Source organism: Phocoena phocoena, chromosome 11 (genome assembly GCF_963924675.1).
Source record: "Phocoena phocoena chromosome 11, mPhoPho1.1, whole genome shotgun sequence".
Lineage (NCBI taxonomy): Eukaryota > Metazoa > Chordata > Mammalia > Artiodactyla > Phocoenidae > Phocoena > Phocoena phocoena.
Window position 1 is genome coordinate 66,835,906 of NC_089229.1, and position 288,358 is coordinate 67,124,263.

Consider the following 288,358-nt stretch of genomic DNA (forward strand, 5'->3'; position numbering starts at 1 on the left):
CTTGTTTAATGGATCATTTAAAGCTTGTGTTTCCTTATTTTCATTTTGGATGATCTGTCCATTGGTGAAAGTGGGGTGTTAAAGTACCCATAGTAAAACTATGAATGTGTTACTCTTGATTTCCCCTTTTATGGCTGTTAGTATTTGCCTTATGTATGTTAGTATTTGCCTTATGATTTCCCCTTTTATGGCTGTATGTATTTGCTCCTATGTTGGGTGCATAAATATTTACAATTGTTATATCTTCTTCTTGGGTCGATCCCTTGATCATTACGTGGTGTCCTTCTTTGTCTCTTCTAATAGTCTTTATTTTAAAGTCTATTTTGTCTGATATGAGAGTTGCTACTCCAGCTTTCTTTTGGTTTCCATTGGCATGGAATATCTTTTTCCATCTCCTTACTTTCAGTCTGTATGTGTCTCTAGGTCTGAAGTGGGTCTCTTATAGACAGCATATATATGGGTCTTGTTTTTGTATGCATTCAGCCAATCTGTGTCTTTTGGTGGGAGCATTTAGGTCATTTACATTTAAGGTAATTATCGATATGTATGTTCCTATTCCCATTTTCTTAATTGTTTTGGGTTCGTTATTGTAGGTCTTTTCCTTCTCTTGTGTTTCTTGCCTAGAGAAGTTCCTTCAGCATTTGTTGTAAAGCTGGTTTGGTGGTGCTGAACTCTCTCAGCTTTTGCTTGTCTGTAAAGGTTTTAATTTCTCCATCAAATCTGAATGAGATCCTTGCTGGGTAGATTAATCTTGGTTGCAGGTTTTTCTCCTTCATCACTTTAAATATGTCCTGCCACTCCCTTCTGGCTTGCAGTGTTTCTGCTGAAAGATCAGCTATTAACCTTATGGGGATTCACTTGTGTGTTATTTGTTGTTTTTCCCTTGCTGCTTTCAATATGTTTTCTATTTAATTTTTGACAGTTTGATTAATATGTGTCTTGGCATATTTCTCCTTGGATTTATCCTGTATGGGACTCTCTGTGCTTCCTGGACTTGATTAACTGTTTTCTTTCCCATATTAGGGAAGTTTTCAACTATAATCTCTTCAAATATTTTCTCAGTCCCTTTCTTTTTCTCTTCTTCTTCTGGAACCCCTATAATTCGAATGTTGGTGCGTTTAACGTTGTCCCAGAGGTCTGAGACTGTCCTCAGTTCTTTTCATTCTTTTTCCTTTATTCTGCTCTGCAGTAATTATTTCCACTATTTTATCTTCCAGGTCACTTATCTGTTCTTCTGCCTCAGTTATTCTATTGATCCCATCTAGAGTACTTTTAATTTCATTTATTGTGTTGTTCATTGTTGCTTGTTTCATCTTTAGTTCTTCTAGGTCCTTGTTATTTCTTGCATTTTGTCTATTTCCATGATTTCGGATCATCTTTACTATCATTATTCTGAATTCTTTTTCAGGTAGACTGCCTATTTCCTCTTCATTTGTTAGCTCTGGTGGGTTTTTATCTTGCTCCTTCATCTACTGTGTGGTTTTGTCTTCTCATTTTGCTTATCTTACTGTGTTTGGGGTCTCCTTTTTGCAGGCTGCAGGTTCATAGTTCCCATTGTTTTTGGTGTCTGTCCCCACATTTCTCTTTTAATCATGTACTTTCATCATTTTTTAAAACGTTACTAAAAATTTCCTTGCTACAAAATCATGTTGGCAGTGAGATCTGTGTAAGAAAACAACTGGCACTGTACCTGGTGGGGTGAGATAAATACCAGTTGTTTAAGATTTCATCATTTCCCCAAAATGAGAAGGGGGTACTTTGCTAAAGAAGTTCTAGTTGCTCCTTTGCTGGAGTTAAAATGCTTGAAGGGAAGAATAATATCATCGGTACCCGTACCAAGGACATCATTTAAGAATTAGAGAAAATGCTTCTTCCTATTTTTGACTTAGTTTTACTGCAAGCTTAATGAGATTTAAGCTGGTCAAAAAAGGAAAAGAAATCAAAGGATGGAATGAGTTAATATATGGACTTTATGTTGTCCAGGATTAAAAAAAAAAAAAAGGTTGTGTTTTGTAATGAGATTTTCCTTTATATTCTTCTTCATAATTTCCCCTTTCTGTACCCAAGGCCATGGCAGATCCAAACAGAGCCTTCCTGAGCCTTATTAGAGACATGTCCTCTCTGGGAGTCATTGCCCCATGTCAGGTGACATGCCCCATGTGTAGAATGCAGAGGCATCTTTATGCAATTAGTGGGAAGCACCTCTCCCTACTAGTGGATGCATCCCGACACTGGCACACCTGGTCTCCAGGCTTGGTGCCCTGTACAGGCCTCAATCCCAACAACTGTCTGCAGCAGCCCTGGCTGAAACCCCACCCCCAATTTTCCCCAGAAAAAACATGTTTTAAAGTAAGTGCAAATTATGAAAAATACAATTTTAGATATAATCCACATAAAAATGCACGTTTGTTATCTGACACATAATTGGTAAACAGATATACATCTGCTCTCTTAAAAACATTGTGACAATTGCATAGAGTAGATCACAGTATTGTTTTTAAAAATGGATTTATTAAATTGCTCGTAATTATAAAAGATTAAAGTGCACAGAAATTTGCAAAATATTACAAACTTTACATCTTATGCCACAGTGTATGAAAAGCATCATGAATATTTCAGTTTTACTTAAGTTGTTCATACATTTTAACTTTTCAAACATCTTAAAATATAATATGGACACAAGAAAATGGTACAAGTGTTTCAACAACAGAGCGTATTCTGACCCCCTATTGTGAATTAATGTTTTCTGAAATTCAAGATGCACATGCAATTATAAGGGAAGGCTTTTGGTGATAAACAAACAGTTTGCAAAATGGTCTTGTTTAGTTTTCAAACAAAAATGAAAGCTTTCCCTTCCTATTGACATAACTAAAGTATCTGAGGGATATTTAAAGAAAAATCTCCTGAGTATTTAGGTCTAATGCTTTGATTTGTTAAAATTCACAGGCATCACAAAAGGATACAAAGTAAAATTTCTCTAGTGGTTAACACCAGACAGGTCTAGGCCCAGATTTCCCCTTCATAGGTCCACTGCCACACCCATCCATTTTTCCAAGGTGCTGTCTCTGCTCTCATTTACAGATGTAACCCACGAGTGCCTGCAGACACAGCCCCACATTTTCTTCACTACCCACTAGTCAGCACTAGACTTACATGAACACTGTCAGTGTCACAGGTTAACCTGGGTCCCCACTAAAACCTGGCCGTTTGGGGAATATTGGCAGTGTCATACATCACATTCGCTGCCTTAAAAGGGCAGAGGTTTTTTTCCCTCCTGTCCACAGAAGCAAATTTTAAACTGTGAAGACGATTTATGAAAGATGGCTTATGAAAACATAAATGAACGATTCTTTTCAAGTTCTATTTTATATACAAGGAGATAAGGCAAAAACATTTCCTTTTCTATGACTCCATAAGCAGTGAGTAATTGCCAAATCCAACACTAGGAGATACTCCTACACTTCAGAGAAGAGAAGAGGTAATTGAGAAGGATCGGCACCACTTCCAGGAGCAGTGTCCCGGGTGAGCAGGGAAAGGGATGAGAACACTTCCCCACGCGGAAGAAATTTCTTTCTTTCTCCCAGTGTGGCCAGATCTCACATGGCCTGTTGTGAGCACTCTCTGATCACACCATTAACATTATCAAGAAAGCTAGTGAAATGGTCCGGATCCACTGGGACAATTCAAAAGTCCAGAATACTGTTTTGATGAATCCTACAGAAATACTGTTTTGTTTTTAACATTCATGGCAGGCATTTAGAATTGTGACCTGGAGTGAAGCTACTCTATTGTAACAAGCCTGTAAATCTGCTCACTGAATAGTGTTTCCTTTTCCTTTGCTGCTGGGACTCTTGAGTGTCTTGGCTCCTGTGGCACCTGGGCATTTAGCAGCATCCCAGTGGGTGGTGGCCCATCTAGCAAGAATCCAGTGCCAGACACCCTCTCCTGCACCCAGCCCTGCCTTGTCACCAGTCACAGGTGAGAGGTACAGGCCCTGTGTCTTTTCCAGAGCCTACAAGAGGGCCTGGCACCCGAAAAACAGTAAAGCACAGTAGAGACTGTGAAGCTGAATAAATTAAGGTCAAGATGTGCACGGTGGGGCAGAAGTTCAGCAGGAAGTTACCTTCATCTGACGGCAGAGTTTGTGACCTAATTTGTTTTCTGACCCTTAATTGCCTGACTGGCTTGAGGAGAGGCTGGAATTCAAATCAAATCCCGTCTCTTTTCTTTTTTGGGAATAATCTAGGTATTATCCTGTCTCTCCCTCTCCCTCCCTAAAAAATGCTCCCCAGGTGCAAACAAGTTACTGGGCTGGGAGTAAGACAAGGGAGGATGCACTAAGCTACCTTCTCTGTGGCAGATGCTTTGGTAGACTAATCACTTGGACGTGCAGAACCCCTCGCAGGAACACGGTGCGGTCACACTGAGGGCACTTGCTGTTCTCTTGACATGCGCAGCACTGGCCTGTCACAATGGCCATGAGACAATCACAAGGTTGCTTGTAATACTGTACTTCCTGGGATCTCATGGATAAAGGGCAACTGGTGGGAAACTGATGCGCTCATCTTTTACAAACCATTATGTTGATAAATATGTAACTTTAATCACTTGATTTCATTTTTTTTCAAGAAATGACATATCTTCAGAAGAGGTAAATTAATTATCCTGATCAATACGAGTCACAATTCTGTTTCAATCTGTAAGTTTCCCTGCTTTTGCCATCTTATTCCCTTGAGATTTGCAAAGCAGTCAACAACATTGATTAGGCACAGAACATTCTAGGAGTGCTCCTGGAAGATGAAAGGTGTCACTGTGAATTAGCACAAATATGCTCAGAACCTTGCTATCTTCATTGCAATCCATTAAGAGTTATTTCTCTGAGATGGAAAGAAAGGCCAAGATGAAGGCTGAAACTATTTCCTCATTACCTGAGATTTCTTTTTCTGTAGGAATGTGATAATGCACCTAAATATTGTGAAGTCTTGGGTCTATCTGCCACTTAATACAGCATTCAAGCTGAATTCTGCATTAGATATTTTTAATACACAACTGCTAGCATGTCTAATCTCTAATGATGGTATTTGTAAGGGAAAGATAACTCTGGAACAGATCTGGCAAAAAGTGAAGAAATGAAACAGTGCCTAAAAATAAAAAAAGATCATGTGCTTGAGAACAGAAGGAATGAAAATAATCAAATGGAGGGGAAAAATCCACTCTACTTTGGTAGGGGTTGTTTTTAAGCACACAAAGACACCTCTTCTGTGTTACTAAAATTCCAATTTATCAAAAAAAGTAACATTTTTGGTTTTCCTGGTGATTCGTTTTATGCCCTTCTTGATCTCAATTTTACATTTTCCAGTTCCTACGTCGCTAGCTGAAACTGAAAAATAATCTGCATGAAAATGGTCATATAGTTAAGACTCATATTTGCCGAAGTAATTTAACTTATTCTCATTAGTGATTCATAATATATTTTGATAAAGCTAAATTCTTTAAAGTGCTTCTCAGAACATAAAGCTCTTAATCTGATTTTGGTCGTATATTGTTATCTACTACCGCTATCATCCTCTCAGCTATGACTCCCATATTTTTGGTCATGTCTTTGAGGTGATTCTCATGAAGAAGCTTCTGGGTTAGGTATTTTTCTCTCCTGATCTTGCTCTTCGTGCTTTTCGATACGTCTGGAATTGCATATGAAATGAAAAATTTCACAGAATAGATGATATGCTAAGGGAGAGAAGAAAAATGTCAATCACAAAGAGAAGTAGGGGAACACAGAGTTTCTTCCATTTATTTTTGCTAGTCATTATAGCAGTATATCAGGACAAGGTGGTGGGCATTCATCATGTATACCCAATCTCTCCCACCACAGCATGGCTCTGCCAAGGTGCTATATTTTTTTACTTTATACATTTCAAGAATACTATTTGACATGTAGAACAGAATACATCTACTATCTAGAACACTCACCATGACACTGACGATGCTATGATATTTTTATGTGTGTTTCTTTCCTATCTTGTTCCCAGGCCTCCTCCCCAAAGGTAAACACTAAACTATCTGTGTGCGTATATAATTTTCTTTTACTATGAATAGTTTAACAAGGTATGTATATATCCCCAAATAGTATCTTGTTTAGTTTTGCTTGCTTTATGCTTTATAAAAACAGTATGATACTGTCAGTATGGTACAGTCTTTTGAAAATTGCTTTTTTCCATTCAAAGTTTCTAAGACTCATCAATGTTATTGTGCATAACTGTAATCCATGTTCACGTCTATATAATATTCCACTGTGCAAACACACTAATTTATTTGTTCCCCTATCAAAAGGAATTGGGTTTGTGTCTAGTTTTTGGATTAGAAACAATGATGTTGGGAACATTCTTGCACTTGGATTCTGGAGAATACCTGTGAGTTTCTCAAAAGCGTGCACCTAGGGGTGGAACTGCTGAGACCCTCTGTTACATGAATCTTCAATTTTACAAGAGCATACCAACTATACCGGCTGACACTCCCACCAGCAGTGTGTGATGATTTCAGTTGCTCTACATCCTTGTCTGCACTTGTTACCATCACTTTTTTTTTTTTTAAACCAACATGGTGATTATGAAATGGACTTTCACTTTGGTCTTACTTTGCATTTCCCTGGTGACTAATGAGCTTGAAAACCTTTTTATTTATTCACTGTTCAAAAATCCCTAACCTAGCAAGAAGATAGAGATAACAGAATAAACATAATTAAAAACAAATACATTACACATAGTGTTAAAAAGTGATAAGAGCTATGGGGAAAAAAGTGACATGAGCTAAGTGAAGCAGAGTAACAGTTATCATGAGTGTTATGGTGGGAGGTAAAATTTATATAGCTTTTATATAGATCAGTCTGGACATGCCTCATTGAGCAAAGATTTTAAGGAGGTGAGGAAATTAGCCATGCAGACATCAGGAAGAAAGACATTCTAGGCAAAGGGAACAGCCAACACAGTCCATCTGGTAGAAACCTGAAGGGTACATTCCAGGAAGGCTGGAGTGAAGTGACCTCAGGGAGGTAACAGAGCATGGCTAGATTGTGTTTGGCCTTGTATGTCATTATAAGGACTTTGGCTTTTACTTAGAGTGAGATGTGAAGACAATAGGGAGTCCAGTTAGGAGACTGTTGCCCTAATTTGGGCAAGAAATGATGGTGGCTCTAACTTGGGTGGCAGCAGCAGAGCTGGTAAGAAGTGGTCAGATTTGTGATATATTTTCAAAGGAAAACTCAACAGGACTGGATGTGGAATAAGTGGGGGAGAGAAAACAAGGAGGACTCCAAGAATTCTGGCCCAAGCAACTGTTGAGATGGAACTGCCATAATTGAGAGGGGGTAAAACTGTGGACAGAACAGATTTAGTGCATGATAGGGAGAAGAACATTGCAAGTGGACTTAAGAAAATATGGGAATTTAGGGCAGTAGATTTGAGGTATCTGTTAGATATCCAAGCAGAAAGGTCAAGTATGCAGTTGGATTGATGGGCTGAGTTCAGAAGAGGTTTTCTGGGGATATCCATTAGTGAGTCACTGGCATACAGATAGCACTTAAAGTGTCCGGACCGCATGAGATCACCAACGCTTGGGTAGAGAGAAAACACAACCAAGGAATGAGCCGTGGATCATTAAGAAGAGAAGGGATGGGCAAAGAAGTTAAGACAGGACTGCATAGAGAGGTAGGAAGAAAGGCAAAATATGTGTTTCCCTGGGAGCCAAGTGAGGAAGAATTTCAAGGAAGAGTGATCAGCTGTGTCAAATGTTTCTTGTAAGTCAGGTAGTGTGACGGTGGAGAATATTTTGAGCTGAGAGAGATATTGGTGAGTTCAAGTGATAGAATTACATAGTAAAGAGGCAAAAGTTGATGTAGTAAAGAGGTTTTTTTTTTTCCCATCCATTTCTGAGGTAGGTAATATTTACAGATATGAAGATTTTCTGTTATACCACCCTTGCATTTCTGGGATAAAGCGAATGTGGTATGATGTCATCTTTTGAAAACAGATTGCTAGATTCAGTCTGCACATCTTAAAAAGACCTTTGCCTCTATGCATTGAGTAAGACTGACATAATTTCCCCTTCCCTTTCTAATCTTGTCTGATTTTAGGAACTAAAAGGGGTTGGAGAGTATTTCCTTTTCTCTGGATGAGTGTGTATAATATTGAAATGATCTGTTCTAGAAAGTTTGGTATCACTCTCCTAGAAAGCCATATGGCTTGGTGTTTTCAATGGGGACAGATTTTTCAATTACTCAAAGTTTTGCTATAATTTGAGGTTTATAGTTACCTTCTTTAGCATTTTAAAGATATTAGACTCTTCTGGCTTTCAGATTGATGTTAAAAAGTCTACTCTCAAGACACAGACTGGCTGAATAATACAAAAACAGGACCCATATATATGCTGTCTACAAGAGACCTACTTCAGACCTAGGGACACATACAGACTGAAAGTGAGAAAATGGAAAAAGATATTCCATGCAAATGGAAATCAAAAGAAAGCTGGAGTAGCAATACTCATATCAGATAAAACAGACTTTAAATAAAGAATGTTACAAGAGGCAAGGAAGGATACTACATAATGATCAAGGGATCAAATCAAGAAGAAGATGTAACAATTGTAAATATATATGCACCCAACAGAGGAGCACCTCAGTACATAAGGCAAATGCTAACAGCTATAAAAGAGGAAATCGACAGTAACACAGTAACGGTGGGGGACGTTAACACCTTAATGGCACCAATGGACAGATCATCCAGACAGAAAATTAATAAGGAAACACAAGCTTTAAATGACACAACAGACCAGATAGATTTAATTGATATTTATAGGACATTCCACCCGAAAACAGCAGATTACACTTTCTTCTCAAATGGACACGGAACATATTCCAGGATAGATCACATCTTGGGTCACAAATCAAGCCTCGGTAAATTTAAGAAAATTGAAATCATACCAAGCATTTTTTCCAACCACAATTCTATGAGATTAGATATAAATTACAGGGAAAAAAAACACAAACACATGGAGGCTAAACAATACACTACTAAATAACCAAAACTGAAGAAATCAAAGAGGAAATCAAAAAATACCTAGAGACAAATGACAACGAAAACATGATAATCCAAAATGTATGGGATGCAGCAAAATCAGTTCTAAGAGGGAAATTTATAGCAATAAATGCTACGTCAAGAAACAAGAAAACTCTCAAATAAACAAACTAACCTTACACCTAAAGGAACTAGAGAAAGAAAAACAAAACCCAAAGTTAGTAGAAGGAAAGAAATCATAAAGATCAGAGCAGAAATAAATGAAATAGAAACAAAAAACCAACAGCAAATTTCAATAAAACTGAAAGCTGGTTCTTTGAGAAGATAAACAAAAGTGATAAACCTTTAGCCAGACTCATCAAGAGGGAGAGTACTCAAATCAATAAAATTAGAAATGAAAAAGGAGAAGTTACAATGGACACTGGAGAAATACACAGCATCACAAGAGACTACTACAAGCAACTCTATGCCAATCAAACGGAAAACCTGGAAGAAACGGACAAATTCTTAGAAAGGTATAATCTTTTAAGACTGAACCAGAAAGAAATAGAAAACATGAACAGACCAATCACAAGTAATGAAATTGAAACTGTGATTAAAGATCTTCCAACAGAAGTCCAAGACCAGATGGCTTCACAGGTGAATTCTATCAAACATTTAGAGAAGATCTAACAACCATCCTTCTCAAAAAATTTCAGAGGAAGGAACACACGCAAACTCATTCTACGAGACCACCATCACCCTGATACCAAAACCAGACAAAGATACTACAAAAAAAGAAAATTACAGACCAATATCACTGATGAATATAGATGCAAAAATTCTCAACAAAACACTAGCAAACAGAATCCAACAACACATTAAAAGGATCATACACCATGATCAAGTGGGATTTATCCCAGGGATGCAAGGATTCTTCAATATAGGCAAATCAATCAATGTGATACACCATATTAACAAATTAAAGAATAAAAACCATATGACATATCATCTCTATAGATGCAGAAAAAGCTTTTCACAAAATTCAACACTGATTTATGATAAAAACTCTCCAGAAAGTGGGCATAGAGGGAACTTATCTCAACATAATAAAGGCCATATATGACAAACCCACAGCAAACATCATTCTCAATGGTGAAAACCTGAAAGCAGGTCCTCTAAGATCAGGAACAAGACAGGGATGTCCACTCTTGCCACCATTATTCAACACAGTTTTGGAAGTCCTAGCCATGGTAATCAGAGAAGAAAAATAAAAGGAATACAACTTGGAAAAGAAGAAGTAAAACAGTCAGTCACTGTTTGCAGATGACATAATACTATACATAGAAAACCCTAAAGATGCCACCAGAAAACTACTAGAACTAATCAATGAATTTGGTAAGGTTGCAGGATACAAAATTAATGCACAGAAATCTCTTGCATTCCTATACACTAACAATGAAAGATCAGGAAGAGAAATCAAGGAAACAATCCCATTAACCACTGAAACAAAAAGAATAAAATACCTAGGAATAAACCTACCTAAGGAGGTAAAAGACCTGCACTCAGGAAATTATAAGACCCTGATGAAAGAAATCAAAGATGACACAGACGGAGAGATATACCATGTTCTTGGACTGGAAGAATCAATATTGTGAAAATGACTGTACTACCCAAAGCAATCTACAGATTCAATGCAATCCCTATCAAATTACCAATGGCAATTTTTCAGAACTAGAACAAAAAATCTTAAAATTTGTAGAGAGGCACAAAATACCCCAGAGAGCCATAACAATCTTGAGAAAGAAAATGGAGCTGGAGGAATCAGGCTCCCTGACTTCAGACTATACTACAAAGCTACAGTAATCAAGACAATATGGTACTGGCAGAAAAACAGCAACACTGATCAATGGAACAGGATAGAAAGCCCAGAGATAAACGTACGAACCTATGGTCAACTAATCTATGATAAAGGAGGCAAGGATATACAATGGAGAAAAGGCAGTCTTGGTGCTGGGAAAACTGGACATCTACATGGAAAAGAATGAAATTACAACACTCCCTAACACCATACATAAAAATAAACTCAAAATGGATTAAAGACTTAAATGTAAGACTGGACACCATAAAACTCTTAGAGGAAAACATAGGAAGAATACTCTTTGACATAAGTCACAGCAAGATCTTTTATGACCCACCTCCTAGAGTAATGGAAATAAAAACAAAAATAAACACATGGGACCTAATGAAACTTAAAAGCTTTTGCACAGCAAAGGAAACTACAAACAAGACGAAAAGACAACCCTCAGAATGGGAGAAAATATTTGCAAATGAATCAATGGACAAAGGATTAATGTCCAAAATATATAACCAGCACATGCAGCTCAATATCAAAAACAAACAAACAACCTAATCAAAAATTGGGCGGAAGACCTAAACAGAAATTTCTCCAGAGAAGACATGCAGATGGCCAAGAGGCACATGAAAAGCTGCTCAACATCAGTAATTATTAGAGAAATGCAAATCAAAACTACAGTGAGGTATCACCTCACACTGGTTAGAATGGGCATCATCAGAAAATCTACAAACAACAAATGCTGGAGAGGGTGTGGAGAAAAGGGAACCGTCTTGCACTGTTGGTGGCAAAGTTAACTGATAGAGCCACATGGAGAACAGTATGGAGACTCCTTAAAAAACTAAAAATAGAACTACCATATGACCCAGCAATTCCACTACTGGGCATATACCCAGAGAAAGCCATAATTCAAAAAGACACATGCACCCCAATATTCATTGCAGCACTATTTACAATAGCCAGGTCATGGAAGCAACCTAAATGTCCATTGACAGATGAATGGATAAAGACGATGTGGTACATGTATACAATGGAATATTACTCAGCCATAAAAAGGAATGAAATTGGGCCAGTTGCAGAGACATGGATGGACCTAGAGACTGTCATAGAGAGTGAAGTCAGAAAGAGTAAAACAAATATCGTATATTAACGCATATATGTGGAATCCAGAAAAATGGTACAGATGAACCAGTTTGCAAGGCAGAAATAGAGACACACATGTAGAGAACAAACATATGGACACCAAGGGGTAAGCGGGGTGGGGGGGTGCGATGAGCTGGGAGATTGGGATTTACATATATACAGTGATATGTATGAAATAGATAACTAATAAGAACCTGCTGTATAGCACAAGGAACTGTACTTCACTTTGCTGTACAGGAGAAACTAACACAAGATTGTGAAACAACTATACAACAATTAAAAACAAACGTCTAGGGACTTCCTTGGTGGCACAGTGGTTGAGAGTCTGCCTGCCGATGCAGGGGACATGGGTTCAAGCCCTGGCCCAGGAAGCTCCCACGTGCCGCAGAGCAACTGGGCCCGTGCGCCACAACTACTGAGCCTGTGCCCTAGGGTCCGAGAGCCACAGCTACTGAGCCCGCGTGCCACAGCTACTGAGGCCCGCGTGCCTAGAGCCCGTGCTCTGCAGCGGGAGAGGCCACCGCAATGAGAAGCCTGTGCACCGCAATGAGGAGTGGCCCCCGTTTGCCGCAACTAGAGAAAGCCCACGGGCAGCAACGAAGACCCAATGCAGCCAAAACAAAACAAAACAAAAAACAAACGTCTAGGGCTTCCCTGGTGGCGCAGTGGTTGAGAGTCCGCCTGCTGATGCAGGGGACACGGGTTCATGCCCTGGTCCAGGAAGATCCCACATGCCGCGAAACAGCTGTGCCTGTGAGCCATGGCTGCTGAGCCTGCGCGTCCAGAGTGCTCCGCAACGGGAGAGGCCAAAACAGTGAGAGGCCTCCATACCACAAAAAAAACCACAAACGTCTACTCTCATTCTAATCTTAATTTTCTTTGTCATCTGTCTTCTTTCTCAGGTTACTTTTAAGATCTTATATTCAGTGTGCTGCATTTTCCTTACAGTGCATGTAAATATTGACTTCTTTGTTATCTATTCTGCTTGATATTTGTTTTGCTTTCTTCTTTGTGAACAGATGTCTGTCACTTATGCTGCAAAAATTTTATCCACTGACTCTTCAGATTTGCATCTCCTCAGTTATCCATTTTTTTCTTCTATGATTTTTTGGGAAAGTTAGTCCTTCTCATTCTGTCTTCCATATCTAACCTCTTGTTAAAAAATTTTTTCCATTTTCTTCTCTCTTTGTGATGTGCTAGTGGTATTTTTTTTCAGATTTGTCTCCCAGTTCACTAATTCTCTCTTCAGATTTGACTAAACTTCTGTTTTATCCAGATGTTAATGTCTTCATTTCAACAACTATTATTTCAAAACGTTTTCAATTATTTTTCAAAATTGCCTTATAATTTTTTTAGTTTCTTATTGTTTGTTCATTTTTGGCTCTGTCATTTATTTAAATATTCTCATATATGGTTAATTTATATTCCTTATCTGATAATTCAAACTCTTAAAAGTTATTGATGGTCCAAATCAGATTTTTATTTTTTAATTTTTTTTTGGCTAAAGCTCATTCTTGGTTTTTCGTTCTTTTTTTTAAAATTTCCCCTTTGCCATTGTTGATCTTTGATAGTTAGCTCATATTTGCTTATCTCAATCTGGGAAAAAACTGGGGTCTAAATTAAGGATACTTTTATTCAGAGAAGATATGCATTTCCCTCTGCTTGGAGACATGTTTAGCCTTTTGTGGGGTCCCTGGCTGAATCCAAGAGTCTCAAGTTCAGCTCTTCTACTGCACTGCTGACCCAAGGCTTGGTCTCCTTGGGCTTTTAGGTGGAGATACTAATAACAGCACTTGTTCTCAGAGCAGTCCTGAACTTCAGAGGTGCTCACTGATCTATTTCAGGCAATCATGGTGTTTTCCTCTTTGTATATTCTCTTTCCTTCTTTCTAGTAAGTGTAAAACTGCAAAGGAAATTATGTTTTTAACTGATTCTAAATGTTTTGTAGTGAGATGGCCCCTCACAGCATCTAGTCCACCATGATATCAAAAGTAGAAATCAAACCACTTTGGCAACTACATATTTGAATATAAACTAGTGACTCTTGCCGATATATCAGATACTGTACACTTCAGGAATCCACTTATGATGGTGAACTAATGATGAACTATTTTCTTCTGTTAATTTTTGGTAACTACTTAAAAAAATACTAGAAAAATTATCAAAGCCAGGTAGCCTGTCCCACTTTTTTCTTGCTAACAGATTTTGATTCCACTCAGAGCAAACCAAACACCTCCTGTCTCAGCCTACTTAGCTGCTATGAGGAACCATGTGCTGTAGTTATAGCCAATGAGATGTAGGTGACAGTCTGCTCTGGGGGCTTCTGGCAAAGCATTTTCTTTCCTAACAAATAGGAAAAGATTTGGCTAGCATCACCCTTCTCCTTCTTCCTGCCTAGAACATAAATGTGTTATCTGGAGTTGCAGTAGTCATATTACAACCACAGAGTGACATGCAATGAGAGAAAACCTAGAGAATCAGATACAGTGCTTACATCAGTGAGCTGGTGTTGATTCAGGAGCACCCAGCTACTCCTAGTGAAATTTGTTATGTAAGAAAAATCAACCCCTATTTGTTGAAGCCACTATTGATGGGCTTTCTGTTTCTTGCAGCTAAATATAATCCTAACTGACCACACCAATGAAGTAACTTTCAAATCTTTGGAATTAAGTAGCAGTTATTCACTTGGTGTAAGAAGTAAAGTTGGTTAGATCAATTTCAAATTTATAGCTGCCTTAGTCATTTTTCATAGCTGATAAATTTCAGGGATGTAAAAAACTATTGTAAGGGGGCTTCCCTGGTGGCGCAGTGGTTGAGAGTCCGCCTGCCGATGCAGGGGACACGGGTTCGTGCCCCGGTCTGGGAAGATCCCACACGCCGCGGAGCGGCTGGGCCTGTGAGCCATGGCCGCTGAGCCTGCGCGTCTGGAGCCTGTGCTCCACAACGGGAGAGGCCACAACAGTGAGAGGCCCACGTACCACAAAAAAAAAAAAAAAAAAAAAAAGAAAAAAAACTATTGTAAGAAGGATACTGTGAAAATGCAATTAAAATAATACAAATAAAAATATTATAGCATTAAAAGTTTCTCCAGGGAAAATAAAATATCTTATTTGTCTTGAATAAGCCCCTTCATAGCCTAATAGCCAGTGCCCCAAATAAAAGGCCCAGTGCCCCAAATAAAAAGGCCTTCAATTAATACTGAACTGAAAGGAATTGAATTCCCCTAGCACACAACATGCCTTTAACGTTTAAAGGAGTTAACCAACTTTATTTATTTAAAAAAATAATTTATTTATTTACTTTTGGCTGTGCGCAGGCTTTCTCTAGTTGTGATGAGTGGGGGCCACTCTTCGCTGCAGTGCGCAGGCTTCTCATTGGGGTGGCTTCTCCCGTTACAGAGCATGGGCTCTAGACACACGGGCTTCAGTAGTTGTGGCTCGCGGGCTCCAGAGTGCAGGCTCAGTAGTTGTGGCGCACGGGCTTAGCTGCTCCGCGGTATGTGGGATCTTCCCAGACCAGGGATTGAACCCGTGTCCCCTGCATTGGCAGGCGGATTCTTAACCACTGTACCACCAGGGAAGCCCAACCAACTTCATTTAATTACTGTTCTCAGGTCAGATTTTATTAATAAATGTTATAAGATAATTATTAGCAAGAGATAACATATAGTACATTTCAAGTCAGAAGAGGCAACACAAAGCCTGCAAATACACTGCTTCATAAACTATTTCAGAGTATACTTTTCCTACCTCCATGACAATGATAAAAGCCAGCTTAGCTGCAATCACATGCCAATAATAGATGTTGTGTTTATACTCTTGTGGGTGTCCAGGAGGGTACCGGAAATCACGATACCTGGAAATGAGATGGAGACATTTCAGGAGATAATTCTTTTTGATCAAATGCTGTAAACAAGGGCCCATTAAAAAAGGTCATACTTCATGCAACATTCTTTGAAATTGGACATCATATAAATTTTCTCTAAGAGTGTTTGTTTGTTTTTTGGCCACACCACATGGCATGGCTTGCGGCATCTCAGTTCCCTGACCAGGGACTGAACCCGGGACCACGGAAGTGAAAGCCTGGAATCCTGACTACTAGGCCAGCAGGGAACTCCCAAGTTTTCTCCAAGAGTTTAATTTGATGACAAAACCCTGAAATAACTACTCCAGTAATACTTCATTTAACTTACAAGCGGAAGATGATGGTAACGATGGATTCCATCTTTGTAAAAAAGAACAAAAATATCTTAAATTTTGTCCCTGCTTCCTCAAAAGAGTATAACTAAAACAAGTTAGCATATTTTCAGAAACATGCTTATAAATTTATTTATATAATGGTGTCATCAGGGTTCACTCAGCTATGAGGCTATCTCTCTCTACAGAGAATACTAACCTACTTTTTATAATTTTCTTACTTAATTTCCTTGTTGTCAGACATCATATGCTACTGCTGTTAGTGTATTTCCCTCAGGTAGCACATCTCTCATTTTCTGCCTGTAACCTATTAGACCTAGTTTAATTACTCTTTAGAACTATGTAAAGTAAGAGTAACCAGATTCAATGAGGGATTCTGAAGAGGCTTTACTATGTGTAACTTGGAAACATTTATCTGGGGCTTATCTCTGGTTTCTCGGTTGTGTTGTTGAGAATGTGAATCAGAGAAGGCTTTGAGGAGTTGAACTAAATGAATTTTAAAGCCTCCTTTAGGTTTAAGACTTTGATTGAAAAAAAAAACACACACACACAACTCTAGGACATGCAGTCAACAAACTTTTCAGTTAGTAACTTAGTTGACAAAACTAAGTGTACGCTGTCCACAGTTGATTTTACTAGCCATTAATATTAGTGCAGAGAGCTTTGGAACACTTTTAGAGAACACTGCTAGGCCAGGCTGAGGTATTTACATTTTTGTCTTTGCGTTGCTTTGTTAAGTGATACTAGTTTGTCATCATTCAGTACCGTCAGGTTGTCCTTGAATAACACAGTCATAACAACTGAATTATCTTGCTTTTTGGAACTCTTAAGAGTTTCTTCAGTTCTAAGATACAGGACTTTCCCCCTGGATCAGTCTTCCTGTAATCATTTGAAACTCTCATTTAAAAACCTTGCCTTATGGTTTGGCTTGAAAGTTCTAACCCTAGTCTGTATTAACTTTTATATCCCATCCTTTTTAAAGTCTGATTGAAAAGAAAGCTAGGAAAAAAACATCTTTAGCAATTTTATTTAAATGATACCAAATAGAATTATATTACAATAGAAGTCCTTTAAAAGATGAAGTGCATTTTTAAACACTTATAAGCAGAACTTGCCTGCATGTGGTATAGTCACCAAGCTCAGTGTACGGATTTTCCTTGCTTTTGCTTTTAAAGTCGGCAACGTTGAAGTAGGAGAGAGTGTTGTTGATGTATCCCTTCATGGTGTAGTGTGGGTGGTCCCCATAGGGCGGGACGGAGAAGGACCAGTAATACACCAGGCGGGGGATCATGTCTGATGTGAAAGCAATGATCATGGCCTATGTTGGGAAGAAAACAGTAAAGGGGGTATTAATTGAGAGCCTTTATAGCTAAGGTTAACCGACATGCCAGAATTACATTTTCATCAGTTGATTTTTTTTTAAATTAAAGACTCAGAAACCTTAATTCTTCCCTGTCAAATGGATATACGTAGTGAGTATCCTAAAGTCTTTGAGCAGCTGCTTTAAAGTAAAATAGTTCCTTTGCTTTTCGTCTTTAAGGGAATGTCCAGAAGTCTACCTGCAGTTCAAAAGCAAAGGCCTTAAGTACAGTAAGAATAACTGTAGACTGGGGTATTGTGGACAACTCAAGAGCTGCTTGCATATGTTATTTGTAAATTATATTTTTAAAAGTTAGAATATAATGAAATTCAATCAACCTTGGAGCACTATTTGATATAATTTAATCTTTTAGGATTTAGAAGTCCCTTTTGTATGCGTCATACTAAGGTCAATATTATGAAAATAGGTTGGCTGTATATGATTCCTTTGTAGATAAATAATTGAGAAAAAGCTACTTTTTTATCACTTACCTCTTAAAAATAGAATACTAACTGCATAATATCTATTTTCCTCCAACTTCATACTTTTTCCCTATAGTATCTTGACTTGGTTAGACAAGTCAAACCATAGTCTGATTTAAACTCTCAGTATATACTTATGTCTGTTGCTTTATTAGACAGCAAGAACTCTGTTACTTTAATAAAATGTAGTAACAAGAAATTGTATTGGGATTGTTCTATTCATACAGTCAAGCAATGGTATCTATTTTGTTAGACCTAGTGTCTAAGCCTCTAAACTTCCAAAAGGTTAAATAGATAGTTAAAAACACTGTAAATTATCAAATAACATAAAGAGAGTTTAGTGTGTTCCCAGATTAAAGAAATAAATATGGGTCAGTCTTAAAGCAGAGCCTACGCCAGGCAGACATTTATTAGGATCTAAAGCTATTATGAATTACATGAATTTTCTCCAAAATTCTTTAATTTGGGCTTTAATCTCTCAATGTGTAAAACTGGTTTGAAGGAAGGAGAAAGTAAAGAATATTCTTCAATCCAAATTCTATGTGAATAAACAAAGCTAAATGTTTCAGTCATTTACTGAAGCAAAAGAAAAGACATGTTTTTTGCACAACACGATCTTAATAGTATTCATCTCAACATATGGTTTAGACACAGTGAGACCACAGGCCAATAAACAAGGTCTCAGGTAAAGCAAGAAAAACAACTGAGGGGCTTTTCTACTGCAAAACTCCCTCCCCCCCCCCCACTAGAACCAGCTTTGTCATTTCCTCTGACGTGGAGTCTCTCTGGGTGTGTGTAGCCTTGCCTGTCAGTGGTGGTAGCGGTGGTGGTGAAAGACAAGAATATTTTACTCTTCCTAGATTTCAGTAGATTAAAATTTCCTGTTATCATTTAACTCAACTTTAGCTTTTTATAGAATCATCTGCAGATATGCTTCAAGGAGCTACAAAAATTCCAACAAGGAAGATAATTCTATTGACTTCTGACAAGATACTTTTTCCTCCTGAATTGAGCTGCTTTGAGACACACTGCAAGAGTACAAATAAATGCAGTGTGCTTCATTTCCCATGCTGTCCCAAACACAATTTTCCATTTATATCAAAATAAATTAAAATAGGTCTTCAGTAGCAGATGCTCTGGCATGATACAACAATGTCAATTCAGCTTATTTATTGAACCAGCAGCTTTAGAATGAATGATTTTATACCAGACTCCTGCCTGATGCCCTTTCATATCCCTGGTGGCTATTCTCTTCTTCCTGCTTCCTAAAAGTTCTCCTATTATGGGAAGCTAGCTATTGTTTGCACATGAGATTGGCAAGGCACAAATTAGGTATGTGAGGGGATAATATACATGTTTCATTCTTACAGAATTATACGCAAACATGAAGAGGAGCTGCATCTTGGAAGCTGTAACAAATTTTAATATGGAAAAAAGGATTGTCCATAGTTTAATAGATGATCGAATAAGCAATTTTTCTAGGGTATAATAAAACAATGCCCGAGTTATAAGAAAAAACATCTACTGAATGAAAACAGTAGCACCAATTAGTGGGCGTGTGTGTGCCTGTGTGTGCACACGTCTTAGAGACACAGCCAATACTCCATCTGCGCTAACGGTGTGGAGCCATGCTGGGGGCACGAGGAAAAGGTGCCTCATACGATCAGACCAGGACGCTTGAGTAATGGGGAGTAGAAGTCAATTGAATTTTCTGGTTTGCTGAAGGTCAAACAAAAATGCTTTTAGTTTCAAACCTCGTTGCTAGAAATTTCAAGCACACAAGTCCACGTTCCTGCCTGGCTTCGTGTCGTATAGCATATTGAACATGACAGATGCGTACTTTTATGACTGTGGAGCTTGAAAGGCCTCGCTGTCATGTTTCTGAACATCAGCCTACATTTCGCAGCACGGTGGATGCTGAAGGTGGGGACTAGCTGGGTGTGTGGAAACCGACATAATCTAGCGGTTGTTTTGTGTGTGATTTGCCAACTTTCTCCAAAAAGGAGGGACAGCATGCAATCCAGATAAATTGAGGGTTCTTGGGGGGTGACAGCTGGGTTCCAGAGAACTTGTCTTATTGTGTAAAACTGTGACCATGGTCCGCACAGTGACACACTGTAAAATTCTTGTGCCTCTAGTATTGACACCTGGCAAGGTCTACATTGTCACTGTGAATGATGATGTGTAATGAAGGTGATAACAAAGCTGCTAACATTCCATGAGGACCAGGCTCTGTGCATTCCATGCACTGACTCACTGAATTCCCTAAGCCCCCTTTGTGGTATATAATAGTCTGAAAATATGTGATAGGGAATTACTCGATTTACAAACGATAAAATGAAGCTCTGAAGGGTTAAGTCTTGGCCCAAGATCGTGCAGTTGGGAAGCTGCAGCGCTGGGAGGCACAGCTCAGGCACTGCCCAACTCCGTTCTGTTTCTACAAGTGCTCGTGGGAAAAGGTGGCGGATGCAGGGTAAATGTGACTTGATTAAGAAGTTGTTAAAACTGGGATATCGCTTCGATGGGGACTGTAACCTGGGAGTGAAATTGGCAGTGAAATAAGGGAGGAAACAGCCCTGGTTGTACGGGCATTTCTAGGGAAGGCGGTTCCCTGATGGGCTGGCATGGGAATTGCTCTGCTTGCCCGCCCCCTGTTGGCTGGTGAGGGCAGGGGTAGGAAAAGAGAGAGACTGTTCAGACTGGTCCATAATCAGTACAGGTTGTAAACAACTGCATTCTATTCCCTCATCACTCAGACACATGCAGGGCATGAGAATGCTTAGCTTATGACCAACAGCGGGTAGGAAAGACCACGGGTGGTGTGAGGAGAGATGAGACGTGCCCTAAATCTACCTCCTCAAGGAACCTCTGCCCCTGGGCACGAGGAAGGCAAGGAATGGCTGGGAATGCACAAAGCGTTTATACTTCATCATCAAAGAGTTCCTATTTTCAATTCGTCGTCTGGAATATACAGTAAAATATGGTGGCATGATTGTGATTATTTTAGGGTCTTCAAACTCTAAATGGATTGATTTCTATCTCCATTATAAAAGCACTGTTGGGTAACTCCTTTAATAGTCATGTGAGGATTAAAATAGTACACTTACTGTTAATACTATTACCACGTTTCTATTGAATAAAAACTAGCAAATGAGCAACAATGGCTTAATGGTCCCTATTCTTAGCAACTGCCTCTGTAAGAGGTCTTGTAATTCACCAATAATAATAATACATAATGTACAATAAACAAAATACATTAAAAAGTAACCATTACAGTTATAGCAACTATGCTGTTTATATGAATGACAGTATTAGCATCTTCCTCCCATATCATGAAATACCAAACACTGGATTCCTTAGGAAGCAACCCTAATGCATTTTTGGACTTTTCAAGGTCTTTACCCTGTGAAGCCTATTTACTCACATTGGTCACCACAGCCAGGATTGCTATTCCTTGCATGATGGGCTGCCATGCTCCGATGTCCTGGGCTTTTTCTGGCACCATGCGTCTATACTGGGTAGTCAGCTTCCACGCGTCCACTCTTATTTCCAATATATTGTTCACCAGAGCCAAGAGAGGGGCCAGTGGAAAAGAGGCCACAAATAAGGTGACGAACCCAAACTGAATAACTGTCAATGGAATGGACATACATCATGGAGTGGTGGATGGATGGAAGGACAACACATATTCCTTTACTCTTATTAAGAAAGAGAAAGGCAAACAGTGAACTACATCCCAAAGAGAAAAGACATTCGTGGTAATAATAATGTTCAACAGTGAAAGAATCCAAACAAAAGACAAATATAAAACCTCTGGAAAGGAGACTAATGATAGCCTGTTTCTTTCACATATATACACTTCATAGGAATAACATATTTAAGAATCTTTAATCAACCATACTTATTTGCTAGTAATAAACTTGGGATACTCTAAGCATATCCTTCATTCTCAGTGTAGAAATAACAGAATGTTGGAAGAGGATTTGTGATTTAGGGTTAAAAAACAGAAAAGGAGTATTGTGGAAATACCTAACAAGCTAAAAAGAAATAAGAAATGCACCGAATGTAAATTTGGGAAGCCTATGTTTGGAGAATGCTGGAGGAAATATGCTGAAAATAAGCAAATGCACAAGCTCCCCTGAGTCTGTGAATCCAAGTGCAGCACGTTCAGAGAATTTGGTATATTATTACAAATCATGGAAATGTATGCAGTAGGTGTCTTAGTAAGTCAAAATATAATCCTTTCTCAGGAACTTTTATTTTGATATTGTTGCAGTCTATGCGGTCACAGTAACTCAAAATTGGGGTGGTGGCTTAGAAGTTCTTTCCCTTTGTCTGTAATTTACGTGGCTTCGCTATAGATGGGGCAGCAGAGATCTGGGGGAAGCTGTACCACGGGAAGGTAGGGTTAGCTATGATAAGGCCAGAGATCTAAAAAAGTTTCACACCCTTCTCTCCTAACTGGCAGACCTTTCGAGTGAACTAGCATAGGGATGTAACTAAGACAGTGGCTCAGAGGAAAATTTACAGGCCCTTTAGGGCTATTGCTCAGCCAAGCGGCAGGGATCACTCTGGCCAGGAAGGGCAAGACTCTGGAGGCGGTGGCTGGGTAGGAGAAGCTGGCAATCGCTTCTGATATGAGAGGCCAGAAAGTGTCGCAGAAAAGCAGTCAGGGTTGGAAAGATCTGGCCGGTCTACAGGCCGGGCAGGAGCCGCTGTATTCAGGGAAATCACACAGGCAAGGACCAGAGTTCGTGACCTTATAGAGTCAGCAGCATGTCACCGAGCAGTGATGTCAACATCTGTGTCCATGACCCACCCAACCCTAAATGAAGTCCTCCACCTCCAGGGGCCAGGCAGGTAACAGAAATGTGTGGAATGGGTACAGTAACTGGCAAACTGGCAAGTGGATGTCCTAATGGAAGGAACTGCTCAGGGGCACCATATTGGAACGAGGGCCCAGAGCTGCCAGATCTCCTCACTATTGAAGAGAAGCCAGAAATTAGGACTTTATTAGCAGTAAAGCCAGTTAAAAATCCAGAGGAGAAAAGATACCTTTCATAAAGACAACAAAGGCACAGACTGTTTAGAAATAAATTAGTGAGAAATGTTAAGATGGTTATGATAATTGACTTAAAAAAATAAAGAACAACAAATAATGATGAATGAATGGATGCACCATACTGTTAATTGGGAAGACTCAAGTTTGGGGACATGTCAGATTTTTTTCTCCAAAATAAAGCTTAGAATTTGAATGCAAATTTAGTTAATAATCCCAAATGGATTTAAGAAAAAAAAGCTGAAAGGTGATGCTAAAGTTCTTCAAGAAATATATACAAGTATACAAGTGAAATAATGAGGAGGGATGTTTAAAGTGACAGTGTTAGGGATATTTCTGAAAAAGGATAAAATGGGACCAGCTCTAAGACATATTAATGTGTATTATATTGCTATGGTAACAGTTCAGAACTAGTGCATTAACAGATAGTATGAATTAAATAGATTTCAAGAACAGATGCAGATATTCATGGGATTTTAGTATATTATAAAAATGATGTTTCAAATCAGTGGATTCAAGTAATGGAGTAATTAGCTAAACCATCAGAAGAACTGGTATGGAGTCCTCACTTCTGATATCAAAATAAATTCGATGCATTAAACATTTTTAATTAAAGCACCAGAAAAAAACCAGCATGGTATAATCTGCTCTGATATTCAAGTGAGAAGAACTTTCTAAACAACTGTTGAAACCAAGAACAAAAACAAAGGCCTATCAGCTCAGCAAGGCAAAAGACAGCCATCGTGAAAACAAAAACAACCCTTGCCTGAAACTTTCTCATGACCCTGAATTGCTCTCTGATACTTTCTATGCTTTCTTCTTCACTTTAAAGTCAAGTTTCTCAAAGAAGTACCTGCGTTGATGATTTCTCCGTCACTCAAAGCTCTGCATCCTCTGTGGCCCTCACCACTGCACTGAAACTCGTCTTGCTAACTCTGTTGGTGGCTGCACACGCCAAAGCCAAATGTACTTTTCAGTCCTTGTTTATTTGACTACTAGGCAGCTTCCCCCCCCCCCGCCCCCACCCTCCCCGGCAGCTTTTGATATGGCCAAATATTTTCCTCTCTGTGGAATGTTTTTCCCCCTTGATTTCTGTTTACTTAGTTTTAAAAAGCCAAGGTAGAAGTGTGTGTGTACACACACACACAGATATAAATTTTTAAAGATATCTAACTATAGTGCTTCTTGTATTTTTTCCCACAGTCCCGGCCATTAAGGGGACTTTATTAGCTCTTGCTTTTTTGCCTCCCCCTACCCCTTTGCATTATGCTCCTTTAGTCAATATTCGAATCCCTTTCAAGCAAGTTGATAGCCTTCTCTGCTAGTTTTCTCTCAACTGTTCTGCTATTCTCCTTTCTCTTTGGGGATTTTTCTTCTCCCATTTACCCTTTAAACGCCCCTTTCCTCAGGGCTTCATCATCAACTCTCTGCCTAGCATGCCCGAATCACCCACATGGTCTCACCCGCAGCTCCTCTGAGTTTCGGGAGATCCAACTTAATAACAGACATCGCCCCTCAGATGTCTCATGGACACCTCACACTCAAAATATCCAACACAGAACCATTTCTTCAAAACCAACTCCTCTCCTTACATTCCACCCTGCATATTCACTCTCCTAGAAGTTATCTTAACAATTCTATTCCTTACCTGCCATACCAGTCATCTCTTGAACACCTATCAAATCTGTCTCCTTTTCCTCAGCCCACAGCCTCTATATAGGTGCTTACCACTTGTTGTGTGGGTTACCTGGTGTAGCCCCCTGAAATACCCTCTCCCCACCAAATGCAGGCCCCACCCAAAATATTATCTTCATTCTGCTACCAGAATAATCTGATCTTCTTGGACATAAACACTATGCAATTCTCTTGCTTACAAATATTCCAAAGTATCCCTGTTTCTTTAAGGATAAGTTCAAGTCTCCTGGTTAAGCACACAAGACCCATCATGATACAGCCCTTGCTTACCTGATATTCCCCCCTACGGATCCTTTGTTCTAGCCATACTTTGTTTACTTGCCACTCTCTGAACTGGCCAAGCTGTTTCATGCCCTTGTACTTGAAATTGCACCCATCTCTCTGCGTGAAATGTCCACTACCTCTATCACACTTTAGATAGCTACCTTCCATTCACCCTTCAAAATCCAGTTTAAATATCACCTGCTCTAGGAAGTCTGATTTGTGTTCATCTGCTTAGCAATCCACCAAGTACTCACCATCCACTGCTTGGCCCTGGGAGGCCAGATACCAAGTCTTAACTTTTCTTGGTATTCCCAGCAATTGATACAGTGTTTGGCAAAGCAGTTGCTCAATCGTTGTTAGATGGATGAATGAATGAATGAGTAAAGAGATGAGAGGCCTACAAATCCTCGCCAGTCACCTAGTTGCCAGTTTGGAAAGTTCATCCTGCAAAGATGAGGAAATGTCAGTGCAGGTGGTGGGAAGAAACAGAGCAGAGATGGGGGAGTGGGGGAAGAGAGGCCTGGTCCTGGAGAGAGAGTGCGGAGGAGGCCTGGGAGGGTGTAGCACTGGAGAGAGAGGGAAAGAGAGGGGTAGGTGCAAGGAGATGTTGAAGAACAAGTGGTATTAATTACAGTAAATTAAATGGAGAAAATTATATATGAAGGTAAGATCAAGTGAACATGCAAGGGTGAAAGAGGCAGTACCAGAGACAAGCAGGGCCCACTTCATCACTTTACTGCATTTCATCTGTAGCACCCCCCCACTGGGAAGGCATCCTCAAGTTCTCGAGAGACTGGTGTTTGTGCTGTACGGTGCTCTACGTACAAAACGGTATCCTGCGGCTTTTCAGATTTTAAGACTGACAGACTATTTCTCTTAGGTCCCAAGTCTAAGTTCTCAGAAGTCAGGACCATACACCTGGGGAGGCAATTCTGGTTAACAACCCAGGCTTACTCTAATAATCTCAAAGGATGGTGGGGAATTCACTAAACAAAATAAAGAAATTTCACTCAAAACACATAAGCCCCTACAGAACCTGGCAGGGGCCGCTGGGGCAATGCCACTGTAAACTCAACCAACAGTTGTATTTGGGTGTGTTGGGACTCCAAGCTCAAGTCACTTAAATATTTATGAGGGTCCAGGCAGGGGTGTCCCAGCTGAGGACTGAAAGATGTACAGGCCTGAGTGCTAACTTCCAACAGGACCAGTCTAGCCAGGGAGACAGGCATGCACACACATACCATCAAGACAAGAGTCAAGTGCTATTGATGCCTAGAGAAGAGAGCAGAAACTCTGTGTGGAAAGTTGAGGGCTCCTGCTGAGGCTAGGTAGGAACTCTTCCAGGTAGAAAAGAAGGGAAAGGGTTTTCAGGCAGAGGGGAGTTGGAGTTCCCTGCACGGGGCAGAGGGGACCAGAGCTGGTGGCTGGGCGCAAGGCCTAACTATGCAAGGGTGGAAGGCTCCAGTGCTGTCTGTCAGAAGACGTTTCCCTTCAGTAGCCAAGATGCAGAATTAAAAAGGTAGATGGTGCTGTCATTAACGAATACGGGGAAAATCGGAAGGAGGAAACTGTGGGGCTGAGCTCACCCCCAAAGGCACTCTATGTTTATTTTAGAGGAACAAAAATAATTCAAAAGGCATTTGGAAATTCTATCTCCCACAAACCAAAAGAACAAAAACATAGATTTCACTCTGGTGTTGAATACAGAATAACAGACTGCCTACTCTCAGAAACTGACTGATTTTTCTAATTCATTAAGGATTATTTAGATAATAGGAAAACAATTTAATAAATCTAAAAAACTGGGGGAGGGATAAATTAGGAGTTTGGGACTAGCAGATAAAAACTATTATATATAAAATAGATAAACAACAAGGTCCTACTGTATAGCACAGGAACTATATTCAATATCCTGTAATAAACCAGGATGGAAAAGAAAAAAAAATTTTTAATCTCTCTATAACCACTGTTATTCCATCCTTTCTTATAGGGTAGTGTGAGGCTGAATTATTCTATTATTATTATTTTTAAATATAGTCCCCTGTGCTAAAGAGTAGGACCTTGTTGTTTATTTTATATAAAGTATCAATAGTATGGATCTGTTAATCCCAAACTCCTAATTTATCCTTCCCCCCCCTTTCCTCTTTGGTAACAATAATTTTGTTTTCTATGTCTGTGAGTCTATTTCTATGTTGTAAGTAAGTTCATTTGTATCATCTTTCTAGATTCTACATATAAGTGATATTACATGATATTTGTCTTTCTCCGTCTGACTTATTTCACTTAGTCTGATAATCTCTAGGTCCATCCATGTGAGGCCAAATTATTTAGTTGGTAATTATTTTAATGAGACTATGAAATTCTACAAGTCCTATCAATTTCTCCCCAAAGCATGACCATATAACTTTTCCTTTCAATACCATTTATTTGACTAACTACAGAAAAAATAACTTTTCCAAGTTTTTCTGTGTGTGTTGAAATAACAAATGATATTCTGCCATAGAATGCTGTTATTATTAATGCTGATAATAGCTCCAATAAGAAATATTTACAGTTGTGTCTCATTTTGGAATAACAGGTAATTGTCTTGTAGTTCTTTTAAAAATAAACAGAATAAATAAATAAACATAGCTTCTACATTATTTACTACAGCTACACCCTTAATGGAACCTGGTCACGAAACATAACAAAAGCAAAAATGAAATTCAAATCAGACTCCCGGCCGCAAAGCATTGTTGACTGAAGAAGCTACAAAATGAACCTTTCACTCACTGAAGGAAGCAGGTGCATTTCCATGTATAATGTATATTTTTAAAAGCAATTATTTTGTATATAGAATGTGATTTAATAAAAACCTCCCTCTATCTGCAGACTGACAAACAGGAACCACAAAGGGGTGTCTCTACAAATACACAAACCCCCATGCATAAATGCAAAGCCTGTCAAAATCCTTTCCTGTTCTCCTAAGCTTAAAAAACTGTAATTCAACACAGTGGTGAGCTGAAAGGGCACAGATACAAAACATGTCTATTGTTAGCCTTCTATTAGATAAAAGTGTGTCATGCATAATAGAAAAGATGGTGTTTCCTATGGAAATCTATTTTGAGATGCATCCATTTAAAGGCAACTGAGAGCTCAAAATCAAGTTCAACTGAAGAGAAACAGAGCCCAAGTAAATACAGAAATGCACAAAGACATTCGAGAAGGAGGAGACCTGTGCTAAATCTTAATTCCGGGCCAGCAAAATAGTTCCGAATTCAAGCCAGTGATTTGCCCTGAGGTCATTCAAGGAGCCAGGCAGAAACCACTGGCCAGAAGACATAGATATAATGTCAAAGGCAAGTGTGAGATGTGGAGGGCGGGGGGGGACCCTGTGACCCTTGCTCCCACAGGCTTTCTGCACAAGCTCGCTTATACGACTGTTCAGAAGGGTATTGGCCAGCAGCTGTGCTGCATGGACTCCAGCCCAGGCTGAGTCACATCTAATAATAGCTCTGAGTTCATTCTTAGACAACATGGTTAGAATCCTCCAACAATCAATGGTGAAGACATACCTCGATGAATATTCCATTTCATTGCTGGGTAATAAATCTTCAGCTTTGCACAACATAAATGTTGACAAAGATACACACAGTCACCTTATTTGAAAGCCTGATTGTATAATTTTATCTAGTGGAGAAAAACGGACTCCTCTTCATTTCAATAGGCTAGATAATTATCTGGCTCTATAATCGATGCTTTGGGGATCCAAAACATGTTCCAGTATAATTCATATCACCCAAAATCTCATTAGCGACTTACTCATTTCAAGGTATTCATAAAATAATCCCAGTCTGCCCATGGGCTGCAGATGGTAGTCCTGTTCCCATCGTGGGGCTTTCTTTTCTGCTCCCGAAACTGTGCGACACCGTCCAATTAGATTCATGACCCAGCTGCCAAAAAGATCAAATTATCAATCAGAATATTGTCAGACCAAGGGCATAAAAGTATTACTGATGTTTCGAGCTGAACACATCATCTTCCCAAGAATTTAATTTCTTGTTTTCAGGCTCAATTTCTTTTTTTTTCTGCCTCCCTACCCCAAAATATTTTGAAAAATAGTATTGACTACATACCTGGCTTTATCCAAATTGTAACTACTATGATTTTTCCTCCTACCTCCTTTTCATGTGGGCATTTTAATTTTTAAAAGATACTTTCCCTCATTTGATTAACTTTAGTTTTTTTTTTTTCCATTTCCCTGCTATTATCGAAGATGGTCTTTCCAGACTGAAAATCACCAGAGAAAATAAACAAAGCATGGAGGCCAGCGTGGTCCGGGGCTAAGAGGAAAATAAGTCTGTTGGTGGCAGGGGGGTGGAGCCTAAGAGACCACGGTGAGGATTTGGGCCGTTTTTCACTCTGAAGGAAGTGGGGAGCCACTGAGGGGCACGGAGCAGAAAAGGGACATACTTTGACACCAGATAAAACAGGTCCAAGACCCTACTTCCAGCTGAACAAATTAAAGACCAAAGAAGTGACATGCTTCCTCAAAGTCAGTGCAGAGCTTGCAGGAAACACAGCCCCAACTGGCGGCCCAGTGCTCTGCCCCCTACTGGATGCTGCCCCGCAGAGCAGCCTGGTGTCTCCTCTTGGGTTATGCATTTTTCTTTCTCAGAAGCTTGTGAGCCAAATGAACGCGTCCCCACTTTTTTTTTTTTAATGTTTAGAGATACCTCTTTTTTTAAAATTTATTTATTTATGGCTGTGTTGGGTCTTCGTTTCTGTGTGAGGGCTTTTTCTCTAGTTGTGGCAAGTGGGGGCCACTCTTCATTGCGGTGCGCGGGCCTCTCACTATCGCGGCCTCTCCTGTTGCGGAGCACAGGCTCCAGACGCGCAGGCTCAGCGGCCATGGCTCACGGGCCTAGTTGCTCCGCGGCATGTGGGATCCTCCCAGACCAGGGCTCGAACCCGTGTCTCCTGCATTAGAAGGCAGATTCTCAACCACTGCGCCACCAAGGAAGCCCCGTCCCCACTTTTTTAATGGCAATTTGAACTGAAAGGAAATCAGAAACAGTTGGCAGTGAAACAAGGTGTGCACCTGTAGCCTACAGGGCTGTTGTCCCGAAGCACCAGCTGGCTTGTGGTTTACTTGTCGACTTCATCAGAAGACGCACGACAACAAACAACTTAGCATCTGGCTAAGCTCCAGCTGACGACACAGCACGTTTGTGTGGATTTCACTGTGAAGACCATTGTATACGTTGCACGTGAACACGCGTGTGTACACACACACACACACACACACACACACACACAGTGTTCAGAGGGGAATTAAAAATAGGTGACCATGGGCTTCCCTGCTGGCGCAGTGGTTGGGGGTCCGCCTGCCGATGCTGGGGACGCGGGTTCGTGCCCCGGTCCGGGAGGGTCCCGCTGGGCCCGTGAGCCGTGGCCGCTGAGCCTGCGCGTCCGGAGCCTGTGCTCCGTAGCGGGAGAGGCCGCAACGGTGAGGGAGCCGCGTACCACCAAAAACAAAAAAAAAAAAAAGAAAAAACTGACCATGATGGGTTGTGTGTTGCTACTGATCTCAGTGTTAACTGTTCACGGACCACTCCCCCAAGATTTGCTAAGGGGAGATTTCTCTACAGTGAAACATGGTCCTGGCTTCACAATCTTTCCCCACTTCTTTCTTCTATGACATTAGGGGCATAGCAGGAGGCTGTGGAAGTGGAGGGGATATGGACTCAGACACCCCTGAATCGGAATCCACACTTCACTGCTTATTCATTATTTAACTTCAGTCAAAGTTCACATAAAATGGGGTGATAAAACCTACACTGCCCAGGGTTGTTATCAGGATTAAATGATTCAGAACAGGCGAGATATTCAGCAAACTTCCTAACACATCAAAACCCCCTGTGTGGAATCATCTTTTGACCAACACAGCCTAACTGGCTGAGGCCAACAGTAAATGCAGCCTAAGTGACTTGACTCGGATCTCACTCCAGCACTTACAAGAATGACGTGGAACGCTTGTTGCTTGGTGCTCCTACCTAGGCCACAACCCAGAGCTCTGTGATCAGTCAAGTCTGAGGTTTGGCCAGGAATCCGCAGTTTTACAGACATTCCAGGGGCCTTGTCGCGTGCGTGGCACCAAGGACCGCACACATCCGTCACCCATCCTGACACCCAAACTCAAGATCACTGGGTTCTACTGGTTTGCTTTTCACTCTGCCTCATACTTCCAGCCTCAGCCTCTTGCGGAATCCTCTCCATGCCCCAGAGAAGCAGGTCTTTTACTATCGGGGACCCAAACCCATGATGACTTGGATTCAGGATGAAACTTCTGTCCTGGCAGCCACTTGCATGACTAACTCATCTGGTACTTGTTTCTTGTACCGTACTGCCTCCCCCCGCCGCCGCCCCCAATCATATTAGGTCAAATGAGAAGAAATGACTAGCTTGCTTTTCTGATCTTCGACTATGAGCCTCTTGTTCAGTCTGAGTTGAACCACTCATCTGTAGCAGGCAATCTTGGGTTGCAGTCCATTCATCACTGCCCTTGGTCTTTTGGATATTCTATTGGGTTATGACTCTAGTACAGGGATATCAGTCTGACTGCACATGAGAATCACATACAGAACTTTAAAAAAGTACAGACACTGGATACCTCTTCCCCTGGCCAAGGCTGGAAGCTTCCTCCCTCTACCAGGGGTTACAAAATAATTTTCTTAGGAATTGACCACGCGTATTAGTGTAACAGTATCATAACAAATTGCTCTTTACTGAGTACTTATTATGTGTAAAGCATGGTGTGAAGCCCTTTACACCCCATTTTGTCTTTGTCTCCTCATTATCATATTTAATCCACATACTAATCACCATTTCTGTTTAGGACATTGCCACTGGCTAATTCTGAATACAAGCATCCTTCACCATGTGAATCTATTTTGCTCCTGAGTTTACTGTTCCTGAATTTTAAGACCGAGTGTGTAGAGTGAGGGATCCCTGCATTTACGATTCTCTTATTGTATGTCTCTGATTCATTCTCTAGCCAAATCATATCTTGAGAAGAGACATTTCCTCTTGTTAAGAGTTTGCTTTTTCTTATTATCTGAATAGCGAATACTGAATGAGGAAAATATAGAAAACATATAAAGAAGAAAATTACAGCCATCCATTATCTAAACAGCAAAGGACAATGCTAAGGCATTTTGGATATTTAACTCTATTTTTCTTAACATTTTATCATAAAATTTCTCCAGAGCAAGCAGCTTAATACAGGAGTTGTACTAGCCTTTTTGTCAAGTACAGAATAAAATTCCCAGGCATGCCCCAACTATCAAAAAAGTGAGGCTAGGAAGGCCAAAGGGCTCTAAGCTTCTCCTCAGGGTCCAACAAACAATTCTATTAATTTACTGATGTTTGTATTTGAAGCATATGAGTCACTCATTCACTCAGTTGGCTCTTACTGAAGACCTACTAAATGCCAGGTGCTGACCCAGGTGCTGGAGAGACCCCCCCCCACCCCCCACCCCCCCAGATGGAGCCTGGATCACAGTACCACGTGGCCTTCATTTGCTCTGAGAATCCTAGTCAAGGACCCCAAGTGGAGTTGGGGGTGGAGGCAGGTGAATATAGGGTGAAATTCATTTCACTATGTTCCTTTTGACATATTTAAATGGTGTGAAAATAGCTACTAAATTTTATAAGTTTTCCCTTCCTATGTATTACTGGGATGGGTGTAGTTTTGGGTAGCAAAAGTAACTGATACATCTTTAGTATGTTAAAAGTTTGTATGAAAAAGTAGGAAGGAAACTGGCACCTTTACAAAGAGCAGAAGTAGTGATGGGAAGAACCCAACCCACTCTCTAATTTGCCTAACATTTAGCGCAGGTGTCCCCAACCCCCAGGCCATGGACTGGTACTGGAGCGCTGATTTAGTGCTCCGAGTTTTCAAACAAGGCTAGTAGTAGAAACATCTGAAGGCGAAGTTCAGCTCACTGGAACTTGCAACAATGTGCTTACTTGAAGTGAACAGACTACAGATACTATAATACATCCTTTGTTTTTAAATATTTCATGTGAACAAGTTTCATTTTGGATGAGTTTCTCAGTGAGTACCCATTTAGGAAATATACTCTTCCCCTTGATTGTTTAAGTAAGAAAATAGTTCACTGACAACAAATTATTCACAAAAATTTAGTGTTAAATAGTTAACCTATTTCCTTCAGAAAATGCTTTTTTTTTTGGTAATGAGTTAATAAACCTTTCCTCTATTTGATATATTAATTTTCACATAGAAACATAGTATTATTTGCACATGACCTACTTTTACTCATTGGGAAAAACCTAACTGCGAGCCCAAGGTAAGGGCTGTCTACTGCACAGCAGGGCAAAAAAATATTCATTTCCCAGCTAAGGTCACAATCTTTTTTTGAGGGGGACGGTTTGAAGTGGGGAAAAGGGAGATGTCTTTGTTTACAGACAGACACTGATAATTCTCACTGAAGATGGAGGATAAAGCCCTGGTGAAGAAATGTGGAAGGACACACTGAAACCCAGAGGGTTTTTGTTCTACAAAAACAGAAAGAAAAAAAAAAAAAGAATTTAACTGCTCTACAAAGAGAATGAACAGAAACTTGGTAATGAGGGAGAGAGAAGAAAGGTTAGGGGAGGGGAGAGAATGAGAAGGAAGTTGGACGTGACAGGAGGAAGACAGGGCGGAATGGCAGGATTCTGGAGCCTACAAAGAAGGGTGATAAGTAAACAACAACAGCATCAAAATTCCCAGGTGTATAGTGGGATAAGGGACTAAAAAGATGGAGGTTCTGCGTTTCGAAATTTAAGTTGTTTGAGTTTCTCCTCCATGCCCCAAAACATCAGTAAGTCCTGCTCGTGTGAGTGGTTTTGCAGGTCACTGAGAAGGCTGCACTCTGGTTCAGGCTGGCAGGAGCAGAAAGTACAGGAGAGGGTGGCAAGACAGAAGAGAGACCAACAGTTTCGTGAGAACAGAAACTCAGAGCCAGAAATTATCTTGAAAAGGTTAATGTAGTAGGCAGAAAAACGGTCCCCCCAAAGATGTCCATATCCTAATACCCAGAACATACGAATTATGGTTGCAGATGCAGTTAAGGTTGGTAATCAGCTGACTCTAACAGAGACGAGCCTGGATTATCCAGGTGGGCCCAGTGTAATCAAAGGGTCATTAAAAGTGGAAGACGGAGGCAGAAGAGAAGGGAGGAGTGATGGAGGCAGATGTGACCACAGAAAAGAGTCACAGACCTGCAATCTTGCTGGCTGTGAGATGGAGAAAGGAGGTCACGGACCAAGGGATGCGGGTGGCCTCTAGGAGCTAGAAAAGGCAAAGATACAGATTACCACAGAGCCTGAAGGAAACAGCCCTGGCCAGCATCCTGACTTTAGCCCAGTGAGACCTCTGCAGACTTCTGAGTTCCAGAACCACAAGACAGTAAATTCGTAGTTGTTTTGTGGGGCTTCTTCCCCCTGTTTTCTTCCTATTGCCATTGAGTTTGGGGATACTTGTTGAAGCATCAACAGAACACTAATACAATAAGCTCCTTGAAATATGCAGAAATTGCAGATGGCACTGGACTCGTCCACTCTGATATGGGATCGGACTTATGCGAAAAGTAAAAGGACGGGGTGACCTCAGCTAACATCTGTTCTTCTCATTTCTAGGAAAAGAACAGTAAGTCAAAACTTTCGTAGTTATTTTAGACATCCGTCTCTCAACATGCTATGTAACCTGGTGCCTTAGGACCATAAGAGAACCTCTGTTCTTCAAAGCACGTGGGTTTGGAGCCATGGGGTTTTTACATTTGAACCCCACAGTAGCCTCTTATTGGCTACATGAACTTGGGCAAATCACTTAACCTCGTTAAAACACAGATTCTTCATTTGCAAAAGGGAGGTAAAAATAAGGATTGTTTGGATGATTAAATGACAGGGATAAATAAAGCACTTAATACAGTGACTGGCACATACTAGAACTCAACAAGTTACTATTACTGATTTTTAAATGCATGTATAAAAGGAGGAGAGAGTTGTAAGAAGTTGTGGAAAAACTTAGTTCAAAGCTCCAACAAGAGCCATCTCTCAAAGGGCTATGATCCAACAGCCACCAACAATGGGCTAACAGGCAAAAACTACAGCAGATGGGGATTTTTGTTCAATATAAAGAAGGAGGTTTTAAAATATAATTATTAAACACTGGATACATGTACACTGTTGGTTGGATCATCTTATCTGGAGACCTTTAATAAGCAGAGGGTCTACTCCATTTTAGAGGTGGCTGCACGCAGCTAGACATGCAGGGAAATGACTTGGATGGGTGGGCCGTTCTACCCTAAGATCACACAACTCGGTACTCACGGAAGTAACACCTCTTGTATGTTATTCCAGATCGCTTTTCCTCCCATGATGATTATCAGCTGTGTTGTCAGCTCAAGGAGACAGCCACCTGGGTCACACTGAAATATTAAAAAGAAAGTCTTATTTAAATGGGTCTAACATGAAAAAGTCATTCATTTTATTTTTTCTGATATTCTTGTTTAGGCTAAAAAACAAAAAATCTAAGGAATGTACAATGAAGAAACTCTTCATTGAGCAACTGAGAGAAAACACGGAACAGCTTAAAGTGTCAAGAGAACACAATTCTACAGTCACACCTCTTCATTTCTGTATTTTCCGAGCCAATAAACTGGGTCTCCTGGATAACCCACAAATTTGCCCTTAAAGAATGCGATGTAGAAACACGAAGAGTAGTAGTTGACAAACTGGAATAAGAACATCTTCATGGTTAGGCTGTTCTCATAGTCAGTCTGGGTCCTTGGGAGTTCTGTAGTTAAAAGAAACGTTAAGATTTTAAAATTGTGAACAGCTTTGAGACGGTAATCAAAAACACTGATACATGAGTTAACATGATTAAAAAAAATACAATTCACAGTTTCCACTTCAGCTGTTTTGAATTTCTTAATATAGCGACTATGTTAATTCCAAGTTTACACATTGTTGTAAGAGTTTCTCCCCCATGAACACAATATCCCACAAGGCAGAAAACAGTCAACTTTTCCTTAAAATTTATAAGCACAATGATATCAAATAGGCAAGAACTGTCTTCTTTCAACGTAAGACAGAAAATTAAAGTTGAACAGCCTGCTAAATGATATTCTCTTGTCCTCCTGAACTGCAATAAGGTAGGCCTGTTGAAGAAAACAAACAAAACACGGGGCAACTTGCTAGAAGAATCTGGGGAAGACAAAACAGGTCATCCTTCTAGTTTAGAATTTAAATCTGTCTCATCATTTTCAGAAGATGACCACTCCAAAGATGACCATTTGGAGAATGACCCAGCCAAATGCAGCATGTGGGAAGCACTTAACTTTGGCTACTAAGCAGCTGCCTGGGATACAAGCCAGAGAGAAGAAACCTTTATTATAAAAGCCAGAGCTGATGAGAATGAAGCTATATTAATATGAACAGCGTGGGGGGAAGACACGTAACACTGTGATTGCTTGTCCTCTCAGCAATGCAGGAGCAGATCTGCCACTGGAACCATGACCCTCTTCCACTTGTTTGCAATAAAGAGACCATTTACTTTCAACAACAGGGTACATGATCTAATGTAACTGAAAATATTATTCAGCACTGATCTGTTTACATGGAGCTTGGGCTTTATAATGATCGTCTTTGCTTTGTCCCTTTTACTAATGCAAAGCTGGAGATAATTCATTCCTCGTACAGGCTGGAGAAAATATGTTTACACTTGAAATTTTCTAAAAATTGTAACATAGTGGAATTGAAATGCCTAAAACATACAGTCTCTATTTTTACCTGATTCTAAAAATGGCTTAGAAATCACGCTATATATATAGCAGGACCTTACCAAAGTTAGTAATCATGATTGCCACTTTCTCATATATGGTGTTCAGGATCATGATGATGATAAAGCTGATGAGGGAAGCGGTGATGGACGTGGCCATCTGTGGAGTCAGATACTTCTGGATTGGGTCTGTTCCATTAAGGTTTTTGGGAAGTTTTGCAGAAAATACAATGAACACTGACAGCCTGTAGACGATGATCCCGATAACTGAAGCAATGATCAAAAGGATCTGAAAACACAATAAACACAGCAGCATGAGACTCACAAATGATTATACTTTTACACTTAAAAACTGGCCCCATGCTCAAATGGACAACATGCATTGTGAAGTGATGTAAATCTCACATAAATGCCACAAGAGAGGTGAAAATCAAGCACGTTAAGTTTCAGAGAAAAGGAGAAGAAATGATGGCAGTCAAAAGAATTGGTGCGGGCTTCCCTGGTGGCGCAGTGGCTGAGAGTCCGCCTGCCGATGCAGGGGACGCGGGTTCGTGCCCCGGTCCCGGAAGATCCCACATGCCGCGGAGCGGCTGGGCCCGTGAGCCATGGCCACTGAGCCTGCGCTCCACAATGGGAGAGGCCACAACAGTGAGAGGCCCGCGTACCTCAAAAAAAAAAAAAAAAAAAAAGAGTTGGTGCACCCACTAATGGAAGATATTAACAGCAGGAGTAGCTGTGAGCAGGGAATGAGAGGGTCTGTGGGAACTCTGTACTTCCTGTGAATTTTTCTGTAAACCCAAAAGTGCTCTAAAAAAGAAGGCCTAATAAAAAGAGGGTGGGGGGAGAGAGAGAGGGAGAGGGGGAGGGGAGGGAGAGGGGGAGGGGGGAGGGAGAGGGGGAGGGGGGAGGGGGGAGGGGAGGGGGAGGATCTTCAGATGGGGCAAACATGGAGTAACTGGTAGCATGTTCTGGTAGAAGAAAAAAGTCTGTGATAGCAGAACCAGTGAAAACATCCCTTTGTAGAATAATAATTATGGAATTCTTTAGGTTATGAATGAGTGGGGTTTGCTCATTTGTAATCCATTAAGAGGATCTGTTTCCTTCCAACAGAGCACCTATTACTGACTCAGGGGTCGGCACGTGCTGGCTGCTATCTTCGTTCCCGTAGCTGAGGAGATTCTGAACGGGACCAGTGGAGCTGCAGAGATGCCCCAAGGTCACTACTGGAAATGGCAGCAGGCAGGTCTCTGATGATAAACGCTTCATACACTTTTCGTACTCGGATCTTGAGACCGTAGACTGGCAGCTACTTATACCTGCACTTGCACAGGATTCATTTTCCTAGTCTATTGTAGTTTTGACTGCATAGCCCCAAGGTCAGTGGGGGGGTGTGAAACATAATCTGCGTGTGACTGGTAGGGTTTCTCTTCCTTACTAGGCAGGTTTTCTCTGGCCACTGAACAAGGTACATCCAAGGTCCCATTTTTAAACTGCTTTCCTTACATCTGCCTTCTTGGACACACTCCAGAAGCATGTATTCAATGTCTCCGATGGCTCGTGATGACTGCCGTGATAGAGAAAGCTACAAAGAATATGAATTTCAGTACCAAGCAAATCACGTCATGTTGTTTACAGTCACAGAGGGAGGCTGGTTGCCACCTGTGGAGGGCAGTAGAGGGAGTGATCCACAAGCATGGCCCGACTTCTGCGTTCGAATCCCAGCTCCACCGCTAGCTGGGGGGACCTTGTGCAAATTACGTAGCCTTTGGGGGTTTCAATTTCCTCACCCATATAATGAGGGGATAGTAAAAGCAACTGATTTATAGGATTATTGTGAGGCTTCAATGAGTTACTACAGGTAAAAACAATTAGGGCATTAAGCCCTGGCGCATGAAAAGTACTATCTAAATATTAGCTATGATGATGGTGACCAAAGTGTTAAAAAGATGTCTTTCTTACTCTTTAAGCTATCAGTTTGTAGAGAAAGCGTTATATTTGCTCCTTTAATCTCTCTCATTGTCTCCTTTTCTTCACAGTTAGGGCTTCATACTTGTGAAAGGAATGACACTGTGTGTGTGTGATTAGCTGTGAAAATTAATTGAGGCTGAGAAAAATGTATTAGAGAAGGTATAGCAAGTCTTCCTCTCATCATAAAACATACAGGCCATTTAAATATTGATAGTATATATATATTTTTAAACTCTGCTAGTAATTTTTTAAATTACATATTAAGTAATCATAATAGGTAAGATTCTTTAATGCTTACTATTGCTTCAGCACACATATATTTTTTAAATCCTCACAACCATCCTGTGAGGTAGGTAGTATTCTCTTTTTACAGATGAGGAAATAGAGCCACACAGAGATGAAGCTATTTGTCCCAAATTAAGCAACTAGTAAGTGAGAGAACTGAGATTGACTCAGAGTCCAAAGATACACAAACCTTTATATGGCACTGCCCCCTACGTGGCTTATGAAATGAATTCTAATTCATTTCAGAACTTTTACAAACTTGACGTGTTTCCATTTTTCTTCAGAGCACTTAATGGGTTCAATATTTCTTAGGAGACAGGAAAACTTTTCATGCTCCTTCCTCAAGTTGCTTACATATCCTCTTTTCTGACCATAACTTTAATATACGCTCATTAGAGAAAATCTGAAAGTACCTGGTAGTGGACACTGATTACTTTTGCTGCCCTGGATCTGTCCCCTGTCTTAGAAGAGGACCTAGATTTTGCTTTAGGGTAAATAATCTCCCTTCTATTTTTAGTCTAGTGGTTTGGGCTCAACTGCCCCACCCTCCCCAGGGCTCCAGATGTAGATCCCAATTGGTTTGAGACAAACAGGTGTCTCATCCTATTGGCCTCAGCACCTGATTCAAGGATTGGCAAATAACCTATTAAGAACCACCAAGGGGCTTCCCTGGTGGCGCAGTGGTTGAGAGTCCGCCTGCCGATGCAGGGGACACGGGTTCATGCCCCGGTCCGGGAAGATCCCACATGCCTAGCGGAGCGGCTAGGCCCGTGAGCCATGGCAGCTGAGCCTCCGCATCCGGAGCCTGTGCTCTGCAGTGGGAGAGGCCGCAACAGTGAGAGGCCCGCGTACTGCAAAAAAAAAAAGAGCCACCAAGATGTGAGGAGATATGTGCTAGTGCCCATGTGAAAGACAAGCTTCCTCTGTCAACAGGAGATGCTGCCAAAAGAGACCTTTCTTGGCTTGGATGTGATGTGAGATCTGGAAAGCTGCAGCCATCTTGCACCCATGAGGTTTGCCTAGAAGCACCATGCTGGGACACCACTGGACACACAGTGAAGACAGAACAAAACCAGCCTTGACATCATCTGGGCTACAGTATCTATTCTTGACTGAAGTCAGACCTCAGACATGAGATTTTCAGTTACAGGAACCAAGAAATCTCACCCATCCCCATTTTTTGGTTGTTGTTTAAACCAATTGGAGATTGATTTTCTGTCACCTACAATTGAAAGACTCCAACTATCAAAATGAAGAATAAAAAATAAAAATAGGAAAAAAATGCATCTATACATAGGTGTAATTCCTTCAGAACTAGGCATTGTTTTCATATAAAAATATTTCACATATTAATTTTATTCTTAAGCCTATCATAATCATGACATTTTTACATGTCATAAAATATTTTCGTGGCTGCACAATATTCTACTGTATGAAGGGTTGGAAGGAGGACATTTTGGCTGAGGTTTTATATATATAAAAATAATATGTATAATTAATATTTATATAACATTTATATATAAACAAAAAATTATATGTATTATATGTGTGTGTATATATATATATATATATATATGTCTGACTTTTATTTGCCATTTTGAAATACTTCCCGATTAAAAGTTTTTAAAAGCTGAATTAGTGGATTAAAGCATATGAATATTTTTGACTTTTGACATGTACTGCCAAACTGCTTTCTAAGAAGGCTGGAGCAGTATAAAAATCCAATAGCACAGGTATGAGAGTACTATGGCACTTCAGCCTTATAAACACAGAGTCTTATCACTTGACAGGTGAAAAATTGTATTTCACTTTAATGTGCACTGATTTAATTACCATTGAGGTTTGACATCTACCACAATATTTTGTCCCTTTCTGAATGTGTATTCATCTTCTCTGCCTTCTCAGCTCCTGAGATTTTTGGTGTTGTCTTAGAAGTGCTCTGAAGTCTTTCCGTATTGAAGGAATTAGCCCTTTGCCCTTTTTGTTAACAAATATTTCCTCTGGTGTTTTGTTTAAACTTAGGACACTTTTGATGTATGGAAATCTTTAAATATTTTCCTCTGAAACTTCTTCCACATCTAGAGATTGTAGATTCATCAATATTTATTTCTAGGTTTTCATGGTATTACTTTTTAAAATGTTTTTTAATGTCTCTGAAATTTATCACAGTATGCGGTTCATAGCATGATTTCAGTCTCTTCTTTTTTCCCAAATAGCTAACGAGTGTTCCATTACCATTTATTGAATGATCTTTACTTATCTGATTTGTAATGCCTTCCTTTTCATATATTAAATTATTAGTGAGTCCGTATCTGGGCTTCATGTCCTGTTCTCTAAGCTGGCTGTTCTTGAGCTAATAAAACTCTCATTACATTACTTATTATTATATTACTAATATGATTTTATTCATAATAAACCCAAAACTAATTTCATAAGTTCTGATATTTTAGAAACCTTGTCTTTTAATCTAGAATCATTTGTTTAAAGCCTCTTTTATGTCTTTCAGTAGTTTTTATGTTTTTTTTTAATAGTCCCTATTATCTTTTTGTTAAGGCTATTCCTAGACGTTTTATATTAGTTGTTACTCTTGGCAATTTTAGAATTCTTGATGCCTCCCATCTGGTCTCTTCATCAGAAACTTGAAAATCCTGAACCACAGATCTGATTTAAACAAACGAGGTGAAAGGAGCTCGAAGAGCCATGGGCAGAAGATATTGTGAAACCTTGAGAGTTGCTCCATGTGGTGGCTGAGCTGTTCTCTGGAAACAATCTTCTCTATGAAACTACACAGTTTCCAGCTCGACTTTCAGTTTTCTCAACATATAAAATTAGATAGTAGAAAAATCTGTGGCAGATTCTTACCCAGAAAAAGACAGCACTGGCACAGAGGGTTATACGTATACACTTTCCCCAGGTGGTGAAGGGAATACGCTCTTCTTCCTAATTAAAAAAAAAAAAGAAGAAGTTTAGTCAATCAAGGGATTCCCCCAACGAAATGATTTTTCTCCTAATTGGTCACTGAATCCTAGGCTTAATTTTTAAAAACAATTAGTTTTCAGACACAGCCTCCTTACTCATACTTGCATGTTTGCTTGTTAACAATTTCAGACATACATACAGCAAAAAGTGTTCAGTGTTCATTTTCATAATAGTTTTTGAAAATGCAAATGTGAATAATAAACTGTTTATCTGCCATGATCTAAGTTCAGGAGTCTGGGTATCTGACAATACCATTCCTGAGCTTGTCTTAGATTTTAGAAGTGACTGCAGTGAGAACCCAGAGTCTGTGCAGGACAGAAAGTTTCACAGATGTCTGCAAGTACTAGGGAGCCAATGTGTGTTTTCTGGTTGACCTTTCGGTATTAATGAGGTATAACTGTGAATTTTCAGAGTTTCCATTTTATAGTTTATATGAATATATGTAGATCTTTCTAGAAGTGAAATCAACAGTGCGATCATAGCTGCGAACAGGGACATGGCATTTACTCTCTGCCAGGTGCTATTCTAAGTAGGTTCTATCCATTAACTCAATCAATCCTTACCACAATCATATGAGGAAGCAACTTTCTTATTCTTGTGTCATAGCTGGGGAAACTACGGCACAGAGAACCTATCAAGTTGTCCGAGATCACTCAGCTAGTAACTTGCTGTGTTCAGATGTGAATTCAGGCCGTTTTGTTCCCAAGGCCTCACCACCACACCGCTGGCCTCTCTAGACACTGAGGGTGTGTTCTCAATCAAGGTAAGATGAGAAAGTACGATAAGGAGAAATGAACCTTCATCTTCAATTTTTTAACAAGCAATGTTACAAGGGAAATTTAACTTATTAGCTGGCAATTTTAAATTTAAAATGGACAGATTTAAATTTCCAAAATGTCTTTTCTTCAGTATGTTGCCAATAACATAAGCTTTTGTTTTTCGGTATTCAAAAACGTTATGAACATCTGATTTTGTCTAAGTTTCAGCTTTCATTATGTACAATCTTTTACCAACACATGCTTTGACCCCCATCTTTCGTCGTAAACAATGGGAACTATTCATAACGGGGATTATTTAAAACTTGTTACATTGTAAAAGACAAATGTCACTTTCTGTTGGGTAACTGAACCTCATTTTTTTCCATTTATAAAATGAGGAGGTTGAACTGCTCCCTCCAGACCCTTTTACTGCCAACATTCTGTAAATCTGTGAGTCAATTTATAAAGTCTATGGTTGGAGACATTTTCAGATGCTTTTGATAAAAGCATTTTCTTTCCAAGAGTTATTCATATTCAAAACCTACTGTCCTTATGCTGATGACTACAAGTACAATTAGCTCCAGATTTTCTGTGTTGATGGAAAGAGGCAATAATGCAGATGATTTAAAAAAATTGTCTTTCACTGGCTTTGGAATGTTTATACAAAGACATTATATAGTTTTATTTTTTAATTCTGCATCAGCAGTAACAGCAGCAAATTTACCTTTCCAATTAGATAAAATGCCTAGCATGGGGCCTGAATATAGTTTGGCCTCAACAGATGTTTCCCTTCTTCATCCTTTCTCTGATTTTAGGATAAGAGTCACCCTACTCTGTGCACGTACCAACCAGAAGGGGGAGCAGTGACCGAGGCGTTGTGCAAGACAAAGGAGCTAGTCTACGATGAAAAGGTGGCTGTGATAAATGAAGGACCATGTGAAACACTGAGAATCAACTATGAAAACCAATGTCTTTCCTTCTACATCTATGTCATAGAGTCTAATTTTTATTGGTACTATGAAAGGACACAAATCAACGCATCTTTTCTTATACACTTATGTCAGAGGTTTTTAATTTTTTTCATTTTTATTATTATGAAAGAAGGGACATTTTCCGCCTGTGTCTACTGTTCTTAGCAGTGCTCCTTCACTTTGGCTGTACATTAAAAATCACCAGAGCAGCTTAAAAAATTCCTGTGCCAGAATGCACCCCAGGCCACTGAGTACCATCAGAGTATATAGCAAGAGAAGCCGGGCGTCAATAATTTTAAGCGCCCGCCCCTACTCCGTGATTCCGATGTGCAGTCAAAGTTGAGAACCCCTGCAATACATAGACTGAATTGCATCTAGATAACATACTCTTTACCTGAGTGATCTCATTTATCACCACATGCGTACACCGTGCCTCATATTCTGGCCGGGCTTGTTCTTCCTGCTGTAACTCGACAGTGTCCCATTCGTACTCAAGTTCCGCCTGGCGCCGCTTCCAAAACTCCAAAAACAAGGTAACTACCAAAGAGAGAACAGCATCAAGTGGATCTTCAGTGATGACTGATGCTTCAGAAATCTGTACTGAATACTATTAATTATCCACAACACTTGTGTATATGGTCAATAAAATCTAATTTTATTTATTTATAGGCGATACGAGTATTTAAAAGAGAGAAAAATGAGTTAATGCTTTTTTTAAAAGGAAAATGTTGATAATTTATTCAACTTGTGAAAACAGACTATAGGTCATGGGAAGGGTGGTAAGGGGATGGTCAGAAGGCATCTGATTGTGTCTACTGCTAAAGCATCCGCTCCTAGCACATTACTGCCAACAAAAAAACACAAGCAACTACTATAATTCAAAGCAGTTCATGGTCCACCCTTTAGTCCTCTCCTCCTTGCATCCCTCTCCCTCTCTTCCTTCCAAAGGGCTTGGGGGTGCAGGGATGAGAATGCTTCAGTGGTCCCCAAATCTTTGTTTTCCACCACCCGAGCCACCCCAATTAAAACAACATTCTTAAATGTGGAAAACTGGTATTTTTCTCAGTCTTGTGTAAAGTATGCATAAAATAATTTTTAGAAATCATTATTTTTCAAGATTTGTAACTTCAAATACTAGACAAAAACAACATTAAATGTTCATTGAAAATGTGGTTTCAGGGTAAATCCCCTAGGCCCTTCTTCCAATCAGATTGATACCCCTAAGCACTTCCTATATAGAAATTCTGGAATAAACACTGTTCCATCCACAAATATTTTTGAGTCTCTACTATGTGCTGAGAATAAAGAGAAAAAAAAGATATGGTCCCTGCTTCAAGGAGCTCCTAGGTGTATAGGAATTACAGTGAAGTGATAGTTACAGTGGACTTTTAAGACAGCTGTGATCAAAGTAAGCAGGAGGTGCTCTGGGCACACAGAGCCACAATGTAACAAGGCTGTCTCAGAGGAGGGGACCACTGGGGTGAGCTGTGCGATGCCTTAGAGCTGATCAGGTGAAAGTGGAATGTTAAGGCCATTTCCCCTTAGGGAGCCGTGCGTGCAAAGGCAAGAGACCAAAGAGACCCAGGTACTTTCCAAGAGCTGCAAACAGACTGGAAGGGAGCACAGGGTGTGGTGAGGCGGGTGGGACAGCCAGGTGGAGAGATGGCAGGGGCACATCACGAAGGACTCTGTGTGCCTTAAAGGCGGAGGAGACATTGAAGGAAGTCGAGAAAGAGACTAGAGGCAGGGAGACCTACTGGCAGGTCCACGATGAGGCCTGCTTCAGCTGGGAGGCGAGAGAAGACGGTGTTTTAGCAGGTTGACAGATTGCACGCAGGTGTGATGGAAGGGGGCGAAAGAGGTCAAGGATGCCCGCCAGCTTTCTGGCTTTGGCGATGTCCTAAATTCTAGTGCCATTCCCTGAAATAAGAAGGGCAGGGAGAGGAGCAAGCCTGAGAGAGAAGATTACTGATTCGGTTCTGATCAGCTGCCTGTGGGCCACAGGGGAGATACCCGGTAGGCAGGTCAAAGTCTCGAACTCCAGAGAAAGATCTAGGCTGAGCCGAGACTTTTTCCTGTTTCCAGTGGTAACTGGAGCATGAGTGGATGAGCTCACTAAAGGAGCTACGGAGGAGTAGTTCTCACCCCGCCTGCACGTGAAGCACTGAGAGCTTCTGAAAAATACTGAGCCCAGGCACCACCCCCGAGATTCTGATTTTATTGGTCTGGAGTGGGCCTGTGCATTGTTTTTTGTTTTTGGAAAGCTCTACTGAGCAGTCAGGGCTGTGAATCAACCTGTAGAGAACAGGGAGCCTTTGAGTGCGGAGCAAAGACCAGCTGCCCTGAAATCCTGCAGACCCCGCTGCAGGCAGCCGGCGACATGGGGGAAAGCTCGGGATGGGCCCTGAGGAACATGAACGCAATGCTCCCAGACGGCAAGGACAATGGAAATGCTCAAAGCACCCACTTCCCAGAGATGATCTGGACTTTGGAATCAAGTTCGAATTCTGGTTCTGACAATCATTAGATGTACGACTACTGGTTAAAGTGCTTCAACTTCCTGAGCCCCTGTTGCCTGCCCACCCCCCCGCCATGGAAAATGGGGGAAATAGAACCTACCTCATAGGCTGTTGTGAGCTTAATGATACAACATCTGTAAAGGCCCTCATGACCCTCTGAGGTAACTATTATTACTATCCTCGTTTTGGACACCAAGAAACAGAGGCACAGAAAACTTCAAATACTTGCCCGAGATAAGGATTGAGGTATCAAACCAAGGCATCCTTGGCTCCAGAGCCCGAGCCCTTCTTACGATGCGCCACTGCCCAAGCCACCTGCTCCATAACTTGCTTTCCGTTGGCTCTGCCCCGCCCCGTGGCACCCACCCTGCTGAGATGCCATCACCGCGTGCCTGCCCAGCCTCTGATTCCAACACTGCTCCTCCAGGACACAATGCTAGTAACTGACCTCCATCCCACCACTGTCTCTGTGGGTACACTAACCCTCACGATGCCACTGCTGTGACTACCTGCTGTTCAGAAGCAAGTATAGGCGGCAGCTCAGCTTTCTGCCGTAGACGCTGCTGTCAATGGATGCAAAGAGCACACAGTTAGTGGGGGAGGCCACTTCTTGTCTCCTGCTTGCCTGGGGAACTGGAAGGCAGCTAGTCCCCCTGTGGAACTTTGAAACCCAGTGTGGGAGTTATGTGAGGCTTCCTGGCCTCTTTACATAGGAATGATGTCCAGCCCCCAAGAGCCCCCCAAGTTGCAGTTGACACTGTAATCCACTGGCCCCATCAGGGAGCAGAGGTGATGGCCTGTAGTCCACCAAGTTCCATCTCCTTGCATGACAGCTACAGGGGGATGAATTAACACTGGAGAGTGAAAGCTACAAAGCCCTTGGGTATTATTTCCTGACACTCTCACGTCACCCAAATGTTCCAAATCCTCTAAGTAAACAACTTTTAAGAGAAACCGAACTGACTCATCTGTCAGACCTCTGACAGCAGGACTGATTTGGCTTCTCCTGCTTTCAGGACGGGCCTCTTTCCCCTTCTGTGTGGGCTTCCCTAAATGAAAGAGCCTGTTCCTCATTTACGGGTAAGAGAGCGTTTGTGACTCCTGACCAGAACCTTCAAAAATAGACCTCTGGGCTCCCCTGGTGGCGCAGTGGTTGAGAGTCCACCTGCTGATGCAGGGGACATGGGTTCGTGCCCGGTCCAGGAAGATCCCACATGCCGCGGAGCGGCTGGGCCCGTGAGCCATGGCCGCTGAGCCTGCCCGTCTGGAGCCTGTGCTCCTCAACGGGAGAGGCCGCAACAGTGAGAGGCCTGCGTACCGCAAAAAAAAAAAAAAAAAAAGAAAATAGACCTCTTTGTGGGAATGGAAGCATGGTGCCACAGCCCAGCTACCCTATAGCCTCATCTAGACAAGACCAGAGCCAATACAAGGGGCCCCTGCTGGTGAGTGTTCAGTATGGAGAGCGATGCCTGCACCACTGAGAACCTGCCCAGCCATTCATGCCCTTGCCTCTATCCAGGGGGAAATGAAGCATCCATGGAAGGAAAGCCTTGAGGGCAGCAGGTAACTATGGACCAAGCTGCATCTGGCTGTTCTTGCTCCCCACCTGACCCATGCTGGCTGCATGGGCAGATACTCTGAAAAGAGACCCCTGCTTGGGGGAACGAGCCAACTCTCCTTGGGCTACATATGAAGTGGCACAGTATACATAGGAAGCCACCCACTTACCAAAGTCCCCTAGGCTCACGTCTCCTTGATAAATACCATGCATCCCCATCAAAGAGAAGACCCCTACTTTTTAATTTACTTGAGAATTCTACTGCCAACATTGCCTTACCCCTTCCACCCATGAAGTTCTTTCCACTCTGTGTCCCCCTCTGCAACTATGAAATCAGTCCAATGCTAGTGTACATTCTGTCCGCAAGGGCACACTTTATTCCCTATGCTGACCTCAACTTGCGCGCTTCAAAATGTATAGTACTCACGCACCCTGACCTGTATTTGCTTCCGCGTTTATTGTTTATCATGCCCACTAGAATGTCACCTTCTTGAGGGCAGGGATTTGGTATTGTTCCCGGGGGAAACACTAGCACACAGCAGGCACTTGGATAAGTATTAGCTAAATGAATGTGCTGTGGGAAGTCATCCCGGGGACTGCAGGACCTCCATCACCTGGGACGCCTGAAGGATGGAATCATCCACCCGGAGGGCCCAGCTGATTCCCACTGCTCCCTGCTATGCCGCTCCGCCAGTCACGCGGGCCTGGAGGAGCTGAGATGAGAATGTGACTGGTGATGGGTAAGGCTGCGGCAGCTCTAGCCCCGCGACTGCTGGGAGTTACTCAGGATAGACAGACTGCGGAATCACCACGCATACCGTCCTGCCCCACAACTCACTCAAAGCACTAGGACTGCACATCAGAGGAAACCACTGGCCCTTTCCAACCTAAAGAAGTGGGTGTCTTTCCATTAATAGCCTCTTTATGAGCCCAGCCTGGAAAAAGCTTTCTAAAGCCACTTTGGATACCTTCCTTGTGTTTCTGTAATCCCTCTAAATTCTGTCATTTTAATTGAAATATTAGACATACAGATGTTTTTGAAATTTTTATTGATTTTCAATGAAGAAAATCCTCAATCTCCTCCTCTGCTAAGTAAAGAAAATTACTTTTCACTTTATTAAAAAAAGAAACAGCTTACTTTCACGAATTTGTATCTTCAAACGTATCTATTCTTCAAAGAATTTGTGATGCAAGACATGAAAGTCCGTCTGTGTTTTGGCACCTACAGGTAGGCATAGATGAAACAGGACTGATCTCATGAGGCTGGAAGGCTGGGGCTCTCTTATTCCTGTTACAGAAAGAAGAGTCTATACCTGTGTAGGTGAGGTAGGACGAAGGATGTGGAACCATCATTTTCTAACCCATTTTTCAGAACCCCACACAAGGCAGTGCAATTATATGAAATAAATATTTCTGCATCCTTCTAAAAGTTTGCTACAACTTTATTACTATACATTGCATTTTGTCATTGATCTAAACACTGATGACAACCAAATTATTTGCAGAACTCTTATTCTGTGCTTGTCACTTTTTGTCTCTGGGGACCTCAGGTAATTTGCCTAATCTGCCTGTCATTTTCCACATCTTTAAAATGGGAGTGTAACAGCCATTTATATGTTCAGTATCTATCTAGCAACAGTATCAACAGGAGATGATTTATGAAAATCAAACTACTCTTCTCACAAAAAGCAAGAGAAAAAATTCTAATCAGTGCTATAAGGGAGGAACAGCGGTACCCTTTCCCTTCCTCCCTGAACTTGAACATAAAGGGTAAAATGACTGCTCTTACCAAATCCTGAAATTGAGGAGTTCTGAGTGGGAGGTGATATAACTGCCATGCAACGTAGAAATGGCCTGGTGAAAAATAATGATTGGGTAAGCAAATCCTCGAAACCTTGAAGGGCACAAACTCTGGGAGCTGTAGGAATGGGTGGGAGTTGCTCAGTTCCTCATTTCACAGAGCTAAGAACTTTGCAGGGTCCGTGAAAGACCCTGAGAGACTAGTATAACCACCCAATGTTCTGGAGTATTCCTGGGCTACATGGCTGCTGACTCACAGTGCTGTGTGTCCCAGAGTGAAAGCACCGGGACCTGGGGTGACTGTGCATGACGCCGGACAGGAATTTCCTGTTCTGTACCTTTTGCTCTCTCTTCCTGCAATAAAACAACTGGTCGGACTCCAGTGGGGAACTCCGCACTTATATTCTCTGGCAAACCACACACCAGGCAGTTCTAGTTGACTGGTGAGAGACAGGACTCCTTTACGAATATATAATAAGAGAGAAGGCTGCCTAGGACCTTGGAAATCAAAACCAGCTTGTTCTCTTAATCAGGACATTAAACAGCTAAAGAAAATATGCATCAGATGAAGAAGATTCCCAATACACAGCATTGGTGGTTGTATCCAGCAGTGTCTAAGGACAAGGCACACCCTGGTAGATGGGAGCATTCTGGTTGCCTTAAGAGTTTGCTGCTGAAGGGCTGAGACATTTTATTGGGCCTTGAAACTAGTCAGACCTCTTCACTCACAAAGGCAGACAAGGCAGATGAGCTTGCTCAGCCTGTATTCTAACTTCCTAACTGAAAGACTACAAGATTGAAAATACATTTCTCAGGAAAAACAACAAGGTTGTACTGTATAGCACAGGGAACTATATTCAATGTCCTGTGATGAACCATAATGGAAAAGAATATTAAAAAAATGTGGGCTTCCCTGGTGGCACAGTGGTTGAGAGTCCGCCTGCCGATGCAGGGAATGTGGGTTCGTGCCTCGGTCTGGGAAGATCCCACATGCCGCAGAGCGGCTGGGCCCGTGAGCCATGGCTGCTGAGCCTGCGCGTCCGGAGCCTGTGCTCCGCGACGGGAGAGGCCACAACAGTGAGAGGCCCGTGTACTGCAAAAAAAAAAAAAAAAAAAAAAGCATATATATGTATAATTAAATCACTTTGCTGTATAGCAGAAAGTAGCATAACATTGTAAATCAACTATACTTGAATAAATTAAAAGAATTATAATCCTTAAAAAAGAAAATACATTTCTTAAATTCTCTTGCAGTTAGGGTTCCAGATGTGGTTTTAAAAATGCCCATCAGGGGCTTCCTTGGTGGCGCAGTGGTTGAGAGTCCGCCTGCCAATGCAGGGGACACGGGTTCGTGCCCCGGTCTGGCAAGATCCCACATGCCGCAGAGCGGCTGGGCCCGTGAGCCATGGCCACTGAGCCTGCGCGTCCGGAGCCTGTGCTCCGCAACGGAAGAGGCCACAACAGTGAGAGGCCCGTGTACCGCAAAAAGAAAAAAAAAAATGCCCATCATATGCATCTCTGTGTCACTTAAATCAGAAATGCAGCTGAATGGAAGCAAGGGTGGTTATAGACACTGTTATTTTGCTGGTATGGATGCAGCTGGAGAAGCAGAGACCTCAAACTAACAGTCGCAAGAGTCATTTTCTGATCTCCAAGTGTAGCTAGTTAGGGTGAAGGCTTCCTGAAATCCCTCCACTCCTCCTTATGAGCCAGTGGTCTGGTAAATCTCTAGGCCCAGCCTAGAACTCAAAGGTGAAAATTAAAAATTGCAGTCATGCAGCCAAAAGGCTGGCAGGGAGCATTAGACAGAAGTAGGTAAGAAACAACAAGGAATGGGGAGGGAGGATACGTTCAGAACCTTTACTTCAATCGTGGTTAGTTGGTGTTTAGGACTTTAGGAGTCAGTGTGAGTAGATGGAATGCTTTGGCCTACAAGGGGGGATATTTTTCAAGTAAGTCCATGATTTGTGCTATATTTATTATAAAAGGTTTTCTACCCTCAAATTTCTAGGGAGCAGAAGAATACTCTGCCACATACATCTGGGCACAAAGGAGATGCTGCAGGAATATGATGATGGTGATATGAAAAAACTTCAGTTCTGCAGTCTCAGGCTTTCTGTAATGAGGTTCACAGCAGTAGTTCTCATAAGGCAGAGGTAACAAGAAAAGCAGTATCAGGCATTTAAAATAAAGACTTCATCATACATACATATCCTTAAAGATACATATATGGTGCTACCAGCAGGGCCGAAATGTTTTCTGCGTTCTACAATCTGATGAAATAAAAGCAGCAGCTCAATATGCCTGTCAGTTCTATAAACATGGTGTAGTTAATGATCACAGAAAGCAGGGTGGGCTAGGGACCTTGAAGTTCTTCTTTCTAGTGCCAAAGTTAGTATTTTTTTGCTTTATTTTAAAAGTCTCTTTTAATTAGGGCTATCAGCATCCATTAGTATATGGAGTTCAATAGATGTGTTAGAATTTTATAGATTATGAACCAGTGCTGAGACTGAGGTTTAGGCAATAGTTAAAAGTGACCCCACCCAAGTGTTGGGCACCCACCCTCTTACCAGGGATTAAAAAAAAAAAAAGATTATTTTACAGTGGAGGAGTATAGAGAATCTTAATATATGACTTTGATCTTTAGTCTCCCATGTGTCAAATATTAGCTAGTGTTTGGTCTCCAGCCAAAACATGCTAAATGTCTGAATGACAGAATGACTTATTAGGTAAGTTTGGCCTCCTTAGAGTTTATGCAGCAGTGGCAACTAATACCTCTTAAAAGTGTCCAAAATAATTGGCCTGTCTGTTCTGTGATTCATTTGGGGACCCTTCATAGGCACAACCACTGCAAAAGAGAAATACCACCGAGGACACCTGTAAACAGCTGTATCTATACGTGAGTTGCATGTGTTGATGTGTTGTCTTCTCCAAAATAAAAGACTTGGTTCTGTTTCTTCCCCCAACTATCTATACCCTGAACACTATTTCCCCCTTGACTTACACAATGAAATTGGAAATGCATTTATCTTGGAAAGTGTACATCTTTTCTTCTATGGTAGAACAGTTACATCAATTAAACATGTGAAAGTCTGTATTTAAATAAAATGATAATTGCCTCATTACATTAATGAGGCTATTCAAAATAAATAATATATAGTATTAAAGCTTCTATATACAAATTATATTCTTTAGGATCATATCTGTTCTATTTATTAAACAGAATGTTACTATTATAAGAGTAGCAGCACATACCCATATAGAATTGTATAAAGAAGAAAGCTTACCTGTAATCCTTGTGTTGCTGCTTTTCCCGAACCCCAAACCCTTGAAAGTCAGGTTGGATCACAGCTATGAGGGTTATTACAATAATGGCTCCCAGTGAATCATGCCCCTGTGTATCCAGCCCTTAAGCAGTCCTCCCACCTCCTCACATTGTTGTTGGGTTGACCATGACTTGCTTTGGTTGATGGAACATTTGCAAACTTGATGCAAACACAGGCTTAAAAAATGCCTGGAGTGCGCTTCTCCTGTCTTGCTTCTCTTTGGAACCCTAAACTTCCATGTGAAGAATCCTGGGCCAGCCCACTGGAGGATGGGACACCATGTAGACCCAGAGGAGGTAGCCCAGCTGAGCCCCACAGACCAACCCCTCCTGGCGAACTATGCCTGGAGAATCTCCCAGCTGACGCAGAGAATCATGAGAAACAATAAACCTGTGTTTTAAGCCACTACATTTTGAGGTAGTTTTTTTATGCAGTAATTGATACAATGTCCTTAAGAATTATAAATGGAGTCTGGGGGGAGAGGAAGTTTGGGCAATCCAAGGGACTAAAAGTGGGTTACCTTAATCTCCTATATAAAACCATATAATGCTATTTAGTTCGGTACTTGTATGATCTTAAGGTTTTTGTTTGTTTGTTTTTAGTTAAGAGGCAAAAGGAAACTGAAAAAAATGGACATAACTTACCCCATACCCCCATAAATACTGCAAAGACTAGGGTTCCAAAACTGTCAAAGAGGCACAATTTCTGGAAAATACAATAATAACATGTACATGAATTCATGTTCTTCACTTACTAGGATTCAGCAAATATGAACTGCTTTGTATATGCTACACTTTGGGAATTTCTTTTAAAGCTGTTAACTAGTTTGACAATCACTGTATCTACTACATACTTACAGATGAGATTTCTTATTCTCTTGAAAGCAAACAGCCTCTGCTGTATTTACCAGAGTACATTTTCCAATGGAATCTTTCCATATCATGATAAAGAAATAGGTTCAGCTGCTAAGATCCCACGCTGTTGAAAGCTTCTAACATACTTTTGAATAACAGCCTCTTTTTATGGACTGTGATAGTGAATTTGAGGAAACAGAATGGCCCTAAGAATACAATGAACTCCAAACAACTTTTAGATTTATGATTTGCATCTGATTATCCAACCCTCGTCAGAGGGCAAGTTCCTGAATTCCTGCATTTCTTGTTAAGAGAAGCACAAAGCTGGGGTTTACTTTGAGATGGCTCTCCCCCAGGAGACAGCTCTGTTTCCTCAAATCCAATGATGACTTTTCTACCATCGCTGATGGAAGCTTCCTTTAGGATAAGGAGGCACAGATGCTTTTGCTGACGTTACAAAGGGTACAATGATCATGAAGGAATACATGACATACTCGATTTACTAGTTCTGCTAAGTTTCCCCTTTTTGCTAGTATAAAAATAGTCTATCTCCCTCTATGAATTCCTGGAAGATCTTCCAATTAGTTACCAATTTTTCATTAGTGAGCATTGTTATATCTCCTAAAAAAGGTCTATTAAGTTAGTGGGAAAAGTGGCAAACATAATATCAACTTTATAACAGATCTTACGAAAAGTAAAGAAGACATGGTAGAAAAGGAAGCTATAGGCTAAAAATAAATAAATAAATGAATAGCAAACTTTCCAGTGCCAAAGAAAATTCAAATCTGCTTCTCAGAAAAACTCAACTTTTTTAAAGGTTCTTTCTATGTTGCCCTTTATACTGATATAAAATGAGTAAACTTTCATCTACATAAAAATATGTTATGTTATTTTTGTAAAATAATATCCACCCACCCATCTTCTTATATATCCTTTTTCCAAAGCATATAGATGTCCTCAATCATCCATATATACCCTGAGCGGAAAGCATAGTCCCGAACTGTCTTTCAATTACTCCTCTCAAAAATCCAGCTCAAGGAAGACAAAATTAATAAATGAGTGATCCATCTGGGGAACAATGCTCCCCACCTATTTATTCCTCTACTCCTGGGATTCTATGGAACATGATTTCAAGTCTTTTAGCTTTGACTCTTATGGAACCATCTCTTCCAAGCTGTCTTTTAATGTCATACCTTATCCCTTATTGAAAATTATTGCAGGAAAAGCCCTAAGAGAAATATTTCTGCGTGTTATAATGTTATTCTGGAAGATTCTATCCAATGTTACTCTTCTAGGAATCAATGCAAACCTCTCTCTATTATTTGATACCTCCCTATCTGCCCTGACACTTCCACCCTCACTCCAGAAAGAGAAAATCCTATTATGCTGAGAAAAAGCCACTGGAAGCACATCTGTCAATGTTAGAGGGGGAAAAAAAAAGGAGCAGCAAGAAAAAGCAAGTTTACTGCTAATGCCAAGCTCAGCCCAGCTGCCCAGCTCAAGACGAGAGATGTGCCTTGCACTCTTATGAGAGGGAGTTAGGTGGCTTGGAGGAAGTTACCATTTTTGCCACTTGTGTAAGGATCAAGGAACTGAGAGAAAGAAGAATACGGCTGCCTGGCCTCTCCGCTCTCCGTGACCCAGGAGCAACATGGAAGCAGGAAGTAGGGAAGAAGATAAGCAAAGAGCTTTCTTGGTAAGAAGCTTAGCTTAGCTTGCTTGGCGGGATGGCACAGAGAGGGAAAGACGGCTGTGTTAACAGCGGCCCCGAGTCAGCATACTGCTTTAGTCAGGTGGAGCAGGAAATAAGAGAGGGCTGTATACGCAGGCATGATGATTTTAAGCAGAGGAACCAGTTAGAATCTAGAAAAGTGACCATTTGCTATGCTTTCTTCCTGCAAAGGAACAAAATCAAAATTTTATAACAGCGTATTTCACAGAACTAAATATTATACCTTAACCATGTTTCCTCTTTATCTTGCCAGCTAAAAGCTAAGAGCTTTATTTAATCCTCAGTCACAAGAACAGTACTAATCCTGATCACTTCCATAACTGTTTCTTCATTTCCTTGATCCTGATTTTCTATTTTATTTCTAATTTGTTAACAATTCTGGCATACATGTCAATTAGTGAATAAGCCATCTCTTTCCAAAAGGAAAGAAATGAATATAAAAATGTATAATTGAAGAAATGACTGAATTAACCAATAAGCAGAGAAGCATGAAAAGGTGCTTCTCTTTTTCTCCTTTTTTACCTTAGTTTTTCATTTCATTCTTTTACTCATATTCTTTTATATGCTTCCCTCCCTTTGTGAATCACTCTGACAAGACTCAAGGGATTTTTGGGGGAAACTGGAAGAGAATGATTCATTTTTTTCCAAAACAATGGAAAAAAAATGTACACAGGGACATATTTGAAAGTCATGTGCTTAAGGATGGCTAGGTGGGGCAGAAGATATGAGAAAAGGGATGCGGGTTGGGTGTGTGAAAAATAATTTCTTAAGGAAAATGGAATTTCCATTTGTACTCTGTGGAGTGCAGTTTGCCTCTGGTATTATCGTTGGCACTTGCCTTAAATCCAGTGCCTGGGGATATACACTAACTAGTGACCTTTATGAGTCAACATCACTGGAAGGCAGATTCTCTCTCTTACTAGCTCCAAGTCTTTTACTTTGAGTGATCTATGATAGATATTTATAGTCTAGAACTCGTGTTGGTCGGGGGGGGTGGGAAATGAAATGTATTTTAATTCATAAATTAAGTGTAGAAATCCATGTGTTGACAATACCCTGCAATCACCTTAATTAAGGGGTGGAACAATTTTCCAAACACAGAGTTCAGTTTGAGAATGGAGTGCCTGGCACTACAGTCAGCCACTGAAGAACATGGTAATAGCAAGGAAGCCAGATTTGCTATCATTTTCTGGCTTTGTCAGTTACTAGGCGGGTGATCTTGAGCAAATCATTTAATCTCTCAGAGCCTCAGTGTTTAAATCTGTAAAATGGACGTAACACCTGTTCTGCCTGTCTCACAGTGCTGTTTTGTGTGTCAAGTAATGATACAGTTACAAGAACTTTGCAAAGTATAGACTGTAAAGTGGCATCACTATCTTAGCAGTGTATTCAGTTAAAATAAGACTTACACGGAGTAGATCAGAATGTTCTACGGTCATATAAAGATTCCTAAACTTTCACGGCAGAACTAGGGGACAGAGGAAAGATCAAGACAATGGAGACTACTACAAACATCAAAGTTGTCAGGAAAACTCTCTGAAGCAAGCAGACCATCTTTCTTCCTGTCTAGCGTTTCTGGCATGCCTTTCAGTAAGCTCTCTCCAGTCTCAGTGTTCTTCCTAAACCTCCTGGATTTTAAGAAGTCATATAGCTCAAGATCATCTGCATGTATAAGGGGAACCAGATGTGTTTTATGGGAATGTTTTGAGACAAAGTGAATAGCTGTTACCATTTGTAGACAAAACCTTTCTTATGCACTTTTATAAATACAGTCTAAATCTGACCAGCAAGGTCTTTAAAAATCCAAGCAGAGTTTCAGCACACTTTCAAAGTGGGAAAACACAAGTACAGACTTCAGGTTTCCATTCACTCGAATTAAGGCAAATACTTCTAATATTAAACCTATTAACTAGTATTTATGAGATAAGCCAGGTTTGAGATTTCTGCTTTGATTACCTGAAATACTTAAATTAGTTTCAATTCCACAGTTCCTCACTGACACTTCAGGAGATTTTAGATAAGGCTTTTAATTTCAATTTATTATTTGTAAACAAGGAATAAACACATGCATTTTATATCTATCTTTCAAAACGAAGATTTAGTTGACAACTACCTTTCTAAATTCCTCAGAGGGAAAAATTATAATCACGATGTTGTACTAAAATTTTTAGAAGAAAAAACATCTTTCATTGCTTGTAAATGTTTGGGGAAAAAAAATACCTTTGAGGACTCGCAAGTAATATTGAGTTTCCAGAATGGACAAAGCTTATCACACTGAGGGCACATTATGATCTTGCCGCCAATATCAGGATCACAAACTTCTTTGCTAAAGGAAAGAGAAAAATAAAATTTAATTAAAAAAAAATTTAATGAACAGGACTTTCTTTCTACCAGCATGATAAAATCCAACATCCATTCATGATAAGAAAACTAAACTAAATTCTTATGAAACTAGGAATGGAAATGAACTTCATTAACCTGATAAAATCTTGCTATATAAAACCTATAAAAAACCATTCTACTTAATAGTAAAATGGTGAAAGTATTTCCTTTGCATCAGAAACAAGATGATGGGTCCTGCTATCATCCCTTCTTTTCAGTGGAGGTCCTTGCCAGCACAGTAAGTAAAAACAAACAAACAAACAAGAAAAACAAAGATAGGAGGAATGGCAAAGGAAGAAAACTCCTATCACTAACAGATTACATAATTGTTTATATGGACAACTCAATAAAACCTGCAGATAAATTGTGAGAATAAATGAGTTTAGTAAGTTTTCTGGACACAAAATCAGTAATATATAATATTATAGGGCCACCAAAAGAAACTGTGTCTCTAAAGACCTGCAAGAGTTTTTAAAACACCATTTTTCAATAGCTTAAAAAATATGAAGAGTCTAGGTATAAAAATCTAATTCAAAATGTATGAAATTTATATGGAGAAAACGATAAAACTGTTCTGGAAGAGTAAAGAACCTATATAAATTGGGTACATTATCATGTTCACAATTTAGAAGAATCAATACTTGAAGATGTTATTTCTCCTTTATATGAGCTGTAAACTGAATAGAAGAGCAGAGCCTCAGAACACTCAAGACATCTCCTAAAGAGCAAGGTGCTACTGGGATAGGTTAAGAAAAACTGAGCAAGAGAGCAAGATAAAGAGTTCAGAAAGAGACCTCTGTATACACCAAAACTGATGTATAACATGCAGGGTAGGCCCAGCAAATTAGTAAGGTAAGAACTGATGTTCGAATAAATAGGGCTGCTGCAATGGAATATCACAGAAAAAGGTGAAGTTGAACCACAAAATCCTATCATATACAAATCAATTCCAGGTGGAAAATAAAAATGAAATAGTACCAACTTATTTTTAAAAAATGAAAATTAAATTAAAAAGACTATCTAGATAACTTTGGGGTAGGGAAAAATTCTACTAATGAGACAAAAAGCTTAAATCATAAAGGAAAATATTAATACATTCAAAATCTTTTAAAAGTAAGAACTTCATTAAAACACCATAAAGAGAGGGAAAAAAGATTGTCACAGACTGGTAGAAGTTTTGCAACACGTAAAAATGACAAAGGACTACTCGCAGGAGTATTTTTAAAACTACTACAAATTAATAAGAAAAAACCAACAAACTAACAACAGGTTACACACTGCTCACTCTAGGAGAAGCCATGCAGATGGACTCTTACATGAATGGGACCGGAGTTGCAGAATTAGTTGGCCCTGCAAATAACTCAGTAAAAAATAACTGGGCATGAGAAACACTTCTAGAATATCTGAGTAAAGATCTTGGAAAACTTGCTCCTCTATAAAGCAAAGACACTGGCAAAATCTGTCAAAATTAACCTCTGCAGAACTGTGGAAATTAAACAAAGTCTTCCAGCAGTCTGAGTGGTGCTTATTTGAGGAAAAATAGCTGAATCTTTTCCATAAAATTTGGGGCACTTTAACTTGACTTATTGCCATCCCCATAACCTCAGCTTCATGGTGGCCTTTAAAACCAACAGTCTCACAACCAAGGTAGCCTAGCAGCCACTGAAGGGGCAGAAGTGGTTTGAAGTTACCAAAAAACCCATCCCCAGAGAGTTGTCACTATTTGACCTATCTCAAGCTCATGCTGTGCAAATAGCCCTATCCCCAGAGTGTCTGTGGAAAGTAATTAGCAGGAATTATTTAACATTACAATTGCCTGAGGCAGTGACACCAACAGAGACTAACAAGATGCTGATTAGAAAACTTAGAAGGAAAAACTGCGTAATGAGATGTTCTGGGGGTGGGGATAGGGTTAAAAAGCTCCAACAAATTCCTAGAATTGTGGACAGTGCGTGTGACCAGCAAAGTCCTGAGAAAACCTTAATCTCTCAACTCTGGCTGACCTTGAGGTTCTGCATAAGCAAGAAGTAAAGGCTAAGGAAGAGCTGCTAACTGCCTGCTGGAGTGCTGAAGGCATTCCCCAACACACAAACACAGAGCCACTCGGCAAAGGCTCAAAAAAATGATTGGTTCCAAGTATTTAAAGAAATCACTGTCCAATCATTAGCTGACAACTAAGCTTTTGTACACAGATCTCATGGCTATGCACGATAAAGAATACAGACTTTACAGAATTTGCTCAGGAAAATAACTAAATAAATAGCAGCAGCACAGCAATGACAACAGAAGCAACAACAAACCCTGAGGAGGGGAAAAATCTGGTTTCCAGATCTGCCACGATATTTTAAATGCCCAGTTTTCAACAGAAAATTACAAGATACACAAAGAAACAGAAAAGTGTGGCCGTAACACAGGGTAAAAAAGAAGTCAATAGAAACTCCCTGAGGATGTCCAGACACTGAAATTACTAGACAAAGACATAAATAAGCAATTATACATATGCTAAAGAACTAACAGAGGGCTTCCCTGGTGGCGCAGTGGTTGAGAGTCTGCCTGCCGACGCAGGGGATACGGGTTCATACCCTGGTCCGGGAAGACCCCACATGCCGTGGAGCGGCTAGGCCCGTGAGCCATGGCTGCTGAGCCTGCGTGTCCGGAGCCTGTTGCTCTGCAACGGGAGAGGCCACAACAGTGAGAGGCCCGTGTACCACAAAAAAAAAAAACAAAAAAAAAAGAATTAATAGAAACCATGCTTAACGAATTAAAGTATGTGACCATCTCATTGTACAGAGAATATCAATAGATAAAAATTATTTAAAAGACCAATAATGACTAAAATGAAAACTTCACTAGAGAAGTTCCTCTGCAGATATGAACTGGCTGAAGAGAAAGTCAGCTAACTTAAAACTATGTCTATTGAGATTATCCAGTCTGAGAAACACAAAGAAAAAGGAATGACAAAAAATGAACACAGCCTCAAGAGATGGGTGGGACACCATCAACAATACACATAATAGGAGTGCCAGAAGGAAGGAGGGAAAGAAAGGGGCGGAAACAATATGTGAAGAAATAATGGCTGAAAAACTTCCCAAATTTGATGAAAACATTAATTTGTACATCCAAGAAGCTCAACAACCTCCAAGTAGTATAAACTTAGAGATATCCAAACATAGGCACATCAGACTCAGTGTGTCAAAAGACAAGAAGAGAGAATTTTGACAGCAGAAAGAGAAAAGTGACTCAACATATACTAAGACTCCTCAGTAAGATAAGCAGTTGATTTCTAATCAGAAACCATGGAAGCCAGAAGGGAGTGGGATGATATCACCAAAGTGCTAAAGGAAAAGACTGTCAATCAAGAATTCTATATCCAGCAGAACTATTCTTCAAAAAAGGAAGGACAGGGCTTCCCTGGTGGCGCAGTGGTTGGGAGTCCGCCTGCCGATGCAGGGGACGCGGGATCGTGCCCCGGTCCGGGAGGATCCCACATGCCGCGGAGTGGCTGGGCCCGTGAGCCACGGCCGCTGAGCCTGCGCGTCCGGAGCCTGTGCTCCGCAGCGGGAGAGGCCACAGCAGTGAGAGGCCCGCGTACCGCAAAAAAAAAATAAAAATAAAAATAAATTAAAAAAGGAAGGACAGTTTAATTAGGTCCCATTTGTTTATTTTTGTTTTTATTTCCATTATTTTGGGAGACAGATCAAAAAAGATCTTGCTGCGATTTACGTCAGAGAGTGTTCTGCCTATATTTTCCTCTAGGAGTTTTATAGTGTCTTGTCTCACATTTAGGTCTTTAATCCATTTTATGTTTGTGTATGGTGTTAAAGAATGATCTAATTTCATTTTTTTTTAAATATGTAGCTGTCCAGTTTTCCCAGCACCATTTGTTGAAGAGACTGTCTTTCCACCATTATGTAGTCTTGCCTCCTTTGTCATAGATAAATTGACCACAGGTGTGTGGGTTTATTTCTGGGCTTTCCATCCTGTTCCATTGATCTATATTTCTATTTTTGTGCCAGTACCCTACTGGTTTGATGGCTATAGCTTTGTAGTACAGTGTGAAGCCAGGGAGCCTGATTCTTCCAGCTCCATTTTTCTTTCTCAAGATTGCCTTGGCTATTTGGGGTCTTTTGGGCATATATCCAGAGAAAAACATGGTCCAAAAGGATACACGCACCCCAGTGTTCACTGTAGCGCTGTTTACGATAGCCAAGACATGGAAGCAACCTAAATGTCCATTGACAGAGGAATGGATGAAGAAGATGTGGGTGCATACACACAATGGAATATTACTCAGCCATTAAAAAGAATGAAATAATGCCATTTGCAGCAACATGGATGGACCTAGAGATTGTCATACTAAGTAATTCAGAGAAAGAGAAATGTCGTATGATACCCCTTATATATGGAATCTAAAAAGAAATGATACAAATGAACTTATTTACAAAACAGAAACAGACTCACGGACCTAGAGGAGGAACTTCTGGTTACTGGGGAGAAGGGTGAGGGGAAGGGATAGTTAGGGAGTTTGGGGTCGATATATACACACTGCTATATTTAAAATGGATAACCAACAAGGACCTACTGTATAGCACAGGAACTCTGCTCAACGTTATGTGGCAGCCTGGATGGGAGGGGAGGTTGGGGGAGAATGGATACATGTATATGTATATGTATATGTATATGTATATGTATATGTAAGTCTGAGTCACTTTGCTGTGCACCTGAAACTATCACAACATTGTTAAGTGGCTATACTCCAATATAAAATGTTTAAAAAAACATGAAGGAGAAATTATTTGAAAGATTTATATTTATATAATAGATTTTTATAATGAAGGAGAATTATCTGAAAGATTCCACTGCTAGCAGACCTGCTCTACAAGAAATACTAAGGAGAGTCCTTCAGGCTTAAATGAAAGGACACTAGGCAGTAAGTCAAACTCAGCTGAAAAACTAAAGAGCAATGGTAGAGGTAACTACATAGGTTAAAAAAAAAAGAAGAAAATATAAATATATTTTTGCATGTAATTATTTTCTTCTATCTGATGTAAAAGATAACTGCATAAAACAATACTTATGAAACTGTGTTGATGGGCTTATAAATGTATAAAAATGTAATTTGTTTGACAATAATAGCACAAAGGGGGAGGGGGACAGACCGATACCAAAGAAGAGTTTTTATATACTACTGAAATTAGGTTGGGATTAATATGAATTAGATTGCTTTAAAACAAGATGTTAATTATAATCTCCAGGGCAACCACTTAAGAAAATACCAAAAAAAAAAGAAACAACAAATTAAAATAGAATTAAAATGGTATACTAGAAAATATTTTATACAAAAAATGTAGTAATGGAGGAATAAAAAAGACATAAAACATATAGAAAATAAATAGAACAATGGAATAGAAAACAAATAGAAAAATGGATGCAATTCCAAGCTTATCAGAAATTACATTAATGTAAAGGAATTAAATATTCCAATCAAAAGACAAAAGGCAGACATAAATGGAATAGAGAATAGATATGCAACAGAGAAAAATCAACAGTTGGTTCTTTGAAAAGATCAATAGAATTGACAAGTTTTTAGCTAGACTAGTCAAGAAAAGAGAGAGAAGATGAAAATTACTAAACTTAGAAATGAAAGGAGGAACATTACTGTTGACCTTACAGAAATAAAGAAGGAACATAAGGGAATAATGTCAATAATTATATGCCAACAAATGGAATAATCTAGATGAAATAGATAAATTCCTAGAAAAACATAAATGACTGAAGTTGACTCAAGAAGAAATAGAAAACCTGAGTAGACCTACAGTGAGTTAAGAGACTGAATTAGTAATCAAAGAAATGCCTAAGCCCATGTGGCTTCACTGGTGAATTCTATCAGCCATTGAAAGAAAAACTGATGCCAATGCTTCATGAACTCTCCTAAAAATAAAGAGGTAGAAACATTTCCCAATTCATTCTATGAAACCAGTATTACACCGATACTGAAACCAGACAAAGGCATCACAAGAAAACTATAAACTACTATCTCTTATGAATATAAATGAAAAAATCTTCAACAAAATATTAACAAATTAAATCCAGTAAATCAAATCAAATCAAGTGGGATGTATCCAGGAATGCAAGGACCATTCAACCGTACAAAAATCAATTCATGTAATATGCCATATTAATAGAATAATGGATTAAAAACTAGGAAGAGAATGTCCTCAACTTGATAAAGAACATCTACGAAAAAACCACAGCAAAGATCATAGTTAATGGTGAAAGACTGAATACTTTCCTCCCAAGATCAACACTGTACTAGAGGTTCTAATCAGGGCAACTAGACAAGGTAAATAAATTAAAAACCTCTAGATTAGAAAGAAATAAGTAAAACTATTTCTATTCCAGATGATATGATATAGTATATTAAAATCCTAAGGAACCCACCAAAAACTGTTAGAATTAAGAAGCCAGTCCATCAAGGTTATAATACACAAATCAGTATATAAAAAGTAATTATATTTCTATACAACATGAATGAATAATCTAAAAATAAAATGAAGGAAACAATTTCATTTACAATAGCATCAAAAATAATAAAATATTTAGAATAAATTTGAGAAAAGAAGTGTGAAACGTGTACACTGAAAACTATAAAATATTGATAGAAATTAAAGATGACCTAAATAAATGGAAAGCTATTCTGTGTTTATGGATAAGAAGCCTTAATATTGTTAAGATGGCAGTAGTCCTTAAAGTGACCTACAGATTCAATGCAATTCTGGCTTTTTTGTAGAAATGAACAAGCTGATCGTAAAATTAATATGGAAATGCAAGGTACCCAGAATAATCAAAACAATCTTGAAAAACAAAGTTTCCAATTTCAAAACTAAAAAACTATAGCAATCAATATAGTCTGGTACTTGCATAAAGGACAGACATATCGATTGATAGAAACGAATTGATAGTCCATAACAAACTCTTATATTTATGGCCAAATATTTTTTGACAAGGGTGCCAAGATAATCCAATGGGGAGAAAATAATCTTTACAAAATGGTGCTGGGACACCTGAATATATACCTGGCAAGAAAGAAAGTTGAACCTTTACCTTATACCATTTACAAAAATGAACTCATGGACCTAAAACTATAAAACTTTTAGAAGATAAACATTGAGAAAGTCTTCATGACTGTGGATTACAAATGCTTTCTAAGACATGACACCAAAAGCACAAACAACAAAAGTAAAAAATCAGGTAAACTGCACTTCATTAAAATTAAAAATTTTTGTGTTTCAAAGGACACCATCAAGAAAGTGAAAAGACAACTCACAGAAGGGGAGAAAATATTTGCAATATAAATATTTGATAAGGGGCTTTTATCCAAAATATATGAACACTTAAAACTAGGCAATACAAATGACACAATTAAAATGGGCAAAGAATTTGAACAGATGTTTCTCCAAAGAAGATATACAAATGACAAAGTAAGCACATGAAAAGACCCTCAACATCAGTGGGCATTAGGGAAATACAAATCAAAGCCATAATGACCTACCACTTCACACCAACTAGGATGGCTAATATTTGTTTATTCATTTATTTGTTTATTTATTTATTTATAACCCAGCAATAACAAGTGTTGATGAGGATGTAGAGAAATCGGAATCCTCATACATAGCTCCTGGGAATGTAAAATGGTACAGTCACTTTTAAAAAGATACTTGGCAGCTCCTCAAAATGTTAAATCTACACTTACCATACAACCCAGCAATTCCATTTTTTGATATATTCTCAAGAGAATTGAAAACATATGTTCACACAAAAACTTGTACATGAATGATCACAGCAGAATTATTCACCATAGCTAAAAAGTGGAAACAACCCAAACGTCGACTGATGGATGGATAAACAATGTTGTTGTGTATCCATATAATGGCATATTATTTGACCACAAAACGGAATGGAGTACTGGTCCACGCTATACCATGGATGCACCGTGAAAACATTATGCTAAGTGAAAGATGACAATCGCAAAACACTACATGCTGCACATACTATATGGTTCCCTTTAGGAAATGTCCAGAATAGGCAAATACGTAGAGACAGAAAGTAGATTAGTAGCTGCCAGGGGCTAAGGGGAAAGGAGGTTAGGGAGTGACTACTAAAGGTACTAAAGGTTCCTTGTGGGGTGATAAAAATGTTCTAAAATTAGATAGTGGTGAGGGTTGTAAAACTCTGTGAATGTACTTAAAACCACTAATTGTACTCTTTCAAAGGGAGCATTTTATGGTATATGAATTATAGCTCAATAAAGCTGTTATTTTAAAGTGTGCATAAGTTTTAAACAGGCATTTTATAGAAGAGGAAATACCTACAGTATCCTCTGCCTATCCATAGATATTTTCAAAAGCACACAAAATAAATTATATTTTGTAGGGGTACAAGTACATGTGAAAAAGAATACAAAGTGTATGCTAAGGAATGAGAAAAATAAAATTTAGTATAGTTGTCATTTCCAAAGTAAGGGGATGCAATTGAGCAAAGCACTTCATGGGTAACAGTTATGTTCTTTTTCTTAAACTGGGTAATGAATCATTACTCCTTACATCTTGAATACATCTTCTATTCTTGTGACTGTACTCAGTATGTAATAAAATTAACTGTAAGTACATATATCTTAAGTATTTTAAAACTATTTAAAAATTAAGTAAATAAAGTCGCAATAGTTTTGAGCACAGGGAGTATATCCTCAAGACTCTATCCCCCCCCTCCACACCCTTTTCTGTAAATTAATTTGTGTGAAAGAGTAGGAAATACGTGGTGTGCCTGTTATGGTGATTTTATAAAATAAATTATAATGAGAGCCACCACCATGCAAGAACTGTATAAAAATGCTACTTTTTCACTTTGAAAGTGTATTTTTGAGATACCTTTTTGTGGCTGGAACAATATGCGAAACAATGGAGAAGCCAAGGAAAAATTCAGGCAAAAGATATCAACATTCAGCCTTTGGCCCTAAACTCTTTTCCAGTGAAGAGAGGAGAGTACTTCCAAGACCATCTGCAGCTTTCTAGCTAAGAACCATAACGGGCACAAACATTCAGAATCCTCTGTTAACAGAATGGATAATTATGCCTATACATCAGAGCTGCCATGCAAGCTTCCTGCCTCCAGAGCCAGGCTCATATGCCCTGGGCTAGAAAAATGTGGTCATCGGTTTGTCACTGTTGCCCAGAAATTTTGATCTGGCTGTCACACCTGGATAGAGGCCAGATGAACAAGAGAAAATGCCTGGTTCAGTGTTGCATCCCTTCTGGAGGTTGAGATCACCAAAAGCAAAGGATTAATAATACATTTCAGAACAGTGATGGTGAAATTCAGTGTTATGGCACTCATGTATTTCCCTCTAGACAGTGCAGCTGGTATTTTAATTTCAACATCAAGCACAAACTCATTCTTTACTACTTTTTTTCCCCCTAACACTGTTAGGGCTTTCTTTTTTTTTTTTTTTTAAAGTAAAACAAACAAAAGAATGTATCATTTACTTTGAGTTTTCAAACATGTATTCCTTAACATATGTTAAGAAGTCATTTCTAAAAACATAAACACACCAATTTTACCAGTTTTGCCATTGAAACCCTGAAGCAATCAGAGCTGCTCCTGGCCCACATCTGTGGGGCTGAGTGAAGCATTCCTCTGGGAGCCAGAAGTTCAAAGTTGATCCTCCCTCCAGACCTCATTTCTTTTTCAAACAAAGTATTGTCTTAAAATACTGGCGTGTTTCCTAACGGTAATATTCCTGTCAGAGGCTGGGCTGCGTTATCTAAGAAAAATTTTCTTCCATTTCACTTAGTTATTATGCTCAGGACAAAAGGGATAAATCATCTAAAGCCGTAAGTGTTCTGCGATGAGTCTTCTTTTACTAAAACAGTCTAAGTCCCTGAAAATAATTTTATGTCTAGTCAACTTTTCAGCACGGTAACAAGGAATAGAGAGAGGTTACCTCCATGTACAGTTATTCTGATTAAAATATCCGTAGAGAAAGCAAGCCACTCCCACAACTGCCGCCAGGAGAAGCATCTGAGTGTAATAGCCCAGCCAGGCAAAATAGATTCCAATCTTCTCTCCATAGTATTTCCTGAAGAAAGACAGAAGTTATTTTCAGAAAAGACCTATGAGCACTCTGCAGCTTTATCCTAATACTAATTTCTGATCCTAAATAAAGGGGGCTTTAGAATTAAACCTCTGACTCAATTCACACTTAAAAACATATCCATTTTCATAGCAGGCCCCAAATTCTACTAGGAAACGAGAAGTGTTTTACATATCATGGAAGTACTGATCACGGATTAACCTGCTGAAGAGAAGTAAATTAAAATACAGCAAAGGAGGGGAAAATGCTGAATATGGAGCAGATAGAGAATATTATCATCACTCTTTGTAAAGACTGGCAGATTTGATCAATTCCCCCAGATTGTTCTTAACATGCATGAAACAAATGAACACGAACAATTTGCTCAGTTACCTGTTTTTGCTTTATCTCGGGAACTTCCTTGGAGCAAATGTAATGTAAATCACAAATAATAAGAAAATGCTGATAACGATGAACTAGGAGTGGAATGGCTCTCTGACCAAAATACTTATAAAACTCATGAGAATGGGAGAGGGCAGGACGGATACGACTGAGGAATCTACTGCCCTGTATTCTTTGTATGTAGCACTTCTATTTTGCCTAAGTTTTAAAAACTCTTCAATGTTTTTAAATTAATCCGGGGTAAATGGAAGAGGCCAGGTGGGCGAGATAAGAAAGGAGGCAGGGCATGAAGCAGGGCCAGATTGTTCCTGAAAGGGAGACAAATACACACAGGCAGAGACAAAGGGCTTAGGGGTGAGGAGAAAGAAATGAGACACTTGTTGAGGTGACTCTTGCTGATACTTTTCCTCAACTCACTTTTCACTTCTGGCTCAGCAGTGGTTGGTAAAACCTGTAGGTTTACTTAGCTCTGAGGCCTCTATGAGGCTTCTGGCTCAGTTTGGAGCTGGGCTGAGCTCTGTAGGCTTAGCCTAGCGGGGACTCAGCCCTGAGAAACAGCCTGAAGTCCTAGAAGACGTCACACAGGAACATCTCTGGGTTGGACCATCACTCACTGGGCAGCTGAGAGAAGAGCTCCCTGGTCACAGGCCTCGGTGTGGGTCACATCCATGGGGGAAAACGAAGCGCTGAGGCCGATGTGGAATCAGGAGCCAGGAGGAACACAGTGTGTCCGTTCTCATGCGACTGGGGCTTTGTGGTGTGGCTCACGGATGACAGGTAAATGGCAGGCTCAGGATGGTGTTTGAGAGAGAAAACCCTGGCAGTGGGTTTGAGATGTCTTGGGTTCTTTGCTGTCAGGCTTTCTGAATACGTTCTTATCAATCATGTGCCCTGGAAATACCACATTTAAAACTGGAAATAATGTTGGAAGTCGCCTGCTTCAACTACCCAATAGTAAAAATATCCTGCTACATTTGGAGAGCTGGTCAGGCAGTCTTTGCTTGGATATTTACAGTGACAGGGGCTCATTACTTCCAAAGGTACCCCCGTCACACTGCAGGCAAGAAGGTCAGAAAGAATTTTTTAAATCTTAAACAGAAAGCCTGCCTCCTGGTTCTTGCTGAAAGGCTGGGGAAAATGAGAAGCCCTTCAAATGGGATATTCTCTGATTATTATCTCTCTCTGCCCCAAACATCCCAATTCTTAACACCAATTTCTAAAACTTCAGCTTTGATGTTTTTCATCAAAGTTATACCTATACATTCATTAAAGAGTCAAACATTTCTATTGATAGAACACTGATTATAAAAAGAAGCAGTCCCCAACAACTTCTCCCATGTCCTAGCCAGAAGCAAGCACTTTCGACTCTTACAGCTGATTCCTGGAATATTTACCTCCGTCTCTCTAAATAATATACCTGTAGTGCAGTTTATTGACTTTTCAGTTTTATGTATCACCTACTGATGCTCTACTTTGGAAGATGAGGATTAAGCTCTCTCTTTTTTTTTTTTTTTTTTTTTTTTGCGGTACGCGGGCCTCTCACTGTTGTGGCCTCTCCTTTTGCGAAGCACAGGCTCCGGACGCGCAGGCTCAGCGGCCATGGCTTACGGGCCCAGCCGCTCCGCGGCATGTGGGATCATCCCGGACTGGGGCACGAACCCGTGTCCGCTGCATCGGCAGGCGGACTCTCAACCACTGTGCCACCAGGGAAGCCCTAAGCTCTCTTTCAATCCCCGTCTCATCTACACACCCACACCTCCACTCCTCTCGACATAGTTACGATATAATTTTGATTAGCACAATATCCTTGCTTTATAAATAGTAAGACTCTGTAAAGACTGCTCACAGCTGCATCAAGTCATCTGCTATGCTTACTTTTTCTCTCCTGCCCAATATTTTGTTTTCTCTGGAATTAATAATTGTCTTGCTGGTTCATTGCTTAGTTTTCTGTGTACCTATCAACGATTCAACCCCAGACTTTCCTTTAATGTGTAACTTTCTCACTACTTTCTAACACACGAGGTAGCCTATCAATTTCATGTCCTTGACTCAATCTCTTCAGAGCTCCTGCCACCTGGATTAATGACTTGCTAGTCCTGCCACAGAGCTGTCACCTGGGATCGCCCTGTCCCTCTCTCGGGTTGGGAATCCCCATTTACTGAATCCACGTCTTTTTCTTGGTGGAGTACCTCCTCCATTACTTTGCACATTTAAATTGTGAAAATTCCTCACACCTAATGAACAGTTTGGCCATAACTGCATTCGGACCGTGAGTTAAAAAAAGCACCTTCCTCAGAAATATGAAATTCTTGCTCTCTTTTCTTGTAGGTTGCAGTGTTGTTGTTGAGAAATTCAGTGCTATTATGAGTCCTGCTCCTTCATATGAAACCTGTGTTTCTTTCTGGAGGTTCGTAGGATCTTCTGTCTGTCTGCAGTATTTGAGAGGTCACGTTGCAGTGGCTTGATGGCTCCCTGTTCATTCTCCGGGCTGGGCTCTGAGTACTCTGTCCATCCAGAGACTCAGGGCGCTCAGTTCTTCAATACAGTTCTACAGGTACTTGTCATGATATATTTAGCTGATTTCCTCCTTACATTTTCTCTGTCCTTATTTTTAGCATTCCTATAATTTGTTCATTGCACATCCTGGACTGATTTTTAAATTTTTATCTTTTCCCCCATTTTCCCGCTGTTCCTTTATATTTTTGCTCTATGTTCTGCAGGATTACTTCAACTTCATTTTTTAACACGGCTGTTGGGGTTTTTTCTGTTCTGTTCATTTTTAATTCCTAAGAGCTGCATTTTATTCTGAGAATAATCCTTTCTTTCTTTCTCTTTTTAAAAATAGAATCCTGTCCTTGTACTGTGGATACCACATCTTAGCACTCAGAGAGAGCGCTGAGGGAAACTTTGCTTTTTTTTTCCGGGGCAAAGTCTGTTTCCTCCAGGTTGCTCTTTCTGGTTTGTTTGGTTTGCTGTTTGGGAAAGAGTTCATTTTCCCTCTGCTAACCCCTGGGAACCAGCGATGAAGGTTTAACAGCCTGAGCGCTCAAGGGGTTACTAATGGGAAGCAACAAAGGGAACATGTGGACCAGGGACAGGGAATAGTTAAATGTATTTTAGCAAAAGATACTTAAAATCATGGGGAAATTGTTTTCTTTACAGAATCCCTGCTCCCAAACAAAAACCCATAAAGAATTATTAAAAAGCCATCAAACCTATCACCCTGCCATCACATGCTATAGGTTTAACATAAAACGAAAATAATGGAAGGGAACCCTCATATAAATATCAACTTCAAATACTGACATGTGTACAAACATCCTCTTTCAAAATTTTATTCTACAGGATAACTCGAGTTAATGAGACACAGTGCCTCTTCATAATTCTGATCCAGCTAATAAATGAAGGAAGAAATGAGAGTATGACCAAATGAAATATGCAACATTCATTAATGGCTGCTATCGTCACGAGAGAGACAAATGGACACTATGTACCTTCTGACAGAAGTACAAAACCCACACAAGTATTCTTGCACAAAGTCGAACCTCAATCAGATCAAACTTTTAGATGAGGATCAAATGACTTAACTAAGGCAAATACATAGGACAGAGAAACAAGTCTAACACCACAGGGGAGAATGAAATCAGCCAAATAGAGAATAGAGAAGCCCCTCAACAACTGCAAAGAAAACAAAAAGGAAACGGGAAAATTATAGATTAGAAGCCACTTGAGAGGTATATTAGTTGCAACATCTGGACCTTGTTTGGATCCTGATTACAACCAGAAAACTGTTAAAAAAACATATTTTTGTGATAATCAGGAAAACATGAATACTGATTATTTCATGACTTTAAACAAAAGGAGTACTCTGGTTGTATTTAAGAGACCTTGTCATTTTACTAACGAAATGTTACACTATTTGGAATTTTCTTCAAAATGACCCAGTAGGAGGTAGAGATAAACAAGAAATAACAGTGACTAGGAGTTTATAATGTTTGGAGCTGGGTGACAGACATAGTAGGCAGACTTGCTGTACTATTCTCTCTGCTTTTGTATATGTCTGAAATTTCCCTTAATAAAATGTAAAACAAAACGAAAATTCTTCAGTGTTTTAAAACTCTCACTTTTAAGGTTAAGAGGCTTTCCGCAAGTTCAGGTGGACGGGCACTGAGATTTCATAGAAAGAACAGGCACCTGGCTCCAGGGCCACCGGGGGCTACCTTGACCCTCCTCTTCTCCTCACCCTCCACATCCAACCCATAACCATGTCCTGTCAACCCGAATCCCCAAACGCTTCTACACCTGCTCCCACGATCTCTCATCTGGCTCATGCTACTAGCCTCCTACCGGCTCGCCCCTGCTTCCTGTGCCCCCTGTAACCCAACCTCTACACTATCTTTGCAAAATGTAAGCAAGATAAAATTACTTGAATGCTTAAAATATTACAACAGCTTCTCACTGCACTTGTCTACACTCCTTTCCATGCTCCTGATACCCTTCTAACCGTGTGTCTCATCTTTCTCTTTCTCCTTAGCAATGGTTTTCACAATTTCCTCAAACTTGCCAAGTGTTTTTGTGCCTCGGGGCCACTGTACCAGCTGCCTCTCTTCCTAGAATGACTTGTTCCAGATCCTCAAAGTACTGGCTCCTTTTCACTAGACAAATCTCAGCTCACATGCCACCTACTCAAAGATAACTTTCTAGACTCGCTTCACTCCACCTCTCCCCATCTTATCACTGTGTTATTTTCTTCATTTCAATCAGAAATTTTGTTCACTTATTTGCTTATTTTTGTTTGTTTAGTTGTTCTTGATCTCTCTCTCTCCAGTAGCCTTGCCCAAACAACATAAGCTTCTGGAAAGTAGCCAACATTGGTGCTTTCAGAACACAAACGCTGAACTAGACATTAAATTCATATGCTGACGGAAATGGTACCTAATAGCAGATACAGGAAAGCAGTGAAAATTGGTATCTCTTATCATACAATTTAAGCTAAATCTAATATTTACTACTGTTTAATGAAGAATTTGGTGGGTTTTTGGTCCCAGTTCCTCGGAGGTAACCTCAAATGCCTTGGAATTTCCCAAGATAGGAATGACTTTGTTATTCATGGTGGACCCTAGATGGTTTGTGCCAATGAGATGACTCAGGATGGAGACTGGCCATGCCAGAAAGACCAACCATGTGATTGGAGCCATATGATACTGCAGGACCAACAGGAGAAGAAGGGGCTGGAGACTGAGCCATGTGGGCAATGACTCAATCAATCATGCCTAGGTAATGAAGCCTCAATAAAAACTCTGGGCAATGAAGCTCAGGGCTGCAGGTGAATTCCACTGGTTAGCAGTACTCTTGGAGGACTGTCACATTTAGAAGCCACGAGGGGAACCCTGAGCCCTTCTCACTGGAGTGCTCGCTACAACTCACCTGATAAGATCCAAGGGCTGCTTTTTGTATATGCTTCGAGGATGAGCCCATTCCCTGTACAGAAGGTAGCGTTCATTGGGGCAGCTGAGGTCCTCTGACGGACTGCTGAAGTTGCACTGGGAAGCAGAAGCAAACAAATGAGCATCACAATCGCCACGTGTTCATGTGTTCTGTTGATTAAATGTGGTACTAACACTTCACAGTCATTTGTAAATAAGGGGTCCTTATTTGCTGGAAGGGATGAAAATACCATGTAATTTTTAGTAATTCTCAACCAGGGGTGATACTTACCCCTGGAGGACCATTTGCAAATGTGGGTGGAAAGGAATGCTTGGTTGTTAGAATCCTGGGGGCCACCACCGGTATTTGGTGAGAGCCCTGAAGATGCTTAATGTCCTGTAAATGGGCCAGTCCTAAACAATGAAAAACTGGGCTGCTTAAGGGCCCAAACTGCTACACTGGAGGAAGACCTGAGAGTCCAGCCCCTCCTTGGACACCTGGGGAAACCAGGGCCTTGGCTGGTTAGTGGCAGGGTCAATTCTAAAACCCAGGCTTTTTGCCCCACAATTCAGCAGTTATTCTGTGACCACACATAGAATATAAACAACAAAAAAGCCTGACATGATGTTATACATTTAGCTTGTTCAAGAAACCAAACTTCCTGCTTCTGCTTAAATTCAACCTGACTCACTTTCCTTCCACCTGTACTAGAACCAGAAACACCTGCTCCACCACTTCCTAGTTGGATGATCTTGTGAGAGTCATTTAGCCTCTCCATTCATCAATTTCCTCATCAATAAAATAGGGATCATAATAACAGCTACCTCATAGAGCTGTTAAGAGGATCAATTAATCCATGTCAAGGTTACAATACTCCCTGGCATATAATAAGTACTATATATCTGTCAGCTATTTTCATAATTACTGACAGATGTTATTATCAACCAGAAAAGTATTAGTATTAAAGCCTTAACAGGGGTCCTGACCTCCTCTTACTTCCTTTCCAAACACCACACAAGATCATTCCTTAGCCTGGACATGGGACTAGTGCAGTTACAAGAGGCTTTAGGGGAAAAGAACTGGGGTAGATGTCAACTGAATATTATAGAACCTTGGCATCCCATATTAATAATCATGATGGCTATTTGCAAGTGTCCCCAAAGTTCATGTCATGCTCTCATTGTTAATTTTGCTCGGGCACAAATATAAAGCATATGGACTGTAGGGCTGGACTGCTGCTATGTTGGGTGTCTTAGCCAGGAAGCTCAGCTTCTGCTTCTCCACCCAGCTCCCTGTTCTCTATTTATGCATGTGTATGAAGAAGCTATTTATTGTCCTAGTTTTATTATCTTATACAGTACATTTCAATATTGTCTTTATCTACAAATACATGAATTACACAGTAGCAATTATCAGTCTCAGTCTTTGCTTTCTTTGGTCTTAGAGATTCAGATAAATTGACAGCGAATGTAACAGAGTAACAGTGCAACATAATATAGTATTTTATTTCAATGACAGAATTTATTTTAAAAGCTTAGATATAATATCCTTGCATTTATGGAATCATTAAGGGTCTAAAGCAGTCACATTTTAAAATTTTCATTTCATGAGTGAGGTTACCAGCTAGAGAAGTGCTCCTGAGTTTGAGGAGTTGCTGTCATCTCAGTACATAGTCCTTAAAAAATGTCAACACTCTGCTGTATCGCCATCGTGACAAGAACCCTGACAAGACGCTTGTTTAAAAGCCCTGTGATATTCCAGGGCACAGTTTGAAAATGGTATTTCAGGGGGGAAAAAGCCTGTATTACAGAAAATGACAAATGAAATGGTCTAACATGTATTTTTCTTACAAAGAACCAATACTTTTCTGGTTGATAATAATATCTGTCAGTGATTATGAAAATAGCTGACAGATAAATAGTACTTATTATATGCCAGGAACTGTTCTAACATTGACGTGGATTAATTGACCCTCATAACCAGGGGTATCCAACCCCCGGACCACGGACTGGTACCGGTGCCTGGCCTGTTAGGAACCGGGCCGTACAGCAGGCGGTGAATGGCTGGCAGGTGAGCGAACCAAGCTTCATCTGTATTTACAGCCACTCCCCATCGCTCGCATTACCGCCTGAGCTCCACCTCCTGTCAGATCAGCGGTGGCATTAGATTCTCATAGGAGCTCGAACCCTACCGTGAACTGTGCATGCGAGGGATCGAGGTTGCGCGCTCCTTATGAGAATCTAATGCCTGATGATCTGAGGTGGAGCTGAGGCGGAGATACTAGCGCTGGGGAGCGGCTGCAAATACAGATTATCATTAGCAGAGAGGTTTACCTGCACACAGACCATAATCAATTGCTTGTAGACTCACAAAACCCTGTCAGTGAGTGGCAAGTGAAAACAAGCTCAGGGCTCCCACTGATTCTGCATTATGGTGAGTTGTATAATTATTTTATTATGTATTACAATGTAATAATAATAGAAATAAAGTGCACAGTAAATGTAATGCCCTTGAATCGTCCCTAAACCATCCCCGCCCCCCGATGCGTGTAAATATTGTCTTCCATGAAACCAGTCCCTGGTGCCAAAAAGGTTGGGGACCGCTACTCATAACAACTCTACGAGGTAGGTACCATTATTATCCCCATTTTATTGTTGAAGAAATTGACGAACAGAGAGGCTAAATGACTTTCACAAGATCATCCAGCTAGGACGTGGCACAGCAAGTAGTTCAGCCTGAGTGTACGCTCTTAACTGCTAATCTATACACTCCACACATTAACTATGGGTAAGCTACTGTTCATTCCTTTCTTTGTTCATTCATTCATTCATTGACTCATTCATTCACTCATTTAAACTGAGGGGCTTCCCTGTGCCTGGGATTCAGCATTAAACAATACAACATGGTTCCTGCCCTAAATGAGCTTGTAGTCTTGCAATACGTTGTCTTCATTTTACCAAGGAAGAAACAAGGTCAAGAAGTTAGCCCTTCCCTACTAACACTGGAGTACACATTAGATACTTTATTTCATTTTTGCTGTTTGACTTACATCATGGAGAGGGAAAGCTGCCTTGTAGATCCCAGAGCTTACGAGTTTGTTAATCCCAAACTTTTTAACGTTGTCCCTTACTTGATACTTGATCCGAGAAAGAATGAAGTGAACCTAAAAAGATTCCAAAACAGAGTGGGTGTTTTATACAGTGTAACTAACCAATCACTGTTTACTATCCTAACAGGAACCTGTAGGCATATTTCTTTTCTTTTCTTTCTTTTTTTTTGGGGCAGCTTTTAGAAACCAAACCAAACCAGCCAAACTAAACCACTAATCATCCAACAGCAGGTTCTAAATCACCCAACGACAGCAGCTAAATTGGGTTTAGACTTACAATGCGGCTTCTGGTGGCTGGATTGAAGAATGTATCTCTATCTTGAATGTAAAAGTCATTCATGCGGTTCTTCTCAAATGGGGCAGTGAAAAACTCTTGCTCTGGCTTGATGATACTTTCATCCACTTGGAGGACTTTGGTAAACCAATTGAAATTATCGAAGGCTGAGGACCGGGTTTTCAGATCATTGGGTTTCAGAGGCAATTTGATGTGCATTATCTCAGCATATGTACATAGCACTTCCCATGGAGCATGTACTTTTACAAATACAAGCTTGTCATCCAAAAGCTATATTGGAAGAATGAAAACACAAACCAGAAAACCAAACCAACTATTTTCACAGTTTTAAAACACAGATTTCTTTTTATGTTGCATAGTTCTTTCATAAAATTACCAATATTTTAGATGAAAAAAAGCAAACGTGTTAATTTTTAGTCCAAATTAGTAACTAAACATAAAAACACTAGTCACTGCAGTGTTATTGTAATAACAATTTTTTAAATTTCTTAAACCTAGAAGAAGACTGTTTAATTTATTATATATCTGTTCAATGTCATGTTACATGGCCATTAAAAAGAATTTAAAAGAATTATATTTATTGATATAGAAATGCATTTACTATATAATAAAGGGAAAAAAGCAAATTTAAAAGTTGTGAAATAATAATTTTCCTTTCTGGAAGGGAAAAAAATATATACATCTGAGCAAAAAAATGTTTAGAAGAACTGTAAGATTATTTATGGATAATTAAGGTACAGGTTCCACTATTCCTACATTTTCTATTTTTTTTTTTTTTTTGGTAAACTACTGTTTGTATAATGAAAAAAATCTTCAGAAAGGTTCTTGAATAAACACATTTATATGGATTTATTATTACATTCTTTGGCTATTAAAAAAGATCTGCTGGCTTTTATGAGAAACACATGTATATTCTATAATGCAGATTTTGATCGACTCCCTTCCCAGCTGACAGCTAAGGTACGGCTGGGGTTACACGTTTCGAATGCCATCCCAGCATCCCGAGTGACATGGGGGTTCCCAGCAGCAATGGGCAGCCAGCGGCTGGGAAGGGTCTGACACTTACCGATCTGGTTGCTTCTAGCTGCAGGCCGTCACAGATGAGGTTAGATTCATATGCTCGTCTTTTCCTCTGTCAAAAGGAATTGGAAAATACGTTAGGCCTTCAGTTTTACCAAGGGAACAAAAAGTTGTTTGTTTGTTTGTTTTTATTAAAAAATAAACAACAAACCCATTTGAACCCGATGAAGAGACACATGTGCTCAAAAGAGCACAGAAGCAGTGAAGGTGTTCTGGCTATTGGTGACTGTGGGTTAGGATTCCTCAGATGGAATGCTGTGGAGAATAACTGGATTCTCTGGGCACTCTGGAAGACCCTTGGTTGTCCCTGTGAGTTTATGGCCCTTTGAAGTGCATAAAAGTCTCTGGCTCTGGCACAATTCCAAGGACCTTTTTTGGCTAATGAGAGATTTTGCACACAAATAGAGTTTCTGGAGTCCCATTCACTGATGTCATTTACCAGAGTTACAGTCCAGATCTGACAGTGTATGTTATTAAAATTATGTTTCTATACCAGACGTTCAGACAGTTCAGGTTTGGATGTGTATATTTCATCTTTGCATGCCTTGACCAAATTCAATTTTAAAAATACAGACAATTTTGGCAAAATGCAAATAAATTTTTCTCTCTGCAAGAATGAAATGTTTCTGAAGCTATAAAAAACACCTAAATCTACACAACTAATTAATTGATAATATATCTGTCCATATTGCATGACCATTTAAAAAGATACAGGATACACCTTATTTATTAAGTTCTATCTGGCTAGGCTTTTGCTAAGCTGTGTCCTAACTTGTAAGGGAAGCATGTAAATGTAGAGACTCATTTGACCTTTGAAAAGAATGCTTTTGATGATGGAGTTATGCTGCTTTATGAAAAGAAGAAAATGAGTGGACATAGAGGTTAACCACACAGGGTCTGAAACCAGCCTGCCTGGGTTCAAATCTGATGCCATCACCTATTAGTTCTTTGACCCTTGGCAGGAAACCTAAACTCCCTTGCCTCATTTTCCTCATCTGTAGAATGGAGAAAACTTCACTGGCTTCCTTCTGAGGTTCTCATGAGGATTATATGATTTAAACCACATCAACTAGAATTTCCATCTTTAATAATCACAAGAGGTGAATTGGACCAATTCTCCCACTGAAGACAACTGAAAAAGCTGCATTTATTTCAGTTTTTAACTTCAGCGTTCAACAAGATAGAGAAGAATTACTGGGTCAATGTCTAGGTAATCCAGTGGGTCAGTCAGGGCACTCTGCCCAGGGAGCAACACTCAAGATTTGCCAACTGTGAATGGGCAGAGGGGGTGCTGAGCTGCGGTGCTACAGACAGTGCCTAGAACATGAAAAGCACATAATGTAAAGTAGGTGCTTATGTAAAAGGTCAAAGGTGAAAAAATACACCTAGCATTTGACTAAATGTGAGTCCCAGCAGAATCCCTAACATAATTTGTGGAAGTATTAGAAACAGAATATTGCTTTATTTTCATATATTTAATGAATAGTTATATAGTACTTACTGTGCCAGACACTGTTCTAAGAGCTTTACAAATATAACACACTTAATTGTTACAACTTGAGCACAGAATAGTCACTTAGAGAAAAACCAGCAAGTGCTATAAATGAACAAGCCAAACTTGCCTAGAAAAGCCCAGTGAGATGAGAGCCAGGGGGCCTGGAGGTGCCGCTTTCCCATTCTGTTCCCAGCAGGTGGCCATCCACTCTGCCAGTCTCCCATCCCCCATCTCTGCAATCCACCCTGCTATGTTTCTCAGCCCTCTCCACCCCACATCCACCATATCCCCAACGTCAACTGGGAAGCTGGTTCAGACCCACCCTGCTTTGTACCCAAGCAGTATTTCTTCACCTTAGCCCCAAATCCTTATATTGTGATTCCTGCATGGCAGCCCAGTCCTTGTTCCTGATGGCTTCTTTCTTTACTACTGTGTAAAAGCTTTTCTGATCCTTCAAACAACGCTTGACAAAGTGCTTGGCACGAGTATATGCCCAATATGTGTTTGTTGAAAGAATATACTCAACAAACACGTATTAATTTGTTCTACAAACATTTCCTGAGAGTATCCTTCAAAGTGCTGAAGATTCAAAGAAGAATTTGAAATAGTCTGCTGTAGAGGAACTACAGAGAAACTCAGCGTTCCGTGACCTAGAATTTTCCCCAATACAGAAGGACTGGAACACGCATTCATGGGTCTACGGCACTGTAATGGACATCTGTCATTCTTTTTGGCCACTCAACATTTTAACTCCCAGCAGAGCCCACGTGCCCTACAGCAGATAAAAACAGAAACACTCCCGTTCTTTGTCTCCCATGAAGTTCAGCTACTGGCACATGAGCTAGGCGCTATTAATCAGACCACCCACTCTAGACTGAGTCAGAAGCTAGAGATGCAAAGAAGTCAGGCCACGCAGAACCCGTTCTGGGGCAGCTGGGAGAGCGGATATCTGTTCCAGAGACAGCAGTGACAGAGGTTTTGGCAGGAGCTCTTGGGGAGCACCTCTGGTCAGTGGCGCCAGAAGCAGCTCTGGGCCCCGGGGAGCAATGACGCTTTCTCCCAGACCAGCTGTGTAGTGGGATTTGGGGCATTGCCTCTGGCAGTCTCGTCTCCAGGCTTGTCTGTCCAAGCCTTCCAATGAACCTGTGAGCCCCCTAACATTCTTCTGATAAACTCTTTGTCTGCTTAAATTAGAGCTCATTTCTGTTGCCAGTAAGAATCCTAAAGGAGTAACCACGAACTAGGGAACACTTGTTAGCCTAAAACCGAAATCACTGTGCAGTGGAGGGAGGGGTGTTCTGTGTAGACCGGACACTCTGACTTCCTCTCTTTCCAGGGAGGTGACTCAGCCTGAGGCGGTACAAGGGGCAACCCAGATCACCTCACTAGCAGGTCATAAGCAGAATCCAACTGTCTTCTGTATCCTCTAGGAGTCAGGAATAATTTGTTAGGGCATGAAGGCTCAGACCCAAGGATTTTAGTTCTTATGAACAAACGTCCTTCTAGTTAGAAGACTAGGAGAATCATTCAAAAGAGGGGCTTCTCCTGTGGCTTAATGGGTGTGTGAACAATGAAGTGCTGGTAGTGAGAAACCACAAAACTGCGTTAACTGGCTTTACTGGAATTCCACGGTTCCCATCACAGGCCACCATGAGGCACAGCTGTCTCCTTCCTTGCCCCCCTCCTCCACTGGGGAGCGGTTCCAAACTTTGAAGGTGCTCGTCGCATTCCACACCTCCCTCCCAAACTCCGCAAGTGCCGTCGCCTCCTTCCTCAGACAAATGCAGCCGCTCACGCAAAGTCCTGCACATGCCTTTCTCTCTACCTCTCATAGGTAGACACCATCTCTCTTCCGGTCTCAGGAGATTACTCCCTTTTCCTATCTTTCCTGAGCTTGCTTCGGCAATATCTTTTCTTCTCTTCAGTCCTTTATCCTCATTGCTCTTAGCCAACAAACACCTTAAATGTTTCCCATCTTTAAGAATATGAAATCCTGCCTCAGTCCTGGCTGCTCTTCAGTTACTGTTGCCGCCCCTAGAGATGCCTGTCTTTTGATCTCGATATCCTTGGCACTTAGAATGGGTCTAAAGTAGAATAAACAGGCAATAAATGTCTGGTGAAAGAATGAATAAGTTGAGTGGATGGTGGGTGGATGGCTGCCTGTTATGTGGGGACTGACTGAGGAATACAGATCACTGCAGTGCAGCAACTGGGCTCCTCTTCCCTGAGGGGCCCCCCACCCCCAAGTGCTCCATGAACTTTTACTTACGGGCATTATAGGACATGACAGAGAAGGACAGATACAGTTTAATTCTGGAATGTGCTAGCACCAGATAGCTCTGGGGCATCCAGAACAGGAAGAGGCTTCCTGACCGCTAGGAGTCTGAATTATGAGATGACAAAGCGGGGCCAGTTCAGAGAACCTGGAAGGAACCGGCCCCATGAGAGGTCAGTTCTGTCATCACACATACCAAACACAAACTACTCCTGTCTCGGTTGTATCAGCTGCATCAACCATGACCGTGACAAGCCACATAGTGCGAGTTAGACATAGTTCCTCCTCTGTGGGATTTCTAGTTGAGGTCATAACTCCTTATCACCTTCATAGGACTCTATCCTCTCGATTTTAGTCTACCAGTTGCCCCTTAGCTCTTGTAGTATTGGCCTTCCTTTTACTCCTGGGCATAATGGTTAAGATTCCAAGCGAAAATTCAAATCCTGGTTCTGCCATTTGCCAGCTCTGTAATGTACTCTGCAGGTATCAGTGGCTTCATCTCAAAGGTGGTAAAGGAAATAGCTTCATCTTGAGGTTTTTTTTTTTTTTAAGGATTAAATGTGATCATGGGTATAAAATCCTCAGCATGAGGCTTGACACACAAGCTCTGTAGACATGTCAGCCAACATTACCTTCTTTCTCTGCTTTCAAATACGCTCAACCTCTTTTATTCCTTTAAAAAAAAAAATCCTCTCTACCTTGTAAGCCTTAGAGGCTCACCTCTTTTAATATCAAACATCAGAACAAAAAAAAGCAACCCCAATCACTTGGCTTCCACAATGTGCACCCAGTGACATCTTAATCCCTCTAATGGGATACCAATGACACCATTTTACCAGAACACCAGGAAATGGATCTTAAATATGAGTCATTTAGCCCTCCCTCTTCTTGACTCTTTATACCACTACATTGTCCTGGTCCTCAGACTACTTTCTTTGATATCTGATGGATGTATATCCTTTTCATTCTCTGAAGAAAGAATTAATATTGTTAAAATGGTCATACTACTCAAAGCAATCTACGGACTTAAGGCAATCCCTATCAAAATATCCATGACATTTTTAACAGAACTAGAACAAATAATCCTGAAATTTACATGGAACCACAAAAGACCCAGAATTGCCAAAGCAATCCTGAGAAAAAAGAATGAAGCTGGAGGTATAACCCTTCCAGACTTCAGACTATGCTACAAAGCTACAGTAATCAACACAACAAGGTATTGGCTCAGAAAAAGACACACAGATCAATGGAACAGAATAGAGAACCCAGAAATAAACCCATGAACTTATGGTCAATTAATCTATGACAAAGAAGGCAAGAATATACAATGGAGAAGACAGTGTCTTCAACAACTGGTGCTGGGAAAGCTGGACAGCTACAGGTAAAACAATGAAATTAGAACATCCCCTCATACCATATAAAAAAATAAACTCAAAATGGCTTAAAGACCTAAATATAAGATATGACACCATAACACTCCTATAAGTGAATATAGGCAAAACATTCTTGGACATAAATCACAGCAATATCTTCTTAGATCATTCTCCCAAGGCAAAAGAAATGAAAGCAAAAATAAACAAATGGGACCCAATCAAACTTAAAAGCTTTTGTACAGCAAAGGACACATCAATGAAAGGAGAAGACAACCTATGGAATGGGAGGAAATATTTGCAAGCAATGAGACAAACAAGGGGTTAATATCCAAAATATATAAACAGCTCATACAACTCAATATCAAAAAAAGAAAAAAACAAACAACCTGATTTAAAAATGGGCAGAAGATCTGAACAGACATTTTTGCAAAGAAGATATACAGATGGCTAACAGGCACACAAAAAGATGCTCAACATCACTAATTATTAGAGAAATGCAAATCAAAACCACAATGAGATTTTATCTCACACCTGTCAGAATGGCTATCATTAAAAAGTCAACAAATAACAAATGCTGGCAAGGATGTGGAGAAAAGGAAACCCTTGAACACCGCTGGTAGGGATGTAAATCGGTGCAGCCACTAGGGAAGCCAATATGGAGCTTCCTCAAAAAAACTAAAAATACAACTGCTCTATTATCCAGCAATTCCACTCCTGGGTATATACTGGGAAAAAACAAAAACTCTGAAAAGATTCATGCACCCCAGTATTCATAGCAGCACTGTTTACAATAGCCAAGACATGGAAGCAACCCAACGACTGGCTTAAAGAAGATGTGATACATACACAGATGCATGCACACACACACGATGGAATCTTACTCAGCCATAAAAAGAATGAAGTACTGCCATTTGCAGTAACATGGATGGACAATAATCTCAGCAACAGAGATTATTAGGCTTAGTGAAATAAAATACACAGAGAAAGACAAATACTATATGATAGCATTTATATGTGGAATCTAAAATATAATACAAATGAATGTATAAACAGAAACAGATTATTTTATTTCAAATTGTTGGATATTTAGGTTGTTTCTAATTTTTCACAATTATGAAGGTGCATGTAATTTTAATTTCTTTAATATGTACTGCTGTACTGCCACAGAGAAAAGTTGTACTAATTTATCCTATTTTAGTTCTTATTTGGTTCTTTACAAAGAACTCCTGTGAAATTTACCTGATATCTCTCAATAATTGGTAGACCTTGGAGTTGCTTTATAATGCCCTCTATTTTACCACTAACTATAAATACTTAAATAGCTGAATCAAGGATAGAACATTTTTATTTGCTTAAACATGTTAATGTATCACCTTGGTGTAACTTTGATAAGACAGTTCTTGTTATTTCCCTTTGGCGTGGCAATCATAAAGAACTAGTGGAATATTTTAAAAATTGATCAAAAAATCTTCTTGGTTTGTCAGGTAGATAAAGTAAATTAGCATATGTGCTATATTTGTCAAACAGGTACATATCAGGAGAAGACTGCTTACTTAAGAAAAGATTGCTTAAATTTAATATGAAATCATCAGCTTTACTGCTCTGTAGAATTTACACTTGGATAAGTCACAGTGTTTTCTTTTTTTTAATAGATCTTTATTGGAGTATAATTACTTCACAAAACTGTGTTAGTTTCTTTTGTACAACAAAGTGAATCAGCCATATGCATACATATATCCCCATATCCCCACCCTCTTGAGCCTCCCTACCATCCTCCCTATCCCACCCCCTAGGTCATCACAAAACACAGAGCTGATCTCCCTGTGCTATGCTGCTGCTTCGCACTAACTGTTTTACATTCGGTAGTATATATGTGTCAGTGCTACTCTCACACTTTGTCCCAGCTTCCCTGCCCCCTCCATGTCCCCAAGTCCGTTCTCTACATCTGCGTCTTTATTTCTGCCCTGCCACTAGGTTCATCAGTACCATTTTTCTTTTTAGATTCCATATATATGCATTAGCATACGGTATTTATTTTCTCTTTCTGACTTACTTCACTCTGTATGACAGACTCTAGGTCCATCCACCTCACTACAAATAACTCAATTTCATTTCTTTTTATGGCTGAGTAATAGTCCATTGTATATATGTGCCACATCTTTACCCATTCATCTGTCAATGGACACTTAGGTTGCTTCCATGTCCTGCCTATTGTAAACAGTGCTGCAATGAACGTTGTGGTACATGTCTCTTTTTGAATTATGGTTCTCTCAGGGTATATGCCCAGTAGTGGGATTGCTGGGTCGTATGGTAGTTCTATTTGTAGTTTTTTAAGGAAACTCCATACTGTTCTCCATAGTGGTTGTATCAATTTACATTCTCACCAACAGTGCAGGAGGGTTCCTTTTTCACCACACCCTTTCCAGCATTTATTGTTTCTAGATTTTTTGATAATGGCCATTCTGACGGGTGTGAGGTGATACCTCATTGTGGTTTTTTTGTTTTTGTTTTGTTGTGGTACGTGGGCCTCTCACTGCTGTGGCCCTCTGCCGTTGCAGAGCACAGGCTCCAGACACGCAGGCTCAGCGGCCATGGCTCACGGGCCCATCCGCTCCGCGGCATGTGGGATCCTCCCGGACCGGGGCACAAACCCGTGTCCCCTGCATCGGCAGGCAGACTCCCAACCACTGTGCCACCAGGGAAGCCCTCATAGTGGTTTTGATTTGCATTTCTCTAACAATTAGTGATGCTGAGAAGCTTTTCATGTGCCTCTTGGCCACCTGTATGTCTTCTTTGGTGAAATGTCTATTTAGGTTTTCCACCCATTTTTTAATTGAATTGTTTGTTTTTTTGATACTGAGCTCCATGAGCTGTTTGTATATTTTGGAGATTAATCCTTTGTCCATTGTTTCATCTGCAAATATTTTCTCCCATTCTGAGGATTGTCCTTTCGTCTTGTTTATGGTTTCCTTTGCTGTGCAAAAGCTTTGAAGTTTAATTAGGTCCCATTCGTTTATTTTTTTTATTTCCATTACTCTAGGAGATGGGTCAAAAAAGATCTTGCTGTGGTTTATGTCAAAAAGTGTAACAGTGTTCTTGACATTTAAAAAAATAGGGTAGAGCTGTCTTCCATGTTAAAAATGAAAGAAAATTAATATTGCATATTGCCTGACATAGCCATTGCTCAATAAATATTTGTTGAATATCTGAGGCCACACAATTTGTAGCTAAAAATAATCTATGTGCCTTATTGGAACCCTTACATGTAAGAACCTAAACCTATGTTTATAGTCTATGATGTGTATTTGGCAGCACAAAATGACTAAACCAGACTCACTGGTTCTGAGAAAAGCCCAGCCATATACTAGATGGTGCTGTTAAGTTCCTCTATCTCTAGGGGAGCAAATTCACTAGGACTGTAACCTGGATCTTTTTTTTTTTTTTTAACCTACTTCTAGCAAATTCGAAGTGACTGTAATCATTGAGGACTTATGGACATCACAAAAAGATGCATATGGTTCTACTATTGTCAGTGGAGAATGGTCCTGGGGGTTTTAAGTAGAGAAGGACAAGAGCACTTATCCCACCCCAGAAACTGGAATTTTATTCATACCTCTTTTGGGATGTTAATAAAGCTGCCAGAGAAATAAAAAATGAAGCAATCAAAATCACAAAGGACAGACTGGCATAATTAAGGCAGCTTTCTGTCCCCTAAACACCTGAGATTACACATCTCATTCAGCTTAATAAAGTCATTGTTGGGAAGGACTTGCTTTTGAATTATACAGTAATAATACTGATTTTAAACACCAATTTTTACCATTTGCTTTATGTCACCTAGCTTTTATGCATAAAAAGCAGGGGTTGCAATGTCTAGGAAGTAAGATTACTAAATACACTGTGATGATAATAAATCAGCATAAACAAGTAGGGATTAATGAAATATATGAATAGATTAATTTCAAATATTCTTCCAGCTTTGTTAGGAAAAATACTGATGGTACCATCATTGTATTTTTGAACCTGCCAATCTTTGTTACATCTATGAAGATGGATGAGGAATAAGACAAAGGTACATAATTTGTGCAAAAAAACTACTCTCATTACTCAAAGTGCTTCTTATTACTTATATATCATGTGCGCAAGAAGGTTTGGTAAGCAGGAATAAATTATTTAATTGGGACTTAATTTAAATTCACGTGTTGGTGATAAAACACTGAACATTAGCAGGCCCGATCTGATGAGGGATTTACCCAAGTAGGTGAGGTATGTTCACAAGGGACAGAAAACAGACGAGCATCCTAAATGGTAAGCATAGAAAGGAAGAGAATATTTACCTGAAGCTTATTTCCAACTTTTCTTTTTAAATTAACATTTTTGGTGTAATTACAAAAATAAACAAATGGTAACTTAGAAAACAGATGTTTTCTGAGAAGGAAAAAAATCATCTGTTATCAATCCACTAAGATAACTACTGTAAATACTTCAGGGCAATGTTTACATTGCCTACCTGTTTACATGAACAACCTGGAATGCTTGCTTAAAAGGCAGATTCTAGGGCCCCTCTCCTGGAGATTCTGGCTCAGTATGCACAGGATGGGGCCTGGATAATCTAGTTTTAACAAGCAAAGCAGATGACTCTTATCATCTGACAAGTTTATACTATTTTTTTAGGACACATCTTTTCTGTGCATATAAGCAGCTTTCTTTTATGATTATTTATCCCCTTCAAGCCTGAGAATTTGGTATAGTTGATTTTTCCCAACCCTTCACCCTTTTACAGACGACCCTTTAAAAAGTGAGACACAGGTGACTGTCGGGACCAGGGCAAATGACAGCTTCATTCAAAACTAACTCAGAAGGACTAATCGGGAAAAGGATTTTCTCTTCTCCACATCTTTCTGAGATGAAATGGGATAATCAGATTTTACTTTTCAGGATTTCACTGTCTTGTTTGTCTGTTTTTAAGGATTGAGCCCAAGGACACTTCCTATTTTGGAAATAAGAATCAAGATTCGGATTCACTGCTCTTGTGCTGAGTACTCAAAAATAAAACCAAATATGCTTATTCCAGCAACACATCTTGTAGTTGTAATTTGAAACTGCTGATTCTAATTTAATTTATTCCTTTTAACCTACAATCTTAGTTTAAGCAAGTAGGGTGTAAAGGAAGGAGATAAAAATATAAAGAGCTCTCTGCTTTAGTCTAAAATTTTAAGGACTTAAAGCTAAACCTGATTTCATACCTGAAAACAAAAGACAGAACACCTACCAAAAGTTATCTGAGAAGGTGAGACCACCCAACACCGGTTGCCATCATCACTTAACCTAGCCTAATATTTTTCATGGACTATTTGTAGCAAATATGTCATTACCAAGAATTTTTTAATATTATTCTGATTCTCCATAATCCCCTTCTGCCATCCCTTTATTTTTTCAATTTGGAGAGTGAACGGCAACATTAAGTCGACTCAATCATGCCCTCTCCTTTAGGAGGCTCCATGGGACAAATTTCTTTCTGGGGGATCTTTAGACCAGAAAGATTGTATTTCTTTTGAACAACCAGTTTTGCTTTTATTGTGCTGAAACTTTAAACCATGCTATTGACAACATCCTCTATTTTCTTTGGCTACTAGGAAACTCAGAGGCAAACGTGCAGATGAACTCTTCAGTTCTGAACAGGACCTTATGGTTAATAAGAAGTCATTTTATTTACTACTTTGACACATGGCTTCATTTTCTTTTTCTGGCTTTTACATTTCTGTCACCTTGATTTCCTCATCTACATTTTTGGTATATTCTGTCAGTGACCTCAAATACTTTTTAATGAATTACAAATAAACTATGTTAATGTAGTATTAGCATAAGCAGGAAGCTAATGACTATAAAAATTATGCATTGCATGTTAAAGCCAATAGTGAATGATTATCTATACTGTTAGTTATCATCTTATTAACCACAAATAATCATATACTTAATGCACGTAAGACTTACTGATAAATAAAGCAATGTGATCACCTTGATACAAAAAACAAAGCAATTGATAAATTTTAAAACCCAATTATAAAAACTCACAGCAACCTAGGACTAGAAGGGAACTCCTTTAACTTTTTAAAAGAAAACTACCAAAAATTTATAGTAAATGTGATATTTAATGGTGAAATTTTACAACCATTTGCATCAAAATCAGGAATACAGTGGTGACTACTGTAAGGTTGGATCTTAACAAACGGCACCACGAAACAGAAGAAAGCTTCAAGTGAGCTTTATTAGGGAGCGCTCCTGGGCGAGGTTCACTGGTCCGAGAGAAAGGGGCCAGAGAAGTCGCACCCGGGCGAGGGTTGGGCAAGATTTTATACGGGAAGAAGGGAAAGGGGTGTGGTGAATCTGGGAGGGCGCAGGGTATTCCTTATTTGGTGGTCTTTTCGGGTATCCTGGGGGACCGTCAGTCTCGCCCCTCGAAAGGCAGGAAGGCTGGGCCGGGTGCAAAGTCCCCAGGTCAGTTTCTGGAACTGGGTTTGGAGAGTTTCGGTCTGATGCAACCTGTGAATCTGATTGTGTTCCCCGGCCTCGGGCCAGTTGGCCTTACAACTACTATGTGTTACTGGTTTTATTCAAGAGGTCTTAGCCATATCGCTTGGACAAGAAAAAGAATGAAGTATAAAGAAAGGTACAGCAAAACTGTCACTTGTAGACAATATGGTCTTCTTTTGAGAAAACTTAAAACAAGCATTAGAAACTATTAGAACTAAAAAGTTTATCAAGGTAACTAGATACAACTTATAAAAAACCAATATTCTTTTTTAACACACACAATAATCAATCACAAACTGCAATTTAAAATGTCTGACAACAGCAACAAAAATTTAATAGCTAATAAAATGTATAAGATCCTCATAGATATTATTATAAAACTTTACTAAAGTATGTAAAACCTCAATAAATGGAGTGATGTACTGTGTTCAACAAATTAGAACTTTTTGATGAACTTTTAACCATTTGCAAAGAAATCTCATTTAGCTTCTGGGTAGAGTTCCAGCCTCATGATAAGTCATCTAAAACAATGGACAACAGTTTTAAAAGCTCAAAGGGGGCTTCCGTGGTGGCACAGTGGTTAAGAATCCGCCTGCCAAGGCAGGGTACAGGGGTTCGAGCCCTGGTCCGGGAAGATCCCACATGCCGCAGAGCAACTAGGCCCATGTGCCACAACTACTGAGCCTGTGCTCTACAGCTCACCAGCCACACTGAAGCCCACACGCCTAGAGCCCGTGCTCTGCAACAAGAGAAGCCACTGCAATGAGAAGCCCGCGCACCGCAGCGAAGAGCAGCCCCCACTTGCTGCAACTAGAGAAAGCCCGCACACAGCAAGGAAGACCCAACGCAGCCAAAAATAATAAATAAATTAAAAAAAAAAAAAGCTCAAAGGATCTGTAACCAATTAGTCAGTTGTCTCACATAATTTGAAAGTTTGGATATAATTTAATTCAACACTCATTTTTTGGAAAATTTCTTATTCTGCAGTCTCCACTGGCCAGATCCACTAAAGAATTCTTAAGGTCAGATATACAATACAAACTTATACTTCCATATATAAACTTTTCATAACCTTCAAGGAAATAAACTTTCCATCAACTTTTAGGAATGGATTCTGCTGATAAAAAAGTAAATATCGATAAATAGTAACACACTCAGGATTTCTTATACTGTTATTGTGCTATCTAGACCTTTCTACCCTCTTTACCATCGTCTGCATTATACCATTACTTGGTCATAAACACATCTGTTTGAAGGGAGGCCAAGTGTCAGACAAAATGAAATTCAGAATCGATCAGTTCTGCCACTGGTTAGCAGTCTTGGATAAAGGAAATGGAAGAGAGCGTGACTAACAAAACTGAGCAGGAGGAGTTCGAGAAATACATGGGAATTTGTTTTCTTTAAAACATTTTTGCTCTTCACAACATAGAGCAAACCTATTTATATATATTTAATCATGTGCTGTGCCAGACATTGCTGGGGCTGCCTATTCAACAGCCATTCTCCCTTCTTCATTACTAAGAAAAGCCTGATGGTTTGTCAGATACTGGGTGATCAGGTGATTCAAGAGAGGAAAGACTAGTCTTGATTAGTCTATGCTAATGACGGTAATTCCATTCGTCTTGCCAGTAGTTGGTTTAGGAATAGACCTGTGATAGACAGTCAACAGTAAAAGGAAGAGGGGAGCTTTCTTCCCCCTTCAAAAGGACCATGAGAAAGGGCATTCCCTCGTTCTGCCTCTGGATGTCTGGAAATGCAGCAAACATCACGTAACAAAGTGAAGACAGTTTAAGAACAGCCAACGTTTGAGGATGGCAGGGCGGAAGGATGAAATGAACCTCAATTCCTGATGACCTCATTAAGCCAATAAATTACCTAACTCAGAAATGCTCCTATGTCTGGACTATTTCTTAAATGAGAGAATTATTATTTCCTTTTAGCATTTAAGCCATTTTGAGTTTGGTTTTCCTGTTACTTGCAGTAAAAAAAAAAAAAAAAAAAAAAATCCAAACTGATTCTGTGCCACGGACAGCAGTACTAGCTAAGCGAACACTTATTATTGGAACAACTTATGATCATCCTCACGTGTAATCTAAACGTAAATGGTTTATGCTTTTTAAAGGGAGGTGTGACGTTCTGAGGTATTTTCACTAATATAAGGGGACAAAGTGACATGATATTTGGAGGTTTGGTGTAGAAAAATAATTTCCATTTTGCTCACGTGCAGATGCAGCCTTTTCCTCGTCTATGTTTTGAATACTCATAGCCCTATCAGTTCTTTCTCCACCTCTAAGCAAGAATTTCACAATACTTTTTAGATCAGCCCCTGGCAAAGTCAACCTTGGTGTTGTTTTAGGAAATCAATATGATTTAGACATACTTTTTTTTTTCCCTCCCAAAGAAAGAAGAATTTTGAAATTGCCTTTCCTTGGCGTTATGTTAAATCCTGAATACGTCCTGACAGGGAGTATGATGGAACGCGCAAATGATTTTCCAATTAATAAAAATGTGATTCCAAAGCTGACCTTAGAATTCTAAATTAAGTAATATGTATAAACAGAGACTCAAAACACTTCAAAGCACAACTTACAAAAGCCAACATCATGGTGTATCAAGCCATGAGTTCAGGAATTGCCAAAATTAATGATGATTTTTTTTCTCTTGATTTTTGAGAGTTACTCCAGGACCTATGTTTCTGTGTAAAGCAAAGCAGACCTTATTAATAATGTAAGAGGCTCTAGGACTCCTTTACCATGGCAGAGAAGCTCTTATCTAAAACTAGAACTGTTTCCTCTATACTTTAATGGATTAGGTTTGTTTAACTTACTTTCTATAGTGCTCAATTCTGTTCCGTTGGCATATGGATGCCTAATAAATATTTGATGATGGTGACCATAACTGCACAGAAGATATCTTAGTGTCCACAGGAAAATGATAAAACACTGTAAGCTAGTTTCCTCTAGTGATAAAATTATATAAAAACAGGAGAGTGATGCCTTTTCATACTAGTGCACTTAAGAAAACCCCAAATAAAAGGTAAGGTATAAGAATTAACATCTATTTAATTTAATTGTTTTATTTAATCCTAACCATAATCCTCTGGACTAGGTACTGGGATTCCCATTTTCCTAAATCTAAGATGTCATTGGTTGTATACTGAGCCAATATTTTATGTACCAATAAGAAAAAATGCAGCCAATGAAATTATGATACACCTTTTTTAAGATGTACCCTGATTTCAGAGACGTCAAAATGTAAAAATCGGGGCTTCCCTGGTGGCACAGTGGTTAAGAGTCCGCCTGCCGATGCAGGGGACACGGGTTCATGTCCCGGTCTGGGAAGATCCCACATGCGGCCCGTGAGCCACGGCCGCTGAGCCTGCACGTCTGGAGCCTGTGCTCCGCAGCGGGAGAGGCTGCAGCAGTGAGAGGCCTGCGTACCACAAAAAAAAAAAAAAGTAAAAATAATAGGCATCTCAAAAATAATTTAAAAATACGATTCTGATAAGAAAATTCATCCAAGTCACACAGCCAGTTGGTAGCTGTGGCAAAGACAAGCCGCTGTCCACCAAAAACTCATGTTCCCCGTCCACAGCCTGGAGGTCCTACTGAGAAATGGCTCTCCGGCCAGAAACTAGGCTTTCCACCTTCCAGAGTTCTGACCAATAGAATGTGAACACAACTGATATAGTCAGTTCCAGTCTAAAGAGGTAAAGAAGCACGAGTACTTTCTTCATTCTCTCTCTCATCCCATCTACCATTTATGGATGCTCAGCATGATCTTGGAAAGTACCTACTGAAAATGGCAAAGCCTCTGTGTCAGCCTGGGTTCCTGAATGACCGCAAGGAACAAAGCCCTGCCTGTACCCCCAAACCACTGTGCCAAATAGGGATGCCACATTTGTTTGACACGAGCAATAAGTAAACTTTTATTTTATTAAGCCACTGTAATCCGAGGCTAGTGTTACCTCAGCTAGAATTATTTCAGATAATACAGTGGCAGAATCAGAATTTGAATGTCAGGTTCCAAGAGCACAGGTTCGAGATTCAAGACAAGAGTTTGAACCATAGCTCCACCGGTTCTTACACTAGAGTCCATGAACTTGGGCAGTCATTTAACCTATGGATCAAGTTTGTCATCCAGAATGGTGTGAAAATAAAAGGCACCTCACAGACTGTTCTCAGGATTAAATAAGAAAATGCATGCAAAATGCATGGACCATCCATGAGTTATCACTCCCTGAATGCTGGCTGTTATTACACTTGCTGTCATCGTTAATCATTAGCTTCCTTTCATACCTAGTTGCAAATCACCAAGTGTGCTTTTAATGTAAATCTCTTCTACAGATAGAAAGTGCCATTCCTCTGAAGAAAGTCCACCTTCAGCTTAAGAGCCTGAGGAACTTTCTGTTCCAAAGTTTAAAAAGTTAAAAAAAAATTTTTTTTCTGTTACCATGCCTTGAGGGAATGATGAACAGAGAAAATATGAAGGTATGTTTGTTGTATGATATTTCAAACACCAGTTTTCACTTTACTGCTTACATAAAAATAGCACTTTATTTTTTCATTTCACAATATTATAAGGAATAAAAGGAAAATGGGATAAAAAACTTACCCTTTGTTTTTCATTTGAACCCTTTTTATTGGTCTCTTTTCTACTTTCATCTTCATACACCAGAACAAAGTCAATTCTTCGCTGACCATCATTAAAAAAGAGGGAGTCAAGTTTTCCATTAAATTCTTCCTGTGTGGATAGAAAAATAAATTTTAATATAGTTTTTTGAAAAGTGCCAATTTATAAGTGTTTATTTTCTAGCTTTAATAGATACATCAGTATGTTTACAGAGAAAGAGAAATAAATCCATAACTAGTTACTCGACCAAGAGGGCATGGTCACCTGATCTTTGCAAGCATAGCCTGTTCTTGGTGAAAGAAGTCCTTGAATTGAGCAAGTTAGCATTATTCTACAAATGTATGGGAAAACATCAGCATTATGAATATAACACAGTTATCCCAGAATTATTCCCACCTGGATGAGCAAAAGGAGTATCAAGTTTGGAAATGAACACAGTAACCAGAGACGCCTATCGGAAGGACCGAAGTTCATTTAACAAGAGAAAAAAATCTAAGACAAAGCACTGTTTATGAAAATCTCATCCTACCTTTACCATCTTTTCTAACCTTTCCATCAATTTTCATGGCTTCTCTCTGAACCTCATCACTATATAGAAAGTATCATTTTATAACCTTAAACAAATGCCAGAAAATGCTTTGATACACACAAAAGATACACTGGTCATTGGTATTTGTCCCCAAATCCACACAAGATACCCCCTCACTCCTAGCAAAAAACAAGCAAACAAACAAAAATCCCAGCAACAAGAACAAATAAATGAGCCTTTAATTTAGAGCTTAAAAGCCTTATGGCGTGGGCTTCCCTGGTGGCGCATTGGTTGAGAGTCCGCCTGCCGATGCAGGGGATGCAGGTTTGTGCCCCGGTCCGGGAGGGTCCCGCGTGCCGCGGAGCAGCTGGGCCTGTGAGCCATGGCCGCTGAGCCTGCGCGTCTGGAGCCTGTGCTCCACAACAGGAGAGGCCACAACAGTGAGAGGCCCGCATACCGCAAAAAAAAAAAAAAAATCCTTATGGCATAAAAACAAAGTCATAACGGCAGAACACAGACCTAATACAGTTTAAAACAATCTCTGTTACCTTATGGATTTGGACAGAATTGTTTTAATTTGCTCTAAGGAAAGGCTTGAGTTTGTGTTTCTCCACCATCTGGTCGTACTGCTTATGTGAATGTTGTTTAAGAATCGGAATATTTTTTTAACTGACAAGTAATACTTTTCAATTCTTCATTTTTTTTCCATTAAAAGTCATGGGGAGGTTGCATTTTGCAGTCATTTGGTGGAACCCCTTAATCATTAAATGTGATTAATTCTTCTCTTCATTCAGCATCAGTTAGTACTACACAAATCACCTTATTTTACTGCCACCAGTTTCCCGTTTTCTTCACACTTTTGCGAAGATGTATATTTTTGCTAAACATATACAAACTGATACTTGTCCCTCCTTTCCTCTTTTCTACCACAGAGCAGCTAAACAGTGTGACTTGGCCTGAGACCTTTCCCAGCCGGGACGCTGAGGGGCCAGAAAAAGACACATCAGTGTCCCAGGCTGAGGATACCACCCAATTCTTTTATTTCCAATTTCAGCTCTTTAAAACCAGTAAACGTTAAGAGTATTTAAAGCTATACAAGACACAGAAAACAGGCTTATGGTTACCAAAGGGGAAAGGGTGGGGGGGATAAATTAGGACTTTGGGAGTAACATACACACACTACTATATATAAAATAGATAACCAACAAGGACCTACTGTATAGCACAGGGAACTCTACTCAGTATTTTATAACAACCTATAAAGGAAAAGAATCTGAAAAAGAACATATATATATATATATATATATATATATATATATATATATCACTGAATCACTGTGCTGTACATTTGAAAATAACACAACACTGTAAATCAACTATATTTCAATTAAAAATAATTAATTTTAAAATACATTAAAAAAAAAGCTATACAAAAATGCTAAGGCCTATTGTTTTCACTTCAGCCATGGAGTTCTTGAGGCCCCTCCTCTCTTCAATTTCTCTTCCTTTCAGTGAAGATGTTACTATTGGTGACAACCTGGGCAGTTTCTAGACGAAAACCGTGTGTAGAGGAAAAAACTATGAGGCCGAGGGGAAGTGGAGTAAGGTGGAATATAGTCACGAAAACCTGGTCATTGTTACAGACATCTGAAACGTGTCCAAAGCAGCTTGCTATCTGGAGCCCACATCCTGCTGCCTTTCTCTGGTGGTGTCTGACAGCTCACTGAAGTCACGTTCTGAAGAATGAGGCCTGGAATAAGAACCACATCTGCACATGGATCCAGACATTCCTCCCCACACAGCCCTTGGTCAGCCACACGGGTTGGCAGCAAGCTCCCAGATAATCAGGTCTGTATGCACATCTCTCCTGTATGATAGAAGACCATGGCCCTTTGTTGGAGGAAAACGCCACTGGCTTGGCAAGACTGTCTGTATGAAATAACTAGGTCAGACTCTCATATGGTATTAGAATGCAGTGCCGGGGAAAAGAGTGCCGAATTCGTATGGCTGTGAAATCCACGTTTCCCATCTCTTGGCAGAAAACATTCCACTAGGTGACTGCGAAGAGAAGGGAGAAACAAAATGCTGGGCTAGAAAGAATATCTAACAAACAAGGGAACTAGCCCAAATAGAAAAGACTCAACTATGAACAAAACAGTACTGCTTGGAAAAGAAAAAAAGGCTGGATTTTTCAGTTATAAGTTCCAGTATAGGCCTGACTCATCCAACAGGTATTGAAATGACAGAAAAACTAAAAAAAAAATTTGTTTTAATCCTCTTCTAAAGTTTTGAAGTAAAGTTGTAATAGTTTCCTAGGATAAATATTGATGATCTTCTTCAAAATGACTGATTATTCAGAGATGGATTATTCTAGTCCTGACCTCTCAAAATCTATTCAAAATTGCATCTTTAGTCTTTTCTACCAAGTCAAATGGCACCAAGATGAAACACAAAAAACCCCTGAAACCCAATCTTTCCTGTTCCGCAGCTTAAGTTTAAAAACACTTTAAGAGGGAAGACATATGGGAACATATGTATATGTACAGCTGATTCGCTTTGTTACAAAGCAGAAACTAACACACCATTGTAAAGCAATTATACCCCAATAAAGATGTTTAAAAAATAAAAAAATAAAAATAAATAAAAAAAATAAAAACACTTTAAGAGATGGTTTAAAATTTATCAGGTCAAATCATTTTAGAGACTGGAGCTTACGTATGGTTACTGACTTCCCCACTAGGAAACTTATTAACTCTTATACTCGTCAGAGTAACTTATTGTTACCCTGAGGGTCTTAGGCAAATGTCTTTAATGCCAAGGAAGTAAGCAGAGTCTCTAGCTGTTAATACTTCTTTCTTCCTGGAAAAAATATCAAGTAAATTTCTAATTACAGTTTAGAGTCTATAATATGTTTTATTTGTTCATAGCCATTGCCCTCTCTGGTTCCGAGGACGCTAGATTCCACCAATTTAGCGTCCATTTACTCATTTGCAGCAATCTGACCCAAAGGTGTACTTAAAGACTGCAGTGGTTAAAAAGACTATCCATGTTCATTTGTCATTATATCAAAATAAACAAAACCAATGCTGCCAACCATTGCAGAAGGGTGACCTGACCACCTCTGTCTTTAACTGTTGGCTTTGACATTTCACACTTGGGAAGAGAGGCATGCTTGGTCTGAGCCAGGGGAGGTCTGAGAAATAAGCTTCTGGCAGGGTAGTGTAGGAGAGGAGGAATAAGAAAGGTTGGGTGTAATGTACCCAACTGATGTTTCCCAGGTCTCCCTGCTCTCAGCTGGCTTCTTTCCTCCATTTGTAGGGCATCTCCTTCAACAAAACAGCCCAAAGGGCTCTTTTAACCAAATCAGGATAAAAATGCAAGCAGCAAAATTACGCTGCCAGACTTTGTGGATTCAACCAACGTCAGACTGAAAAAAAAAAAAAAAAATTACAGAAAGTTCCAAAAAGCAAAGCTTGAATTTGCCATGTGCCAACAACTATTCACATTTACATTGTATTCACAATTTACATAGCCTTTACATTGTACTAGGTAGTATAAGTAATCTAGAGATGATCAAAGGACATGGGAGGATGTGTATACATTATATGCAACTACTATACCATCTTATATAAGGGACTTGAGCATCCAAAGATTTTGGTAACCGCCCTGTGAATACCAAGGGATGACTGAAATTACTTGGTAGGAAAACTTCTCATAAGTTATCTGGATTTTCCTTGAACAGGAGCTTTGGGTACATGAAGGGTCACATGATGATTACATAATGGTGAGGCTTGTCTTCCGCGTGGAGAAAGAAGGGCTAGGGAAGTAAAGGGTCTGCGGAAACAGCTGCCTGGGTGTAACTGCTCCATGGCATTTAGGTCAGTTAGAGATGAGCAGCCCATCTCACTAAGCACCCTCCTGGAATCCCTGGCGTCAGCACTTGGTGAGTCCAGGAAAGAAGTTGCTGCTCAACATGTGTCCAAACTCACACTTCTCAAGTGTCCTCAAATAAACAAAATGTGTCCTCAAATAAACCCTGCAAAATCAAGATTGGAAGTCCCATTTCACAATAGAGGCATCTACTCCTACAGTTTAAGATGCAAATTTTAAATGATTTGTCCAACATCTGGATACAAAGCAATCAGTTTGGGATCTCTCCTCAAACTCTCATTTGTGCGTAAGGATGTTGGAAACTTGCCTTGGACAGCAAGTGATATTATCTGATTGTATCAGATTAAAAAATTCTAGAGAATTTCCAGTTTATTCCTGCCCCTGTTAGGGCTGTCATTTACTATGAGATTAGAGAGTGTTCCAGGCTTATTTGGATTAGTGGTCTCAACCTCTACAGAAAGCAGGACACAAAAAGTCTTACTGTCTAACAGTGATAGTTGAGGAATTACACTATGAAAAACAAACAATATCAAAACACTCACATAATTAAAGGGCAACTGATATGTGAATGTGGAAAACACATGTGGCTCTCTGCGGTAAGACTAGCAAAACAAAGTAGTTAATTCCAGGAAGAACACAACAGGAAAAAAAAAAACTTTAATTATAGCGAAAAACTAAAGTGAAAATATAGGATTTTCTGTTTTTCAGTAAACCTTGAATCCCTGTATATCGCAAGTTTTAGGGAAACAAACGTTTAGAAGCAAGAGCCTTTATGTAAATATTTAGACCCCATGAAATATAGAACATAATGAAAATTTATTTATATGCCATGCAGGTATAAATGAGATATATTCTGGTGTTTTCCCTAACTGTAGCAGAGTCCAGGCAGGTTCAAGGCGTAAGAGATAGTGGAACATTTTTTTCTTTATAAAGTGTGCAAAATTACTGCAAGGGATAGCAGAGACTACATCAATTTTTATTCAGATCACCTCCTCGGCCTGTAAGAACACTTGATAGTGAGAAAATGCAAAGTACAAAGAAAAATGCCAAGAACTGCAGGCATGGAAGGCTGAATGCTGAAGTTAGAAACATTAGTATTATGAGAAGCAGGGGTGGGAGAAAAGGAAGTAACACGTTAGTACCAGGGATAAGGAGAAGTACATGGATGCACAAGGGAGCCACACAGGAAGTCAATCGCATGTTGGGGGATATGCGTGAGAGTGTTTTGGATGGGGCATTCAAGAATGTGTTGGCGGGAAAGAAGTGCAGTGGAAAAGCTGCTCGTTCAAGGAGGTGGTGTATCTAGAAGTGAGGATTCCAAGTCTGTTAGAGAGTCCAAGAACATCCCTGTTGGTGACTCTGTGACAATCAGGGTAAACTTAGGAGTGATCCAGAATAATATTTGTACGAATCACTGTCTCCTTCCCCACTCTGTTAAACACACTTTCAGCTTCTGAAGGCCAATGGCCGGGTCTTGTTCACCCTGAGTTCTCTGCTGAGCCTTTGCATTTAGCAGAAGCTTGGTTTGCTTTTTTCTTAGGAAAATATACCTTTTTTTTTTTTCTGATGATAAAATATATACCCAATACAAAAAATATTCTGAAGATACAGGGAAGTATAAAGGAATGAATAAAAGTCATATGTAATCCCATCTCCCAGAGATAAGCCGAGCTTCTTAATATTTTGGATCTCTCTCTCACGCACACACAAACACACATGCACATTCACTAAAATGATACCATACTACACGTACTGTTCTAAAAACACCCATCACAGCCATTTTTCTAGCTTGAAAAAAAGCTCTGCACCATCATGTTTAGTAGTTGCAATACCATTTAGTTAAACCGTTCCTCCACTGATGAACATGTAAGTTCTTTCCAATTTGCTGCTTTTATAAACACTGCTGCAAGGAGCATCTTTACACATATGTATCTGTGCACATGTTCAATTACTATTTTCTCAGGCTAAATTCTAGAAGATTTTAAGGGACCTAGCCTTTTAGAGGTTTTTTGATATATATGTTGCTCAACTGTCATCCAAAATATTTATAAAAATGAACACTTCCAACAGCAGAGTATGAAAGTGCCTTTCCCTCACTGGATTTCACTCTTTTTCACTTTTCCCATGAGAGTTAAAATACCGGGTTTTTTTTCATTTGCACCTTTTAATTAGAGAGCACTAACATTTTTATGGGTACTGCCCAATTGAATTAATGCTTTTCTAAAATGCCAATTACTATTCTTGACCTAACTGAACTATCTTATTATTTAATCCCTTCTCAGTAGATTCTTTTGGTTTTTACTCATGAGATTCTAAAGACCACGCTGGGAAAGGAGCAAGTGGGTGAATGGTAATACAGAAGCAGCCCATACGGTTACTTCCCAAAAGGAAAAGAGAGAAATACTCTAGGGCACTGTCTACCAGCCCTAGGCTTAACAGTGCTGGCGTGTTTTTGGAAATGTAGACATTTAACTGGAATGTGTGATACTAGTTTGAGAAGGTCACTGGCCCCTGGACATACTTTCCAAAACAGTGTACATGCTCCCTGTGTAACTACCAAATATCAGTATATATTTTGACTCATAATTTTTTAGAATATAGAACTTACTGCTGATTTAGTTTATAAGTGATTTCTGTTACAAGTTTAAAACTGATGTACAAATTCTTTTTTTTAAAATTTATTTTTGGCTGTGTTTAGTCTTCATTGTTGCACAGGCTTTCTCTAGCTGCAGTGAGCAGGGGCTACTCTTCAATGCAGTGCTCGGGCCTCTCATTGTGGTGGCTTCTCTTGTTGCAGAGCACGGGCTCTAGGCTCACAGGTTCAGCAGTTACGGTGCACGGGCTTAGTTGCTCCGTGGCATGTGGGATCTTCCCGGACCAGGGCACAAACCTGTGTTCCCTGCATTGGCAGACGGATTCTTAACCACTGAGCCACCAGGGAAGCCATGATGTACAAATTCCTAAAAAATTGTCTTGCTGAGGGAGGAGATATGGGGATATATGTATACGTACAGCTGATTCACTTTGCTATAAAGCAGAAACTGCACACCATTGTAAAGCAATTATACTCAATAAAGATGTTAAAAAAAAAGAAATTAAAACTGAAAAAAAAATTGTCTTGTTAATTTATATTTGTAAATGGCTATAAGTACTTTCCAAATAGTGGAACTGGCTATTTTCAGTCATTTCCCATCAAAAATAGATGTAGTTCATTTATAAATAATATTAGATTGTGCCATGAAAATGCTGCTGCTGCTTCTTCGTCTTTCTTTTCTTCTTTATACTCATGAGGGAATGCTCACATGCCAACGGCTTCTTCCTGATTTGGTATATGCATTTTGCCTTTGTTTCCCTTGCCTGTGTTAAAATAAACTCTAGAGTTCTATTATTAGAACATCATGTTTCAAACACAGGGTGAGGGTGGAGGCATAATGCCTCAGGCATAATTATTGTTAAATATTTCCCTCTAGCCTGTGCCAAGGAAGCAGTAGTTTTAGCAAACAGAGTTCTCATATGTTTTTAAATATTATATTCTTAAAATTTATGAACGAGGCTAGAGGAAATATGAAAATAGAACTTTGAAATGACCTTTAAAATAAAGCTTCCTTAAAAGGAGTTAAGTGACCAGGGAAGATAATAAGCTTTCTATTACGGGAAGATTCTTAGTTTGGAGCCTTCTCAGGGAGGATGGACTCCGAGTGAACTTTTCCTTAAACCCACAGTTAGCTGGGATTGGGATTTGCATTAGCACGACTTCAAACTTGTTTTGCTTTCCTGTTTTCCCACAGGTGGTACACCATTTTAAAAACTTTTGTTTAGCTTTCCTTAAAGGTGATCTGCAGAAAAGAAGACGAACAAGTAAAGAAAAGGAAAAGAAAAGGAAAAATGTGAAAAGGCCTATAGTGGTTGTTTTCTTACTTTCCCTTTTCTAGAAGAAGCCATCATCTGCTTCCACTGTTCTCATCTGGTAGTGGTAACACTGGTGAAAGAAATGTGGGTGAGATTAAGCTGTAAGACATTCCCAATAAAGTCAGGAATGATAAAGTGATGGATGTGATGAAACAAGACAAGTGGTGCAAGAGGACATTTGTTTGAGAATGGTTATCCTCCTGGAGGCTGACCTCTTAAGGTTTCGATATCCCCAAAGTGTCTTGCTTTGTTTTAATATCGAATTATGGATTTAACATCAATCCATTTACCTTAAACTTTTTTGAACCTATTAGCATTTTCAGTTTGTATCACCTCCTGAGGAAGAATACGCAGTAGGTTTTCCACGTGGGCAAGATGGTTGTCCTAAATGACATTTTTCGATCTTTAACAAATAGTTCCCAATCTCATATTCTGGAATCAGTTAGAACCAAAATAATATTGCTACAACCAAATCCTGCATGACTTAATGGACTTTCACACTATTCCATCTACACAAGCTCCTTAGACTTAAGGAACAATAATTTTAGCTTGACTTCATAACCACAGGTTTCCCTCCACCTACCCTCTTGTGCCTCTTAATTAATCTTATTTCAACAGCATATTTATTTTCAGTTTTTGGAAAATTAAATGGTTATGACTCAAAATTCTTAACTGGTAGCTCCCATTCGCCAAATCCATAACTGTGAACTACCCCTTTTTCTTAGTCATCTGAGTTGCATGGGGCCTGGGTTACCAATCCCTGAGATTTCATGCTTTGAATGAAAGCCAATCTCACAAAATGTGATTATGATCTGAGAATAAACAGAAAAGGGAGTCTCAAGATATTGCTCTTCAGACTGTTGAGCTGAAGAAGACACATAAGGTATAACTGAGGGCGTAACTAAGGCAACAAGTGTTCAGCTCCTTACTGGGTTCCTGTGTAATTCTTCTTTTGCAGACTCCCTTACAGTTACAATCCATCATTCCCAGAGAGCTCTTCATCTTTCACAGGAGGTTTCCATTTGCCATCTAAGAACTGCCCTGAGTTATTTTCAGCTGCTCAGGGTTTGCAGTACAAGTGTCCCGTCATCAACTGTGATTCCCCTGTCGGACTGTTAGGTCCCCATATGTGCCTTGGTCATCATCTTCTCAGACCACTTCTCTAGGAATTGATGTTTGCAACCTCATTCAAAGCAAGAAGAAGAAAAACAAATCAGAGCATCTAGTGCCCAGCGAAGCAAAGGACTGTGACAACTCCTATCAGTTGGTTAATGCCTTATAAAGATGTTACTTTTTCTCTTGAAACTCAAGAAGCAGTTTACAAGAATAGCTATTCCTTGTGGCATCAAAATGAGGATGCAGAGGTGTTTCCAAAACAAAATTTAAAAAACCAAGTGACTCATTTAAAACAATGGCACAAAAATGTTAAACTGACTACAGATAACAAATAACACCTTAAAAAATCCTCCTCCCGTCAATTATTGGGAATTTTCAAGAAATAAAATGTTCTGAGGAAATGAGTTTTCAGATGAACTTTATGCTAATTAAAAGGTTACTTCAACCTTTCTGTGCTCAAAATTTTCTCAAATATAGTACATAATAATTTTTGATTTCTTAAAGAGAGGATATTGCACATAATTACTACTAGTATTGCTACTACTGCTCTTATTAAAAAAGTAAAAATGAAGAGAGCCCCAAAGAAGAACAAAGAACATGGGTTTTGGAATCTGGCAGAGATAGGTTCAAATCACAACTCTGTCACATATAACTAGCTGTGTGCCTTTGTGTATATATTTCATCTCTTTAAACTGAATTTACTCACCTGTAAAAGGGGGAAATCACAGAAAGAAATGCAGGATTATTGTGAAGATTGAGGTGATGCATGTAAAGGAATAGCACAGAGCCTAGAACACAGTAAAAGCTCAATAAATGTGAGCTTTTGGTGTTCTTTATTTTAACATGAAACAGATCTTCATCGATAACTAGCTGTGTTAAGCGCATTCACATACTTTATAATAATTAGGAACTTTCACCTGCATCTTGCAGAACTCTGCCGTTACTCAGATTATGAGGAGTCCATTCTTTTGTTATCAACTTACCAGTCTTTAATAGGTATTCCACTACCCTTTCATTTACTGCTTATATCTGCTTTGAATTGGGCAACCAGATTAACTGAATCTGTTGAGATTCTTTGAAATTAAGCCTTGGTGCTTTGCTTTGGGATGTCAGAGGCTTTTTAGCTTTCTTCAGGTTCTGAGTAAACTGTGATTGAAGCAAAGGGTCCCATCCCAGAAATGAATAAAATATGGTTAAGGGTGAATACATTATCCCCCTTCCCACAATCTCTTTCGAAAGGGGTCTTATGACATCTGGCATCAAACAGAATGAAAATAATAAGATTAATGAATTATAAATTGAGACAGATTAAAAAAAAGAATGAAATTTTGCCACTTGCAACAACATGGATGGGCTCGGAGGGTATTACGCTAAGTGAAGTCAGACAGAGAAAGACCAACACTGTATGATATCACTTATATGCAAAATCTAAAAATACAACAAACTAGTGAATATAACAAAAAAGAAACAGACTCAGAGATACAGAGAACAAACTAGTGGTTACCACTGGGGAGAAGGAAGGAGGGAGGGGCAAGAAAGGGGTAGAGGATTAAGAGGTACAAACTATTATGTATAAAATAAATAAACTACAAGGGTATATTGTACAAAACAGGGCATATAGCCAATATTTTACAATAACTATAAATGGAGTATAGCCTTTAAAAATTGTGAATCACCTGTGTTGCACACCTGTAACATATTATACTTTACACCAACTATACCTCAATTTAAAAATAAATAAATAAATAGAGATGGAGAATCAGGGCCAGAGAAAGTAGGAGGAAGAAATGTACTAACCATTGTGACAACTGCAATTGTTGTGATTTCAACATGACATTGGCACAAGGCCTCCTGGCAGCAGGGCAAAAAGGAAATGTGTTCAATGATACAGTCCTTGCTATCAGAAAAAAGGAAGCATTCTGATTTTGGGGGGAGGAAAAAGTTTCATGTGAGATCTTATACAGAAACACCCAGTTTTTGTCCATTTCCCTAACAGACAATGATCTTGGCAAGGAACTGGGGTTATAAAATATAATATACTGGTAACCTTTGACTTTTTAGTCTTTAGTTCTCATATGAAGCAATTAGTCTGCATTTCACTGCTACATCTATTGCTATCACCCTAGTCTGTGCTCTTGACCTTCACTAATTAGATTACAATTAATATCCCAATCCGTCTCCTTGCATCCAGTTGTCCTGTCTGCCAATTCCATTTATATATATATACATATGGATGTTCCTAAATCAACATGTTCAACTCACAGGATTCAAAAACCTTCAGTTTCTCCGAGTGCCCTTTGGAGAAAATGCAAACTTTTCAGATAGGTATTCAGATGTTTCATAATCTGATTATATCTCACATTTGATTTACTATCACTCCCCATTCCTAACCCTCCAACCCCACCATGCTTTCTCATCAGCGTTTGACTGTATCATGCTGCTTCCTGCCTCTCCTCCTTTGCTCACATGATTTCCCCTCCTGAAACCAACTACCCTTTCTCTTTCCCACCTATCCAAATCTTAATTCTCCTCTGAGGTCTAGCTCAGTTCTTCTCTCATGCAGCCTTCCTAACAACTGGGTTCATGTTTCTTTTTCCCCTCCCCGGACTGCTGTCTGTACCAATAGATGTGTGTTCTGTGGACCTCTGGGGATTCCTAAGACCTTTCAGGGGGGCCCATGAGGTCACAAACATTTTTATAATAATACTATGATGTTATTCCTTTTTCTCATTGTGTTAACATCTGCGCTGATGGTACAGAAGCCACGGTGGGTAAAAACTTCCAGCATCTTATGAGCACAACTCAGCAGTGGCACCAAACTGTATGAGTCATCATCGTTATTGTTCACCACCACCTACTCACAGTAAAAAAAGCCACTTCACTTAGGAATGTTCTTGATGAAGCTGTAACAATTACTAACTTTATTAAATCTTGATCATTGAGTACTTGGATTTTTTTTTTTTTTTTGCGGTACACGGGTCTCTCACTGCCGTGGCCTCTCCCTATGCGGAGCACAGGCTCCGGACGCGCAGGCTCAGTGGCCATGGCTCACGGGCCCAGCCGCTCCGCGGCATGTGGGATCTTCCGGGACCGGGGCACGAACCCGTGTTCCCTGCTTCGGCAGGCGGACCCCCAACCACTGTGCCACCAGGGAAGCCCAAGTACCTGGATTTTTAATATTCTGTGTGAAGAAATGTAAGTACCCATAAAGTACTTCTGCACATCAAAGTATGATGGTGGTCTTGAGGAAAAGTGCCGTGCAATATTTGAGTTTCCAATTTTTTTCATAGACACCACTTTTACTTGACAGACAACTGACACAAAATTCAGTTATATAAGCTTGAGTATTTGGCAGATATTTTCCCAAAAATGAACAAAGTGAAACTGTCGTTTCAAGGAAAACAACTAACAATATTTATTGCTAATGATAAAATTCGAGCTTTCAAGCAAGTATATATTAGAATTTAAGACAACTTGTGTTTGCCCCTGGGAACTTGACAGCTTCCCAATATTCAATGGCTTTTCTCATGGGATTGATGAAATGGAGATTGGAGGTGTGTTAACAAATGTATTTTTTTCATATTGTATAATGAAACGGGTCAACATTTGTAAGAGCTACTTAACTCAATGAACCAATATTTTCCAACTGCCCTATGCATGGTGATAAACATCATGCTTGGGTAAAGATTCAGTCAAAATGCAAGACATATTCACTGTACCCCGCCACCCCTATATTGCCCCTCCCTCCTTCCCTCTCCCCACTGGTAACCACTAGTCTGTTCTCTATATCTGTGAGTCTGCTTCTTTTTTTGTTTTATTCACTAGTTTGTTGTACCTTTTAGATTTCCACATATAAGTGATAGCATACAGTATTTGTCTTTTTCTGTCTGACTTATTTCACTTAGCGTAATGCCACCCAAGTCCATCCACATTACTTCCACACCCTGGCAATTGTAAATAACGCTGCTATGAACACTGGGGTGCATGTATCTTTCCGAATTACCGTTTTTGTTTCTTTCGGATTTATACCCAGGAGTGGAATTGCTGGGTTACGTGGAAGTTTGTTGAGGACCCTCCACACTCTTTTCCACAGTGGCTGCACCAAGTTACATTCCCACCAACAGTGCAGGAGGGCCCCTTTCTCCACATCCTAACCAACATTTGTTATTTGTGTTCTTTTTGATGACAGCCATTCTGACAAGTGTGAGATGATCTCTCCTTGTGGTTTTGATTTGCATTTCCCTGATGATTAGTGATGTTGAGCATTTTTTCATGTGCCTGGGCAGCTACTTGTAAAAGAATGAACTTAGAACGTCCTCTAACACCACGTACAAAAATAAAATGGATTAAACACCTAGATGTAAGACTGGATACTGTAAAACTCCTAGAGGAAAACATAGGCAGAACACTTTTTGACATAAATCGCAGCAATATCTTTTTGGATCCGTCTGCTAAAGCAAAGGAAACAAAAGCAAAAATAAACAAATGGGGCCTAGTTAAACTTTAAAAAGTTTTGCAAGGACAACCTACTGAATGGAGATGGTCTTTGCAAATGACATGACGAGTAAGGGGTTAATATCCAACATATATAAACAGCTCATACGACTCAACATCTAAAAACAAACAATCCAATTAAAAAGTAGGCAGAAGAACTGAATAGATATTTTTCCAAAAAGGAAATGCAGAAGACCAACAGCATGTGAAAGATGCAAGACAGGCTTTTAATACACAAAAGTTCACTGAAACAGTTTTGCATTCCATGTCACAAGCAATCTTTAAGAAACTACCAGTTGTTGAGTTTTAATGTGGTTTCAAAGAAGAATATTGACAATTACCTGAAAAGGCTTTAAAATACTCCCGTTTTCTACCTACCTATCTGTGTAAGGCTGTATCTATTTCATATACTTCAACCAAAACAACATATTGCAACTTTTAACTGAAGTTAAAAGAAGCAAATAGAAGAATCAGCTGTCTTCTCTTAAAGAGATCTGTAAAATACATAAAATAATGCCACTTACTAATGTAACTAATTAACACTAATTAACACTAATGCCACTTACTAATGTTTTTGTTTTAGAAAAGTCACTTTTCATAAAATATTTATTTTAATGTACACTGAGTTTATTATTGGTTGTGTTTAAATGAATTAATAGTTTTTTCAGTTTTAAGTTATAATACTATCGATATATAATATTGATAGGTATATCCACATAAAAATGCTCTTTGGAGTCAATACTTTATCAAGGGTATAAAGTATAAGAATATAAAAAGTTTAGAACTGTTGTTCTACAGCATTCATTTTAGCTCTTAATTTTGCATTATATAAATTGTAATAGTATGATACAACATACATAGTATAATGTCATCTAACTATTCTTGTGTATACATACTATAATTTTAATTGGATTATAATAATGAAGGAAAAAAACTGTTTTAAACCTTTAACACCTAGGGAAGTAAGACAACAGATACTTGCTGAACTGACGTGAGATAACATATTCAAGTCAAAGCGTTTAATAGAACCATTTTATTCAAGTTCTATAAAGGTTCAGTCTTGTCAGTTTCCAAAGGCTGTTCCACATGGTCTGGAAAATTTAAGACCACACTCCACCCCAATGAGGTTGTCAGTTACTATATTCCATTAACATTTTGAATGGCTATGCTGTTCCATCAAAGTAAAGTATTTTCCCCTATCTCTGCACCTGTAGTTCCCACTTCCTAGAATCTCCCTCTCTCCCATTTCCATGGCTCACGCCATAAAGAGGCGTGACCTCTTGACCTTCCCGGTAGCTTAGGTCCCCCCCTCACATTCTCTCAGAGCACCTTATACTCATCTTTAAATGTCACCTCTCACAATTTTAATTGTCTAATTATATGTAATTATTTGATTAATGTCTATCTCACTAGACTATATGCCCCAAGGGATATTTCAATGACATTTCTCAATTGTACCTACTTAACAGGGTTATAGAAATATTAACTAGATAAATATTATTAAATAAATCAACTGAAATTAATTAACCCTTTATCCTATGACATTTAGTAATAATGATAGCTAAAGCAACAGGGGGGGAAATTCCATTACACATCACAGAAGAAACGAATTGGTGTGATTTCTGTTTTTAAAGGAACTGCTCAGAGAGTAAATCATGGGTGGCACAAGTGGGAATGGGGAGATGGGAGAGACCAGGGAAGAAAGGTGGCAGCCTATTCTTAGTGGGGAGCAACAGACATGAGGAGAAAGGGAAAGGCTGAATCAGCAGGTCGGAAATAAGGGACCGGGAGGATTCTCAGGTTTCCGGCTTGAGCAGCTGACAGGATGGAGATTATATTTACCAAAATTCAGAAAACTGGAAGGGAAATATGATTAGGAGGGGAAGCCTAAGAATCTGTTAGATTTTCAAGTGTCAACACTAGGGGGCTGGGGTTGAGAGGAGAGATCTAAGGCTACAAGTATAAACTTGGGAGCTGTTAACACAGAGCTTGCAATTGAAGCTGAGGAAGTGAGTGTGAGAGGAGCTGGTGAGCAGAGAGAAGCTGGGGCGAGCTCTGAGGACATGGGACAGATAGGAGGGGCTTGGATGTAAGAGGAAGGGAGAGCAGGAAGGTAGACAGACAAGTAGCTGGAAAGATGGTGAAGTGGCCAACCACAGGGTAAACTTTGATCTCCTCCTCCCTCACTTCTGTCTTTCTCTCTCCCTTCCCACCTTCCCAGCCTCCACCCACCCTGCACCAGGACTACCAGGGTAGGTTACTAACTAGACAGCTTGCATTGTTTCTCCTTCGAGTGCCTCCTGGATCCTCCTGCCAGAGTGATCTCTCTCTGGCTGCACTGTCCGATATAGTAGCTACTAGCCGCATGGGGATATTTAATTTACATGAATTAAAATGAAACAGAATTACAAATGCAGTTCTTCTGTCTCACTAGCCACATTTCAAGTGCCTCCACAACCAGGTGTAGCTAAGTGGGCAGCAAAGACACAGAACAGACGAAAACATGGTCAGAGGAAGTGCCGCTGCTACAGATTTGCTTTGTCTTTTCAGTTCAAGAGTCCAAACCCTTAGTTGGAGACTGCTACATTCCACCCTAAACTGTTTTTTTCACTTCATCTCCTCCCACTCCCCTAGATCAACTCTGTGCTCGATACAAACTGGGCACACCTCACTCTTTTTCACTTTCATTTACTGGCATAGGTCATGCTATTAGGATACCTTCCTGTAGTGTATCCACCAGGATGGTTAGGTTTATGCATTGGCTTGCGTGGGCTTTAATTCCCAGTTATGCAATGAAACACGAATCTAAGAGTTGCTATGAACGTATTTTGTAGATGTGGTTAACATCTGCAATCAGATGACTTTAAGTAAAAGAAATGATCTGAGTGGGACTCATCCAATCAGTTGACTGGCCTTAAGAGAAAAACTAAGGCTTCTCTGAGAAAAAGAAATTCCACCTCTGGACTGCAGTGTCAACCCTTGCCCAAGAGTTTCCAGCCTGCCCTTCCTGCCACTGTGCCCCACAGATTAGAATCCACATTTGTGGAAGCAGGTTCCTTGAGATAACTCTCTTTAATAAATATTTCTCTGCATGTGTGTATTAATATAGATATATATGTGTGTACATATGTGTACACACATGTATAGATATATTTCTACACATACATATATACACATGTGTACACATGTGTGTTTATGTGCATGATCCTACAGGTTCTGTTTTCTGGTAAAACCTCGACTGGTACAAATTTCAGTACTTAATGAAATGTACCCTTCAAGGTTGCAATATATACCACCACCTTCAAAATTACAAACCTGATTTTTCAAAGACAATGATTTTGGACCTGGCTGCACATCTGAGTCACCTCTCTAAACTTTTATAAATATATTCAGGTTCTTTATATAAACATATGCAAGAGTAAGATTAGTACGTGAAGGTGGAGCTTGGGCCTTCATGTTTTAAAAGAGTTTCTCCGGTAATTCTAATGCACAGCCGGGTTGAGAACTACAGTCCAAACTGAACTCCTCTGGCATCTCTGCTGTAAGTGCCCCTGGAAATCATCAAACACAGCACACTGTCTTACATTCTTTCAACCAACCAACCAACCAACCAACCAACCAGCATCAGTTGCATGACTAACATCTGTCAGATGATAATACAATGTGCAGGGGACAGAGGCATCAGTAATACCCACTCTTGGTCTTGAGGGTAAACACTGAGATATGCTGCTTGGTATTATTCCTTGAAGCACACTGATTAATGAATATTATGTGATGGAATAAGCAAAAATTTTACTGTAAAATTTAGTGAAGCTGAGAGTGGTTTATTCAAAATGGCGCATAAATAGCTCTTATTTCTAGTTCAGCAAGGGTTAGTAAGTGCTCTACATATTTATTAACAGACGGTGCCATTGATATTTTGTAATAATACCGGGTATGATTAATTCTCAACCCACTGATAATCTGGTAGGTACCTAAGTGCCTGTAACTACTTTCTCAGGCGCATAAGTCACAAATGCTCCTGTGCGCTCTTCTAAGGAGAGCAGCACTAATTCCTGATGCAAACACAGTCTGATTTCATGTGCAAGGGAACAAGAAGGGTTTGGCTGGGCTCAACAATGTGGGGTTGTGGCCATTTCATGGCTAGCTAGCCCTGTGCCAGCAATGTGCTTGGCCAGCTATAAGCCAATCCGTAAATGTCAGGTAAGGATTCTCACTTATTATTCTATGAACACGCTTTTCAGAGAGCTAAAATGCTTTTCGATCTCTGTGTAGTCACTGAACAACACTTCTGCGAGGAAATCTACTGCTGATTTTTCTGCTTTTTATTCATGAGAAGACTGAGGTCCTAAAAGGAAAATCGACTTTTTCCCCAAGGGTCTGAGAGCAGAGTCAAGTAGGGACAGAGGGCTCTGATCCCCTGGAATTCTATCCATGCTCAGCTTCCTGGGGGCACTTCTAGAAGAACTTTCCCTCACAAAAAAGAAATTTTTTTTTTTTTTTAGAGTAAAAGCGCTTTTCAAAGTCACAGAAGTGCCTCCTCTCGTTCACCTCTCTTCTTCCTCTTTCACAAGACAGTTTACTTTTTAAAAACACTTAAGGCTAATGAAAGTGCATGAAAGGGTGGTGATACCATTAGCATCACTAAATGATCTGTCAAAATTTTCATTATGTGTTTTTATTCTAAGGGATTTGGACTCTGCAGGCAAATTTTGCTCCAGCTAGAAGTATGGCCCTGACTTGATATATTCTAATTCATACTAACATCATAAAGATTCGTATTATTGGTTTGCCCATTATAATTAATGAAAATGCTCTTTGGTTGTTATTACGATCTGTCAGATCACATTAATCTACATTTCGAAAAGTGACTTGGGAGAAGGAACCATAAATGCACTTTCTCTTTGAAGGAGCCATTAGGGTTTTCAGGGTAAAAGCATATTTATAATTTTTTGGTTTTGTTTTTGTTTTAACCAGAGACAGACTTAATACATTTGAAACTTACAGTAAAGATGCACTTATTATTATTGTTGTTGAAATAAGGAAAACTACAGTTAACTATTGGGACTTCAGGAATAAAAGAATTTTAAATCATTTTTCCAAAGCCTCTTAAGCCTTCCAAATTAATGAAGAGTTGGGAGGAACAGCTGCAGTTGAAATCTCACTGGGCTCCCCTTTATCAATTTTCTAGGAATACTGTGAATTCATATTGTGTATACATTTCCACCAAGTTCTGTGTTTCTCTTTAAATTTTTATTTCAACTTTTTATTAACGCTGCTTTTAGGTCATGGCATGGTCAGGTCATTTACCAGCAGACTCTCAGCTTTAACTCAATTCTTTTGCTTCTGTGGGCTTTTTTGGCCATAACTGTGATATGCTTCTAGATGACTTATAATCAAATGAGTTCCATGGTAAATACTGATATTACATCTTTGTTCAGAATGCCCTCAGAATGCCCAGGGCTCCCTGCTTTCCTCATGCATGTTTTTGTCAAATTAACTTTGACATTCCCCAGATAACAGATAGCTCGCTGAATTTCAAATGGGATGCATTGTGGGGCAGGAATTCACAAAGCATGTTACAGTCAAGGGTTTCTGAAAATAGGGGAATAAAACCAGGTAGAATGAACACTGTTACGTGGAGGAAAGGGTTTTAATCAATTACATAGTTTGGCAGCTGATGATGACAGGTTGAATGAGGGAAATATAAAATGAAATGAAAGCAACTCAAATTCATCTGTGAGACACATATAACTGACTGAAGTAGTACGTTCCCGGAAACATCCTCTCTTTCCCTCCTTCCCCGCTTTCCATCAACTACTACGACTGAACTACATTCGGTCCTGCTGCACATGAAACATGCATGCCCTTCCTTTCCTCCCACATTGGTTCGTTCAACCATTCATAATCTCCTGCCTAGACTGTTATCCAGTATGTCTGTATGTAAACTACTCCAAGGAACTAAGGTAGTTTAATTATGAGAACGTCTTTCCACTGAAATGAAATCTGTCTGCCTATATATACCTCGCATCCATGGGTCTTAATACCATAATTTACACCTTCATCCACCTATTACCACTGTCGAATATTTAAAGTTGTTGTCATGTTCTTGCCTGTGTCAGGATCCACCACCACGCTCATCTTTCTCCTCTCAGTATGCTTCCCCTTAAAATGGAGCACCCAGACTGGCAGGTGGCTTTACCAATACTGAACAGGAGAAGCTTAGTACTGTCTTGGTTCTGAACACATGGGTACGAATGCAACCCAGATTTGCATAAACTTTCGGACATTGTTATTACATGCTCGATTCATACTGAGTTGAATTAACCAAATACCTAACCTCTTCATGTGATCAGTCATGAGCCTCAGCTCTTATGATCTTTCCTTAGGCGGATGATCTTTATGAATTAGGCACAAGAGCTGACTTTAATTCATATTGATTTTTGTCTCCTCTAGAAATTCATTTCCATCCATTATTCCAGAGTCTTGGTAAGATCAGTTACCCAGATAAGCACACTCTCACTAGGCACACATTTCTTCATTCTGTATTTAAATGCGATTTTTTCCCACACATCTTGCTAAACTCAAAACACAAAATATCTGTGGCTTTTGCCTGTTCTACAAGCCTAATCATGCCCATTAAAAAAAAAAAAAAGGTAACGTGCTCTCAGTTTGACATGACTTATTTTTACTGAACTTATGTTGGTTCCTGATGACCTTTTCTTTTTTTTTTTTTAACATTCACAACCCACTTGCTTAAAAAAAAATCTCAGCTGTTATATCCCTGGAGATTAATGCTCCAGCTTCAATGTCTCCATTTATCAGAATTCAGTCTATGCCCAGCTTCCACTCTAACCCCACCCCTTTTGAAAACTGTCACATTTGTTCCTCCCGCTACTCTTCTGGCACCTGTCCTGGTCCCCACATCACCTCAAGATGACCAACTGTGGTCCCATGAGCAAAGTTATAAGCTCTTTTAATACCCTACTGGATACATAATTTTTCTAGTCAGGAAATTTAATTCCTTTGGAATAACTGTATTCCTTTCCAAAACTGTCTCGTGCAGCATGGACCTCTATAGCCCCTTACCAGGACTTGAACCATTTCAATCTAAAGATCACCTTCATTAGCAGAAAAGACAAAAGTTGTAATACAGAAGCTGATAAGCTCTTTTCTTCTCTGTCATCTTGTACCATTAAATTGTTTTCCTCAGGTTTGGGACCCATCGCTGCTTCTTTAAGGCCTAACATAACTCAGAATCAATCCTTTCCTCTTTCACTTATGACGCTAAGCATTTGTTCACAAGCCTCAACTCACTCACTCACTCTGCACTTCAGTTTTATTCACACTTTTTTAGTAATAATGGAAAAAAAATAAGATTGGAGTGTTCCAAAGGATTAGTGCTAAAGCACAGAATGATAATTTGTTAGCACTCTGCATTCAACTGGCTTTAGCTAATCTGGCCTGGCTGGGCCTAGAAGCCTACTCACCATTTATGACTGTTTCTCTGGGAAAACACATCCTGCATTCCAAAAACATGACTCGGAAAGAAATTTCTGAGATCTTTGCATCTTGGACTGCCTATTTTTGCTCCTACCCTCCAATCCTAACAAATACACAAATGTAGCTTCTGAATCAGCCACATAAGACAGATGAGTAGGTCCCCCTTCCCCATATTCAGGCAAAACACCATCACCTTGTTCTCTTGAATGCACAAAAAGCTTTCAACGCTGAAATGCCCTGTGAATTCTTACCACAAAAAAATGGGCCAATTTAGCAATGCTTACTATCCAGTTTATCTTTGATATCATTTCTCTTTCTGAGCCTCCTTTTGCTAAATTAATGTTCTTTTGTTTGGTCCCCCCCACCACCTTTAAAAAAAAATTTTTATTGGAGCATCGTTGATGTACAATGTTGTGTTAGTTTCAGGTGTACAGCAAAGCGAATCAGCTATACATAATTTTTCAGTTTCTCTTCCCCTACAGATTATTATAGAATAGTGAGCAGAGTTCCCTGTGCTATACAGTAGGTCCTTATTAGTTACCTATTTTATGTATAATAGTGTGTATATGTTAATCCCAATCTCCTAATTTGTCACTCTCCCCCACCCCTTTCCCTTTGGTAACCATAAATTTGTTTTCAAAATCTGTGAGTCTGTGTCTGTTTGGTAAATAAGTTCATTTGTATCACTTTTATTAGATTCCACACGTAAGTGATATCATATGATATTTGTCTTCTCTGACTGACTTACTTCACTTAGTATGATAATCTCTAGGTCCACCCATGTTGCTGCAAATAGCATTAATTCATACTTTTTTTATAGCTGAGTAACAGTCCACTGTATATATTTACCACATCTTCTTTATTCATTCTCCTGTCAGTGGACATTTAGGTTGCTTCCATGATCTGGCTATTGTAAATAGTGCTGCAGTGAACACTGGGATGCATGTACCTTTTCAAATTACGGTTTTCTTCGGATGTATGCCCAGGAGTGGGATTGTGGGATCATATCGTAGTTCTATGTTTAGTTTTTTAAGGAGCCTCCATAGTGTTCTCCATAATGGTTGTACCAATTTACATTCCCACCGACAGTGTAGGAGGGTTCCCTTTTCTCCACACCCTCTCCAGCATTTATTGTTTGTAGACTTTCTGATGATGGCCATTCTGACCCGTGTGAGGTGTTACCACACTGTAGTTTTGATTTGCATTTCTCTAATAATTAGTGATGCTGAACATCTTTTCATGTGCTTTTTGGCCATCTTTATGTCTTCTTTGGAGAAATGTTTCCTTTTTTAGTTGTGTTTCTTTTCCGTTTTAGTTTAGTGAAGTTAGTGCCATAAAGTTACAAGGCAAAGCCACCCTATTTCTCTGTTTATAGAAAGCACAAGAGTGTAAGTCCAAATAAATAAATACTTGAACGGAAGAGTCCTGCTTTATCCCCAGTCTTCTGGATCCTGAAGATCGTTGGAGTTTGAGGCAGACTTTGGGACTTAAGTTGGGTTTCTTGGGATTCGCAAGGAAGACCTTGGACTGACCATAAAATAAACCTTATTCTCTCTCAATAGCCCCAGCACCAATTCAGTTGCCTCAGGGACGTTTAGACCAGAAATAACCAAAATGAAGTCTAGATTTGTGGTGGTGTGTGGGGGGGAACAAAGATGAAAATGGATCCTTGAGCCTACTTTTAAAGAAAACTTGACCAACCACTTTGAATCAAAACATGAAAACAAAAATCTACAGACCCATAGGCAGTTGGCTCTGATTTTTCTCTCAGACCATTCCCATGTCAGGAAAAAGAAGATTGAGGTTCTCCTGGTTCTATGTGCCACTTCCAGAGTATCACTCTCCAATGTTCTTGGAGGAAGAAAAACAGTTCCATGTAGGTCCATGCAAGTAGAATATACCCCCTGGAGTTTCCCAGAGCCTAGCATCTCCTATTTCCCAGCTGCTGCTACTGGTTCGTTGAAAATCTGGCCCTGGCTCACATTTCCCTCTCTGTTCCAAGTCCTCCATCAGACAAGAAGCACATCTGCATCCACAGACATGACCAGTGCACCTTGGTCCCTTAGTAGATGGACCCCTTATCTCCAACGGTCTCCCTTTCATCCATTAACGGCCATGGTCCCATCCTGGACCTTGTTATCACTTGAAAATCTTCCATTTCAAAGTCACTTACTCAAGAATCCCTCTTTCTGAAGACACCATCATCTTCTCATTTTACAGTGACCTCAGAGGCCCCATGACTTTTTCTAATCAATCTGCAGATCCTCTTTCTCTTCCCTCCCCTCCTTTTTTAAGGTTACACTTCCCAGGTCATCCTTTCAGTAAACACTCTTGCCAGATCTCTTTCCATCATGCCCGTCGAGCAAAGCCCCAGCTCTGGCTGCAGCCCACTATGCCCTTTCTCGGTGTCTGAGTGATGCCGGAGAAAGCCACAGCAGGGCAGCTTGGTATCATTGCAAATTCAGGCCCCTCAGCCCTACAGGGGCCCTCACCACTGCCCAGAGAGCCTAGCACTTTTTCTAGGTTTCTTCAGGTCAGCTTGGTCCCTGCTGACCGGGCCCCTGACCTGGTCGTGCTCAGTGTTCTCTTCACTCTCAGCAGCTGAGAATTGAAGCTGTCAGATGGGAACTCCCTCAGCTTCTCTCCATCGAGTCCATAAACCAAGAGCATCTGCCCTCCACAGCTGTGCCTGCCTGAGACGCTGCTCCTCCTACCTAATGAGGACTCCTCCACATCTACAAACCATTCCACGGCCTTTTTCAAGGCAGCTCTCTCCTCTAGAGCAGGGGTCCCCGACCCCCGGGCCACGGACCAGTGCCAGTCCGTGGCCCATGAGGAACCGGGCCGCACAGCAGGAGGTGAGCAGCGGGCAAGCCAGGGAAGCTTCATCCGCCGCTCCCTGCTGCTCCCCACCGCTCACGTTACGGCCTGAACCATTGCCCCCCCACCCCGTCCGTGGAAAAATGGTCTTCCAAGAAACCGGTCCCTCGGACCGAAAAGGTTGGGGACTGCTACTCTAGAGTCACCTGTTCCTCTCACATGGATACTTCCTATCAACATGTAAACGTGTGCAAGTCTCTCCACTTGACAGAAGGTAATCATCCCTGGCCCTCATATTCTCCTCCAGTTTTCTCTCATTCACTAGCCCTTCAAACTCCTTCCTTGATAGAGAGGTCAGTATTTTCTACTTCCTTTTCTCCTTCTCATTCCATAATCCACTCTAATCTGGATTAAAGTAGCGTCCTCAACACTCCTGAGGAGCAGGAGGACACCAGTGACCTCAATGCCTTTTCTTTATTCATCTCACTCAGTGGTTGTCAAATGGGGACACTTTTGGTGATGTCTGGAGGTATTTGGTGATCACAACGGGGGAGAGGGTCCTTTGCATCTCATGGGTAGAGGCCAGGGATGCCGCTAAATATCCTACAATGCATAGGACAGCCTCCTACAACAGAGAAATCCAGGCCAAAATGTCAGTGGTGCTGAGGTTGAGAAATCCTGACGTGATGATCCCTACGCAACACCTGAAACTACTCATCACTTCATCTGTTTCTCAGCTTCTATCCTCTCACTCTCCAGATTTTCCTCCTACCTCTCTGGTGTTCTCCTTCTGGAGCTATCTATTGATTCTTGAGTCACTGCCCCTTATTCCTTGGAGATTTAAGCCTTGGTTCACTGTTACTTCTCCAACACACTACTCCTGACATAATCCTTGGGGCTCTCCTTATCCACATATATAATCCTTCCCACACCCTGTCTGTGCAAATCCACCCTGCCTCAGCCCAAAATTCCAGTGCTCATAGCCCAGACCTGGTCTGTACCACTTACTACGCCTCCCTCAGTTATAAACTGAGGGAGGAGACTGAGACTCTTCAACTACCACCTATTTTTCCAGCTCATGCTCTTCAATACCCCAAACTCCAAAAATTACCAAACCCCACTAGGGTAGAAATCTATTGATCCTATTGCCCCATCTTCCTCATGTCTGTGGTCCTCTACTCTTGCAAACACCCTGCAACTCTCTTACCCTTGTCTTGCTTTGCTGAACTGACCTGGAGAAACCTCAAAACAGGTAAATCAAACTCTGCCTGCTCCACACCTACTCCCCTAAGCTGGACTTAAATGGGAAAAGCAACTAACCTCAAGTGGGCTCTTAGGGCTGCCAGGCAGTCATGTCCCATTACCCAGTGCGTTCACTCTCAGATGATGTCTCATACCTTCTCTCTCTTCAGATCTCTTCATCTCTCTTCCTTCCTCAATCTTAGCTAATGGCTTTTTTTCCATTTCATTGATAAACGAGAAGCAGTCAAGAAAAAACCTCAACAAGCTCCTACTAGCAGATCTATTGATCTAATTCCACCTGGGTCCTAATACACTGGCTTCCCTCCTACTTCTAAGAATGAACTGTCTCTAAAGCTCTAGGTGGATGCCCACTTCTCCTCCCATAAGGAGGAGATTCCATCCCCTTCTTGCCCTCTCAAGGTCATCACTCCAGAAATTCTTCCCCCTCACTCCTGCCTTTTCAAAGTTTCTCTCTCTACTGGATTATTTCCATCACTTTACAAACAACCATTCCTGCCATCTTAAAACTAACTAGATAAATTTTAAAACTCTTTTCAACCTAACGCCCTTGCAGATATTACCCCCTTTCTCTGTATTCTTGTTCAGCAAGAACTTTTGAAAGTGTTATCTAAATGCCAGTATCCAATTCCTCTTCTCCCATTCCATTTTGAATCCTCTCTAATGAGCTTTTGGGTCCCCAGCACTCAGCTGAGACCTCTCTTGTCAAGGTCTCTGCCATATTGCTAAATCCAACCTCCCATCCTCATCAGCATCATTTGGGCATTCCTTCCTACTTTATACTTTCTTCCTTTGGCTTCCAGAACTCTCCTTGTTTTTCGCCACCTCACTGGTTCCTCCTTCTCAGTCTCCTCTGCTGATGCTTCCTCCTCTCTCCCTGACCTGTAAACACTTGAGCACCCCCTCCCAGAGCTCAGGCCAGGATTTCTTCCTGATTCATCTCCCTCCCTCCCTTGCTGCTCATCTCCAGTCCCATAGCTTTAAATACTGTTCGTGTGCTGACAACTCCCAGGTCTCTAGCTAGATCCTTTCCTTGAACTTGGACTGGGTGTCTCAAGCTTGACATACCCAGAACAGAATTTTGATTTTTCCTCTGAAGAGTCTCCCTTCCAGCTGTTCCTTCCATGGTCTTCCAGGTCAAAAATCTTGGGAGTCATCCTTGATGGCTCTTTCTCACACACCTCACAGCTGATCTGTCAAAAAATCCTGTTGGTTCTACCTTCAAAACATTTGCCGAGAATTTGAGTATATCTCACTGCCGCCATAGTTAACACTCAGGACCAAGCCACCACCATCTGTCACTTGGATTCCTGAGAAGCCCAATAGACCTTCCTGCTTCTGCTCTGTTCCACCACGCTGTTCTCACAACAGCCAAAGTGATCCTGCTAAAACTAGGTGAGGTCAGGTAAAGTCACCCTTCTGCTCATACCCCCCAGTTTATCTTGCCAAGGGTTACCCTTGAGAACTAAAATATTGCCTGCCATATCAGTAAACAAAGCTTGTTGCTTCACATTGCAGCCGCCTGGACGGTGAGCGCTGAGGGAACTCAGGATGGAGACAAACAGGATGCCCACTGCCAAGCTCATCTAGCAGTCAGCCGCTGCAGCCACACCCATACAATGCACCTGAGGAGACTGGCCCCCGGATAGCTAAGGTGCATGTCAAAGGAGTGATTTCAGTGAGCCCAGACTCTTGCATCTTCCCATACATAGAAAAGCAATAAATTCTTTAACTTGAGATAGCTGGTTTTCTTTTCTTAACAGTAATCCTTTGATGTTCTGACTACCTGGTCTTTTGTTGCAAAAACTTCTATATATCCTGGCTTCCCTCCCTGCTTCTTCGGAGCAGTCTCTCAGAGTTATTTGAGATGCTGTCTCCCAGGCTTGAAGTCCTAAGAAAGTCCACCAAATAAAACATAACTCTCAACTTTTAGGTTGTGCATTTTTTTCAGACAACACCCTCAAATAACTTCCCAACTCAAAGTAAAACCAAAGTGTTTACAATCGCCTGTAAAGTCCCCACTAGCTACTATTCTCACCACCCTTCATTCTACTCCAGTCACATTGGCCTCCTTTCCCCAAACCTTCCACCAACTCCCACCTCAAGACCTTTGTTCCTGTTGTTCCCTCTGCCTGGAATGCTCTTCATCTAGTTTTCCAAAGAGTTTGCTCCAGCATCCCTGCTTCAGGTCTTTCCACTGATCACCTTCTCAGTGAGATTTGCCCTGTACACCTTGTTGAAAACTGTAACCAACTCCCTCTGCAACACACACATATAATCCTTCCTTTATTTTTCTCTGAAGGATTTACCATCATCTGACATGTTGTGTTTTATTTATTTTGTGTTTTATGTTTCCCCTACCAAAATGTAAGCTCCACACGTGCAAGGATGTCTTCTGTTTGTCCGCTACAGTGCTTAAAATAGTAGACATCAAATAAATATTTGTTGACTGAATTAAGATTTTAACTCTTTCTTCAAGGTCACATCTATTTTCATCTAGTTAAAGACAAACAAATTTGAATTTCAGGAAATCAACTGTTTTCTCTATTAAGCGGTATCTTCTCTCAAAAAGGGAGCCAGTTACACAAAATTCCAAATGGCATAAGAACTCTTCCGACCTCCTTCTCTCTGCATAACCATGAGTACTGAATGAAGGGAACATATTTGCTCCACTTTAATCCTCATCTTCCCGAGTCTCTTTTCCTTTTCTAAATCCTGAGGTTTCTCATCGTCTTCCCTGGTTTACCCTGTTGTAATCCTAATATTCTTTTGCCAGCCCAAACTCTATCTTATTACTTACACCAAATTTGGTAGAAGGTAAACAAAGGGAAACATCATCAACTGGCATGAGACAAGACGCTATAAGAAATCCTCCTGCCCCTAAAAAGCCCAGGGAGTCATAAATAAACCTCAAGTTCTGGAAAGGCCGAAAGAGAGGGTATTACTATTGAGACTTAGATCATAAAATGTAATTCCTTAGCCTTCTCTTTCCTTCCACGTGTTCTCATGTTGACTGCAGCCTGGTTTCTATCCAGCGTGCTGCAAGCAGATTCACCGTTGCTAGATCAGAGTTCCTCCCCATACCCCATCCTTCACCCCATGTATACTCAGGCAATCAGACCCATGTGAGTTCCTGGGTCAGTGCCGACAGAGGCAGGGTTTCTAGAAAGAGCCTTGACCACTACCCAACATTTCCCCCTACTAACCCCTCAATCCCCAGGTTTTTTTCCTACTCCCTGGGGCTTGGGATCAACCTGGGGTCTGCTGGGGCAGTCACGCTGGCTGGGCCCCTGCAGTGACGCCTAGATCACCTTTGCTCTTAACTACATCTGGGATTGGGAGCACTGTTGGGAGCCTGGGATGCCCTACATCTGTGCTGCCATGCTGCAGGACCGCCTTTATATGCTCCATCCCCAGGTGGATGGCTCCCCATCCTTGGTTCTAACCAGCTTGGCCAGTGCTGCAGTCTCTACTTCTAGTCTGAACTCCTACAAGTTTATCTGGGTCTCTGGTACTCAGTTCCCAGCCTCACTCTGGTCAATCCCTTTCCTCAGAGTCTGATACCTGTCACCACACACCCCATCTACTTTCAGGGTCCGTGTCCCAAAATGATGGTCACCAATCCCATGGGCCCAGAGCATCCAACCATGCCACCGTTTCCTCGACAAGTTCCCTCTTGAACTAACTGCTTTGAAAATTCTAATGTAATGAATTACAGTTCATTGGCACAAGGGAACAGAAAATGTCAGAGAAGATATCAGTGTCAGAGGAAAAACCCAGCATGGCGCTGTACACCTTAAACTTACACTGTGCTATATGTCAATTATATCTCAATAAAACTGGGGGAAAAACGGCATGGGAAAATGTTCAGGATAAAACATTAAGTTAACAAAGCAGGTTATAAAACAGATTTTCATTGTGCTTAAACAAAAAACTGAACCACGACAGAGATGGTTTCCCACCAGAGTGAGATAACCAAGGGACTCTCTGTAAGGTCAGCCCTTAGCCAGGTCCCTTTCACCTTGACCCTCACCCACACATGCACCTCACCTCGGAGTGGATCTATGTCTAGTTTCAACATGTTCGCAGCTCCTCACAAGCTTTGGGGTGGCAACAACACACGCACCTATGTTCACGTCTTCATTCACCTTTTAACATGTCAGCGTGGTTTGGCTAAACTCACCCACTTCAGCCCACAGAGTGAAGCAGACAGTGGGGAGGGGCAACGTGATCACGGGACAAACTCTGCCCTGCAAGATGGCCGCTGTCTGCAGGTACATGAGGGATTCACAACAGCATTTCTTTACCCGTGATTTATGTAGACTACACGGCAATACTTTGTCTGACTAGTCACACTACACACCTGAACTGGGAAGGAAACCTTTAATGTACTTATCATGCCATAAGGAGCACTGCTCTCAGGCCTTGTTTCAAACGAAAGAAAAACAAATTCTGAAGGAAACTAATAATGATAAGGATTTTGTCCTCCCTCTTGGCCAAACTATATAACTATATAAATACTATATAAATACAAAACTATATAAATACATTCTGTACAAAAACACTGGGCTCTTCATCCTTCTAAAATCTGAACTATTTGAGGATAAGGCCTGAGTAAACATGGTCTATGCCTTGCTTTATTTCAGTTCAACTCAGCAAACTGCGGCTGGACCTTCCGAAATGCCACCCGGAGAAGAACAGAAGGCTGATTATCCAGTTCCTTTTATTCTTCTCTCTCTTTTCTGTTTCCAATTTTGCTTTGCCTTTGGGCTCTTTTTTTTTTTTTTTTTGGCATATACATAATTTATTTTTTATTTTGGGGGGCTCTTTTTGCTCCCAGTTTTGTACTGGTGTCCCTGTTTCTAATTTAAGATTTTGGTTTGGATCAACTTAGCTGACTCTGTCCTGGCATGTGCCTAATCTGCCACCTCCCCAACTGCAGCCACCCATTCTGACCGATGTTGTAACTTTCTGCCTACAAAAGAGGCTTCCCTTAAATATCAGGCCTGAGTCCCCTGAGTACCCTATTCTCAAGGCAGCTTCTATACCTCCTGTTTGTTTACCATGGAGACAGCTCAGGAAATACATGTTTACTATGGAACTGGGAGTACATGGGCTACTGTGATGCTGACGAGAAAATACAAGCAGCTATGTACGTGCTACACAAAGATGTGGCAGGCAATGATCATCAGATGTGTGAAAATTTATAAAGCACAAGAAAATCACAGATTCCTCCCTGAATATGATATGAACACACAATTAGAGAAAGATAATAGCCAGGATATAGAGATCTGATATCAACCACACAAATAAGGAAACTGTGATTAACAATTTCAGCATCAGGGCTTCCCTGGTGGCACAGTGGTTAAGAATCCACCTGCGAGTGCAAGGGACACGGGTTTGAGCCCTGGTCCAGGAAGATCCCACATGCCTCAGAGCAACTAAGCCCGTGCGCCACAACTACTGAGCCTGCACTCTAGAGCCCGCGTGCCACAACTACTGAGCCCATGTGCCACAACTACTGAAGCCCATGCAGCTAGAGGCCCTGCTCCGCAACAAGAGAAGCCACCACAGTGAGAAGCCTGCGCACCACAACAAAGAGCAGCCCTCGCACAGCAACAAAGACCCAACGCAGCCAAAATAAATAAAGCTATTAAAAAAAAAAAGCAGTTAGAAAATAACAAAACAGAAAAAGGTCAGCTCCATGAGTCTGTACCAATATCATACTCAAACGTGAAATATCTGTGTCAGTTCTACTTTGGGGCTGTAACGGCAGAAGTCAGAAAAAAACACAAAACTGCTCTGTTACTTTAAGATGCAGGAATACTGGTGAGCATTCACAATTTTGCTGCATGGAAAATCTCACTGAATATAATAGAGAAGTCATTGAATACTATGTCTTTCCATTATATCCAAGTGATTTTCACAGTAGGCAATCTGCTAGTACACCACAGGAGTCCCACACTTTGAAATAAAATGGCATTGTGGATAGAGTCTCATGTGCCATCCCTTTTCAGTCCAGAGACCTGCCTAGTTTCCTTACTCTTGGCTGAATTGAGGGGACAATCCATAAAGAGTGTGTGAGAAGAGGGAAAGCACATAATGAGGTGGTTTTTTGTTGTTGTTTTTTTTCCGCTATCAATAATATAATTGTGCTCTGCCGATTACTGGAGTGGTGACTATACATCATACTTTGAAAATTAAAAAAAAGATTTTTCCATTGCTAAGTTGGTAGACAAGCCATTTGCAGCAGGGGGCAAAAATCAGTAAATCTAGATGGATCCTGGCATGCTTTCCTTACACATCTGGTGCAATAACATGGTATAGGAATTAGAGACATACTTCTTCCCATCACCCTCTTCAAATAAGCCTAATATAAAATCTATTTAGTAAGGACATTCTCCACCAGGCATCCTATGTGCTTAATTTTCTTTAAACAAGGCATTAATAAAATCACAGTAGCATCTAATAAGATTTTTAATTCCTTGAGGGTAGGAACCATGGCTAATCTTTAATGAGTCTAATTTAGTAAGAGCACTTAGTTCCCTTCTTAGCAGAAACAACCAATAGAACATCCCTAGCCCTACAAGATGTATCCATATAGGTTGTGCTACTGAGGCTCCAGAATGAAAAAGGAATTGGACTGGTCAGTGTACCTGGATGTGCTCAGTAGAGACTGGTTTCCAGAGTTTTTGACAGCTGAAACTGGTAGCAAGGGCATCAATGAATAAAGGGGGAGTTTCAGACACACAGTGCTATTTTACTGCAGAACAAGTTCCCATTTGCTATTACAAGCAGCGTGAAGAGCGAGCTTACAGTGCATGATGCCAAGACACTGTAGTTCAGGAACGTGCTCCCCAGAGGACGAGAGCTTTGCACACAGAGTCCTAACAGCGAGGCCTGTGCCAGATCTAGAGGCACTGAAGGCAAGAACTCATTTAAAAACAAAACAAAACACCCTCTTTCTCCACTTTGTGAGAAACCTCTAGCTAACTGATACAAATTTAAGATAGAGTGGTAGTACTCACAAACTCCGGGGTTCGGAAATCCTGCTGACTTTCCAGTGATCCAAAACCGGAGACAATTGTCTGTTCAAGGTTTTCCAAGACTGAAAAGAAACAAAAAAACGAATAAATAAATGAGCATGATCTTCGTTGGCTCACATACTGTTTTTTGCTTTTAAGTCAGCAGCATTGGCTTAACTATTTTTAGCATCTGTGGCACACTTACAGGTTGACATTATTTAAGGCTTTTGGAAATCAGGACACTCCAAATCTTCAGCAGCTATTTCATCTACTGGACAATGCCACACTTGTAGGATATTAGGTCCTAAAATGCTCTAAGGCTAGATCTACCATGGAAAATCACTTAGCTTCTACATGGAAGGACATGGCAACTAACTGTTATAAAATTCCAGCTCAGGAACACTTTAGCCTATTGATGTTCTTTTTTCTTTCACATGTCAGGGAACTGATGTGGAGTCATTTTAGGGTATAATTTTCCATTTTAAAATCTGTTGACTGGCACTATCTAACAGAAATATACTGGGAGTCCAACAGAATATTCTAGTAGCTACATTAAGAAAGAGAAATAGGTAAAATTATTTTTAGTAGTAAGATTTATTTAACCTGATATACCCAGATTATCATTTCAACATGTGTGTATTCAATATAAAAAATTATTAGTGAACTATTTTACATTTGGGGGGTATTCTTATACTCACAACACATCTCAATTTGGACTAGCCACATTTCAAAAGCTCAATAACATCATGGGACCAGTGGTTACTACACTGGACAGCACAGTGTTAGAGGGATAAAGGAACCAAATCCAGAAGGTGGGTTGTTCTGCAAGACACTAGTCTCCTCTTGTAAACACGTTCCTGATGTGAATAAAAGGGACTGTTCCAGATTAAAAGACACCAAGAGAACAAAACAACCATTTGCAGTGTGTGGTTCTGGGCTGGATCCTGGTTTAAACAATCCAGATACAAACGACTTAAAAGCAAACTGCGAAAATTTGAATACTGATTAAGTGTTGGGTTATATTAATATCGATAAGTATAACCACGTAATTTTGGCCATGTAGAAAAATGTTCTTAGTTAAATAAACTTACATAAATAGTCAAATATTATTAAGCATTTAAATAAATTTAAATAAATATTCTCATTTATCAACAGGTCCAGCCTCTTCAACAAATCAATGACATGAAAAAGGTAGACTGTTAGAGATTTAAAGAGCCCTACGGAACAGAACTCCAATGTGTTTTTTCCCACACAACTGAACAATTAATTCAATTCTGACACGAGCTACCTGAAGGTAGCATCAGATTCCACAGTTTATGGGCTCAAGACTGCCCCCATTTCAGATGCCAATTGGAAGTCCATGTTGTCACCTGTGCTTCTGACTAACTGGCTATAAATTGGAGGTTCCCACCACCCTCTCCTCAGGCTCAATTAGTTTGTTAGAATGGCTCACAGAACTCAGAGGAACATTTATTACATTTACCAGTTTAGTATAAAGGATGTTATATAAAGCAGGGGTCCCCAACCCCCGGACCGGTACCGGTGCCTGGCCTGTTAGGAACCGGGCTGCACAGCAGGAGGTGAGTGGCGGGCAGGTGAGCGAGCCAAGCTTCATCTGTATTTACAGCCACTCCCCATCGCTCACATTACCGCCTGAGCTCCGCCTCCTGTCAGATGAGCGGCGGCATTAGATTCTCATAGGAATGCGAACCCTACCGTGAACTGCGCATGCGAGGGATCTAGTCTGCGTGCTCCTTATGAGAATCTAATGCCTGATGATCTGAGGTGGAGCTGAGGCGGTGACGCTAGCGCTGGGGAGCGGTTGCAAATACAGATTATCATTAGCAGAGAGGTTTGACTCACAGAGACCATAATAAATCAATAAGTCGAAGACTCATATCAAAACCCTATCAGTGAGTGGCAAGTGACAATTAAGCTGCATCTTACGGAGTAGACTGGACATAAGCAACACACGTCGGGTGTCACTGTCTCCCATCGCCCCCAGATGGGACCATCTAGTTGCAGGAAAACAAGCTCAGGGCTCCCACTGATTCTGCATTATGGCGAGTTGTATAATTATTTCATTATATATTACAATTATGGCGAGTTGTATAATTATTTCATTATATATTACAATGTAAGAATAATAGAAATAAAGCGCACAATAAATGTAATGCCCTTGGATCATCCCGAAACCATCCCCCGCCCCTCCCCCGTCTGTGGAAAAACTGTCTTCCACGAAACCGGTCCCCGATGCCAAAAAGTTTAGGGTCCTCTGTTATAAAGGATACAGATGCACAGCCAGATGAGGAGGTACAGGGGCAAGGTGTGTGGGGAGAGGTGCAGAGCTCCCATGCCCTCTCCAGGTGCCCTGCTCTCCCCACAACTCCACCTGCTCACCAACCTGAAGCTCTCCAAACCCTGTCCTTTTGGGTTTTTATGGAGGCTTCATTACAGAGGCATGACTGATTGACGATCAGTGGCCATCGGTAATTGATTCAATTTGCCCCTCTCCCCTACCCCGGGGGTCAGGGGGGTGGGATTGAAAATTTCTACCCTCTAATCACTTGGTGGGTTCCCTGGGCAGCCAGCCCGGCTCCTTTGGTTGCCTAGGGGCTGTCCAAGCACCTCATTAACATAACAAAGGGCATCTTTATCCCTCTGATCATTTTGGAAATCCCAAGAGTTTTAAAAAAAGGAGCTCTGTGGGAATTCCCTGGCGGTCCAGTGGTTAAGGCTCCACACTCTCACTGCTCCAATCCCTGTTTGGAGAACTAAAACCCCACAAGCTGCGAGGTACAGACAAAAAGTAATAATAATTTTTAAAATAAATAAATAAAAAAGGAGCTCTGTGACACAAACCAAGGAAAAACAAATATATATTTCTTATTACAAATCACCATATCACAACAACCATTAGCTATATGTGGTACTCAGCTGGATCTTAACTTGAACAAACCAGCTATAAAGGTTTGCTTTTATCAAAACTAGGGATGGAAGGTTTGTTTGTATTTATCAAAACTAGGAAGATTGAGTATGGAATAAGCATTAAGTTATGGTAAATTACTTTTAATTTTATGAAGTGTGATGTTAGCTTTGTAGTGACTTTTTAATTGCATATTAATTTTTTTTTTAATCCATTAGAGGCTTTCGTGAAAGAAGAGACTGGGTTCCGATCAATCCAGAAAAATTCCCTTCAGTGGCCCCAAAGAAAGCTGGGTATGTATAGGTGAGAGTTATGAGATCTCTAAGTGATTATTTAACAAAACCAAACTATCAGCCAATGACTCAGCTATTTAGGCTTGGCACATCACTAAGAAACATCCCAATATGTGGGTTTTCAATTGGTGTTTTGCAGCTTGGTTTACAAGTAAGAAGAAAAGACCTTTTTATAGCAGTAAGATAGACACTGATGAAATTGTATCTGTGGTGCTTATGATTCACTTTTTTTTTCCTGGTAGAACTAGCAAGTCAGAGAAACATAATACTACAGATATTTTTTTAAACAAGTACTGTAAACCTGATGGAGTGACTTGACTTTTGCATCTTATCTGGATTCCTTTAGAAAGAGATGCCCAATTTACCTATTATGTATCTGGGGTCAACAGATGGGACAGAGCTGCTGTTGTTGACATTTTTTTTTTTTTTTTAATGAAAGGGTAAGCTTAAGAAAGTACAGGGCTTCCCTGGTGGCGCAGTGGTTGAGAGTCCGCCTGCCGATGCAGGGGACATGGGTTCGTGCCCCGGTCCGGGAAGATCCCACGTTCCGCGGAGTGGCTGGGCCCATGAGCCATGGCCGCTGAGCCTGCGCTCCACAACGGGAGAGGCCACAACAGTGAGAGGCCCGCGTACCGCAAAAAAAAAAAAAGAAAAAAAAAAAAAAAAGAAAGTACAAATTTTGCCTAAACACAGAGGAGAAAGAAGATGTATTGCCCAGATGCTCTATCAAATTAAAGGCATCTATGCAGCTTGACAGGATTTGTGAGAGAAAATATAGAACTATTTATAATTTTAGTTATTCTGTTGGTAATGGAAACTAATAGATTCACTGGTTAATGTCAACACAAAGTAGAACCTGTAAATTTGAGTGAATAAAACAGAAATGGCTTAATTGAAACATCATCCAGGTAGAACAAAGCTGCAGCTGTTGCTCTCATTACCTAATACAGTACTGAGAAGCAAATGGTTTATGATGCTAATATGATAATTATACTTCCCTACTGAGGGGCTCCAGTTACTGTTTGATATTCTCATTTCTGGTAATCTAACACAGTTGAAAAAGTTCATTTCTCAGCAAAAATAAAATAGTCAAAATCTAGGTGACATTTTGAGGGCTTTTTATTAAAATAGCTGCAGAATCAGGAAAAAGATTCTAAAAAGGCAAAAATGTTCATTTAATTTTCTTCTTTATATAAGTCATTTTAAAATGTAATATTTTGAAATGCATTTTTCATATTGCCGTAATACCTCATTTATACTACAGAAGTACCACCTTGAATGACACCATGATTAGCTCATTTAATTTTGGCACTTGGAATATAAAAAGCATGTGGTACCTCTATGTTATCTGTTCATCACAAAGCTGCTGAGAGAACTGAAAACTGTTTATTCAGTGAAAAATCTTTGGTCCTGACATGTTGATATAATTTTGTATGGATGCAATGTGAAAGTTCAACTGGAAGTCAGGTTCAACAAACATTCATTGCCTAGTTTATACATATTTTGCACAGTCATTGTGTTCTTAGGCCCTGGGAATACCAAGAAGAACCAGACAAAGTTCCCTCTTCTTGAGGAAAGGAATTTGAGACATGATAAATCCTATTTTGAGGATAATTAGTAAGTGCTAGGCCAGACAGACTAATGGAGTATTGTAGGAATACCAAAGAAAACACTGTATACAAATATATCAACTGGTTTACTATAGGCAAAATTCAAATAATTGAGGCTTTGGTCAAAAGAAACTCACTATTTACTTTTCATAAATTTAATAGTAATTAATCACATAACAATTAGTTTAAAATGAAAGAAATAGAAACAATATTTTTAAAACTTTATCAATGCAGTTACTATAGTAAGATTAAAGGAATAAAGTCATTGGTGGTACTAGTTCTGACATACATCATGGCCCCAATAAAAATGTCTAGAAGTCCAGTCACATTAATGAGTTAATAAGAGAACAGTAGAAACCTCACCAGAAAGTTGCAATTCACATGATTACTTGTCTATCAATTAGAAATGGAAATCATCCCAACTGCAAAATGGAGAGGTAACTTCTACAGCAAAGATGATTGAGATTTACCTAAAATGGGCAATAAAAAGAGCCATCATCTACATTTTATAACTTGGATAACCTATTATCCATCAGAAAACACAAAATGACCTCTCGGGAACGTCATGGGTAAGGCCCAAAGACTGCCTGATAAGCAGTGCCCAGCAATAAAAGTAATCAGAATTAGGCATCCACACTATATCTAACTTACAGCATCAGTATGGCAGGTCATTGGGTCCAAATGACATCTTCTTTATGGTGACTGGCTGTGAATGAAATGGTCAGAGGCATAGCAAGTATATGAGAGACAGCAGGTAAAAACACAACTTAGTTGCATGATCCCGAGCAATGACCTATTCTCAGTTTATCTGAAACTAGTTATAAAATTACTTTCCCTGGTTATCTTACAGGTTGTGCAAAGAATACAAATGACAATTCAAAATCATGTTAAAAAAATAAAACACTATATAAATTAAGTTCACGTATATAGAACATAATCATATCATATTGTGACATGAAGAAATGTAAACAGAAATTTCCTGAGGGTGTTATAACATGCCTGGCACTTCTAAAGGTCTGATCTTACTTAATCTTCTTTGTATCCTCATTTTCACAGATGATGAAAAATTAGATATCATTAGTTGCCTGAAGTCAACCACTAGAAGTGATACAATGGCAGTCTGAATCTGACTCCAAAACTGGACATCTTTTTCAACTCACTAATGTCTCCTAAGCTGCTCTAAATAATTCCAAGGGGTCCCCTGATGCTAAATGTAACTTGGTAATGAATTAAAATAGCACTGTAAGTCAGAAAAGTATTAACAATAGACTAACACATCTTGAAAAACAAATGAAAAAAATGCAGTGAAATTTATTGGTATAGTACTCACAATTAGAAGAATTAATGGAAAAGCTCCACAAAATAAACAAACAAATACAATATTCTGACAAGTGGCTAAAGATATTCACATGCCAAGGATGGAGCTAGGTGATGAAGAGGGTATAGAAACTGTCCTCAGGAATCCCATGATCTAGTGAATGTACAATTAAAGAAGTGTTAAAAGAATGGCCCATATTGCCTTAGGAATGAAGATATGTTCACATATCCAGATTGGGCAGGACGTCTAGTGATCTGCCAAGCGTCCTATACCTATACCTATACCTCTCTTCTCCCACTGGACTAGAAGTCTCTGAAAACTGGATCTCAGCATGTATCTAACGTTTAACCTGAATAACCTGGCACTCACCAGCCACTATTTTTAAAGCAACCACACACTTGGACCACCATTTCCTGTCACTCCGTAATTTCCAGGTATCATGTGGGCCTGCCCAGTCTCACTCCCCACACCACCTAAGGCTAAGCCTATACCCCACATGTCTCATCACCCTATGATATCGTATTTGGTCTCCAGGTTCCAGTGTCTCTTTCTCTGGCTTCAGTTTTACAGGATCCACTGTAGTTTGGTGATGGGAAGAGGAAAACCGATCTTCCCTATTATCCAAAGGTATAGGCCCTGTAATATTAAATGCGGTTCTAAAATGGGTCCAAAGAGTCATTATTAATGAAAATAAAGTTAATAATGAAATATAAAACACAAAGACAGGAGAGTTCCTTTCAAGGTTAAGACGGCTGTTTAACCACCCAGGGCAGTGGACTTGATCCATAAGACCTCTATGCAGTATAGCCCTGTGGCTTCAGGCACATCACTCAACCCTAAGTCTCAGTTTCCTCATGATTAAAATGTGGATTATAATACCTACATCAGAAAGTGGAGAATAAATTAACTGACACATATATAAAAGTGACTCGAAGACTGTTAAGTACTGTATAACTATTGGGTACTTTTTTTAAAAAACTTCATTCTTTAATAAATTTTGGCATCCTTTACCTTGTTAGGCACCCATTTTTCCCTCTGACTTTTTACCTTGACTATCCCTACCATTCATTCCTTTTATAAGAAAATGAATTTAAACATAGAAAAAGATAACATTAATTCAGCAAATATTTTTGAATGACCTCAGTGGCCTAAGCACTGCTGGCTACTACTTTCAATGAAAGGAAATGTGAATCAGGAAATGTTTCTTCACTTTTCTGAATCTGGATGGATCAGTCTCTTACCACAGCTTGCTACTGACATATAAACTAAACTGTGGCATTCTCCTCTAATCATTCCGGGAATGCAAATTCCAAATTGAATTTGATGGTTTCTTTTAGAGTTCTGTTTTTCCCATCTTCAGAAATACAAAAGTGTGCTCTCTCTCTCATATTTCTGGAAGTGAAAAAAACAGCTAAAGTGGGAAGAAGGAAAAAAGCACTTATGAATATGTCAAACTTGTTAGGGTAAGAACATTTTCTTCGCCCCCCCTTTTTTTTTTGGACTCATGACTAGGACCCAGTACTACCCTTCAAGTAATTTAGAATATAAATATTTTCCCTACATTATGGTAAAAACTGCCTTGTTTCAAAGGCGCCCCCTGTTGTATCTGCCTTCTTGATTAATGTATTAGCATTGATTCAACCACCTAAACTACAGCTGGGGCCATTTTTGACTTTTCTCATTCCCCCACTCTTGATATTTGGTCAGTCACCAAGTTTTATCCTTTTTATATTCAATCTTATCCTTAGTACATTCTACCTGGAATGCACCTCCCCTCACCACCATTTTACCCTTTCTTTAAATTTTTTTTTCAATGTCACCATTTACGTACCAGGTTAAGTTGGTTGCCTCAACCTCACATTCTTATAGCACTTTGCAGGTCTAGTAAAACCTGTCATATCACTATGAAAGGTGTCCAAACACTGAACTGTTGCATTATTAGTTATTAAAATATAGTATTTTCAGTTGGTCTTCTGGTTAGAGTGTGGAAAAGAAATAAAAATTAGTGATTATTATAAATAAATTTGCAGCTTATATGGAACAGAGTCCCAAATAATCACATAGTAGTTACTCTCTCACAAACTGGTCACCTCCAAGAAGATGAAATCTGGAAAAAACATACATGTCCATCCCCTTTATCACACTGTATGGTCATGACTTGCTTTTCTTCTCCACTTGGTCCCGGAGCTCCTACAGGGCAAGTCACTGTCTTAATTTATTCTGTTTCCTCAGAACCTGAAGTAATACCTAGCATATTATGGATGCTCCGTACATGAGTGAATAAATGATGGAATGAATTATAAATGCTCTGTCACTCTAGAAAAGTTACTAGTGCTCAATTCCTCAGAATGAAGTTAATTACCTATGTAATAATAAGAGAGTTTTTATATTTCCAGAGATATATTGCATTGGGCCACACTGGGATATGTCCACATACAAAACAGGCCAATAGTAAAGTGTCCCTTCAAGATAATAGTCTTCAAATGCTTGGACAATATTTACAAAAAGGAGAGGCTCTGCTTCCCCTCCACCCTGCCCACTGCTCCAGCAACGCATCAGGCAGGAACATTTCCTACCTGCAGCACCGAAGACTTCACAGCAGAAGGAAAGGCGGACAGCTTGGTGAGTCCCTTGGGCATCTCACCCTCCCAGCCCTACCCCAAGTGGCAACTCTAAGGATATCTACCATCCACAAATAACAATACTAGCCCCGAGAAGAGCTTCAGTAAACACAATTTTCTCCATCTTGTTACAGTCCCAGTGACGTTTAGTGCTGTTTTCCTCTTATTAGTCTTTCCCTATTCCCACAAACTTCCCTCAATAATTCAGCTCCAAAAATATCCCTGGAAGTTAAACATGTCTCTTTTTGAACTCACATTATTCACTTTAATATACCAACCACATTAGCTAATACTTTTTTTGGAGGGGTGGGGGGCGGGGTACGCGGGCCTCTCTCACTGTTGTGGCCTCTCCCGTTGCGGAGCACAGGCTCCGGACGCGCAGGCTCAGCGGCCATGGCTCATGGGCCCAGTCGCTCCGCGGCAAGGGGGATCTTCCCGGACCGGGGCACGGACCCGTGTCCCCTGCAGTGGCAGGCGGACTCTCAACCACTGCAGCACCAGGGAAGCCCAGCTAATACTTTTATAGAAAAGCACAATATATATCACAAACCTACCAGATTCTAACTGAATTCATTAGTTCCTTTTCACCTAAAGTTATTATAGGAACATATATAAATCATAAAAGTTGCCATTTAAATCATTCTTAAGTGCACAATTTGGTGGCATTAATTCTGTTCACAATGTTTACAACCATAACCACTGTTTCCAAAATTTTTTTTTTAAATCACCCCAGAGACTCTGTAACCATTAAGCAATAACTCCTCATTTCCTCCTCCTGCTAATTCATAGTAACCTCTAATCTACTTTCGGTCTCTATGAATTTGCCTATTCTAGATATTTCATATAAATGGAGTCACATCCTATTTGTCCTTTTGCCTCACTTGGCATAATGATGTCAAGGTTCATCCATGTTGTACTGTGTATCAGAACTTCATTCCTTTTTCTGGCTGAATAACACTCCATTGTATGCATATACCACATATTGTTTATCCACTCCTCTGTTGATGAACACTTGGATTGTTTCTACCTTTCGGCTATTGTGAATAATACTACAGTGAACAATGGTGTATACGTATGTATAGTAACTGTTTTAGAGCCTCTGTTTTCAGTGCTTCTGTGTATATACCTAGTGGTGGAATTGCTGAGTCATGCAGGATTTTGACGTTTAGCCTTTTGAGGAACCACCAAATTGTTTTCCGCAGTGGCTGCACCATTTTACACTCCCATCGGCAATGTATGAGTGTGTCAATTTCTCCATATCTTCGCCAATGCTTGTAATTTTGTTTTTAAAAAACTTCTAGCCATCCTAGTAGGTGTGAAATGGTGTTGTGGTTTTGATTTGCATCTCCCTGATGACAGATGATGCTGAGCATGTGCTACTGACCATTTGCAGACCTTCTTTGGAGAAAGGTCTACTCAAGTCCTTTGCTCATTTTTTACCTGGATCGTTTGTCTTTTTGTTGAGTTGTAGGAGTTCTTTATTATTCTGGATATTAAAGCCGTATCAGATATATTATTTCCTAATGTTTCTCCCACTGTTATTCTTTTCACTTTCTTGATAATATCCTTTGTTGCACTAAAGTTTTTATTTTGATAAAGTCCAATTTATCTATTTTGTTTTTGTTGTCCATACTTTTGGTGTTATATCTAAGAATCCACTGCCAAATCCAAGGTCATAAAGGTTTACCTCTATGTTCTCCTAACAGTTTTATGGTTTTGGCTCTCATATTTAGGTTTTTGACCCATTTTTAGTTAACTGTTTTTTTTTTTTTTTTTTTTTTTTTTGGTACGCGGTCCTCCCACTGCCGCGGCCTCTCCCGCTGCGGAGCACAGGCTCCGGACGCGCAGGCTCAGCAGCCATGGCTCACCGGCCCAGCCGCTCCGAGACACGTGGGATCCTCCCGGACCGGGGCACGAACCCGTGGTTCCCTGCATCGGCAGGCGGACTCCCAACCACTGCGCCACCAGGGAAGCCCTTAGTTAACTTTTATATGTGATGTGAGGTTGGGGTCCAACTGCATTCCTTTGGCATATGGAAATCCAGCCGTCAAAACAACATTTGTTAAAAAAAAAAAAAAAGCCTCTTCTTTCCACATTGAGTGTACTTGGCACCTTTTTCAAAAATCAATTGGCCATTTCTGGCCAGTTTCTGAACTCTCTCAGTTCTATTCTGTTGGTCTATATGTTTATCCATGTGCTAGTATCACACACTTTTGATTACTGTAGCAGCTCTCTGGTAAGTTTTGAAATCAGTAAATGTAAATCCTCCAATTTTGTTCTTTTTCAAAATTGTTTTGGCTATTCAGGGCCCCCTGCAATTCCACATGAATTTGAGTCAGCTTTTTCAATTCTGCAACCTTTACCATTTTAACAAACATATTTTGAAAATTTTAGATTTAATAACATGAACAATAATCAATCTTAAAACTGAAGACTAATTTTTATTTAATTTTACCAATTTGGTATTGTTTTTTAAAAACTTGGCTAAGAGAGTTGATGTTCTATAAAGGACAAATAGTATTAATTATAGAAGTATGTTCCAACAACATCTTGCAACGCTATCACTATCACTCAGCAGTCCAATTGGTTCAAGTCTCTTAAGACCCCCAGAGTTCCTAGTGGAACACCACCCTGAGTTTGAAGTTGGCTATGGCTCAGCTGAAACTTGGCCCTAGTCACTGATCTGTCAGTTTCCAGATTATAGTGATTATACATGTCCTGGGGATGAAAGAAGATACCACACTTAAATTTCTGTTGTCTTTAAACTCAAGGCCAGAGTAGGCCTGATTTCACAATCAGTTTTTAAAGCCTAGGAGGGATGGGAACATAGAAATACAAGGAAAAAAACACTATAGGTCCACATTCCCTTATCCAAAACCTTTGATGCCAAAATGTTTGTGTTTCAGAATTCAGAACTTTTCAGGATTCAAAAAGAAAATAATTCTTATCTGTATATATTGTATATTACTATGCACCCTCAGTGGGGTCTGGGACAGTACCTCTTACTCAACCACGGTCATGTTTTGCAGCCAAAAATGTGAACACTCTAAGTGGGATGAATAAAAAATATAAGTAGTCTCATGTGGGTTGAGGTCATGTTTTTTTCAACAGATCTGTCCTGTTTTGTAACATGAATTACCAAAAACATTTTTTTCTAGCACTTTTTGGATTTTTGAGTTGTGAGTAAGGGTTTGTGAAAGTTTAACTACTAAGAATGTATTTAGCACACAATAACAGGAAAACTCTATTACAGCAGCTTGTCATATATACACAGAGCAAAAAGCCTGAGATTGCCTTAGAATGCAAGACTAAGAAGGAGGGACCCCTAGACTTCTATCTCTTCTCAACATCTCATAAGCTGAGTGTTTAGCAAACCAGTAATCAACTACAAATCAACTCTAACCTAGAAAGTGAACCCTAAATTTGCATAAAAGGAAAACCAGAATTGATACATCATTTTTAATTATCAAATTGACAGAAGGTAGTTATTAATACCTAACATTAGCAAAGATGCAGGGAACACGTACAGATATTGCCAGTATCAGGTTGTATAAGTTTCTGGGTAGCAATTTGACAAACGTAGCAAAAGTTTTAATATTAGTCATACCCTTTGAATTTATAATTCTATTTCTAGGAAACAATACTTGCTTTCTTAAATCAACGAGGATACAGCTATATGACAGTACATAATGCAATTATTTAAATTAATTTTATAGGGAATATTCATGACAAGGAAAATTTTAACAATGTGTTTTAATGTGAAAAGTAGATTATAAAACTAGATTATAGTATATACCCCAAATAATTGAAAACAGGCACTCAAATATTTGTCCACCTATGTTCATAGCAGCATTATTCACAATAGCCAAGAGGTAGGAGCCATACAAGTGTTCATCTACAGATGAATGGATAAACAAAACATACAATGGAATACTATTTAGCCTTAGAAAGCAAATTCTGACACCTGACAACATGGGTGAATCCTAAGGACATTAGGCTAAGTGAAATCAGCCAGTCATAAAAGGCCAAATACTATATGAGTCCACTTACATGAGGTCCCTGCGTGGTCAAATTCAGAGAGACAGAAAGCAGAATGGTGGCTCCTGGAGGCTGGGGGAGGGAGGAATGGGGAGTCATTGTTTAATGGGTGCAGTTTCAGTTTTGCAAGATGAACAAGTTCTAGAGATGGATGGAGATGATGGTTGCACAACAATGTGAGTGTATTTTATGCCAATGAACTGGTTACAAAATGGTAAACTTTAGGCTATGTGTCCTTTACCACAATGAGAAAAAAAGGGTAGTTTAAAAATGTCTGCTAACAATTGTGCATAAGGCAGTACCAGGCAGCAGGGGCTGGGGGTTCTTAGATGAGCAGAAACAAGGTCTGTGTCATGCTCTACGCTCCTTAGTAGAAACCTCTCTAAAGTCCATAACGCCCGTTGGTGCTGGTGACTGTGGAGGGCTCTTGTGGTGCTCGGGCTTTTATCACCTTGCCTGTATTTTAACTCTCCCCTTTGCCATGAGCCATTTTCCAATAAACGGAAGAGGATATAAAACAAACCAAAAAACCCTACATATACTGCATGATTTAAAATTTGTGTGGAGGTAAAAATAAACAGGCAAAAGATAATGGGTGGCAGAATATCAAGTGTTTTTAATTTTAATGCTTGTCTATGTTTTTCACATTTTCTACAGTGAACATATACAAAACATGAACATGTCAAGAAACATCTCGGGGCTTCCCTGGTGGCGCAGTGGTTGAGAGTCCGCCTGCCGATGCAGGGGACGCGGGTTCGTGCCCCGGTCCGGGAAGATCCCACATGCCGTGGAGCGGCTGGGCCCGTGAGCCATGGCCGCTGAGCCTGCGCGTCCCGAGCCTGTGCTCCGCAACGGGAGAGGCCACAACAGTGAGAGGCCCGCATACCGTAAAAAAGAAAAAAAAAAAAAAGAAACATCTTGGTCTTAACATGCTCAAGCCAAAGTTCTTGACTTCTTCCCTGCACTCTGCCTTCTCCCCCTCCAAAAAGACTTGCTATGCCCCAGGTCTTCCCCATCTGGGTAAGTGGCCCCCAAATCCACCAAATCAATCAGACCAAAATTGTTGGGATTGTCCCTGCCCCCTTTCCCTCATACCTTCACATTCAGTTCCTCAGTAAACCCCATCAGTTGAATTTTCAAAATCTACCCAGAAACCAGCTCCTTCTCACCATTCCCATAGGGCCTAGATAATAACAGATAACACTTAGAGTGCTTACTATGCTCCAGTTCCTGTTTCATAGCTGAATTCTTTTTGTATATGAACCCATCTCATCCTCACAACTGCCCTATAAGGTAAAGATAAGTATTGTAGTTTCCTTTATAACACTGATGAAGAGGCATAGAGAAGCCAAGTATTTTGCCCAAGATCACACAGCTCATGAGCAGGAGAATCCTTATTCGATCCCAGGAGCCCATAGGCTATGCCTGTACCTACTATATTACACTGGCGTTCGGTAGCTTGCTCTCCTGCAATATTCAAGTCTCTGTTCAATATCCCAGCCTCGGAGATGCTGCCCCTCAAATCCTAACTTACACAGTCCCAGAGCAGAGCCCCTGTTCTCCGTCACCTTGCCCTGCTGTACTTTCCTTTAGCATTTAACTAATAATTACTTACTCATATATTATGTGAGTTCTATGGGGGCAGAGATTTTGCCTTGTTTGTAGCTGAATCCCAAACACCTAGGATAGTTCCTGGGCCAAGGCAGGCACTCTGCAGTTCTCTGCTGAATGGCCAAACGGATGCCTGACTTCTCGAAGGCTGGCTGCTAGAGTTGGACAGACCTGAATTCAGAGCCCAAACCCATCACTTCCTAACTGCGACCTTAGGCAGCTTATTCAACCTTTCTCTGCCTCAGAGTCTACACTGAAAAATGGGGCTGATCGTACTTCCTCTCAGGGTTGTTTGCAAGAAGAGATGGTCTGTGGCACGTAAAGTGTTCAGCATGGTACCTGAACACAGTAGACACAAGGTAAGTATTAGCCATAAATAAGCATTACAGAGTGAGAGGGGAAAAAATGTTATTTTTGAACCATCCTGAAGCTCTTTTCAATTTCTAAAAAGGAGTATAGCCTTTGGAGTATGTCAAGAAATAAAAACGCTGACAGCAGTCTATTAAATGTTCCGTTGTATCAAAAATTAGGAAAGTGTATGTAAATTCAGTCTAATACTGAAAATGAAGAAAACTCAAGAAATGTAAATCCCATTTTTATGCACCCTCTACGGTATTAATATTTAGATATTTCTAACTCACGCCCATTACTTCAATTTTGAATGTGCGGATGCATTTTTCAAGCCATCAGTTAAATAACGGACTGAGAGTACAAAAATTCCTTCCAAATGAATCAGTTTTAAATGGTTCAGGATATTATCTTAGGCTATAGAGAACTGAATGCCTACACCGTGAAAGCGATTTAAATTCCCATTCGAACAGCCCATAGTGCTGCCACTGTGGGATGAGAAAACGGGAAAACGGGATGAGAAAATAAAGGGCAAAATCCCAGCAACACAAGCCTCATCCACCTCCTCCTTCACCATTCAATAGCCCAGTAGCCTCGGGGGACTGCTCAGAAGTGGGGCACCCAGACCGTGTCCCCAGTCCCAGTCATTCCCTTCTGCTAAAAGAGTGGCAAGGGTCATGTGCTACTAACAGGTGGCTGTTTGAGGGAAGCTCTGATATGGGATGTGAAGGGGGGAATCATAGCATGAAGCATCTGGCCCTGTGCCCCAGGGTGCTGATCTCTTTCTACAGGACTGCAGCCCTCGTGACAAGTGTCCCTCTAAGATGGTCCCAGGGATGCAGATAAGTCCAAACCATTATTCGTCTTCTGAGCACAAAGTTTCTTAGCTGTGAATATAATGCTTTAGAAGGTCTGAACCCATGCTATTCGCTCCACAGAAAAATAACCATCTCTTCATGTCTCATCTTTCATTACGCTCTGATTGTGTAACTTGAAATACTAGTTCAGTTGCCAGCTAGTAAGGACCTCCTACTACTCTCCCCAGCAGATCGGTGTTGGGGGGGCGGGGCGGGCATGGTGACAGAGGAGGCAGGCAGATCCAGACAGGAACATCCCATCCCAATCTGGGAGCTCTTTCAATGGGTTAGAAAGCCATGTCTTTTGGAATTCCATCAGGGACTTCAGTCATGGGATTATCCTCCAGCTGGCCAGAGGCAGCTAAGGCAGTTCAGGCATTTCTACTCCAGAAAATACCACAAAGTAGTTCTTAAATTGAGATTTCCAAAATAAATAGATCCTCTGAACCTAGCGAAATCACGTTAGAGATACAAAGTATTTAAATTTTCTCAAAATATTAAAAAAATTGAACATGCTAATTGCAGAAATCATAGTACAAATGACTGCCTCTCCCTAGGCAGTGAATAATAATCCTGAGACTTGTTCCAGGATCAGTTGTCTTAAGTTACTGGTCCTCTGTGAGTTTATCTCATGCCTGCTTTTGTTCTGGTCCTTCCTATCCCTGTACCAAGTTTATGTAAATATAAGTTTATTATTTCACACAAAATAACACCTATCATTGGGACTTCCCTGGTGGCGCAGTGGTTAAGAATCCTCCTGCCAATGCAGGAGACACGGGTTCGAGCCCTGGTCCGGGAAGATCCCACATGCCGTGGAGCAACTAAGCACGTGTGCAACTACTGAGCCTGTGCTCTAGAGCCCGCGAGCCACAACTACTAAGCCCGCGTGCCGCAGCTACTGAAGCCCGCAGGCCTAGAGCCCGTGCTCCGCAACAAAAGAAACCACCGCAATGAGAAGCCCGTGCACCGCAATGAAGAGTAGCCCCCGCTCGCCGCAACGAGAGAAAGCCCGCGCGCAGCAACAAAGACCCAGCTCAGCCAAAAATTAATTAATTAATTAAATTTAAAAAAATAATAATACCTATCATTTATTTAGCATGCAACGTGAGCTAAGCACTACAGCCGGTCTTGGAGATGTAAAAATAGCCATGAAGACACTGGCATGTAAAGGCTTTAGGTAAACAAACATACACGTGACGTCCAGTGAAAACAGATGCCTGCACAGTGCTGGGGAGCAAAAGAAGAGATTCCCGAGCCAGCCTGGCTGGGTTTGGAGGAGGCTGCCTCTAATACGAGCCCTGAAGAAATAGGAGACCATCTAAGAGGCGGCTCTGACAGGAAAATCCAGACTGGAACTAACATAGTGATGGTAGTAGTGGGAATGAACAGAATTAGATTAAGTCCAGTGATATTAAGGCCTTAGACTCAACAGGCTGATTGGAGAGGAAGGTAAGAGATGCGTAGACCAGGAGTCCTGTCTGACCTGGGCATCTGGGGTCACTGAGCTAGAAGGGGCTTTCAAATCTCCAACTCCTCCTTCACCAATTTCAGTAGGAAATCTTAACCCTCTATTTTGTAGAGTAAGTGGAAAACTAGATGCTTTCAGGTGGAAAAATCACTAAGTTCCATTGCCAAATCAACCAAACTACATTCATTTATTCATTCAACCAACAAGTATTTTTGAGTACCTGCCATGTGCCGGCACAGGGCAAGGCTCTGGGGATGCAGAGTAGCTGGAGACCTTGCCCTCCCCCGACCCCTTCACCCTGTCCACCCTGCTCAGACTAGAGCCCCCTCCCATGCCTTGGTTTCCATTCTCAGTGGCCTTCTCATGATTGAACATTCAGCATTTTTCCCAACAACTTCAATCGACTCTTTATTTGCCCCTTATTGACATTTTTCATGCTCAAAATTCTTCCATCTTAAAAAAAAAAAAGCCCCTCTCCTTGGGCAATGTAAGCAGGATCAAAATGTCAAATGTGCACACCCTTTGTCCCCACAATTCCACTTTAGGAACTTATTCCACAGAAATTCCTGTACACATATGAAAGAAATACGCAAGTAATATGAAAGTAATATGAACAAGTATGTTCAGAGTAGCATTATGGGAGAGAGCAAAAATGTCTAAATAAAACTCAAATATCCAGAGAATACTGCAGCATAACAGAATACTGGACATCTGCTGTATACAGCCAGATGTCTAAACTATACAGATAAGAATACAGGCTTTAGCAGACTATAGAGCGATAAGCCCAGTTTTTTTAAAGTAAATGTGTAAAAGTGTGTGTATGTGGTAGCACATGCACAGAAAAATCTTGAAGGATGTGCCTCAACTTATTAACAGAATGTGATTATGGAGGTTATTCTCAGTCATATTTTTTAATGCTTAAAATTTGTATAGTGAGTACATACTGCTTTGGTAATCAGAATAAAACAATAAAGATAAGAAGCTTTCATAAAAGGAAACACCAAGTTTACCAGCCTTTTCCACTGCATCTATTGCATTATAACACAGTCCAAAATCCTTGCTACTACTACTGCCAGGGCTCTAGGTGAGCTGGCACCCCTCTGACAGGGACTCAGCCTCTATTACCCAGCACCCGGCTCCAGCTAAGGTCATGCATGAGTTACACACAGATAAATCTAATGTCTGTTTTGTTTTGTTTTTTTGCCTTATTTGACATCTCAACAATTATAGACACATGTGACCATGACTTCTTGTGAAGACTCTCTTCCCTTGCTTTCCTTTCTTGGAGGTTCTTCCATCTTGCTGGCCTCCTCTGTTGGCACCTCCTTCCTAACTGAACCTTTACTTCTAAAAATATTCAGGGCTCTACCCGAGGCCCACCCCTCTGTAATCTACCCCATGGCATCTGTTAATACCTTTAGGCTAAAGCTTCCAAGTGCATCGTTCTATTTCAGATGTCTTTTTTGAACACCAGATTTATACATCCAACTGCCTATGTGACACTTCCACTTGGAAACCTCCCAGGCATCTCAAATGCAGTGTTCATATAGGACTTATGTTTACACATGCACATGTACCCATGTACACACACACACACCCCTCTATTCTTTCTCCATTATTTCCTATTTCAGTAAATGGCACCACCATCTATTCAGTTCATCAAGCCAGAAACCTGGGTGTTCTCCTAGACTCCCATCTCCCCCTCATCCCCACAGCCAACATTCACCATCCTACAGTGCTCTGTATTTCTTGATTCTGTCCTCCTCTCTCACCTTACACTGCCAAGCCCCCAGCAGCCCTTATCTGGACCATAGCACTAATCTCCTGACCCGCCAGCAACTTTCACCCCTCCCCCCGCAATCCTTTCTCCCTTCAGCAGCCAAAGTGACCTCTGAAAATGCAAGTCTGACCCAGTACTTTTCTGATTTAAACCCTTTAGTGGCTTTCTATTAAGAATCAACTTTCAAATTTATGACAACAAGCATGTGTTGTTTCTGTAGTGGGGCAAAATAAGAACAATAATTTTTAAAGTCGCCCAGTTAAAAAGAGACTGAAGCATGATGACAGCAGGGGTTATGTCTATTTAGTCTGATGTAGACCCTCAGTGCCCAGCCAAGGTCTCTGCACACAGCTGACCCTAATAAATATTGACCGACTGAATAATGAGTGAATGAACTAGATACAGCAGAACCTAGGATGGCCATAGAGTTGAGGAAGGTATATTTTTGTTTGTTGTGCTTTGTTTTGTAAGATTAAATGTGTATTCACATGATGTATATTACATATTCATACACACATGCACATATTGATGGGCAAGGGTGAAAGAAAGGGAGAAAAAGAAGTTGAGGCAGTATCCCCTGAAGGTTTCCATTTCCTCTCTGGTTTAAGAAGATGACCTATTAAGAATGAGGGAAAAGGGTGTGAAATAAGAACATGAGGAAAGCAGTGAGAGTTGGAAATCATTTCTGTGATTGACAAGAGCTGGCTAGCTGTGTGGGGTTCAGTTTCTGTTATGATTTTTTCCTGAGCTCTGCAAATGCTCGAGACTCTGCTTTTCTTTCTGGCCTCCTGATCCTGAGGCAATAGTTCCCCAGAGTCAGTAGTAGAATCAAGTGTTTCACAATAACCTAGAGAACTTGGACAAAATGCCTCCTACGCCCCACCCCACGGACATTCTGTCCTAGTAACTGGGGGAGGGGTGGCTCTCATTGCCCTAAGAAACCTCACCTTTGTCTCTGAGCCACAAGTCACTGGCCTCACAGATCACATTTTCTCCTTAGTCACTGTACTCACCACTGCTGAGCACACTGGGTGAGTGGTCACACCCGCCAGTCAAAACCACAGTGGCATGCAACGTCCACTCCATCTATCCATCTAACTGAGGAACAGCAACATGGAGGAGAGAGGAAACATAGATGGGCTATTATCTACTCACACATGGCTTGGATGGGAAGGACACATTTCCCGGTGGGGTACAACCTAGATAGCCGTCCCTGCCAGAGGGTAGAAGGGAAAAAATAGACCTCTTTCTATATTATCTTCCCTGCCTTTCTGGCTCAAAATGAACACTTTGTGTAGTTATGAGAACATGAATCCAAGCATGCTTTGGAGCTGAACTGCTAACAGCTGAAAATAGCCCAGAGGGGGGAAAAAAATCAGAATTTTTAACCGTTTAACAGTTTCTTGTTCATGGAATATGGGTTGCAATTTTACTTGAGACTTTAAAGGTGTCAGTTACAGAGACTGACTGACAAATACAAGATGACACATTTTGCATTTCTTCAGATGGCTGCTGCAATTCTGTTTCCAAATTTGGTGTTCAGTTACACATGATTATTTATTTAGAAATAAAACCAACCTATGGATACAAAGAGACCTTAAAATTATCTATTTCACTTCCCTGGCCCTCTAGATGAGGAAATCATGATGAGAATACTCGGGATTAAGTGGTTTGCAGCAAATATGGAAATAGACCCCAAGTCTCCTAACTCCCGGTCCAGAGAACTTTCTACCACACTCCACCCCACCCTGACTGTAGATAAGTAAAGAATTGAATTTGGTGAAAATGGAGATTCAGAGCTTATGTAGAAATCTGTTTCATAAGTGTGATCAAATGCATCATAAACAACAATTATTTAAAGAAGTACTAAACACATGCATTTAGCTCTGCTCCCTCCTCAAATCCAAGAACATAAAGAGATAAAGACAAAGAGAATAAAATTAGAGATAGTAACACAATTTTGGAAGATGGAGAGCAAACAGACCAATGGCAAATGGCTGAACAGACTGGAGAAAGCTCAATCCCAAACTAGGACCACCTAGAAGCAACTCCATTTAAATTATAAACCCCCAAGAGGCTGAGGGTGGTGGCAACAGCTTCCTCTGGAAATGGTGGGGAAGGTGGGGCCGGTAAATGGCTGAAAGTCTGTTTAAGAAGTTTATGACCCCCCATGGGACTTCCCTGGCAGTCCAGTGGTTAAGACTTCACCTTCCAATGCAGGGGGTGCACGCTGAATCCCTGGTTGGGGAGCTAAGATGCCACATGCCTCGCGGCCAAAAAGCCAAAACATAAAACAGAAGCAATATTGTAACAAATTCCGTAAAGACTTTAAAAATGGTCCACATTAAAAAAAAACTTAAAAAAAAAAAAAAGTTTAAGAACCCACAGTACTCTCCCTCACTCCTTGAAGACAAGTGATTGCCTCCAAACCCCCAGGCCCCACCTAGGAGAAGACTGGAAATGTATTCCCTGAAAAGAGACAATAAAGGATCTTTGGACTGAAGGAGTCTAGGCATAGTTGGGGAAGGGGATTCCATACTGAAGAGATTACACAAAAAATTACCGCTGAATGGAGAGGCCCCCAGTCTTCTACTTAGCTTTCAGACTAGTCGTATTTTCTCTGCGGAATCAGAGAAAAAAAAAAAAAGGACCTAAAGATACTAACAACAGTATTTCCTAAACAAAACAAAAACAGCCCAGCCAGGTCCCCCTAGAGTGAAGCCCAGAATTGCCAAACCCCATCCACTATCAAAGCTAATCTAAAACAGGAGGGAACAGCAAGACTTTCCAGATATTAAGGTAAGCACCTAACAGAGAAACAGCAAAGCAACTTAGAGAAGAGAAAAATATCACAGGAAGAAATTTTAAAAAACAAAAATAAAAAATCTAGCATCTTCAGAGATCCGAGAAAAGCACATCCATGAAATAAGGACAGGATGTTATTAAAGAGAGAGAGAAATAGAGAATAAAAGAGCTCATAGAAATTAAAATGAAGGCAGATTAAAAATTCAATAGGTGGCTTGAAAGATACAATTCAGGAATGTCCAATAAAGTTGAATAGGATGACAGAGATGGAAAACAGGAAAGACCCAGAGATTGAAGGCCAATTCAGGACAGCAAATATCAAATAACAGAGTGTTCATGGTCAAAGAAAATGGAGGGGAAGACGTAATTTCCAGAATCAAAGGACATCTTTCCCCCAGAACTAAAGGACATTGTTTTCCCTTTAAAGAAAGGACAGGAGTGGGGATGTGGGAGAATGGGGTTTCCATAGTAAAAAGGCCAACTGAGTTTCCAGTATATAAAATGTGGATAGACCTACACAAAGGTACATCAATATGAAACTTCAAGAGAAAGGTTTCTCACATGAAGGATTTTAAGTCAGAATGGCAGGAACTTCTCAAGAGCAACTATGGATGGCAGAAGCTTCAAAATTCTGAGAACAGGTGATTTCTGCCTTGGAATTATAAACTTAGTTAAGCCATCAATTAAAAGCCAGTGGAGAACAAAGGCAATGTCAGACCTGCAAGTCTCAAAAAATTACCTCTCACACCCATTTTTCATAAGAAACTGGAGAATGTGCTCCACCAAAATGAAGAAGTAAACCAACAAAGAATAAGTCATAGTTCCAAAGACTGATGACTCCAAAACAGGGTAGGCAAAAGGAGACCTCAGAAGGGCAGCAAAGGGGAAGCCCTAGCTGTTTGGGGGCTGAGAAAGCAACCGAGACAAAGAGATCAGAAGGCTCTGGAGAAACTTCCCCCAAAATATGAATCTGGTAGATTCTCTATGTGGTTGAGTAATTTAGAGAGAAGATTTACAGTTGGGGTACAGTCTGAGGTTGACTATTCATAAGTACATCAAAAATTAAGAGATTAAAAAAAAAAACCAATATCTGCTGGGTAGTCGAGAGGAAAAGCAATCAAATGATATTACAGGGCTCTTCTGTAGATAGTATTACACAGTTATAATAAACACTGCATATTGATCTCACCAAAATTACAATACAATTACAGCTGAGAGCGGAGGGGGTGGAAGAGTTTGTGTGAGGAGGGGAGAGGCGCAGGGGTAGATGAAACGGAGCTAAATACTCACTTTTTCAGCAATAGATAACTCCTCAAACTAAAAAAAAAAAATAGATAAGTAACAACACAGTATCTTAATTAAAGACATAGAAGTGGGGGTGGCGCAGTGGTTGAGAATCTGCCTGCCGATGCAGGGGACACGGGTCTTCCCTGGTCTGGGAAGATCCCACATGCCGCGGAGCAACGAGCCCCGTGAGCCACAACTACTGAGCCTGCGCGTCTGGAGCCTGTGCTCCACAACAAGAGAGGCCGCTATAGTGAGAGGCCCGTGCACCACGATGAAGAGTGGCCCCCGCTTGCCACAACTAGAGAAAGTCCTCGCACAGAAACGAAGACCCAACACAGCCATAAATAAATAAATAATTTTTTTAAAAAAGGCAAAATTCCTTAAAAAAAAAAGATATAGAAGTAATTACTAAAATAACCAGCTAAAGTTGAAAACACATGCCTCTGGAGAACAGAAAATGAAAGGGGAGATGCTGTTTTTCATAACAAATCTCGAAGTAATAATTTTCTAATTAGATAAAATGTTATAATTATACACAACTTTGACAAAAATAAAAGCTTAATTTTTTCCCTTTTTAAAAAAATGGGGGCAGGAACTCATGTTAAACATCTCATGATATGACATGACACGTATCAACATTAAGAATCTCTGTTCCACACTCCATGACATAAATCACAGCAAGATCCTTTTTGACCCAACTCCTAGAGAAATGCAAATAAAAACAAAAATAAACAAATGGGACCTAATGAAACTTCAAAGCTTTTGCACAGCAAAGGAAAACATAAAAAGACAAAAAGAAAACCCTCAGAATGGGAATTTGCAAACGAAGCAACTGACAAAGGATTAAAAGGAAACCATAAACAAGAGGAAAAGACCACCCTCAGAATGGGAGAAAATATTTGCAAATGAAGCAACCGGCAAAGGATTAATCTCCAAAATTTACAAGCAGCTCAGGCAGCTCAATATCAAAAAACCAAACAACCCAATCCAAAAATGAGCAGAAGACCTAAATAAACATTACTCCAAAGAAGATATACAGATTGCCAACAAACACATGAGAGGATGCTCAACATCATTAATCATTAGAGAAATGCAAATCAAAACTACAATGAGATATCATCTCACACCAGTCAGAGTGGCCATCATCAAAAAATCTATAAACAATAAATGCTGCAGAGGGTGTGGAGAAAAGGGAACCCTCTTGCACTGTTGGTGGGAATGTAAATTGATACAGCCACTATGGAGAACAGTATGGAGGTTCCTTAAAAAACTACAAATAGAACTACCATACGACCCAGCAATCCCACTACTGGGCATATACCCTGAGAAAACCATATTTCAAAGAGTCATGTACCAAAATGTTCATTGCAGCTCTATTTACAATAGCCAGGACATGGAAGCAACCTAAGTGTCCATCAACAGATGAATGGATAAAGAAGATGTGGCACATACATACAATGGAATATTACTCAGACATAAAAAGAAACGAAATTGAGTTATTTGTAGTGAGGTGGATGGACCTAGAGTCTGTCATACAGAGTGAAATAAGTCAGAAAGAGAAAAACAAATACCATATGCTAACACATATATATGGAATCTAAGGGGGAAAAAAAAAGGTTCTGAAGAACCTAGGGGCAAGATGGGAATAAAGACACAGACCTACTAGAGAATGGACTTGAGGATACGGGGAGGGGGAAGGGTAAGCTGGGATGAAGTGACACTACCAAATGTAAAACAGATAGCTAGTGGGAAGCAGCCGCATAGCACAGGGAGATTAGCTCTGTGCTTTGTGAACACCTAGAGGGGTGGGATAGGGAGGGTGGGAGGCAGAGGACGCAAGAGATATGGGGACATATGTGTATGTATAGCTGATTCACTTCGTTATAAAGCAGAAACTAACACACCATTGTAAAGCAATTATATTCCAATAAGGATGTTAAAAAAATTTAATTTAATTTGAATTAAATTTAAAAAAAAAAAAGAATCCCTGTTCCATCACCTACTATGTGTCAGCGTCGTGCTAGACGCAGAAGACACAACAGCTAATAAAGCAGAAAAGTCTCTTTTCAGGGAACTTATATTCTATAACAACTAAACATAAATCCTTTTAAAATAATTGATTCTGCTTAGTGATAAGGAAATAAGGTGGTTATGATACAGAATAAGAGAAGGAAGTCTTTGGGGCAGTGTGGTCAGAGGAGGCTCCCTGGCGGGTGATATTTAAGTTGAGACCTGAAGGATGAGACAGACTTGGCTGTGCAGGACTAAAGAAAGAACATTGCCAGGGGGGAGGGGTGGCAGGGAGAGCAAGCCAAGGGTTCTGAACCCTTGGTGTGTTAAAGGACACGGTTAAAGGCGGTCAGTGTAACTGAAGAGTTGAAGAAGTTAGAGGCTGGGGAATAAAATGAGGCTGAAGTGGAGGCAGGGGGATATGACACATGCACTGCCAGATACACAGTATGTGGCATCACAGCATTTTAGAGCACTCTGCTGTGGCAAGAGCAGAAACAACAGACCAGTTACTAGACACTGCTGAGATCCCTCATTGAAAACCTACTAACAATGAGTCATGCTGTCATCAGCACCAGCCCCCACCTATTTCCTGAAGATGGCACTTGCTCCCTGGATTGGCAGTGAGCAGAGGTCCCAAGAAGGGCTTGTGCCCCAAACAGCTCCCACAGGGCTGCCTGAGACCCCACCTTGGGGCCCGTGTGGCTTCCTTTCAAGTGGCAGCTCATGGAGGGCAAGAGGCTTTTCATTTGGCAAACCCAGTGTTGGTACAAAGACCTGAGAGGTGATGCTTGTGAGGACTCAGAGTGTGGCAGAGCAGGTACAAGTCCTGCCTTCCCCTCACGCTGTGTGACCTTGGGCACATGTGCAACCTCTCTGAATCTCCATTTCCTCATCATATTGTGACGATGAAACAAGAGGACAAGTCTTCTCACGAGGCTTCTCAGACCACTGAATCCTCCCCCCACTTCCCCTCCCCCCAAATCTATATAATTTAGCTATGAAAAAAAAAAAAAGAGTTGGCCTAAGACAGTAGTAGTAGAGATAGAGAAGACAAATTCAAAATATATTTTAAAGATAGAACTAAAAGTACTGGGGCATGGGCTTCCCTGGTGGCACAGTGGTTGAGAGTCCGCCTGCCAATGCAGGGGACACAGGTTCGTGCCCTGGTCCGGGAAGATCCCACATGCCGTGGAGCGACTGGGCCCGTGAGCCATGGTCGCTGAGCCTGTGCGTCTGGAGCCTGTGCTCCGCAACAGGAGAGGCCACAACAGTGAGAGGCCCGCGTGCCGCAAAAAAAAAAAAAAAAAAAGTACTGGGGCAAAGGGGGACAATGAAGGAGAAACACAGGATGACACCCAAGTTTCTGACTTTGGAAACTGGCAAGATGGTGGTGCCATTTACTAAGATGGCCAAGATGGGATGTGGAAAGGCAGATTCAGGGAGATGGGATACAGAAGCGAAAGAAGACTTCCTCCTTGAGCATGAGACATCCAAAAAGACGTCAAGGAGGCAGTCAGATGTGGGGTCTGGAGGTCAGAAGAGGTCACTGTTGGCCATATACATACACTGGGGAGTCATCAGCTCATTGACAGCATGTAAAGCCCTGGGAACAGATGAGCATGTAGAGGGAGAAGAGGGCCTAAGCCACATCCTGAAGAACTCTCCACATTCAGAGGTCCCCAAAAGAAGGAGATGCCCGCAAAGGAATAAGGAATGGCCAGTAGGGACGGCGGAAGCCAAGTTACGAGGGAATTTCAAGAGCAGAATGGAAAACTGTGCTAAAGCTACTCAGAGACCTAGTAAGACAGGATAGGAATGCATCCATTGGAGGCAGCAACACATAGGACTTGAATGACCCTGAGAAATTGCACAAGAGTGATGGGAAAAGAAATCAGACTGTCAGAGTGAAGAGAAAATGAGTAATGAAAAGCTACAGTACATCTAGATGACTTAGAAATTCTACCTTAAAGGGGGGCAGAGAAATGGGGTGAGAAACAGACAGGGATATTAGGGTGTAGGAAGATATCTGGCTCTTTAATTTTTAATATAGGGGTACCAGAACATTAATTCTCTTATTCCTTCAGTCGTTCAGAAAATACGTATCAAACACCAGCACAACATCCTTAGGAAGCTTACAGTCTACCAGGGGACAGAGGCAATAAACAAATACTTATATACCAATTTCAGGTGGGGAGAAATGCATTGAAAACAAATAAAACACACGAAGGGGACAGAGTAACAGTGATATTTTAGATGAGGGCCAGCTCAGACGGGGTGGCGTTTGAGGGAGAACTAAATGAAGTGCAGGAACAGGAATCCTAGATAGGAAGGGGTTGGGAGGTGAGAAGAGATGGAGAGGAAGATATGGACAATATTCTTGGCGTGGGGGGCAGCATGTCAAGGCACAGACAGAGGTCGGTATGTCTGGGGCACCTCAAGAGATAGGCAGGGTAGGAAGAGATGGGGACAGAGAGTTAGCAAGGGCCTTAAGTCCAACAGGGCTGAGAGTTTGAACTGTATACTGTTTGTAGGGAGTCCACTGCAAGTCGTACAAAAGTCTAACACAGAAGGATCACTGTGACTGTTGTGTGAACTTGGAGCAAGAGGTACATAGCAGAGGCTCACTTGGGAAGTGGCTGCAGAAGTCCCAGAAGACTTGGTGGTGGCCTGGGCTTGGATTTAGGCGTGGGGGTGGGAGATCAGGAGCACTTGGATTTGGGATGGATGCTAATGGCTCGAATATGAGGTGGGAGAGAAAGACAGGGATCAAGGAGGACTCTGGCAACTGAGTGGCTGAGCAACTGGGTAGAGTCGTTGCTGAGATGAGAAGCAATGGAAGAAGTGCAGGGTTAGAAAAGAAATCAAGACTTGGGTTTTGGACCTGTTAAGTCTGAGATATCTATTAGACAACCAAGTAACGAGATAAAACAGGCAGCTAGCTGGAAAGCAAGGGAGAGACGGGGACTAGAGGTAAGCATATGAAATCATCAACATGTAGATTTAAGGTATTTAAGGCCCTGGAAATGAAGGCGAGCACCTATGGAGTACATTAAGATGGGGAAGAGGTCAGAGAACAAAGGCCTCGGTGCTGCAAAGTTTAGGGGCCAGGAATGGGGAGAGACGGATCCAGCAGAGGAGACAGAAAAAACAAGTGAGTTGTGAACAGAATCAAGATGCAGGAGCATCACAGAAGCCAAGGAAAGAAAGAATTTCAGGAAGGAGGGAGTGGTCGACCATGTCCTGGGCTGCTGAGATAAGCGCTGGCTCCAAAAGAAAGTGCAAGGGCTTCTGTGTCTCATGATGAATGAAAAATGCTCTGAGATAACATTCCTTCCCCATAAGTGTACTCAGACTACATAGTTATCTGGACTAGGAACCTTCAATTCGTCTAGAACACCAAGGATCTGTTTCCATGAATGCCTCATCACATGGCAAGCCCTCCTTCAGGATTCTCCCAGCCAGCAACCCAGGAGATCCCTGTGTCTGTGAAATGGCAACAGCTCAAAAATGGGGAAGCAGACAGTGCTCAGAGCAGAGCCAGGAGAATCAGATATGCTAGAGCAGGACAGAACTCTTCCACAGGTTTCTACATTTTTCTAACTCACAGCCTGTAAGAGGAAAATTAACAAAATTATTCCTCCCATCTCACATGCTAACTGACACTGTAGAATAACTGCATTTTCGGCAATTCTGATTTATTGTTTCTAACCCCTTTTTCCCCCCACTATGCTTTGTTCGTGTTGCAGTCCCTGACTTTTAAAATCAGATTTATTGAAGTGTAACTTATATACAGTAAAAATTGACCCTTTCTAAGCTGGATGCATTTTGACGAACATAAACAATCACGTAACCTCCGCCACAATAAACACATAGAGTATTTCCATCACCTCAGAAAGTTTCCTTTTGCCCTTCTGCAGTCAATCTCCTCTGCTCTTCAATGATCTGTCCTCAGCAAGCAAGGATCTAATTTCTGTAATTTACAGTTTTGCCTTTATAGAACGTCACATAATTGGAATCAAAAAGGATGCAGGCTTTTATGTCTGGATTTTTCACCTGGCACAATGCTTTGGAAACTTAGCCATGTTGTTGCCCCTATCAGAAATGTGTTCTTTTGTGCTGCTGAATACTATTCCACAGTGTGGACGTACCACAGTTTATCCACTCACCAGTTGATGGACATTTGTTTCCAGGTTTTAGCTATTATGAATAAAACTTTCTATGAACTTTTGTTAAAATGTCTTATGTGGACACAGGTTTTCATTTCTCTTGGGTCAGTACCCAGAAGTGGGATTGCTGGGCCATGTAGCACCTAGCTTTTACTAAGAATAGCTAAATACTTCCTGAGCACTAACTTTGCAACATGCAAAGTTCTAAGCTCTTACAGGCCTGATATTATACAGTTCAGTTCTTAAAACAGCAATCAAGTTATTACTGTTCTTGTTTTACTTACAAGGAAATTAAGGCACAAAGAGGTTAGGTCACTTGCCCACCATAACACAGCTAGTGTATAGCAGAGCCAGGATTCTCAAATTCAGGAATTGCAGGGCAAAGCACCAACTATCAACTATTTTGCTTCGCTGCCTCCCTCAAGTCAAAGGCATGATGTCTGAGAGAGATCACAAAATTCTGACACTATATGGCTTGTGGGCAAACATAGCCACTGCTGACTATTCCTTTCCTCCCTTTAAAATCATGACAATGAATACACTGGAACTCTGAGGGTCAGTGTAATAACAACATGTCATTTTAAAGTCAGAACTTTATAGGATAACGTTGGGAAATGCTTTTAACTGTGTCACAGAAGTCTGTAAATATTAACTTACTGGTGTTTAATAACAACTCTAGGGGGCTTCCCGGGTGGCGCAGTGGTTAAGAATCTGTCTGCCAATGCAGAGGACACGGGTTCGTGCCCTGGTCCGGGAAGATACCACATGCCGCGGAGCAACTGAGCCCCTGCTCCACAACTACTGAGCCTGCGCTCTAGAGCCCGCGAGCCACAACTACTGAAGCCCACATGTCACAACTACTGAAGCCCGCGTGCCTAGAGCCTGTGCGCCGCAACGAGAAGCCACCACAATGAGAAGCCTGCGCACCACAACGAAGAGTAGCCCCCACTCGCCACAACTAGAGAAAGCCTGCGCACAGCAATGAAGACCCAATGCAGCCAAAAATAAATTAATTAATTAATTAATTAAATCTATTAAAAAAAAAAAAAACTCTAGGGGAAGCTAAAGTCAGCCCTCCTCTTCCACCAGCATGGCAAATACTCAGAGTTAATAACAAGGCTCTTTTAGAGACGTCTCCACTCTCATGACATGAAAGGCCATGTCAGCGGAAAAATACAAGGACTCTGGAATCAGATAGATCTGTTTTCAAATTTCGGCTCTGCTTCCTAGTGGACAGGTGTGTACAGACCTCCTCACATGCAAAAATTGCTGTGAATAATTCCTAATTTGCGGCACAGCCATAAAGATTCAACAGCACAACATGGGTGAAAACACTGAACACGGTGTCTTACATATTTAATAAACCCTTCCTTTCCCTCCTTCGTCTCTTCCAGAATGTACTGTTGAGCCTCCGAAATTAGTGAGATAGAAGTTGGTTACTTAGCAAAAACCTTTATTGGTTTAACTTTTCATCCAAGTAGGAGCAAAGGAGAGACTGGAAAGTGGTTCTTTAAAATTTCTCATCTTAAAAAAAAGGTTATGCAAACTTTGCATTTTATTTCATGATATAATGAAATTATTTTAATATAAAAATGTTGTATATTTACCTCCAGCTAAGTAACTTAGCTTTCTCTGGAAAATTTTAAGGATATTTGTTTTGGGAAGATTTCCCCTGATAAATGGCGGCTTTATTTACACACTGCCACACTGCCACTTACCTGGGATATGAAGACTCCCAATTATAAAGCATGAACCCACGAAGTCTTACTAAGACTTCAAAAAGATTTCACGCACTTGGGTCATTATTGGCTACTGTCTGCAATCTCTTTACATCATTTTAACATCTATCCTACAATGCAGCCCCGTTTGCGGTCTTGGCTCCAAAAACTTATAACTCTGAATTCTCCAAATGAGAAAAACAGCTACTTTCTGTTACCCCTTTGTGCAGCCTCCTGGCTACCTGTAAGGTAAAGAGATACTGGTTGTAATCTGCTTTCTGAGACAAATCTCTGTAACGGCTACAATAGTAAACATAAATACTACAAATCTGGAAACATTTTTCAAATAACAAGAAGACATGGGACAAGCATGACCTTAAGTAAACTGAGATGACAGAGGAGTGATAGTTTTTTGTTGTTGTTGTTGTTTATTTTTCAGTTACATATATTTTTTTTCAGATTATTTTCCGTTATGGGTTATTATAAGATACTGAATATAGTTCCCTGTGTTACACAGGAAATCCTTCTTGCTGATCTATTTTATGTATAGTAGTGTGTATCTGTTAATCCCATACTCTTAATTTATCCCTCCCCACTCCCTTTCCCCGTTGGTAACCATAAGTTTGTTTTCTATGTCTGTGAGTCTTTTTCTATTTTGTATATAGATTCATTTGTATTAATTTTTAGGTTGACATATAAGTAATATATAATATTTGCTTTCTCTGCCTACTTACTTTGCTTAGTATGATATTCTCTAGGTCTATCCATGTTGCTGCAAATAGCAATATTTTATCCTTTTTTATGGTTGAGTAATATTCGTGTGTGTGTGTGTGTGTGTATGTATACACACCACATCTTCATAAGCCAATCATCTGTTGAGGGCACTTGGATTGTTTCCATGTCTTGGCTACTATAAATAGTGCTGCGATGAACACTGGGGTGCAAGTATCTTTTCAAATTAGAGTTTTCGACTTTTCTGGATATATGCACAGGAGTGGGATTTCTGGATATGGTAGCTCTATTTTTAGCTTTTTAAGGAAATTCCATACTGTTCTCCATAGTGGCTGTAACAATCTACATTCCCACTGACAGTGTAAGAGGGTTCTCTTTTCTGCACACTCTCTCCAGCATTTATCATTTGTAGACTTTTTGATGATGGCTGCTCTGACTGGTGTGAGGTGATACCTCATTGTGGTTTTGATTTGCACTTTTCTCGTAAATAGTGATGCTGAGCATCTTTTCATATGCCTGTTGGCCATCTGTGTATCTTCTTTGGAGAAATGTCTATGTAGGTCTTCTGCCCATTTTTTGATTGGGTTAGCGTTTGTTTTTGGGTTTTTTTGTATTTAGCTATATGAACTGTTTGTATATTTTAAATATTAACCCCTTGTTGGTCACGTCCTTTGCAAATATTTTCTCCCATTTCAGAGGTTGTCTTTTTGTTTTGTTGATGGTTTCCTTTGCTATGCAAAAGCTTTTTAAGTTTGATTAGGTCACATCTGTTGATTTTTGCTCTTCTTTTGTCTTGGGAGACTGATCTAAGAAAATATTGCTATGATTTATATCCAAGAATGTTTCACCTATGTTCTCTTCTAGGAGTTTTATGGTATCATGTCTCATATTTAGGTCTTTAAACCATTTTGAGTTTATTTTTGTAATATGGTGTGAGGGAGTGTTCTAATTTCACTGATTTGCATGTAGCTGTCCAGCTTTCCCAACACCACTTGCTGAAGACTGTCTTTTCTCCAACGTATATCCTTGCCACCTTTGGTGTAGATTAATTGACTGTGGGCATGTGGGTTTATTTATGGGCTCTCTATTCTGTTCCATTGATTTTCATGTGTGTTTCTGTGCCAATACCACACTGTTTTGATTACTGTAGCTTTGTAGTACTGTCTAAAGTCTGGGGCGGGGGGTGTTATGCCTCCAGCTTTGTTCGTTTTCTTCAGTATTGCTTTGGCAATTCTGTTTCATTTATGGTTCCATATAAATTTTAGAATTATTTGTTCTAGGTCTGTGAAAAATGTCATGGGATTTTAATAGGGATCACATTAAATCTGTAGATTGCTGTGGGTAGTATGGCCATTTTAACAATGTTACATATTCCAATCCAAGAGCATGGGATACCTTTCCATTTCTCTGAATCACCTTCAACTTCCTTTATCAATGTTTCACAGTCTTCAGCATATAGGTCTTTCACCTCCTTGGTTAAGTTTATTCACAGTTTTCTGTTGTTTTTGGTTTTTTCCCCAGTGTGATTTTAAATGGGATCATTTTTCCACTTTCTCTTTCTGATATTTTGTAAGTGTAAAGAAATGCAACAGATTTCTGTATATTAATCTTGTATCCTGCTACCTTGCTGAATTCATTTATCAGTTCAAATAGGTTTTGTGTGGCATCTTTAGGCTTCTCTATATAGAGTATCACGTCATCTGCAAACAATGATTTTACCTCTTCTCTTCCAATCTGGGTACCCTTTATTTCTTTCGCTTGTCTGATTGCTGTGGCTAGTACTTCCAATAACTATGTTAAATAGAAAGGGTGAGAGTGGGCATCCTTGTCTTGTTCCTGAATTTGGGAGAAAGGCTTTCAGCTTCCACTATTATGTATTATGTTGGCTGTGGGTTTGTCATAAATGACTTCTACTATGTTGAGATATGTTCCCTCTGTACCCACTTTGGTGAGAGTTTTTATCATGAAGGGATGGTGAATTTTATCAAATGCTTTTTTTGCATCTATTGAGATGATCATATGATTTTTGTCTTTTCTTTTGTTAATGAGGTATACCACATTGATTGATTCGTGTATGTTGAACCATCCTTGCTACCCTGGAATGAATCCAACTTGATCATGATGTATGATCCTTTTTACGCATTACTGCATTCAGTTTGGTAATATTTTGTTGGGGATTTTTACATCGATATTCATCAAAGATATTGGCCTGTAATTTTCTTTTTTTGTAATGCCTTTGTCTGGCTTTGGTATCAGGGTGATAGTGGTTTCACAGATGAATTTGGGAGTGTTCTCTCCTTTTTAATCTTTTGGAATAGTTTGAGAAGGACTAGGATAAGTTCTGTGTATGTTTGGTAGAATTCCTCAGTGAAGCCTTTTAGTCCTGTACTTTTGTTTGCAGGGAGTTTTTGGGTTGTTTTTTTTTTAATTACAGATTCTATTTCACTTCTAGTGATTGGTCTGTTCAAATTATGTGTTTCTCCTTGACTCAATTTTGACAGGCTATATATTTCTAGAAACGTGTCCCTTTCTTCTAGGTTGTCCAATTTGTTCATAGTATTTTCTTATTATTTTTTGTATTTCTGTGGCATTTGTTTTTATTTCTCCTCTTTCGTTTCTTTTTTTGTTTATTTGGGTCCTCTCTCTTTTCTTCTTGGTGATCCTGGCTAGAGGTTTGTTGGTTTTGTTTATTTTTCAAAAAACCAGCTCTTGGTTTTATTGGTTTTTCTATTGTTTTCTTGATCTGTTTTATTTATTTCCTCTCTGATCTTTATTATTTCCTTCCTTCTGCTAACTTTGGGTTTTGTTTGTTCTTCTTTTTCTAGTTCTTTTAGGTGGTAGGTTAGGCTGTGTGAGATTCTTCTTGTTTCTTAAGGAAGGCCTGTATTGCTAATGAATGTCACTCTTAGAACTGCTTTTGCTGCATCCTATAGATTTTGTAAGATTGTGTTTTCATTGCCATTTCTCTTGAAGTATTTTCTGATTCCCTCTTTAATTTCATTGTTGACCCACTGGTTTTTTTGTAGCATGTTATTTAGTCTCCATGTGATCATTTTTTTCGTGTTTTTTTATTATTTATTTATTTATTTGGCTGTGTTAGGTCTTCGTATCTGTGCAAGGGCTTTCTCCAGTTGCGGCGAGCGGGGGCCACTCTTCATCACGGTGCGCGGGCCTCTCACTGTCGCGGCCTCCCTTGTTGCGGAGCACAGGCTCCAGACGCGCAGGCTCAGTAGTTGTGGCTCACGGGCCCAGCTGCTCCACGGCATGTGGGATCCTCCCAGACCAGGGCTCAAACCCGTGTTCCCTGCATTGGCAGGCAGACTCTCAACCACTGCACCACCAGGGAAGCCCCTCGTGCTTTCATTTCTATGGTTGATTTCTAGTTTCATTCTGTTGTGGTCAGAAAAGATGCTTGAAATAATTTTTATCCTCTTAAATTTGTTGTGGCTTATTTTGTGCCCTAGTGTGTGGTCCATCCTAGACAATGTTTCATGTGCATTTGAAAAGAATGTGTATTCTGGGTTTTTGGGATGTAGTGCCCTGTAAATATCAAGTAAGTCCAATTGTTCCATGGTATCATTTAATGTCTCTGTTGCCATATTGATTTTGTCTTAGAGATCTGTCCATTGATGTCACAGGGGTATTAAAAGTCTCCAACTATAATTGTATTCCTGTCAATTTCTCCCTCTATGTCTGTTAGTATTTGTTTTATATATTTAGGTGCTCCCATATTGGGTGCATGTGTTAACGAGTGTAATATCCTCTTCTTGTATTGACCCCTTTATCATTATACAGTGTCCTTCTTTGTCTTTATGAACTTTGTTTTAAAGTCTACTTTGTCTGATATGAGTATTGCTACCCCTGCTTTCTTGTAGTTTCCATTTGCATGAAATATCTTTTTCCAATCCCTCAGTTCCAATCTATGTGTGTCTTTCAGCCTAAACTGAGTCTCTTGTAGGGCAGTATATTATTGGTTCCTTTTTGTTTTTTTTTCTTAAATCCAATCGGCCACTCTAGTTTTTTAGTTTGGAGCATTTAGTTCATTTAAAGTAATTCTTGATAAGTATGTATTTATTGCCATTTTAAACCTTGTTTCCAGTTGATTTTATAGTTCTTCTTATTAATTTCTTCTCCTTTTTGTTTTTCCTTTTGTGGTTTGATGGTTTTCTCTTGTATTATGCTTGAGTTCCTTTGTTTTTGGTTTTTGTGAATCTGTTGTAAAATTTTGATTTGTGGTTACCCTGGTTTCTAAGTATGTTGACCCATAACTATATCTACTGGCTTTAGACTAATAGTCATACAAGTTCAAACACATTCTAAAAGATCTACATCTTTTTACTCCCCTCCCCAACATTTTGTGATTTTGATGCCCTATTTTACATCTTCATGTTTAACCTTTTGCTATTAACTGTAGTTATAACTGCTTTCACAAAAATTATTTTATTGTTTTTTAATCTATGTACTGGCTTATTTAAGTAATCTTCAATCAGTTTATATATTTGCCTTTCTTATTGTGAGTCTCCCTTTCCTATAGATTCTTGACTGTTTTCTACTTAGAGAAGACCTTCCAATATTTCCTTTAGGTTAGGTTTAGTATTGCTGCATTCTTTTCATTTTTGCTTGTCTGAGAAATTCTTTATCTCTCCTTCTATTCTAAATGATAATCTTCCTAGGCAGGGTATCCCAGGTTGTAAGTTTTTCCCTTTCAGGATTCTGAATATATCATTCCACTCCCTTGTGGCCTACTAAGTTTCTGTAGAGAAATCATCCAATAGCCTTATAGGGGTTCCCTCGTGACTGACTCTTTCTTTTCTCTTAGTGCTTTTAGAATCTTTAACTTTTGCCATTTTAATTATGGTATGTCTTGGTGTCGGTCTGTTTGGGTTCATCTTGTTTGGGACCTTCTGTGCTTCCTATACCTGGATATCTGTTTCCTTCTTTAGGTTTGGGAAGTTTTCAGCCACCATTTCTTCAAATACATTTTTTTTTTTTTTTTTTTTGCGGTACACGGGCCTCTCACTGTTGTGGCCTCTCCCGTTAAGGAGCACAGGCTCTGGACGCGCAGGCCCAGCGGCCATGGCTCACGGGCCCAGCTGCTCCGCGGCATGTGGGATCTTCCCGGACCGGGGCACGAACCCGTGTCCCCTGCATCGGCAGGCGGACTCCCAACCACTGCGCCCGCAGGGAAGCCCTTCAAATACATTTTCAATCCCCTTCTCTCTTTCTTTTTCTTCTGGAACCTCTATTATGCATAAGTTGGCGTGCTTTATATTATCCTATAAATCTCATATGTTCCTTTTCTTTTTTTTCATTTTTCTTTCTGTCCACTGTTCTGTCAGGTGATTTCCATTATTCTATCTACCAGATCACTTATTCATTCTTCTGTGTTATTTAGTCTGCTATTCATTGCTTTTAGATCAGTTTTTATCTTGGCAATTGAATTGTCTAATTTTGATTGCTTCCTAATTCTAGTTTCTAGTTTCTTGTTACAGTGACCTGAATTTCTTTCTTAATTCCTTTAGCATTTTTATTACCTCCTTTTTGAACTCAGGGTCAAGTACACTGAGTTTGTTCTTTCAGGGGATTTCTCTTGTTCTTTTAATTGTGAGTAGTTCCTTTGCTTTTTCATATACTTACATTTCTTATATTTACATTACTTACATTTCTCTGTCTCTAGGAATTTAGGAGAAATAGTTATCTACTTTGTTCTTGAAGGGCTGTTTTTATGTGGGAGCATTCCTGTGCAGGCTGTGGGTCCAATATTTTTGGTGCTAGGGCTGTTTTTGGTATGAATGCCTGCCACATCTTTCCTCAGAGTGTGCTGGACATTATCCCCTTGATAGGGGGTTGACTGCTGTTCTGGTGTCCAGATCCTGCACTGGGTGTTGGGTGACGCCTCCTCTTTGCTCCATGGCTGTCACAGCCCTGTCAGTGGTGAGGTCTGCTCCCCACTTGTTGCAGTAGAAGTCCTGAGGGTCAGGTTCAATAAAGCTCCACTGTATTTAAGTATATGCTCTGCCCCCAAGGAGGTGAGCCTTGAAGCAAGTGAGACCCATTGTGGTCACGGCAAACCTATGTGCTACCCATGCAGGTGTCCAAGATTTTGCCCAGAAGCAGCCCAAGGCCACATTCCTTTCTCTGTTGTATTCATCCCAGACCTAGTACTAAGCTGGTGGCGGAGGCCGGAGCATCGTGGCTGCAGGAATTGAGGTGGTTGTGCTGTGGCCTGGGACCTGTGCTGCCTCTGTGGCAGGCCTCTTCCTGGACCTGTCCACCCCAGATCCACCTCCAAGCTGTGGTGTGAGGTGGGCTTAACTACAGCACTCCTGCTGAGAAAGGAACTGCTGCATAATCCTATCCAGGGGCTGTCCATTGAGGACATGGGATTCTGTGATGCCACCAATCACCACGTGTGCACGCCAACAAAGTCCACTGCTGCCCAGATCTGGCCCCACTGTTGGAGGGCTGATAATGAGCTCAGATGTCAGCCCCACCCCAACCCTGTACATGCTCACAAGGCCTGCACCACCGGAGCCGTGCCCTGCTGTTAGCAAGCTGACAGTGGGGTTCTGTTGGTGGACTCACGTTCCACCCTACATGCACTAACAATGGACCACACTTCAGGTCCTCCAGCCTGTCTCCAAGCAGCTAGACCAAGTCCTCTCCCAAGGTCCCTTTGCTGCAGTTTCAGCACTTTAGTACATACTAGCAGCCCTGCCCAGCGTGCATTTCAGGCTTGGAAGTGCAGCAAGGTGGTAGTAGTCAGTGTCAGGGCTGGTCTCTCTCTGCTCTGATTGCTAGCAAGCCAGCATGTACACATGCCTCGAGCAGAGTCCAGGCCCCTCCAGCTCCCTATCTGTCCCAGTGGGCCTCCCAGCAGACAGGGGAGTTTCATACAGCAAGGGCCTGCCTGTGTGGACACTCCCTCCTTTACAGATCCCCCCAGGGGTGCTGGTCCCATCCTGATGACTTTTCTTTTTTTCGTCCTACTCAGTTACATGGGATCTTTCTTTCAGCTTTGGTCATTTAAGAGATCTTCTGCCACTGTCTGGTTGGTTTTTTGTGAGAGTTGTTCTACGTGTAGATGTAATTTTTGATGTGCTTACATGGGGAGGTGAGTTCTACCTCCTCCTACTCCGCCATCTTGATCTCCTCAATAGTTTTTTACTCAGTTGAAAAGACGTTAACATATGAATCCTGAGAAGCCAAAGGATTTAATTCAGCTATGCTAGTGGATGTGGTTGCTCAGTTATATATGCATTATGATAAAGGAAATAATTTAGTCCTTAAAACATATTTTTATGAAAGAGCATTTTCATTTTGTCTCAAGATAATGCCACATGCCCCCTTTCACTGACACCACACACACTTGTAAGTATGTTATTCGCAAGTCCCTGGATATTATAAATACCCTGAGCAACACGTAAAGTCACAGAAATCTTGCTTTCATTATTTTGTCATCAAAATCCCCTTGACAAACATTTTTTTTTCCCCCCCTCAACTCTCTCTCCTGGAAGGCAAGGGTGGGAGTTCCTTGTGTATGAGATCTTGACCCACAGCACAGTGGGCGGTCGACAGGTAACAATAACATTTGCTCTCAGAAGCTACTTTCAAAAGGAGTGGATTATTTTTAGCAATCCATGTGGGCTAACTGGTGAATAAAAAGTTAGGGAATTTCAATTCCACAAACATTATCTAGGTCCCCCATTACATGCCAGCAAGTTACTGAAAGGATATGGGCCTTGTCCTTCTAGAGCTGACAGTCCAAGGGGAAGGGGAAGGAGGGTGGTTCAAATATAAAGGAAGGACATCTTACCCAGGCCGGATGGGAGAGTGGCAGGAGCCATTAAAGGCCTCTTGGAGGCAGGAACACCACCTGAAGGATGAGGAGGCATCAATAAATACAACAAACAAATATAAGGGGGCCAGGTAGGCAGCAGAAAGACCAGTCAGAGGCATCAGACCTGACTCCCAGACCTGCTTTTGCAACAACCAGGATCTGACCTTGAGCAAGCCATTTGACCTTTCTAGTTCTCCTTTTCCTTATCTATGATATGCAATGGTTAGATTATGTCAGTTGACCTTAACCCTTGCTGTGCATCAGAAATCATCTGGGATCTTTCTAAAAATCCTGGATCCTTCCCCCCAAAATGTGGTTTTAATTGATGGGGCAGCAGTGTTTTGGGCAATAGCTTTCCATGTGATGCTAGCCTGCAGCCCAGGCTGAGAACCACGGGCTGAAATGAGCTCTCAAGCCTATGGTTCTCAACCCTTAGTGCACAATAACATCCTCCCAGTGCAGGCTGCATTCCCAGCAATTAGGCGAGACTCTCTGGGGAGGTGGGACCCAGGCATCGGTATTCTTGAAAGTTCCCAGGCTGATTCCGTGGTACAGCCCAGATTGAGAACCACTGTTCTAGGCCCTCTCACGACTTCAGTTTCCTATATGGCCAGTGAAAGACGGGAGAAGGAAGGAAAGAGAAGCCCGTTTCTCCCATAAGAATGAGAATTCTTATGTCAAATTAAAAAGAGAATTGAGTGCCAAAAGCCCCCGATAGAGTTGTAACACACAGTAGGGTTGATTTTGGACATGTGCATAATTCATCTTGATGCATGACAGGTAGAAAATGTCCACTCCAAAATGCTCTCAGTTCTAAATTCAAAATTCCAAGGACTACATCTATAAAGTGACTCCATGGTGTGTTCTCTGCAATACTGAGAATATGATTTGCATGGTTGACTGTAATATGAACATTATATTCCCTACCCCCAAGGTTACTTAAATCCACTTATTAGGCAATGGTGAACTAAACAAACAGTAATTAGAAACACTCCAGACTACCTTTTAAATCTGTTGCTAAATTATATTTTGCCTGCACCAAACTCATACACACAGCATGTCTACAAGCATCATGAAACCAAAGCCTCAGAAATATTGATGTTAATAAGAGCATAAGCCACCTCTGGGCCCTCACATGGGATTTTTCAGGGAAGTAAGGGCTCCTTAAGATGAGGGCTGTTCATTACTGTTATTTCTCACATCTGGGTAAATAAAGCACTGCCCACATGTGGTTAGAAATCCAAGGAGAAAATGAACTCTCCGGAGGTCTGGAAACGAAGAACACCTCTGATCGACTGCCTCATTTCCTGAAATGAGTCAGAAATGAAAGTAGTTCTTCAGAAAAGAACATCTGCACGGTGACGCAGCTTATAAAGTAACGCCAGATGATACCTGTGACTAAGAGGCTGGGCCTGGGGAAGGAGGAACGGCCTGGACAACAGGGCTGGGGCCCCTGCACTGCACTTAATCTTGGAGCTGCTGCTGTTAGCTTAGAGGGTCTGCAAATCCAATGAGCGGCTGGGCGTCCTGGTCTCAGCTGTAAATCTTGATTAGCGGTAAGAATGCTCGCATGCCATTAGAAAGCTTGCCCCTCTCTGAAGGGTCGAAGCAGCCAGAAAGGATGCATATGTCGGTGTGGACAAGGAAACAGCAATGCTTACAAGAAAGACGATTTTGCTTAACTAAAAAGAGTCTATGCCTGCTGATTTGGAGAGCCTTTCTTCCTGAGGAGGAAGGACCGCTGTACAGAGATGACCTAAGGCCGCCCAGGGAGGCCCTTCCTTCACATTACGCAGAAAGGAGAGGTACTGGCATATGGTCAGGGACTGGAGGGCAAGAAAGACAAACACCTTTCACAACAACTCCTGTACGAACCAAGAGACAGGAAGGTGAAAAACAATGGCTGTCGTCACCAAAATCGGACGCCAGTTATTTTTATTAGGTGGCCCATTACTATTCTTTCCATAATGGGTATTAAAAAGAAATGCATCTCCATAATGCTGGTGGGGGGCTGAGGAGGCTGGAAACAATCTCAATGCCCATTAATAAGTGACTAGTTAAATTAAAATCTCATACATACACAATGGAATACTATGTAGTCATTTAAAAGAAGGCCAATCCAGAGCATGTGCAGATCCAGAGATACGTATTTCGTAGGATACACGAAGACAGGAGGAAAAGAGGCTCCTGGACTCTGTTTAGAGCTAAACAGAGTATGTAAACACGCATGTAAATGTATTTAAAGAAGCTGCCTTAGTGTAGGAGAAGGGGGCTAGGAGAGTGTCATTCTTCCTTTTATACCCTCAATACAGTCTGAATTATCTTTTCAAGTACCTACCACCCCACTGCTGTTAATAGGCCTTAACTAGGAAGGCTATTTTTGGTTTCTTCTTTGTACTAGTCTCTCTATATATAATTGAAAACAAATGAATGTTATTTTAAATAGATATTATGGGCTGAACTATGTCTCCTCAAAATTCATATGTAGAAGCCCTAACTCCCAGTACCTCAGAGTGTGACTATATTTGGAAACGGGCCTCTCAAGAGCTGATGAGTTAAAATGAGGCTGATAGAGTGGGCCCTAATCCAATCTGATTGGAGCCCTTAGACGAAGAGGAAATATGGACACACAGGGAGACCTCAGGCTGTTCACACACAGAGGAAAGACCATGTGAGGATGCAGCGGGAAGGTGGTGTCCACAAGCCAAGGAGAGAGGCCTCAGAAGAAACCAAATCTGTTCACACCCTGACCTTGGACTTCCAGGCTGCAGAACTGGGAGAAAATAAATTCTGTTGTTTAACCCTCCCAGTCTGGTATTTTAGATGGAAGCCCTAGTACACTAACACAGTACAGGCATTCCTCATTGTACTGCACTTCACTTTACTGTACTTTGTGGATACTGTGTTTTCTACAAATTGAAGGCTTATGGCAACTCTGCATCGAGCAAGTCTATTGGCACCATTTTTCCAACAGGATTTGGTCACTTCATGTCTCTGCGTCACATTTTGGTAATTCTCACAATATTTTAAACTATTTCATTATTGTTATATTTGTTACGGTGATCTATGATCAGTCATCTTTGGTGTTACCACTGTAATTGTCTTGGGGCGCCACGAACTGCACCCACATAAGACAGCAAACTTAACTGGTAAATATTGCGTGTGCTCTGACTGCTCCATCAACCAGCTGTTCCTTCTCCCCGGGCCTCCCTGCTCCCTGAGACACCACAATATTGAAACTAGGCCAGTTACTAAGTGAAAGGAAGAGTCAAGCAATGTGGCAAACGTCATTGCTGTTACGGTAAGAAAATGCCACAGCAGCCACCACCCTGATCAGTCAGCAGCCGTCAACATCAAGACCTTCCATCAGCAAAAAGATGATGAATTGCTGAAGGCTCAGATAATGGTTAGTATTTTTTAGCAATAAAGTATTTTCAAATGAAGGTAGGTACCTTGTTTTTTTAGACATAATGCTATTATACACTTAATAGACTACAGTATAGTGTAAACTTAACTTTTATATGCACTGGGAAACCAAAAAATTTGTGACTCGCTTTATTGCGATGTTTGCTTTGTTGCAATATTTGCTTCATCATGGTGGTCTGGAGTCAAACCCACAGTACCTCCCAGGGATGCCTGTATATACATAAATAGATGGGTGAAATTCAAACTAACGTAACATGGAGACAGGCGCCCAAAAGTCTTCAGTGGGTCAAAACCCCGCTATGTCTGCTGTGATGAAGATGGCCTCAGCTGGCATGTGAATAAACTGGGGCACGTGATGCTTCTGGCTAGACCAGGGTAACCCAATTTAGTGACTTGGGCCAGGACTAGAACAGGTTTCCTATCTCAGTCAGGACTCAGTCTGCTTATGCCACTTACCTTTTACTTAACAAATCCCATAACTCAAAGGAATAGAGGGCTTCCCTGGTGGCACAGTGGTTGAGAAACTGCCTGCTAATGCAGGGGACATGGGTTCGAGCCCTGGTCTGGGAGGATCCCACATGCCGCGGATCGGCTAGGCCCGTGAGTCACAATTACTGAGCCTGCGCGTCTGGAGCCTGTGCTTCGCAACAAGAGAGGCCGTGATAGTGAGAGGCCCGCGCACTGCGATGAAGAGTGGCCCCCGCTCGCCACGACTAGAGAAAGCCCTCGCACAGAAACGAAGACCCAACACAGCAAACATTAATTAATAAACTCCTACCCCCAACATCTAAAAAAAATTTTTAAAAAAGAAGGAATAGAGCTCAAGATATGTTATTAGTGTCCTTTAAAGGCTTGGCTTGTATTCAAAAGGCTTTCTTCTTGTGCTGATAACTAATGAAAAAGAAGGTGTAACTGTAATATTATTAATCAATTTTAAAAATAAAAGATTTGGTACCAGGGTTTGTAAAAATTTCAAAAAACAAAACAAAATGCCATATTTCCGCACCCACCTAATTTTTTTATAGCTTAATACATGTGGTCTCAGGTCACAATGCAATATATTAAAAGTACGATATTCCTAGGCTAAAATATCCTTATGAAATTATATAGATTTTTATAAATTTATCAATCATCCCTTTAAAAATTAGAGTTGGGCTTCCCTTGTGGCGCAGTGGTTGAGAGTCTGCCTGCCGATGCAGGGGACATGGGTTCGCGCCCCAGTCCGGGAAGATCCCACATGCCGCGGAGTGGCTGGGCCCATGAGCCATGGCCGCTGAGTCTGTGCGTCCGGAGCCTGTGCTCCGCAACGAGAGAGTCCACATCAGTGAGAGGCCCACGTACCGCAAAAAAAAAAGTTAGAGTTTAGTGATAAAAGAGATATTAAAGCCACAGACTTTACCTACAGATTCTATAACGCAGAAGTGGGCTAAGATCCAGGCACATGAAAAGAAGATCAAAACGTGAAGCTAAGTATTTGGTACAGTCAGTTCAGGCCACGTTCTGAGGAGGGCAGACTCACTTTTGCCTTGAATGGTTAGGGAAAAGTTTCAACAAGGGCAAGAGCTCTAAACCAATCTGGTATTAGACACATAAAGGCTAAGGAGAGGTAATATATCCAGGTCTGCCTTGCCACTGAGTATAAAGTTTTAAAGGCAAGAACTATGTACCTAAGATCCTAACAGAGTGCCTGGCACATAGCAGGCATCTGCCAGAGCTGGGGCAGGGGAACAGTGGGGGAAAGTACACAGTACGCTCACCTTGGGGTCTGTGGTGCAGGTTCTTGTAAGGAGGCTGTGGGATATAAAGTTAAAGCAATTGGGGCCAACCTGTAGACTGACTGAAGTCTGGGGAGTCTTTAAAGGTGTTTCTGAAAGAGAATATTATAGAACACAGATGGGACCAGCAGTGACGTACAGAATGGACCAGAGAAATGACAGGGAATCAATCAATCAAAGGGTTAATCAAAGGAGGTTAATCATGTAATCTATTGGGAAAAGTCTCAGCTTCCTAATCTATAAAATGGGCATCATATTACCTATCTTCATAGGGCTATTATGAATACTAAAGTTGGGCATAACACATGGCCTGACAGTAAGCACTTAAGAAAATATAATTGCTATTATTATCATAATGACTATTCCACACTGAAAAATAGAGAAGGAAATGAGTGAGAGAACAAGTGTGAGGTGCAGAAGCAGGGTATGTCTCCTTGGGCTCTCAAGTCCTTTAAAGACAGGATGATAATGGCTTTTTTGGAGTGGAATGTACTGCATTTATTCCTTAGTTCTCCGGAACTTAATACATCAATACAGGAGAACCAACACAGGCAAATCGGGTGTCTGAAATGATTTTTAAAATCAAGATACTCCAAAATCAATTTTTAAGTTGCCTTTGTATAAAAGTAACTATATGGGTTAAGGCTAATCAGATTTGAAACACTAAATTAACAGACTCAGATATAAATCCACAAGAACAATTTTCATAATGAAAATGCCAATGCCTTTTTAATTAAGGATGGACTTGCCAACATAAAAGACTTCAGATAAATGAGGAATTGTTCCTTTCTCTCATAAATGAAAGGACCTGATAACTCTGTGAATTATTTTGAGATATTGATTACCAGAAATTGTTTAGAATCTAAGCTACAGGACTTTCCAACTGCATAATAATCACCTCATATTGGGGCTGAGAGCCTCAGACCACATTTGGCGCTCTGGCTTTTTAAGTTCCTTTTTCTGGTTATTATCAGAGGGCCCACAGCGCTATATTTAGAGTCATTAGATACATATGAAGCTCTACGGAAGATAATGGCATTTTGTCTAACAGGAAGCAATGCTAACTTTATTTCTTTTTGTCAACTTGACCTTAGAAGGAAGAGTTACTACACATAAAAAAGAAATACATGCACATTTACATAAATACATACACGTGTACCCATGGTGAAAGGTTTACCAACTAACCTTTATGTATCAAACATCATGAAATTAATGCATCAGAGATCCGTGTTAATATTCCTATTCTCAACATACATGATCTATTTAAAAACTGCTTACTCTTTGGCCCTGAACCAGGTTTCAACATTTACTGTATCATTGAAGGGTATATTACTTCTTAAAATTAATTCAAAAACAAAACAAACAGAACCCACAAAATTACCCAAAGGGACTAACACAAAGGGAGAAAAATAAGGCATAACTGATTCGTTTTGCCAGAGCCAAGAGAAACTTTCCAATAAACAACGATGCCCAGATGAAGAGCGAGTCAGCAAACAAATTAGTCAACTAAAGGAAGTCAAACACACCAGCAGCATGTGGTGACTGTAGACAGATATCAGCCAGCACATCTGCATATTCAACACTGAAAATGAGTAACATCTTAGAAGAAAACAGCAGAGAACAAAATAAGGAATTTAGAAGTGGGAAGAAGGAAAGGATTCCTGTAAAGAGAAGAACAAAGGCTAAGACAACATGGGACAGGTAATGGGGTGACCGCCAGATAAATCAAGAGACATGAGTTTGAATCTCTCTGCTTTGTCCACCCAACTGGTTTTCTTCAGAATGTTTCTTAACTTTTCTAAGCCTCAGAATCTTCATCTGTTGTCTGAACAGGGAAGTATTGTACGATATCCAAAAGTCTCTTGCAGCTTGGATAAAAGACCAGAAGTTTCTGTTTAGATGATAAAGTTACTTTTTTTTTTTTTTTTTTAATAGGCTACTTTCATTGCACAGTGGGCTTCAAGTGCACAAGTCTGGAATTTCACAGAAGGGAGCCCCGTGGAGCACAGCCCTGAAGCCTGAGCTAAACCAAGGCCTAAAACAGCTGGACAGTTTGAACATTCCCTGTGCTACAATGTTGACCTAGGCCACAATCACTTTGCCTCTGCCCTTCCTAGCTCTTCCTCGTCAGATACACTCTTTACCCAATCCCAACGCTTCACACAATCCTGCCAAATGCAAGTAAGACACACATTTATGAAAAAGTTGGTAGAGCTCATCAGGTGTAAGAGGAAATGAAAACGTTTGGTGGCCGCCCCTGACCTTGAGAAATGACAATAACTAGTTCTACTTATTGCCCTGTTACAATGAGTAGTCCAGTAAGTCCCCTTTCAAAATCTTCATAAAGTAATCTGAAATGTGAAAAAATATTTATACCTACGACAATCTCACAGTATTATTTATAACAGCAAAATAATCTGCTACACGTTAGATCTGCAACGATCAAGGGATGATTATGTAAATGGTACCTCGACTTAAACTCTCATCCACAGCCCCTGTGCTCACCCTCCATGGGAATCAAACTGCCTGCTGATGAACAACCTCCTCACCAGACTTAAGATCCTGGAGGCAAAAACCGTGTTTTGTTCATGGACTCAGCCACAAAGTCTACCTCACAGTGAAGACAAAATAAGTATCTGTGAAATGTTTGCTAGCAAAGGCTTCCACGTCAATTCTGTCTGGTGGAATATTATGCAGGTATTAAATGTGGTTTGTGAAGCATTTTTAAATATAAGGAATGCTGATGATGAAAAGGTCCTGGAGACGAAAAGCGGTGAATGTATATAATGCCACTGAATCGTACGTTTGAAATTGGGTAAAATGGTCAATTTTATGTTCTGTATATTTTACCACAATGAAAAATTAAATATTACGGAATGCTTATGAGGCAAGTTAAGTGGAAAGACAGGATACTGTACTTCTAAACTATATAAAATTCTGCGTTTTTAGAAGGCTGGAAAGAAGCACACTAAGGTATTCATGTTTGGTTTACCTTTGAGCAGTAGCATTAGGGGTGATTTCTGTTTTATTTGCAATTTTCTGTTTTTTCCAAAATATCTACAATGGACCACTTACAGTCATACCTTGGGATCTGCGGGTGATTGGTTCCAGCACCCCTGCAGTTACCCAAATCCTGGATGCTCAAGTCCCTTATATAAACTGGTGTAGTATTTGCATATAACCTAAGCATATCCTCCTGTATACTTTAAGTCATCTCTAGATTACTTATAATACCTAATGCAATGTAGATGCTATGTAAATAGTTGCTGGCTTGTGGCAAATTCAAGTTTTGCTTTTTGGAACTTTCTGGAAATTTTGGGGGGGAATATTTTTGATCCACGGTTGGTTGAATTTGTGGATGCAGAACCTGTGGATACAGAGAGCTGACTGTAACACTACAATCAGCAAAGTATGTGGCACAGCAGACGTCAGGGATAGGAAGGTTTGGTTACCAACAGGTTTAATTTGGATGAGAATCATTCACCTTGCTATGAGCCTTGATACTGCATACCATCTGTGCTTGCCCACACTGTGGAGACAACCCAAAGGCATGCCGTTAGGGTTAAAATTTTAACTTTATTATATTGAAATGTCTTTCTCTTCTTTTTCTTTTTGCAATGCTGGAAAGCATGCATTACAAATTTGCTGCTCCGTAAGTATGCTTTGTCCAGGCTGAGAAATAGGAATTGCTGATTGTTTTGGACATGTAAGTGCCGAACTGCATCAAATGCACAGTTTGTCTCAGAGGTGAAGGCTTTCCGGACCTGGGATGGGCCAGTTTGGAATGCCTCATAGAGAATGAGGCATCCAGACAGACTCAGTAAACATGAGAATCACCACATTTAAGGATAAATTAGAAGCAAGGCCTCTGGAGTTGCACAGACTCAGGACTGAAGTAACATATAAAAAAGACCTAGGACTGCCACCTATAATTGTCATGTTGAGTGCTCCTGGCCTCAGTTTCCCCACAAATAAATGGGGATAATAATACCTGCCCCTTGGGTATTAAATGGGATGATGTTTGCAAATCCGAGACACAAGAAAACCCAGAGCAGAGCCTGCAGTCAGTAGGTGCTCAAACAGTATCACTGGTTTCCTTTCCTTCTTTCGATAGAGTATCTAATCTGGGAAAGCAACAGTAAATGACGTGAATGCTAAAAATGACCAACTGTCTATAAACAAAGTTAATATGATAGGAGTAAAGGAAGATATTTTCAATACTATTTTAAGTTATCCCATCAATTCAGTTCTCATATAGTTCAAAACAATATTCCTATTCTTTGTTCCTTAGTAATAGGAAAATATTAATCACTATTCTCTGTGTACTTCACACACCTGAGACCATGAAGCCACCCTTCACTTCCTCCTTCAGTGTTCCCATCTTAAAATCTTTCATTCCTTTAAACAAGCTCTGAGCCCTCTGCAAGCTCCCCCCAACACTGTAAGGGATCCTCCAAAACCCTGTGAGCAGAGCTGAGCTTCGCGTAAGGCAAGCGCCTGATGCATGCACCCCAATGTTGAGCTTTGGAAAATACAACTAATCATTATGCTTCTGAAGGTTACTTGACTTGGGGCGACCGATGGGGGTGTGTGGGCACTCCCAAGACAGATCCAAGTGTGACCAGTAGTGCCCTCCGTCTGATTCCGTAACCTTTGTCCCTTGCTTTGCTTTGTCATCATCAACACTGTTTAGCAAGCCGATAGCTTCTGAGATTGCATCGGATTCAACATTGCACCAAATTTCTCCCTTCAAAAGAGCAGCCTGTATCTTTGCAGAAGATCTGCTCCCTTCCTTGATGAGCTCTTTTACTTGAGTGCCTCACTGGGCAAAGCAGGAAAAGAACCAAACAAAGGATGATGGAAGTCTTCAGCTGTTTGGGGTTTCCTTTGTGCAGACTGAACTATGAACCCCACTACTCTCAGGCTAGAAAGCTCGAGTGTGTTCTTTCAATAAACATGTCCTGAGCCGAGCGGTAAATGCTGGGTATTCCAAAATAAGCCAGTCTTGCCTTATGGAAGAAAAGAGTATTAACAAGGACACCATAGTGCAATATGTTCTAAACAAAGGTATACAGCTGCACAGAGGGGCAGAGGAGGACACTGGGTTTGACCAGACAGGATTCTAGGAGTCAGGTAATTCACACATCTCTTTACCAGCCACTGAGGAATGAATGAGCTGACCCCACAGTGTCTCTGGGGGGTTAATGCTGTTGCAGTCTTTTAATGCAGTCTCTTTAACACCATTGCCACTGAATTGCTTTGGTTACTGCATTTGATTTCTTGTTCCCCTCACACGTTCACCTCCTTACTTTATTTTTGGAATAAAACATATGGTGCTTTCATTCTCTCCCCAGTCTTTCAACCCCATAATGTTTCCTGCCCTGGAGAGTTGCTTTGACTATCAGGGAAAGAACACTGTAATGGCTTAGATGGAGCAAACAGAAAGCAGGAACGAGCCTGCGGGCTGAAAGGAGCCAGAAAAGTGTGCGTGGAACAATTGCCTGAAGTGCCCACTGTGACCAGGCCCTCAGCGGCCCCAGCAGGTGAGTGACCGCCCTGTGAATGCCCAGGTGCACCCCTGTCAGCTGCAGCTGGGGACAGTTTATCTTCGAATCATTGTCTGTCCTCCGCCCCTCACCTCACCCATTTCCAGTGGCAGAATATTTGTCAAGAGTGGTTTTTAACCTTTCATAGGCCATGCAACTCTTTGGGAAAATGGTGAAATTCAAGGATCCTCTCCCCAGAAAATTTCTCAGAAGCACATAAACATAAAATATTATATACAACTTCTAGGGATTCGCAAACTCCTGAAGCCCATACCTGGAATACTAGGAGGGGCATACTGTTCGGTTTGAAAGTTTTTGAGCTTCTATCACGTGCCAAGCACTTTGGAGACCCCACCTCAAACTCAACTTGTCACCATCCTCTGTGTCGAACTGTTTTCCCACGCCCAGCCTGGAACACGGGTCCCCATGTTATCTGCCCAGGAAAGTCCTATTCAGCAGCTTAATCATCACTCTTTTTTTTTTTTTTAAAATAAATGTATTTATTTTACTTATTTATTTTCGTCTGTGTTGGGCCTTCGTTGCTGCCCGCAGGCTTTCTCTAGTTGCAGTGCGTGGGCTTCTCACTGCGGTGGCTTCTCTTGTTTTGGGGCACGGGCTCTAGGTCGCAGGCTCAGTAGTTGTGGCGCACGGGCTTAGTTGCTCCGCGGCATGTGGGATCTTCCCCGACCAGGGCTCTACCCCGTGTCCCCTGCATTGGCAGGCGGATTCTTAACCACTGCACTACCAGGGAAGCCCTTAAGCGTCACTCTTGAATGAAAACATTCTGAGCCCTTCACCCTAATGCCCCCACTGCCCCCAAGAGGGTCTCATCGCACCTTATTGCTCCATGACTATACTCAGCAGGTCCTTGTATCAGAGATCCTGCGGCATTTACTACCCTCGTGTATTCACATGCCTCTCTTCTCCTGCTAGACGATAAGCAACCTAAGGGCATGGATTGTAACTTCATCATCTTTTATTTCTAGCTTCTAGTAAAGTCCTTATTCTGGAGAAAAGCAGTCCATTGAGGGGAAACAGACACAAATTCAGATAATTTTAACACTGGGATCCTAATGGTCAACCTGATGGGATGAGTGATTTTAAGCTAAATCTTCAAGGAGCAGCAGCAGTAAATGAGAAAAGTTAGGAGCGGACATTACAGCAGAGGGGCAGGCGGGCAGGACACAGTGTGTACGGGGAACAAAGTAATTCAGGATTCAGGGTGACTGAAAATGCAGGCAGGAGGAAGCTATCAGAGATGAGGAGAGAGCAGTACAGAGGGGATGAGGTTATGAAGGGCACTGAACGAGTGGAAGGGAGCTTACATTTATTTCGTAAAGGTAGGAAGTCACTGAAAGACAATTTTTTCTTTCCTACTTGAAAAGTGACAGATGATAGTTGCAGAAAATGGAGAAAAGTCATAAACATTTACAACCCCGCCACATTGAGACAACCACTATTACCATCTTTATGTATTACATAAACATGTACGTATGTGTACGTGACTATGGTTTTCATGTACTTTTGATCCTGCTAACATTTATGAAGCATTTGCTAGATACCAGACATTGTGCTAAATATACTACATGTATTCTGTCATTATGTCATTTAATGCTAACAAAACTTCTTAGAGGTAGTTCCCATAGTAATCCCATTTTAAAGAGGAAGACATAGTGAAGCGCTGAGCGGTGAGGGGGAGAGGGAGAGGTACAAGGCCGCCCAGCTAATATGTAGCAGAGCTAGATTCAACACCAAATTTTCTTACTGTAAAGACCACTCTCCTACACTTCAATTTTTTAAATTTATTCTCACTCATTTAATTTATAAGACGAGTGAATCACTATATCCAGTCTTCTCAAAAAACTCCCTTTGGGATCCGGATTAGCATTGTAGTAAACTAAAAAAAACAAACCTGAAAAGCATGAGGACTTTACTACTGTCTCCCCAGACAGGGAGCACCAAAACCCCCTGCCATTTACTTAAATATGTTGCAATCCTGGTAAAGCTTACAGTTTTCTTCACTGAAGCCTTGTAAGTTTAGGAGGGTAACATGTTGAGACATGCACTGTAGACAGATTAATCTGGCAATGGTACAAAAAGGTGGATCTGAGAGGACAAGACTGGAAAGCTGCAATACAAACTGAGAGATGAGGCCACAGTCCCGGTGAGAGACACAGAAGCCTAGGACCAAGGCGGTGATATTTGGGATGGAGGCGAGAGAATGGACTCAGAAAACACAGGAGACAGAATTTAAAGGACTGGGTATGGAGAAAAAGCAGCAGCAGGGTGGTGTGAGGACAGAGAGGAGGTGGGGAAGGTGGATAGGGGGTGCCATTCGCTGGGAGAGGGAACACAGGAAGAGATGCATTTTTCAGTGTGTGCATTTTGAGGTGGCGGTTGGGGAATAATGAGTTCACCTGTGAACATGAAATCACTGAACACATTCTGAGTGCCTACTACACGCCAGGTGCCTTGCCAAATGCTGGGGTCAGTGGTGAACCAGACTGAGGAGGTCACAGGACAGGTGGAGTGGGGGTAATAGAGTAGAAAAACAAGGAAGCACAGAGGTGGGTACATCCCAGTGGAGATGGCCTGGAGGGAGGTCTGAAGTCCAAAGGCAGGTCAGACCCTATAAACTGCAAGCGTGAATGGAACGCCCTCAGAAAACACATATAATAGAGCGAGCAATAACAGGGAGCTCCCTGATGGCCTAGTGATTAGGATTCTGGGTTTGCACTGCCATGGCCCAGGTTCAATCCCTTGCTGGAGAACTGAGATCCAGTGAGCTGTGTGGTGGAAGGGAGGAAGGGAGGGAGGGAGGGAGGGAGGGAAGGAAGAAAGGAATGAAGGAATGAAGGAAGGGAAGGAGGGAGGGAGGGAGGGAAAGGAAGAAGGGAAGGGAGGGAGGGAGGGAGGAAGGAAGGACAATAGAGCGAGAACAGAAGTGAATCCAGGTTGGTGCTCTGAGTAACACCAGGATTTTAAGTCAAGCAGAGGAAGCAGGAGACCAAGAAGGAAGAAACAGTCAGACACAGGAGGGGCCAAGAGAGCCCAGATCCCACAAGCCAAGAGGGCAGCAGAAGGAATAATAACCCATCTTGAGACTATCCTGCCCTTCGACTTCTCAGGAAGGATGACTTTTTTTTTAAATTCAAAGGTCATTCAGTCTATTTTAAACATTAAACAAAGTCAGATAAAAAGTCCATGACGAGGGTAAGAATTTACATCTCCTGGTCGTCTCTCAGAGGTTTATCCACCAGCCATATGGAGTTGATGATTAATATTCAGCAGGAAGTGAATTTATAACCATGTGCCTGCCATTCAAATGTGAAATGTGTTCTGCTCAGTACACCCAATAATAAATACATTAATACATCTTCAGTTTAAAATACATTTATGAATAATTTTATACATTTTGTAAATTTCCTGGCAAGAATGATAATAGAACAATCTATTTTCACCGCTATGTGAAACAAAAAAGAGGAATGAAAGGTTCAGTTAATCACGGAATTTAATATGCTTTATAATAAATATCAAACAGTCATTACTTGGGCTATACAAAGGGTGGCTGAGGTCAAAAGATGATTATAACAGCAAGAGTTTGTGCCCATATTTATTCTCTGTCAGTCGCTTACATTTGCATAAGAAGTTTCCTCTACTCATCAATTTTTTACCACATTAGAATGCTAGAAATCAAATTTGTTTTTTTCTGATTTATATATGGGCAGTAATAATATGATTTGGTAATGATTAACAGTAGGAACATTCAAATAAATGGAAAACACTCGCCCTTCCAAGGTACCAATGCAACGATAGACAGATATGAAAATAAATTACATTCACTGCCTTAGGTAAAGGCTGGAAAGGCTTAGAAAGCCAGGAAGGCACCAGAATCTGAAATGATTACTGTGGCAGTGTTTGATAAAGCCAGGAAAGGCCAAATACTGTGAATTCGTCATCTTTTGTCATCTTTGTCAACAGTATGTGTACATATGTATGTGTACACAACATATGCACACTTGACTTGATGGCAGCCTGATCATAAAAAGAGAGCCAATAACTTCAAGATTATAGTGGAGACATGTGGGGCCGGAAGGAGACGCAGGATCTATCCATCCAGGAACCGATGGAGCCATAATTTCCCCTCTTGATAACCACCCAGAACTGGGAGTCACAACTAGTAGAGACCAAAACTTAATAAAATGAAAATGACTTGTACAAATGAACTGATTTACAAAACAGAAATAGAGTCATAGACGTAGAAAACAAACTTATGGTTACCATGGGGGGAAGGGGAGGAGGGATAAACTGGGAGATTGCGGAGCACAGACTCCGGACACGCAGGCTTAGCGGCCACGGCTCACAGGCCTAGCCGCTCTGCAGCATGTGGGATCTTCCCGGACCGGGGCACGAACCCGTGTCCCCTGCATCGGCAGGTGGACTCTCAACCACTGCGCCACCAGGGAAGCCCCCCAAACCAATTTTAACCAGACAGTATATATTGTGTAAGGCCAGTCCATTCTGATTAGCTGGTGCCTGCGCTGTATCGGCTGTTAAATATTTTTTATTTAATTTATATTTTATTAAACATAAATACTTAACTCCTGATATAAACAAAATGTTAACGGACATTTATAGGTGCTATCGCTTTGTTTCTTCCTCTGTATATTCTTACTTTCTTCCAGCGACAATGTAAGATTTACACGATTAAACAAATGTGACATTAAATAACCCAAACTATAGAATGTTCTCTACTCGCTGTAAGGGTCTTAACTTACGGTATGCTGGTCTATAGACATCTCACTATCAATAAAGAAAAGAAATTTTTTTGACAGAACAAGGAAAGGGGGCCAGTTTTAAAAACAGACACAAAAAGCCATTAATGAAAGACACAAGAGGGCTCCCCTGGTGGCGCAGTGGTTGAGAATCCACCTGCCGACGCAGGGGACACGGGTTCGTGCCCCGGTCCGGGAAGATCCCACATGCCACGGAGCGGCTGGGCCCGTGAGCCATGGCCGCTGAGCCTGCGCGTCCCGAGCCTGTGCTCCGCAACGGGAGAGGCCACAGCAGTGAGAGGCCCATGTACCACAAAAAATAAATAAATAAAAAATAAATAAATAAAAGACACAATAAGTCTTTAATGAAAGGCTAATCAATAAAAGGCTAATAAAAGTGTTGATTTAACAGCATCTGCAGAGAGTAAGCAAGAACAATACAGTGGTAACCTTTTTCCTAAGCAAGTCTCAAGAGAAAGATAAACACCTGAATGAGTCAAGAATCACGACAATTCCCTGTTGTGTGAAGGTTTCCACAAATCCCCAAAGCTGACTTAGAGAAAGAGATTTATAAGGATCATGTCTTTACTGTAATGTGTCCCCTCAGAGTCCAAATTTATATTTACATTTAGGTGTGTCAATGACCAAACCATCACCTATAAGATGCAATGAAATAACACAATGTAACTTTTATTAATAAAATAAAATAAAGGCTGATCCGCACCGCCATCACTTCCTTACAGTTCACTCTGAGCCTCGGTAAAATGTGGGAGTTGTATGGGCCTGGGCAACAAAACTCCCTCACAGCAGTGAAATGAGTATTTAATGAGAACACCGACTGTCAGCCCAATTTCAGCATGTGTCCCTATCTAAGAAGCAATGGAGAGATGTCATTTCTTATACACTATAGCTAATAAAAACAGTAGTTTAAGAAATGACCAAAAATTAAAATTAAAAAATCACCTAGACTTTTTAAAAAAATGATTAAGCATGTTTGGAGACACAGATATGTTTGTGTTTAGAGATTTTTGACCACTTTCCTGTAATATTTGCTTATTAATTTCTTTAAACTTTACAACACGACCTGTTATATTCAGGATGAATACAGGTCTCCAGAAGAGATGAGTTCAAAATGTTACACTTAACTTTAAAATTACAGAAACATGATGCATCAGATCAGGTGGTTTGACTGTTTAACGACAAAATACGGTTTTGCGGGCTTCCCTGGTGAGAGTCCCTGGTGAGAGTCCGCCTGCCGATGCAGGGGACACGGGTTCATGTCCCGGTCTGGGAAGATCCCACATGCCGCAGAGTGGCTAGGCCCGTGAGCCATGGCCACTGAGACTGCACGTCCGGAGCCTGTGCTCCGCAACGGGAGAGGCCACAGTGGTGAGAGGCCCACGTACCACAAAAGAAAATTAAAATAAAAAATAAAATAAAATACGGTTTTGCAACTGCTGAAACGACCTCTTTGTGACTGTCTGTGTGCTCAGCCAGGTGAAGCCGGCACTCCCACCAGCTTCTCTGCTTCAAGCTACTGCACATTAGAAATAAGAAGGTTGTATCATTAACTATTAGAGAAATGCAAATCAAAACTACAATGAGGTATCACCTCAGACAAGTCAGATGGCCATAATTTAAAACTCTACATATAATAAATGCTGGAGAGGGTGTGGAGAAAAAGGAACCCTCTTACACTGTTGGTGGGAATGTAAATTAGTGCAGCCACTATGGAAAATAGTATGGATGTTCCTCAAAAAACTAAAAATAGAGTTACCATATAATCTGGAAATCCCATTCCTGGGCATATATCCAGACAAAACTATAATTCCACACGATACATACAACCTTATGTTCACAGAAGCACTATTTACAATAGCCAAGACATGGAAACAACCTAAATGTTCATCAACAGATGAATGGATAAAGAAGATGTGGCACATATATACAATGGAATATTACTCAGCCATAAAAAAGAATGAAATAATGCCATTTTCAGCTACATGGATGAATCTAGAGATTGTCATACTAGGTGTACTAAGTTAGAAAGAGAAAGACAAATAGCATACGATAGATATCACTTACATATGGAATCTAATGTGACACAAATGAACTTATCTACGAAACAGAAACAGACTCACAGGCATAGAGAACAGGCTTGTAGTTGCCAAAGGGGAGGCGGGATGGGGGAGGGATGGATTGAGAGTTTGGGATTACATAGATAGATTGTTGGATAAACAACAAGGTCCTACCGTATAGCACAGGGAGCTATATTCAATCTCCTGTAATAAACCAGAATGGAAAAGAATATGAAAAATAATGTATATATGTATAACTGAATCACTTTGCTGTACAGCAGAAATTAACACAATATTGTAAATCAACTATACTTCAACAAAATAATTTTTTTTAAAAAAGAAAAGAAATGAGAAGGTTGGGAAACACCCCATGCTCTTCACCCCATGTCAAGCCCTTGGAATATACTCTCAAGCTCCACTTTCCAAGATCTTAGTATTCTTTATATTGCATAACAATAATAATAAACAATAAAGCTTAAGCGGTGGTTGAGGACTTTGAGATGGAGGCTGAACAAATAAAAGTTTTTAAAAAATTAAATGAATAAGCAAACACTACGAGAGAATGGGCAAGAAAAAAGGAGTGGAGAACAGGGTGTTAATTTTGGTCATATGCATTCTCTCCTAGGGCGTAAGGATGAATTTTCCATCTTGCCAAGATTTCGAGAAGGCTAAATTTAAAACAGCAAGTTGTACCACAGTTGAACAAACTTTACCATCCACAGTGAATGGGACTATAGCAACTTTAAAATATGGCCATTAATTCTTTGAACCTCTTCTCATTAGATGGTGGAAGCTATGTCCCCTCCCCTTGAATCTGGGCAGGCTTGTGACTGCTTCCTCCAACAGAGTCTGATAGAAATGGTGTTTGTGACTTCAAAGGCCAGGCCGTGAGAGGCCATGCAGCTCTTGTCTTGTCCACGGGAACACTGGTCTCTGAGTCCTGAGTGGCCCTGTCATAAGTCCCATTACCCTGAGGCTGCCAGGCTGATGGACAGCTCCAGCTGGGCCCAGCCTTCCAGGCCCCCTGCCAAGGTCACAGAAACATGAGTGAAGCTGTCTTGGACATGACTGTCTACCAGCTGAGCGCTACTCACTGAGCCGTGGCTGAATCTCCGTAAAATCACAAGACGTAGTAAACTGTTTGTTGCTCTAAGTCACCAAGCTTTAGGATAGTTTCTTATGTAGCAACTATGTAGAGCATCACAGAATTTGCAAGGGGCTTTGAAGATCTCCAGGTGAAACATTCTGTTGGCTTTTGAGGAAACAGATCCAGACAAGTGTCCAAGGTCACTAGTTAGCAATCGGGTTAAAAATAGAAAGCAGGCCTTTGGGCTCCCAGGTCTGTCCTTTCAAAGGACCCACCTTGGTTTCATCACATCCCATCTCCACATTTTTATTCTGTTATTGTGGGAACTCAAAAACTAGTACTTGGGCATATTCTCAGAAGTTGTATCTTCTATTAAAAGTTAAGGACAATCTGACCTATTTTCTTTCTCACGCCTTTATCTTAAACATTCTCCTTGGGTGAAATTGGGAAGAATTACTACTTGGAGAGTATGGAATAAAACTTCTGACCAAAATTTGCTTCAGTAATATGGACAGTAGTATCAGCTTCGAAAAGTATGCCTAAGGTTTCACCTCTTTATTCCCATTTCACATGAAATATCTTCAAGGTAAACCTTGGTGTTACTTTTGATAAAAGAAATTTTCACATACTGAGGTACAGGGAAAACATTCTGGCTTATTATGAGTGAACTTGAATTTTATGCTAACTAGAACAGCCTGTTTGTGGCCTATCAAACACATTGTACATCTGCTCTAATTTTTTTTTTTTCTTTTTTTTGTGGTACGCGGGCCTTTCACTGTTGTGGCCTCTCTCATTGCGGAGCACAGGCTCCGGACGCGCAGGCTCAGTGGCCATGGCTCACAGGCCCAGGCACTCCGCGGCATGTAGGATCTTCCTGGACCGGGGCACGAACTCGTGTTCCCCGCATCGGCAGGCGGACTCTCGACCACTGCGCCACCAGGGAATCCCTGCTCTAATTATTAAAGGGTGCACTGACCAGAAGTAAAGAATGTCCACATGAAAAATAAAGATTAAATGCCTCTCTTCCTGGGACGCCAAAGCTGGTACCCCTTCGATGGTAAGACTTCCTTCCCAGGTGCCAAGGCCATAATGATGCACTGTGTACGTGCTGATCTGGTTTTTCTTTGAAACCTTGAAGGAAGGTATCCCTGACTTGTTTGAGGTTCTTTGTTCTGACAAGATATAAAACGGTGCTGAAAACCATGCAACTTCAGAGCAGCTCCTCAGAGTTATCTGAGAAGCTGTCTTCCAGCCTGTAGTCCTCAGTTTGGCTCCAATAAAAATCTTTTCTATTCCTATTACGGACTGATTATTTTTGTCGACACTTTCTTCTAGTATTCAATATTTATACAGTCAATGTTTTGCTCCAACTTAAGATAATCAATGACCTTTGATTAGATCTAGTAACAGTTCTTGAGCTTTACTTCTTATTTCTTTTCAGTTAGCTGAACTATATGTTAAAAGGCAACACTGAGCTTCCCAAGGTTGGCCTTTTGTGTGAACACTTCACAGGAAGCATTTTCATGAGTTCTTCAGGCTCCATATGAACCTGAAAGTACAGCTTAATGATCTGCTCAGTCAGAAGCTCGCTCATTAAGTACTTTAGTCTTTCGGATGCTGTGTTCATTAAACTGTTAATTAGTAAAGAAAAGAAGACAATTCCAAAGATAAAGAAAAGTTCTGGCAACCATTTAAAAGGAAAAGTAGATAAGATACTGGCGTGTAGGTAACTGGCACATTGTAAGTATCTAAGAGTCAGATGGTCATAAATGGCTGTATGATTTGGAGAATCCTCAGTGTCTAACATTTTCCTTCAGAAGAAATTTACATGAAATATTATCCAGATTTTTGAAAATCAAGTTTATTATCTGATGGATAGCCTCTTCTTCCCTTAACAAATCTATATCCTCCACATCCTATCCTCAACACAAAAAAAGAGACCACTAAAATGCCTTAAAATGGGAATGCCTCGACCTGACAATGAATTTGCCCTGAGGAAAACCCCACAAATTTTCTGATTTTGCAAACCTTTATAAACTTGCAGAATATTTAATAAACCAAATTCAAAATGGCAGACTGTAATCCAAAGGAATAAACATCTTGGAAGAATTACTCAAGAGGAAATGCTGATCACAACTTAAAAAATAACTGTGAACATTTCATGAACATGATATAAATTTCCTGTGTAATATACTCTTTCCTATTATCAGATAATAGTTTCTTAATCACGCGTTTTGTGATTCTGCTTCTTGGATGTGGAAATCGCAGCTTCGGTTATTTACAAGGCACTCTAGGTCCAGGATATTATAGCAGTTGGGATAATGCTCTCTATTAGCTTGCAATTCAAAATTTTTCAAAGCAGTTTAACGTCTACTCTATCATTTCATTCCTACAAAAAAGTCCTATGTGGTACCACCAATAAGTATTATTATAGCTTTAAGACAACTTGAAGACCAGTGAGGTTAAGCTACATCACTGGACTCACAATCTTGACCTCAGAGTACCAGCTTCCATTTCCACAGCAGACTCATCCTCAAAAAAAGAAGTATTTAAATGGCAGGCCTTACTTTTGGCTAAGGCTGGCCCAATGAGCCCAGACCAGATATCCTTGAATTGGAGTAGTATTTGGCAATGAAAGAATGTTGCCTGCCATATCAGTAAACAAAGGATGTTGCAGCCATTAAGCCATCACATTACAGCTGACCCATGGTGAGCCCTAAGCGAACTCAGGATGGAAACAGGATGCCTGCCATCAAGCCATCAGCCGCTCTAGCCACCCCACAACGATGTACCCTGAGGAGACACAGGATGAGAAAGCACAGGATACTCTGTGCTCAGATGGCTGAGGTGCATATCAAAGGAATGATTTCAGTGAGCCCAGACTTTTGCATCTTCCTGTACATAGAAAAGTGCTAAATTCATTAACTTGAGTTGTCTAGTTTTCTTTAATTAACAGTAATCTTTTGACGTTCCAACTACCTGGTTTTTGTTGCAAAAACTCCTCTATACCCTGGCTTCCCCCTTACCTCTTTGGAGCAGTCCCTCAGAGCTATCTGAGAGGCTGCGTCCCAGGCTTAAGTAAAGTTTTGTCTGCCAAATAAAACATAATTTTCAACTTTTAGGCTGTGCATTTTTTCTCAGTCAACACATTCTAAGACTGACTCAGTGGGGACCCACACATACTAGTTAGTGCCACAACCCTTTCTTTCTTTCTTTTTTTGCGGTACATGGGCCTCTCACTGTTGTGGCCTCTCCCGTTGCGGAGCACAGGCTCCGGATGCGCAGGCTCAGCGGCCATGGCTCACGGGCCCAGCCGCTCTGCGGCATGTGGGATCTTCCCGGATCGGGGCACGAACCCGTGTCCCCTGCATCAGCAGGCGGACTCTCAACCACTGCGCCACCAGGAAAGCCCAACACAACCCTTTATTTAAATGCCTTTTGCCAGTGTCTTCCTCTATATTCCTTCAGGTCAATTGATTCCAAATTCTTTGGTTTGTTTTTTCTAAAAAGTTAACTTATCACAAAACACATTTTCTTTACTACCTCGCGTATATTCTCTATAAACACAAAAGAAAATACAGCCATCCTATTTGGCAAAAGGTTTCTAAACTGAAAAACAGAACAGTGTAGTGGCAAAAGTTCAGGGTGACATAGCAGGTCAGTTTCCTCATCTATAAAATGGATGTCCTGCCAACCCTACATGATTGTTGTAAGAATCAAGCGAGACTCAAGTGCTTTGTTAACTGTAAGTGCCACAGCTACACAAAATGAAGTTATTACCATTATATATGCTTGCCAGGAGGGGGAAAAAAAGTAACTTTACAGCAGTATTTATCAAACTCTTTCCTTCATTAACTCTAAGGACTCACTCTCATATCCAGATCAGCCTTCCACCTAGGGAGAAATTAGCAGGGTTTTCATGTAGATGAAACAAAATTAATGGCAATGAGATTCTTATGAAATAAGATCCATAATCCTGCAGTACATTAGCTAATCAAATAATTATACTGTTCTTATTTTATTTTGCATTCTTGTATCCATAACTAGACTGTCCAGGAATCGGTATAATGATTGAGCCTAAGTTCCAATCCTGCTTTTACTATTTTACTTGCTGTGTGGCCTTAGTGAATTACTTGACTTTCCTGACCCTCAATTGTATCATCCATAAAAAGGGTATTATAATAATAGCACCTACCTAATAGAGGAACCGAGCAGAACTCTGTGAGCTCCCCACCCCCAAGTACAAAGGCCCCTTCATGTCTCCTGCCTCGTTTGCAGAGAAGCTGAAGTCTCCCAGGCTTCCCTGAGTCACAAAGGAGCAGAGGCTCAAGCAGCTAATGATTAAGACAATAGAGTCACACATTCAGTGTCTAATGCACATTCCTGAGTTGTTTTACAAACACTGTAACTGTCACCAGAGGAAGAAGGCTGACTGCATGATGACCAGACTGCAGCCATGACAGAAGCTGCTCCACCTTGAGCAATACTGAGTCTGTGACTAGCACAATTCCAAGAACTGGCCTTAAGAGAATGGAATTAACACTATTGCTCATAATAATCTATATCTTTGTGGGCATCAAAATCATTGTAGCTTGTTCTACCTGTATATTTATACGGGCAGGTACAATTGTCAGCAAAGTGATGCTACAGACCCGTGTCGACATCTCCCACTCTAAGAATATGGCACCCGGGGGGACCTTGAAGATGGCGGAAGAGTAAGACGCGGAGATCGCCTTCCTCCCCACGGATACACCAGAAATACATCCACACGTGGAACAACTCCTACAGAACTCCTACTGAAGGCTGGCAGAAGACCTCAGACCTCCCAAAAGGCAAGAAACTCCCCACGTAACTGGGTAGGGCAAAAGAAAAAACAGAGACAAAAGAATAAGGACGGCACCTGCACCAGCGGGAGGGAGCTGTGAAGGAGGAAAAGTTTCCACACACTAGGAAGCCCCTCCGCGGGCGGAGACTGCGGGAGGCAGAGGGGGGAGTTTCGGGACCGCGGAGTAGTGCACAGCGACGGGTGCGGAGGGCAAAGCGGGGAGATTCCTGCACAGACGATCGGTGCCGACCAGCACTCACCAACCCGAGAGGCTTGTCTGCTCACCCGCCGGGGCGGGCGGGGCTGCGAGCTGAGGCTCGGGTTTTGGTTTTGGACGAAGCTCAGGGAGAGGACTGGGGTTGGCGGCTTGAACATAGCCTGAAGGGGTTAGTGCACCACGACTAGCCGGGAGGGAGTTCGGGGAAAAGCCTGCACCGGCCGAAGAGGCAAGAGGCTTTTTCTTCCCTGTTTGTTTCCTGGTGCGCGAGGAGAGGGGTTTAAGAGCGCTGCTTAAAGGAACTCCAGAGACGGGCGCGAGCCGCGGCTAAAAGCGCGAACCCCAGAGACGGGCGCGAGCCGCGGCTGAGGGCGCGAGCCCCCGAGACGGGCGCGAGCCGCGGCTGAAAGCACAAACCCCAGAGACGGGCGCGAGCCGCGGCTAAAACCGCGGACCCAAGAGCCGGGCGGGAGACGCTAAGGCTGCTGCTGCCGCCACCAAGGGGCCTGTGTGCGAGCACAGGTCACTCTCCACACCCCTCTTCCGCGGAGTCTGTGCAGCCCGCCACTGCCAGGTTCCCGGGATCCAGGGACAACTTCCCCGGGACAGCGCACGGCGGGCCTCAGGCTGGTGCAACGTCACGCCGGCCTCTGCCGCAACGTCACGCTGCCTCTGCCGCCGCAGGCCCGCCCCGCACGCAGTGCCCCTCCTTCCCCCATCCCCCAACCCCCGGCCTGAGTGAGCCGGAGGCCCCGAATCAGCGGCTCCTTTAACCCCGTCCTGTCTGAGCGAAAAAACAGACGCCCTCCAGCGACCTACACGCAGAGGCAGGGCCAAATCCAAAGCTGAGCTCCTGTGAGCTGTGAGAACAAAGAAGAGAAAGGGAAATCTCTCCCAGCAGCCACAGAAGCAGCGGATTAAAGCTCCACAATCAACTTGATATACCCTGCATCTGTGGAATACCTGAATAGACAAGGAATGATCCCAAATTTAAGAGGTGGAATTTAGGAGCGAGATCTATGATTTTTTTCCCTTTTCCTCTTTTTGTGAATGTGTACGTGTATGCTTCTGTGTGAGATCTTGTCTGTATACTCTTGCTTCCACCATTTGTCCTAGGGCTCTATCCGTCCATGACTTTTTTTTTAAAATTCTTTTTCTTAATAATTAAGTTTAATTGTAATAACTTTATTATACTTTACCTTCGTTCTTTCTTTCCTTCCTTCCTTCCCTCCTTTAGACAACGAATCACCCCAAATTGAGGAGGTGGTCTCAGGGAGCAGGATTTATGATTTTTCCCCCTTTACCTCTTTTTGTGAGGGTGTATGTGTATGCTTCTGTGTAATATTTTCTCTGTATAGCTTTGCTTCCAACATTTGTCCTAAGGTTCTATCCGTCCCTTTTTTTTTTCTAAATATTTTTTAATTCAATAACTATATTATACTTTATTTTATTTTTACTGTATCATCTTTCTTTCTGTCTTTTTTCCTTCTTTCCCTCCTTCCTTCCTTCCTCCCTCCCTCCCTCCCTCCTTTCTTTCCTTCTTTGCTTCTTTCTTCCTTCCTTCCTTTCCTCCTTTCCTTCTTTCTTTACTCATACTTCTACTAATTCTCCCTACTTTTTCTCCCTTTTATTCTGAGCTGTGTGGATGAAAGGCTCTTGGTGCTCCAGCCAGGAGTCAGGGCTCTGCCTCTGAGGTAGGAGAGCCAACTTCAGGACACTGGTCAACAAGAGACCTCCCAGCTCCACATAATATTAAACGGTGGAAATATCCCAGAGACCTCCATCTTAACACCAGCACCCAGCTTCACTCAACGACCAGCAAGCCACAGTGCTGGACAACCTATGCCAAACAACTAGCAAAACAGGAACACAACCCCACCCATTAGCAGAGAGGCTGCCTAAAATCATAATAAGGCCACAGACACCCCAAAACACACCACCAGACGTGAACCTGCCCACTAGAGAGACAAGATCCAGCCTCATCCAGCACAACACAGGCACTAGTCCCCTCCACCAGGAAGCCTACACAACCCACTGAAACAACCTTAGCCACTGGAGACAGACATCAAAAACAACGGGAACTACGAAAGTGCAGCCTGCAAAAAGGAGACCCCAAACACAGTAAGATAAGCAAAATGAGAAGACAGAAAAACACACAGCAAATGAAGGAGCAAGATAAAAACCCACCAAACCTAACAAATGAAGAGGAAATAGGCAATCTACCTGAAAAAGAATTCAGAATAATGATAGTAAGGATGATCCGAAATCTTGGAAGTAGAATGGACAAAATGCAAGAAACAGTTAACAAAGACCTACAAGAACTAAAGATGAAACAAGCAACGATGAACAATGCAATAAATGAAATTAAAATCACTCTAGATAGGATCAATAGCAGAATAACTGAGGCAGAAGAACGGATAAGTGACCTGGAAGATAAAGTAGTGGAAATAACTACTGCAGAGCAGAATAAAGAAAAAAGAATGAAAAGAACTGAGGACAGTCTCAGAGACCTCTGGGACAACATGAAACGCACCAACATTCGAATTATAGGGGTTCCAGAAGAAGAAGAAAGAAAGAAAGGGACTGAGAAAATATTTGAAGAGATTATAGTTGAAAACTTCCCTAATATGGGAAAGGAAATAGTTAATCAAGTCCAGGAAGCACAGAGGGTCCCATACAGGATAAATACAAGGAGAAACACGCCAAGACACATATTAATCAAACTGTCAAAAATTAAATACAAAGAAAGCATATTAAAAGCAGCAAGGGAAAAACAACAAATAACACACAAGGGAATCCCCATAAGGTTAACAGCTGATCTCTCAGCAGAAACCCTACAAGCCAGAAGGGAGTGGCAGGACATACTGAAAGTGATGAAGGAGAATAGCCTGCAACCAAGACTACTCTACCCAGCAAGGATCTCATTCACATTTGATGGAGAAATTAAAACCTTTACAGACAAGCAAAAGCTGAGAGAGTTCAGCACCACCAAACCAGCTTTACAACAAATGCTAAAGGAACTTCTCTAGACACGAAACACAAGAGAAGGAAATGACCTATAGTAGCGAACCCAAAACAATATATAAAATGGAAATAGGAACATACATATCGATAATTACCTTAAATGTAAATGGACTAAATGCTCCCACCAAAAGACACAGATTGGCTGAATGGATACAAAAACAAGACCCTTATATATGCTGTCTACAAGAGACCCACTTCAGAACTAGAGACACATACAGACTGAAAGTAAGGGGATGGAAAAAGATATTCCATGCAAATGGAAACCAAAAGAAAGCTGGAGTAGCAATTCTCATATCAGACAAAATAGACTTTAAAATAAGGACTATTAAAAGGGACAAAGAAGGACACTACATAATGATCAAGGGATCGATCCAAGAAGAAGATATAACAATTGTAAATATTTATGCACCCAACATAGGAGCACCTCAATACATAAGGCAAATACTAACAACCATAAAAGGGGAGATCAACAGTAACACATTCATAGTAGGGGACTTTAACACCCCACTTTCACCCATGGACAGATCATCCAAAATGAAAATAAATAAGGAAACACAAGCTTTAAATGATACATTAAACAAGATGGACTTAATTGATATTTATAGGACACTCCAACCAAAAACAACAGAATACACATTTTTCTCAAGTGCTCATGGAACATTCTCCAGGATAGATCATATCTTGGGTCACAAATCAAGCCTTGGTAAATTTAAGAAAACTGAAATTGTATCAAGTATCTTTTCCGACCACAACGCCATGAGACTAGATATCAATTACAGGAAAAGATCTGTAAAAAATACAAACACATGGAGGCTAAACAATACACTACTTAATAATGAAGTGATCACTGAAGAAATCAAAGAGGAAATAAAAAAATACCTAGAAACAAATGACAATGGAGACACAATGACCCAAAACCTATGGGATGCAGCAAAAGCAGTTCTAAGGGGGAAGTTTATAGCAATACAAGCCCACCTTAAGAAACAGGAAACATCTCGAATAAACAACCTAACCTTGCACCTCAAGCAATTAGAGAAAGAAGAACAAAAAAACCCCAAAGCTAGCAGAAGGAAAGAAATCATAAAAATCAGATCAGAAATAAATGAAAAAGAAATGAAGGAAACGATAGCAAAGATCAATAAAACTAAAAGCTGGTTCTTTGAGAAGATAAACAAAATAGATAAACCACTAGCCAGACTCATCAAGAAAAAAAGGGAGAAGACTCAAATCAATAGAATTAGAAATGAAAAAGGAGAAGTAACAACTGACACTGCAGAAATAAAAAAAATCATGAGAGATTACTACAAGCAACTCTATGCCAATAAAATGGACAATCTGGAAGAAATAGACAAATTCTTAGAAATGCACAACCTGCCAAGACTGAATCAGGAAGAAATAGAAAATATGAACAGACCAATCACAAGCACTGAAATTGAAACTGTGATTAAAAACCTTCCAACAAACAAAAGCCCAGGACCAGATGGCTTCACAGGTGAATTCTATCAAACGTTTAGAGAAGAGCTAACACCTATCCTTCTCAAACTCTTCCAAAATATAGCAGAGGGAGGAACACTCCCAAATTCCTTCTACGAAGCCACCATCACCTTGATACCAAAACCCGACAAGGATGTCACAAAGAAAGAAAACTACAGGCCAATATCACTGATGAACATAGATGCAAAAATCCTCAACAAAATACTAGCAAACAGAATCCAAAAGCACATTAAAAGGATCATACACCATGATCAAGTGGGGTTTATTCCAGGAATGCAAGGATTCTTCAATATACGCAAATCTATCAATGTGATAAACCATATTAACAAATTGAAGGAGAAAAACCATATGATCATCTCAATAGATGCAGAGAAAGCTTTCGACAAAATTCAACACCCATTTATGATAAAAACCCTCCAGAAAGTAGGCACAGAGGGAACTTTCCTCAACATAATAAAAGCCATATATGACAAGCCCACAGCAAACATCATCCTCAATGGTGAAAAACTGAAAGCATTTCCACTAAGATCAGGAACAAGACAAGGTTGCCCACTCTCACCACTCTTATTCAACATAGTTTTGGAAGTTTTAGCCACAGCAATCAGAGAAGAAAAGGAAATAAAAGGAATCCAAATCGGAAAAGAAGAAGTAAAGCTGTCACTGTTTGCAGATGACATGATACTATACATAGAGAATCCTAAAGATGCTACCAGAAAACTACTAGAGCTAATCAATGAATTTGGTAAAGTAGCAGGATACAAAATTAATGCACAGAAATCTCTGGCATTCCTATATACTAATGATGAAAAATCTGAAAGTGAAATCAAGAAAACACTCCCATTTACCATTGCAACAAAAAGAATAAAATATCTAGGAATAAACCTACCTAAGGATACGAAAGACCTGTATGCAGAAAATTATAAGACACTGATGAAAGAAATTAAAGATGATACAAATAGATGGAGAGATATACCATGTTCTTGGATGGGAAGAATCAACATTGTGAAAATGACTCTACTACCCAAAGCAATCTACAGATTCAATGCAATCCCTATCAAACTACCACTGGCATTTTTCACAGAACTAGAACAAAAAATTTCATAATTTGTATGGAAACACAAAAGACCCCGAATAGCCAAAGCAATCTTGAGAACGAAAAAAGGAGCTGGAGGAATAAGGCTCCCTGACTTTAGACTATATTACAAAGCAACAGTAATCAAGACAGTATGGTACTGGCACAAAAACAGAAAGATAGATCAGTGGAACAGGACAGAAAGCCCAGAGATAAACCCACGCACATATGGACACCTTATCTTTGATAAAGGAGGCAGGAATGTACAGTGGAGAAAGGACAGCCTCTTCAATAAATGGTGCTGGGAAAACTGGACAGGTACATGTAAAAGTATGAGATTAGATCACTCCCTAACACCATACACAAAAATAAGCTCAAAATGGATTAAAGACCTAAATGTAAGGCCAGAAACTATCAAACTCTTAGAAGAAAACATAGGAAGAACAATCTATGACATAAATCACAGCAAGATCCTTTCTGACCCACCTCCTAGAGTAATGGAAATAAAAACAAAAATAAACAAATGGGACCTAATGAAACTTCAAAGCTTTTGCACAGCAAAGGAAACCAAGACCAAAAGACAACCCTCAGAATGGGAGAAAACATTTGCAAATGAAGCAACTGACAAAGGATTAATCTCCAAAATTTACAAGCAGCTCATGCAGCTCAATAACAAAAAAACAAACAACCCCATCCAAAAATGGGCAGAAGACCTAAACAGACATTTCTCCAAAGAAGATATACAGAATGCCAACAAACACATGAAAGAATGCTCTACATCATTAATCATTAGAGAAATGCAAATCAAAACTACAATGAGATATCATCTCACACCAGTCAGAATGGCCATCATCAAAAAATCTAGAAACAATAAATGCTGGAGAGGGTGTGGAGAAAAGGGGACACTCTTGCACTGCTGGTGGGAATGTGAATTGGTTCAGCCACTGTGGAGAACAGTATGGAGGTTCCTTAAAAAACTACAAATAGAATTACCATATGACCCAGCAATCCCACTACTTGGCATATACCCTGAGAAAACCAAAATTCAAAAAGAGTCATGTACCAAAATGTTCATTGCAGCTCTATTTACAATAGCCAGGACATGGAAACAACCTAAGCGCCCATCATCGGATGAATGGATAAAGAAGATGTGGCACATATACACAATGGAATATTACTCAGCCTTAAAAAGAAATGAAATTGAGCTATTTGTAATGAGATGGATAGACCTAGAGTCTGTCATACAGAGTGAAGTAAGTCAGAAAGAAAAAGACAAATACCGTATGCTAACACATATATATGGAATTTAAGGGAAAAAAATGTCATGAAGAACCTAGGGGTAAGATAGGAATAAAGACGCAGACCTACTGGAGAACGGACTTGAGGATATGGGGAGGGGGAAGGGTGAGTTTTGACAGGGCGAGAGAGAGTCATGGACATATACACACTAACAAACGTAGTAAGGTAGATAGCTGGGGGGAAGCAGCCGCAAGGCACAGGGATATTAGCTCGGTGCTTTGTGACAGCCTGGAAGTGTGGGATGGGGAGAGTGGGAGGGAGGGAGACGCAAGAGGGAAGACATATGGGAACATATGTATACGTATAGCTGATTCACTTTGTTATAAAGCAGAAACTAACACACCATTGTAAAGCAATTATACCCCAATAAAGATGTTTAAAAAAAAAAAAAAAAGAATATGGCACCCTATGTCAGCAGGAAGAAGTTACAGAAGACACACCTTCATCCATTATCCCACAGAAATGGAATGATGTTCTGACAAGTGGGGATTTGTAAGCAACTTCTGGCTGGATAGAGCTCTTTGCAGGAAAGAGCTCTCTGCAGGAGGCCCCTCTGTCTTGTCACTAACCTTAAACCAGGCACCCCCATGCTCTATTCATCTCTGGCCTTAGCACACCTTTCAAATCTTTTTTTTTTTTTTTCAAATCTTTTGATAACACAATACTTTACCTAACTTGTTGGTTCTTTCCATAGATCAAAGAAGTAGAAATGAAGAATAAGTAATTAACAGATGACCAGATCTCTTCCCTAGCTTCCCCTTCAGTAATCTCGAGAACAAACTGTATGAACAAGGTAGCATCTAAAGAAAAATCACAAGGAGTCAACAAATTTGCACACAAGCCTGCACACAGTGGGGAATGGCGATGACTCTGCCCCCCTTCTCAATGATTAACTGAGATTACTTCCCTTTTTCCCTTTAAAAGCTTTCATGGCCAAGCTTCAGAGGTAGTTTTGGGGTGACACTGAGTCCACTGTCTCCCTGGATTGCCAGCATTCTGATTAAAAGTGACTTTCCTTTCTACCAACATTTGTCTCTCTTTCTCTCTCTCTCATATTGATTTTCAAGCAGCGAGCAGCCAGACCCGAGTTGGTAACAATAGCATTATTATAACCATTAAATGTGCTACATACAGAGTATTTACAATTATACATGGCACTTTGGACATATATACACTACCAAATGTAAAATAGATAGCTAGTGGGAAGCAGCCGCATAGCACAGGGAGATCAGCTCAGTGCTTTGTGTCCACCTAGAGGGGTGGGATAGGGAGGGTGGGAGGGAGACATAAGAGGGAGGAGATATGGGGATATATGTTTAGGTACAGCTGATTCACTTTATTATACAGCAGAAACTAACACACCACTGTAAAGCAATTATACTCCAATAAAGATGTTTAAAAAAAAAAGAAAGCACAATAAAAAACAAAATTATACATGGCACTTAACATATGTTTCTCTTTTTATGTACCTTCTTAGTTTTTAACACTGATAGGCAAAGAGCAGACATGTAACAAATCTTGGGTTGATACATTTCATTAGAAAATGGGATGGAACTAACCCATGTGAAGTCATCTGGTCTACCCTTATAGGCAGCAAGGCTATATCAAAACAATCAGACCAGTCCCTGCTTTGTCTATTTTTAAACAGTGTTAGGGAAAAGTCTATATTTGGACCATGTAAATGTTTAACAACCTATACCATTAGGTTAATTACAAGAATGAATTCCCTAAATCTGCTAGGATTCCCTCTATTCCACAGCTGGCCTCTCTACATTATTATAGGTTACTGGGCAGCTTCCTTTTTCAAAGCCCAACAACCTCAGCCCCATTACTCTTGCCTCAGGGTTAGCAATGTTTGTTTTTATTTGAATTCCCAAGTGTAGAAATATTTCAGGCACTATACTGACCCAGGTTAAAAAATCCTGAAGAACTCAAAGAGGATTACACTGGAAAGTGCAAGAAACCCAAAAGCCACAAAGTAAACTTTCAACAGGTTTCAGTCTTGTACTCATTGGCTGCAAAGAATGTCGCTGATTCAACAATTCTGACTGAAACTATTTATCATAGAAGGTAAATGAATATATTCATTTTTATTCATCCCTTTTATAATATTATGAAAAGTGAGCCCCAGTATAAACTGAATAAAGTCACCCGAGGAATAAAAGCAATTATAGATGTACTGTGTACTTACACTCGGACAGACTTGGAAATTCAGTGCTTTAAGCTAATTTCCCTCTTGATATTTTCAGACTTAATTCAGTAACACAAATAATGCTTATTAGTAACATTAATGTACCATATGCTACCTCTGTCAATTTAATAATCTTCTTGGGTTTTTTTGACTAAAATGTCAACCTAACTTCTGGAATCCTACCCAAGAGAATCTATGCAAAATTACAATGAACATATTATTTCTATAGACATACTAATTAGCCACGGGCCCATTCATGAATGCCTATAATTAAGTTCTTGTACACATTATCATAATTTTACTTGAAATCATGAGATTGGCATAATTTGGCTAATATAAACAGCTACTAGTCCCAGGCACTGTACAAAGTCCTTTCAGTACATTTTCTCATTTTATCTTTACAAAGAGAGAAAACGGCTCAGGGATTCAACAACTTACTTAAGTTTGCACAACCAATGTGTATTAGAGTAAAGATCTAATTCAGTCATCCTAACATCAGAAAACCCTTCCCAACGAGCCTTTTCTACTGCTTTACACTGGAGAGAGATTCGAAAAACATCTGTAGTAACACAGTGAAAAAGCAGATTAAGCCATGGAAATATCTTTTCAATAAAGAGCTGCTAACACCACCATCCCAAGGAGAGAGAGGAGGGCTCTAATGAGGGCCCCCCCCAAAAAACTCAATATTAATTTTTTGTTTGTTTTTAAGACAGAGCAACAGAAATATGACTCCAATTTTTATATTAAGAAAAGCAGGAACTTCCCTGGTGGTGCAGTGGTTAAGAATCCGTCTGCCAATGCAGGGGACACGGGTTCGAGGCCTGGTCCAGGAAGATCCCACATGCCGTGGAACAACTAAGCTGGTGCGCCACAACTACTGAGCCTGCGCCCTAGAGCCTGCGAGCCACACCTAGTGAGCCCGTGTGCCACAACTACTGAAGTCTGCATGCATACAGCCTGGGCTCTACAACAAGAGAAGCCACCACACTGAGAAGCCCGCGCACCGCAATGAAGAGTAGCCCCCGCTCACCGCAACTAGAGAAAGTCTGCGCGCAGCAACGAAGACCCAATGCAGCCAAAAATAAAATAAATAAATAAAATTTAAAAGAAAAGTGAACATAAAACTATTAAAAATTACATTTCAGTATACTGAACCGACAGATTATTTCACCCCAGTTTTGGTTTTAGAAAGTAACAATACAAAAGTTCAAAAGAAATGTACATACTCCTCATTTGCATTTATGTGGCTTAAGTAACTCCACTCTCATCGAGGGCTCATCAACATACCCTGTAATTCACATCCACAATGGTGGTTACAGGGGTGGGCATACAATCCCATCAGCGCTATTTGCTGGGATTTCTAGGGTAGAGAAGTTACCTGAACTCTTCCTTTCTGTGGATGACATGGTGAAAGTAGGGTAGCAGGTGGGACACCATCACTGCCCTCAGCTACAAGGGGAGAGCTGGCACTGCTGGGAGTCCCTTCCATGAGACCCGTGGGCAAGGCTGCCTCCAGAAACGAAAACTACCCCTGAGCCTTTCACTTATTGCACTGATAAATTCTTTTGATTATTCAGGCCACTTGATTTGACTTTCTGTCCCTTGTGACCAAAGATTCCTAATTAAAACAAAGTCAAAAGTCAAGAAATATTAAAAAAATAATAAGAAGAAGAACATTCTCTATTCCTTCTCTGGTCTTCCCCCAATACAGCCACGTAAGGGAAGCCATTGTCATGCATACATTTTAAGGCAGGTGGGCTTACGAATATCAGTGCAGGAGTGGATGGTGACAGCACAGGGAAAGAGACTTCCAGTTTCAAAAGGCAGCAGCGCTAGCGATTTTACAGCTATGTACAGTTGACAAACTTTAACTCATGAGTTCTGTACCATAATTGTCCCAGTCTCACTGAACTGGCAATTCAGTCCTTTTGGATCAAGAAGCCCCTTAAGAATCTGATGACAGTTACAGATTCCAGAGACCTGTAAATATGCAAATAAAACCTTTTCCCAAACAGTTTAGGGGATCTAAGAAGTCTCCCACCTCCAAGCCCACCCATGGCGATCTACAGACCTAAGTTAAGAACCCAGGTGGTAGCTTGCAGTCCAGCGGTTAGGACTCTGTGCTTCCACTGCAGGGGACATGGTTCGATCCCTGGTGGGGGAACTAAGAGCCTGCAAGACGAGCCTCGTGGCCAAAAAAAAAAAAAAAGGCCATCCTCCGTGCCTCAGACTCCCACAAGCCTCCTCAAAGATGCCTCACAGGGCTTCCCTGGTGGCGCAGTGGTTGAGAGTCCACCTGCCGATGCAGGGGACACAGGTTCGTGCCCCGGTGCGGGAGGATCCCACATGTCGCAGAGCTGCTGGGCCCGTGAGCCATGGCCACTGAGCCTGCGCGTCCAGAGCCTGTGCTCCGCAACGGGAGAGGCCACAACAGTGAGAGGCCCGCGTACCGTAAACAAAAAAAAAAGATGCCTCACAGAACTGCTCTTTAAAGCAGGGGTCCGCAATCCCTGGGCTGCTGACCGCTACCGGCCTGCAGCCTGTTAGGAACCAGTCCGCACCGCAGGAGGTGAGAGGCGCGCGAGGGAAGCTTCATCTGCCGCTCCGCACCGCTCCCCATCGCTCTCATTACTGGCTGAACCATCGCCCCCACCATCCGTGGAAAAACTGTCTTCCACGAAACCGGTCCCTGGTGCCAAAAAGGTTCGGGACCGCGGCTTCAAAGAGCCCTTTCGAAACCCACCCCTCCCACTTGCAAGCTTTTTTCACTCACTCATCTTCTAATGGCTGCAATAAAAATACGGCAGGAATCATGAAGAACATGAACAGAAACTTTTACTATTCTGTCATTAAAAATCAAGTATGATTTTATATGGTTACTGTATTTCCCTGTCCAATCAATTTTTAAGCTACAGGAAAAGCTTTATACATTGGATTACAGTATTTGTGATTATTTCTATAAAACGCAGGACAAAAGACCCTTAGTCTAATCTTTTTTATATACCACTCCTACAAGAAAATGAGCTTCGATTTAAGTTATTTAAGTATTTCTCTACACTGCACCTTTCCAGATTAAATGAGAGACAATCTGTACTATGTCTGAATCTCTCCCATTTAATCTGCAGTAATGAATTACACTAAAATATGTACGTATCTATAAACACCTCTAATAAGACCAAAAAGCAGGTAAATTCAATCACTGCTTTATATTTGAGGAGAGATGCGTAGAAAAATAAAATGCTTTATTCCAGATGGTCACGACTGGGTTAATACTAAGAAAGTGGTGCTTTTATAAGTTCAGAATGCATGGTCAAGGTGACTCCTATGTACAATAAATTCATTTAGACTTCAGAAAGCTACAAAGCAATGTGCCACCATAATTATTTTATTATCCAAATAATCTCTTACTACTTGTGGACAAATAAAGTAACAAATTAACACAGTATACAGAAGCCACAGACGACGGATTTTCTACATGTTTGCAAAATATTGATTAATATATACATTTCTCTTCTAGTTGCAGATTAAAAGTCAGTAGTCACAATCAGCTTTTTTCAAAGGTTTGTGAAATACTGTAACCTTACTTATTGTATAAAATTTTAAATTCTGAAGGGAACCTTTCTCAATCTTTCAACTTCACATGTGAAAACTCATAAAGCTTAATAAAACAAATGGCAGGGACACACACTAGCTCTATTAGAAGTCTGACAATCAACCTCATGTAGTTGGCCTATTCACGGCATTTATCGCTTTTTTGAAATAATTAAAACGTGAACCTGGTATCTTCTAGGTTCTGTCACAGCTGGGTTAGGAGCGTCTTGCCTGTGCGTTCACCTTAGCTAATTTCCCTCTCCTAAGGCAGGTGAGACCCCTCTCCCCATCATATACAGTCTCTGCCATTTCCAAAGACAGTCAGCCTGACCCAGGGGAGATCCAGGATGAGGCTGTAGAGGCGGCCTGGGAGGAAGGAGGCCTGGAAGCAAATGCCTGGACTTAGCCCAGTGCAGGAACCAAGAGGCAGGTCACCTGCCAGAGGATGTGGTAACCAAGGCATATGTGGAAGCAGACCAGCATGCTCGTTCAGAAACGCCACTGGCATCAGGAAGGGAAGGAAAAAGCTCAGAGTGGTTCTCTACTTTTTGGATTCTCAGCATATTTTCAAATACTGGAAATTTTGACCAGGGTACTTTTCTTAAAGCTGTACGTGCACAAGATTGGGAAAATATCTTTTTTCCATATTGAAGAACGGGGAAGGAAGGTCTCCAGCCACGGCCATCAGCACTCGCAGCTGAGTACCAGCTTGGGTCAGTTACCCCGATGCTCAGCTAGGGCCCTTCCCAGCACTGTGGAACTGCTTCTGAATAGAACTGTTTACTGCCAGGCGCAGATTTCCTCCTTGCCCAGGAGGTGGTTTGCCCACATTCCAGTAAACACTTGATCTTTCTTAGGTGCCGGGCTGAAGTTAAGTCTCCTATCTCTTACTGCAGGAAACTGTATCCCACTCTTACTCACAGCCCCACTTATAGCAGCCAGCACGGCATGACTAATGAAATGGACTGAAAAGAAATACAGCTTGATGGCAATTTAGGGCCCAAGATTTAAGGTACCACTGGTAAGCACAGCTAAAGAAAGAAACAGAGGTACAGCTCACGTTATTAAATCTGGGGACACAGGCAGGCCATGATTACAGTCTGCTCCTGGCGAGGGACAGGGGGCACCACATAGCGGGAGGAAGGACTTCACTTCCCAGGCATGAGAGCTATCAGGAGACACTGATGGGACTAAGACAGGACCTGAAGAACTAGGGATACTGATGTTCTAGGCATGTTTCTGAGAAAAGAGTTTAGGCAACTGGGGAAAAAAGGACAAGCCAACTTACCTGAACTGAACCACAAACACAAGGTTGATGCTGCACTGATACTAAAGGCTGAATTATAAAATCCTGCTTGCCTGGAGTCAGAACTGGTTCCAGAGACTGCTGAGTGGCTGAGCCAGGAGGTGGGAATCAAGGGGGTGGGGGCCAGGTGGGGGGACTGTGAAGGCTGGAATCCAGGCAGAGTCTAACAGCCTGCTTTAACCCAAGCAGTGGGGATGACTAATAGTGGAAACCAGGCTCAAGAAATCATGAGTCACTCTTAAAGGAAACCAACGTCAGTGTCAATAACTTCTCTGGGAGCTTGCAACACATGTGCTAGAACAAATATTTTGGAATCGAGTATCTTGCACCAACACTGAATCGCTCCTTCATTTTGGATAGGTCACTGTTACTGTTTTTGTTCTCAGAGCTCTTCAATTACCGAATGAGGCTAATAATATCTGTTTAGAATATTTTTACCAGTTAAAAAAAAATCAGTAAGAACTGACCTTTTGGAAAAATGAATTATTATTACACTTGAACTCCTTACACTGGAGGAAAGAGCCCACAAACGGTCCACTCTGGATGAGTACACTCAGTAAAATCATCAGACCAGTGCCCAGAATGAATGTGCTGTTTGGTTTCACACCACAGCAGGGCAGTTAAAACCTGAATTTCTATAAAATGAGATACGAGTTAATTTTCCTCATACATTCCCTTCCAACTTAAAGAGAACATCTGCCAATTTCCTATTACAGGCAAGGCATTGTATGAGCTTCTAAAAAGATTACAAAGCACGAAAATAACTAAGACCAAAAAGTACTTGACTTTAGAGTAAAAATAGAATTAAAAGGTTAAGTATTGTTAGTTTGCTCCTTATCCGAGATGTAATACGTTAAGACGTAATTCAAAATATTTTTCCAGATATTCTTATAGTTAAAAATATACTAGACTGCTATTGATACCCACAACATGGATGAATCTCCAAAAATATTATGCCAAGTGAAAGAAGCAGCTACACAAAAGACTATATTCTCTATGATTCCATTTATATGAAGTTTAAGAACAGGTGAAACCAATTTATGGTAGTAAATGTCATTAAGTGTTTGCCTGGATTGCGGGGTGGTGACAGCCTGAAATGAAACAACTATGAAAATGTCCTCTGTCTTATTTTGGGTGGGTGGTTACAGAATTGTCAAATTTTACTAAACTGAACTGTGCATTTTATAGTATGTAAAATATGCCTTTTACATGTTAAAAAAATACCACTGGACTAAATAAACATTACTAGAATGGAGGGTTCAGATAAAAGCATGGCAAAGGGTTAATGACAGGATCTCTTATACTTGATCTCAATGGCATTTATAAGGAAAACAGGCTCCATTTGAAAGGAATTAGTTGTAATGGATATAACAATAAGTTTAACAATACAGTCATATGGCCTGCTAGATTTCAGTCATGTATGAAAAGATCCTAACACAGAAAAATAACAGGATTTTTTAAGAGTAAATGGAAACAATTTGCATCTGCTTCTTTCTGCCCTATCAACTGAAAACAAAAGAAGTTTTAACTTGCATCTTCCATATTACTCTAATACCAGGGTACTGGCTACTCACAGTGAAGGAATTCTGGAGAGTGTTTCTCTTTTTTTATTTATTTTCTTTTCAATATTTTTTTATTGAAGTATAGTTGATTTACCCTGTTGTATTAATTTCTGCTGTACAGCAAAGTGATTCAGTTACACATATATATACAGTCTTTTTTTATATTCCTTTCCACAGTTTATCATAGGATATTGAATACAGTTCTCTGTGCTATACAGTAGGACCTTATTGTTTAGAGAGTGTTTCTCTAGTATTAGGATTTCTCAAGGGGAGAAATTCTTGAGGGAGCACCTCTGGGTCTCTGTGGGGCTTTTCCACCATCACACAAATTCTGATTCATGCTTCAGGGGCTTGGTTATGACTCTCAGCCAAAGTCAGTCACTTCCAAACAGGAATGAGTCACACCCCACAGCGACCTGTGCAGGAAGACCAGAGAACCAGTTCCTGGCTGAGAATCTAGAAAAGGCATTCTTTCTTGTTAGCTCCCCGCCCCGTTCAAGTCAGGAGAGGAAAAGATGGAGCACAGGAACAAGAGGTACCTACCCCCATCTACCCATCCTCCTCTGACAGCTCAGGGAGAACGCACAGAATTGCTTGCACCCAACCTCACCTTCTCCTTCAACTTCAGTTAGAAGATTATGCTACACTGAGCTACAAAGACAGACAGAAAGGAACTGGGAGTGACCCACGAAGTTTTGCTGCTTTCCAATGCAGTGCTGACATTTTAGCCCATCTACCAAGGAAAGAAGAGGCACAGAACCGAAAGTACAGCAGTAATGCTACTTGCTCACCTTTGCAAGGTGCGTTAACAGCTACTGAAATCAATACAAAGAAAGTTCCTGCGTGGAGGATTCCCCCAGTACAGCTGAAGTTGTGAGCCTGAAAACACGTGCGGCGTTTTACAGGTTAATCTAATGTACATCTTGAGCCTTCTTGTAGACCTGCTTTTTAAAGATTATAGTCTAAGTCCATGCTATTTTTAGAATTATGAGAAAAACAGCTGTACTTGTCAGCCATCCCCCAGGGAGGGCCCAGCCCCCTGAACCGGCTTTGGATACACCCCACTTCTGTCCTCGGCTGTGTTATCCTGGTTCTGTCTCTTTTTTCATAATCTTTACATATAATTTGCTGGTGATCGGTGGGCATGTTTGTCTTCCCTGCCAGCATGGCTACTCGTCGAGGGCAGAGGCCGTTTCTTCTGCCTTGTGTATTAAATTCCTAGTGCCCAGCACAATGCCTGGCACAGAGAAGGTGCTAAACTGACATTAGGTAAACAAATGGATTTCCACATGCATTTCTGGGTTTTAGTTGATCACTTATTAGAATATAAGCTCCACCGAAGATGCGATCTTCTCTCCCTGGTTCTGTATCCTCAGACTTTAAATAGCACGTGACCTATAGGAGGTCTTCAGAAAATATTTACTCAATTAATAAAGATTGTGAGATGAGATCAAGCCAGTGGTCTGAGCTAAATGAAATCTCTATGTACATGACTTTTTAAAAAAGCAATAGACCTGATTTAGGAAGGCCACTGCTAGCAATTCCATGATCAGCTTGCAAAGGGATTTCTGTGTGTGTGCCAAGTAAGTCAGTCAGCATGGTGACTGAACTCTTCAAAATAAGTATTTGGGAGTATAAAACAAGCCACTAGCCACAGTTTAGGCAACTGTAACCCTCAGGAAAACCATGATTACCCCATTGCTCAAAAGCCATTTGCTGTGTTGCTCACCCTTAGAGTGGATGGCAAAGCCTGTTAGACATGTTTACGTCTCCTCTGTGATTTGTAAGCTGCAATATGCCTGTTATAGAAGCATGTACCCAGTGAGTACTAAATACTACCTAAATTTAAATGGAGGCAGGAAATATGAGACAATCTGGCATCTTGTGGATGGAGGATAGGCTGAAACCCAGGGGACAACAGGAACTGCAGTTCTAAGTGCAGTTAACTGAAGGATGTAACTCTGGCTTTTACTGAAAAGTCACTTCACTTCACTTACTTATAAAGCAAATAACCTTAAACTCTACTGTATTTGGGGATTAAAAAGAGCCTTCTTCCTTTTCTTTTGCTCTCACCCACCCAAATGGAATGGAATGTCTAACTTTTCTTAGGTCTGATGCTGCTAGAGGGGGCCTGGCAGTGTTTAATTTCTAACAAACTGATGTAGGCTGAATCATTCCCAAACTTCAAGCTTACAAAATGAGAAACATTATTTCATATACCTATTTTGCAAATTAGGTATGGATTATTTTTTTTTATATCACTAAATTCAAAACAATTCAAACCATAAGGGTAGCAATTTCTCTGTGTTCATGTCTTCTGTTTTATCATTTTGATCCGTATCACATCCGTCTCTTTTAACAGGTTTTACTTCAAACTTTTCAATAAAACTCAATGAACAGACATTTTAGTCTTGTAGGCAAATTAAATATTTTAGAATTTTCCCATTTAAAAGAACTGACCGTTCACATGATAAGCAAAATAACATATTTATTTAAAACTACATATTTTATTAAAAGTTTATTTCATTAAAAGTTCACATGATCAATATCAACTTTACCCTTTAGACTTTGATAAAAGATACTTTCAAAATCTTAAATTTGCTAGATTAAGAAATGCTCCTATTTCTCACACATTTTCTTTAGTGTAAAGGCTATCAAAGTATCATTTAAATTTCATTATGAATCTTTATCCTACATTCTCTTACCTTTCTTACTAAAATTATATATATTCAAAGGGATGATACAATTCTATTGTGAAATCCATCTACTGGAAAATCCAACTTAGGTTATGCCAGTCACTTACATTTCTCCATTTTTAGTTGCTTTATCAGGACTGTCACTATTATTTATTGGCCTATTATGTGCCTGGAACCGTTCCTCATCCTTTTATATGTTAATTTTAAACTTTATAACAATTCCGTAAAGTATCATTACCCTTTCTGTATTATTATCTCTACTACACTTTTCTAATATGGAAACCAAGGCTCCAAAGTTTTATGAACCTGTCCAAGGGTTGATCTGTATCCAAAGGCCTACCTTTCCAATCATAGCACATAGCTCTTCAATAGTCAATATCTTTCATTCATCTACTCATTCATTCAACAAAATTGTATTGATCGCCTGTGCTGTGCCAGGCATTAAGCTGCTCGCTGAGATGACAGCCTCAAGATGCTCACAGTTCAATGAAAACGACAAAAAATGACAGCTATATAAGTGGAAGAATGGTAAAATTGCTAATAAAAAGCAAAAGAGTTAAAATATAGGTAAAAGCAGCTATCTATAATCCTAACATTAGCTCATAATTATGGAGGGCTTTTAGTGTATCAGGCACCACAATCCTGCAAAGTAAGCTTTTTAAAATCGTCCTTTTTAACACAATCACCTTTGAAGTAGGTTCTAATATTAGCTCCATTTTACAGAGGAGCAGAAAGTTATGTTCATCACTCAAGGTCACACAATTAGTGAATGTCTGGACTAGAATTTGAACTTATACCTGTCTAAAACGTAAGTTTAAGTAGTGGTGCCCTCCACCTCTGCAGACCCAGGCTAAGCGTCTGACAAAAGTACTGAGACAGAGGCAAGATAACAGACTCAACTGAGGAGAAGGAGCTGACATGGATAAGTAAAAAGGACCACAGGCTAGCAGAGTGGCCCCTTTCTCCCTCACCACAGATATTCGTAGTCCAACAGGACGCAGGTCCACATCCTTGGCCAAGGTGAGGCTGTCTGTAACAGACGGTGGAAATGATCTTCCAACACAGGGGAGAGTCATCCTTTTCTTTTGCCTCCAGTATAAATGCCTCTAATGAAATTCAGATTTTCATCTGCAAATCCAAACCTCAAGAAAAGATCATTTTCACCTGATCCCTAATACCTACACTTATCCAGGGCTTTGTTGGGGGAGGGTGGGGATCCCTGGGGCCTTGCCTCTCCTTCTTCCCTCCAGATCCAAGTGGATGTCGATTCCCAAGGCATCCATCCCCCAGCCCTCTGAGAGCAGGGTTTGAGTATGCCGAGGCAACAAGGGGCTGAGAAGGTCCCCTCTGAGAGAGGCAGGATAATCTCCAATTCTAGAAGACATTAAGAGGATGAGTGGCCAAGACTGACAGTGCCTGCATATATACAATGATCAGAAATTGGGAAAGCGGTGGTGGGAAGGATGTCAAAGTCATGTCAAAGGTTTTTAACACCAGGCCAACAATCTCCCTTCACTGCCTTGTGACTTCCCTCTCTCCACTGAATGGTAAACACTATGAATGACCCTCCATGTTTCCACAATTCAGTAGTGACAATGGAGAATCTCATCATCAATCGTTCTCTCCCCAGTTCTCCTGTGATATTCTAAAGGCTCAATTTGTAATAAAAGCTATTCACTTCTTACTTAAAAAAAGTCTTCTTCCTCACTTCTTATGCATTCAGTTACATGGTGACACATGGGGGCATACATACTTGGTAAGAACTGCCTGACAGCAATTAGGAGGATGGGATAAGCCACATGTGCTACCAATGGAAACACAATCCCTACATTTATGAGCCATTTATTGGGAGCCAAGTGTCAGCTGTTGGAACCTTTCGCTAAGATTCCCTGAAAGAGATTCCCCCTGAAATAGGTTTCCTGGAATCTAAATAACTCTGTCATTCTGTCAGAAGATCAGTGAGAGTATAGGAAAGCACACTCAGTAATTATCTCTTTGCAGAAAGCACATGCTATTCTTCAACTCCTTTATCTTTAAGTACATGTGTCTGCAGCACAGCCACGGTCATGATCACCCTTAACCTGACACTTAGTGGACAGTTCCTGCATGCATAATATGACACAGAGCAATACAAAACCAGGCAAGGACTTAGAGCTCTCCAAGGTTAAGAGTAACAGTTCCATATGTATAGCTGATTCACTTTGTTATACAGCAGAAGCTAACACACTATTGTAAAGCAATTATACTCCAATAAAGATGTTTAAAAAAAAAAAAAAGAGTAGCAGTTCCCACGACTGCTTTTAAATAAAAAAAGTTCATTATGATGGTGATATTGTAACTGCCACTCAGGTAGTGTGAGTGAAAAGGCCCCACACCCCCCATTGTACATGCCTTCTTGCATCCTCCTAGCAACCCCACATGGCTGAAAATACAGTCTGAGAAGCCAAGAAACTTGCCCCAGGTGATAGATTCTAGGTGCCAAAGCCAACTGCTAATTGAGGTCTTCTGACTGCAGGCCTGTCTCCTTCCCTCCTCACAGTTCTCCATCAGCACAGCCTTCACAGGCTCTTTCTTCCTTTTTGTTTTGTTTTTCAAATGTCCTCTTTAGGGATTAACTTTCCCCAAAGAAACCAAGAAACTCAGTCTTTAAAATCTACTTTCCCTAAGTAGCATCTAAGATCAGTGAGTTTACACTGTTTCTTCACTATTTGTATTACTTAGAAACAAAGGTGGGTTTTATTTGTTGGTTTTTCTTGTTTGTTTAGAAAAAAGTATCTTATGTTTTACACAGATTGAGCATTCAGGAATTGTTTAATAAGTAACAGTAGAAGGAAATAAAATGATACAACAAATGAATGCAATTGTTTAAAATCATAATATAAATTATAATAAAACACTGAAAATAATGTTAAGGGTCTGAGTTTTATACGTGGGGAGGGTGTATTTTTTTTTTAATTTAGTGGGGAATAATTTTTCTTAAAAACGTTTTAGAAATCAGAAAAAAAAAATTTTTTTAATGCTTAAGTCTGTGTCTATGGGATGCCACAAGAAAAATCTAACCATCACCCTGTCTGTGCAAAGCCAAAGACTATTTTTCAAACGTCTAGATAGAATGTCTGAAGAATCATAAAAAAAATCAATTATGTAAACACAATCTTAGTTTATATAAAACAAGCTTTATAAACAAGCCTGTAATTTGCATAACTGTACTTTGTGAAAGAACATCTATTTACATGACTTCGACCTTTGGCTAAAGTTCTGCCAAAGTTAAAATAAAAATTATAGAAAAGAGAATTTTAATGACTAATATCCTTTCTTCCCCCAATTTCAAGTATTTGTATTTTTAAATAATGTAGGAAATAGTAGAGTTTCAATGTCTCAGATTGAAAGCATTAAATATAAAAGCAACATCTGGACTTCACAAAAGAGTATATTTTCTTTCATTTGTATTTTTGGCTGCTGAATAACTTACTGCAGCAAGTTCTTTCAATTAGTATTCAGACATGTAGCCAGGGCAGAGAAAGTTGCCTATTAACCCTTCAACTTGTCTTCTGTGCAAACGTTCTATCTGATTTGGGGCTGAATAGTATTTGGATTGCTCTTTGGTACATGTCCAAAATATTCTATTGTTGACATTTTCACCTAGTATTTAAACTGGCCGCTCCTTGGGATGGCTGCTAAATAATTTTAGTTGCCTTTAAAAAAGCAAGACAAAACTAAAAGAAAAGCAATAATGGCATAAGACAATCGCTTGACTGTATTAAATTCTCACAATCTCTACATTTACATATGAGTTACCAATCAGTCAAGAAGTACGTTTCCTTGGTTGAAGGTGATTGGAAATGATGTTTTTCTGTTCTAAAAATCGTGATTTTTGCACGGACCCAGCCCTGAATGATTTGTATCAAAAGGAGATCAAGCAGCTTAAATCTTACAGCAAACAAAGCTTCCTGTTACAATCTAAAAAACAATCCCTTAACAAATGTTTGGGACTATGTGAAAAGCATTACTATACGTAGGCTGTAGCATACAAAGGGAAATAAGATAGCACTTCTCCTCCTAAGACTACGTTTTGTTAAGATTTACTGAATTGACTGGAATACAAAACACTAACTGATATGTATGATAACATAAGAAAACCTTAAGTATTAGCTAGAGTGGAAACTTCTATAAAATACAATGATTTTAATCTAACTTGCTACAAATAACGCTTTGAGAGTTCAAGACCATCCTTTAACTTAAAGCCTGACTGTGGAATTCTTAACAGTATAGTATAAACTTCCCCCAAGAATGTCAGAATTTAAATAATATCTCTGAGGGAAATCTTCACAGGAGCTTTTAGTCTAAATTTCTTGGTTTCTAAGAGGAAAAAAAACTTATACAGCAATCAACATACGTGACTGTTACAACCCCTTGAGAAAAAAAAGGGGTGGGGGGCGTGTGTAGAACTCTTTTCCTCTTTTAGAGCTCTGTTTGTGTCAGATCCAAAGAATAATGAGACTTGTAAGATGAGACTGGTGAACCTTTTGGAAAGCAATTATATGACTTGAGAGTCAGAATAGGAAGATAAATTGTGACTGTGGATTTGAAACTGAAAATAACAAAAGGTTTATGCAACAGGGTAGTAAGACTGACTATGTTCCAAGACAATGACTTTAAGAATAGTTTGCTTTGAAAAGAAAAAAAAAAAGAATAGTTTGCTTTGTTTTGCTTTTTAGCTGTCATACACTGGTAAAGAATACATACATATATATACATACACACGCACACACACACACACACACACCATTTACGTATAAGCCACCTGTCATAGCAAATAAGGCAAGGGCATCATCAAGGGTGATTTGTTGAGAAATCAGGGAACATTTAGGAATGCTCAGGACACTACTGTTCTAGCTCCTTCCCTCACCTATCTGGTTATTCCTCCAGGGCTGACATAGGCACTGCCTCTGTAGAGCCATCCTGGATTCCCCTAAGCAAGGTTACATGTTTTATCCTTGGTACCACCACTGACCCCGGTATACATCTTGATTACAGTACAGCATTAATCACAGATGACTGCAAATATCTATTCATATATCTGCTTCCTTCCTAGATAGTGAGGTTCCAGAGGTCAGGGACACAGAACCTAGAAGAGTTCCTGGAAGAGTATGTACAATCAACGTTTTTATAGCAGATGACTGTGGGCATCTCCAGGTGCCAAAGAAGAGAACTCCACGAGGGCCATAAAAACCACTAAGCATTATGTTTATTATTCATTTATTTATTTAATTAATTAAATTTACTTAATTAAATAATTTGTTTAATTATTCAAAGTAATTCATTTATTCTTTCTTTCAACAATGATTTGCTTGGCTTCCACTGAATATCAAGCACCATTCCAAGCACTAGGGACACAGCTTAGAACAGAAAGTACACAAAACAGCTGCCTTTGAGAAGCTTTCATTTTAGAGGGTGAGGAAGTGAGAATTTTCTTAAATTATAGTAATGGAATGTCTACAACATTTGGGATATTTTGCATGACCTAGTCTCAGTCCCCAAGAAATTTACATTCTAGTTGGGGGGATTAATTAATGCAAAGATAATGAATAGCAAAAATACAAGGTGAATGCTAATTGCATGGAACAGAAAAATAAGGGGTATGAGCATTCATCGGTGGGTGCTTTGGGCTAGAGGGAACAATAGCTTCCTGGGATTGTGACGGGTTTAGAAGGAGGGAGAGTTGCTGAGAAAGAGGAGAGTCTAGTATTACTGGGAAGGGGAATGGTCTGAGCTAAAGCAGAGAGGAATGTAAGGCTTGTTGGAACAATACAAAATTCTCCCCTCCTGCACATCTGTTTTCCTCCACCCGCCACTGCCCTCAAGTCCAAGAGTCATCCCAGGCTCCTCTCTGCTTGCTGGACACATTCGATCTCCAAGACCTTGGAGATGCTGCCTCTTTCATGAGCTCTCAGACCCACTCCTCTCTATTCTCATGGCCACTGCAGGCCATTTCTGAACCTGACTACCAGAAAGGCTTACCTCAAGCATCTCCCCTCTCCAACCCATTTCCCAATGCACTGCCAGGGAGATCTTTCCAAAAGCAAATTTGATTCTATCACTCCTTTCCGTATAACCTTTCTGGAGCTCCAAATCACCTACAGGGTAAAATCCAAAACCCTTAAAACATTTGGAGGATTCTTCATGGTGCCACACCCCCCTGCCTTCCCAGCCTCATGACTGCTCCCTTCCACCATAGGCAATACTTGAAACTCCAGGCTCTCCTCCTGCCTTTTATGCCTGCCTGCTTCTTCAGCACCTGGCCCAACAATCTCTTCTTTGCAGCGGTCTCCCATCCTCCTCCATGGCTGTGTATGTACCTCAATAATAGCACTTACTGCAATGGCTGGTTCCACGGAACCCACCTCTCCACAGCCAAAGCATGCATCTTACTCATTTTTTGCCTCCCAACACCTAATCCTACAACTACAAAAGTATTAATTTCAGTAGACTATGGAGGGTGGGATGCAAGAAGAGTAGAGATATTTAACTTTTTCTTAAATATATCTATACTGTTTGACTTGATACAACTATCAGGTCAATACAAACTAGCCCAAGTTAGTTTTCTTTCTAAATTGAGATCTACTGATGGCAGGTTGGAACAAAGCTCAAGGTCTCTTGCTTACTTCAATTTCCATTCGGGTTTTCACCCTTATTTATTTACAACTGTCAGTGTAAACAGTGACACCTCACCATAACAGATGAGCGTTTTCCTATGAAACAGACTGTGCTAATTTTATTGTAACTTTTTAAAGTTTGTTCCTATGATTTATATTGTATGCAATCATGATTTACTACCGCAGCCTGCTAAACAGTAGCATTATATATTATCTGACAGCTGGAGTGACCCGCTGAAAAGGGCATCAGTATGCACAGGTCTTGCAAGTCAGAAAACCTGGGTTTGAATCTTAATAAGCTGTGTGAGAAGCTAGGCAGATGAACCTGTGAGCGTCAGTTTTCTCTCCTATAAAAAAGAGTACTACTATTTGCTCCCTCCGTAAGAATGGACACCTAATAAACTGTTCTCAAGTGAATGAAAGGTAATGATAAACCATCGAGTATAATCCCTTCTATTAAATTTGTTTTTGGATTTAAATGAGCAGTGCCTACAATAGCCAAGATATGGAAAGACATTAATTGTCTGTCTACAGATGAATGGACAGAGATGATGTGTCATATATATATATATATTATATATATATACATAATGGAATATTATGCAGCCATGAGAAAGAAGGAAATCCTGTCATTTGCAACAACAAGCAAATGGAACTTGAGGGCATTATGTTAAGTGAAATAAGGCAGAGAAAGACAAATACTGTATGATATCACTTATATGTGAAATATTAAAAAGGTGAACTCACAGAAACAGTAGAATGTGGGGGGGGCGGGGGGAGGTGAGGAGATACTGGTCAAAGGGTACACTTCCAGTTAGAAGATGAATAAGTTCCAGGGATCTATTTACAGCAGAGTGATTAGAGTTCATAATACTGTATCTTATACTTTGAGAGAAGATCTTAAAGGTTCTCGCCACAAAAAACAAATGGTAATTAAGTGACGTTGCAGAGGTGTTGGCTAACTCCATGGTGGTAATCATTTTGCAACTTATAAATGTGTCAAGTCAAGACGTTGTACACCTTAAACTTACACATTGTTATATGTCAATTGTATCTCAATAGAGCTGGAAAAACCAGAAAAATAAATGAGCAGAACCTAAAACGTGAACGAAAACCCACATCTATCTCCTAAAATTACTTCTAAAGTTATTAGAGAAGAAGGTATTAGAGAAGCATATATTAGAGAAAAGTATTAGCACATGAGCAGGAACTGTTACGTTTTTAAAACTGATTTGGCGTCCAGGAAACTGAGTCGGAGTCTGCCTAGTAATTTAACTGCCCGTCTTCCGGACGGACCCAATATGCCATCATTCCCTGACAGTGTTCTCTTTAGGGACCAGATTTTCTCCCCACTGCTCCAATTGCTTTCGCCTTCCTTACCTCCTCCCACTCCGTTTGTTTGTTTAACTCTTAAACAGCTCTCCCTCCGTTCTGTCCACTCTTTCTAAGCACTTTTAACCAGAAATGGGGCACCGGGGCCCTCTGGACGGGTAGGAAATGCTTGGCGGTCCACCCAGCCTAAGGGCTTCCTCCTCCCATCCGTTCCCCCGCGGGCGCTGCGGATAGAAAAAGGAGCCCGGCCCGCGCCCAGCGGCCACAAATCAGTTCCCGGGCCGCCCCACCCAGGCCCAACCTTCCGTCCCAGAGCCACGCCATTTGCTTTCACCTTAAGGAGGATTCAGGCGGGTCACACCCCTGCTCTCCAACCCGGGCGCGCTCCCCCGAACCCCGCCCACGGGCTCGCCGCCCACGCCTGTTCGAGCCGGAGAAAATGACCCAAAAGTTGTTTTTCTGAGTCAAGACTTCCGCGCTCGGGGGCGTCCCCGTATCTACCGTGACTACTCAGGGGCCGCGTCCCTCGCCCGTCCGGAAACTGACCTAGGGGCCGACGCGTACCCCGCGCCTCCCCGGCTTTCCCGGGGGCCGCCCGCTCGCCCGCCCGCCGGTCAGCGGCGCGAGGCAGCCGCACTGCGGCCCGGGGCGGGCGGCGCGGGCTTCCCCCCACCCCCACGGCTCCCCGCACCCGAGCTCCTCTGAGCGGCTCATGGTCCCCGCCAAATTCCATTCCCGAGGGCGCGGCGCCCACGCGCAGTCCCCGAGTTCTCCCGCTTTGGCTCGGGCTTTCGGGAGCGGACGCGGAGCCCCGCGTCAGCTCACCCCCGGAACCCACGGCTCACCGATATCCCCATCGTCGTCGTCGTCCTCCTCCAGTTCCATTTCTAGCAGAACGTCCCTGGTCATCATTTGCATGGCTCCCCCCCGGAGGCGGCTCGGAACTTGGCGCGAAGTTGGGGGCTTTCGGGGTCCGGAACGACGGCGCTCGGGCGAGGCCGGCGCCCGGGCGGGGACGGCGGGGCGCGTCTCGCTCCCGGCTCAGGGGCCGCTGTGCTCAGCCCGCGCTCGGAGAAGCCGAGCCCAAGCGGCCGCCGACCCGAGCCCTAGAGCCCAAGGCAGCCTCTGGCCACCGGAGCCGGGCCCGGCCACTGAGCATGCCCAGTGAGCGCCGAGGCTCGCTGAGGAATGATTGAACTTCCCCCGGTTTATGAGGCTCTCAGAAGGAAGTCGGGAGAAGAGAGGGAGTAGCCGGCGCCCGCGTTGTGCACGCGACTGAACTCGCCGAAGGGGGAGGCGAGAGCACGCGAGGGTAGCAGTGGGCAGGGTTCCCCCGAACGTTGCCTCCAAACGAGGCAGCTTTCTGTTCCAAGGTCATACATGGACACGTCCGGAGCCTCGCTCTCTTTGACATCTGTTACGAGAGAGGGGGGAAACGCTGCTGGAGCTCCCAGGCAGGACCCTGAAGGAGAGCGCGTTTGCATGGTGTTTAAAGACGAAGTGGGGGCCAATGGAGGATGTTGTTAAGGTATCAATTACTCTGACTCCAAGTGGAGGAACGTGTATTCTGTAGGGGAATGGGGAGGGGTCAATTACAGAGGAGGTCAAACTCGTAGATGAGAAACAACTGAAAAAAGACCAAGAGAGCGAGACCTAAAGAAACACGTTCACAAAAGGCAGGAGGATTTCCGCCTCAAGTGAGGTTAGGAGGCTGGAGAAGCGCCACCTACCCCCGCCCGCAGGAGCGCGCACAGGGAGTGGTCGGAAGATAATAGCTGAGCGTGCAGCGTATGGGGACCTTGGAAACTTCATCCTCGGTATCACAAAGGCAAAAGAAGTGAAGACCTCCACTATGGGTTAGGTGTAAATTATTATAAAGCACTGTGAAAAAACGTCAGAACCAGAGGAAACAAAGTACTGAAATAAAGTTGAGGCAGAGAGTATAAGAACACAATGCTGGAGGCCAGAGGGAACAGTAAGACAAATACAAAGGGATTTCTGCTTTTAAGATACATGGGGTAGTTTGAACTGCGGCTTCCTGGGATTGTGCATCCGCAGAACTTTTTTCAAAGAAGCTGGTGAATTCAGATGGGTCCATTTTGACTTCTCAAAAGGGCTAGAAGGTGTATTTGTAATCCTTGTTATATTCATTGTTCCCCTAACACTTATTGAAACTTTTTATATTTTTTCCACTTAATTCAGAATTGTTATGATAATTAGAATAAATATTCAGATAACACTAAATCTACTGTGCATTTTATTCTATATACTTACGTCTGATGTTTTCATATGAAAGAAAGAAAACATTGAGATCAACTGTAAGTGGGAGTGGGAAAACAGCTATGAATATGCATGATAAGACATGAGGAAATTACTTTTAAGAAAATATCCGGGAAACATTATACTTACTTCTTAAGGAAACTTTTGAGAAAAAATTATTTCTAATATAAAGAGAAACCAATACAGTACTCTGAAGATAGGAGGGTGGGAAAAAAGCATGGGAGGATGAAGAAGAAAAAAAATGAGAAGAGAAAAGATTGTTTTCTTTTAGTGAACTCTTTCGCCAATTCTTATGGGACCTACTAAAATAGAAATTCCAGAGGTATTTTGGTTACATGATTGATGTTCACAATTTTCATTTAACAAATGCATATGGTACTTTTTATGTGCTAGGCACAGTTCTAAATGTTTTACTTTCAGTCATTTAATCCTCATAAGGACCCTACGAGTTGTTACCAGTCTTTCAGGTGCAGAGCAATTGAATAACTTGTCCAAAATCACACAGGGAGTAAGTGACTGAGCTGGAATTCAAACCCAAGCAGCTTATTCCAGAATTTGTGTTCTTAGCCACTTTATAAACCACTTCCAGAGATATTTCTAAATCCATTTTTAAAAATCACTTTTTTTCTCCCCACCAATTCTAAGCTCTAAAATTCTTACCAACTCCCTGCCACAGTTCTTTCATCAAATAGTCCGGTTCTTAGGGCCTAAGGCTTTGCTCAAGGTTAATTAGTAGTTAGAAAACACTTGTGATTGATTTTGCAACAGGTTTCAATGCTCATTTGAAATTCTTCACAGATTTTAGAGTTTACATTTTTCTTGCTGGATAAATGTTGCAGAGAAACACTGCTGCCTTATATGTAAAGTGACTGTTGCTAGAAGGGAAATGAATTATTTACTTTGGTTAGCTGTAAGTCTATTATTAGTAAATTCCATTCTTTCACTTAATCTATTTTATTTCCTGCAGCTTCTTTCATGCTTTATTTTTTTTTCAGCTGAGTAACATATGCTTCAAAAATAATCGAGGTAATAGGCCTAGGTAAGAACCACACTCTTGACTCTGAAAAATTATCAACTATATCATGAATAGTTTATGAAACAAAATGTGCCTAACAATCTGTGGCCAGGTGATAGCTTGCAAAGCTTTACCAAGTCAGGGGTCAGAGACAAAGTATCTTCTCCTTCATTGGTCTTCTGATTAATTGCAACCCTTGTCTGGCCACAGGATGGCCCATCTTTATCTGCCCATCTCTTAAATGTTGGTGCTTCTCTGGCTTCCGTCCTCAGGCCTCTTTCCGTTTTTTTTTTTTAATTTATTTTTGGCTGTGTTGGGCCTTCATTGCTGCGCGCAGGCGTTCACTAGTTGCGGCGAGCGGGGGCTACTGTGCGTTGTGGTGGTCAGGTTTCTCCTTGCAGTGGCTCTCTTGTTGCAGAGCACAGGCTCTAGGTGCCCGGGCTTCAGTAGTTGCAGTATGCCGTCTCAGTAGTTGTGGCTCACAGGCTCTAGGGCGCGGGCTTCAGTAGTTGTGGTGTGCGGGCTCTAGAGCACAGGCTCAGTAGTTGTGGTACACGGGCTTAGTTGCTCTGCAGCATGTGGGATCTTCCCAGCCCAGGGATCGAACCCACGTCCCCTGCATTGGCAGGCGGATTCTTAATGACTGCGCCAACAGGGAAGTCCCCTTAGGGCTCTTTTCTTCTCATTTTTCCCTACTTAACTCATTCATTCTTATAACTTTATTATCTTTTCCAAGCAGGGCTAGTTTCATGGGCATACTAACAGTTCGTTCACACAGGGCCCTGCACTCAGAAGGGCTTAATGCTTGAGGGCTCAATACTCTGTGGTTGCCCGATTGAAATTCTTAATAACATTACCTTCGGGTTTTTGTTTTGTAAGTGAAGTCTAATGGGAGAGTGGAGCATGTCTCCCACCACCTCTCTGCCTCCCTGGGATAAGTTCAGCTGCCAGTTCCGCCCATTTTCTGGCACCTCAGCCCCCACCCACTCTCCTCCTCACCCCACCCAGCTCCAGGACCACAGGACCAGGAGGCACCGGGACAGGCACCGGGAAAGTCAGGGTCATGTGTGTGCACCCACGGTGTCTTAGGGCAGGGCATGGCGGCAGCTGTCCTGGACTGTCAGTGCCACAGTCCACCTAGTGGGCGACTTGGTAGGGATGAGCCTCTTACCCATTCCCTGTGCAAGTGCATCCTAGCATGGAAATTGCAATCCCTTTGTGTGTGTGTGTGTGTGTGTGTGTGTGTGTGTGTGTGTGTGTGTGTGTGTTACTAGGGCCTCTCACTGCTGTGGCCTCTCCCGTTGCGGAGCACAGGCTCCGGACACGCAGGCCCAGCGGCCATGGCTCATGGGCCCAGTCGCTCCGCGGCATGTAGGATCCTCCCGGACTGGGGCCAGGGCATGAACCCGTGTCTCCTGCATCGGCAGGCGGACTCTCAACCACTGTGCCACCAGGGAAGCCCGGAAATTGCAATCTCTTGGAGGTGTCCCTCGATGTGGTTTGGAGAATACAGGCTGTGGGAAGGGGAGATACCTGGCTCAACTTCCCCACCCTCATCCAGAGCATTTAGTCCTCCAAATTGTTGGGAGGAGGACAAAGCAGTTGATGGACCTCAGAGGCTATTTGAAGAAGGGACCCTGCATTGCATTTTACACTGGGCCCTGCAAATTGTAGAGTTGGCCCCGATTCCAAGGTCTTTATTTGCAGCCCAAATTTCTCTTCAGTGTTGCGAATGGTATATCTGCCTGCATGCTTGAACATCTTCACTTGGATATTTAAGACATTTCAGATTCAGCAGGTTTACAATTAAATTTATAATCTCTGCCCCAGACCAGTTTCTCTAAACCAGGAATGACACCACTAATCACACAGGCCAATAATTTGAGCATCATTTTGACTCCTTCCTCTCTCTCTTTTCCCTCCTACCCAGTCAATTGCTAAATCCTGTGGCATCCACCTTCTGGATATCTCAAACACAACCTGTGTTTGTTACCCATTGTTACATTGTTGCATAACTGCATAGCTCAGACTTGAAGGAAGTAAGAGATTAAGACATGAAATTATCTGAGGGAATGGAGTCTAATTTAGGCAGAAGGAAAAGCAAGTGTAAAAGTTCCAAGGAGAACCAGCAAAGAGGTCATGGCAACAGTGGCATAAAAGATTAACCCTCCTCCCACACAAAAAAAGATTAACCCCAAATGTAGTGGCTTAGAGCAACAATAAACATATTATCTCACTCAGTTTCTATGAGTCAGGAATTTGGAGCAACAGAGTCAAGGGATTCTGGGCTGCATTCTCTCAAAGTTCTAGGCAAGATGCTGGCCAGCACTGCACCTAAAAGCTTGACTAGATCTTCTCCTCAGATAGCTCCACTCAAGACAGTTCACTCTCAAGTGGTGCTGCTTGTTAGCAGACCCCTTGGTTCCTTGCTATGCAGGCCTGTCTGGAGGCTTCTCGAGCATCCTCATGACACGACATTTGTCTTCCCGCAGGTGAGCAGTTCAAGAGAGTGGGTAAGGTGGAAGCTACAACATCTTTTATGACCTAACCTTGGAAATCACACAGTTTCAATCGTCAATCACACAATCGTCAATTCTGCCATTGGTTACCCAGGTCAGTCAGCTCTACTCACTGAGGGAGGGGCTTATACAGAGCGTGAAGACCATAGGCAGGGATCTTGGGGAGCCATCTTGGAGGCTGGCTGCCACCCATCTCAGCGTCACCGTTCTGATACATACCACCATCATTCTTCATTCTTAGTTCCTGAGAACTACCTATATGCTGGCCACTTTCCTGGGTGTTGTGGGTTTAATAGTAAAAACAAAGACAGACAACATCCCTGCCCTTATGACCTTCCATTCCAGTGGATAAAGACAAGTAAGACAAATGTTCTTATTTATTTGTGAATTCCAGTGGATAGTGACAAACAAAAAAGTACATTTGTCTTATTTGTCTTGGCAAGAGCAATAGAGAATGATGTGGATTTACACGGAGTGGTTGGGGAAAGCCTCTGATAAAGTGACATTTTAGCAGAGATTTGAAGAAAGTGAGGGAACAGACATGTAAGTACCTGAGAGAACAGAGTTTTAAGGAGAGTTAAGTTTCAGGTGCAAAAGCCTTGAGGACAAGCATGCTTAGTGTCTTCAGAAAAAGCAGAGAGGCCATGTGACTGTAGCATTAGTGATGCAGGAGGACAGTGGTAGGAGGTCAGGGTTGGTGAGGGAGAGGGAGTGCTGCAAATCACTTTTGCCATCAGAAGGTCTTGGGCTTTTACTCTGGATAACTGTGGGAAAACTTTGGAAAGTTTTGAATAAGTGGATGGAGTAATTGAACTGATATTTAAAAGGATTTTTCTGACCGCTTTATGGGAAATAGACTAGATTATGCAAAAGGAAGTGTAAAAGAAGGGAGACAGTTAAGAGACGAGTTCTTGAATTTTGACAAGGGGTGATGGTCTTGAACCAGAGTGGTAGTAGTAGATGTGGATTATAGATATGTTTTGAGGTAGGTCTGAAAAGAGTTTCTGATATAGTCAGTATGGATATGAGAAAAAAAAGAGGGAGTCAAGAATGACTCTAAGATTTTGACCTGAGTAACTAGGAGAATGGAGTCGCTGTTTTTGAGATGTAGAAGACTACAGGGCAGTAAGGGGTAAGGGAGTTTGATTTTGTGCCCATCAATTTGAATTCAATATTAGACGTCCATGGGTGTCTGGAGTTTGGAGGAGAAAATGGGTCATGGGTACTTATGGGTCATGAGTCTGGAGTTTGGAGGAGAAATCTACACTGGAGATATAAATTTAGGACTGGATAAGACTGCTTGGAAAGTTAATCTATATGAAGAGATTAAGTCCAAGGACTCAGCTCTAGCACTCTCCACTCCAACACTTGCATTGGGAAAATGAGGAAAAACCAGCAAAGGAGACAGATGGAAGGAGTGTCCAGTGAGGAACGAAGAACAGAAAAGGGTGAGGTTCAGTTAAATTTTTTTCAAAAAAAAGGAAAAAGAAAATGATCTCCTGTGTCAAATGAATCTGATAAGACAACTTTGTAAAGACTTCCAATTTTCCTATAGCTGGAATAGATTTCTTCGGGTGTGAAGAGAACTGGTCATTGGATTTAGCAATGGGAGGTCAACAGTGACCTCAGTTTCAGAGGAGTGGTAGGGGACAAAAGTCTGGAATGGGTTCTCCAATTCACAGAAGAAACTCCAATGTTTCTTCCAACACCACCAACCAATTCTCCAATTCACAGTGGACACTTGATTGTGTGTCCTACAATTAACTCAATTCTGACACTATCTACCTGGAGATAGCAACTGATCCCACAGGTTAAGCACTCAGTCCCACAGAATTGCACCCCTTGCCCTACTTCAGATGCCAATCACAGGTCTAGGTTGTCAGCTGTGCTTTTGACCAACGGGCTATGGATTGGAGGTTCCCCCAACCCTCAACTTGGGTTTGATTAATTTGTTAGAGCTGCTCATAGAACCCAAAGAAACATTTACTTACATTTACCGGTTTATTAAAAGGATTTTATAGAGGATACAGATGAACAACCAGATGAAGATGTACACAGGGCGAGATCCAGAAGCATCCCAAGCACAGGCGCTTTTGTCCCCATGGAACCAGGGTGCACCATCCCCCCAGCCTGTGCATCTGTTCATCACCCCAGAAGCTCATCAAATCTTGTTTTCAAGAGTTTTTATAGAGCTTCATCTGCAGCACCCCCCTTCGCCTTCTCAGAGGTCGGTGGGTGGGGCTGAAAGTTCTAACTCTAATCACGTGGGTGACTAGCCCCGTCCTAAGACTACCTAGGGCCACCACCCTAAGTCACCTCATTAGCATAAGCTCAAAAGGAGGTCTTCACGAAGGACAAAAGACACTCCTATCACTCAGAAAATTCCAAGGGTTTGCGGTTTGTGCCAGGAACAGGGTACAAAGACCAAGCGTATATCTTAACATACCACAAGTTCACAGGGGAAGGAGGGAAGACGAAGTGATAACAATGACTAAGACAACTCTTTTGAGGAGACTTGAAACTTTGAGACACATGAAGTCTAGACTTCTATATCCATCTCCACTTGGATTCTAACGGGCAGCTAAAATTTCATATCCAATGTCAAAGCCCTGATCTTCCTCCAAACTCTGGTCTACCCATAATCTTCTCCGTCTCAGATAATCAAAACACTATTCCTCTGATTGCTTAGGCCCCAAAGCCCGGAGTCATCTTTGATTTCTCTCTTTCTTGTATACCCCATATCCTGCCAGCAGATCTTTTTTGTTTGTTTTTTGTTTTTGTTTTTTGGCAGTACGCGGGCCTCTCACTGTTGTGGCCTCTCCCGTTGCGGAGCACAGGCTCCGGACGCGCAGGCCCAGCGGCCATGGCTCACGGGCCCAGCCACTCCGCGGCATGTGGGATCTTCCCGGACCGGGGCACGAACCCGTGTCCCCTGCATCGACAGGCGGACTCTCAACCACTGCACCACCAGGGAAGCCCAGCAGATCTTGTTAAATCTATTAAAAAATATTCCTAGAATTGGACCACTACACACCACCTTCACCACGAACATCTCATCTGTGACATCATCCTCCCTTCCTTGGATTATTCTTCTACCTGGTTTCCCTGCTTCCACCTTTGTCTCCCGACAGTCCATTCTCAACACAGTAGCCAAAGTGATGCTAAAAGCATCACCCTGAGCCAGATCATATTACTCTCTGCTCCACAACTCCCTATTCTAACTATAGGAAAATCTAAAGTATTTACAAAGCCACCCTATATGAATTGCAAAATTGCCAGAGTCACCCCATATGGTTGTGCAAGATATTTATTCTACACAGGTGTCTGGTCAGGGGGAATGAAGTGAGGCCTGAAATCTAGCTCAGGCTCTGCTTGCCAAGTCATATGTCTTGGTGTAAGACTCTATACAAGATTCCATACAGGTTTTCAGCAACCCTGGACACCTCTACACAGGTACTCTCCACCCCTCTTCCTTTGCTTTATTTTCTCTTTATCTCCTAGCCCCCTCTTATGTACTACATCCTTTGTTTACTTATTCTGTTTATTATTTGTCTTCACCAACTAAAAGATGACTTCCATGAGAGCAGTGCTTTTGTCTTTTGTTCATTACCATATCCTCAGCACAGAGTAGGTACCCGATAAAGATTTATGAAATTGGATTGGGTTTTTCTGTAAAGGGTAGTGGAGAAATGCAGTAGTAGATAGAAGGGTATGTGGGCCAAGAAAGGGAAAGGTTTCTTTTTTTATATAAATTTATTTCTTTTTTATTTATTTATTTTTGGCTGCATTGGGTCTTTGTTGCTGCACGCGGGCTTTCTCTAGTTTCGGCGAGCAGGGGCTACGCTTTGTTGCGGTGTGCGGGCTTCTCATTGCGGTGGCTTCCCTTGTTGAGGTGTACAGGCTCTAGGCGCGCGGGCTTCAGTACACACGGGGCGTAGTTGCTCTGCGGCATGTGGGATCTTCCCAGACCCGGGCTCGAACCCATGTCCCCTGCATTAGCAGGTGGATTCTTAACCACTGCTCCACCAGGGAAGTCCCGAGGGAAAGGATTTAATGTGGGAGAGAGAAGGGAAGATTGCTGTCATAATGTCCTTGGGTGAGTGAAAGTGATGAGTTCCAGTACACCATGGAGATATTGGCTGTACAAAGCAAAATAAAACTTCCCTCACAAAAACCATAGGGAAGACATAGTATATGAAGTGTATTGGTAAATGTATTGGTAGGTGCTGTAGAAGCTATCTTTTTTCCCCTCAAATGTTTATTTTGAAAGCTTTCGGACATATAGAAACGTTGAAAGAATAGTGTAACAGGTATCTCTACATTCACCACCAAGCTTCAACAATTGCGAACATTCTGCTCTATTTGTTTTATCTGTTTGTCTCTCTGTGTATATTTCATTGAATCATATTAATGTTGCAGACCTCATGACATGCCATCCCTACATAAATAATATATTCACATAGAAAACACTTCCCTCATACCAACTAATACCCAATCCATATTCAAATCTCAGACTCTTTCATGACCAAGGCTTTTATGCATTTTATACGTTTCACACACTGCAACTGATTATATTCCTCAACGTTTTTTCCCACTGACTTTGACTTTTTCAAGAGAACAGAATAGCTGTGGATGACTTTTTTCCCCTAATGCTGTTGTTCAATGTCTAGCATTTCCTGTAAATTGCACCTTAAGTCAGACGCTTTTAGATTCAAGTTAAACATTTTTGGCAAGAATCTGTCATAGAAGATGCTGTGTTTTTCATGTGGCATTACAGTAGGAGGTGTACACTGACAGGTGGTTCTACCATTATTGGTGCTAATTTAGAGCACTAGGCTACATAGCAAATGCCAGATATTTCCATTAGATCAAGGTTTGAACACAGGCAATGTAACTTCAGGGTCTGTGCCTCTAACCGTTTTGCTACAGTGCCTCTCTAGGCGAGAGCACAGGGCTCAGGAACCAGCACATGTGAGCAATCAGCAAGGCTAGGACTCAAAACCGATGGCTTCGCTCACTATGTGAAAATGACCTGTCAGTGTATAATCTTAACAAAGGGCCCTTGGAGCTTGTTGTACCTCATGGTGAAAGCAAACTCCTTCGTGTGTTCTCTATTTATTGAGGAGAAGACTAATACATGTGTCAGCTTCCTAGATGTTACCAAGGACTGGGTTGATTTGCTCCAGGGAAGAGATAACTCAGACTGTAGCTAATTTTCTAGTTTCCATTTTGATTCATTATCATTCCCCAAGATCCATCTTTCTTATGCACAGAAAAATGAGTAAGTGAAATAGGAAAGTGGTCTTTGATGTGGGCATTAATCTCTTTGATTCTCTGATACCCTGGGTTCTGAGGAAAGAGGGTTTTAATATTGGGAAGGCAGAAACTTGAGATTAAAATTGTTTTTTTTAAGGGCAATTTAGGCCAGTTTACCTGTAGCTCTGCTTGAAAACAATGAATTCACTGATAGAATTTTTTGGTTACTAGATTTTCAGGGTTAGATATTTTTGGTTTGGTTTTGCTAGGGAGGATGGACAAATGGGCTCCACTTGAAGAGTTTGGACCAAAGTGAATGAAGTACCTCATCCTCTGGAAGTTTCCAAAGCCCCCATGCAGGGCTGCTTCACTGTCTTGCAGAGGCAGAAGGGTCATGCAAAAATTAGCATTAGAACTACCCACACCACTGGATGAGATTAGAATCACAGTGTCCGGACAGCTAGGTCAGTGGTGGGCAGGAGGCTTTCTTAAGAAAGAAACTTTCCTACTTGGCTTTTGTTCTGTTTCACTCTGTTTTTGTTCTTTGCTTATGAAATTGAGTGGAGGCCACAGCTTTGCCAATAGCTGGTCCTCAATTGCTGTAAAGGATGGAAAATATCAAATACCCCTAAATGTTCACACATCCAGTTTAATACTACAGAAGCCAAGTCATTGCTGGTGGAGAGGGGGCAACATGGATTTCCATAACACAATCTAAAAGTTATTTTGATTTAATCCCATTTTTATTTTCTTTTTGTTTTTGTTTTTTTTGCGGTACGTGGGCCTCTCACTGTTGTGGCCTCTCCTGTTGCAGAGCACAGGCTCCGGACGTGCAGGCTCAGTGGCCATGGCTCACGGGCCCAGCCGCTCCGCGGCATGTGGGATCTTCCCGGACTGGGGCACGAACCCGTGTCCCCTGCATCGGCAGGCGGACTCTCAACCACTGCGCCACCAGGGAAGCCCTTAATCCCATTTTTAAAATATATAATACTTGGCTAAGCTAGGTGAGGTATCAGGAAAAACTGACACGAGGGTCTCGCACTTACAGAGATTAGAAATAACTTCCTGTAACAACTAGAGCGATGGTTTAGTGAAATGGACAAACCACATCAAGGCATGACTCCCCATGGCACTTTGACTTGCCATAGAGCCTTCATTTTCATTAGCATTTATTTCACAAATAATTTTGTGAGTGAAAGTGAAGTAAAATCCCCTCTTCCAGAACGTTGCTAGATAATTTTATAATCAACAAGAAGGAGCGTGTTTTATGACTGCAGTCAACTCACAGAATTATCTTAGCCTTCTTGGCACCATTTACTCAGCCAGATGGCCTGTGAACCTGAAAATATTCACTGACCCTTTATAGAAAGAGTTTGCCAACCCCTGGTTTATACTGTCCCTTCCCTCGACCTAACTTTTGGAAGGTATATTATACTTCTGAGACAGAGCTGTTTCAGCACATGAACAATCGGCACAAATGGGTATTTTTAAAGAACCACTTATTTATGTGTCGATTTTCATGCGGTATTTTCAGCAATTACACATTTTCACCCTATAGATTATCACGGAAAAAAATCACAAAAGATTTCATAGAATTAGCAGCCAATTCAAAGTGAGTGCTCTACTGGGATGTTTTTGACAAGTGTTAAATGTCCTTTTGGTTGCCTAGGACAGGCAACAGATTGGTGCCCAAGAATGGAGTCCAGCTCAACATTACATTTTCCCCCTAAACTGGGCCCCTTAACACTAGGAAACAAAAAAGCCAAATACTTGGGTCTCAGCCCTTTCTTCCAGGCATTGGAGGAAGTCAGTTCTCACCCACCCTGGGCAGCATGCACGTCCCTTTTCCTCTGCTCCCTGAGTTCCCTCGCATAGATTCTTGTTGGTGATGCTGAGGTTTGTCACTCTCTGTGCTGTCCCTGGACAGTCCTCCTTCACGTGCATTCCATTCTTAGTATCCTCCTCAAACTTCTTCAGGGGTCCCAATAGCTTCTCCTCGGTGATGGGCTCACAGGGCAACTTCCCCTTTGGTCTGGGCTGCAGTCTTTGAGAGATCTGAGACTTTACCCTAGATACCTTCACCTTTCTTTCTGCCTTGGGGTTTTCTTAGGGCAGTAGCTCTGTACAGACATCTCTGTTTTTTTTCATTGGCACCTCTGCTTGAATATGAAAGTGCGTGGGACCAGACGGCTGGATGAGGAAGAAGTGGCAGGGACAGGAGACCTGGGGTGGGCACCACGCACCCAGCTGTGGGTGGACCAGGTTGCAGACTGAAAGCTACTTTTTTTTAAATTGTGGTAAAGAATACACAACACAAAATTTACCATCTTAACCATTTCTAAGTGTATGTTCCGTAGTGTTACATATGTTTATATTGTTGTGCAACAGATCTCTAGAACTTTTTCGTCGTGCAGAACTGAAACTCTATGCTCATTGAAAAACTCCCATTTCCCCTCCCCCCAGCCCCTGGCAACCAACATTCTCCTTTGTGTTTCTATGAGTTTAACTACCTTATATACCTCATGTACTTGGACTTGTACGTGAGGTATGTAAAGTAGTTAAACTGTATGTATTTGTCTTTTTGTGATTGACTTATTCCACTTAATATAATGTCCTCAAGGTCTGGAAACTATTATTTGATAATTTCTATTTACTTAGTAAAATAGAAAACACAGGTTATTAGCAAGGGATGAAAATGTGGAAGGAGGTTTAAGCAGAGAGAAGGTTTGGAATAGTATATAAGACAAATGGAAAGTAAATAGACTAGGGAAATAGCATAGGATCACACCAGAGACCCACATGAGGTCATGAATTTAAAGTGAAACCTGTTAGCATGGTCATATTATTTTCCAGGCACATCTGATACTCAGGTTCATGTATCAAATAGGTGGACAGTTGGATATAACTAGAGGTAGGTTTTGCAAGGTAAGTTCAACAGAGGGAAAGAAGGGCTGGGAATTGATGGTATAAACAAGGGAATGCTTTTAATGTTGTCTTATAGGATCCAAAAGATAAAACAGTGAGGACATGACTGAACAAAACTGGTAAGATCAGAAATCTGAATATTTTGGTGGTGTGGAATTTTTTCAGTTGCTGGAGCTATCTCTCACCTGGATTACTGCTGAAAGCTCCTTACTAGTTTTCTTATTCTTTCCAGTCCATTCTCCCTTTTGTGGTCAGAAATGATCCTCCGGATGTGGAAGTCTGATGGAATCGCTCCTTTCAAATTCCCCGAGGGATTCCTACAGCGCTGTGAATAGTGGCTAACTTTCTCATAACCTGAGGTCCTGTGTATATGCCAAGCCTCATTTTCCACACTTCTTCAGCATCTTCAATATTTCCAGCATCTTCAGTTATTTGAAGATTTCATCCCCTATCATACCTCCAAGACTCTGAACATGCTGTTCCTCTTACTTGGACCACTCCCTCCACTGTGAACTGGCTTTCACTTAACTGTTAGACTTCAGCTTAAATTTCACTTCCTCCTGGAAGTCTTTTTTGATATTCCCCAGTCTATGTTGAATGCTTCTCACATGTTTTTGCAAAACATCCTGTATTTTCCCATGTTACCACTTAATACCCTTTACTGTCAATGCTTTTTTAATTGTTTAGTCATATTTTAGTTTTTCATATTTCTGTTGAGAAGGACCCTGTATGAATAGCTCAGCCTATATATTAAGCATCTAAGATTTTTCAAAAAATATTTAAATCCAACATAGAAAGTGCTTCTTAAAAGTGATCCTACACCCTCCTTGTTGAAACTCTTCTTCTCTAGGCTTTGAGGACATCTCACTCATCTGAGTCCCTCCATACTCAACAGCCACTCCCCTTCTCTACCAGACATCTAGCCCTCTGTTCTATCTCTCCACTTTCCTGAGGTTATTTAACCCAGTCTCATGATTTGAAAATGCCATCTATATCTTGATGACCCCGAAATCTTTATCTCTAACCTGGACACCTCTTGAGTGCTCCAGCTTCTTGTGTCTGTCTATTCTACATTCCTGCTTGGTAAGAACAGACTTATGAACACCACCAAAACACCATTACCCAAACTGTCTCCATTTACTGAATAGCACCTATGGCAGATTGCATTTTATAAAGATAGCTGCACCAAAATACTCATCCCATTTCCCATGCTATTCTTAAAATGTGACTGACACTGTTCCACTGAAAGGTGGGTTCTGTGTTCTCTCTCCTTGGGTATGGGCACAGTGTGTGACTACCCTGGTCAATGGAGTACAGAGAAGTGATGCTATGTGACTTCTGAGACTGGGCCTTAGAAAGGGTAGAGCTTCCTCTGCTTGGTGATCTCTCAAGATGCTCACTTTTTGAAGCCAAACACCATACTGTGAAAAAGCTCAGACCACATCTAGAGGCCATTGTACGTACTCCAGCTGATAGCCACAGGTAAGGGCTAAACTGACAGCCATTATTAACCATTAGACATGTAAGTTGATCAGGTTTTCAGATGGTTCCAGCCTCCAGCCTTTGAGACTTCCAGGTGAAGTTCCATACATGGAACAGAAACAAGTCATCTATGCTGTGACATATCTGAATTTCTGATTCACAGAAGCCATAAGAGAAAATAAATGATTATGTTTTGGGGAAATTTGTTACATAGCACTAGATAATGAATACAGTGTAACAGCTAGTCACTAGCACAGGCCAAAAATTTAGGAGTCATTCTTCATTCCTCTTTTTCTCTGATATCCATATCCAATCTATTCAACAAGTCTGGTTCATTCTATCTCCAAAGTACATTAACCATCTGAGCCCTTTTTCTTATCTCCCATGATGCACTCTGATCCAAGTAACCATCATCTATGACTAAAGCAATCAGCAGAATCCTATCTGATCTTCCTATTTTCCCTCTTTGCTTCCCTACAGCCCATTCTCCATTCAGAAGCTAAAGAGATTCTTTGAAAATCTCTATATGAATATATTCCTTCTCTGCTTAAAACCCTCCACAACTGAGGAAATTTGAACACTCCCTAGATGTTTGATGATATTAAGAAATAATTGTGAATTTTTAAAGTGTGATAGTAGTATTGTAGTTAAAATTTTTTTGATATGCATACAGAAAACTTTATAGATAAAATGATATGAATTTTGAGATTGTTTCAGAATAATCCAGAGAGGAGGGGAGAACATAGGAGTATTGATCAAATAAAACTGGTCAGGGGCTGAGAATTGTCAATGTGAGGTGATGGGGAGGGGTCAGTATACTATTCTCCCTATTTTTTGTTTGTTTTAAATTTTACTTTTTTTAAAAGGGGGAAATCCTTCCATGTCTTTCTTTTTCATCCTCTTTTGTTCTCCTCTTTTCCCTTATTTTTTTCTTTAAACCAGGTCATTGGTTTTCTTCCTTTTCCTTCCCTTGAGTTAGCCATGGCAGACTTGACCCTAGTGTGGAGCTGCATCAGAGCAAGAGGGGCTGGAGAAGGGGCCTGGTGCAGGCCAGGACATGTTCTGGGTTGGGACAGGAAACCAGCCAGAGCTCCAGGGAGTTTCAGTCTGCTTCTCAGCCATTCTCTCAGGACTGAGCAACCATCAGAGTGTGTGCGTTCTTCATGAGTGGACTCTTGGTTTATTACAGACCTCCTCTAAGTCCCACTGGTTTTCAAACCAGCTAAGGTGACTTGTCTTCCTGGTGTTGGACCCCAGAGCTGAGGTGCCCAATATGTGGCTTGAACACCCCACTCCTCAGGGAGGATCTCAGAGCCCATGATATCTTCCTTCTCTTCTGTGTCCCCTGCTAGGAGCACAGGTACCTACCTGATTGCTACTCCTCCCTTCATACGTGACTCCGTGTGGATCTTTCTTTTGTAGCCTTGGTTGTAGAAGAGCCTTTCTGCCAGTCTCCAGTTTGTTTTCAGTGAGAGCTGCTCCACATGTAGATGTATTTTTATGTGTTCATGGGGGGGAGGTGAGCTCAACCTCCTCCTATCTGCCATCTTGATCACCTCTCAGAATGCAACTAATAAATGTTGAAGGAATGGTGAAATTAGGAAACCACCACTTGACAACCCCAATGACAATGGTTTAATGGATCCTAAAACCAGGCAGTAAAAGTTTATTGAAGAATGGGATATCTACATAGTCTGAAAGCTTTTCTTCCACGAGATAACTTATAGCACAGATTAAAAAATAATAAGTTTAGAGTGGAGAAATCTGAACAGATCCTCCTTAATCAAAATTAACATTACTAGAAATGGGACAAACTAACATCATGTACTCTCTTACATGTTACGCTGAAAAGAAAACAGCATAATTTGTGTGAAGTTTCTATCAAAAGACATAACCTCAATCTAATTTTAAGGAAACCTCAGAGAAACTCAAACTGTGGGGCATTCTACAAAATAATTGGCCTGCAATCTTTCAAAATGTCTAGGTCTCTGAAGACAAGGAAAGACAGAAGAACTATTCCAGGTGGAAGCAGATTAAAGAGATATGACAATTAAATGCAACCCGTGATTTTAGATTGGATCTTGTTCCAAAAGGAAAAAGCTTTCTATAAAGGATACTATTAGGAATATTATAGAAATTAAATGCAATCTTTTAGCTGATAGGTTTATATCAATATTAATTTCTTAATTTTGATGGTTGTAATGTGAGTTTGTAGGGGAACTTGGGTGGAAGGTATATGGCCATTCTTTGTATACTCTTGTATCTTCTCTGTATTTGAAGGTGGTTCAAAATAAAAAGTAAAGAAGTGAAAACAAATAAACAAACCCGAAACAGGAGGCTCCAGTGGCTTACTGCCGAACCTAGCTGGACAAGCCTGATCCCTCACTTGGCCCTGCTGGTCACCACATCATCTCTCTTCACTCTCCCCTTGCTGGATCCACTCCAGTCACCTCATCTTCTTTCAGTTCTATGAGCAACAGCCAAATGGGTTTCCACGTCAAGGTCTTTACATTCGATGCTCTTCTTTCCTCACAATATACTTTCCTGTCTTCACAAGGCTCTGTCTTCCTTTTCATTCAGTTCTCAGTTAAAATGGGTCACATTAGGCTTTTTTATTTTCTGCACTACAATGTGAAACCTTCCTTGTTTACCCATTTGTTACCTATCTTTTTTCAGTAAATGTAAGCTCTCTGAGAGCAAGGACATTGTCTTTTTCACCCCCATATACCCAACAGCCAGGGTACTGCCTGGTGCATAATAGGTGCTTATTAAGTATTGCTGTCTAACTGGTTCTAAAATATCTGTTGAATTATTGACATGCTGAGCCTCTAAAGCAGCCTTTCAGTTTAGTATTCCAGTCCTTTGACATGTCCTGGTTAGAAGAAAAAAATTGAAAACTAAAAAGAAGAAAATAGAGTTTGGTGGCCAAATACATTAGGGATATGTCCCACACTGTGCCCCTCTTAGAAACTCACAAAGCCTCACAGAAGCCCTCCTGAAATGAATTCTGCTTCTCTTTACTTAACAAACCATGTCTTACCTGTATTTGAGTATGGGGTCTCCTTTTCAATTTGGTGTGAGAATATATAACACTGTGCTGGGATCTTTCTGTACTCCATATAACATACTCCAATAATATAAGCAAAACGCATCTATAGTGTGTGTGTATATATATATATGAAAAAAAATTTTTAATCTCTAAACATATCAGAAGGTGTCTCCTGTTTGACTTAACAGTGAAGCAATGGATGCCACGCTGTGTTTACTGCAAAGTGGGGCTGCCTGGTCCTTGATAATCAGATGAGCCATGTCCCTCCGTCCTCCAACAGCCTGCCCCAGTGAAGCTGTCACTGGTTGCTGTGCCAAAGGGGCATGAGAGCAGGCTGGGGATTCCAACCCTACCGCTGACACCAGGGGAAAAACTGTGCAGGCAATAAGGAACTGCTGTTTACCTCTTGGATTCTAGAAATGAGAGCTCAACTAAACAACATAATTAAAATGAATTTTTAACCAATAATAAGGTTCTTGTCTAGTAATTTAGGAAAGGTATATTGTTCCTAAACAATCATAAATGTATCACATATTTTATACTTTTGAATGAATGTTGAGAAAATTCATTCTCTTTCTACATGCAGATTGCAAATGTGGATTACTAAAGAAGTTTATTTTATACCCAATTAGTACCACGTTTGGCGTGGTTTGGTTTTACCAGCTGTTTGGTGCTATCATATCTCCTCCAAGTAGAAAACTGACTACATTTTATAAATGAGGTGTGAAAGGAAGAAGTTACATAGCTGCTTCTTCACGAGGAATTTCTCTGACCTAAATCTGCTTCCCTTCACTCTTCTGTCCTTGGGCTGCATCCAACCTGCCCTTCCCTGCTGCCCCACTCCTGTCTCCCATAACTCAGTAGTAGGAAAACAGAAAAGAGGCTTAGTATTTGTTACCAAATTCCTGCAAGTTCCAAAATGTCACTGGCTTCATAATATTTTTTTCTCCCTTTTCCACTAAGTCAACAATTTAAAGCCCGGCCACCCCCAAGATCTCCCCCTCCCCAAATGCATTTCTCTTCCCTTATTATCTTTTCAAATATGTTCTAATTTGAGAAAAAAAAAATTTCTGTCAGGATCTAATCCAAACCTCAAAAGACACAAAGTTCAGGTGAGGGACGGTGGTATGGGGCAGGATCTTCCTTGTCCAGATATTTCATCAGCACTGGGGTAGCTGTTGGGGTGGCCTTGATTTCTGTGTGGGTGCAAAGCATCCATGTATAGACACAATCATAGCCCCAGAGAACCAAGTGAGATTGAAGGCAGATTCTACCACTGTCCTTTGTGGCTGCAGCTTCTCACAAAAGAGTGTTCACAAGACTGATGATGGCAAAGCCTAAGAGCATCTTCCTTCCCCACATCCAGGGGCAGAATTGGAAGGGTATTGATATGGTTTCCAAATACTCTCACCCTGACCAGAGTCCACCTTTGTGATTCAGGTGAGAGAAAAAGAGGAGCAAGTGGTAAGAGAAGGAAGGGGTTAAAATGGAAGAACGAAGACAGAAAGAAAAAAGTATTAATTAAATCCTTATCATCATGGATATCTCAGACCCAATACGATATTTACAGATAATACTTGCAGAAACTTCGTAAACCTGGGAACATACACGCACAATATTTAATACAAATAAATATTAATTTATTTTATCTGAGTTGAGCGGATCCTAAGAAGAAATACGGAAGGATGGTCAGTTACAGGTTTATATTTTCAAGTCAGCCAGTAGTCTAGAGATAGCATGGAGGCAGCACTCCTGAATCTAAACAGAGAAACATTTTTCATCTGGAATTTTTCACCCTCACCTGCTTTTTTAATATGCAAATATCGCTGCAAAAGCATCCATCTAAAATCTACTCAGCCAATACCTTTCTTATCAGACAGTTGCAAAAAACATTATGCCTCTAAAAACAGTAACGGCTCCTAAAGTAGATAAGTTGGGAGGGAAGGTATATTTGGAAGAAAAGCCTGGCTCCCTTCAGAATTTTGAGTCTTGAGTCAGTCCTAACCAAGCTATTTACAATCAACTCCTGAGCTGCCATCAGCACAGGGGAACTAGTTCCACTTATCCCTTTGCTGAAGAGCAGTGACATCTTGTTGAGGATCAGTGACTCATCCGTTGTTCTGATATTTATGATGAAAGTGTAAAGTACATTGCAAGTCAGCTTCAGTTAGAACAATGAGAGCCCTGCTAGTGGCTTAACTCTTTTTTCCTCTCTAGTGTAAACACCACCCAGGGCTGAAGGCTGGAGATTTGTTAGTCTGGCTATTTAACAAAGAGCTTTTTAAAGAATATTCTTTCCCACAGGGATTCCAGAAGTTCTAGTTATACCATAGCTCATTGGAATAAAAAGGGAGGCGGGTGCTTTGGAACAGTTTATATCCTCTAAGAAGCAAGGAGTAGGAAAAATGACCACTGCTGTCGGGTTGTATAGTTCCTAGACAAATTTGTAAAATATTTGAAATTCTTTCTCCTTTAAGTTTTCTTCATCTATTGGTGCTCAAGTATCTTTCTTGTCTCAAAGTCTGCTCTCAAGAAAGAGGATTTATCTAGGTTGAAGGTGGAAAGACCTCAAAATGTGGGCCCAGTAAGGCCTGGGTTTGGGGCAAATCTTGACTATGCTACTTATAAATTAAGTCAGCTTGGGAAAGTTGCTTCACTTTGCATGTCAGTTTCCTCCTTTCTTGGGTTGAGGGGAGGGAAGGGAAGTGCTGGAGATAAAAATAGCTAACGTTTTATATCAATGTTCTGTGCACTGATTAAATATTTAGTCTTACTGTGTGCTATGCACTTGGGATAAAGTAGCCAACAAGACCCAGAACTGGCCCTCAAGAAGCATATGATCGTGTTCCTCAACAAACAAAGTCTGTGATTTCTGGACTTCAGCAAGAACTACAGCAGGCTCAGTGGCATATATTGCTCTTGCCATGAAGCCATTAAAAAGTGGACGTGGAAGGGCTTCCCTGGTGGCGCAGTGGTTGAGAGTCCGCCTGCCGATGCAGGGGACACGGGTTCGTGCCCTGGTCCGGGAAGATCCCACATGCCGCGGAGCGGCTGGGCCCGTGAGCCATGGCCGCTGAGCCTGCACGTCCGGAGCCTGTGCTCCGCAACGGGAGAGGCCACAACACTGAGAGGCCCGCATACCGCAAAAAAAAAAAGCGGATGTGGAAAGCCAAGATCATTCTGGAGAAGAAGCACAGCAATGGTGTGGATATGATGCAAAGGTTGGAGGGCCTGGTGGTGAAAAAGGAAATCCTGAATATAGTTATGGACTGGAATATCAAGAGCTGTAATGAGGAAGCATGGATGAATTGATTTGGTGACCCCCTGGATCATTTATTCCCTAGTGAATAATTGGGAAACGGTTGCCTCTTCTGTGGCCCATTCTGAGTCTAGCATGGCCCAGTTAGTTCTGGAAAACGGTGTGGGGCATGACCTCCAAACAGCTCCCTTGGAGATATTGAGGGTCGTGTGTCAGACGTAGTCACTGAACTGGGGGCACCACAGTAAGGAGAGTGCCAGCTCACTTCTACTCCTAGCTTCTAGATGTCTTTGAATATGTCTTGTTAATGTTGTCTCTGGGAAGTATCTGACTCACCTACTGGGGTATTGGGAAAATTTAATTTAAAATGTGCAAGAATGCAAAAAAGAAAAAAAAAAAGGAAGCTCACGGTCTGATGAAAGCTTTGGAGTGCCTATTATATGTATGTCATGCATTTGCTAGGGACTTTCACATATGCAACATCCGGCGATCCTCACAACTGGAGTGTTGTTACTCGAAATTCTCGAGTACTTAAAACGTCCACCCTGAATGGTCTGTGGCTGAGTAGTTGTTCTTTTAATAAATATTTATTGAGGGCCTACTGGGGGCCAGCCATTGTGCTAGGCACTGGAGATTTAATAGGGAACCTTGTTGCTGGACCAACTGGACTTCATCTGATTAACCCAATTATTTCCTGAGTTTATTCAAACAACACTTAGAGTGTCTTAGAATGGAGTGTCTTTTGGACAGTGCAAACCCTATTATTCAGCTGTTTTACAGTCTCTGTACTCTCTAGATTCATTGAAAAAGGACATGAAACACATGTTCCTAAGCGGTTGAAGGGAAGACAACAAATATTTATCATGCACCTTTCACCTGCCAGGCTCTGGTCCTCGTGTATATATTCTCACTTAGTCTTCATAGCAAGGATGTGATGTAGGCATTATCCTGTTTACACAAGAAGAAACTGATATTCAGAGGGGTTAAACACCAAGGACTTTTAACAAGTGTATTTTTGAGGTTGCAGTCTGAACTACTGTAATGAAGAGGCCAGAAAATATAGTAGCTTAATTAATTAAATTAATGTTTATTTCTTAATAGCCCAATGTGAGCATTCCAGGTTGTTGGAGCAGCTCTACTCTGTAGGGACATTCTGGGACTCAGGTTCCCTTTATATTGCTCCTGCCATCTCCTGCGTGGCCAAAGCTCAGTCACCACCATATACATGTTACAGCCTATAGGAAGGGGAAAGAAAATATACAGGGCAAGCAGCTTTGTCCTGAAGGAGATGACCCAGGAATTGCGAAAAGCCTTTCTGCTCACATCCTACTGATCTGAACTTAGATGCATGGCCATATCTAGCTGCAAGTGACGCTGGGAAATGTAGCCTATGGCTGGGCAGCTTTGTGCTCTGCTAAAACATAGGGTATTCTATTAAAATATAAGTTGACAATGAGCACTTAGAGAAGTTAGTAGCCTCTGGCGTAGCTAGTAGGTGATGAAGCAGAAATTCAAACTTAGATTTACTTGGATCCAATACCATGCCACTCCCTCTTAGACACAAGACCTAAAGAACTCTGCCTCTCCATCCATTTGTCTGCAGTGCAGAATAATAATAATAAATATTTTATTATTATAGTTTAGGAGCAAGCAATTGGAATTGTGTGTCAACTTCTCAGAAACATAGGGGCATTGTTTTATAAACTTTTTCTCCTATAGATGTCAATACCACCTTGCCCCGACCCAGTTTTCTTGGAAATATCACAAACTTCCCGCAGGCTGGCCTTTGACTCATGTTAATTACTTGTGAAATAAGTTACAGAAGAAAGAAAGAAAAATATAGTCACTTCAAAAAAGTGCCGGGAATTCCCTGGTGGCGCAGTGGTTAAGAGTCCACCTGCCAGTGCAGGGGACACGGGTTCAAGCCCAGGTCCGGGAAGATCCCACATGCTGCAGAGCAACTAAGCCTGTGTGCCACAACTACTGAAGCCCGTGTGCCTAGAGCCTGTGCTCCACAGCAAGAGGAGCCACCGCAATGAGAAGCCCGCGCACTGCAGTGAAGAGTAGCCCCCATTCACCACAACTAGAGAAAGCCTGTGCATAGCAACGAAGACCCAACGCAGCCATAAATAAATAAATAAATAAATTTATTATTTTTTTTAAAAAGTGCCATGTCTTTGCCAAATCTGTAAGAGGAGATATTTTAAAGATATTACAGTGTAGCGAGCTATAGATCTAGTTAAAATTGGATAATGCAGGAAGAGTCAATCAGGAAGACTGAGTGAAATGCCTTTTCTTTTTTTTTTTTTTAAGGTTTCTTTGCCCCCATCACTCCTACAAACAGAGATTCTTGAAGCTACTTCCGAGGATGAAAAAGGAATAAACCATGTTTTCATATTCTTGGCAAAGAAAGAAATAGTGATTATTTTCAAAAGGGGGGAAAACTGTCTTTCTAGTTCAGCACTGAAAAAATGCCATGTCCATTTTAAACTACTGTTTCTATAATGTGGCAAACTGTGTTTATTTTTACTTATTTTTTTCAGCTTTATAAGTAAATTCAATTCTTATGTAGAATGTATAGGGCCAACAGATAACTCAACACCCTAGGTTTCTTTAAAACTGGCCTTCTCATTATAAAACATGTACTTTTTCTTTTTTTCCCTCTGCACCTGATGGGTAATCACTAAATATAAGGTAGTTGCCTGGACCACTGTCATCACAAACCCCTTTTCCTTCTTTCACTTTTTCTTAGTCCCTGAAGTCTTGTCTCCCATCTTTAGGCATCATTCCAAAATGTTTTCTAAAAGCTTGCTAAATATCTCCTAATTTGCAAACACAAAGTTCATATAATCCTACTACACTTTGTAGCCTTTGATTCTACCAACAACCCTCTTTCTTTTTGAAACTCATTTTTTTCAGATCTGAATTTCTAAAAAATTTTGCCCTGGACCTTCAGTTCTCTCTCTCTCCAACATCCCCATCTGATCTCTTCTCTCCCATTGCTTCAGCCTGCACCTATACACTAAGGTTTAGGATTTAGCATCTAATTCCTGGACTATGGGAAGAATAAATTTGTTAACATATCTCCTGTCTCAAATCTCTTTCCCTCTCTTGCACTCTGCTTCTACCTGAATCCATTCTGCACTGTATCCCCGCATGAATCTTAAAGCACTACTTTCATTCTATCAATTCCCCACACAAGAAACCTTCAATAACTCCCTGATGACTAAAGTCTTAATACCTTACTCTACTTTTAATTTCAACATATGCCAGACATGCTTTTAACCATTGTGTGAACATACCTTTCTCATCCCGCACCCAAGCTCATGTCCTTCTTTTTACATTCACAGCTACCACCATAGTTCAGGCAAGCACCAACTCTTACCAGGATATTATCAGTAACTCCTGCTTCTATTCTTGTCTTACTACACTGCATTCTCCACAGCCAGAGTAGTCTCTTAAAAAGTGAATGGCTTCTGCGATAGCTGGCCTATGTGTTGGGAGTTTTTTAAAATTACTGATTCAATTTCCTTACTGGTAATTGGTCTGTTCATGTTTTCTATTTCTTTCTGTTTCAGTCTTGGAGACTGTACATTTCTAGGAATTTGCCCATTTCTTCCACATTGTCCATTTTTTGGGCATATAATTGTTCCTATTAATCTATTATGATCATTCCTATTTCCATGGTGTTGGTTGTAACTTCTTTTTCATTTCTGATTTTATTGATTTGGGCCCTCTCTGCTTCTTTCTTGATGAGCGTGGCTAAAGATTCATCAATTTTGCTTAACTTTTCAGAGAAGCAGCTCTTCATTTTAATGATCTTTTCTATTTGTTTTTCAGTCTTTATTTCATTTATTTCTGCTCTGATCTTTACGAATTCTCTCCTTCTACTAACTTTGGGTTATTTGTTCTTCTTTTTCTGGTTCCTTTAGGTGTAAGTTTAGGTTGTTTGAGATTTTTTTTTGTTTCCTAAGGTAGGCCTGTATCACTATAAACTTCCCTCTTAGAACTGCTTTTGCTGAGTTCCATAGGTTTTATTTATTTTTTTTTTTCCCATAGGTTTTAGATCACTGTGTTTTCATTTTCATTTGCCTCCAGTTATTTTTTAAATTTCTTCTTTGATTTCTTCAGTGATTCATTGATTGTCTAGTAGCATATTGTTTAGCCTCCATGTGTTTGTGTTTTTTGCAGTTTTTTTCCCTGTAGTTGGTTTCTGGTCTCACAGTGTTGGTTGGAAAAAATGCTTGATATGATTTCAATTTTCTTAAATTTGTTGAGCCTTGTTTTGTGGCCTAGCATGTGATCAATCCTGGAGAATGTTCCCTGTGCACGTGAAAAGAATATATTTGCTACTTTTGTATGGAATGTTCTATATATACCTATTAAGTACATCTGATATAACGTGTCATTTAAGGTCAGTGTTTTCTTATTGATTCTCTGGATGATGGGTCCATTAATGTAAGTGGGGGGGTGCTAAAGTCCCCTACTATTATTGTGTCATTGTCAGTTTCTTTTTGGCTGTTAATATTTGCTTTATCTATTTAGGTGCTCCTAAGTTGGTGCATATATGTGTACAATTGTTATATCTCCATATACTGACCACTTAGACATTATGTAATGTCCTTTTCTCTATTGTTACAGTCTTTGTTTTAAAGTCTATTTTGTCTGATATAAGTATTACTACCCTGGCTTTCTTTTCATTTCCATTTGCATAGAATACCTTTTTCCATCCCCTCACTTTCAGTCTCTGTGTGTCTTTAGATCTGGAGTTGATGTGTAAGCCTGCTGGTGGGCAGGGGTGGGGCTGGGACTCAGGGATTCTTGGAGCTGATGCCTGTCCACTGGTGGTGAGACTGGTCCCAGGGCTAGTGCTGCCCCACTAGTGGGTGGGGCCTAACTCCAGGGTCTCTGGCTGCAGGGCCCTGGGGGTCCCGGAGTTGACTGTCAACCCCTGGTAAGCAGGGCCATGTTCTGGGTCCTCTGGTGAGTATGGCTGTGTCCTGGGTAGCTGTGGCCTCAGAGGGTCTTAAGGCAGCTGGCTGGCTGGTGGATGGGGTCGTGTCCCTGTCTGGCTAGCTCTTTGACCTGAAGCATCCCAGGACTGATGCTGACAGACTGGTGGGCCGGGCAGAGTCCTGGAGCTAATAGCTAGAGGAAGCATTCCAAATTGGCACTTACCAGCACCAGTGTCCTCATGGTGGAACGAGCTCCTCAATTTGGCTGCCACCCACGTCTATGTCTCAGGATGAGCTCCAGTTGCCTCCTGTCTCTCCAGGAGCCTCTCCAAGATCAAGAGGTGGGTCTGACTCAGGCTCCTTTCAAATTATTGCTTCTGAGTCCCCAAGGATGTGAGATTTTGTGTGCACCCTTTAAGAATGGAGTCTCTATTTCTCACAGCCCTCTGGGTCTCCTGAAAATAATCTCTGCTGAACTTCAAGCCAAATGTTCTAAGGGCTTGTCTTCCCAGTGCAGGACCCCTAGTCTTGGGAGCTCAAAGTGGGCCTCAGATCCCTAGCTCCTTGGGGAGAACCTCTGCAATTGTAATTATCCTCCCATTTGTGGCTCACCCAACTGAGGGCACTCATCTTGACTATGATGTCTTTGCCCTCTTACCCATCTTTTTATGGTCCCTCCTTTATATCTTTAGCTCTAGAAGATATTTTCTGCTAATCTAGTCTTTCTCATCAATAATTGCTCTGTAGTAGTTGTAATTTTGTTATGCATCTTGGCCACTCTCTGCCTATATTTAATTTTGTATTTGTAACTTTGTACTTTTTCTTAAAAAAAGCCCTTCAAATTGTTTGAACTTCAGGCGCCACACAATCTGGCTCCGCCTTTGTTAATTACTGTATTCCTGGGGCCTGGAATGGCTCCTAGCACATAATAAACACTCGGTAAATGTTTGCTAATGATTGAATGATGCCTGGCATTTTATAGGCATAACTGATGTGTCTTCCCATTCCAGGGAGGGAATTTCCATTCCTTTCACATCCATTCTGTACTTTGCTTCCACATTAAACTTCCTAAAATACCACCTTCATCCTGTCACTACCTTATTCTAGAAATCTTCAACAACTCCCACATGAATGGAGAACAAAGTTCAAATCTCTTCGCCTGTCATTCAAGGCCTGCGACCACCTGATTTTTCATCCTTATCTCCTTGAAGGCACTTCTTGCCTTCACGAATACCTCATTACAGGCAGACAGATCTATTTATCACCTCATGAACATCTTTACTCCTTCCATCCCCAAGCCTTCATATTAGCCATTTACATCATCTGGAGATCAACTTTCCTCTAGTCTCGGTCATCTGGGAATCTTATTCTTACACAAGACCCTTCTCCAGGAAGTCTACCCAGATGCCAGCAGATCCAGTGTTCTCTCCCTTTTCTAAACTCTGGCCAGGCATGCCATTCTATTACTCAGAATTGCCTTTTATTACTAGTTATCTTCTCTTGTCTCTGGTTCTATCTATACATCTGGATTATTCAAGCACTTTGCCCAGAGGCCATATTCTCTTTGGAGCTATCTCCAGTTTAGAAGCCCCAGTGGAGACTGAAGAGTTCCTAGGGAGTCTTATTGGGTTGTATATTTGGAGGCAAGTAAGAAGAAATAACAGAATTTCACAGATTCCCTGGAACCAAATAAAATCACCAAAAATGTGAACAGAAAATAAAGTCATGTAAGAATGGTAATATAATACTTTAATGTAAGTTCCTAAATCATAAACTCTTCATGGACAGCTCTAAATCTGTAACAGTTCCTGAAAAGTATGTGCAGTTGGCTGCAAGATTGCATCTCCAAAGATATTACAGTGTAGCAGTTGGTAATGTTGTAATCATGGTGGTGGTGATGATAGTGGCAATGTGAAGAAAGTTCTTGTTCTTTAAGGTGGATGAGTTATTGGTATTGTTTAATGGGGTCCTGCATGAGCAGAATTTACTCCTTTGCTGCTTTCTATGTTAGACACCAAAGGAGACAAAGTTTTTCCAAAGTAAAGTATAATTTATATTTCATTTTTTAAAAAATGTCTACATTTTCTCCTAGGCATAATGGAAGAGTCTTCTCCAAACAACACACTTCTAGAAAAGAAAGTACTTTTAGGAAATGAGGAAGAGCTTTTGTTTCCTGCTAACATCAGGCTTCTCTGTCTGCTTTTATGTGCGTTTCAATGATAGGCAAAACAACAGTCCTTTAGTAGAAGTTAAAATTATAGTCTTAAAAAATCTACTCAAATACTGTACTTTATTTCAGTTTAGACTCGTTTCCAATTGTGCTCAATCTTTTCCAGGCTTGTTATTGCTTTCTCTTAGAATTTCCACTGTGAACTGACATTTTTAGTCTCTTTTGCCCTCTATTGAATTGCCCTGGTAATAACAGTAACTAACAAAATGCTAGTTCTCTAGCATGTGGGGGAAGACATAAATATTTGATCTCAGATCAGTGGTGTGTGTAATTGTTGCTATAGAGAAAATCTTTGATTGCTGTCCAAAACTGGAGGCCTATTAAAATTTGATTTCTAGGTCTTCTTCATATATATAAAGCACAGCACATTTCATAGCCTATAAGTTAACCCTTTCCTGGTCCTGTGACAAATTATTTTCTATCTCTACAGGGATGGAACAGGAAGAAATGAAACACACATAAGAATAGTATTTAGATATTAGAGTGTAATTCCTTCAATGAACCCTAAAAATTCAAGAAAGAAGTATTAAGGGAAACTGTGGATTGTCTTCTCTAAATATAATTATAGGCTCTCATTTGTCTGTATTTCTTTCTGTTATTAATATTACTAATTTCTACAAAATCATATTGAATAGAAAAGCAAGATAATAGGAAAAAATAGATATGAAAGCAATTATATATTAGCTTGCCTTTACAAACACTTTAAAAAATTGAGTCAATACTAAGAAACTGGAAAACTGTGGTTTCATAGCAATTAAACCATAATTCATAAATTGTACTTACAGAATTTCATTCTTAAAAAGAAAACATGTTCTTAGGGCAAAAATGGCAGAAGTGTAATATATGAAGTTTTTCCGCATAATGCTTACATCACAACTGTAAGTGGGATTTGGCTACTGTCTGACTCATGTCATTATACCCAGATGAGTGAAGGACTAAAGAAGTTGATAATCCTGAAGCTTAATTTTGTACATTAGTTTCTAAGTCTCTCAGCTGTACCCAAAACTGTTACAGTAACATGATTAACGGATCTATCTTCTACCTCTTCTAGGTTCCCTCCTTCCCCTCTGATAGGTTGGGATGTAAATCCTAAAGGGATAAAAAGTTTAGCAAAAGCATAAAAGTAGGTGAGCTAGGAGGGCTAGCGATACACCCATATCTGCCCCAAATAAGTCAAGATTGACCAAAGGGGAAATTTAAGAAGAAATCTAATGAGATTTTTAGAAATCTGAGCTTCTCTTGTTGGCATGTGTCATGCAACTAATTTCCCTACTGAGATTTAAGATAAGAAAGCCCCGAACTACTAGCTTAAGAAACTAGGCTCTGGAATCAATCCAAAATTCCTATACTGGTTATGCCACTTAACTCCTGTATGATTGTAAGCAAGTTTTTTTATGTTTTGTTTTAGTCCTCTGGGCCTCAGTTTTCTCATCTGTATAATAAGAAAGATGACTTCACAGAGTTGTCCTGAAATTTAAATGTAACAATATCTGTAAAATACTAGGGAAAGACTTGACCAGAAGAGACTTTTGATTAGTATTAGTCATTATTAGCCTCATCACAATGATTGTAATTCTCAACATAGTCTTTATTATTTTTAGCATTAATAATAAAGATAATAGTGAGAGCCTTAACAGGGAAAATTTCCCTAGGCATTTTCTGGGAAAGAAAGCTAAGAGGAAGTCTGACTTCTCTGCACGCTTCTTCCCAACTCAATATTGTGTTTGAGGCTGTGACCCAGAACAGGGCCCACAGGATTCCTTGGCATCACCCAGGGGACACCATCCGGTCCTAAGCCCCCTATACATTTTCTAAGTGGGGTTGAGAGCTGTTCAGGTAATTGATCAGTCAGGAGCCATGGAGGTCTTGAGCTGTCAGTTAAGCAGTTCTTTGTTTCAGATATGCATAGTCCTGGTTTGGGCCAAGAAACAGAATAAGGGAATTATTTGATTTATATAATCCAACAGCTAAATAAATTATAATTAAAACAATGATTTCACAGCATCAATCATGATTTTTATATCCCAAATTTCAAGAATTCATCCTATAATATTTTTACTGTTTCACATCCTGAAATTACCCAAGGCATGGATCTAAATCTAAATGTGTGATTATAAATTTCTTGAAAAGTCATGAAGTCCTTCACAAATTATTCATTTACTCAAGACTAAGTGTTACACTGGCTATTATATTCTCTAATAAATCCTCATATCGATTATTTGTACAAATGATTTACACATTTCACTACATTTTAGCTTGCTGCTTATTAAGTCTTAAACCCTTAAAAGATGAGATTAAAAAATTGCTTGGGGGCTTCCCTGGTGGCGCAGTGGTTGGTAGTCCGCCTGCCGATGCAGGGGACGCGGGTTCGTGCCCCGGTCTGGGAGGATCCCACATGCCGCGGAGCGGCTGGGCCCGTGAGCCATGGCCGCTGAGCCTGCGCGTCCGGAGCCTGTCCTCCGCAACGGGAGAGGCCACAACGGTGAGAGGCCCGCGTAACGCATAAAAAAAAAAAAAAAAAAAAAAAAAAAAAAAAAAAAAATTGCTTGGGATAATATATTTTATATGAATTAAATGATTCAAAAACAACTGTGAAAGAAGCAAACCCAGTTGCATATACTTAGAATGGCTAAATGAGTTCGATGTTTGTGGTTTAAATTGTTCCCTATTTTTATTTCACAGCTTTTACCCAGTACTTAGGAATTATTTGTTTTCCTTAATTACTCTGACCCTACAGTGGGAATAGGAATGAGATAGTACATACACACCCTGACACACTTCTACAGAAAGCTCACCTTGGACTTTGCTAATGCATGCAAAACAGGCCTCAAGGCTTTCTTTTTCTGGTGTCTTTGTCTTGAAGTGATCAATAGATTGTATCCCTTTGAAGGCCATGGATCTAGTTGAAAAAGACTTCAATCAGGAGTAGCTATCTATTTTCTTTGTGCCTAAGGAATACATGCTCATTAATTTGAAAAGAAGTTTTATTTTAGCATCGTAATTCATTACAATGATAATAGTAACAGTAATACCACAGTTAAAAAATTAGCTATGTCAACCAAGTAATCAGCCTATATATATTAAATACTTCTACTAAAAACTTGGCTATGTCAACTAACTAATCAGCATGTATATATTAAATACTTGACTGTATTATAACACACCTTGTTATGAAACACAGCCAATCATTACTTTATTAAAATTAGACTCATTAAGGCCACAAAAAAATTACAAAGAAAACAGGTTAAGTACAATCTCTAAAGAGTTAAAATTGAGGTACTCACTATGTGGCAGGCACCATGTCAAATGCCTTATGTGTTGACTCATTTAATCTTGATGAGAATTTTGGAACACAGATGCTATTCTCCCCATTTTAGAGATGAAGAAGGTGGAGTCACAGAGAGATTAAGTAATTTTCCCAGCTGGCATAGCAAGCCACAACATCAAGATCAGACCCCAGGCAGTCTGGTCAGAACTCCTTTATCATTCAGCTGTGCTACTGCTTGGTGATACCACAAAATCACAAATACTAAAGAATGGAAATCAGGGATCACGTTTTTGGATTCTTTTTAGACACGTAACCACTGTTTTCCCAGGCCTGTGGGAAAAACTAATGTCAAAAAACAGCATTTGTGGGCAGCATTTGCGTATGGCATACCAAGAGCAGAGAGGAGGCTTTAGCTATCGGACTTCATATGTTCTGGTCCCACCAAGTCTGTCTGTGGGAGACAGATGCATCATACCCAGATACTATTCAACAGTTGTTACCCTGCAACCGTCTGGTTGCTGCTTGCTTTTTGTGTCAGCCTGCCCAAAGGGAGAGAATGCTCTGATCACAGAGATATGAGGGTTCTGATCCCTGAGATGTTCATGTCTTCTTACAAATTAACAGACGGATATTTATCTGCCCTGCAGATAAAATTGACCACATCATATCCCACATTAGATGTAAGGGGAAGTAGCACATCACTCCTGTACTCAAAGTCCCCCACCTTGCCTACCCTCCTATTGCGCTTGGACCCAGACCTTGAGCCTTGGAATGGAGCATCCCCAGGAGGCTCCATGTTTCTTCAAATAGACCCTTGCTGGCCCACCTTTGGGCTCCCAGCCCAGGTCCCTCAGCACTTCAAGCTCTCCAAGTGGGTTGTTGTCTCAACAAAATCCTAAAACAACAACAACAGATAAATCAAAATCCTGGCATGGCTCTGATGAGGAAACCGAAGGTCCAAGTTTAGATGACGATCAAGGAGCAGTGATGAGTTGGTGATGAGTAGACCGAACTCAAGGCTCCTGATTCCCAGTTCTGTGCTGCCTCCTAGTGGTCTACTCTCAATAGCCCTACTTCCAAAGGCAGAGGACAGAAATGTCCTTCCCTTCTTTCCTTCCTTTCTTTCCCTCAGAAGAAGAAATAGAATAAATGGACTGATTCACAGAACAGCTCAGGAGCTGAATCAGAAAGAAATCGTCTTGTACATATTTTACACTAGTTTTCAAACTAGTTCTTCCAAATATTTTTAGGAATGATGACCCTATCAAAAATTCTTCTGAGTTAACTAAAATGGCATGATTGTTTTACAAATAAATTTAAAAGGCCCATTTGAGGATTACTTGGTGCTTTAAAAGGTGAGAAAAGAAGGGTAAGCTGAGACGAAGTGAGAGAGTGGCATTGACAAATATACACTACCAAATTTAAAATAGATAGCTAGTGGGAAGCAGCCACATAGCACAGGGAGATCAGCTCAGTGCTTTGTGTCCACCTAGAGGGGTGGGATAGGGAGGGTGGGAGGGAGATGTAAGAGGGAGGAGATATGGGGATATATGTATACGTATAGCTGATTCACTTTGTTATAAGGCGGAAACTAACACAACAATGTAAAGCAATCATACTCCAATAAAGATGTTTAAAAAAAAGTTAAGGATATATTCTCACATCACTCTATTAAAAAATGTACAGGAAGTCCTAGCCAGTGCCATATTCAAAGTAAGAAATAAAGACTAAAAGAAAAAAAAAGGTGAGAAAAATTAGAAAGTAGCTTTTGAAATATGTTTCAGTATGTGCCACCAGCAAATTATTTTCAAGGGACACCCTAGAATCTTAGAATTCTGCCTTTCTAGACGATATTGTTTGTAAATTTTATTGACCTTCAAGCTAGTGAGAAGAATGCATGTATGGGGAATATAAAACTGCCATATAAAAACATTGTTTCTCTTTAAAGTATTTCAAAGGAATGGACTGCATTTGGTATATGTTCTTGTCATTCTCTCCTGACATGTTCCTAATAATATATGTGCTTGCAAATATCATGTGACAATATGTCCAGTGGAATTGCCACTTTCAATTTGAAGCTTCAGTGATGTGTCCAAAATTTCACACATATATAGCCATATATACACATATACTCACACATATATACATATGCATATATAATTATATATTAATTACTGTATTCTACAAAATATTACCAAGGTATGTGAAAGAAAAGACATTCTGCTCAAAAGCAAACCCACATATTGTGATTCGAGTTAAAAACCCGAGTGTAACCTTTCCAAATTCACAAGCCAAGAACAAAACGTCAATGCCCTATTTCTTCAGTTTATGCTAAGAGGTGGAGGGTTCTGATGACTTAAAACTTGGCAAAATCTAAGTTTAAATCAAGTTTCACAGAGCACTTGCTACGGCAGTGAATTTGAACCCAAGAGGAAATAGCAATCCTGTTCATGCCAGCTCTTGATTGCAATCTACAATATGGTCTGGGGATCAACTGTTCTTCACAACAGGTGCAACAGATGGTATCACTCTCCAGCACCCCCCCCCCCCAGATGCCTTTGTTCTGCCCTTTTATCAGTGGGCAAAAAAGCCATCACTTAGTTTGGTGAATTGTGTTCATCTCGGAGGGCAGAGGGCTTTAGTTCTGGCTCTGTTTTCTATGGCTTGGTGGTCCACAGTGGAGTGACCAGGAAGTGTTTAGGTCATGCCACTGTCTCTAGGCTAGGAGAAAAAAGAACAGATCAACCTCTGCAGGGTCGATTTGGGATCTGTTGAGATGTGCTGGGGTTTGTGGTTTTCTTTTCATAAATTCATCGAAATATAATTTCCTCTGCTTTGGAAATAATGATGTCTATCTTATGGGAGAAGAGACATTCTGCCTTTTCAGTCACGGTGATGTTTGCAGAACGCTCTGAACAAAATCTGCTAAAGGGAGGAATGCTGAAAATATATGATGAAGGGACTCCAATTTAGTGTGATAAAAAATCCAGTCACTTGTCTAAATAGTCAAAATAATCTTGAAGAGAAAAGTGAGTGAGTGGAGGCTTAGATAAAGGATTTATTAAAAAAGTGAAAATTTAGAATCCCTGATGTGAAGTCTGAATGGTGACTTAAATTACTTCAAATACATGAATTGTTTTAATAGTGTCAGAGATGTAGGCAATCACCTATTTTACACATCCATGACTTATAAATTATAGCAGGGAGGCCTCAAGATGTAAACTACACAAAGAAAATCATTCTTACCGTAAGCAGTATTATACTTCATTGATTTACCAAAGGAAAAGGCAGTGCAGGGACACAGCACAGAATTTTCGCACAGTTAAAACTCCCAATGAGTTCACAGGAATCCCTTATACAGCTTGCCTCATGGATGTCAAATACCCTTTCCCTAAAAGCTTTCAGTAATAAGTAAATTACCATCTCAAAGGGCAAGTCATTCTGCTTTCAAATAACTTGAATCATTAGGCTGTTCTTTGTCATTTTAAGGTGAAATCTATCCCCTGGAACTTCCATGCCTTGGTCCACTCTCTGGAGCTATAAAAATAAGATTTGTTTCCCTTCTGTATAATAGCCTACTAGATACTCAAAGTTCACTATTATATTCTGCCTAAGTCTCTCCCCTTTCCTGGATAAATACCCTATTTCCTCAAAGCATTCATAACATAATCAATAATCTTTTTTTCCTCATCCATCCTTTCCTGACTGTGCTCAAATGTGATGTTTTGAAATCTCTAACACATTTCTATCTCTTGAAACTCTCTCTTCCTCTGTTATCTCTGAGTATTTCTTTTAAAAAACAAGCAAGCGCACACCCACTCTCCTTACCTCCTGGTTTTCATTGTATTTCTCTTCTTTGCTTCAAAGTCAAAGTTTTTGAAAAAGTATTTTGCACTCACTTTTCCTACTTCCTCCCTTCCAAAGGCACTGCAGTCTGGCTTCTGTCTTGATATCCTGCTGAAATTGTTTATGATTATATCACTGATGACCCTTGAAGGTGAGTTGGTAAAGTGGCCCAGGAATGGGCTGTGACGTCAGACAGACGTGGTTTCTTGGGTCCACCACTTGCTGGTTGTGTGACCTTGGCCAAGTATTTAACTTCTCTCAGTCTTAGTTTCCTTATTCATCAAATAGATTGTTGTGATGAAAAAATAAGATGATGTAAGAAAGTGTCAGAAGTCCTGGCCCACAGCTGGTGATCAGTGTCTGTGGTTGTCATCATGACTATTACTATTATTGCTGTCACCTGTGGCTGTCAGACTTTTATCAGAATCACATGAGAGCTTTCTTTTGATTTCCATTTGCATGGAATACCTTTTTCCATCCCCTCACTTTCATTCTGTATGGGTCCCTACCTACGTCTGTAGTGAGTCTCTTGTAGACAGCATATATATGGGTCTTGTTTTTATATCCATTCAGCTAGCCTATGTCTTTTGGTTGGAGCATTTAATCCATTTACATTTAAGATGATTATCGACATGTGTGTTCCTATTGTCATTTTCTTAATTGTTTTGGGTTTGTTTTTGTAGGTCTTTTTTCTTCCCTTCCTCTTCTGTTCTCTTCTCTTGTGGTTTGATGACCATCTTTAGCGTTGTGTTTGGGTTGCTTTTTCTTTTTGTGTGTGTGTGTGTGTGTGTGTGTGTGTGTGTATCTATTGTAGTTTTTTGGATTGCATTTCTCATGATGCTTATATGTGGAATCTAAAAAAATGGGACAAATGAACTTATTTACAAAACAGAAATAGAGTCACAGATGTAAAAAGCTAACTTATGGTTACCGGGGGGAAGGGAGGGGGAGGGATAAATTGGGAGATTGGGACTGACACTTACAACACTACTATATATAATACAGATAACTAATAAGGACCTACTGTATAGCACGGGGAACTCTTCTCAATACTCTGTAATGACCTATATGGAAAAAGAATCTCAAAAAGAGTGGATATATGTTTATGTATAACTGATTCACTTTGCTGTACAGCAGAAACTAATGCAACATTTTAAATCAACTATATATTCCAATTAAACATTAAAAAAAAAGATTCACATGAGAGGTTTGTTAAAACAGATGTCTGCACCCCACCCTTAAGGTTTCTGATCCAGGAGGTCTGGGGTGGGGCTAAAAAATGTGCATTTTAAACAAGTTCCCTGGTGATACAGATGCTGCTCACTCAGGAACCACACTATGAGAAGCGCTCTGGCCTAAATCTTTGCTTTCCAAGTGTACCAGCAGCGTTGACATTACCTGGGAGCTTGTTTGAACTGCCCTGCCCCAGACCGCCTGAATCATATTCTGCATGTTAACAAGACACCGAATAATTCCTTCACACATTAAAGCTGGAGAAGCACAGACCTACCATGTGATATTTCTTGGTTCTTACAGCAGTTGATCCAGTAATATCTAATGCATTGTTTATCTCTACTTTTAGATATTCCTTTAGCTTTTCAGATACAATTTTCTCCTGGTTTTCCTCCTATCTCTGTGATTATTCCTCTCCATCTGATTTTTCCCCCCTTGTAGCTAAAATCCTCCCTTGGGTTCTGTTTTTCTTCTATTTTCACTCTGCACGCTTCTATTGGTTTAGATTCAACAGCAAGTAAAAATAAACCCTCCCCCCATCCTCCACCAAAGACAATGGTTTAGACAAGATAAAAGACCACTACTTTCTCATGTTTAAGTCCAAATGTGGGCAGTCCACTGCTGTATGATGACTTTGCTCCACAAAACTTTTAATTACTCACTCCTTTTACACTGTTCTTCACCCCTCATGGCTGCCACTCCTGATCTCACGATGTCACTCTTGATTTAAATACAGTCATCACATCTGCATTTCAGTCACCAGACAGGAAGAAAGGATGTAGAAAAAAGGGCAAAGGACAGCTGTCAGCTATCTATTAAGGAAGACCGCTGGAAGCCGCCACCAGATACATCTGATTATGGCTCATTGGCCAGAACTTAGTGATCTGGCCAAACCTAGCATCACTGGAGACTGGGAAATGTACATAGTTTGGCTCAGCTAAAAAGTGGGGATACGCTTACTATGGAAGTAGGTCAACTAGCAGTCTGCCACAGGTGCCACAATTCACCTATGTATTCTCCATCTTACTACATATAGAATACACTCAACTCCTCCCCAGGGGGAGATGTATCAGTTTGAAAGGCTGCCATAACAAAGTACCACAGGCTGGGTGGCTTAAAGAGAAATGTATTGTCTAGCAATTCCGGATGCTGGAAGTCTAACCTCAAGGTGTTGGTAGCGTTGGTTCCTTCTGAGGGCTATGAGGGAAAGAGCTGTTCCAGTCCTCTCTGCTTGGTTTTAGGTGATCGTCTTCATGTTCACATGGTGTTCTCCCTGAATGCATATCTGTGTCCAAATTTGCCCCTTTTGTAAGGACACCAGTCATATTGAATTAGGGGTCCAACCTACTCCAGTAGGATCTCATCTTAACTCATTACATCTTCAACGACCCTATTTTTAAATAAGGTCATATTCTGAGGTATTAGGGGTTAAGACCTCAACATATAAATTTGGAGGAGGACACGATTCAACCCGTAACAAGATATAGTCCTTATTTTCTATGCCGTATTGAAACCAATCCCAAATCTAGGATACCTTGGGTCAAGTGTCCATATGTGGTCCACATGGTTGTGGCTGGCGTGGTGGAAGAGGAGGGAAAGAGATATTACCATCATGACCGCCTATATCTTCCAGATGGCCCCGTGGTTGTGCCCATCTATACCACTGATGTGACTGCTAAAGCAACCGACTATGCCACCTGCCTAACATCCCTGTTTGTTTCACACAAACATATTTATGGCACTTGCCGCTTTCTCTTCTTTTTTTTCATTATTGAGTCACTTGTTTTATTTATTTATTTTTATTGAGCCATAGTTGATTTACAATATTATATTAGTTTTGGGCATACAACATAGTGATTCAATATTTTTATAGATTATACTCCATTTAAAGTTATAAAATATTGGCTATATTCCTTGTCCTGTACAATATATCCTGTACCTTATTTACTTTATACATAGTAGTTTTTTTAAAATTGAAGTATAGTTGATTTACGATGTTGTGTTAGTTTCTGGTGTACAGCAAAGTGATTCAGTTATATATATATATATATACAAACATATATTCTTTTCCATTATGGTTTATTACAGGATATTGAATATAGTTCCCCGTGCTATACACTAGCACATTGTTGTTTACCTATTTTATATATAATAGTTTGTATCTGCTAAACTCAAACTCCAAATTTCTCTCTCCCCCATCCCCTTTCCCCTTTGGTAAACATAAGTTTGTTTTCTATGTCTATGAGTCTGTTTCTGCTTCATAAATAAGTTCATTTGTGCCATATTTTAGATTCCACATATAAGTGCTATCATATGGTATTTGTCTTTTTGTTTCTGACTTACTTCACTTGGTATAATAATCTCTAGGTCCATCCATGTTGCTGCAAACAGCATTATTTCATTTTTTATGGCTGAGTAATATTCCATTGTGTGTGTGTGTGTGTGTGTGTGTGTGTGTGTGTGTGTGTATACCACATCTTTTTTATCCATTCATCCGTTGATGGACATTTAGGTTGTTTCCATGTCTTAGCTATTGTAAATAGTGCTGCTATGAACATAGGGGTGCATGTATCTTTTCTCTGAATATATGCCCAAGAGTGGGATTCCTGGATCATATGGTAGCTCTATTTTTGCTTTTTTGAGGAACCTCCATACTGTTTTCCATAGTGGCTTCACCAATTTACATTCCCACCAACAGTGTGGAAGAGTTCCCTTTTCTCCATATCCTCTCCAACATTTGTTATTTGTAGACTTTTTAATGATGACCATCCTGACCAGTGTGAAGTGGTACCTTATTGTAGTTTTGATTTGCACTTCGCTAATAATTAGCGATGTTGAGCATCGTTCATGTGCCTATTGGTCATCTGTATACAGAGTAGTTTGTACCTCTCAATCCCCTTCCCCTGTCTTGCCCCTCCCCCTTCCCTCTCCCCACTGGTAACCACAGGTTTGTTCTCTATATCTGTGAGTCTGTTTCTGTTTTGTTATATTCATTTGTTTTGTTGTTTTTTAGATTCCACATAAAAGTGATAACATGCAATATTTGTCTTTCTCTGTCTGACTTATTTCACTAAGTATAATACCTTTTCCTTGATACATCTTCACAGAGAAGCCTTTCTGGACCACCCTATCAACAATAGCCCTCTGCCATTCCCCATCACTTTCTAGCCACTTACTGTGTTTCATTTTTATTTCAAAACATTTATCACTGCCTGACATTGCATTAAATTTACGTGTGTTTATTCTCTATTTTCTCACTAGATGGTAAACTCCATGAGGACAGGAACTTTGTATATTTTATTCAACTCTATAGCACCAACACTTAGAATACAGTGCTCAGTAAATCACTGAAGGAATGAATAAATCCTTCATGCTTTTCTTTCCCTTACCTAACGCAGATTTTGTAATTTGTAGATTAAATACATTTGACAGTGGGAGAACGAACCTTCTAAATTTTGCTTCTGGGCTAATATTTCTATAAGTTTATGATTCTGTGACCTATAACTTAAGTAGGCATATAGACATGATGGCCATTAGAGGCTTCACCTGGTTTGCAAATTCCACTCAGCTTTCTCACCTTCTCTGATAAACACGCACCAAGCCATAGGTTCTCATTAGAACAATGTTTTCAAACTATGGGTCATGACTCATTAGGAGTCATGAAATTGATTTAATGGATTACAACCATTATTATTAAAATTTTTTTAAATGGACTAGAATAGATGTCAGAGCTTGTCACATGTTTTAGGAAAAAATATGTTTTGTGAAATTTCTGTTTTGGTTTTATGTATCTATGTACATGTGTTACTGTGTTACAAAATACAATGTATTTCTTACTTTGGATCATGGTCAAAAAACAGTCAGTCACTGCTTTTGTCCTTGGGGGACAGAAACACAGCAGCTTATCTCAATGTAATTTTAGTGATTGAATTTTAACTCATGTTTTCAGTTTAGTTCTTCTGAGTGGAGAACAATGAATTTGGTTAATACTTACTGTTTTTCAAAACAATCTTTGCCCTTGAAAAGCTTGTACTGTATGTAGCAGGAAAAGTAGAAATACTTTACAGTATGGGAGATTCAACATGAAGCAAAATCTTATAGGAGTCCAGAGCAGAGAGCAATGAGTTTTGCTAGGAGAGTTTCCTAAGAAATGTGTTCACAGTTAGATTTGGGAGATGCACCTATCTAGTGCTCATGACAAAAGCATTGAAAGCAAGTTTTGCCTCTTTCACACTTTTTTTTTCCTTTTTTTATGGTACGCAGGCCTCCCACTGCTGTGGCCTCCCCCATTGTGGAGCACAGGCTCTGGATGCGCAGGCTCAGCGGCCATGGCTCACGGGCCCAGCGGCTCCGCCGCATGCGGGATCTTCCCGGACCGGGGCACGAACCCGTGTCCCCTGCATCGGCAGGCGGACTCTCAACCACTGCGCCACCAGGGAAGCCCCTCTTTCACACTTTTGATTAGCCGCAGCCTGGGTAGAGGAACGGTCTTGGACTCCTAGCTCCTGGCTATTTTGCTTAGAGCTTGAGAGCATTTGGATGCATTTTAATATCATAAATATATTCTCTCTTCATAGTTTTGTATATGAAATTCTCCACAGGAATAATCAGATAACATATATTTGTTCTGGTACCCATAGGAGTATGATAACAATCTTAATGTAGATTTTAGGCACTGTAGTTTAACTCATTTTTTTCAATTCAGAATTGTTTTCATTTATGGAGGAGTAGTCCAATTCTGTGTCTTTCCATACGATGTCTATTGCCTTCAGCACCCCAGATCATGGCACCCACACTTCTTGGCTATTTCAGGGTATTCCCACCACCACACAATTTTATTCTTTTAAAAAAAGATGACACGTTAAATATTTGACAAATATGACTGAGCATTTACACATTTGTAAGAATTTGATATAGAAAAATCACAAATATGAGAAATTCGTTTTCAGACTAAGCATCTTGATTTGGGGTCTCTCAAATATAGTCAATACACTCAACAGTACTATTCATCTTGTACTGAATTGTTACTTGATATCCGTGTATATGAATCAGAGCTTTGGGTTGCAGGTGACAGAAGCCGGGACCACAGCTAGTTTTTCCGGTAACAGTAACATGGACTTGGCGGCCACTAGGTTGGTCTATCTTCTCTCTGCTCTTCTCTGCATGTTGCTGGCTTTCACGACACAGCAGGAAACAGATGCCAGTAGCTTTTCTCCTCATTCCCCCCACAATGAACCACCGAGGAGGGGCCAAAAATCTCTCTAGTCCTAAGTTAATAAACACAAAAACTATAGCCTAAGGAAAAGTTTGAATGACCTCAACAGATGTCAGGTACCCTGTCCCAGACCAATAAATTGGGTCCAGGGTGTGGGATACTCTTATTAATCCACTTGGCCCACTGATAAGCATCCCTGGGCCAATGAATTGTGGTGACCAGCTGGAATTTGTTAAGAAAATGGCAATTTTTCTTTTAATCATGAGGCAATAACACATTCCAGAGGCAATAACACATTCCAGGAACAGGTATTATTTTAGGTGGATCAGAACATCATTCACTACATGGGTGTAATGTTAGGTATCTCACACATATTACTTAAGAGAATCCAGCCATGTATGTAAACAACCCTTAGGATTCAGCTCAGTTTATTATCAAATTGTTTTGTCTTCGGGTATAGAAACACAGATACTTTGGGGCCCCTCTGTGTGGGTTGCTCCAGAAGAGAAGCCTGATAAAATCTAATCTTCCTGATCTTGTTTGCTAATGATTTATAGTGATGAAAGAACAGATGTTAGATACCATAGCAGATACTATCAAAAAACTCTGCAAGAAGGTTTACTTTGAAATTTTCTGTGTAAAAATGCTGATTTGACCTATTCTCCCCATATGGGCTGACCCTCACTCTCTGCTGCTCCTAACAGCTGCTCTGAAGGTTACAGAGTCTGTTGCTTACACAGCTGCTTTAGCAGAGAATGGTCCAGGCTGAGCTCCAGCCTTCAGACTGCTTGTTAACCCCTTAACAGCTATTTTAGAAGCCTGATGAGGGTTACTTATTTTATAGACAGGAGCTTCTGTTCCATTGTTTCAACCAGAGGGGCTGATGATATGGAGAACTCTTTTTTCCTTCCTTTCTTCTTCCCCTTCTTTCCCTTCCCCCACTCCCCATCCCTCCCCCCTCTTTTCTTGCAATTACAATTTCTGGTACATATGGGATAACAGGTTGATTTTTTAAAAATGGTACCTGGTATGCCCCTTCCTCCTGTATCACAATTCTGGACTCAAGATGTTTTCACTTTACTTTTCTCCTTTAGCAACATTTTAATTAAAAAATCTTCTTAGCATTAAAAAAAAAAGCTCTGGCATATTATAATTTAATATATTTCTTTACATATGGGGAATCATAATTCAACTTGTCAAATGTTATTGCTAGAGATATAACAAGGAAAAGTCTGTCATTTCAGACTCGTGACATACTTAGATGTATTACAGTGACAAGAATAGGAGAAATAAACTGGATTCTAGAAAGACATGAAAATTGTCTGCTCAAGCAAAACAACCTGCAATTGAAGGGCTCTAAAATATGATAGTTTTATTGACTTTATTTGATATAAGATGAATAGTGTGTAAATACTATTTTAGTCTTCTCTAATCAAAGAAATATGAGGGGCTCAAGTTGTCTATTCAAGTACTTATCATGTTTGGCATGTACTAGTCATGAAGGAACAGAAGTAAATGAGACTGACATTGTCCTTGACATGATGGAGCTATTTAGTGTAAGAGACATTAAATAAGTATTCCCCAAAGTAATAAATTACAAGTAATAAATGAGTGTTATGGAAGAAATGTACAATGTGAGGTGAAAATATGTAATATGGGGATGATTCCTAGTCTGGTATTTGGATGAGTAAGAGTTAGGGCTGGTTTCCCTGAGGTGGGGACATATAAGGATAGATTGCAGGTGAGTAGAGGTTGGCTAGACCAAGAAAGGGAAATAACATCCCAGGCAAGAGAACAACATGTGTAGAGATTCCAGGTTGGGAAAGGGCTTTGGCGGACTTGAAGAACTGAAAGAGGGATTAGAATACAGTAAGGGAAGGAAGAAGAGGGAGCATGGTACAAGGCAGGGCTGAAGGGACCCATAATAGGCCTTTCAGGTCATGTTAAGAATTTTAAAGTTGATTTTACATGAAGTTGTATCAGTTAGCTATTGCGGCATAACAAATAACCACCAAATCTCAGGAGCATGAGGTAGTAAGCATTTATTTCTTGTTTACACATATCAGTTGGGTTGGCTTGGCTTGAGGCTGCAGGTCTGAAGGTTAGCTAAAGAGGTTCTGCTCCACATGGATCATTCTGGGGCATAGGTCTAAGGGCAAGTAGCTACCTGAGGAAGCTCTTTTCATAGTGATAGCAGAAGCACAAAAGAGCCATCCGGGCAGCAAACAACAGGCAGAGTTTCTGCTGTCACACGACTAACATCTCATTGGCCAAAGTAAGTCACATGGCCATGCCCAACATCAAGGGGGCATGAAATATCTTCTAAAGGAGACAGGTGGGAGAGGGAGTGAGGATTTTTTTTCTAGAATAATCTAATCAACCACAGAGGGCACTGAGTGATTATAACCTAGAATAAATAAATAGATTTGGGGGTAAATAGATTTGGTTTTTAAATGGGCATATTGGGGGGTGTGGAGAATGGGTTAGAAGGTTCAAGAATAATTGTAGGAAAACAAATTAGGAGATTATTGTGTTATTATAAGAGAGAGACAATGGTGGCTTGAACTAGGTGATGCTGATAGAGATGGATTTGAAGTATTCAAATACATAGATTGTAGTAATAACAAGATGTGCTGAGAGTAAAGGAAATGTCAATACCAATATTCTGGTCTTTGCCATGAGCTCCTGGGTGGATGGATGTACTTCTCACTGTGATAGAAAAAGAAAAGATTTACGGGGCAAGATGATGAGTTTAGTTTTGTACATATTCAATTTCAGTAGGACAGTTTGATATCTAAGTGGAGCATTTATCTGTGTCATCATCATGAATCACATCTTACACACCCTGTGTTTATTTTCATAATTTCTCCATAATTGTATATGTTGTACTTATGTTTGCTAGTAACTAGAAGAGATTGCAAGTGGATATTTCAACAAATACCTTTAACAAATAAATAATTTTATGGTTTGGAGATAATTTAATCTAACTCCTTCATTTGACAAATAAATCAAAGAAGACCCAGAGAAGTATTTTATTCCCTCTTATATAGATGCTTTATTTACAAAAGCATAGCCTACATGGATCAATCAATAAATAACAAATTTTATTGGACTTTCATGGTGTGTTCCATATTTTATTCATTGATTTATGGTATGAAAAATAATTATTAATAATGATTAGGGACTGCCCTGGTGGTCCAGTGGCTAAGACTCTGTGCTCCCATTGTAGGGGGCCTGGGTTCAATTCCTGGTCAGGGAACTAGATCCCACATGCCGCAACTAATACCCAGTGCAGTCAAATAAATAAATAAATATTAAAAAAATTATGACAGTAACAATACAAAATAGTTCTTGAGTGCTACGTGCAAAGCATTTACAAAGTGTTTTTCATGCATTCTCTCATTTATTCTTTAGAAAAGAATGAGTTTATGAAGAAACCGAAACTAAAAATGGTCAGCAAGTTGTTCAATGCCCATGTGCTTAACTATTATATTATTTTGGTTCCTGACTTGGAGGAACCAAAAATATGATGGAAGGGACAAGTATTACACAAACACTTAGAAAACTGTACAGGAAATGTAATTAAATACTAAGTTTGGGGGTTACCAACTAGTAACTGCTATAAAATTGTATAGATTGGGGAGTTCAAATTAGAAGAACAATAATGTAGGCTTTATATGAAGTCCATTCACCTTGGAATCAGGATGAATATGATAGAATTCATTGATGAATATGATAGAATTTTGACCTTTTTGTATAACTTGCTTGTTTGGGGATACAACTTTGTGTACCTTCTCAGAGTCCCTTGATGACTTCCTTTATTTTCTTGTTCAGTGCTCCACGTGCACTGGGATTCCCTCCACCCCTGGACTTAGATGAAAACCCTAATTGTAGACTCTCTTGACCTGAGCAGTTGCCCAGAAAATGGAAGCATGGGGGAGTGAGATTCTTTTGAGATAAACCTTCGAGATAGGAGGCAGATCAATTCTCCCTCTTTTCTCTCTCCCATGAATTATGGTTTCTCCTTGTTACTCTTCCAGAGAGTTTGCATGTGCTGGGTGGATCCATCCAATAAGTCTCTTTCAGGATTATCATCCTGATCTTGAGATAAGGAACCTGCTTTAAGAGCAATGTTTTGTGCCTTGCCTGACTTCCCTTTTTCTGTTACCCTTGTTGCTCATGGCTTATTCCTCTCATATAAAATGTTAGCATCTTAATCTTTGCTTCAGATTCTTGTTTTCTAGGAGACACGGGTGAAGAAAGTGTTTAAGGTTTCAACTCTTTGAAAGTGACATAAAGTTTTCACCACACGCAGTAATTTCTAATTCTGTTAAGGCAAGACGTTGAAGCATATGCTTATCAAAGTTGGTGGATAGATCAAGTCACTTAGCTAGTGAGTGAGCTCTAAAAAGTGCCAAAAATCCATATCGCAGTGGAGCTTGATTAGTTTATATTTATTCCTTACCACATTTTTGGGTTATAAATCACATATTATAGTGTTCGCAAGAAGTATGAGGGGGACTTCCCTGGAGGCGCAGTGGTTAAGAATCTGCCTGCCAATGCAGGGGACACGAGTTCTATCCCTGGTCCAGAAAGATCCCACATGCCGCGGAGCAACTAAGCCTGTGTGCCACAACTACTGAGCCTGCGCTCTAGAGCCTGAAAGCCACAACCACTGAGCCCACGAGCTGCAACTACTGAAGCCCTCGCACCTAGAGCCCGTGCTCCACAGCAAGGGAAGCCACCGCAATGAGAAGCCTGCACACCGCAACAAAGAGTAGCCCTGCTCGTCGCAACAAGAGAAAGCCTGCGCACAGCAACGAAGACCCAAAACAGCCAAAAACAAAAAAACCCAAAAAAACCCACAGAGCATTAAAAAAACACACACACACAAGTACCAGGATACGTCATGCCCACGATAATGCAAATGTGTATGTAACTTCATGTGTATATAACTTGGGGACCCCAGAACTCTAGCTCTGTAGGATGCTTCGTCAATTTCAGGATGATAAAATTCTGTATTTTATATGATACAATTCTGTGGGTCCCACTTAGAGCACTACGGCTGGGTTTCAACGTATTTCATTCCATTGTGACATATGAAATAAATGGGCATATTATGAAGTGGAATGCAAAAATGTGTGTGAGTTTTAGAAGATAAAATACAAAATTCCAAAGAAATAATATGCTTGCCATGGGCTACTTTGAGATAACATGCCCAGTTCCTCCTGGAATTCTCACTTGTTAGGAATAATAGTTTGGAAAACTTGAGAAACACTGTGTGGGTGTATGTATAATTTTTCTCCCTATCAAATATATTTGTACATCTATAAAGTGAATAAAAATGTTATTTCAAAAACTGCCCCCGTATCTGGGGATGTAGCAGAATTGCCTTTCAAAGGAAGGTTAATTTTTAACTTGGAAGAAATCATTTTAGTGGGCCTTTTGGTTTGCCAAGCTGAGTAAATCCCAGAGGCTAGTCAGGAAGGGAAAGGCTGAATCACAGAGGAGTGTAACTCCTTCCTCTAGTAGTGTAAATAGGTATTGTCGTTCTGCGTGGGTTGGAAACTCTTGCAGATTATTATGGGGCTTTCTGGTTTAGCCCCCACTGGTTGGGCATAAGGGAAAGGAATGTTTGGGCTGTAGACACAGAGGCAGAGGTTGGGCAAGAGCCAGACTCTCATTTTTTTTTTTAACATATTTATTGGAGTATAATTGCTTTACAATGGTGTGTTAGTTTCTGCTGTATAACAAAGTGAATCAGCTATACGTATACATTTATCCCCATATCCCCTCCCTCTTGCACCTCCCTCCCACCCGCCCTATCCCACCCCTCTAGGTGGTCACAAAGCACGGAGCTGATCTCCCTGTGCTATGCAGCTGCTTCCCACTAGCTATCTGTTTTACATTTGGTAGTGTATATATGTCAATGCTACTCTCTCACTTCGTCTCAGCTTACATTTCCCCCTCCCGTGTCCTCATGTCCATTCTCTATGTCTGCATCTTTATTCCTGTCCTGCCCCTAGGTTCATCAGAACCATTTGAACCCACATTGGTTCCAGCAACATAGCAGCGGGCTGGGGGCTATGGAGGAGACTGCAGAGAGAGGACCCCACTTACAGGGTATGTTAACAGAGAGAGCTGATAACCAAATTGAGGCTCTGCTTTTGCTCCCCTGCAAGTCTTCTCTGTTCTAGAGTCCTCAGTTGTGCTTTGTGGAATGAACGGAGGTCTGTGTTTGGGGGCAATGTGCACCTGCAGACTGTTGGGGAAGCATACAAAAGTGATGATGAGGCTGCCAGAAATGATTAAGGAAATTAGGGGAGCGGCAGTTTTGCATCAGAGAACAACCACAGAGGAATGCGAGCATTTTCTGGGTCTTCTCAGAATTGTGCAGAGGAGTTTAAATTTGCTTGTTTGGATATAATAGTTATCGAGTCATCACAGAAGAGAGGGGAATCTTGGGATATAAATTACACATGTATGGTATGATAAATCAAGACGTGGTATGTTTATCATGAAAGGTAAATGGAGGAAAAAACATGGATGAGTGAAGATCTGTCTGGGGGGAAAGTTGGGTTCACAGGAGGCATATGGGATTTTGACGAACACTACAGAGCAGGCAGAAAGGGGGATAAAGAGTGTAGAGCAATAGAAAGATTATGAGAATGAATGTCCTTAACATCATCTAAAAGGACTTCTCTCTATACCTAGAGAGATGGTTTAAAAATTCAAATCTGATCACATCACCCATCTACTTGAGACATATCAATGGTTTTCCATTGCCTATAAGATAAAGTACAGAATTGTTTTTCTGTTTAAAATTGAAGTATAGTTTATTTACAATGTTGTGTTAGTTTCTAGTGTACAGCAAAGTGATTCAGTTATACATATATATTTATATTCATTTTCATATTCTTTTCCATTACGGTTTATTACAGAATATTGAATATCATTCCCTGTGCTATATAGTAGGACCTTGTTATTTATCTATTTTATATATAATAGTTCCTATCTACTAATCCCAAACTCCTAATTTATCCTTTCCCCAGCCCCTTTCCCCTTTGGTAACCATAGGTTTGTTCTTTATGTCTGTGAGTCTGTTTCTGTTTTGTAAATAAGTTCATTTATACCATACTTTAGATTCCACCTATAAGTGATATCATATGATATTTGTCTTTGTCTGACTTACTTCACTTAGTATGATAATCTCTAGGTCTATCCATCTTCCTTCAAATGGCATTATTTCATTCTTTTTAGTGGCTGAGTAATATGCCATTGTATATGTGTACCACATCTTCTTTATCCATTCATCTGTTGATGGACATTTAGGTTGCTTCCATGTTTTGGCTGTTGTAAATAGTGCTGCTATGAACATTGGGGTTCATGTACCTGATAAAGTACACAGTTCTTAATTTGTTTGTTGAGATTGTCTGAGCCAACACTTATATCAAACTTTTCATCTCTTGTCACTCTGCTCTGTGCTCTTTCCATGTCAGCCATTCTGGGTGACTATTCATTTATTTATTCATTCACTTTTAAAACTTCCGTTCTTTTACATCTGGGTCTTTGAGCAAAGTTTTTCTTCCACCTATGTCGCTCTTCCCTCTCCTCTTCAATTTATCATTTAAATATCAGATGAAATGCCATTTCTTTAAGATGACCCTCCTCAGCTCCCCAGACTAGATGAGGTCCCCCTGGCGTATGCTCCAATAGTGCTCTGTGCTTCCTCTTTTATGCTATTCATCCAGCAATATTTATTGAGTCTGGTATTATTATATTCATGGGAGATAAGAGCCATGAAGGAAACAGACAAAAATCCTTGCCTTCAGCACATTTAGAATTATCCGTTTACTGTTTGTGTTCTCTGTTAGATGCAGCTCATGGCAGAGGATATATCTGTCTTGTTTACCATTTTATATCCCACACATAGTATTGAGCATGGAACACTGTAGGTGCTTAGCAAATATTCGTCAAATTAATGAAAGGTATAGAAGTTGGAGATTCGCTGGGGCTGGTCATATCTGTAACTTGGAGGTCTTAAAACTTTGATGGAAAGTTTTAGCACAGTCAATGGCATGAAATAATTTATCAAACTTGGAAAGCTACAAAACTTGCTAGGAATTGTGATTGATATAAAAAGGTAGCTTGACCTGTTAGGGGAAAACATTTCAGGCCTTCTAAGCCAAATATTGATTTTAAATGTTTTAAGAGGATTTGATGTTGAAGGAAGTAGGATGGCTCAAGAGCAGAAGCACATGGCCTCAGTAGCTTGTGAGAGCCTTGGCTGGTCTCTGTAATTCTTATTGTAGGAAGTATTTCAGAAACAACCTTATATTTGTTTGAGGGCAAGCTACAGTTGTAGAATGTTTAGAATTTTTATTTCTCTTATCTCAGTATCTGTCGGCATGAGAGAACAGAACTAAGTGGGCAAACTGATTTTCCTTTCAAAAATGGATTAACATATACACACAACTGTATATAAAATAGATAACCAACAAGGACCTACTGCATAGCACAGGGAACTCTACTCAATATTCTGTGATACCCTATATGAGAAAAGAATCTGAAAAAACTATATATGCATATGTATAACTGAATCACTTTGCTGTACACCTGAAAATAACACATTATAAATCAACTATACTCCAACAAAATAAAAAAAAATTAAAAAGTATTCTTTTGCAAATTAGTTTTTAACTACAAATAAATACTGGTTCTGGATGAGAAGTTTGAAGGAATAAAATAACTTTGATTCAAGACGGTAAATTGCTTGAGGACAAGGTCTATACCACACTCATCTCTAAGCCCTCAGTACTGAGCATTAGATCTTGGCAATAATAAATTACCCAGAAGTATTGTTTCCTCTTTTCATGAATGAAGAAACACAGTCTCTTGAGTGGAAAAGAAAAATCAGTCAAATTGTTTATTTAATAGGTTAGCATAGAGACCAAAATTTTTCCTAATTTATAGATCATTTTGATGCTGTAGATACAGCCAGGAAAAGTTAACCAAAATCAAAATAAAATATTTTAATTAGATTGCATTGTAATATTTATTTCCAGCCTACCTATCTCCATAAGAAAATCATAAATACAATGAACTAAAACATATAAAACAAAAGCCAAACACAGAGAACCTGAAAAAGAAAATTATATTAGTAAAATATTTTTGAAAAAAGTCATAGCAATTTATCAAGGTACCTAGCTCTGAGTTTCCTGTCAGCCAAATGTCAAGAGGAAAACATCAAAGAATACATACTTCTCCTTGTCCAGTAGAAGGAAACAACTTAGTTCATCAGGAGACAGAAACATTTTCCTGGTACTGAGATAATTTATAATATGGATCTTTGTAAAGAATACATTGAGAAAAATAGGGACAAGATATTTTTTTTAAAAATTAATTATTTATTTATTTTTGGCTGCATTGGATCTTTGTTGCTGCGCGTGGCTTTCTCTAGTTGCAGCAAACGGAGGCTACTCTTCGTTGTGGTGCACGGGCTTCTCATTGCGGTGGCTTCTCTTGTTGCAGAGCACAGGCTCTAGGCACATGGCCTTCAGTAGTTGTAGCATGCAGACTCAGTAACTGTGGCTTGCGGGCTTAGTTGCTCCCAGACCAGGGCTCGAACCCTCGTCCCCTGCATTGGCAGGCGGAATCTTAACCACTGCGCCACCAGGGAAGCCCCTGAAGTATAGTTGATTTAAAATGTTGTGTTAGTTTCTGCTGTACAGCAAAGTGAATCAGTTACACATATACATATATCCACTCTTTTTCAGATTCTTTTCCCACATAGGTCATTACAGAGTATTGAGAAGAGTTTCCTGTGCTATGCAGTAGGTCTTTATTAGTTATCTATTTTATATATAGTAGTGTGTACAGGTCAATCCCAATCTCCCAATTTATCCCTCCGCCCCTCCTTTCCCCACTGGTAACCATAAGTTTGTTTTCTACATCTGTAACTATTTCCGTTTTGTCAATAAGTTCATTTGTACCATTTTTTAGATTCCACATACAAGCTATATCATATTTGTCTTTCTCTGTCTGACTTACTTCACTCAGTATGACAATCTCTAGGTCCATCCATGTTGCTGCAAATGGCATTATTTCATTCTTTTTAATAGCTGAGTAATATTCCATTGAATATATGTATCACATCTTCTTTATCCATTCCTCTGTCGATGGGCACTTAGGTTGCTTCTATGTTTTGACTGTTGTAAATATTGCTTCAGTGAATATTGGAATGCATATATCTAGTGCTGGGATTTTTATCCCTGGTAGCCAGAACAGTGCCTGATTCATGGTTGGTGCTGAGTAAAGATTTATTGGATGAAGGGATATCATTTGTTTTTAAAGTGAGTTTAAAAAGAACTATAATAATCCAGCAGTTATTAGGCTATTTACACTATATCACCATGGGAGACACTTTTTAAGTGAATTCTCTTTGTCTCCCTGATTTACATGAGTAATAAATGCATGATACTCAATAAATTATATATATGTGTAAATATAACTTATGGGCATGGAGCCCCCAAATGGTATATTTAAAAGTATTCTATTATTAACACCTTTGAAATGGTTTTCAATTACTAGATTTTGAATAACCATATTGAGAAAAAGAACTTTCTGCATTAGCATTTTCTGTATATTAACATAATTCAAATCATTAAGTCATCTTTATTTCATATGTGTCTGATGTTGCCGAGGACAGATGTATCTTCTTAAGTCCTATACATTTTAATGCAGAAATAATCATAGCATAAAACGTCAAGCTCAAAAACGTTTATACTACTAAACTGGAAAAGATTTATTATGGAGACAACTGTTTTGAACACCCTTCTGCTAGGGCAAAAAAAAGAAAGGTCAGTGATTTATTTGAATGGACAGATGGGTCATAATGTATTCCTTTAAAGTAATCTAATTTGGTCTCTGACAGGCTGTAAAAACAAGTGACTCAGAGTGGAGTGTCCTTCACTGACACAGATGTAGCCTCCAGTGGAGGAGTTTCTCTAGCCACCCTGCCCCAGGGGGCTGGGCAGGTGTTGAAGTCTGACTCTTTAGGTACTGGATCGTACAGTCTAGGAATTACAAAGACCAGGAGCAACACCTTGACTCACCTGAGGGAGTCTCTAAGAAATGAATGCCACCTGTCAATGTCAGAGGAGCTGAACTCAATGTGGCGAGCCCGGCTGAGAAAATGAGCAGGTCTCTGCTGTCCTGGCAGAATCTTGTGACGTCTTGAGACTTGGGGTCCATAGATGGCGCTCCTTCCAAGGCAACTTGGTGATGTCATGACAGGTCTCCATCAAAGTGAGGGTGGCAGATTGTATTAACACTCAAAATGTTCGCTGCCCCTCTATGGGGTGCTGCTCCCTGAGGGAGGATTTCACATTCCCTCTCTGCTGGTATCGGGAGTGGCCATACTACTTGCTTGGTTGATGAAGTGGGGACAGAAGCTTTAAGAATGAGATTGTGTTTTGTCATGGCTCATTTGCCTCTGCCCCAGCTTAATGTTCCCCAGAGAGTTTGTTCCATTAGCCTGGGTCCTGGAATAAAAAAGACATGGTACAGAGCTGAGGCCAACCCACAGTGAACATATAATATGAAGGAGAAGTAGACCTTTGTTGTAAGCTGCTGAGATTTGGGGGTCATTTGTTACCACAGCATAACCAAGCGAACCTGACTGATACAAGGAAATCACATCTCTCACTGTCCCTATTCGCCTAGCCTGTGGCAGGAAATGGCTGTTATTGTGGGCAAATAGTCAGCTTGTAGGGCTCACCAGGCTGATGAAGGTAAAGCAAGAACTGTAGGGTAAATGGAGAGTAAGTAACACATAGTGCTTTGCTTCCTGAGAAACAATTTGAACTTGGAAGTTGCCCAAGCAGGGGTGTCCTGGTTGTTCCAGAGGATGACTGGTTCATGCTGGTCACTTTGGGCTTCCTGGACAATGCATTGGAAGGGGGCCAACCAGGGAACTGTTCCAACAAGACTATGCCCAAGACGCAGAAACCACTGGCATGTTTGGGCTGTAAGTGCTGCCATGATGTAACAGCAACATCTGGAATTGGCACTCCAGAAGAACAAGTATTGGAAGCAGCAAGAGGCGGGAGCATTAATAACTGTCAAGAGCAGGGCAGATGGGCTAACTTAATGGGTGAGCTCAGTCCACTCGGGGCCTGATGTGCCCTATCACTCTCCCTTCCACAGTCACTCCCCGAGGAGACAGATAAATCACCCGATGACCTAATAAAATAATAAGGTTTGTCTGAGTTTTAACAACAGAAAATAACAGAGGACCTCCGATTCATAGGGAAAGTTGTAGGAGGCATTTTAAAATTGCTTTCTCACCGGAATAGTGGAAGTCTAGAGATGAACAAAAAGTTATGCTCTGTTAACAAAATTGTCAGTTTTCTGAAAATGCCCACAAATCTATGACATTTTACAGAGGTACAGAAAAGAGTGAGGTTAAGTGGCATTGTTTTTCTGCTGGATATTGTCTCTGTTAGGTACTTGAAGGGTCTATTTCTGGCATGAAATTAATTTACTGGAGATTAAAATTTTTTTTTTTTTTGCATTGTTGCATTGTTACATGTACAAAGAACGGGCTTTTAAGTGAGGCAGAGGTGAGTTTGAATTCCAGCTCTGCTTTCTCGACCCATGATTTTGGCAAAGTACTTAATTTCTCTAAGTCACTTTCTTCAATCGTGTGTCGCGGGGAACGAAATGAAACTGCAGTGTATTAGGGTATTTGCCACAGAGTCTGACACTTAAGAGCTCCATCCTTGCTAGTTTCCTTCCTTAATCTTTTAGAAATGTTTAAAGGTGGCAAGGCATTTGCGCTGATGGTACAGCATTTGGTAATGGGGATGCATTTGGTAAACATATTTAAAAGAATAGGCGACTACTGCGTATCCCATTTGCTCTATTAGGTGAACTCCATGGCCTATCCAGCCCAGTGTTCTGCTCTAAATACCTATATTAAATTTCCCTGTGGCTGATTGCTGGCTATCATGTTTCAATGACACCTTTTCTTATTCACTAGGAGCTGGTAGTTTGTGTCACTAGTTAACAGCTATTGAATTCAGTAAGTATTTGAGTCCCTATTACACACAAGACACTGTAATCATTTCTCTAAGGCTGTCCTTGCTCCCTGCTTTCCTCTCTTCTCTCCATTCAGCAGAAGAAAAAGTAATGCTATTCCTGTCCTACCTGTGTTCTCAATTCTATCCTTTCCAGACCCTCAGGAAACTTGCTTTGTCAATTATTTCTTCGCGTGTTTACTGTCATTCACCTCTTTTATGCGGCCTCTTTCCCCTCTGCTAGGGCAGAAAGGGGAAGAATAAACACCACCCGAACTACTTACAGGAGCACCCTCACACGAGTCAGGCTGCTTCCTCAGGAAGCCTCAGACAAGCTCCAGCTCAGACCCAACCACTACAAAGAGCATGAAGGGGGAGGGTGTTTGGGGCAATGACCAGGACAATTAATTATAGCTGATGGAGCTGGATCTCTTTTCTCTCCCCCATACTGAGCAGTAGGTAGCAAGGAAGCTGGTTGCCTTCCAGATTAAAGTTCTAACAATTTCTTCTTAAATAAAGTGAATGTAATTCTTGGTACTGGTCTAGCATGAACTGTGGGTCCAGAGAAAGAGTTGCAGTCATCTGGATCTTGATGATTAGGGGCAGGAAAGAGGAAAGGGAAGAAGAGACTTCAGTATGTTCTCCTAGCATAAAATCATAATAGAGTTCAGTAGGCACTCTGACAGGAGGGACACACAGCCAGATGTTAGCTCAAAAGAAGGGCAGGGAACTCTCCCTTCCAGTGGACTAGCCACCAGTACACCCTGCCATATTGGAAGCTGGACCCCTCTTCCTCTCAGATGAGGTGAAAAGTTGGAGCATTTGGATGTATGTTTTTAAACAGACCAATATTGTCAATCTCTTTTTGGACAAGGGAAGAAAATGCTCAAGTAATGGGAAAGGGTCCAATGCTCTACCATTTTGTGCTATTTGCTTTATCATATTAAAAATTCTGGTATCTTATTTTCTACATATTTCAGTCCTAAAGTGTCAGGTTCAGGCTATTCAAGATACATACCTATACTGCACGTCATTCAAAATCATAAAAAATATTCTGAAATTCATAAAATAAATCCCATTCTTTACTGAGATAGTTTGGGCTCCTCTAGATCCTTAGTATTTCCATACGCATCTTTGAATCAGCTTGTCATTCCTACTCTTACCCCTCTTACCATTTAATATAATACTCTTGACTCACTGATCCATTTTGCTGAACTTGAGCTCTAACATAAAAAGTAAAATGCATATATACCAAATGTAAACAACATGCAAATAATGCAAATATGTGAATGTCATGCAAATAATGCAGAAAAATGCTAACTTCCACACGTAGAGTGCACAGAGAGGAGATGGGTAGATGATGTCACGACTTTAATCTGGAGGCAAATGGGCTTCCTACCAGCTGCTGAGTAGGGAGAGAGGAAAGGGGTCTAACTTGTCCAGCTCCTTTGGATTAGGTCCTTTAATTAATGAAAATGTGCAAATATGCAAATAATGTGAAAATGAGTTAACTGAGAAGAATTTCAAGCTATTAATATTAGCTGAGATGAACTGACATGACCTTTAAAAAACACAACAGTTACTAGATAGTGATGGAATTTCTGTGAAAATCATTATTAATCTAATATTTCAAAGTGGGGAAATGTATGTGAACAAAATGGTTTCATCACTTTTTCCTCTAGAACTGTCAAACTACTGGCAGACCATTTAATAGACTCCTGGAGACCACCAGTTATCAATAAACCACACTGTAAGAAATATTAAAAGTCAACATGACAGTGGAATTCCAGACAAGGTGGAATTTAAGGTTGAGAAATGCTGTACTGGAAGAATAAAGACACAATTTTCAAACAATTAGATGAAATAAAATGATTAAAGAAAACATTATTTCAGGGACTACCCTGGTGGTCCAGTAGTTAAGAATCCACCGTCCAATACACAGGACGCTGGTTCGATCCTTGGTTGGCAAACTCAGATCCCACATGCTGCAGGACAACTAAGCCCATGCCCCACAACTATAGAGAAGCCCACACACCGCAAGGAAATATCCTGAGTGCTGCAATTAAGACCTGATGCAGCCATCATCGGATGAATGGATAAAGAAGATGTGGCACATATATACAATGGAATATTACTCAGCCATAAAAAGAAATGAAATTGAGCTATTTGTAATGAGGTGGATGGACCTAGAGTCTGTCATACAGAGTGAAGTAAGTCAGAAAGAGAAAGACAAATACCGTATGCTAACACATATATATGGACTTTAAGAAAAAATATGTCATGAAGAACCTAGGGGTAAGACAGGAATAAAGACACAGACGTACTAGAGAATGGACTTGAGGATGGGGGAGGGGGAAGGGTAAGCTGGGACAAAGTGAGAGAGTGGCATGGACATATATACACTACCAAACGTAAAATAGATAGCTAGTGGGAAGCAGCCGCATAGCACAGGGAGATCAGCTCGGTGCTTTGTGACCACCTAGAGGGGTGGGATAGGGAGGGTGGGAGGGAGGGAGACGCAAGAGGGAAGAGATATGGGAACATATGTATATGTATAACTGATTCACTTTGTTATAAAGCAGAAACTAACACACCATTGTAAAGCAATTATACTCCAATAAAGATGTAAAAAACAAAAAGACCTGACACAGACAAAAATAAACAAATAAATAATTTTAAAAAACAAAGCAAAATGGAGAAAACATTATTTCGTAAGCATTTTCTCATTTCATAAAACTTTCTTAGACCCTGCCCTTTAATTGGCTGCTTAATTTTCTATTGTGTCGTTGGACCAGCAAACTGAATTCAACAGTATAGAAAAAGATTTCCCCACTACAACAATGCAACAATGATTATTAGAATTTTTATTAACATTATAAATCAAATCAATAGGCTCAGAGAAAAATAACATCAATGGATAGTGAAATGGCACTTGATAAAATTTAACACCAATTTCATGTTTTACTACCATCTTTAATAGTTTTCTATGCACAAGAGACATATTCCCTTGAAAGTTTGAAAGAACTGACTGAAAAAATCCTTCTGAAAGCTTTTTATTTTTTAAAATAATGATTTGATAACCTTCCATTTCTTGGTTATGAGTGATTATTGCTCTATTCAGAGTTTGTTGATTTTATTAAGTCAATTTTATTAAATTTATATTTTCACAGAAAATTATTTTTTAAGACTAAATTTTATAGGCAGGGATTTATAAATAGACCTCTACCATCATTAATTACTCTTTTTTCCAGCTGTTATAATAGTTTTTTTTTGTCCCGAGTTTTTTTTCATTTTGACTTTCTACTTTTCTTGATTAGATTTACTAGAAGTGTGTCTATTATATCTTTTTGCCAAGAAGTTCTTCATTTAATTATACAAACTACTTTTCAAAATTCATTAATTTCTGCTTATCTTTATTATTTTTGTCTGTTTTACTTAGATATTTTATTTATTAGATAATTGACTGTAATTTATCTCTTTCAACTTGAGTTGGATTATTTATTTTCATTTATAGTTTTAATAATAACAATTAAGATTAAGCATTTCCCTTCAGAGGGATTATTAATTCATTCAACAATTTTATTGAATGTCTGCTGTGAGCCAGGTGATATTTCAAGTGCTGTGAATACAACACTGAATAAAACAGACAAAAATTCCTGGCTTCATGAAGCCTACATTTTAGTAGGAGAAGGTGGAAATTAAGTAAAAGATATAAATTAAAAATAAATTATGTAGTATACAAGAAAGTGATAAATTTTAGGGAAAAAATAAAGCAGAAAGGGTGGAAAAGGAATTCTAAGGAGTAGAATTGGTAATTTATTGTATCTTGAGAATTCTCAATTTAATACCTTAATTTTATTTTAGTCCAAATATATATTTGCATTCTTATTTCCTCCTTTGCCAGTCATTAATGAGAAGAATGCTTTAAATTTTATAATTGATTTAAAAGCTCTTATTACTTATTTCTAGTTTTCTTGAATTTTAGTAAGAGGTTGTATACAGAAAGTTTTTGTGTTGGTGTATTTGTTAATGTTTCTTTTGTAGCTGTGTAAGTTAGCATCATATTTAGCAGTGAGTGCCAGAAAACCCAATCAATGGGCTTGAATGAGTAAGGAGCTGACTTGTGTCATGGAACAAGTCCACAGTAGGAAGTCCAGGACAACCATGAAGGAACAAGGCTCTTTCTCTTTTCCTGCTCTGCTGATATGTAGAGATGGTGCAGCATCTTGGGCATTCTGTGTATGGTCTCGGCAGGAAAGAAGAGGGAGGCAACAAGGCAGCACTAGGAGATTCATGCTGTGTCTTTGGCCAGAACTGAAACACAAGGGCACCCCCAGCCACAAGAGAGCCTACAGATAGGTTCCTTTTCAGTTTTCTGGTCTCTACTATGATAGGGAATAAAGTTCAGAATGATTGTCGGGTACGCCAACCTAGTGAATATAGTACACTATCAATTTTTATAAATGTATCAAAACCCCAAGGAACTATATATTTTTTCCAGCTAAATCTTTTTTTAATTGAAGTATAGTTAATTTACAATGTTGTGTTAGTCTCAGTTGTACAGGAAAGTGATTCAGTTATATATATATGATATCACTTATATGTGGAATCTAAAAAAATGGTACAAATGAACCTATCTGTGACAAAACAGAAATAGAGTCATAGATGTAGAAAACAAACTTCAGTTACCAAGGAGGAAAAGGGAGGGGAGAGATAAATTGGGAGATTGGGATTGACACATACACGCTACTATATATAAAATAGATAACTAATAAGAGCCTACTGTATAGCACAGGGAACCCTACTCAGTACTCTGTAATGACCTATATGGGAATAGAATCTAAAAAGGAGTGGATATATGCATATGTATAACTGATTCACTTTGTTGTATAGCAGCAACTAACACAACATTATAATTCAACTATATACCAATAAAAATTGATTTAAAAATATTTCTTTTGCAGGGTTTCCCGGGTGGCGCAGTGGCTAAGAATCCGCCTGCCAATGCAGGGGACACGGGTTTGAGCCCTGGTCCGGGAAGATCCCACATGCCACGGAGCAACTAAGCCCGTGTGCTGCAACTACTGAGCCTGCGCTCTAGAGCCCATGAGCCACAACTACTGAGCCCACATGCCACAACTACTGAAGCCTGTGCACCTAGAGCCCGTGCTCTGCAGCAAGAGAAGCCACCACAAGGAGAAGCCTGCACACCTCAACAAAGAGTAGCCCCTGTTTGCTGCAACTACAGAAAGCTTGTGCACAGCAAAAAAGACTCAATGCAGCCAAAAATAAATAAAATAAATAAATTTATTAAAAAATATATATATATTCTTTTTCAGATTCTTTTCCATTATCGATTATTAGAAGATACTGAGTACAGTTCCCTGAGCTATACAGCAGTCTTTATTATTTACCTATTTTATATATGGTAGTGGTATATGTTAATCCTAAACTCCTAATTTATCCCTCCCCCTTTCCCCTTTGGTAACCATAAATTTGTTTTGCATGTCTGTGAGTCTATTTCTGTTTTGTAAATAAGTTCATTTGGATCATTTTTTTAGATTCCACTCATAAGTGATATCATATGTTATTTGCTTTTCTCTGCCTGATTTACTTCACTTAGTATGCTAATCTCTAGGTCCATCTATGTTGCTGCAAATGACAACAAGGAACTATGTATTTTTTATAGGGTTCCTTTTTTTCCTGTATTTCAAGTGCTTTATGTCATGGTTTATTTTTGCATACTTGATCTGTCAAAGGCTAAAAATGGTCTTCTAGAATAGCATGTTTTTTGTTTCTGCTTTTATTTTTAATAATAGTTAGACTTTCTTTTTTTTTCTTTGGTTGCACCTCACGGCTTGTGGGATCTTAGTTCCCTTGTGGGATCTTAATTCCCCGACCAGGGATTGAAATGGGGCCCTCCACAGTGAAAGCGCTGAGTCCTAACCACTGGACTGCCAGGGAATTCCCCTCATTACTTTCTATATTTGAAAGATATTTTATTTAGTGCTTGCAGTTTAACGATATGTTTTTATTGTGGACTGATGCCTTTTATACTATTTATTTCTTTTTTACTTGGAATCTATACAGTTTATCTTGCTTCCTCTGCTTTGTTTTAATTTTCCCTTGGCTGGAAAATCTTGGCCCATCCTTGTATTTTAACCTTGGTCATTTTGTTTTAGGGTATTTCTTATTTGCATCATATACTTCCTTATCTATTACAAATATTTGCCCTGTTCCTATGGTGTGCCAGGCAGTTCTTGATACTGGAGAGATAACAGGAAACAAAACAAAGGGAGTAATTGTGGGACCATTACATACATTGAACAACTATGACCCATGGAATGTAATCACTGAGCAACTTTATTTTTATTTATTGGCATCCCTTCAAATTTATTCATGGAGTTAGTTCTTTCTTGTGCTGATTTCTTTTTCTCCTCTAAGTTCTAACAAAATTGAGTTAAAAAAACTATATTAGAAGATGGGGAGGAGCAATAGCAGTGCCAAAACAGACTTTTCTCACAGAGGGTTGATTTGTAAAAGGCCGGAGTTGGGAAAGGGGGTTATCTTTAAATAGCATTTAAATTTTGATTATTATTTGACATATTAATTACCACCTTAAGGTAATGAGAAAAATCATGCAAATTGCCTTAAATTTCATGTCAGAAAGGGGGAAGAACCAGTCCCATATGCATAGATTTCTCTCTCCCTTCCACATCTACCTATGTTGGTGCTATAATCTGGGGTCCAGATCACATTTATTAAATTGTGATTTTTACAAACCTTCTCTTTTGAATTGTTTTTAGTATATGCATTTGATTTTGCAACTATATTTTCAATTATTATTTAGAATGAATACCATTTTAAATTTATTTTAAAATTATAACCACATTTTAAAATATCACATATTTCCTCTTCTAAATTTTGATTATTTTCTCTGTGTATAAGTTCTTACATATCTGAGAGAACATATCTGTGGCCTAAGTAAATGATCAGCAGTTAATCAGGTTATTACATTCTTGAGTCTCACATTCTCACCTATGTAACTTGTGATCTTTGATTCATTGTCTTCTGGCATTAGTGGTACCCAAGAAAAGTTTGAAGTGGAACTTTGAAGTGAAACTTTGAAGTGAAGCCTTTGTTCCTCAGTAGGAAACTAAATTTTTTGTCTGAAAGGCTATAGAAATTTTTCATTATCCTTGATGTTCAGGAATTTGTTAGAATAGTTGATGGTTAATTTCATTTATTCTGTCTGGGACATAGCGCCTTTTAAATCTGCATACTTAGCACTTTTAATAAAATTTTCCTTTATTTTGATACCTCAGATCCTTAGTTTATTGCCCTTGTAGACTGGCAAGTAAATTAGAAGAGTCTCCATCAAATTCAAATTCAAACATATAATGCACAACTCTTCCACATTCATTTATTTTGATACAGAAATATTTGAATAATAAGTGATTTAATAATTTAGTTAAGCATTTTTTACATACAAAACCAGATTTTTAAAAAGTGTCTAACAACCCTTAATGAAGTCAAAAATTCTAGGTGATATTATCATGAAAATTTAGGATGTGGTAGGGGAGATCAAAGGAAAGTTAGAGTATGTTACAGAACTTGTCTTATTCAGGGAAAAATAGATCATTCATAAGTTTAAGAAATTTAAGGAAAAATAAGTATAAGAATGAGTACTAACAAAAAGAATAAGAATAGAATGTACAATTTTCACATCAGACAAATAAAATTCTTTTTACCTACTGAGTGGAAGACAGAATATCAAAAATAAAATACAGTAAATAAAAAGTATAAAATAAGATAACATAGTAAGTTCTAACATAGCACAAATTAAAATAAATATAAATGGGTTGAACTGATGATAGTTCAGATACTCTCAGATTGAAAAAACAACCACCACCAAGATCTGGCAACATTTGCTCCATATATTATTGGGAACTTGTGCCATAATCTGTATGTAAAAGGAAATGGGGACTGTGGTAGATTACCCAGACTGTAAAAGTAAGCCAAAAAAAGAGCTATGACATCTACCAGAGCTCTATAATTTATGGAAGGTGGTTTATATGGGGAGGTAAGGGAAGATGAGACAGTTGAGCAATTAGAATGTGGGCTAAGCTACTTGTCTGGGGACTCCATCTGTGACGTCCCTCAAATCATGTCAGGACAGAAGCAGAGTTGTAGTGTAGTGGACCCTCCCAAAGACCCTACCTCATAATACCTTCACATTGGGGGGTAGGAATTCAACATATGAATTTGGGGGAACACAAACATCCAGCACACAATACTATCTCTCTCCTCTACATCCCACTATAGGTCAATAACACCATTATTTTTACATCATCAAGATTTATAGCACTTATGTTCTATGCTATAACTGGATATATCACCTGTGCTTTGTCTATAGGTTGATTTGAATATTGCAACCGATCAACGTCATTTATAATATTACAATGGTATAAATACATTTCATGGCAGATTGCGGGGGGGTGCATCTAGTAAGCTTAGCTGTGAATGGAGATTTGCCCTCTATGGGGTAGGCCTACAATTTTCTAGCATCTATGGAATATGGGGGTAATTCTATCTAATCCTGGATTTCAGTATTGGAAAGCCCATTTTTGTCATGTCCCCATGCTGTATTTACAGCAGTGCTATCAGTAATAAGCAGACCAGAACTCATGCTCTCAGCAGACAGGCAGATGTCACAAGAGAAAGGAAGAGGAAAGGGCTAGGTTGTTTGTCCTGTGTCTTATTCCAAAGTCACTAATCAGATACACCCTCTAGTAATCTGGTGGAGGAGTTAAGTAAGAGGGCAAAGAGAGGCCAGGAGTGTTACTTTAGAAAAACTGCCTCCACAGGACAGGAAACATTGGGAGTAAGAAGTGCTTTTCCTTATATCGTTCTCCTTTTTGAGGCTGTTTCCCACGCCTTCCTTCTTCTCTCTCCAATCTTCTGGCTTGTTCTAGTATGCTGTCTTCCATTTGGGGGACACCAACCAGGGTCTTCTAATTTTCCTATCATTCCCATGTGGCTCTCATCTCATATCTGGTTGAGTCTCTATAGAACTCATAATTTGTAATCTTGTGTATTTATCCTCCTCTTCTTGGACCTGAGGACTTGTGTGGTACATCCAAGGGAAGTTAGAGGAGAGAGTATCTACAGTGTAAATAATGGCCACAAGTAAACACTTGAAAAATCTCTTCACTACACTGTGTATTCCTTCCAGCAGACTTGTGAAGTTATTAGCACCCCTATTTTATAGAGGCAAAAACTGAATTTTAGAAAAATAACTTGTCCTCAACCCCACAACTCCAAAGTGGAAGAACCAGAACTCTAAGCTAAGTTTTCTTACTTTCGCTCCTTTGCTCTGTCTGCTATAATACAGTGGCTCATTTTTAAAAAGTGTTTCTTTTTCAGGGTTTCTTGATTTGCTAACCTCTTTCTCTTTAGCCTGCAGATAAGAGAAGAGAATGCCAGAGTAATTCTAGAGGACAGACATACATGAGAATGGCTTCTCGTACATGTTTGAGACAATCTGTATAAAAGTACTTTAACAATTAAGTGTGTACACATTCCTTGTTTAGTCAGTGCTACTATCTTCCCAATGCACAATCCCTGATAATCCACATTTGACTGATTATCTCTTTAACTCCCACGTGTCACATTTGGACAAGTGGGTTGGAGCAAGTAGCACAGTCCATTTCCTAAAGATTCTTTTTTTAACTGGTAAATCTCTCTGGGAAGACAGATATGATTTCCATCATGCGTTGGGTAGAATAAATTGGTAAATAGTGCTCTTCTCAGCTGGAGGGTCTTAGCACTAACTTCTGCTTCATTTCCTCATCATCTACCCCCTCAACTGGACCCACCTCCCTTAACTTCAGGCTGCATCTTGCCCAGTCTCAGAATTATCTTTTCAAACCATTTGATCTTTTAAGAAAAAGGTATCATAAAACATTTCAAACACACACAAAGATGGAATAGTAAAATAAATCCCTAGATATCCATCATTCAGAATCAACAAGTATTGAAATTATACAACACTGCTATATATATTGCTTTTTCTTTGCTGAAATATGTTAAACCCCAGGCTTCATGTCATTTCACCCTTACATACTTCAGTATGGATTGAAGTCAAGTTGTTAAATGTCATCAACACTCCTCTAGGAAGTATGGGTCTTATTCTCCAGGTTCATGATTCACCAAATTATTTCATAAACATCCCACACATTTGGTGTTCAGATTTCTAACTCAACTATATAAAACAATTTAAATGAATCAATAGGTTGTGTTCACCCCAATATCTGTAAGGAAAAAAGTCCACATAATTTAAAAAAATGGATCAGTGGGTCAACGGATCCATTGAGTAACAGCTCCTTTAGATGGAGAGGCAGGGAAATTTGCTGGAATGGCTACTGCCCAACTGACTGCTGCAGAGCAGGAGGCCGTGACCTCCCTTCCCAAGCCACGCCACCAGAACGACTGTCCGTGAGAGCTCTGCTCCCTCCTGTGCTGTCTACTCAGCTGTGCAGCAAGAGGCTGCCTGCCACAGTGAAGCCATTCTTTAAGACCAGCTAGAGTCCAACCTGCTCGCTCAAGGCTTTCATAGTTACAGCTTCCAGTTGGTGCTCTCTTCAACACACAATCCGGCCATTACCGTTTCACGCATACATCTTGTCTTCTCAGGTTGACTGCAACGCCATCAAGGGTAAAAGCCATGTTTCTACTTCTACCACGTGACTTTCGGTGCTCAATAATGATAGCAGAGCAGGTACTCAGTAAGTATTTATTAGAGAGCAAGTGAAACTCAACTTCAGCTTTCATTTGGGCTGAAGATGTTAGTATCAATTTTTCTGTTCAGCATCAAGTCATAAGGAGAGAGAGGGAGAGAGTAGAAACCTGCAGAGGCCTTTCTGTCTGAGAACATAGATAAAAGGCAGGTTGGGTTGGCTCTCATCCATCCACTCGTTCAACTTGCCCTACAAGTCCTCTTAAATCCTGCCCATTCTCTTTGCTTGAACAACCTACAAATGCTCTTTTCTTTTTCTTCCCTTGCACAAATGACTAGGGCAATTGTCTGCTGTTGGCACACATTGTGGTATGACCACATGTTTAAGAATCATGAAACCCTACATAAGAAATCAGTCCCTAAATGAACCTTTACCCAAATCAACAGGCTCATTCCTGCAGCAGCACGACTGTGCCACCAAGTGGACAGTTGTTGAACAATTCAGCTCATCGTGAATTGGCAAATCAATTTGGAGCTGGAGCATGTGTGGCCAGCTCCTTTACAGAATTGCAAATTTTATACTCTGCATTCCTCTACCTTGGATGTTTGAGGAATTCTAATAATTGCTTCACTCAACTTCTTGAAATTTTATTCTCTTTAACTCCTACTTGATTTCTTTAAGAAAATTCCTAATGAAAGCATTGTGACATACAATATCATGGGTACTTACCTTTTATTTTACTGTATTTTGGGAGAAAATCCATTCTTCATTACCTTTGGGTGAACTTTTAAAAGGTTAATTCTTTTTTTTTTTTTTTTTTTTTTATGGTTTATTTTATTTTATTTTTTTTAACATCTTTATTGGGGTATAATTGCTTTACAATGGTGTGTTAGTTTCTGATTTATAACAAAGTGAATCAGCTATACATATACATGTGCTCCCATGTGTCTTCCCTCTTGCGTCTCCCTCCCTCCCACTCTCCCCCTCCCACCCCTCCAGGCTGTCCCAAAGCCCCGAGCTAATATCCCTGTGCCTTGCGGCTGCTTCCCCCTAGCTATCTACCTTACTACGTTTGTTAGTGTGTATATGTCCATGACTCTTTCTCGCCCTGTCAAAACTCACCCTTCCCCCTCCCCATATCCTCAAGTCCGTTCTCCAGTAGGTCTGCGCCTCTATTCCTGTCTTATCCCTTAAAAGGTTAATTCTATTTCCTAAAGAGGTGTACTTAAAGGGTATGACCACATGTTTAAGAATCATGAAACCCTAAATAAGAAATCAGTCCCTAACTGATACACGTTGCCTATGTGTAGTTTTGATGTTTGAGATTTTCTGGAGTTAACCTATCTTATTGTTCAGAACATCAAATAAGTGGTGCTGGAACAAATGGACATCCGTATACAAAAAAATGAACCTCAACTCTTACCCTGCCACATATACAAAAATTAACTTGAAAGGGATGTGATTATCACAGATACCTCAAGCCTCAACTGGCTGCCCAATTTGAGAAAATCCTTGAAGAAACAAGACAGCTCTAATACACCTTACTCTCTCCTACTCACCTGAGGCTAAAGATCTCTCACCTGTATTTTCTTCAGCAGAGCCCCAAATAATGAATTTTCTGTCTTTAAAAAAGAATTTGCCATATTTAATATTTAATTTTTCTAAAAGTTTATCTTGGCTCTATATAACTTAGAGCATATTTTGTTCTGTATGAGAGGATTGGAAAATTTTTGAAATTTTGTATCATAAATTACTCATAAAATGTAGGCAAGTGCATTGGACCAACAGCCAGGAGATCCGAAGAGCGATCCCTGGTCTGTTACTAACAATCAGTGTGGCCACATACAAGACACACTCGCTCTTAGTTTCCACATTTGTTAGGTGGTTTCCTTTTAAAACTTTGTGTGTTTCTAAATCTTCTTTATTGAGCTTGCGTTATACTGTTAATAAGGAAGCTGAATAGGATCACTTAGCTTCCTTCTCTGTCTCTTATTTGATGTTTTCCATGATTATACAATCATATTTGCAAGTCAGTATCCCCACAATTTGAACTTCTCACGTAAAAGCCATTATTCTTGAGCTCTCAGATTAATTTTGATGAATACTGCTGGAAAATTTCTCAGAACTATATATTTCTTTCAAATTTGCTAAATGCATATCACAACAAATGTATTTCTATATTTTTGCCAAATTTCAAGTTTAAGTAAGAGTTTAAGCATGATATGCCCTAAATGTGTCATCTAAAAACATCTCTGCCATTTTCCATAAAAAAAGGCAGATTAATCTCAGTGTGCTGTTCCTTGGGCCACCATGCCAGGGGATTACACAGGATCTGTAGTTATAAAGTTACTGTAAAGAGGCATCAAAATGTAGTGGGGGGAAGCGGTGGAAAAGCAACCAGAAGCCTTGGATTTCATCCCTCTAAGCACCTGATTATGGGGAAGATCACTTAATGTGTCAGAGCCTCTGTTTCCTTATCTGCAAAATGGTGATAATAAATCTGGCTGAACACATCTGGTTGTTTTAAGGTCCAAGTGAAATAAGGTTTGGGGTAGGATGGTGAAAACTTGGAAGGGCAGCTCTGATGGGAATCTGTCATGTTGTGGGAAGAAACTAAGGAGGTTAGGAAGGTTGGGAATACAATAGAAGAATCAGGGATAATTTAGAACAAGAAGCAAAAACTGATGCTATCTTTTTTTGGGACTGTCAGAACCATCAGCTTTTCCTGGTCCCTCCCTCCTCCTCATGGGAGTGATGGGAACATACATGATCTTGTGCTCACGATCCATCTAGTGCAGGTAACAGGAAGGGAGAGTAAGCTGGATGTCACAGTCTAAGGATCAATAGACCAACAGCAGAATGAGGAGAAGAAACAGAACAGGAAAGGAGGAGAATGTAATTAACACTACATTATCACTTGTAGCAAGTCATGATGTGTATGCTATCTTTTTACACACAAGGATGGCTTCTGGGTTCCCAGTGGTAGGAATAGAAACTTCAATTGATGAGTATAAATTAATCATTAAAAAAGTAAAACGACTAAAGAATGAGGAATGTTCTATTAAACAAAAAAGACTAGGACTGTATTCTTAAAAACTATCAACATTAGGCTTCCCTGGTGGCGCAGTGGTTGAGAGTCCGCCTGCCGATGCAGGGGACACGGGTTCGTGCCCCAGTCCGGGAAGATCCCACATGCCGCGGAGCGACTGCGCCCGTGAGCCACGGCCGCTAAGCCTGCGCGTCCGGAGCCTCTGCTCCGCAGTGGTAGAGGCCACAACAGTGAGAGGCCTGCGTACCGCAAAAACAACAACAACAACAAAAACTATCAACATCAAAAAAAAAAAAAAACCCACAAAGAAAAGGTGTGAGAATGTTCCAGATTAAAGGACCCTGAAGAGACATGACAACAAACTAAAACACCCAAGCTAGGCTGAATCCCATACCAGAGGAGAAACAACAATGCTATAAAACGTTATTTGGTCAATTGACAAAATTGGAATACGGATAGCAAATGAGTTAAAAGTACTACGTCAATGTTAAATTGACTAAAGTTGAAAACTGTACTATGGTTATGTAAGCAAACACCCCTATTCTTAGGAAACACTGAAATATTTAGGAGTTATGAGCCTGGATGTAACTTATCTCTAAATGGTTCAGGGAAAAAAATATATTGAGAGAGAGGGAGAGAGAAAGAGAGTGAGCAACTGGGGTAAAATGGTATAAATAAGTAATCTGAGTGTAAGGTATATGTATATTCTCTGTGCTATTCTTATTTGTGCAACTTTTCTGTAAGTTTGAATTTATTTCCAAGTTAACAAAAAATTTTAAAAGTGAAACAAATATTTTAATGAGGTCCTCTATTCATTCTCATCATCATTTTTAGTTATTACAATAACTAAACATCTGCATGGCTCCTAACCATTTACAGAGTACTTTCACACATTTTATTTATTTAATCCTCATTAAGAAAGCTCCATTTTAGGGACTTCCCTGGTGGCGCAGTGGTTAAGAATCTGCCTGCCAATGCAGGGGACACGGATTCGAGTGCTGGTCCGGGAAGATCCCACATGCCGTGGAGCAACTAAGCCCATTGGCCACAACTACTGAGCCTGCGCTCTAGAGCTCACGAGCCACGACTACTGAGCCTGCGTGCCACAGCTACTGAAGCCCGCGCACCTAGAACCCGTGCTCCACAACAAGAGAATCCACCGCAATGAGAAGCCTGCGCACCACAACGAAGAGTAGCCCCCGCTCGCCTCAACTAGAGAAAGCCCGAGTGCCGCAATGAAGACCCAACGCAGCCAAAAATAAATAAATAAATATTAAAAAAAAAAAGAAAGCTCCATTTTAAATGCCATTTGCGGCAACATGGATGCAACTAGAGATTATCATACTAAGTGAAGTAAGTCAGAAAGAGAAAGACAAATACCATATGATATCACGTACATGTGGAATCTAAAATATGACACAAATGAATGACTGTTGTTTATCCATCACACAAGCATAGAGAACAAACAGACTTGTTGTTGCCAAGGGGGTGGGGGTGGAGGAGTGCTGGGTTGGAGTTTGGGATTAGCAAATGCAAACTATAATGTATAGGATGGATAAACAACAAAGTCCTACCGTATAGCATAGGGAACTACATTCAGTACCCTGTGATAAACCATAATGGAAAAGAATATGGAAAGGAATGTATATATGTGTATGACTGAATCACTGCAACAGTAACAGTAGAAATTAACCCAACATTGTAACCAACAATACTTCAATAAAATAAAAATTTTAAAAGGTCCCATTTTATAGATTAGGAAACAGAATCAGAGATTTCTTGTGAGACCTTTACCAAGTCATCTTTGTATTTTCACTGCCTTGCCCAGTGAATGAAGGAAGGAAGGAAGGGAGGGATGATGAATGGACTTGCCCCAAATTATATACTTAGAGTTGCACGGGCAGGACTGAGACTCAGAGCTCAGTACCTTCTTACAACTTTGCAGCTATCAAACACCATAAAACACACTCAAATATTAGACCAGGATCAGCCATTATTTAATTACTCTTTGATGATTCACAAGTTACATAATCTTACCGTGCCTTAGGCTAACTTTTATGTATGCCATTTATCACCCTGTAGCTAACAAAAACCACAGTTGGAAAAATGTTAATCAAATCCTGGAAGAGTGAGACTACCCTGCAGTAAATTCCAATATATTGCTTTTACCAGTGATGCTATTTAACCTAATAGAAAAAAAAAAAGGATCTTATACAGA

General features: G+C 40.4%; 1 protein-coding gene across 2 annotated transcripts; it reads right to left on the reverse strand.

Moving 5' to 3' along the window:
• Nucleotides 1–4,617: 4,617 nt before the first annotated feature.
• ANO6 (anoctamin 6) lies at nt 4,618–217,659 on the reverse strand. Of its 2 annotated transcripts, XM_065886886.1 has the most exons (21): nt 217,587–217,659; nt 166,766–166,825; nt 127,362–127,441; nt 94,794–94,922; nt 78,489–78,554; nt 77,405–77,692; nt 77,068–77,181; nt 74,019–74,134; nt 68,061–68,195; nt 57,899–58,004; nt 53,737–53,797; nt 44,284–44,426; nt 42,044–42,121; nt 36,992–37,217; nt 35,775–35,944; nt 35,479–35,576; nt 28,903–29,033; nt 21,508–21,713; nt 17,357–17,559; nt 15,795–15,900; nt 4,618–5,727 (listed from the first exon to the last, which is right to left on the reverse strand). In XM_065886886.1, exons 1-21 carry the CDS (start codon nt 217,657–217,659, stop codon nt 5,521–5,523), a joined length of 2,796 nt encoding a protein of 931 aa, XP_065742958.1. In that variant the 3' UTR covers nt 4,618–5,520. The 2 variants fall into 2 exon arrangements, with proteins under 2 accessions (XP_065742958.1, XP_065742959.1); XM_065886887.1 differs by lacking the exon at nt 166,766–166,825.
• Between the last annotated feature and the right edge of the window lie 70,699 nt (nt 217,660–288,358).

What these genes read in the sequence shown, in the direction of transcription:
- ANO6 (XM_065886886.1), bottom strand. Translation starts at nt 217,659, where the DNA reads ATGCAAATGATGACCAGGGACGTTCTGCTAGAAATGGAACTGGAGGAG. An exon ending in ATTTCCGAACCCCGGAGTTT is followed by an intron (nt 94,923 to 127,361) that starts GTGAGTACTACC and finishes CTATCCACACAG; the next exon opens with GAAGAATTTAATGGAAAACT. An exon ending in TCCTGGCTGTGGTGACCAAT is followed by an intron (nt 17,560 to 21,507) that starts GTGAGTAAATAG and finishes TTCCCAACATAG; the next exon opens with GCCATGATCATTGCTTTCAC.